The following is a 243,793-nucleotide window of genomic DNA, read 5'->3' as shown; positions in this document are numbered from 1 at the left end:
CTAATAAAAGGCAGAAACAAGAATTTATTACACCCTGGGCAATAGTTGAAATAAATTTTATTTGCTGGAGCAGCACTTTTTACCTACTCACTGCTGTATATTTTGACATTCCTTCTAAATATTGAATTTTACTTTATTAAAAGTTAAATCTTGGCTTTTTTGTGATTGCTGCTGTTTTTGCAGTTTCTTAAGCAGACTAGTACATATATAAACATATCATTTTAATGAAGCTTTTGGAGAAACAATATAAGCTGTGGTTATATCCACTTCATTATTGCCATAATCCACAAAAATAGTGAAATTAAAGACTAGCTAAAAGTGAATTAAAGACTAGCTTCTATGATACCTTGTAATTTGGTGTTGGAATAATGTCTGTGATTAATTGAGAGAACAAAGATGAGAGCTATTCAACTTTTCATACCATTTTCAATTTTAGGATTTGATGAAAGCCTTCCTCAAGCAAATGATGTCCTTTACATATAAAGTTGCTTGCAAGAGTATGACAGTAGTAACAATAAAGCCAGGTTAGATTGTTATGATGTTATTTCCACTTCTGAATCTGGGTTTCTTCCACATACTAGGTGGTAAAATCATAAACATTTTGTTTGTTTTTTGTTTTCTAAAAAGGCCTTAAGAAATAGCAATACGTCATCCTGGAACTGTTTATGCAGGAATTTTTATTCTTTGAAATCTTCCAGTGTTAAAGCAACAAGAAAACATTTATAATGTCCTTTGGTGGAATCTTATTACACTTGTTATATATGTAAACTGATATTCTTTGATGCCAGCACGTTGCCCATACAGAGAAATCTCTGCACAATTAAATGAAAGGAAAAAGAAAAGGACTAAATAAAAAGTAATAGTTTTCTCTTATCTGATTAGAATTAAATACATTAATAAATTGTCTGGTAACACAAATAGGCAATAATACAAAAAATCTACATTGTACATTATTTCAAGAAAAATAACTTCATTTGAATACAAAAGGATAAATACACTTTTTGTCCTATAGCCACTCTTGTACAGTAGGTGAACACAGCATCTTACTGATGCAGTGCTTCTAAGGTATACAAGGATATGACTGGCTTGAGTTTTATTGAGGGGGCTGTTACACATGTGCATCACTAACATCAGACAAAGAAATCTTTCAACCAACAAGGGTTACAGAGCAACGTTCACTAAAGCACAGGTTGGGAAGGATTTGGGGACTGAAGCAGGCCAATATGGCAGCTTTTACAGATTTCCTTATACCCACAATGCACTGACAGCAAAGAATGCCTTTATTTGGTCGGTCCACACGCCGGGCGGAGGTACAGTAACGCACCATATAGGAGTAGCAAATGTTGTTGAAATTCTCTTCCCATTCTGGGGGCTGTCCAAGCCATTTCAGTCCTGTGTCAGCTTTGCAGCCAGCATTGATTGATTTGACAGAACAGGCAGCTGCCAACGTGTCTCGAGTCGGAGGTGAACAGTCTTGACTCAGAGCCCTGTCCATAACTGATTGATATGGCTTAGTTCAGTTGGGCCTTCTTAGTTTGTATGTGGTGATTTTTTCTCTCTTTTTTCTTTTTTTTTTTTTTTCCCTATTTAGATTTCGGTAGCAAACGCTCGGGCGTGGTCCCGTTTTCATGTGGCACGTTCATTGGAAGCAGCACACGGAGCCTACCACGAGCAGAGTCCCGCTGCTCCCAGCAGAGCAGGCAGCAGTACCAGAGCCCCGTGTGCCACTGCCCCCTGGCCCGAGTTCTGGCCGCAGCCTCCTGGATCCCTCTCACACTTCAACTTCTCGCACAGAATGCCAGTGTAAGCCGGAGGGCACTGGCACCGCACGTTGTTGATGCACGTTCCTCCGTTCTGGCAATGCAGGAGTTCATTGTCACATACATTTGCTGCAAGATAGCAGGGGAGGGAGGGAAAGAAAAGCAGAATAATTATAAGTTCATCTACAGGAGAAACTGCACTAAAACCAGAATTAAAGCTCTACCTCCCTCCTCTTCCTGTGACATATAAACAGGGGATGCGTTTTTTTCAAGCACTTGAATATTTATTTTATTTGATATTTTCTCATCCTTTATTTTTTAAGGCTGTAGTCTTGGAGAACTATCTTGGCCACTGACTATGATATTTATTTTATATGAATGATTAATTAATAACAAAATAATGTGAATACTAATACATTCGTTGTGCTAATATCTGCATCTTTATAGTTATTACTGAACTGAAACTGTAGGTGGGTGTGTTATTATTTGAAAGGGGAAATCTGGAGCTTTTGGAAACCATGAATAGTGGTTAAAAATGCAGTATGGCTTTGCTAAAGTAAAACAATCTGCATGAGAAGGCAAGGTTTTATAATCAAGAATTGCATGTATTAATGATCTGAAAAAATTATGCAAAAAAGATAAGGCAAGCACAGGCAGGAAATTCAGCATGCTGTTGGATAGGGGTTATGTGGTATATACATCTGGAGAAAAGATAAAGTTGTTTCCATTATAGATCAAATATTTAATCTTAATTAGATTTGCTACTTTGGTTCATGGCATCTTAAAGCTATCTTAGATATCTTAGATACTGTAGCCTGATAACTTCAGAGATCAGATCTGACAAAAGAGTGAAGAGAAAATAATACAGGCTGCATGATGTTATAGTATTTGACAAATTGACAGCTTTACTTTGTATTACTTCACTGAAGTATTTCATGGGTAAAAATGCAGAGGTATGAGAAACATACTAATTAAATGTATCAATCTGTGTTTTATTCCAGATGGTATCACTGGAGTATGTGCTGGATTAAGCTCTGCCTTCCACAGGAGAGGCAGTTTTAGAAAAGACCTTAAACTTACGATCTAGGTAGAATGTAACAGTAAAAATTTTAACTCAGAGAATTAGGGAAAAGATTATTTGGTTTAGAAGGAGACTCAACGTTATATGCTGTTTATGTATACCTTAGCCTGGAAATACCCTAAATAATTCAGAATAGGGGAAATATTGTTAATTTTACTTTAAATTTACTGTTTATTGTATGAAAAAGTACAGTTTTACAAATACTAATTCACTTGTTTTTAAAAACAACCCAAATATCACAAGAATTACAATTGAAATAGTCTTAGAATTGAAAAGTTCTTAAGTGATGCAATTCTACATAAATCTGTACCATTTTAGTGCACCAGTGACCTCACTGGTAATCTTATCTGTCCTGGCTTGCTTTCAGAAAAATAATTTTCTCACTCTAGAAGAACTCTCTGACAAATGCTTTCTCATGTTCTGCATCCAAGGGGGATAAATGGTAATGCAGTGTATTAGAAACCTGTAGATGCAATTGAGAGAGAACAGTTAAATCATTATTTCTTTTACTGATTCCTTTAGCAATCAAAGATTTTTACTGAGAGATATGGAGTTTAATATTATTGTCCGGTTTCTGAATTGTAATGGAAAACTTTGAATATTAAGGTACAACAAACAACATGATGATGGCCCTATGTCTGAATTTTCATGTTCTATATATGCATTTAAAAAAAAAAGTGTTTCTCATATGTATAAGAAATAGTAGGTCATCACAAATAAATGTGATGAGATTAACAACCCAGAAAATGTAACAGTAACAGGCAGAAAAAATGAACTGTGTTTCAGGAGTCAATATTTGCAATGCAACTCTTATAACTGAGGCTATGTATCTTTGATGTTGACTTTATTATTCATATTGTATATATTTAGCTGTCTCAATATGCAAAGTCAAAGTACTTTATCTGGTTGTACAGCTACTGAATCTGCATGTTCTAGACTAGTCATTGCTGGACTGCTTCCAACAGTTCAGGCAATGAAAATGGTGAAATATCTGTCCCATCAACACAGACCATTGTTTGCCTTGACTGAGTGGCATTCAATAGTTCATTAAATCCCACTTAAACAGCAAATGAGATGTTTCACATTTTTTGCCTGGAATAATTTATCCAAATTTTCCCAAGTGTTAAGTAAACGATATTTATTTATTATAAAACAAATACCTTCCCTATTTTTAAGCTTATTTTGATGACTATAGCCTGTTATTCTAAGAGGCCCTTAGCCCAAGTGTGGTTTGTAGCAACAGGCTGCTGAAGTGCTGTTCTTGCTCCATGCTTGCTGTTCTGCCTGACACACTGATGTGGGCTGCCAGCAAATGCCTCTAAACATTGCTGTCTACAACATTCTGGAAACAACATTGTAGATGCTGATTTCTAAATCAGACCATTTCTTTCTCATTAGAGCGTTTTTAAAATGTACTTAAAGAAGGGATGGATCAAAAGCTTCCTTGTTATTTTCACATCCTTCTGAATGTTTGCCCACAGAAACACATTAAAGTAAACCAGGTAGATTTTAGTGTTCTCAGCAAACTACTGTGCAGCTGAAAATTCTGGAATTGTTTATCTTGTAATGCCACAGCTTTCTTTTTCTTTAATTCTGTGCTTGTATCTCTCTTGCACACACACATGTATGCACATATAGATGGCAACTGTGATTTGGAAGTTAAATGAAACAATTCTGAAAAAGTTATGAAATCCCATTATTTATTTTTTGCCAATTTTGTTTTAATTTTATTTTAACCAACTCTAATATCATTTTCACCTTCCTGAAAACATGGTCAGGATTACTTTTAAAACTTTAATGTTAACTAATTATGTTTATTCAGTTTAGGAATTGGATTAGCTACAGACAATGAGTGCAGCACATCAGCAGCACAAAGGGAAGTACTTTCACTGGAAGTTGAAACAAAATTTATGCTTTAAAAGTAGTCGGCATCCTGCCAAGACCAAAGCAAGGCAAGTATCTTAGTTGTTGTTATGAAAATTAACAATGTTTCTAATCTTAACACAGTATTTTTCTAAAATACATGTTATAACACATTTTATTTCACAAGAAGCTCTAGGCTTTACCCAGAGGAGGCAGCGACCTGGGAGCTGCTGAGCAGGTCAGGAAGGGTCAGGGCCGTTCTGGCCCCTTGCTCTGTGCTGAAGGGCAAGGGGAGTGGCTGCAGCTGGTGTTGGTGGGCACAGGTAGGGCTGGTGGCCCCAGCATGTGCCTGCCCATCGGCTTTTTTTTGTTTTCCCAAGCAGCAGTAGCCAGCCTGGCAATCCAGGGCTTTTCTGCCTGTTGTACCCCTTGTACTTCTCCTGCCTGCCATCACCCTGCCCCTTCCTACGCTCCAAGCACTGAAATGTTGCCTCCACTGCAGAGATGTGTTGAACAAGTAATGAAAATGAGTTTGAACTCAACAGCATCAGGTATCAAGTTCTGACCAAAGAATGAAACACAGAAAAGTGATGCAAATAAAAGACCTAATTCTGAAATCATCGCACATGACTATTAAGACCTGTGTGCATGAACTAGCTGTGAGTTTGCTGACAGACCTTCATTAGTTAGAAGACAGAACATCAAACTGATCACTTACAAAACAAAACAGAGATATCTGATTTGCTTTGGAGAGATTTGCAGGCCTTTTTGGGGGATATTTCTGAGCACAGTCTCCAGCTCTGTGCTACTGCAGGAAGTGAAATATTTAAAGCAAAATAAAGGAAATTGGTTTGTAAGTTATTTTTGCAATTCATCAATTTACAATCCAACTATGGTCTGATTATGGGATCCTTAAAATACTACACAAAGGAGACAGAAAAAAGGCACATGGAAATGGATGGCCATTTGGATGGCTATTTGAAGCTCTTCTGTCCTTGGGGCTACATCCCCCTCCCCTTCCCACTCAAGAAACACCTGCAATTAGTTGATACTTTTGGAAATTGAATAAAAAGGGAAAACAAGGGGAAAATACCAGTCTTTGAGCCTGCTCAAGTGGTTCAAGGAGTAAATGATGTGCTAGTATTTAATAGAATTTATATTGGTATTTAATGAAATATATTGAGAGTAAGACAGTTGTTTGACAAATGTCTACTTTCCTCTTAAATGGTCAAATCTGAATAATACATGAAAATTTCTGAGTCTCTCCAAAACTCAACTTTAATACCTTTGCAGCTTCTTGAAAGCAAAGAGTTAGACAACTGTGGCTGATTTTTAGTTCTGAGGCAGCAATACAGAGAGGGAAGCACAAATGCAAGCGTTGTTCTCTTTGATCTGCAGGGGCACCTCAGGCACAGGACTGTGCTGTTGGCTTAAGGGTCTTTCTGAGCACTGTGTCTGGGCAGCTTCAGAGCACATGCACGAGGCTTTTGGTCTGCTACTGCTCAGACAGAAAAACAGTGTGCTACTGAACTTAAATACAGTTTCACTTAGACTCCTGTCTTTCCCAAAAGCCACCAAGAGGGGGGAGAAAATACATTTTGGACGTTTCTTTGTGCTACCTTTATTTTTGTACAGCTTGCCTACAGCAGCATCTTATTCAGGTGGGACAGGCTATTGACTGAAAAATAAAAATGCACATATTCAAAAGCACACCTTTTTTGAGCTGGGATAGGTGGTGGTTATTTTCTGCATCAAAATTTGGATTTATGATGACATTTTATTGTTTGTGGGAACACTATAAAGATTATTAATGACAAAGTCACAGAAAGAAAGCTTTTTATTAGAGGTCCTTGCTTCCTTTCTTGAATTCTGAAGACTTTAATTCCAAATAACGTTTTCTATGTTCTCTTCCATCACTGTTTTTCTTCAGTGTGCTCTTTTTGTGGCATCATTTGTTACAGCCTTCTCCCTTCCTCTCTCTCTTTTTAAAACCATTCCTTTACTTTTCTCCTTTTTGTTTCCCAGACCATGAGTATTATTGTCCCTGGACAAGTTGGTGGGTTGACAGTTCTGAATATATTATACAGCATTTTGATCTATTCTAAAGCACTTGATGGCAGGCTTTGACCCTACTTGTGCTGCAGTGAATTTTCCACACTGATTGTCAGTGGTTTGTGTGACTGGCACCACTGAAGTCACGAGAATGTTTTGACCTTGGATTCCACCCATTGTTCATAACTTTGAGAGTGTGCAGGTCTTGTGGCTGAAGAAATTATTCTTGGCTGTTTCTTTCTCTAATGCATTTGTTTCCTTGGTACTTCTTTGGTAAGGAATGTTACTTGAACTCCTGTGTGAGGAAATGTTCAGCACACATGCTCACAGAATATTCTGTCTGCATAAGTGAGTAAAAACCCAAGCACAGTGAAACCCATGTTTTCAGTAATGATGTTCAGAGGTAGCTTCAAGACAGGCAGAGGTTGTCTAAATCTAGAGAGCTGTGAACAGCACATTGAAATGCCATGAAATGATTAGGAGGTTTCATCTCACTACATAAATAAGTTCAGTAAATTCAGACCAAGCACAACCAATTTCTTGTCAAATACAGAACTAGTTCCTATGAATACTATGAAGAGTCTGTAACTAACATGCATTATTCCCTAAAAATGTGATTATGTAATCAATAAATGGTAAAAACAATTACAGAATATAAAAGAAATTGCACTGAATGAAGGAGCTTGTGTGTATGCCTAATAAGAATATGAACACCTACACATGCATTTAGCAAACATGCACAAGAAAACCTCTGCCACCGGGAAAGTATAAGTAATATTTTTCCTACAATTTGTCAAATAGACAGTAATGGAATTGGGAAATGCAAAACACTTGGTCTCATTCAAATGCAAAGGTGTAAAATTGTTTCCACTTGTATCCAATTGCATATTCCAGTTGAACATATATGGCCACAATCAAAATATTTTTAAATTGCCAGAGTTAGCAACAACAAAGTATCTCCATTATTTAGAAACAATCCTGAAAATACAATACATACTTGTTATGTGCTGAAGATCTCGATGTGGAGCTTCACTGACTCATGAGATTCCACCCATATAAAGTAGATATTAGGAAAGGGGATGTAAGGGGCTGGGGAAATTTTTTGTGTAGTCAGGCTTCTTCTGAAAGGTGACAGCTATTGCTGTTACAGTTAGTGTTGCACAGCACATGACAAAACCTCAAGTTTTTGTAACTTCAGTATCATATTCATTTGAATAACCAGCAGGTAATAAATGAGTTGAAGGTTTTGTCACTGACATTTCTTCCTCTGCCTGTTTTCCAATTAGAACTACTATCGGATTATTATTAGAATTTAATTTATTGTTACTGTTTATGTTATTGCCAAATGGCTTTAAAATGTTTTGCTACCATGAACATACCTGTGTCAGTGTTGACCAGACTTCTTTAGTGATTTTAATTCACATACACACCTGATATGAAAAACAGCTATTGCTCTTATAAAAGAGATATTCCTAATAATTTCTTTGTTTGGAAGTGACACTAATTCAACATTTGATGTAGGAGTAAAACTATCTTAGGTCACTGTCAAATCAAGACAAGGTAGATGCTTTGATAGTGTGAAAAGAAAACTGGTTTGCACTTACCTACCAAAGCACATGCTCAAGGAAAAATAAATCACTGTAGACAAGTACAAGCCTAAAGCATATCTTACTGTGTCAAAATTATGGTCATAAAATGACAACCATTAATAAAAAGATCTCTGGTGCAAAGTTGAAACAATGTTGTGATTAATTATATTGCCAGCAATACAAGGAAACAAACATTGACCAAGTGAGAGCAGTTTCTAAAGGCAGACATCTCCATCTTGACTTGTCTTAGAAATGCCTGTTAGAGGCACAATTGAAATGACACTTAATTTTTTATCAAACCTATTTTATTAAGTTATCAGAGAGTAAATTAATAGGGGGTAAGGGGAGATACTGTGTTCTCTGAATATTTCCAGTAGATTATTTAGATTGTTTGCCTACATGTAATTTCTGTTCTTTCTGCAAAACCCTCACTTCAAAGCTAAGCCAATTCTAATCAAATTGCAGGGGAAGTCTTCAGACTTTCTACATGAAGATGCAGCTATGATTCAGAGTTCTGGCCACCACACAGCCACAGAATTGATGGTCATTCCTCTCTCCTGTAAATGGGTACCAATTTATCCTGGCATCCACATGGGTAAGCTTAGTTGATTATGTTTCACTACTGAAAGTGCAGAATCCTCTACAGAATATTTTTTTTTTTTTTTTTTAAACCATGGTATAAGGGTAGCAGAGGTAAAAAGTCACTGTTTTTCACAGGTTGTGTCTATGCTTTCTCATTTTTCATCTCTAAAATCCGTGGATTAAATTAATAAAAGTAATGAGAAGAAATACATCAAATCTGTCAAAAGGACAAGAGGGAGAACGGGGCTTTGGAATCAATACTCTTGCATGATGGAGCAGCCATAGTAGCTTTGGTAGAAACTACACAAGATTGCATATTATAATGGATGAAAACAAATCCAGATTTAGTTATCTAAGAATTTATAGTTGAGCTAATACCTCTCAATCTTCCTTGGTTTCAGGAGATGACTAATTAACCTTTCATGTTTTCTGATTTTGATGGTTCCCATTTTATACTTCTACAAAAAAGGATGATTGCCAAAGTGGGGAGAAAAAGTTCCCTATTCTTTTTATTGCTTTACTTATGGAGGAGCACCACTGAATTGGTATGTCCCTTATCGTATTTTAAGGTAATCTCAGGAGAGCAATGAGCTACAACACAGCTTTACTTGCTCAAAAGGGACTACATGCCCCTATCATTCATATTCCACTTACAAAGCTGTAAGCTACAGTGCCATTATTTCTATCTTCCTGGAGAAAAATGAACATCCTTACATGATCTGTCTTCTCTTTCCTTAACTAGGAAGGGAAGCAATTGCAACTACAGAGTTTTTTTTTTGTCTATCGCCAACAGCAAGGTCGGGGTTTGAATGTAACCACTATCAATAAAAACAGGCTAGGCACAAACACTCCTCAGATACAGAAGATGAAGTCATCAAAATGCCCCATGAGCAGCTGGGGGATGAGATTTAGTTCCCTAAATCCCAGCAGGTAGGGCATTTCAGAACTGTGGGAGATTTAAGCTCTGGGAGAGGTGGTGGGAGGCCTGGCAGAGGATGCCCCCATCTCAGGCAGCTGTTGGGCCCTGGTGTGCTGGCAGTGTCTGGCTGTTGCAGACTCTCCAGCTGAGGCAGAGCCTCCCTGCCAGAGCAGCTGTGCACCTCTGGACACGCCCGTGTGGAAGTCCCTAAGCCGTGAGCACCAGTGTGAAAAGCCTCACCTGAGGTTTCACCCAGCACCCTTTGCTCACCAGTCTGGGAGTGCATTTGGACTCAGGCCCTTGCCTGTGTCCTTGCCCCTGTGACCTCTGTCCATCCTGGCCTTGCAACATTTGACCTCCTGGTGTGATCCCAGACCTGCCTCCACACTGGAGGCTTGTCTGGCAGCCTGCAGGCTCTGACCGACCCTGTGACTGCCACCAGAGCTGCCCTGCTCCTCCCTGGGAGGGACTGTGTACTGGGGAAACTCCCTGTCCTGCTGTCCCCTATTCCTCTTGCCCCCACACTCCTCTCCTGCTCCTGGCTTCACGGCACTTTGTGGAACCCCCCTCTACCATTGCTCCTTAGCAGTGGCACCAGACACCTAGAGCCAGGCAGTCCTGTCCTATCCAAAGAGCTACCAGGATGGCCTTGCCTGAACAGCAGCACTTTCTGCTTCATGCATGACAACAGTGATTACTTCAAGCTTCCCAAGAACTATTAAACAGACCTGCAACAAGTACTGCTTTTACAGAGCACAAAGAGGCAAGAGACAGCCTGGAAAGCAAACCAAAGCAGGATCATGCAAAGGTCAGCAATTCAAATACATGATTACGAATGACATAAAATGTTGAAAGAATCCTTGGCTGCTAGGGTGTTTTGACTTGTAATAATGTTATGGACACAAAAGAATGCAAGTAGCTTCTCTTTGTTTACAGAGAAAAAAGTTTCTCTTTGTGCTATTCTTCCAATGAACACTACATTGAAGACTTTCAGAATCCAGGAACTAGCCCCACACACTTACTACTTTATTTGGCAGCAAAACCAGGCAAGGTAATCACAGCTGAAAATATTTCCTAATGATTTAGGGGATTAGAATTATTCTAATAATTATTTTCCTAAAATTTTTAGGCAAGTGGAAAAAGAGAGTGACAGAACGTGTTGATGGCTTCTATTAATTAATATTTTTAACTTTTTGTGATCCTAAATAATACGAATGTTTCAAACTTTCTTCTCACTACTTTGACCTAAAGCAAATTGCATGGAACATATTGAACAACTAGTTAAAAAAAAATCTACTGGAAATGTATGTTATGATCAACTTCTAAACTACATAAAACAGCAATTGTAGTGGAAAGATTAGCACTCTTTAACTGCACTGTGATAAATATCAAAGATATTGAAATGGGACAGGTATGTAACTAAAATAAAGGGAACCACAGATATGGAAGTGTGACTTAACCAGCTATGTTACAGTGACCACAAGGAAACATAAAGCCAAGTTTATATTTACAGGCCATTATGTACTCCCTTTGTGTGCATTTTTCAAAAGAAAAGTATAAAATATCGGGATAATGTTCTATAGGAGACCCAAAACACCAATGAGCAAAGTTAATGGTGTAAAACCTCCAAGGAGACGAACGTGCAGAATTTATGTGAACATTGGTTACGATGTAAAGGCAAAGGTAGAACACACAGTTCCTACAAAATGTATGAAATGAGGGATGGGGCTTTTTTTTGTTAAAGTAACAATGCTGCAAATCAGATCTTCTTTCCAAATCTACAGTGATTTATTATTTTGAATGTGGGTGAAATGCTTCAGAGTGCTTTTGTTGAGTTAGCTCTAGAACAGGGATAAAAACTCTGCCCTGTAGGTCTCTCAGCGCTCTTCAAAGAGTTGTTATTGCCAGTGAACAATGGAGAAACTGATGCCAAGGAAAGTGAAGAGTTGCCTGTGCTAACAAAAGAAGGGAATGATGCAGGTCCTGTGAATTCCTGCTCTATTTACTAGATTGCACTGTTGATTAGATAAATGCAATAGCAGAGTTGATTACTGTTTCCAAGGGAGTTTGCTGACATTAGCTACAAAAAGGTTTATAAACTATGAAGTTTAAAGAAGGACTGTGCAATATATTGTCTTCAGTGTCATATGTGATTCCACAAGATGTTTAAATATTCTGACAATTAGAAATACCAGTGCCATGGATAGTACCTCCTTCTAATCTTACCATTCAGAACTTCAGCAGCTTTATATTCATGCAAAAGGACCATGGTAAAGATTTGCAAATGTTTTTTATCCACTTTATCTGCCCTTTAAAAATATTACCTGTTACTGTCTATTTTTTATTAAAGTAAAAAAAAAATGACACTAACAGGCAGATTCTTCTATCACAATTCCTGTCTGAGATATAATAGATACTCTTCTCTGAGTGGGATTTTAATTGGCTCAATGCTTTACTTGTCCAGTCTTTTCATCAGAATACCAATAAGATGATTCAAACAGCTGACATGTAGCACTCAGCAAAAATAAGAACTAATAAATTAATGTATCAAATAATTAAAGCTAATAACTGCTTCATGCTAGTTTTCATCAACAATATTTATTGCTACAGACAGACTTGCTTCAAGTATCACTGTGCATTTATCTTCATGACAGAGCAGCCATTAGATGGGAAAACCCAGATAACAGATGCTCACTTTCCAACACAATCTTCGTCAGGCACACCAGTTTTCCTGCAATGTGCCACCCAGGTGGAACCACTGTGACAGTCTTAACTTGTGTTTTACCTGAAAACACTTTCAAAAATGATTTATAATATCACCAATTCAACAAAAATGTCCAAAAGATGCTCACACCAAAGCACAAAATAACTGTCTTTGATTATATTGCCTTTGTCTTTTCAAAAGTGACACTCTGATAAGTATGCAGTCAGAATTGATAATTTATTATTACACACTGACCAGTACAGATGAAGAATGCATACATGCAACCTACATAATTTTCACAACATTAATTTGCAGGCTACTACTACTAAGTTATTGCAATAGAAACAGAATTGCACTAGTCTAATTTATTTAACCTGAAAGTTTGCCACAATGTAGAAAAATATCTGAATAACAATAGACCTGGCTTAGACTTAGAAAGAGAGCACACAGCATGTGTTTGTTAGGGTTAATGTCTGAAAAGTTCTTTCTTACATGCAAGTGAACTAAAGATAATGTTTCTAACTGTGGATGTTGATATTGCTTGCTATGGCAAAGTGTTAAGATAATTCAGGATATTAAAAAGTCCAGAGTTGAAAGACTCTGGTGAGTAAGAGCTGTTTCCCTGAGCTTTATATGGTTCTTGCATTACTTTTGACATGCTGATTAACACACTCAAATTGTTTATCAATTGTAATACACAAAGTTGTTAACATTTAATTATTAATGAAGACTGAAATAACCTGAGATCCTTGAGGAACAGATACCTGACAAATGTGATTTCACTTCAAAGTGCTTTCTTTATATTAGTTAAAATTATTTTCTCCAATTTTTAGTTTGTCAAGTCATGCCAGAATTGAAAAATATCAAATACATCTTCATTAATCTAGACTAAATAAATTTCTCTAACATAAATTACTCTAATCAGTATGCTATATATTTCTAAAGATATATTGTATCAATATCCTTAAATTTAATGATGGATAGAACTAATTGTATTACTCAAAAAGTCTACCTGCACTTAAGACTAAGAAGCCAAGACCTTGGCCATTTTCTCATGTTCCTGAGCAGCTGTGCATATAGCAACATTTCAAACTCATATACTCACCCCTGGTTTAGACAAGGGAGGGTCACACAGGAAATATTCAATTTTTGTGAAAATATACTTTTAGAATGTTGTATATTCCTTTAAAACATAATGTCTGACTACATTTCTTTGAAGGACTCTCAGAGAAAAAGGAAACAAATTTCTGCCAAATAGAATTGGGATGATTAAGCTGTATTTCCTGACAAATTTATCTCACTGAGCCCAGTCCTGTCCTCTGCTTCGGGCAACCCCCTACCTCCCATGCTGTCCTTCTCTTTCAGCAGCCTTGGCAGTGATGACAATGGAATTCTGACTTATCAGATCCCAACTCCTTGAGAACTGTTTGTATTCCTCTCCATTGCCTCCTATGGTGAGAGGAGGTGTTTGCCTGTGATGTTTGCTGATGACTGCATGTGATAACGGAGGACAAGAGAAGGCTGTAACTCTGGCTGTAAATGCCAGCCAGCACAGAAGGCCAAGCTCCGACAGAACTGCTGTTTTGGGCAGCAGTGACTCCAGCGTGGTTCCTGCTCGGGTTTGAAACACAGATCCAGTGAAGTGAGAGTGAAAGGAGGGTGAAAGGCAAAGGTTTTATGCTGCCTTTGTGAGATGGCATTTCTGAAGTGGCAACATGGCAGATCTGAGTGGGATGCTGGTTTTCTGAGGACTGCAAGAAAGCTACGGAATGAGTAGCTGTTTAGCTAAAACAGAAGGAGGAGTGCTATAGGGAAGTGGTTGGAACTGGAACAGAGGGATTTGGGCTAAAGCCAGGATGGGTGGGAGGAGGTGAGGGAGGTGCTCAACACATCTTAGCTGGCTCCATGTTTTGTATTTGCAAAACAGTCAAGGTCTTCTGATGGTGCAGTGCAGTGTGGGCTGCAGCATCATTGCTAAGTTGTCATGTTGCCACTGAATAAAGGAGAAGATATAACTGGAGTACACTTCTCTAAGCATCTTTTCAGTTGTGTTTTAAATCAGTAACAGTTTTGCATGAACTAGCAAAGCTCTCAGGTCACTGCAGAAAAATTATTGCAGTATATGGCTTTACTTTGACAGGTGGTGTAAATCTTGACCCAAATTTTCAAACCTTTGCAGAAGTTATGCAGTGTACATGCAGACTTTCATGTTTCTCCCCAGCAGAGAACTGAATGGCACAGGTGCATATGCACTTTGAGGCATTTCAAAATATCTGGTTCAATTTTTGAGACGTTTGTGTTGCAATACACCATTGTAACCTGTCTATAAAGTCATGTGGAATAGGATGCCCTTCCTGAGAACTGAAGCCTCCTTGCAGAGAGCTGTGCTTTGCTGCATGATGTCAACATAACAGAGCTGATTTAAGGATGTTACATTTGCCCTCAGTATTAATTTCCTTGCCCTAATGGCCTCAGTTTAAATCTCATTGTGGGATTCTGCTGTTCTTGAAATCAGTAGAAAGTAAGCCAGGTTTTTGAATTTTGTGAGAGTAACGTGTTCTCCTTGGATGCTACTCAGTGCTTATTGCCTCATCATCAAAATGCAGTTTCAGCTCTTTAAAGAAACAACCACATGTGGTAAAACTCTCTTTGCTCTCCTTGGAAATGAAACCCTCAACTCTTCAAAGTAAGAGTCCTGTTTCAAGGATCTTATGGCTTTAAAATGAACTTCAATTCCCATTTAAAGTATGTGTAACATTCGGAGCTCAAAGGTGCAGCATCTCATTAGCAGAACACCCTGTTGACCTGTCTCCTATGGACTGCTATTTCTACACTGAGGACACTGGAGTTGTTTGTTCCTCCTGCGCTTGTCAGCACATATGGGGACTGGTTTACATGGGTAACAAACCTGGTAGCTCTTTATTTTAGCCCCTGTGTACCCCTGATCTGGTGCTACTTGGTGCTATTTCATAAGGCTTAGAGATTATGTCTGAGCTCCTTAAAATGTAAAAGTTCTGAAGGGCAAGAATAGATTCTTGGGTCCATTGGAAAAGACTTTGAATTTAAGCAGGAAATAGTGTAAGAACAGAGGCTAATGTACAGGTGTCATGGAAAGATAAAGGTGTGTTCAGCCGTTCAGAGATGCTTGGCCATTGGTTTCGTGAGCTGGAGCAATATTTTGCTTTATCCACAGAGATATTCTGTACATCTGGAAAACACACAGGGTTTCATAAATGTCTTAAAAGAGTGAAAGATTGGGAAAGCTACTCCACTCAGTCTCTAGAAAGGGAATTAAATGGGTAAATTGATCTACAGACAAGTACAAATCAAAATATTGGCTCTAGATTCACCCAGAGGCATCAGTACAATTGTTATTATGTGGTTTGCCATGTCCATCTCAACAAAAAGACAGATAGTTATTGGAAAGAAAAAGGATAGCCAATAAGGAAGTACCTGTCCAAGACGTAGTTATAAAAATACAAAATAATTTTGGGTATAATACTTTAATCCTTGTGGACTCGGGCTGTATATTGAAATCAGTGATGTTAATGAACATGGTCCCTTTAATATAATTATTTCAAGTTGATTTCAGTTATAAGTAGTTTTCTATAGAAATTAATTATCAGCAACTGAACTATGATCAGACTCTTTCCCCTTCTCTGTAGAAATCTTTAAACTCGCAGCACTGTCACATCTTTCTCACCTGATGATTATAGGTAAAAGTTTTATTAACCATTTAATTATTCCCTTTAGAAGCCAAGTTAATTATAATGGGCTTGACTTGGCTTTCATCAAAAGTCTCTTTTAATGATTTTGCCATTGACTGTAGTCCAACGTTAGAGAACAACAGTTTGTAATCAACAAAACCATATCTCAAAATCATGCAGGGTTGAAAGAAATTGAAAGAACAATGCTGTTAACATTTTACAGAACATCATGGTACTTTTGTATGGGCTCTCAGTCCCCTCTAAATTTATACTGACTGAAATATTACAAAATCACAGAATATGAAAGTATTCACTTTCATAGTTGTTATCCATATGAATAGCTTGACTGAAATTTGTGCCGTAAAGGGTAGTAGTCAAAGACCTGACAAAAAGCTGGACTGACATTTTTAAGATCAAGCTTTTGTTCTTGATTTTGTCATACCATGTTCCTTGTCAGAATCTGTACTTGCATGCTTAACTTGAAGATGAATTTGTGGTTACTGGAAGGGATAGTCCATGTCTCAGGGGTGTGGATCTCAGGGAAGATGATCATGTAGACACTTATTAGAAAGAAATGCAAGGAGATAAAGGGGCAGAATACTTGCAGATGATTTGGTGAGCTGGTTGTAGTAGAGGTGCAAAGTGAGTATCAAAAAAAAAAGACAACTATTTAAATGGATTCTCATAAAAATTACATCGTTAACAGCAGAGTAAAACAACTTTATAAGAAAATACATTTACAAAGGGTAAATACTGCCATCATTGTGAATCTCAAGATCTCCTGGGAGAGTTGTATTTGCACATGTGTGAAGGAAGTTAAAACAATAAATACTGAAGCCTTAATAATCAGCATGTGCTGGTGTCAGCAATGCCATCAGTTGCATCAGTGCCAAGATGGGAGGCATGGGCTATCTTTATTTGCCTCAGGTCAGTAGTTTTTATCTGCAGTTAAGTAGGATGGAGATTACTTTACTTACTCCTTAATGGTCCTTTTAAGGCCCCTTCATAAAAACATCCCATCTGGGTGTGTCTGTGGTGCTACTGATCTCTTTATTCTGTCCTCATAAAAACGCAGTGAGCAGGCAAATTGCACAGGAGTTATGGCCACTGAGCAGGCTTAAAAGAAAATCATGACAGATTTTTCAGAGGAAAAGCAGTCCTGCTCATCACTGTTCAAATGAACATTTAATAATTCATAACAACTGAGTTATAAGTTTCCCCTTCAATACGTTTCCAAATGTGAATAGATTAAATGGTAATTGCTATCAAGCTTTATGTTCTATTTCATGTACCTAATAAAAGTTTATCTAGTGGAGCTTACTTTGTATCTTTTTGATCTATTCCTAACTGACTGCAATATACTCTATTAAAATATTTATCATTGTGCTATCAAATATTAACCATTTTTAAATCATCTGACTAAAGAAAACAAATAATGTTACTTGCTTAAGTTTTCATGAATTTCCTAATATTTAGTTGTTCAGAACTCTCTGATGATACAGCACCAAAAATACCAAAGACTCTAGAATTGTATTCACTCTTTTAAAATTGGGTTGCTTTGAAATGTACTCTGCTCACATCCATCACTGCTGTCCGTTTTGGCTCTGCATGCAGAATCCGAGTTGTGTCATCTGGAAAAGGTTATGATTCTGCTTCAGCACAAGAGAATCTCAGAGAGTTGTTGGCTTTTCTACAGGTTAGTACAGAACACCTTTAAGGAAAACATTTTTAGGGAGTTTCCTTAATTATCCACCTGCTCATCCATCTGAAATTATGTGGCTTTGTCAGGTAAAAATACCAGCAACTTCCTAGGCTATCATGCCAATGGACTAATGATGGAAAGAGGAGAATACTTATCCCCCAGATGTGCTACAGTTGCACAGCAGCCCAGCCTGATTGCCAGGGCTGTGTTGCTTCCCAGCTGAGCGGGTTATGCTCTCCCTGGGTGCCCCTGCTTGTTCAACCTGGTGCTGATTCATATCACAGAACGATCACAGCAGAAAACTATTCTTTTTTTGGTTAGTGTCCCGCTGAGTTAGATCTGAAATTGTTCAATGAAAGGTCAAACAAGTGCCTAAGAGATTGCTGGGGGTGTGGGACTAAATAGTGGGGAACTGGGGGAAGAGGGATTGCAGCACTTACAATTAGAGCAGTTTAGACAGCCGTGAAATAGCAGCTTTGAAGCTGACACCTGGGCAAGATCAAGAGGAGAACACCCTCTTTGCTCCAATCCAATCCCTCACCTTGCTGGGGAAAAATTGTTCTATTAAAGGTCAGGTGTATAAATGTTGCTACTGAACCATTTCTTTTCACTTTGGAGAAAGCAAGTCTGATCACCAGGTTATCAGAGTAAATCTTCTGAAGAGTTGCAGTCTGTTAAGGGCTGGGTGCCTCTCAATAACATGGTAACTCTGCTAACTAGGCCCCTTTTCTGAGCCTCACTCTCTGCTTATAACCTGTTACTTCCTTTGGCTTCTCTGCACACAGGTATTACCAAATTCACGATCCCCATCCTGTTCATAGAGGCCTCCCTGGACAGGGACGCTGAGATAATGTCCTTGAGCTCTCACCAATGCCCCTCCAATCTATTGCTTCTGCAGTTTTCTTCCACGATATCTCACACACTTTGTAGGCAGTGGTTCTAAAAGCAGATTGAGACACGATCCCCAGCCTAGACATGCTACAGTAATTATGTAGATCTGTAGGATAACTATCTAGAGATAGCATCCTATGTTTTCATCTTCTCCTCTGTGCTCTTCATAGAGGAAAGGTGCCTCACTTAATCATTTCTGTTAATATACAGTGTTTGTGTTCTGACATGTTTACTCTGAATAAAAAATATCCTCTCCCAAGGGAGATATCAACCTTCTTTTTCTCCTTCAAATCCAGTATCTCATTAAAAAATAATACCATTCCATGATAATCATACTTTGGTGCACAATTTTCTGTGTATCCCAGTATCTGTATGGTTATTCTCTGGGTTGTGTAATTTAGAAAGAATGCCTTAATAAACACATTCACATTGTCTTTTCTCAGATTTAAAAGACTCAGGACATCAGGATGGCATTACACCTGTAAGTCATCAGCATGCTTCCCCTGAGGCAAGTGGAATCACTGCTCTTCATCATCTGAGGATCAGGCCTGATAATGCTGTAATTTTGTTTGTAGTCTTACCTTGCTTGTCTTACATCTGCAAAGCATATTTTGCCTTGAGTTGCAGCAGTGGGATTCTGGATTGATTTAAGGAGAATTATTCTGGATTTAAATTTGGAGCCATTTGAAAGAGAGTCTGTTACTCTTGCATCCAAACCCCTGTACGTGTATAAAGACCAGGGCAGATTGTTCCCTGGGGGCAACAATGTTCAGCCTCAACAGAACGTTATCCTCTGCAATGAATTCTTTCTCTGTTTTACTTCCCTCCAGCTCCATGTGCAGCAGCAGTGTGCTTACTGGTACCAGTCCTGGCACCAAAACACACCAGAACTGAAAGTGCATACAGCACCTGTGCAAAGGGGAAATCCCCCTGTCTCCTGACCAGATAAAAGCATTAGAACTGCTACTGGTAAAAAAGATGTAAAAAGATACAAAAATATATAGATGGATTGTCTATGGTTCCCCACACAGGTGGTTGCAATGGTGAACTGGAAAGCAGGGCACCCTGGTTCTGAATTTCTTTTTCCTTTTTTTCCTTTTGTATCTTTCCCCAGGCACAATTTCAATGTGTAGGTATTGGAGGATTCACCAGATTCATCTGAGCACAAACATGTATAAAAGATCACTAACCTTCAGTGAGCAGACAATTGCATTTATATATTTAACCTGTTCAGAAAGAAGTGTATTATGTATTTTTCAAAAAAAAGTTGTTGTTTGTTGTTTTTTTTTTTTTTTTTTTTTTTTAACAAATAGATGGTATGTATCTTTTCTTCTTTTCTTGCTGATTGGTAAACACAATCTTCCAAAAGCAAATGTTAATATAAGTCCCAGGTTTACGATTTCAAGTTTGATTTTCTTTGGCAATTCAATCTGCATGACAATTTTGATCAAATGCCTCAGCTTATAACATTTGTAACATATGATAAAATCCACACTCCCCAAAGAAGCTCATATTTAAATAATCATATAATAAGTTGAAGGCACACTGACAGAACATGAATTATCTAACAGGCTGCAGACTAACACCAGTTTAGTCTGGAAGACAGATACAAGCACCGAGTGCAGTTTTAGCATTGAAGATAAGAGTGTAATCCTTTGCCTGCTTCTATTTAAAATCAATGAAAAGGGTAAAAAGATAAACTGTTCAGAGCTTGATGTAAGGCATGTGGCTGAAAACTAATTTTGCTAATTGTTTAAAATTTGCACCCTTGAAGAAAGATGATTTAAAACAGAGGTTCACAATAGGGTGCACGCTACCACTGGTAACTCTTACTTGCTCTAGGCCTTTGTAGTGCTGTGGGTTCAATGTCTTTATTTAGTCTTTGACTGTATGAAGGGAGATAGTGAATATTATTAATCATTGAACCTTCCCTCACCTTTCCCCTGTGAGGTGACCATGACTAATGAAAATCTGAGCTATGCTGGTAAACTGATATTGGCGAAAGAGTCACTTTTTCTTTGCCTGACTGGTTAAATATGCAGCTGGTTTGGGAATCAGTTCTTCCGTGAGTGAAATTAAAAGGTGTTACTTTAAAATGCCCCTGTATATATGCAACAGAATTTAGTCACCAGAAATGTCATGGCTGATAAATACAAACGATGCAAGACTATAAGCAGTACACGTAGAAAATCAAGTGAATGCTCCTGCTTAATATTTTGGCTTCATCCATTTTTTAAAAGCTCTGGTGGTGGTTCTGTGTGTAAATGTTTCTACCTTTTGATACAGATTCCTTTTATCACAAAGCACTACATTCAGTTTAAGACTGGTCCAAAACAACTGTAGTTGCTGGTTACATTTCTTAGGCTTGAAGCTTTTAATTCTGTTCTTATGTTCATTTTTAAAGGAAATCATCTAATTTCTATAAAACAGAAAAATCAAATATAGCTATGTATTTTCTCATGTTCCAGGAATTCTAAAAGGGTTTCAGGACCAGACTGTTCTGTTCTTAATTCATTCCCTGTGCTTTGATCCACGGATGCATGCTGGTGAGCAAACCATTGTGGGTGCCTGGCAGGGAGGCCCCCAGCACTTCCCTGCACACGCAGCGCCCGCGGCATCCGCGGTTCTGGGGGCGGGCAGAGAAGCAGCACAAGGCACAGTTGCATCTATTGTGCCTCTTTTTCTGAGGGCAACAAACCTCCCTGTACCAAGCAGACCCTGCTGACCGCTACACCCATGCAGCAAAAACCCTGAATGCAGGAAGATAACAGCTGCTATCACAGTGCTTTTCATCTGGGAGGCAAAGTCTAAAATTGCATCTGACCTCTGTGTGTGCAGAGACGCCAAGTGATGAGCGCTCTGCCTGGATCCTCAGGGGTTTTAGATTAAATCAGTACGAGTGAGGTACCTAAATGAATAGTTCCGGGGATAATAGCTTCTGTGTCTTCTACCCATGTGTGGTACAAAGTAGACTCCAAACTGTAATTCATCAAATGATATATTGTGAGCCTTGGAAAACACAACAGGACTTCTGTGTTGGTTTTTTCCCCCTAATGGGTTTACTAATATATAAAATGACAACACTCCACTTACTTAGAGAATCATACAAGTAATTAAATTAGCTATAGTATAGATTTAACTTACTTATTTCTAAGTCAGGCTTCTGGTTGCCCTAGGTGAGTGGTTTTTAGCAACAAAGCTCCATAATAATAGATTTTCTTAATAATGCCAATAGGGTGTGTATTACAAAAAATATACAAACGCATCTGTCTGTTGAGTGTGTGTGTGTATATCTGTCTTGGCACATATACATTTCTATACAGCACAGGCTCAGGGAAAAACAGATCAAATCCACATGTTACGTGTCTAGAGAAATAATGTTTTTGAGCTTTGCTAAGAAAACAGAATGAGTTCTTATTTTGCTTGTATGTTGGGGTCTGCTTGCTTGCCAAGTCATTTGTTTAGATTTCAGTGGAAAAATAGTAAGACATACTAGAAAATTAAATTAATTGGAATTCTGTTCCACCATGATAAGACTTGAAATGAGATTTAAATCAATGTGCACTTGGTAAAACATGGCAATTTGATGTCTGTTCCATAAAACTGACAACTGCATCCAGTTGTTTTTCTTCTGAATTTGATTAGATAATTTGGTCAAAACTTGGAGAAAATCTAACAGTTACACAATCAGACAGATTTGTTCAGAAAATTACAGCATAGTGAGGGAAACTCAATTAGTTTTGTCAGCAAATATAAAGGCACTAGCTTGCATTTCCAGAAACTGTCCAAAGCTTTTACAAATACTCTTGATTCAGCTAAAATCAAGCTAATTATATGTTGGGCTCAAAAAAGCCTCATTAAAACAACATTTTGTGTCATAATGTCCAAACGTGAAAAGATAGGAAGTACTGCAATTAGTAAGCAATTGCTCTGACAAACTGGTGTGTGTATATATATAATTATTAGATCATTATAAAACTTGCTCCACAGCCTTCCAGATGTGTTCAATATCCCAGTTACTTAATATCTTTTTTTAGACCCACTATGTGGACATGGTGTTTACTTTATTCAAATTCTACTGCAGAGAACCATATTGATTTCCGTTTTCATTTTTCCCCCCTGTACTTCCTGTCACTGCAATATTTCAACGCTTCACAAATTCTGATGCTTATTTTGCCAGTACGAAAGGTAAGGTACAGGGTGGTGACAACCTTCTTCTGCATAAGGGGTGCAAGGTGGAGGGAGACCCTGTGATTTCTGAGTGCTTTGTTTGGGAGATAGCTAGGATCCGATTTGGCAAAAAAACTTAATAATGGAGAACTTTGAGACTTGAAACACTACTTCACCTGCTCTCTGCTGCAACACCAAGTGCCCAATCATTTTGTGAATCAAAACTCAAGTGCAAGCATCTGGAAAACGAGAATACAGTTAACAACCATGTGTGAAAAGGATGGCTGAAATGACCTGCCAAACTTAAAGAGGGGGTTTCTGGCAGAAGTTGAGAAGTAAAATTTTCTCAGGTAGCACTGAACAGTGTTGCCCATGCAAACTTACTTTTTCTTCATATACTCTCTTTAATTCCAATCACTTAATTATAACAATCTTTCCTGAAACTCTTCATTTATGCTTTTCTTTCCAGATATATTTGTTGTCACAAGTCCAGCTTTTCTACTTCAGAGGCACTCATCACTTGGAGAGGCAGTAGAAATCTCTAGCTTTACTGTTTGTTTCTTTCTTTCTTTTTAATTTATAAGATTTGCGTTTGTTTTAGAGCATTTAGAGCATTTGTATTATTGACCAATTTTATAATATTTGGCTAATTGGTGTCAGTAATTACATTTTCTGTGTTTCTCAGTCAAGAATCACAAGCAAGCTCTTGTAGAAATATGTAATATGTGTGTGTAAGAATGGAGAGAGGCAATGAGAAAAGGTGAAGGAAACACCTTCCAGACTTTCTGGAAGTAGATGATCAAAACAGTTATTAAAAAAATGTTAAGAATTTACTACAGACAGAATTTGCAATAGGAGTCTAATCCTATATATACTGAAGTGGTATTTCCACTAATTTTTTTATAAGACCTGTTAACCAGAAGAGAAGCTAAATATATAACTAAGCATTGAAACAACATCTGCCCAAGCACCATTTAAGAAAAATTTCAGCTCTTATTTTTAAGGATGTTAAGTATATCTCCATTTTTTTCCAACCTTTAGCTTTCATCTAGTTTTCACTAATTATTACAGGTAATGAGTCAGTGTTTTGCAGTTATCACCCAGTTTTAAGGTATGAAAGGTTAACTTACTCAAGAAGCTGAAGTCCAGGACTGAAAAAAAGTGAACGTGCAGAGAAATCACCTTTTATCTTTTAGGAAGAATTTTGAATTTGAAGTTAATATGCTGATGTTGTATATACAAAACTTATTCACAGTTGTCAAGACACGTGTGTTTACATCGCTCAGTGGGAGCTCCTCGAGGTGTTAGTGAGAGAGAGAGAGAGAGAGAAGACACTGAAAGTGCGTTGAAATAAATGGATGGCACAGTCAGTGTCCTCAGCTGGGAGTCTCCCAACAGGTTCAGGCATTATGGCATTCTTACAGCTCACAGAGCATTCTGCTCATTTTCTGCTCTTCAGTAGCTGCACATGATAGCACACAGACCCAGAGGCAGCAAAGTTGCACGAGAGGGGCGACTCTCAGAGTTACTTACGTTGACAGCCCAAGCTGTGCCAGATATATCCCGGCAGACATTTATCACATTTAGGCCCTGATGTTCCCTCCTTACACTCACAAAATCCTCTGTCATTACAGCGATCATGGACTGAACCAAAAGGGTTACAATAACAGTCTGCAGAAACAAGACAACACATACACACTGGATTCAGGTCTACATGTGGTGATAATTCATTCAATACCAATAAAGGGTGCATTTCCAGTGCTAAAGGTAAAGGAAGACTGTCTGTTATGGATATCTAGAGTAGTGAATACAACTACTACTTGTCCATTTATTTGTTTGCATATGTCATTTCAGGAAGAGACCTTTTATGATGTGAAGAGAAAAAGTAAACAGAAAAGATATAAAGGCAGAAGATTACACGGGTCTTTGAGGGTAAGTGATTGTAACAGATTGTCTTTTGGCAAAAATATTTTTGACAATTTAATGAACGTTAGAAAAGTTTTGCATAGTATGGATATATCAATGTGCCATCAGGGTGAAAAGTTTCACATTATTAAAATAGGCTTATCTCTGTTACTCAATATTTTCAGAAGTGCTGAATGTCTTTACAGGGCTATATAAATGCACTTTACTTATTTCCAAGATAGTCTTCCTTTATGGTTTTGAGCAGTATAATAATTTTTGTGGATATTTGCCATTAAGTTGGTGAGATTGTATTTATCAGTGACGTTAATAAACCTGTTACGTATTCCACAATGGAAAGCTTGAGGTGAGCACTAATGTAAAGCAAAACGCATCAGAACTGGCTCTGTGCTGCCATTTTAATTTCTCTCACCTCCCAGCGTGCAGATGGAAAATGCAGTGAGGCTCATTCCCTGCTGTATATTTTTCACATGTGTTCAGCTAATTAAAGAATAAGTAGGGAACCCATTTCCTCCCACAACACTTACTGTGTTGTTCATTCACAGCCCTTTTCTTCAGTGTGATTACAATATCCATGTTCAGCTTTCAGCTAGCTGAACAAAGGCAAGACAGTAGCTGGCAGAGCTCATTTTTGACACTCCTGTTCTTCAGCTTGGTTATTTATATATATTTTTTTCCCCCAAATGAAGGGCTGTATCTTATATGAATGTAGACCCACGTAGACCCAGAGTAACTTCTCTGTCAACTGAGACCACAGACACCTTTTAGCAGCATCTGATCTCTGCTGCTTCCTCAATCTGGGCAACCTGCTGGGGGTCTGGATTTTTATGTCTGTGAATCAGTGCTACTTTGATGACTACCTTTGGCAATTGTTCCCCAGCATTGTGTTAAACCTCAATAATATCATAAATGAAAAAATGGAGTTGAACTGGGAAGTTACATATATATATACATATCTCCAATGGTAAATCTGGAACAGGAAAAAAATTTCCAGAAAGACATTTGTCATCTGTTGTCTCACTGTTTATTAACTATAAATTACAGATGGCACTTTGAACATTTGGCATGCTGAAGAAGAATGCCAAACAGGGTTCCACAACAATAATAGAGTCAATTAGCTAGCAACATTCATTAATGAAGTTGAAAACTGACATGCCAAAAATACTGTGCAAGGCTGGGTATTATAGCACAGTGAGTGCCACTTGAAAAGCTGGGAATTCTCATGTTAATCAGATGCACGAAATGCTTGTATAAACAGGCATAAAACTGAAATACATTTTGAATGCAGGAATTAAATTTTGCTTGAAGAGTGTTTATAGAAAATCTTGAAAGACAAAACCTTGGAATTACATTATAAACAGAGGGCCCAATTCTTATTAAAGTAGGTTTGTTAGACCTAATAGAGTTACAGTAATTTAAACAAGTATTTGTGAAAGAAATGTATGGCCTGTGATACTGAATGTTATAGATACATAATGTTATATTTTCCAGAGAACAAGACTCTGACCCTGAACCAGTGAAACCTTTCCTACTGAACTCTATCACATAAGCATGTTTGGAAGTACCAGGCCCAAATTGTGCTGTTTAAGGGAAAGTAGAAACACAGACTAAGCCAGGCTCTTTTACAAAATTACTAGATCAAATCAAAACACCAGACAGACCCAGCAACCTTTTGTAACTGAATCTGTTCTCCACCTTTCCCAATACACAACTGATACCACAGTAATATGACCTACAGAGGTCCACAGAACATCCAGGATCGTTGTCCAATGCAATATCACAGGCCGTGAAACACTCCCCAAGACCTTCCAAATACTTAAGACATTAAAAAACTCAAAGGTCACAATTTCAGCGTGCCCCTTACAACAACAGGGCATTAAATAATACTAAGCTAACATTCCCAGATCGTCCTAATAAGCAGACCACACAGGTTCCAGGGAGGGGTAAAAAGCCCTGCAGATCCGAATTGGGAGGGAATTTTCCTCCTACCCTCCATCTGGTGACTGTTGGAAAGGATGGGAAGATTAACAGAAGTAGTCATCTGTTTGCTGAGATTGACTGTATCAGTGTGATGCTGCCACCACAACACAATGAAAGTAAGGAAAAGGAAGGTGGGCTGCAGGCTCGCTGCTTATCAGTGTGGGTTGACAGTGGCTAAAGGACAACCCTGGGGGTTCACTTAACCATGTACCATTAGGGCTTCTAAAAGTCTCCCAGGTGTTAATTGAACCTTAAGCCTAACTGACTGCAAGGCGGGCTTTCTTAAAGGTGTGACAGCAATCACCATTTCAGTATTTATATTGTAAAGCAAGGACCATGTTTTATTACTCTGGGTCTACTTGGTGGTTTTCATGCTCCCCAGGCTTGCCAGTGTGTGATTTCACTGCAATAGTTATTAGGGCTTTATCAAGACATAAAAAACTCTTCAAGCTGTTAAATTCTTTTGCATGTCAAATTAATGATTTTTAACTTCAGAACACCTTGATTTATTCAGAAACTGCAGTTGCCCATGTGAGGTAATTTTGCAGTTCACTTAAAAATCCACAAATATTTGATATTTCATTTTAAGAAATAAAATTTATTTTGCTTCTAAAGAAATTAAGGGCATCAAGAATTTAGACTAAAGCCCACTGTATAATGCATTGCATTTAGTTCACTGGTAAAAACCTTCTCAGTATTCGAATTCTTTAGTTTTTAAAAATAACAAGTTACGTTTTCTGTATTTAGTTAGCATCAGCTAAGGTCACAGATTCGTTATCCGTGTACTTACCATATATATTTATGAAAACTGTATAAGCAGTTTTGATAAATCAGAGCCAAAGCCCCGTTAGCTGCCATTAAATTAGCTTATCCAAACATTTTTTACCTTTCTTACATATATGGCAGAAGAGGAAAGAATTAGTCTGGAAAAATGACTTTCATACGGGAATAAGACTTGCACATGTCACTGGAAATCTGCTTATTAAAATGTTCATGTCAACATTTCACTTGTACTTAAACCACAAAAAACTGATTTTAAACTCGGCGAAAGGAGAAATGAGCGTTTCCAATAGAGCAAGACTGTGCTTGACCTAGAAGGGTGGTGAATCCATCAACTCAGAGGTGAAAATACACTACATTTTCCAGGATTAAATCTCAGGAGCCCCAGTTCAAGAAAATATTTTAGGCACAAGCTTCTCTGTTTTCTGAAAAGTGCTTAGGTATCTTCTCCATTTCACTGATTTTACACATGAAGTAGTAGGAAAGACTTCTTAAGTTGGCAAATCAGCTAGGATACGTACTTTAAGACACATACATTTTGTATGCAGTATGATCACTGTGACTGTGAAAACTTAGTCCAAAAAGAATGTTATTTATTTAAAATAAGTACCTAATAGGTAGCAAACCAGGTTTGGAGCCTACAGTTATTTCACGTGGTACAATTCTCATGGGAGCCCACGGGAATTCTGCTTTCATTAAGGTGGAATGTCAGCAAATGCTCACATTGCCTTTTTTTTTCCCCCCAGACTCTTGTTAAATTAAAGGGTTTTAAATTTTATTTCTGCAGTCTAGGCAATTGCAAAGTGCATAGTTGTTTTACTAAGACATTCTAAATATATCACTTGTAAATTAATGTAAAAATTACTTATTTTTGACTTCTCATTTACTAACTTCCTTGTCTTATGTAGCTACAGCTGCTGTCTTAGCATTTCAGTGTACATGGGAAAACAATGTGCTGAATGAGCAGATGAAAAATTCCAAACAGAGTAATTTAGAGTCATATTCATTAGGCCTATTTAAGCAGCTGAAATTATACAGCCCTGGTGTCATACCAATGATGTCTGTCATCTACATCAAACAAATATATGGGGCAGTGTTTTTTTTCCAAGAACATTTGATTGTGTTAATCTCCTCAGCACAGTCATACAAAATCATGACTTGCCTACTAAATTTCTTATTAGCTCAGACTAATTACTGTCAAAGGAGATCATGCATTTTCTGAATGCGTTGCCAAGCAAAGTTAAAAGGACACATGAAATGCAGTGCGTGGATGGATCTGTGTGTTTAATCACAAAGTAAAATGTAAATCTGTCAAGTTACAAACTGAAACAAATAATAGCAACCTAAATAGTTTCTGGCTTGAATCTCAGCAATGCATTATAAAGAATATGAAAATATAATTTATTCATCCATAGTCTACTTTGGCATTAAAATATCTGCTAACTACTCTTTTTGCTTCCTGGAAAATGGAAAGAAAAAAAAATCACAGTGATAATTCAAAAAAGGTTCTACTGATGCTTATGTTAATAAGAAGCATTAGATAATTAAATTCTCTACTTCTGTTTGTTATTAGAACAGTGTCTTTTGTGGCTACCTGTTAACTACTGACCATTGTAGGAGGCTTCCTTTATTGGCTATGTCCAGTCTTCACCTAAGGTATCCTCACATGTGTTATATACTGTCGGTGGTGACATGAGAACAATGCATATTGTTCTAGTGTGATAAAGATCTTAATTTTTTTACTAATATGCTTCTCTTATGATGTTTGGACATTTTCTCTAATTCTGCAATTTGAATATTTACAGCAGATGCTCATTCTAAAGCACTGTTTTCATCTCGAAATTCCTTTTCTAATTGACATCATGTCAAGCTGATTTGACAAATTCTCTTCCTAACCTCATGGGTATAATTTCAGTTTCTCCTCTTAGGAGAGGGGAGGTAACACTGCATTTATAGCCCCGTGCCTGGGAGCAGAAGCAGCTGCAATATGTTTTTGTGAAGTTTAGTAAATAAAACGGGTTAATAAACATCACTCCCCACATCCTATTGATGCAGCTGGCAACTTTTGTAGGTCTTCAGGCAAGTATTCAAAAGTTTGTACTAGTAATTGCAAAGGTTGGGCTGGGAACAGGTATTTAAGACTCAGCCTTGTAGTTTTGACATGTGTGACCCCAGCGTGGCTCCCTCTTGTATAAGGACAGCACAACCATTTTCTCGGGGACTGCTGGGGTGAGGACGCTTAGACAGAGAGTTTTGTCGTCATATACAGATTCAAAATGCCTCCTTGGGGCTACCAGGGCAATGGAAATGAGGCAAGAAGTCTACACAGATGTTCTTATCCATTGAAAAAGCTCATTCTGGCTTAACTGTCAAGTAAGCAGCAGTGGTCCCTAGCAGCTGCCAGTGGCTGAAAAGGCACAGAAGAAAAGCCGCAGTTATCCCGGGACTGACCTATGCACACATTTTCATCGTCCAGCTCTGCAGAAGCATTTCTGAAGTAGCCCAGCCTGCATAACTCACAGTGCTGACCTCTAGTGTTGTGCTTACAGCTCACGCAAATGACCGTATTGAGCAGCTCGATGTAACTGCACCGGTTGGAGTGCCCGAAGCATTCACAGTCTTTCAAGGAAGAACAGAAATGTATACAAAGTGTATACAGCAGCAGAGTAATAGCACATTACATGCTTAGTAAAAATGAACCATGAGCAGAAATATGAATGAATGGCACATACATGTTAATCAATGTAACATGGACAACAGCAGATGTCTATCTGCAATGAAAGTGGAGTTTGTTTCAGGCAGGTTAGCGTGACCCGGCAACCATGGCATGACATCGAAGGTTGGCTGTTGTTGGCAGACCTGATGGAACTGAAGCATTTGCAGTTGTAAACCTTTCAGGGTTACTGGAGGCTCTATAGTTTCTGCTGATAGAAATGCACATATTTTTGCACGTTTGAGATGAGTATAAATCAAGATCCAGGAAAAACTTCCTCATATTAAAAATGTTAAATTCAGTGGACAAAATTGTCAAACTTCATTATGCCTAAAAATCCACAACTGTAAGTAAATGTTTTTTTCCTGACAGAAATGGTGAGCATTGAAAAATGCTACTGAACTTGGGGTGCTATAATTGATAGGCACCTTGGGAACCAGACTGTTCTATTTCAAGACTAAACAAATCTCTAGTTTGACAATTTTGGCCAGCACCTCCTAAAACAATAAACAGAGAAGAAAAGGAAGGAAGAGAGTTGTTATTTGAGAGCTACTTCCACTGTACTTCTGAGGTAAGCATTAACACATTTTTGTATTCTGTGATGAGAAACAATTGGGCCAGAAAAGATCATGAAAATTGTGAAATGTGTACTGAATAGAAAGCATGCTTACTGCAGCCATCTGAAATGCAGTTGGCATGACAGCCACTTTTAAAAACCCCCTTCATTAAACATGGAATGCTAGTGCCTTTTACTCTTTAATCACAAGCAATGCTTGGCTTTATGCAGAATGAAGGAGAAATTAGAAATGTATCAATAACATTATAGAAGGCACAGCTATGCTCTGTGTTGTGAGCCTGAGCACTCAGCCCACAATGAATGCAGGAAAGGTTATTAGGATGATCAGAGAAGTAGAGAGTCTATTTAAAAAGAGAAGACTAGGATAATTTCACTTGTTTACTCTAGGAAACTCATGATAGAAGATATCAATGGGCTATAAATACATCACGAGTTAGCCTTCTGCCATCCTAATGGACAACACTGGAACAAGAACAAGTGGGTGTTAACTGGCAGTTGAGAAATTTCAACTGGAAATTAGGAGATGGTATCTAGCCATTAGGGCACTGAGGTTCTTGAACACTTTCAATTTGTAGCAAAACACAGTGATGCTTTAGAAGATGTAGGTTATTAACTGGTGTAAGAAATTGCAGTATGTTTCCTTCAGTAATGGAGCACTGGATGCAGTGACCTGGAAGGGCTTCAAGGTCTTGAAGTTAACTTATCTTGTAATTAGATAAAGCTGTAGCAGAGGGTGTAAAATGCTTCCATACATGACAGAGGCCAAATACCTTGTGCTGCCTTTCCTCTAGTATCCTCCTAATTACGCTGGGACACCTAATGAGCCACTGATTGCTGGAGGTGGGCATCAGATACAATATTTGTTCCTGTCTATATTTGTAGAAAGAAATAACAGTCCTTTGTACATGTTTCTGAGCATGCTATGCCCACCCAATACATACACATTTCTTTGGCTTTTGTCTGATGTAGTGGACTGTAAATAGATTGCATTTTTCCTTAGACATTTAGCACAACATATGTTTCAATCTTGAGAGCTGCCTTTCTCCTGCCAGGAAACATTAATTAATTTTACATATACACATTTAGTTAACATACATTTCTTGTTCTCTTTAGTACTACACTGCTAAATCAATGTTTTATGGTTCATGTCAATCTGATAATTTTGATGCCTGTAAGTGCTGGAGTACAGGAAAACATTTGGCGTATCAGTCTCACTTGAGACAAATGAGTAGGGATGAGAAATATGTTTATGTTTGTTGTCTTTTGCAGTTGGTCATTGTGATTCAGCATCTCAAGTGAAAACTGGCTATGTGGGGCAGAGAAAAGAGATGTAAAAGTGGAAACTAGCACTAGCAAAATAGGAATCACAGAAAATTGTTAGGATTGTAAAAGTTTTTGTGCTTGATTTTTAAAATAAGAAAGACTGGCTAGTGATAAGCAATCAATCTGATCTTTCTGAATTTTGGATTCAGAAGCAAGGCTGTCTTAGTCTCTCTGTCTGACAAAGGACCTGTCTTCTACTACCATCAGGCAATTTATTTTGGTGAGATGATACTGTATTGGTATGTTTGTCAGACTTGCTAAACATTTTCATACTGTAGGTGCATTTATTTAGAGGAAATAATTTACCTTGTTTTTCAAATCACTAACAGGCAACCCAATACTACGTTGTTATGTTTCCAAAATACGCAGACTATAACGAAAATCAGGCTACATCATCCTTTGTGTTTAAAGTAGCAGAAAGAAATGGAGAATATTCTGTGAATGACTGCACTACTTCCACTCTGAAATTTTGATATGACCTTCATTAATATTACTACTACACATAATTACAAGCACATTACAAAAGCACAAGAAAAAAAGCTGCACATTTAAGTAATTCACTCTATAACAAGGCTTGCTCCAAATTATGATTTGGAGTGAAGAAGCATCTGATAATTATGAAGGACTTGGATGTACACACATGCTCCTAAACATATGCAAAAGGACTACCCAACTTCAGATGTGAGTCATCGATATTAAAGGTAAACTATGAGACCAGCTCTTTTACTTCGTTGCATTTGTATGGGTACTGCTCTTGTAACAACTGTGCTGTGTAAAAGAAAGTCTTTAGCTGAAAGTTAACTTATGCTAAGGTACAGGAAAACTCTAGGAGTCTTGATCTGAATAGTAAATGCTACATGGTATAGAAAAAACCCCACAGTTAACTTGAAAACAGTCTAACATCTGATCAAACATTAATAATGGCAAAAGGAAAAAAAAAGAGGCATGGCAAGTAATGATTAAATCAATTTTGTGGTAATGTGTGCTTCTCCCCTGCCTCCCCACCATTTGGCTAGTGTAATAATTTGCTGGTGTTGGCCTGATCAGTGAATCATTCTTACATCTCTCTGTGTTTACAAAAATAAGCTGTGTTAAGAGTCCTTATATGATTGAAATGGATTATTTCCTCTACTGGCTACACGAGGTGCTAAGCCACTCAAATATAGCACGCAGAATTGCATTCAGCATCATGCCAGCTGGGGAGCTAATACTTGTCAGTGCTGTATGGCCTGTCTACCTTATCACGTGGTTCACCTTGACCAGACAGTAGCCTGCTTGTTAGAATTGTCAGAAGCACAGCTGAGGTGTTTAGGCACACACATCTCTGGTTTAGCAGCCTAACCACTTTCATGCGCTGGCAGAGTCATGCAATCACTGAAAGAGATGGGGGAGAAGTATCAAACTCAGGCTGCACATGGTTTACAAACACTGGAATGACAGGAGTGTCTTACAGAGCTAGAAAATGCTGCTTTCAGTTCTGAGTACCACATGTCAGGAACGACACAGATAAGTTGAGTAACAATCAGGAGTGAATGGTTTGAAAATTAAAATCTCAGAGGAGAGGTAACGATAGCTTGATAGGTTTAATGAGAAGGAAGAAGGGAGAAGAGATTGCAATGTTAGATGTGACCATTGTCTTTGGACGATTCAGGAATTGTCAAATCCCTTGCAAACTCATGGAAGCAATGACTCTATCAGCCTTTAAAAACTATTTTCAAATGCAATGATTCTATTGCAACAATCTTGATCCTGTTGCAGAAAGTATGATAAAATTACCCACTGAAGGAGGCTCATGAACAGGTTGATTATCTAATTGTTTTGTTTCTATAAATTGAATATTTTTCGCCCCATTATAATGCTATGCATTTACATCTTTGAGATTGACATACTGTTGTTGTGAGGACGAGGTTCAGCTGAAGCTTCAGCTGCAACCAGTAAAACATGAAATGCCATCACATGAAACAATGGTAAACACACATGGGAGGGTCTCATAGTTTTTAAACTAAGACAGGTAATGCACAAGACAGCTATCAGTGTGACTTTCCAATATAAAAGCCAATATAAAAGTAAAATGCACTCAGAAATCATTACATTATTTTTCCTTTCTCATTCTCCAGTAACTCTGTGTTCCTCCTCCACACACTACAGCAAACAAAGGAGATTTCACTGTAACCTTAGAAATTACCTGTTTCGTAACAAGCAGTATGGCTCATTACCATGATCTCATCAAACGGGTCAAACTAAGTTCAAACATTTGTTAATAACCCTATTCCTTGTTAATATGTATTTCATGAATAATGAGATAGTCACAATAGCTACAGAAAGACAAAACATTTTCATACATACACTTTACAGATAAGTTGATGAGGAGAAACAATGAAGAGATCTCAGGGTTCAGACTGTGAATGACAGATATGCTAATGACGCGGGTTGCCCGTAAGTCAGACAGAATACTGGCATCCTTTATTATGCCTATAAAATTCCATTATTTTGATAAAACACTGAACAGTTCAAAATGTAATGCCTACACTCTGAATTTGCACACTTACAATAAAATGAAGATGTAAGGCACACTTACAATGCATTAAAAGACATAACAATGCATTACACTCCATGGCATTTACAGATACTTTTTGTGGACATGGACAACTGATGTTTTCTGCATTGTTTTCCCTCAACTAATCTGCTTATGTTTCCTCTTTTACAATTTATGCATATCAATGAGGAACACAAGACTCTAGTAAACATTTGCTTTCTAGGCAAGGATCTGAATGGTCATATTCATACATTTCACTCCTTTAAAAATAAATGCCATGTCACGTTATTTGCCAGACACCACTCTCTAAGAAGCAGATTTATTTTTCTTTGTATGGCCTGTGTTTACACAGCTTAATGCTTCTGTTGTATTCAATGAAGATGCCTCACTAGTAAACTAATGGGTACACTTCACAGATATTCCAGATTCATACAGTGCAATGTTTTCACAACACAGGGCACTATGGAAACACTGTATGAATCCTAGAATTCCTACCTCTCTTGTGGTTTGCAACTTGAACAGAAGAAACAGTTGACATAGCTAATTTGGGAGGAACTGGATAGTAATAAAATGAACAGTAAATTAGAAAAGGTATCACATAGGAACAAATCAAAAGATTAAAATAAACACCTTTATTTTCTAACTTTTAAATTAAATTTAACAATGGTTACTGTTTTGTAAGGAAAGAGTGAATAATAGAGAAAATGAGTTATATACTCTTAACTATTGAATCATTTGAGCTGCAATATCCAAGATCAAAACGGGGAATATAATTCCCATTGACACACTTTGGTAGTTTTATGTTAGAGATTATTTGTTGATTTCTCCCAATCCATGACAAATGACTATATGGTAACCAGGGTGGTCTGAAAAGGGTTTAATTGAATTTGTATGCATATTTATTCTGGCCAAACAGTATAAATATAAACCCCACAATAAAACAATTAGATATAGGCAGATTTCTGTAATTATTCTTTTCATACACTATCCTTAACTCAAGTATTTAATCTACAATAAATGTAAACACTAACAATATGCTGCAAACATACACAAACTGAATAGAAATGCTTGTAACTTTTTGTGTTTTATGTTCCCTAACAAAACATCAAAACTAAGTTTACTTAAACTCTTTATTTTTGGGGAAGAAAGACTGAATAATTCTGTGCTGTTCAAGACATATTTGCAACAAAGTTAAGTCTTAGATCACTCACAGTATAATTAAGCTATGAAATCCATTAGAAATGCTAACTATAATTTAATTGGGAATGTTTTGATATAAAATTCCTGTCAATAATGTAGGCTAATCCTTACAGAAAGCAGAGAAACAGAGATCAATCTGGTTTTTTTCCTGTTTGTTTGTTTAAGGAACACATGCAAAAGCTTGGAAAATATAACATGGGCTAAATGAAGTTATTGAAATGCTAAGTATCACTTTATTAGGGATATTTAGTTTAAAATATATATGAATAATCTGAACTATAATACATTGTTAATTCTCAAAGACAGCAAAGGTCAATTAGTATTTTCTGGTTTTTTGGGCACATAGAAACTTGCACATATAACACTGGAGATTTTACATGCATGTGTTTTGATTTGGTCATTGTGATCCATAAATTTAATTACAGCCCTTCCAATGTAATTCCCAACACATCTTTGGTTTCGTGGCTCTTTTCTAGGCTTCTTTTCGTTAATTTTATTCTCCACCTCTGTGTGTTACAGCACAGAAAGGACACCTTTGAACAGTGAAGGCAAGCCACAGGCCAGATTTCTGCAGGGATTTTTGAAGAGGAAAGGGCAGTAAGTAAGAAGAACAAAAGGACGTTATTTTTATAATGAACAATCATTCTGAAATGTGACGTATGGCTGAATACTTCTTCAAACAACAAAGAACCTTACTTTTATTAGTCATAAAAGGTAATTTGGTTTCTTTCAATGCTAATCATCATGCCACGGTCTACGAGTAATTTTTCGTGTGGTGCTCAAATTGTAGAAACCCATGTGACTGTCCTGCAGAGAACCTGCTTGTACTGTGGATGGCATGAAAGCTGAGAATGCTTCTCAGCTCACTTGGGAAAACAAAATGGAAACAAGACATTAAAAATGGGTTTGATGTAGACAATGACAATCTTTTTCACTCAAAAATCTCAAAACTTACTCGAAATATAGACTGTGCTGTCTAAACAAGTCCAACATTGTCTAGAGCTTTCTGTATATCAGTACTTATAATCTGCGTGTCTACTTTTCCAGACTTTTTGCAGTAATGTGTACAGTCTGATTGTTGGAAGACCCTTTCTTCAGGTAAGGTTTGTTTTATAGTTATTTTCTCACAGGATAGCATTGCTTATTACCAGAGAAAAGTGAGTTGGATTATCATAGGGTTTTTTTTGCCACCATGTGGGACTCAAAAGCAATTTCAGTAACTTTAGACCACTAGGAATTGTACAGCATCCTACCTTGGTTTGGTTTAGAAACCTCAAGGGAAGAAATATTCGGCCATATCCTATCAAACTTTGGAGGATCTGCATGCATCAGGAAAAATCAGGTTTTGTTATTTACATCTGTGTTATTGTTCTAAACAGGCAAGCATATGGACAAAGACACAGATTACAAACATCTATTACTGGACTAGTCTAAGTTGCATTTGAACAGTACATGACTCCACAGTGAACAAGAAAACAAGCAATTGATGATTCCCAAAACACCAAATGGACATAAAATACTGTGCATAACAATTTATCTTCTGTGGCTTAAAATATAATTTTTCATGATGAGAAGATATCCTAGGGCAATATATATGGTTCTAACACCAGGAACATAACAGGAACATATTCTGTTAAATCTGCTCTGCAGAGATAAAATGACAGTATCAGACAAATATGGATTTCTTACCAAAGACCCATATCTTACCTTAACATCCTGTTTTAGGGCCTTTTGAGTGAATTACGTATCTGTTATCGGAAGAAATATATTTACCAGTAGAGTGGGCCTTTTCTTCGGCTCTCAAAGTTTTGTGTGTTTCATCTATTTCCTATCACCTCTGCTGATATATTTTAAAGCTTTTTTTTTTTTGTCAAAACATTAAATGTCTGCATTTCTTAGAAATCCTACATAATGTGTTACTTGCATGAAGCATCTTGTGTTGCAGCAAAAGAATTATCTGTGTCTCTTTAGAGCTTTATCTCCTTTGGTTAATGTGTTATGGGCCTGGAGTAGTGGGGAGTGACAATTCTTAGCAGAAGAGTGCTGGGTGTCGGAGCTGAGAATATGTGAAGGGGTTGTGGAGGAAGGAAAGAAAACTTTTTTTTTATTTTCCATTTCCATCTGCCTAGTTTTAAACATGAGATTTGGAACCTGTTTTTATCATCTTCTTTGAGTACAGCAGTGATTGTGTTTTCTCTGAGCCAAAGAGAATTTTTCTTAATGGTCACGTCAGCCTACACATGGTGATACTAGTGGGAAGAGAGCTATTCCTTCACTTCTATCTAGGAGGAATTCAGTTGGGTAGTTGAGTAGATTGCTGTTGTCACAACCTGGTTGGCATCAAGGGTCTAGGCTTATATGCCTTTTTGAAGATGTGTTTCACTGTTATGTCCATCTTAGTGGGAGACCTGCAGTGAAGCTGTGACAAAAAGACTGAGGCTTCAAACACCTCATATGGAAGGAGGGCAGCCCAAAGTATCTTCTGACCCATTTGTCAAGGGTGAAGAGAAATTGGCTGGGTGGGGCTGTCTATCTCCAAAGTCCTCCCACATAGAGAACAATTCAAGGAAAGAATGATGACCTGCACTGTGCCATTTACTGTTAGGTAGTCTTCTGCAACTGAATGGGTCAAGGTGTAATCTAATCACATAATTACATCAGATTATTGCGTTTTTGTGCTTTTTCCTTATCAATCAAGAAAATGGAAGAAAGAAAAACTGAGTCAGTTTGGTAGATTCTGAGTTTACGTATTGATTAAAAATAACCTGCCTGTACAGGTCAGATCCACCAATTCACACACATAGGAAGTGCAAACACAACAGTCAGGGTGGATGACATGCTGTACTTACTGAGGTGTCACAATAACCCAGCCCATGCACTGAAAGACTCTACTACAATGCACCTGAGAGACCACCTTTCTCCTCCTGAAACACTGACTGGTTATAGGAAATTAGTTTCAAGCATGCACAGACAAATTATTTGCACAGTCAATTCACCGCTGAAATTCTGATAGATTTAGGAACACTTAGGCTTGACCTAAACATTTTAAAGGGACTGGTCATTAGAGAACACATATAAAAATGTATTAAAAAAGGAAAAGCAATCTTTATGGACTATATTGTCCTGCTGTCCCCTGAGCCTTTTTTTCTTTTAGCCATTCTGCAGCATCAGAGTTATTGCAGAAAGCTGTCAACATTTCAGACTGGAGTTTCCAATACCTTCCTTGTGTTGTTCAGTACTGTGTGGCACACTTACCACAAAAATTCAAATGTTTGGTGGTCTTCAACTGAAAAGCCTAAGGTATTACCAGAGGTAAAAGTAACAGTGTCAAAGCTTTGTAATGCCTTAGGACTAACCCTCTGGAATATGTCATTTAGTAAACTGCAGGTCCTATCTAGGAAATCAGACACTTGACATAATTGGACTGGTATGATCAGTAATATTTCCTATATAATCTATTTTCATTATAATTTCTCCAAGCAATCTCATGTCCAAATAAAATCATGCCTTGTAAGGAAAAAAAAAAAATCAGTGTTGAATATTTCTTAGTGATCCTATAAATGCTTTAGATCTGGGCTTGTTTTAGCAAACTTACTTGAAATGGAGGTTGTGACTTACCACAAAATAATTAAAAATTCCCTGACCCTTTAAATTAGCTAACACTGAGCTGAGTTTCTTAATGGACACCCAAAACAATAAAGAACATATTTACAGTGCCTGGAGATTACCAATTAAGTATTAAAACTAGTGATTATTACTAGTTATTAGTGATGATTATAACCATCTTAGAAGGGACTTGTGGAGGTCATTTGTTTCTTCTGTTTGCTCATGGCAGGGTCAACTCTAAAGTTAGATGAGGTTACTGAGGGTCATATCCAGCTGAGACCAGCTGCTGCTTGGTAATGTGAGAGATTAATGAGACTTAATGTTTATATTATGTGCTTTTTTTCAATCTTTGGTAAAGAGGATATCTTTTTCTCATATCCTTATTCATGGACTGTGTTATCATTAGGATTACAGGTTTCTTGATAAAGGTCTTTCTTCATCTCCTTGAATTTATTTATTATTTGTTTTAAATGGAGATGACTTTAAACGCTTTATCTATAAAGGTATGGGAGATGTCCAAGCCATAGAATGTTGACTGTCATTCCCACACGTATATTGGAGCAGATGAGTCATCCTTTCAACAGGCACTGGGAAGATTCATTTAGCAGCTAGTTATTCTTTCACAGCAACCTGTGAAAATATTTCTAGTCCTTACAGATTACCATTAAGGATTTTATTTATAGAGAAGTTGACTGGATAAACCAATCTTTTCCAGAACACTTCCATGTCTGCACACTGTATTTTGTAATTAGAGTCATTATTTGCCAGAATAATTAAAGAATTTTGGTGTAGGTATATATATAAGTTGTCCTATGTAAATCTACTGTAATATATTCCATGACAGTTATTCTGAGCAAACAAGGCTACAGAAATGTGAAAGAGAGTTTCTGAATGCATATTTTAGTGTTATTATTATTTAAAACTACCGTAGGCACCTTTAAGAGTGGAGGTATGTGAGCTGTTCAGTTGAGCAGAAAATCAGATATGACATTTTAAATTTGCATTGGAAATTTTTGCATTTTTAGTTACTATTGTTCTAAAGCCAATTATATGTAGAAAATAACTATGGGAAAAAAATCTTACTTTCATGAAGTAAGGAAAAACTGATTCCATTATTTATCAGATGTATGATAATTTCCTTTTTCTCTTCCCAACTTTTTTTTTTTTTAAATACACACTATCAGAATTACTTCTGATATTAAACAAAGAAAATCTCAAGTATTCACTGGAAGTGCAGTCTGCACCATGGGCTACCTCATAGATTCAGATTGGGGAAATAAAGGAAATGAACAAGTAGTTTCATCCCGATTCCAACCTGACAGCAGCACAGGAAAAAAACCTGTCATGATCTTGGCAGAAATTAGTCAGCACTTTGTGGGTTTCTCACTCCAACCAAGTAATGAGCTGGCATTAAAATTAAAATGCATTCCCACTGAGAGGGGCTATCCTTCCTCAGGGATGAAGAGCAAAGGTGGTGGAGTGTATGAACACTCTGCTGCTGCCTGGGCACCTGTGCTCTACAGCAGAGTAGCACCCTGTCATCTCCTAAACTGTGTCTGCTGACCCAGCCCACAAACAATCCATTTGCTGTAAAATTAATACAAATAAATCAGAAAGTCTTAAATCATGCTCACCTAGTGGCAGACAGGGAGCACTTGGGTTGGCAACTATGATTATTAATTTAATTTTTAATAACAGTAAGGAACCCTAGTGAGATACTCATATTAAGATGCTTTCTAGCTTTCCTTCTTTTTAAAACAGAAAAAAGTATAAAAAAATTGTAAATGTAAACTTGATGATTCAGTAGAAGTTATTGTCTCCAGCCACAGAAAGCTGCCCTTGCCACTGCCTATTTTAAACCATGAGTAGGCAACAGTAAATAGCTATTCTAAAGGATTCAAAAATATGTGCTAGGCACAGTACAGTTATGGCAGTGTGTTTAGGTGTTAATATTGAACAAAAAAATTAGGAATAATAAAAAATAATGTTCACTGAAATCAATGGCATATTTAGTAACTGCTAGAATAATTGGGTATGTTTATATCAGATAATGTTCCACCACTTCTTGCAAGCATCACACTATCATTATTACAGCATTTCTATCTCCTTTTGTCTTTTTGAAATCATGATAACCTACCTCACGAAAAGTTTGCCTTTCAGCACTTTCATTAAACTGCCAAATTGAAATCACTGAAAGAGAAGAAATGCTGATTTTTTTTTTTAATCACCTCTTTATCTTAATAAGTTTAAAAAAATACTTGCCAATATTAGGCAATCTTTCTTGGAGCAATGTAGGAAGTTTCATACCTGTTCCTTTGAAGAAAGGAGAATTCTGCATAAATGTGAAGATGGGGTTGTTTTATGGCAGCTCCTCAGCCATAACAGCTTTTATAACTGTTGGAAGAATTTAAATGCAATTAGTTCTTTATGTGTCCACTTGTTGTAGACTAAAAGAAAGTGATCTTTTTAGAGGATTAAAAAAAAAAAGATAAATCCAGCTCTGGAAATGTTCAGATATCAGAAAACAAGTCCATCGACTTGGATAAATTGTTGGCTGATTCTCAAACTAATGAGGGCTGAGGGAATTCTTCAATTTTAAGTATTTCTACTAAAATGTTTGCAGAAGTGCACAATGAATCAAAGTATTTTTTGAATCAAATATTTAGGTACAAATCTCATGAAACAAGAAGTAAATTATTGTGTTGATAGTTTGCAGGGGTTGTTCCTTTTTATTTGAATTGCTTCTGTTTTTTCCTATAAAAATGCTGAAATTGGCTGGTCAGTTGAGATTATTGTACAGTAATACACAACTGATGAACAGGAAATCAAGACCTTTGTTTTAATAATCACTGTGCTGATTTGGAAATCTCTTTCTTTCCTTATACTCTGTGAAATAAACTGATTACGTGTCTAAGGGACAGAAAGAAAAAGATGAGAGGGTAACATACAGAAGTGTATTCTTTTTCCAGCAGTTTCTCCCTAAGCTGTATAGATAATTAGATTTTAAAATATCTTTGTGGATCATGTCTGCTCTCTATAAACTTCCTTGAGTAACTGAGCTAAACCTGCATATTGTAAGTGCTGTGCATTTTGCGTGGGTACCATGGGACCTATTGAAATGTTGGTATCTTATTTTCTAGAGTGTCCTCTAATTTCCTGGTTTATTAATGGTTAAAGATAACTGTCAACTGAGTAATTTTCCTTATATTACAGCAAATCAAAAAGCATTGAAAACATTATTTGACTGACAGGACTGTTTTTAACTGACCTGTGATGATGATGGTGAACTGGAATGAAGAATGACAAACAATACTAAACTGTCAGTGGCCGTGTCTATGAGACTGGTGAGAACAGCTCTTCTTATCTGTTAAAATTGGTGGATCTGGCAAAACAAAAGCTGAAACAAAGGCTCTCCCAAATCCCATCCCAATAACCTATCAGTGCTCCCTGGAGCAGCATTGGTGGTTTCTGACCCTGCACTCGAATCACTCTGCTGGGATGTTTTCTGCTCAGCGCTGGGGCCAGTTTTGCTTCCTGAACTTCAAGGGTGACATCCTAGTTACACAGGAAAAAAATGGCTTTGTTGTGAATCCTACCAGGTAAAACTAACCACTGTGTCTTTTATTTGGACTGTTAAATTTATTTCAAATCCAGTGTTCAAATGAGTATATCATACCATGAAGGCTATCCGTATTTTCTTTCAGCTCAGTAACGTTTTAATATAATGGAAAATGTAATTGTTAAAGCAAAAGATTCAGAGTGCTTCAAAGTATCAGAGAAAAAGAGGGAAAACAGATACTGCTACTGTTGTTATAATGTTGATGTTATAATCAGATATTTAGATAAGTGATTGCCTTAGACTAGGAGCCTGATTAACAGTATTATTTATTAAAAGGTCAGATTTGGATAAAATTGAATTGCAATTAGAACATTTTGCTTGTATGTCCAAAATAATAGATATAGTCTGCAGACAATATTTAAATGTTCTAAGGAGATAAACATCTTAATGGTCTCTCAACAGTACCGCTTTCTATAAAACTTGACTTCAAATAATAACAGAAAAGTAATGTACAATCTAGTAATGCATGTTTATATCCCACTGACATATGTGGGTGTTGTGTATATGCTCTAGTCCAGAGCCTGGCATTGTAATAGCTTTGAACACACGACTGTGGATTTAATTAGAGAACTTCTTGGTTACTGCAAGGGGGCAAAATCAGGTCCAAAATACCTTGTGTTGTTATTGAAAAGAAAAAGAATCTGCTAGTATTTGCTCTCACAACCTTTTAAGATATGTACTTACCACATTAAAATTTCACAACAAATGCATAAAACAAATAAAGCTACACTCATCAGTACACTATTTTAGTTCCAGAAAAACACCTAGTAGATTTTTCAAGGTTAAGAAAACAATGAAATAAGAGAGTGCCCATTTGGTCTTTTCTCTTTTTTTAACTTCTGTGTCTGGCATTCATTATCATAAAAAAAAGTTATCTTCATTTGAAATTGGCTATAAAGAAGAACAAAAACACAGAGAACAAAGCAGAAAATACCGTTTGATTATTGTGATTGCATCTTGCACTTGGGTGCACGGTCTGTCTCTAAACTCTGACTCATCTGCCAGCAGCAGGCTTTAAGGTGATAATCACCCACACAGAGCTATTTGCACATCATGTCTATCCTATCCTGTATCTAATTATACCCTTTATAACAAACTGTTTAGCATAATTAGTGGAGTTATGCTTTACAGGAAAAAAGATAGAAGCCATACTTTAGAAGATTCAACTTTTTGAAGGCACACATGTACAGATTAGTGACTTTGGTATCTGGTCACAAAAATGAATATTCTGATGCACTGGTCAGTGTAAAATTGTACAATCATTATTTTATCAAGTAAAATAATGTACTTTTCAGAATATTTACATACTGTATGTAAGCATTGCTTAAAATTATGAAATGGTTTTGGGACTCATTAATTGCTAACACTTTCACCAGTATTTTTCCAGACGTGGCTGAAAAATGCTGAAAGGGCCAGCATTGTAATCGAGAATGCTGGAAATTATCAGAGAACCTATTATTCAACTGATAGACAACAGCAGGTACAAATGACCTTAATGGGAAAGCTCTGATTTTTTAATTTGTTTTGTTTCCTTCTAGATGATCAGAAAGGATGTTTACCAATGACCACTCTTTCTTTGTGTTCAAACTTTAATAATAAGCTGCTTTAACACAAGATCTTTTGAGGTAAAAATGGAATAGAGAATAATACATATATGTGCACACAGGAATATATTTGTTTTTCTTTGTTTGTTTTCATTGCAGTCTTAAAAATGTTAACTGAACATTACTGGTGTTGGCATCTTCTTTGTATGCTGACAATTTAGTCTTTCTAACCCCCCTGCCCCAAGCCCATCCTCCTTATACAGTAGGAAAAGCTGGAAGTACACAAAAGCCAATATCCCCCTGTAGGTGTTTGTTGCCAGGCAAAACAAAACCCAAACTGCATTTCCTAAGAGTAACTTCCTGTCCTCAGATGGGGGAAAACTGCTGATGTGAACACAAATACTGTATTAGCGTAGACAAAAGAAAAAATCATGCAGAATCCATTAAAGCAGCCACAACTAATTAATCTTGTTTGGATTTGTGTGTTAATTTTACTTCTGTTGACTTCTCTTTGACACCAAGATAAATTTATGGATTCTATCCTTGTTTAACAAAAGTTCTGCTATTTCTGTATTATCAGAAAGATGTTCAGAACATTGTGCAAGTAGAATTATTTCCCCCATGAGCGATTTGAGAAAAAACACATGGAAAAAACAAGCAGAGTATCAGTATTTACTTGAAGAGATGCTCATGCTTCACTCTTTCCAGGAAGGCAAAGAAATTTGTTTAATTCTACAACAAATCATTTCAAGACATTTACAGCAGACTAATGATAAAGCATAGACTTGCAGAAACTCTTGTATTTCCTATGGAATTTTAAATGGAATTTTCTCCATTTGCAATAAATAAACTATACTAATCACTCCAGTGTAAAATGCAAAGAGGTCAACAATGCATCCTTTCAGCTCACCATTGTTCAAAAGGTAATTGAGTTTCCCTATTAAGTTTTCAAAGGCCAACATCTGCTGATGCTCAGAAATGGTAGATGTGGTGACGAAGGCTGTATGGAGTGGGAAGTGAAAACACAACCATATAGACCATGCAACACAGAAACTATAGCACAACCAAACTCCAAAGAGCTATTTTCCCATTCATCCCATTTCTATTATTAATGGCAGGAATATTTCTGACATAAATTTCTCTTTCATTTAGCTCTTCCTTTTTTTTGTTATAAAATATATGTGTAAACGCAAAGTTTTGAAAACAGCATATCGCTACGAATTTGCAGTCATGCAAATACCAAAGGAGACACTAGAGCAGGAAAATGCCATTTTTAAGATTGAAGGCTTTCGTTTGCACATTATTGTCATTGATGCTGTTTAACTATTTAAAGCTGCAAAACAGATGCCGTGGTGTTCGGCTTTAACACTGCTCTCACTTGCAGGGGAGATAGTTTTGCTGGTGTTTAACTTGCTGTCTGGAGCTTAACAAATCAGTGCCATTCATGAGCTTCAGTAAACTGACTTGATTTATAAATTGATAGACCTGACCCTGCATCATAAGAAGCAAGACCATTTTACCCAAATTATTAAAAACTTTTCAGCTGGGTACTGGGCATGGCAAATTGCATTTTACAACTGTGATATTTTATAATTGAGATAGCTCTGCATTATACAAGTTGTGTCTAAAGTACCTACAAAGCTGAGGCTGTGGGGAATATTCTTTCAGTCAGCCACAACAGGATTCCATTTCTGCCTCCCTGCTTTATTTGTAATTAGCTAACGTGCCATGACTGTGTGCACTTCTCAGCTATGGAATTCAGCTGAGACCCATAGCTGAGCTGCTGTGCACTTAGTCCCTCCAAGTGTTTTATTTAAGTAACCATTTATTTCATTGATATAGTGGTCCTTCACGTAACAGTGTCACGGTTTTGTTATAGTTTAAGTATAATATTTTGGTCCTTTAGTTGCATATAGGAAAGCATTTTTTCTGTGAAGGAACACAATTCTGTTTATTTTGTGGAGTAAATCCGAGTTCAAAGGCCGCTAGAGCTAATGCAGATACCAGCAGATACGCTGTATTTGCAAATCTACTTCATAAAAATGAAAGCTCTTCCATTTATAAACTCTTCCATTTGCTCTTTGGATTTACACAGATGTACATACATGAAAATTAATGGTCCTATACTTCTTGGTCCTATACTTGTTATTAGCAAACACTTTTTTTTCCACGTTGTTCAACAAATATTTTCTGTGCAACAGTGTCTTAATTCTTTGTGTAACACTCAATTTCATAAGACTCAGGGTTTCTTGGTGACAAAAAACAATCAGAAAATCTGTAGTTGGGTGCAGATGAGTTGCCAGGAGCGACATTGTCTCTGACCACATAATAACAGTTACATATTAATGCAACAGGGGAAGGCCAGCATGGAGCCCCTGCACTACAGGGCACATTGTCAGAGAAAAATTATCTACAACAGAAAGGGATGTTGAGAAATTAGTTCCATGAAGCTGAATGACAATGCAAAACAATACTGGTTTTATTACTTACTACCAATACTGGAAATACTGGGTATACCTGTAAAGAAAAGAAAAAAACAACAAAGAAGTATAGTTAGCTGTTTGCTGTAGTTGGTTGAGCTATTACATCTAAGATTCTGAAAGCAATTTTAGAACACTGTGGTGGCAACTGCCAATATGTACCCGGACCTTCATAAATGCAGAGTCTTTAGATTTTTCAGTATGGGGCTGCAGGGACCACTAAAATGCACTGACAGATGGGACCTACACCAGCTCTCTGTACTTCATGAATTTGTTCAGAACACTTTTGTATTTCAACTAACCAGCCATTAGGTTTAATGCTCTAGATAAAAATATCAGTCATGCATGTATTATGCAGATCTAGGAGAGTAATTTAACCAAGGGATAGATGCATTGCTAACTGCTTTGGCCAGCTGCTTAAGTCAGTTGATACCTTCTGTTGCATTAATTGTATAGAGCTATTTTTCCCTCTTTTACCTGACGGTTATCTAAATTAAGCTATGTAAAAGAAAGGTAATTGAGTGAAACAATCTAATACAGTAGGTTGGCCTTATTGGCTAAGCCTCTCATTGATTTTTTTTTTCCTATGTTCATTTCATTCCTAAACTGAATTAATGCAAGGAAACCATTTTAGAGGCAGGTGAGATTTACCATAAGAGGTGGGGATGCTGAGGAGTAAAACTCCTTTACTGGATAAGCAATGAGGGATCTCATGTTCTATGATGCAGTCCCAAGATCTTGTCAGGTCTGCCCTGAAATGTGTGTATCACAAAATATGGACATGAATCTTTCCTGAAATGCCATTTTCTTGAGATTAAATGCCATTGTTAATGGACTACAGCTAGTCACTTGGGTTAGTCAGAAACTGCAGATCAGTATTTAAATCCTGGATATTTGCATCCTCTTGGTTAAATACAGTTTGCCTTTTTTAAGTTTTATTGACTTTTGATGGCATGCATTTTGCTGCAGAAATCTGTTTGTTTCTCTATTAAACACCTGCTCAATTTCTTTCAACATTTATCTTGAAGATCCCTCTTATTCAGAGATGGCATGGACCTCATTCTGCAATTTAGCAAACTGGAGTGAAGGAATGTCTCGAGTATTAATGATATTCAATCTAAGCAAGGTTGAAGAGTCAAGTTGGGAACACTTCTAACTCGTGGCATGGCTAAGACAATGCTGAAGTAACATGAATTTGCAGACTGGGAACAGATCTTTTATGTTTCACCACCACAGTCTCGGGGCACATGTCAGAATTGCAGCTCTCTGGTTTCCTATCCCACGGCACCTGTGGTCTGGCAGAGCACCGAGCACCACACCACAGACAGCACCTGCTGCTCACCCAGCCCTACACTCAGACATTGTTTACAAACTTAATTATTTCCACTTCTGCTGAGAATAATGTGTATTTTCCAAAATTTTAGCATCAGAAGGTATTGAAAGCTAAATGAAAATATCATCATAAAAGAACAATACACTCATAGTTCTAAAAGTCACAAAAAGAGGTTTTTTCGGTTAGGATTATGTAAGAAAACTTCTATCCCTTTCTCTTATATGTCAAAAAGACAATCAATTTTCAAATAATTTTCCCTGAAGTTTCAATAGCAGCTTGTTTAAACTTTTGCGAGTCATTGCAGCTGGTTTAAATTAGCAGGATCCGGGTTTGTTTATTCACTCATGGAACCTACACAAATATTAGATAAAATACAAAAACTGTGTTCTCGCACTGACACTTCCACTGTGAAATGGTATTTGTATTTCCTCTGGGTATACTTCCCCGCCTCAAACCTCTCTGTCTCCTACACACAAATACAAATATCCTTTCCTTTCTCTCCTGAACAGACTGTAGCAAAGGGAGAGGTTTTCCTGCAAGTCTGCTCTCCTCATTTTACTGTATTTCAAAATTTTCAATGAATTCATAGTGATAAATGCTTCCTGGGCAGAGAATAATGAACACAAGATGCCTACTAGTCTGAGGGCTCCGTATTAACCTTGCAAAGGTGTCTTTGGGTTCTGTTTCAAAAGCTAATTCTGTCCTTTTTCTGTTTCTGAATTGGTGTGATCTTCTGTAACCAGACTGATTTTTGTAATACCAGGTATCCCTGTGTGTGGTGACTGGCCTTGATAGTGCACTACTTTATGCCCTTCTTACTAAAGAGAGTGAGAATGACACCTCTGAGTTTGTCTGGAAAAGAGTTGGTTATGTAGGGCCATGAAGCAGGATCTATTAACACTCTGTGAAAACCGCACATATGATGGGAAAATTATTCTTAGAACGAGTGTTTTTGTGAGATCTGGAGTTACATATTGAGGCTAGCTCTTGAATTCAGCTGAGCTGTATTTGGTGCAAGTCCTTAGGTAACGAGGCACAGGAGGTGTGATCCTCTCTCTCCCTCTCTGTCAGTGTGGAGGCAGGAGAAGGTCTAAGCTCACTGCTCCTCCTGTGCTGCTGCCGCTGGGGACACCAAGAGACTGCAGAGTCATCTCACCACTGCTGGCCCTTTGGATGGACCTGCTATGCTGTGGGGCGTGGATCGTTTCTGCTCAGCCTTGTATTGAAATCTGTGAGTACTTTGCAGCAGTGATGTGAAAAGGTTATAGACGTGAAGGATCAGGCCCATTACTTCCCTTGATGCACAGCTTTATTCAGCCAGGCATAAAGAGCAAATAAAACCAAGTGATTGAATTTACATATATTCAGTTGTTAAACCAAAGCAATGTCCAATCTAAATTATCTTCCAGTTGAAATCACTGGGATGGTTATTAATGGTAATAGCTTTAGAGTGAGGAGACAGTGAGTAGCTACTGACCCCAAAATGGCAAACATTGCAGTAAAATGTCACTAATACTATTTATTATTTTTGACTTGACTTGAGGGTGGTGGTTTGGTATATTACATGTTCACTGTAAGTGCATCTAAATATATATCCATTACTTGAGAGGAAAAAAATCTGGTGTTTTCCTTTCATACAATCTTCTGAATCTGCCTTGTAATTTTCTCGTTTCCCTTGCTTCCAGAAATGGGTTGTTTTAGCTCTTAGCTACCATGGAGCTGCTATTGAGAAAGAAAAAAAAAAGCAAATCAGATGCTAGGAAAGAAAGCCAGTTTTTGATTTCTTCTATAGTTTGTGTCAGTGTGAAATCCGTAACACAAAGGAAGAGGATCAGGATTTCTGTGAGAAGGGTCACACTGCTGCTTCCAGTCTCAGACTCTGCAGACCCTCTCAGCACCTTCACTGTCAATGCCCATGTGAGCGTCTGCCAGCAGCACAGTTAATGTAGCCAGGCTGCAACTCTTCCTAGGCAGGGAGTGTGTGAGGAATGAAGGAATTATTCTGTCAACTCAGTCTTGGCTACCATCTTTCCCACGGGCTCGTCTGCCTCTTCTCCATCACAACTTAAATGTGCACCTGCCATATGACAGGGAGCCAGGGACAGGGTCCTGCTGCTATCAAAACACTACACCCCGTTCACAGCTCGCTCAGGTTCAGGGAAAGGGGGTCCCTAAGAGCTCCAGGTGAGATCAGTACAGCCCAGAGACTCAGAATTAGGACTGTCTCCCATGAAGTCATGGCTGGATATGACAGTAAATAATGGAGTCCAGGTATTAATCTGTATTAATTGCTGATCAAAGCTGTGTGAGAACTTTTCTGACAAAAGAGATGTCTTTATAATTACACTCCACACCACACATTTAACTCAAACAGGAACAAAATATAGAGCCTTTCATAGCAAAGAGTCAGAGCAGGCAGGTCAGTGCCACATCTGATCTTTTGGTAGAATATCTGTGCTGCAGCATCACAGCACTCCCTGCAGGGAGTCTTTCTTCCCTCTGCAATTCCTTCACTGAGGCATGATTGCAACATCAGATCCTCAGCATCAATATTAGAAGTTCTGAATTCTCTAGTAGTTTAAAGCTCTGAGAAGCTAAAGGATCCTGGAATCTTGTAAGCCCTCAAAGGGAGTGAGCATCATGATCACAGGAGTAAACTTTTCATGTATTGCTAAACCTGTATTCAGACAAAGGACCACATACAGTGAAATACAAGTTCTTAAGAAATTTCAAGGATTTCCTTCAAGGGCCCTGGAACTCCTGCTACTGTTAATTTTGCAGTTGTTTGCTCTGTAAAGATTGAAAATTTTTCAATTTCCAGAAAAAGAACTGCTTAGATGAAGTTTGTTATCCCTCACCTCTGCTTTCTCAAGTGATATTACCAAAAATAAACGGGACAGAGGAAATACTTATTGCTTTATTGGGTAACACCTTTTCAAATTTGGACTTTTTCTTGTTATGTTTTAGTGAGTCCCAATCAGTATTGAAAACTCTGTCTGGGAAACTCCCAGTGAGATCAAGGGATTTTTTTTCAAGTAATTGTAATTTATTGATAGAATATCAAAAACGTTGAAAAGCCTGAAACTCAGACCACTTACAGCACCTTAAAACATCTTAAAACAGAAACTTTGCCTTCCCATGCTGCTGCTGCTGCTTAAAGACTAGAACTCTCTTTCATTTCACCTCTTCACTGTATATTGCAAAAATAGAGTTGTTTGAAGCCAGTGACGTATGGAAGCAATTCATTTCCCAGCAACAGATGCCACCATAACCAGCACAAACAACCAGCTCAGCAGGGTCATGCAAGAGGGTAGAATGCTGAAGAATAATTTTTCAAGCCCTATTTAAAAAAAAAAGCAGCACATTATTTACAGTGCATTGTTTTTCGGTACACACCTGCAATGTTTTGCTGGCTATTGCACTGGATACCTAGTTGGAGGGAAGTCAGTTTATCACTTCCAGTTTTTCCTGACATTCCTGTCTACCTGAATGCTCTTGATACACTGCAGTTTTGCCCTCACCACTAGGCTTCCCAGCCTGATACAACTTTTATATGACATGTTCCTGTGGCTTTATAACTTCTGTAAACTTCATGGGCTAAGACTAATATGTAATACAAATAGGAACAATAAGAAGCTTTGCTGGTTTGTAACTTAATATTGATTCATATCTTCCTTTTTCTCTTTGAAAGATTTATCAAAAGCATCAAGGAGTAACATTTTACATCCTAAGTGTAAGTGTCCTACTCCTTCTAATTGAATTATGAAGTAGGCACTGGAAAGCTCCTTCCAGTTGTTTGGGAGAATGAGGCCCTTAGAAAATGGGACACTATCTAGTTTGAATCTGCTTTGACAGGACAGCAGGATGTGTGATTCTTTCAGTTGGAGGGGTCCGTGGTACTTGGATTCCTGAATAGAAAGCAAAACTTCCTGGCCAACTTCATTTGTGTTGATACTTCAAGATGGCTTTGTGTCAGCAAATATTTACAGGGAACACTGCAAACAAAGATGAGGGTAACCAGTGCAACTCTGTGGGTGCCATAATTTCTGCCAGAAACTGTTTCTGTCACAGCTGTGCTGCAGGGAAGCGTCGTAAGTCTTTTTCCATTCAGGGAGGATTAAGTCTGTGCTGCTGAGATAGAAGCTGTACAATTGGAGAGGGACCCACTGCAGGAGAAATTCAGTGAACTGACTGAGACTACCTAAGTCTTGACTGAAAAGAACCACCAACGTTTGCCATGTCCTGGTCAATCCTTTGTTTCATCTTGAACTATGAATTAGGAAAGTCATGTAAAAGCTGGGAGGTGGTTTTTCCCAGAGTGTTTGGGCACTTGTGGTACAGGTTATTGGTTGTGAAGGGACTGACACAAAGCGAGCAGGCTTTGATGCATGGCAGCTCAGCACAGTCTTAGACAGCACTGTCTGAACAGAAGTGCCAGAGATGATCTAAACAACAGGAGGAAGAAAAGGGCTAGTGCTGCTGTCAGACACATACAGCTGCTGAGGAGAAAAGCCATCCTGTAATACCAAGTATAGAGAAATTCAATAAGTTCACTTTGTGTGTCAAAACATATTGCAGAAAAAACTATCCACAGAATGTGGCAGCAAAAGGGAATGAATGCAATCACAAAATAGTCAGTAAGATAGAGTGAAAATATAAAATAAATGTTATATGGAGACAAATGCAGAAATACTGTTACTGCCAGTAAACAACAGAGTACTCACTGTCTTTCACAGGTAAATCATGGAAAAATGTTATGCATTCTCCTGAAAAACTCATTATGACTTTAAATGAGAAGGATACAGAAAACAGCTTTATATTAAGGTTTATGTTTTGACTGAAGAATAATCTGGAACGGTCTGTGTTTCATGAGCTGTACCTTGAAAAGGTATGATAAAGTGTTACTGGTCACAAAAAATGGCAGAAACAGAGCAATGGAAATAACAGAAGTTATAGATTGGAAAGATTTGGAAATGGATATTATGCTTCTCATTGAATCTGAGCAAGTTTCCCAAGTTCAGAGAATATCAAGAAAAAGTATCTTTTTATTTTGGAAAAAAAGAAAAAAGTGTTTCATTTATACAACCATTTTAAACTATATCTTACTTAAGATACACTCACTTCCTTAGATGGAAAAGACAGACTTCTAAAATTGGAAAAAGGATGAGTATCAAAGGGACACTGCAGTACTGGATTATACAAAGTGTCCCTAGGGAATTGAAGTAATATATGAAACGAAGTTTAGGCTCAAACTAGGTAAGTTACTTCTATCAACATGTTCCACTATTTACAGAATTCACACCTGACTGGGGAGGGTGTAATGCTGGGGCTGCATTGCTGAAGGAAAAGGATAAAAAAAATTCCACTGCAGTAATATTTAAGTTTGAGAGAGCGAGGAGCGAGCAGATTAAAACGAGGAAGTTAGCTAACAGAAAAATGAAAAGAACATCTAAAAAGATATAATGCAAACAGCATGGAGGCAGGCTGGAGACAAAGTGTATGAGAGACTCAGAATAATCACATATAACTCATCTTTTTTTTTTTTTTTTTTTTTTAAATTATAAAAATCAACTCCTGTTAAGCTAAAAATCCCAGACCTCAAAATGAAAACAGCAGAATGTAGACGATTTTGGAAAGACACCCTTCAAAAGCGTAAGTCTTCTCAATGAAGAAAGATAGGGGTGAAAAAAAGCATAAAATCTGTCAGTTTATATATAAACCACAGTATTTTGAGAATCAACTTCCTATAAACACAAAAGTTAATAATTCTTTTTTGTTAATCTAACCACAGTAGAGTCAGGAGGCCTCCCAGAGAGATGACTGGGAAGACAAGCAATCAAGGTATTATTAATTAATATTATGGTTAAGTAATAATTTAATATCAAATTAAATTGTTTAATTAATATTACATTTAATAATTTAATTGACTTTTAAATAATATTGCATTTAATTAATGGTTTTCACTGATGTTCACAACAAAGAAGGAGAGAGAGACTCTCACAATCTGAGGAACCTTCTCAGTGTTTGTTATCATCTGAAGTAAATGATATCTTACAACAAGAATTGCCAAAGGAGATGTACACCTAAGAAGTATTTTAAAGGAACTTAAGCATGATGTTTCTGAACTAACTCCTGTAGCATAATAACCTGCTTATAACAGACTGGATGTCAGAAGAAATATAAAGCAGACACACTTTTAAGCTATTGTAAAAGAACCATATTGTTGTCATGTCTAGAGTATTGTGTAGTTTTAGCCTAACCAAATAAAAAAATGACACCATGGACCCAGAAGAGATCAGGAAAGCACAGATGACCAGAGATGTGGCACAGTTTTATGACAAGATGAAACAGATCAGGATTTCGTCATTTAGAAAACTGGAGTGGATAATGTCGAGTCTATGTCATGAGACATGGTATAACTAAGCTAAATACGGGTTGTGTTATTCTATGTTCCTTCCTGTCTAAGGAGGTACAGGCTTAACCATTTAAAAACATTTAAAACAAACAAAATAACATACCCTTCACTCATTGTCTCATTAAACTGTGAAATGTATTGCCATAAGATACCACTGAGGTCAAGCTTCTATCAGCTGGGTCTCTCCCTCTGATCAGCAGCGAGCAACCACTGCGAGTATGATGGAGGGTTGAGCTCAAAAAGCCAGGTTATTGCTGGTGACTGAGAAGGCAAAGAATAAATCCTTCCTGGTTCTTCCTGTTTGCCATAAATTCATGCTGCTGATCACTGCTGAAGTCAGGATTTGAGGGGACATGGAGTATTCGTCAGCTCCAACAAGGTTACGTTTTCATGATGCTATCATCATAATAGTAATAATAATAAACCTCAGAAATTTCTCCCTGTTTTTTTGTGAAATGTTTTGATTTTTGATGTAACTGTATATCTGATGACATTTACTAATGTGATTTTAACCATTTAAACACATTTAGAGTTGTTTTAAGAAGCTTCAGGCATCCTTTAGGTGGGCGCTAATTCCACTGTTCCGTCTGGTGTGTGCTCAACTGGCTGGAAAGGAGGTAAGTGATACAGCAAGCTGCATTTAGCAAGACCCCTGTTTTCATGTTCAGATGTATCTTGTCACTAGGTTAGATAACTGCTGGGGTAGCAACTGCATTTTTTTATATATACATATATTTATAAAATATGTATGTATGTGTATACATATGTATGTGTGTATATGTAAAAATATACAGATAAAATCAACCTGGTAAATCTCACTATTTTTCCCAAACATAGCTTTAAACTATTATTTAAACTATTCTGGGAGCCACACTCACTTTTGAAATGTGAAAAAAGTGAATACTCTTACTAAGTGTTTTTCCCCTGCTTCTTGAAAGTTCATTCTTTTTTTTTTTTTTTTTCTGCTCAGTAAGAATTTTATCATAATTTCATGCCCCCACACTTCATGGTTTGTTACTTAGTCTATTACTCTCACATTTTACTTGATAAGGTCCTGCTTCCTATGATCTTCATTTCTGAGTTTTGATTCTTCACAGCTGCTGCTTTGAAGTCTTAGATAACATTCTGAGCATTGCACACTGTTCCTGGTTTTAAACTTTTCATTCAACTGCAGTTCATAGCTCTGTTTCTCCCAAATAACTTTTCAATAAATGTTACATTCTAATATTCTAAAATGAATGTTTTGCTTTTAATCAGGGCAAAACTGTGGACTCCTTTCTTAAAAATAACTAGTAATTTCTGTCAAAAGGTTTATCCTCATTTCAATCCTTTCTTCAAAGGAATTTAAGTCTGTTACTCAGTTCAGGAGGATTCTGAATCACTGTGTATTTCATATGCGCAGGAAAGTGAGAACTGATCCTCATATTTGTCTTTGTGCCCTCTCTTTCACCACCATGTTCCTTCTGACCCAATCCTGTCCAGGGCCTGGAAATGCATTTGTCAGTAACTTACTGCTTTGGATAATATGAAAGTGTGCTGGAACAGTGAGTGTGTTGGTGAATGGCTGTTAGCTGGAACCAAGCAGATATAAAACCTCAGGTTTTGCCCTTGCTTTCCCTCTTGATCTACAAGGTCTACAAGAGTGCAGATGAATCTGGACTGCAGGTCAACATCAGGTAAATATTCTCCAACCTTTAGATCTTTGGTTATTAATTTGAAAAATTTGGTCTGACTTTTTTTTCTCCACTTTCTTAAATGGACAAAAAATGAGCAAGGACCTCATCTCACATGTTGAGCTGAGGGTGTTTCCAGTCTCAAGGCAATAAGGATGTATGAATGGAGAGCTGAGGTCACTGTGGCTGGAGCAGTACTGCAGATATTCCCACTGTTTTCTCTCCTCTGTGTGTTTTTTATGTGAAGAGTCCTAATTTTTTCATTCCTTAGACCTTTCTGTGCAGTGTCCACAGATGTGTCTATGGATACAAACATGCAGTTCTCATGCAAGTTATTTACAACCGTGTGAGAGCACAGATGATGTATCCTTAGAATTAACACTTGCAAATTGACACCTTGTTCAATTCTACACACTGACTCATAAAGAAATGAAAAACTTTCGCCAGCATTAATCTTCCTTCAGAGTCATGATATGGGGCAGAATTATAATAATGAAATATCCTTATTATACAAAACTACTTACAGATATTAGCAGTGCCCTTAGGTATAGGCAGATAAGAACCAGGGCTCCATGGTCGGCCCTGATAATTCTTCTTGCATTTTCCACAGTCTGGGCCAGTTGTGTTATGCTCACATTCACAAAGTAGTCTTTTGTTTTCTTCTTTACAGCCAGTAGCATGGAGGTTGCACTTACACCTATTTTTAAAAGGCAAAAATAAAACACAGTAGAATATTATTTAGGGGTGAGGTGAGTTTGAGTTCAGATCATCTTAGAAAAGCATGTCCTACAGCAACCACTTGATTTCTGTGTTGTGGCTGTAGTATTGTTCTGCCATGCTTTGTAAATAGCAAGTTGCAGTATCTTCAGCTTGCACAGGTCTAAAAGTAGACATTTCACCACGACTCCTTTCTTGTTTTCACTAATGCAGCTCCACTGAGAGCAACTAAATTATTCATCATTTTTACTACAGACTGGTCTATAATCTTGCAGGAATTCAAGGGTTACTCACTATTCCCAGGAACAGAACAAGTGCTCTGCTTATGTCCTTAGAGAATCTGGCCCAAATTAAGATCCAAATTAGGTCCTGGGAGCCTGAGAAAACACACTTCAATTAAATATCCTCTGCAGTGCCACACTTTGGTAGAAGGGAAGCTCACTATAATGATGTCTTGCCATTCTTGTTCAGAAAGTAGTGTCTTGCTGTTCTTGTTCAGCAAGTACTGTCTTGCTCAGAAAGGGAAAAAAAAATTTCCTGCTGTAATTTGATATAGCTGTACTAGCTGAAGGTCAGAGGAAATATTTTGGTAGGCACACTTAGTTTTACTTGGGAAAGAACACCTAATTGAACTTGTGACAAAATCATTAGATAAACCAGATTCTGCATCTGGTCTTTGAACAATTGTATCTTCCTTAAATTCCCCTCTTTCCCTGAAACTGGGACACTTACAGAATAGGAAGTTATTTTCATAAACAGTAAGGCATTGTCACCTCTTTCCATCCCTTTCCAATAGATGCCAAAGCCAGCTAAAATCTGTTTCTATTGGGGGATGGAGAGAAAACTAGTATTTAATGACCTTTCCTGTTTGTTTTCCTCATGGTTGTACATCTAGTGATTTAAAGGGTTCTCATGTGGGCATTTGTCACCTGTTCCATACAGTGACCAATAATTAGAGCAAAACAACCCATGGAATGGCCAAGTGCAAATTAACAGCTGTCAAGCTGACTTCCATTTGGAAGGAATATGACCTGAAGCAATTGGCCACATACATATATATCCCCAGGGTAAAAAAGCTTGCAGTTGTCATAAGTGGCTGCTGGAGAAAATCCCTAAGAAAATGTAATACAGTAGATGGTGGATCATTCTCCTCAATGCTAGAAATGAGACAGATGAAACTGCTGTTATTTGAGCAATGCTCATTCTAAAGAAAAAACACGTTCAGCACCTCTAAAATTGAAATTGCCAAAGTGTATTGAATATGCTAGACAATAGAGAGAGTGAGTCATTTCTATGCAATGTCCGAAATATCAGTGCTTGAAGACTAAATCAATAGTGAATTTTCAATGACTGACCACTGCAGAATGAAAGATGCCTGTCTGGGTGTCAGTGGATTAGATGTGCCTATTCACATAGAGATTGAAGATTTTGGCAAATGGAACTGCTATTAAGAAAAGGAATGGGTGATTTTACTGTCCAGGCAAATATGACCATGGAAGACTCCAAACAGGAGAGATATACAATAATAATGAGACCAAAAAAGTGAGTCAGAGGAGAAAAGCAGGAGAGACTGTGGAGTCACTAGAACAAACGAGAGAAAGGAAGAGAATGGATTTCTTTCGGGAGGAGATTTCTGTTTTGTTGTAGGGACTCATCACTGTCAGAGGCAGCAAACTGATTTAGGCAAGAAGGAAAAAAAAAAAAAGGCTGATTCTGAGGAAAAACTGTAGTTCCTACAAGTAGTTCCTGAAAGGGTGCTGCAGAGTGATAGGGGAACAGAGGTGGGGGAAAATAAATGTATGTCCATCTGCTAATGGGTGTAAATGTGCACAGCTCTTTTAATAAGCACCCGAAAATAAAGAATGGTTGTGTCAGAAAACCTTGTGCAAAATCTCTTTGCACTTCTTAGATGCTGTGCTTGTCTTGTTCCTGGAGAGACAGACATCCTTCCTTGGTTTTGGTTGTAGACAGTGCTGAAAGAGAACAAAAAGCACCTATAAAAAGTGGAAGGTCTCACCTCAAGCCAGTATCAAATTCTGTGGTGTATGTGGAGCCTTTTTTTAGGAAGGCTGCACTAGGAACTGGGCAATCTGTCCCAGGGACCTCATCAGAATGTACATATGCACAGTCTCAGAGACTTCTGCAAAGAGAAATGTCTGTTGTGCAAGAGGGACTGACTTCTCTGGATGACTGAAAGAGGTAAATGTGCGTAGCAGGGCTGAGAGATGACTAGAGTACAATAAAAAGTTAATTCTATTTGTAGGATAAGCAGTAAAAAAAAAAAAAAAAAAAAGAAACATTTAAGGTTACAGAAAGAAGACCATTTAGGTAAAAGTAGCATCCAGATGGACCATGAGAGAACCACCCTGGCAATGAGATACACTGGACTGTGAGTGGTGTGAAAACAAAGCAGCAGAGTCTGGACCTTTGGCATTTCAGCTGTCAATCAACTGAGCACCACTGATCTGGTAGATGACTTAGACTCCAAGCAGATCACTGTCAGGATGAGGACATCAGCTTCCTATGGAAGACTGCCCAAGTTCAGCTGCTTTTTAAGGAAGGTTACCTTTCTTTTGTACTCCAAAGGTAAGGAAGTATTTTGTCACCGTATAGAATATCCATGATGATAAATTATTACTGAAAATCCTAGGTACCATTAAACACTTTCTTTGAAGGCAGTTCCTAGCTGTTATTACTTTAAATCTGAGATAGCAACAGAAGATTTATGAGATTTACATACAAAGCACATTCAACACAAGATTTCATATAGCCTTTGTTGATCCTCCCATTAGCAGAATGTTGTCACTTTGGCTGCATGTGTAAGAATGGAGGAGTTCTGAAAACCTAAAGAGCTGATTCTACATCCTGTGTATTGAGTTCCAGATGACAATATTTTTTGTGCCTATACAATTCTCGAAATCCAAAGAGAAAAGTCCAAGTCCTGTGTGAGGTATTATGTACACAAGCCCAGAAATGCAATTACTGGGTAGCAGTGGGTGGGGAGCAGCTGCTTGGCACACCAAGTAGGTTTGCCTGTGCACGAAGAAGGGACGACAGAGGGAGCTGCAATAAGTACAGCAGTTTGAGAATACAGGTTAAGGTCTGGCAAACGTGGGAGGACGTTTGCTGCAGCCTGTGCACTGCACTGGCAGACAGCCTGAGGGCAAAATCTCATGGAAGGACACAGCAAATGTTAAGGGCAAAGTGCAGTTTTGAGGTACAGTACATGCTCACCGTAAATGGCACTGCTTGAGGTCTAATGCTTGTATGACTTTACAAAGAATGTCTGAAGTCCATGATTATAAATATCAACAACTCCATGGACAATTAGGTCACATATGGGGAGATGCAGGCCTTGAGATAGCTTTCTACCTGAAGGGAAAAGTTGTCCGCCTATTATATCTGGTGACAGTTTTTCCAGACTTTTTTTTTTTTTTTTTTTTTAATTGCTCCTGGTGGGGGCAGCTCTGCCAGTGTTGAGCTTGTGGAAGTGAATGCCATTGCTCCACAATACTTGCCTGCACATGGAAACTTCCACCCTGATGTTGCCACAGCACAGCTGATATCCATCTTTCCAGTTCAACCTGTGAGGACTCTCCCTGCTAAGCAGCCTGGTTACAGCACATGCAGGAACACATTTCCCTCAACGTGCAAATTCAATTTTGAATCGCTGGAGATTGATATTGCTGTCCAACGCTATAAACTCTAATTGTGTGGGAGAACAAATTTGTTTTTCTGACCACTCATCTCTGACAGACTCATTATTTTGTCATAAAGCAATTGAAATGATATTTTTGGCAGTTACATAAGGCGCAGGAAGCACTCTGGCGTGCTGAAGGAGCAGTGTTGTTGTAGTGGGAGCCCTGGGTGCGCTGTGTTCCTCACAGACTCTATTTACATACAGACAACTGACATTAAAGTGCTGTAAATATCACCAAGGTAATTGCTAATAGCGTGCTGACGCTCTCGCATGGGAGTGCCAACCAGCAGACCGGGGGGCACGTGAGGGGATCGCTGATGTTGAAGAGATCATTCACGAGAAAGAAAGACAAGAGAAGCTCTCTGATACATTTTTAACGACTAGCCATATGTTCCTCACTTAGATACATCTTTGAATCATTCTAGGTCATTGCCAAAGTTTAGAAAATCAACTTAAAACCAACTTGGAAGCCTTCTGCCCAAACTCTTTGCTTTTACATGCCACGAGCTGGCTCTCTGCTCCCAGGTAAACAAAGCCTGAACTCGCAGAGGAGTTGGTGTGTTTGCTCTTCACGTAACTGCCCACACATCGTAAAATACCATCCCCACACAGTTCTAATTAGGCATTTTAAAACACTGCTAGCAACATTAGGAGCCTTAGTCAGCTCCTCAGTGCTAGCAACTACTTCCAGCACCTTGTTAGAGTTGTCCTAAAGGACTTGGCCATGCTTTTCATGACATCAAACGTGTTAAGGCTGTCATCTACATTATGCCTCTCAAGCTTACTAATGACCTTAAGGCAGCTTCACCAGTGAGACTGAGTTTTTTAATACAATCTAGATGAAGATGAAAATTCCACGTTACAAACACGTAAGTGTTACCTCAGCCAGGAAGGAGGAAGAGATGTAAGTTGAGAAAGTGCAAGTCAATATATAAGCACCTTTAAAATATACCATGAAATCTTTTTGGGTAAAATCAGCTTTGCTGGTTCATTATTTTTCAGATTTTAATTTTTTTTTTTTTTAAACTCTTTATGAGGCAAATTCATCATAAGTTGAGAAACTGTCTGTACAGGTAAATTACAAAACTTTCACACCATGGAGTGTGCAAGGTAAACAACATGAAAATACTTATCTAAAGTCTGATTTTCCTTTAGTTTTCTCTAACAAGTGGAATATGTTTTCACTGAGGCTCACATTTGCTGAATATTATTATTCATTATATTGTAAGATTTTTCCATGTCATGTCAAAAAACCCCCAAAGTATGCTGGTCCTTACCCTAATTTCTAAAGCTTAATAGATTTTGTGGGGATGAAAACAAGTACAAAGGATACTGTTGAGAAGAAATAAAATGACTGCTGGCCAATTTATTTCTGTGAGGATGCAACAGACAGCGAGAACACGCTTACACAAAAGAGAGAACAAAACAATTACTGCAATCTCTGCTACCAGTGCTCACTATAGGGACTATCCTTCTGAAGAAGTTCTGAGCTAAAAGGGTCAAAAAAACCTAAGGACAGTTGACAATCAGAAAATGGCATAGGTTGCTCGCTGCAAGTAGGTCTGCTGAACAAATGTTCCAGCTCATGTGAAGCAGAAAAGTAAAAAGTAAATTCTGGTTTATATATTCTCTCTCTCTTTTTTTTTTTTTTTTTTTTTTGAGTCTTATGAATATCTCAGGTCCACGTTGCTGTACGGAATCAAAGTCCAAAGAAGGCACTACATATTTTTCTGGAATTAAGGAATAAGATGCCTATGGTCTGCTGGTAAAATGTAGTCACTGTAGTGAGAATATTGAAATGTGAGTCCTTTTTTTCACTTGTTTATTTCTGGAAGTGCCTTCTGCTGGTCACCAGTTTTTTCTCCTGTCCTTTTCCCTGAATTTATCTAATACATCATAATCTCCTGCTGAAAAAAAATTCCTTTGTGGAATAGGGCCACATCAATAATAAAGGATAAACAAATTCAATAATAACAAATATAACTTTGTATAGGTAGATATATTATTCTTTCATTTGCAAAGCAAGGACTAATGTTGGATCAGGTTTTTAAGCTTCTTAAATCTGTAAGTAGCTTTGTGGCTAGAAAAGAAGTTTAACCTGAGCTCAGTAATCCTGCTGCACCTTAGTACCTTAGAATCCAGAGATTTGCAGAAGCCTCTTCAACTTTATTCTTCACTGTTTCGTTTTCACTGCTAAATTCGGGAGGAAATTGAATTAGACTCCCACAGGCAGCATGGAAAATTGGGGAAAATAGCTTCTTATTCTCCCTCAGCTGAATATAATATATCTAGTGGGGAACAGCAAAGCCTAGGCACAGAGCATGTTTGCTTTGCTTTCTCAGTGGCCTACTTCCAAGCAGTTTGGAGACCTTGAAATTAAAAAAAAAAACCAAACACAAAAAACCACAACAAAATCCAAAAGGGCAGCATAATTCCCTTTCCCACAGTCCCAAGGCTCACAGAAAGCATTCAGGACATAGTATTACCCACTGTTTGCACTAAGCCAGCCCAACATTAAGAGAACACAAGTGCCAAATTTAATATGTTAATAAGATTTATTGTGTTCATACACTAGTAAACATTTCTATGTACTGTCAGGTAAATCCTGGCCAATACAAGCGAGAACTATCGGATCACTACTGACCAATTTATGTCTCAACCTGTATTTGATTAGTGCATTGTCTGATAGCTGCACACTGTCTTCCTTCTGAAGGGAAGCGTCAGTGGGGCAGGTCCTTCTGGCTTTGCTGCTCCTTTTCCCCTGCCACTTTCAGATAGAGGGCCACAAGCTACCATGCCTTGCCAAATAAACTGTAAATGTTTCTGAAATGCAGTAGTTTACCAGATTGACATCCTTCCAGACAAACAGAGGCATCTGAAAATGTTTACAGGCTACATCAACAGGACTCATCACAAACACAGAAACACAGTACCCTGAGCAAACTCCTCAGTGCCTATGAAACTGTTCTGATTTTGTGGTGAGATAAAAAATGTTACAGATCAACAGATATGAAATATTCACTTTCTTCAGTCTCTTAGATCCAAAGTCTAAAAATAATCCACTGTTGCTTATGTCTAGTAGAACAGAACAGCTAATTCTGAGTTATTTCGGTTTACCACATAAAAAAATACCCATCCTTAATATTAAATACTTAGATAAACCTAGCCAAGTGGAATGGGCACATGCTTTTTCTAACTTTGCTTTCATATTCTCTAAGTGTTAAAGCAGAAATAAATGTCTGAACATATAGCTGCTGTTAGCTGCCATAGAGAACCAACTTCCATTCCCCTCCTAAACATTCATTTTTGCCTTTTTTTCTTCAGAGATTAGTTTTCATTGAAATGTGTCAATAAAGAGAGTGGCTGTAAAATCTGCTAGGGTTTGCCAGTAGCATGTTCTGCAAATAATTTCGCTCGTGAACACAGTTTGCTAGATTCTTAGCTGATGTAAATCCATCTGGCTCCCGTAGATTCAATGAATTTATGTTAGTTCACACTGCCTGAAATGAGGCCTAATTTGTTTCCAGCTTTCATTCATATTATCCTAGGCTTGGTGGCTGTATTTTTAGATATAGGCAGATAATTTGTTTATAATTTTCACTGACAGGTCCAAGATCTTGAGTAAGCATGGGATGGAAACTGGGAGTCACTGGAGGATAAGGAGCCCAGGAGTGATGTGCTTTTAGGGACAGGACTAAGAAGGTAGGATGCCAGTACTTTACATTGTTTCTGTGCACTTTGCTCCAAACTTTAATCTTAGAAATAGGAAGCTTTTCTTATCTACATGAAGGATGCTGAATGGGGACAATGGCAGTCATGTCTCTCCCAGAGTGGAAGTAAAATCTCTTGCTAAGATGAGGACCAATAATGACAGTTTCTTCCAGTGCTACCAACTGATCATTTAACACTAGTGGATGTTTGCTAGGTTCCAGACTACCAAAGAATTGAGAAAAAGCAATATATGTGATGCACTTAGAGTTTACATCCACTGCTTTTTTTCAAAAATTAGTTTTTCTTTTTCCTTCTCTCTCACTTGAAATTTCCTTCTTTCTCTCTGGAATCCCTTTTGTCTCACCTACCAAGTTGCTGTATTTCACACTGCAGTCAATGTCTTGATACATGGATGGGCTGGGATGGCAGAGGGGGAAGCATGTGCTGCAGAGGTACTACTAAGGTGTTCTGAGTCCTCATGATGTATCTCCTGTTTTCATTGGTTTGCTCCAACTATCAAGAAAAGCTAGAAGACACTAAAAACTTGAATAACCTCAATTCCCATACTGCTGTGTATCAGAGAGACAAAGGCTAACGGGACAAGAATGCATCTCTCTCTTCACCATCTGGAATAACAAAGTCTGCTTGGCAGTACCCTGCCATAATGCATCACCACTTTTAAGTTTATTGAGAAACCAATTTTCCTGGGTTTAATATAATTAATAAATACCAGTCTTACATCTGCTCAGCAGCAATCCCCAGAAAGCTGCTCTAAGATGTTAGTGATTACACCAAACTTCCTGTCTTTATTTGTAAGTAGTATTTCACAACATCAGCTGCCAGCTGGTATCCCGAATTCTTTTTCTCAGCACAACACTGAAAAGGAACAATTTGTTGTGTGGGAGGTCTAGAATTGTGGTCATTAAATTACCATCCAAGTGGACATGCCTACAATATCATTCAAAAATGTTGTTTAACTGTCTGCAATGGGGGAAATTTTATTCTCTCATGCAGCAATGCCTTAAGTGAGGTGTTACAAATTTCTGTCCACAGTTGATGTTGGGATGGACCCAACTGAAGCAGAAATATCTTTACTTTAAGCTTAGAGAATGACTCAGAGCATAGCACCTATTGTGTCACAGTAGGGAATAAAGTATTTTCATGAGACATTGGCAGGAGAGCAGTGTTTCTGCTACACAAGAAACAAGCAAGGTTAATTTCATACTGATTTGGGTAACTTTATGAGGACTATAATAGAGAAAAGCAGCATAAAAATATCCATGGTGCGCGCAGAATTCAGCACCGGGGAAACCAGTTCTGTGAAGCTGTACATCTGCTGCTCTTTTCAAAAGATTTTAAAGCATTTCTGTTTAAGAGACCTCCCATGGCCTCATTTAAAAGCTCAAATGTGCCCCTAGTAGTCACTGCTGCAGAGATGGTATATATGGAATGGGTATGGACTGTAACTGGTTGCCTCCAAGGGAGAGACAATATGCCTTGTGCTGCTCTGAGGATTATTCCTGAGAGGAGCAGTGGGTGTAAGCCCTGGCTCAGGGCAGAGCCACCCTGCTGTCCTCGGCGGGTGTCCCTTCTCACTGCACAAGGACTGGCCCCCGCAGCAGCCGGTAGGGCAGGGTCCTGTGTGTGGGCACAGAAGAGGAGCAGAACAGCCCACCCCACACACACTGACTTTTGGACACCAGGTATCGTTTGAAAAAATGAGAGACCTCTCTGATAGCTTTAATGCAGTGGGTAGCAAGGTCCTGTTCCTACTGCAGTCGGTAACAGGGAAGGTTTTTCTGTGGGTGCTGGTAATCGGGATTCAGTGAGGAACCTTCTCCCTTGCTCATTCTCTGATAGGCATCTGCCGTGACCAGCTCTGCTTTTAACCCCTCTTGTTATGTTTATGTCTGTAGGTGAGGGAATTTTACAAATCTAACAAAGCTCTGATGAGACTTTCACCTCCTTTCCAAAAAAACACCCAGACCATGGAAAAAATTGTTTCCAAGAAGAAGGTGAGTTGTAGTTAAGAGAAAAGCAAACACAAAGCAGAATAATTTATGGAGGTTGTCTAACCCTTTCAGAGCTGCTGGGACTCATGGCAGCTCCTGTGATCCCCCCACACTGGGCAGGCTCCTGCAGCGACAGGAGTCATGCAGGATGTGCAAGGAAATGGAGCTGGAGTAAGGGATAGGAGCCAGCAGGAAAGCTTTGGGCAGTTGATCAGGAGATCCCACTTCTGTTTAAAAACAGCCAGAAAGGAGTCAGACTTTTCTCCAAAGATAATAGGTCTGTTGAAAATATCCCTGTTTTTTTTGCTGCATATGTTGGCTGCCTTTTGCTTCGGGTGTACCACCAATACACACAACCAGCAATAAAGCACACATAGAGAACAAAGGCTGAGTTCTCATTCCAGTAAGTTCTGTTAATAAATAGTTACACACAACTTAACAGTCCCTGAAAATCCCAGGATTCAAGTGCTTTAAATAGACAAAATCAGATTTCCTTTCTTTTATCTGTCTCATTTTATAGGAGATATGTTGGGGAAAGGTAAAGAAATATTGATAAAAACAATCTTTTATTTTCAGTGTCACCATGAGATGTCTAGGCACTGACTGGACATTTAGAAAAAACCACCAGGTAAGTAAGGGCATAAGCAGAAGTGTAATTCACGTTGTCTTTTGAGACTCCTGAGAATCCAGATGTGAAAACTTTTCACATATGATTTAGTGGCCTCTTTGTGGATATTTTTACATGACAAATATGTAAAAGATTTTGTATATCCTCATTAAATTATGAGGACACAGCCTAGCCAAAAACTAATGCTTGATTCTGAGAAATAGCTTAATATTCCTCTTTTCAGACTTGGACCTTGCTCCTCATCCGCACAGAAGCCGCTGCCCAAGATTCATCGTTGCCACCACTCTGAAAGGCACCTTTTCCACGCAGGTAAACTGTGTCCTGCTGTTCCCTGCCAGTGGTTTGCTGTTCTGCTGGTTATAGCTGATATTACTCCTTGGTGTTCCTGAGTTTAAGGCCTTGGAATCGCCTCTCTCCCTCTGCAGTGCTGCCATCGTTGCTGGGAAGTGAGGAGCTCAGGGCAGCTGCTGCGTGTGGAGCACCGGCCTCATTGCCCTGCTCTCTGCCGGGTCCTGCCGCTGCCTCCGCTTGGTGCTGCTCATACGGGCGAAGGAGAAGAACGTGCTGACTGTGAGGGCAGGTTAATTGATCTCCTTTTGAAAAATCACGTTGCTGAACTTGAACTTTAAGGATAATTATAAGGCATAAGGCAGCTCCGTTCTTTTCTGGAGTGTGTTCCGAGGTATTCATGATTGAACTATAAGAGCCGAGGGTGCACAATGAACTGTTCAGAGCAAATAATGCTGACTAAATATTTCAAAAGTGGGTTTGTTCTGGTGTTTTCTTGTGTTTCATTAGGGTTGCTTATCAAAAAGCTTAAGCCTCATGGCTCCATCTAAAATAATTGGGAACTGGTAGTTGCTTATTACCAAAGCAGACACTCCCAATCGACTTTAAAATACATACAGCTTTTATTATCCCTTTTTTATTTCTTTTTCTTTTCTGTTAGTTTTTCGTCTCAATTGGAGGTCATATCTTAAAAGAGAAAAGTGAAAAAACCAAACAACATTTCTCATTGTTTATCATGCTAGCCTCAATTTCTTAACTTTCAAAATCCATACAGTATAAGCTCCTTGTCACAGAATAATTCCCTCTGGAATTATTATGATAGGAATTATTTGCTGGTAGTGCCATGCAAATAATTAATTTTTCAATTCACTGACTGAACTGAAAAAAACTGGGGGAAAAAATTAATTTGTGTCAAATGAAACGTGTAGTTTTATTTACAGATTTTAAATCCCACTTTAGAAATTATTTTTGACAATTTTGTAAAACAAAAATATTTCCAAAGGAAAAATTTTGCCTTTTTTTTTGAGTTTTCAAAAAAATCAGTCAAAACTACTTATTAATGGGAGTTGAATTCTGATACTTTAAGCCATCCCAGACAGAATTTTCTTCTGTGAATAATTCATACTTCAAAAATATTAATCCTTTCTCCTACTGAAGAAAACTAGATGACAAGTGAGCTGTTGAAGTATGCCAAATGCACTTACTATCCTCTAGCTAACTTAGATACTGAAAAAGAGCTTTACCTCTAGTCCAGTTGGTGTAACAACCGGCACAATGAAATTATTTGTTGGGAGTAATTTTAAACAATTCAGGAAATGAAGTTCTAACTGTATCTTTTCTTTTTAATTTGGGAAAACCATTCTTCTTTCACCTAATATATTTCAGTTCCTGTCTTTGTATAGAGGAAGATTACTTTCTTTTTCAAAAATACCATATGACTACTGTTTAGTTATAGGCACTACTCACTGTTATCTTGAAGCCATTAAACTGCCTCAATCTGCAAATGTTTTATCATTTCATATTAAAGCCAGTGGAATTAGACAAAGATAGGAAAATTATAAAGTATTTTTAGTGTTAGAATACTTGAGATAATCACAGAATATTCTGAGCTGAAAAGGACCCACAGGGACCATAGATGGTCTGTGGGTATGACTCCTAATGGATGACTTGGTCTTCTTGGAGCTGGCTGGTCAGAGCTAGGCAGTTCTATTCACTTAGCAGAAGCAGCTGGAAAGGAGCTCTTAAACCTCAAATGGTGAAAGGGAGAGCAGACCTGGTCCTGGCATTGCCCTGGGAGCAGCGAGCAGCTGACGTGTATGGACACGGGCACAGGCCTGCCCATCGTGGCACCCCCAACACTGGCTCTCCTCCAGGACAAAAACAGGGTTAATACTTGCCCTAGCCCCAAACTCACATGGCATGGGGCAAGAGGCTTTGTGTATGTCTTTGTGAAATGGGGGTGATGACACTGCTTTGATAAGTTTAAGTGGCAAAGGGCTCGTAGTTTTAAAGCAAAGTATTAAAATTCTGACCTAATGTCAAATGAGAATAAAATAATGATTGCTTTTGGCCTTCAAGTGCACTGAAACATATATTATTCATGTTTGTTATTAACAAATACTGGGTAAATCAAAGAATGTTCACACAGAAGCTGCACTGTCCACTGAGAGGTTGGGAACATGTTTTCGTTGTCTACAAAACCAGACATGCTGGGAGGTCGAATTTGATCCAGTGACTATAATATTCCATGTACCAGAAGAACTAAACAACTTCATTTATATTTTAAATGTTTCAAATCAATACTTCCCTTCATATTGTGTGACCCCCGCCAGGAAACTCTTATAACTGAAAATTTAAGGAATAGATTGCAAGTTATGAATAATGTAAGGCTGTCATAGGGGAAAGCAAATTGTGAAATACTGCTGACAGAAACAATCAGTACATGTTTATACTGAAGAAAAACTTTAGCAATTTTGTCTTGCTAACACAGTTTTTAAAATCCCATACAAACTTTTCATGTTTTCCCTGAAATGTCAAGCAGGCTTCCTCAGCTTCAAACTACACTGGAAAATATACAGGCTGTTTCTGTTCTCAAAGAACGAGCTAATCTGGAAGTAAAATGCTTGCATATATATATATAATAAATAGCTCTATGAAAAATAATCAAGAACTAACAGAGGCAGATAAAGAAAGAGCCTAGATTTGTAAAAATATGTCGTTAATACAGGGATGGCTAGCAGCATCTATTTCTCAAGCAGCAGGCTATTACAAGGAACACATCTAGCAGGATGGGACAGGATCTGATTTGGGGTATAGACAGTCAGATGCTGAACAAGAGCTTCCTTGCATTAAAGCATTCTTCAGGGCATAAGGAGAGTGCTGTTCAAAATGAACTGGTTTTTGTTTGCACACTGACAGAGTTGCCATCAACTGAAAATAAGAAGAGGTATTTGTCCTGAAGACCTGATGGGCAGGAAGACATAAGGTGCCCTGAGAGCGTCCTTGTAAGAATGCTTGCATGACACAGAGCTTTATCTTTAATAACTTTGGCATAATTTTTAGAAATCTGAATTATGCAAATAAAAAATCAAGAAGAAAAACATAATGACCACTTTATTAGAAAATATTTTTGGAAGTAATAACTGTGGGGATGAAGGAGTTAGTGTTTGTGTCTGATGTGTTTTATAGCTGTGTTCTCTCTCTTGGACACAGTTGCAGAGAAGAAGGAGGGAGACAGCTCCACTGGGATTTAGGATGGTGCCCACAGCAGTCATCACCTCCTGTCCTCATCGTTACTGTTCATTGTCGTTCCTCATTTATTGCCATGCCTGCTCAGCATTTCCTTCTGTTGACCTACACAAGCCAGGAGGGGGGAGCATTACACAGGACACAGAGTTGCCTCCAGATCTTGTTAAAGCTTCTCTCTGCTTTCACACTGAGCAAAAAACCTCAGGAGAGGAAAAGGGCAGCACTTTTGGATTTTGTGCTATATACAGATTTATCATGATATACAGCAAATGGACTGAACCAAATGACTTAGTGGCCAATATAATCACATCACAAAGGTAACAAGCTTCTGGCACCTGTCCAAGCTTCTTCTAACAGAAGTTGAATGTAGCTTTCAGAATATAAAATTTCTATTCCTTTTTTTTTTTTCCTATGCCAGCCACTCCTGTGTTTTGTCTCAGTTTTACCCCTTTATGATATTGTCTGGACCTACCTCTGAAGATAAAGAACTTGATAAAATAAGGAAAAAAAGTCTTAGTCTGTAGCAGGATTCTGTTGAGATGTGTGCACTGCAGACTGTGAACCCTGAGAACACCCAGGACAAAACAGTTGCCCCCTTCTCGGTCTTACTGGCCCTGGCTCCTGTAGCTGCAAGGCAGGACAAGTGCCCTGGGCTGCCTCTGGCAAATTTCTTAGGATGAAGTCTCCCCTACACCTCAGGGCAATTCTTTCTCTTTCTTGTTTGACTAATTTAGTTATAGCAGCTGAATTTTTAAACCTGGTTTCTTTTAAAATGTGCTAAGTTTATGAGGATATAAAAAAGTACACATTTTATGTGTTAGGGATTAGAGGGAAGCTCCTGATTACAGAGCACTGAGACTGGACTTTGTGTTGTATTAACTGTGTTTGCATTGCAGCAAATATTTGCACAACTCTCCAAAAGGTCTATCTCCTGTTACAACATACACTCAGCCAAATTTAAATTGCAGAACCTTTTTCTTTGGGATCAAGCCCTTTTTTGTGGTCTTAATACGGGCAAGAGATTTTTCAAAAGCCCTGGTATAATAAAACACAATCAAAATTTACAAAATCCCTAACTGTTGACAAGAGTCAGCACTAAACCACTTTTAGGTCATTTAATTTTAAATGCCAAATGCCTCTGAAAATCTAATGTGGTGCTCTTTGGATGAAGCCTTTAGAGCATATGTCTCTCCTCTCCACAATTCACAAGCAGGCTCCATGTCAGCTACACTCTACTTGTGCATTTGTTGGTCAAAATCTGGGTATGACTGTACAGCGAGGAAACCAATGAACTGCGTTAAAACTACATCCTTCACCTGCTTGTGGAATCAAAAGACATAACCCTTTGTCATTCTGGTGGTATGGCTGTCTTGCATCTCTCCTCTTTAAAGCATCTATATTTTATGAAGCATTAAAAGACAAACAAACACAGAGACCACAAAATCCAAAGTCTGCATTAGTCTCCAAAAGTAGCCATTGGAAAGAAGAGATATTTCAGAATCTGATCTATCAATATAGTCGTTCAGTATCTGTAAAAAACAAAAGTTCAGAGGTATATTTTAAGACATCAAGTCTAAAACATGAGATATTTGTATATGTCAGAATGGAGGCTGTTGTGGTCATCTATCTGAAAGGGTTACTACTGGAAAGAATCACCACACTGATGATAGTTACTTCTGCAGTGACTAACTGATCTGCCTGATGAGAAGGTAAAAGGACACAAACTGGTTTGGGTGTGTAAGGATTCTACACTGTTGGAACTTTCTTTTGAGACATGTAGAGTAGAGGAGAAACTGTTATTTTACTTTTCCTTTCATCCAACTGTTTCTCCACTTCCCCTTCACTATTCAGGAAAAAATCAAAATGAAAACGGGGGTGAAACCCTTAACTTCCCTCCATCCCCCACTCTCTCTCCCATCTAGCTTCTGCATTGGGTTAAACATTTTCAGTAACAGAATATTAGCAATTAATAACACTCAGATTGTTTGATCTTTACCTCATTAATAACTATAACACAGCATTCTGGAACCACAGCTTCCCACCTTTTAATTTTTCTCCTGTGTTGCAGAGGGGAAGTAGCTGCCCTTGCTGGCAGACTGCAATTCCTGTGGGACACAAGTGATTAAAAATGTAACTGGCTCCTTGCTGTTTTGCTGTCCTGCTGGAAGAATTATTTCAGGGGCATTCAAAGGAAGGGAGGCATGGTTCCATAAGCACAGGCTCTTTAATGAAGCTTGCTAAATGATAAGCAATTTTCTGCATTGACAAAGTATAATAGGTTTACTTTTTCACTGTAAATTGAGACGTTCCTGCTGAAGGTTTCAATTCCTTCTTTGAGCCACACGGGCAGCAACTCCCCACGCGCTACAACTAAAGGAGTCATGATCACCAAAAAGAGAAACAAAGACAGTGAGAAATGAGCAGCTGGAGGGATGCAGGGTGTGGGAGGAGGGAAGGAGGATTTCCCAAAGTGGGTCACTGACAAAACAGATGCCTTGTCATACTGCAGCTCTGTACCCTGTCCCAACTGCCCTCGCTGCACCCTGTTCCTGTCGTCTCTGCTCCCCCAGAGGAGCAGAGAAGGTTGTGGGACCTTCTGTGCTCTAACTGGGGGATGGAAATGGGAGGGTTTTAAAAAAAAATTTTCAAGTCAATTCATGGTTGTGCTCATGTGACACAATCAACAGCCTCAGTTCTAACTGGGAAGAAACAGCCCACAGTTCAATAAATACAATGAGAAAATCTAAGGCAAATTAAAAGGGATCAGCTACTGAGGGAATGAATATCATGTTCCCTCTCCTGCATAAAATGCTACCAGAGTTTCCTGGATCCAGTTCACGTTCATGTAGCTTGGACTGACTTTCTGAACAGGTCTAAACAAAAGCTCTGTAGAAGCATTACAAAATCAAAGAAGTTAAATTACTGTGTTTATGACAACTTCAGTAAACACCATCCCAAAGTCTACAGATTCTTAATGCACAAGAGAGTTAGAGTGGAAAATGAGGAAAATCAGTTTTATCAAATATAAAAGTCAGAAACAATAAACAGTTCTGCAACCGTTCTGTCTCTGGTAACTTGCATTAAAATATATATAAAGTGTTTTGGGAACTGAAGCAATGCTTCAGTTCAATAAAACTAATGCAATTAAAGAGAAAGAATCCTGTTTTTCCTCTGCTTGCAATTTCAAATGAGAGCTTCCTAAAACTTGTGACCACTGCTGGAATCCAATTCAGGACCTCAGCTTATCAAATTCCCAGCCCTGGCACCATGCCTTTGAGGTATTATAAAGTGCTGCTCATCACCACATCTCTGTCTATAAATGCTCCAGATAACTTTAAAGTGCAGACATCCCATTTTGAAACAGGCAGGTGTTCACTGTGAGTCAAAATGGTGTCACCAAACACGCACAGCCTTCAGCCAGTGCTTCTCCTCTGTGTGTTAGCATGAAAGGTTTCCCTATAACATTTTTCTTATACTTGGGAAGCTTTGCAGGACAGCACACCTACACAAAACCACAGGTTTTCTAGACCCTGTAGACTGAGCATCTTACTCTGTAATCCATTCCAGGGATGAGAAACTGCCAGGCTAATGAGCTCTCCTGCAGTCTCTTCCCCCTGCAGGTGCTTCCCTAGAAGGATAATCTTAAATCAGACACTGCCATGCCAGATATAAACCCCCAAACAAACACCAACCCTCCCTCCCAACATAGCTTGAGCAAACCTCAGCAGCATCTGACTTTGATGAAATCCCAAACTTCTTTGCCATTCAGACAGTCAGAGCCAAATTAATTCCTCGGCATCGTTAATGCTCAGAGCCATGTCTTGGGATTTCAGTACAGGAACATATTAATCTCTCTGATAGGTGATAGTGCAATATATTACTGATGGGGGAGCCAGTATGTCAGCACTGTGATAGTGACCCTGACCAGCAGATGACTGAATGGGTAAGGGGAGAAGGAGCTGCTCTAGCTTGAAGGTACAGCCTCAACTTTGGCAGGCAGTACTTCACTCTTGTCCCACTACTAATTTTCCAATGCATTACTTTGTTGCTTCGGTATCCAGAAAAGCTCATTACGAAGGTATGTGACAGCCCCTGATAATACATGTCTGTGGCAAAATAATTGATCCCTCTTTGCAGTGGTGATCTTTAATGCTCGTAGGGCATGGGAGGTTATTAGATGGCAGGCGCCCTTCGCTGGTCTCGAGCGTAATACGTTACCAGACAGCAATGCGCCAACTATCTATCACTTACAAAATAATGTCATCCCTGAAAAAGGGCCTGGCAGCTGGGGTTAGGGGAGGAAGAGAGTTTAATTATATTTGTGGATGAAAAGGTGTCCTGAGAAGAGCGGGCAGCCTGTTTATTTATTGGCTGTTCAAAAGCACTCAACACAATATAAGAAAAAGATCAGGCTTCGCGTTACGGTGGCTCACATTGCTGTTACAGACTCTAGCCTTGAAATCAAGTTCAAGCTGAAGAACAAAATTACCTCTTACAATATGTGGTTTACTTCTGCAAATGAAAAGGGTAAGAGATGTATTAGTAATGCTGGCATTAGTGGAGGCAGCTGGTTTTAGATATTTGGTATTTCAGGGATGTGAGTTTAGCATCGTTACTAGAAGTACAGCTTACTATATTCCTCTGCTAACTTTCCAACAGTGAGCAGATGGCTACCCTATTACCAACCATTTGCATTTAACATATTGTAATGATTTATATACCACATGTCACCGAGCAAAGTGAAAACAGTCAATGGTAACTAATTAGTCGAGTGTGAAGACGCATATCTCCATGTATATATCCTTATTGTAATGAAATTTCATCTTTTTGGTTGTTAATAGGTTTGATTTGCAGTGTAACAGAAATACTGGTGGCAGTTAAATGGGAACCACCATGTCACTCTACTTTCGGGACAGCATTGCTATCATTAACATTTGTACCACTACTCCCTTCCACGCCTGTTTTATGAGTGACGGTGCACAGAGGACAGATTACAACAATCCACTGTGCTTCTCTGCCAATCTTTCTTAAGTGTATTTCAAAGTACTTTATAAATCTTAACATATCAGATACTGGCTAATATCACGGGACAACACACATCTGGAGAGGGTGGAAGTGGGGATGCTGCATGGCAGAGAGGAAAGGCACTCTGGATAGCTACCACAAAGACACAAATAGATTTAAGGGAGAAAATGAAAAGAATCACAAGTCTTCCAGGGAGTTTACAAGGGAGAAGCAGACAACTATTGACATTTGCAAAAACATCAAAGTCAGAAGATAGACTCAAGGGTTCAAAGGAAGATTGATGATTTTAGAAAACTGCCCTCCAGCACTAGAATAGGGGCATGTGTATATACCATGTATTGCATTATCCACAGAATGTCCCAAGACCTGATCAGACTTAATCTACAGTATAAAGCTATAGATTATCAGTCTCTTCCTGAAATGCTTTTAATTTTGGCTTATTTTAAAATGTCAGAATAATTGCCAGTGAAGTACAGCCATGTTACTCCAGAGCATAGCAGCATTGCCAGCATAAAAGTCTGGATGAACTGTTGTGAGAGCAACCAAATGCTGTTCACAGACAGACTCTAAAGCTCCAAGGACTCAGTGTGCTGCAAAAATTAAAGGTGGTCTCACTCAGGAGTGGTAGTATGTCAAGAAGTTCTCCAGTTCCTGCTCCCTTCTAGTGTCATTAGGACACCTCTTGCTATTCAGCATCCTTTTATTTCTACCATGTCCCACAAATCTAACCAGGACACAGCCTGTTCTCCTGCAAAGGGTTGCAGCTAACATCATGCTCTTCTGAATGCGTCAGCAGCCAGACTTTCTCTTGGGAATGTTACCTGCAGCAAACTCCTCATCTCCTTTTCCCTGACCATATTGCTGCCTGCTAAATTCACAGCATTGCCATTTGTTTCTGTAGCTCTTTCCTTAATACTCCATGAACAAGATTATATTCTATGAAACCAGAATTACAGCAGTGTTGAAAACTTACCCTGTTGTTCAGCCCAGTTAACAAAATGTTAAACCCGTGCTTTACTGAGGCTTTTTGCACTACAGCCTGCTGTGATCAAGTAGGGACCATGATGTTTCCCTTTGTGCCCAGGTCACCATTACTGCTGAGGCACATTAATCCCAGAGATGGACTCAAGAGTGAACGGGAGGAAGGGTTCTCACAGACCCCACATAATGATACTGTTAGACCTTGACCTTTACTAACTCCCTTTCCAGTTTCTGAATAGGTCTTTCCATGTGACTGTATCACTGGACTTGGCAGAACTGTCTTGCTTTATATGAGCCTTATGATTCAAAGATGAGAGAGCATGAAAAAGCTGAGAGGTGTGTTTTTTTCCTATTTGCTTTTAATTAGAAGCTGGGCTAGCCTTCTGTACTCTTCCTTCTTTTCTTTCTTTCCTTCCTTCTGTCCTCTGTTCCTTTCCATCCCTTGTTTTCCCTTGATCCTCCTACATGCATTTGAAGCTTGCTGGGTTAGTAAAGGTAACTTCACTAACATTACTCCTGAGTTACAGGATTGCATCTGAAACTAATATCAGGACTAGTCCCTTGTTTCAATACCTCTGATAACATACAGGGAGTGATACAGAGCATACTATGGCACTGTTCTAAAGGGAAATAAGACGACAGACAGCAAAGTTTCAAATATTTCCATATATCAGGGAAAGCTGAATGAGCCTTTATTTATTACAGCTAACAAAAAGAGATTAACAGAGAGATAGAAACATCACCCGTGCCAGGAGAAAGCATGTGGATATTTTGGTTCCAACTACTACCTTCTGAGCCACTTCACATACTGAGAAGTGTCCAGGAAAAATCAACTCCTAAGCATGTGGAATTAGCTACTGAGATGGCAGGCAATACCACCATGCTGATACCCATGGAAAGGATCAGAATGGAAACTTAAAAAACCCCAAACAAACCCACACCTAGAAGTTAGTAGTTCCTATTACTTGTGAAATAGTTGGAAATTTAAAAACTTTTAATGTGATAATATGTTGTACCACTGCAGCTTTAACTTCAATCCAAAGGACATTCCTGTGCCAGAAATCATTTGTATATGTGATCCAGGAGATCCTTAAGCTTATTTCAGTGTTTGCATTAAATTGAACTCTTTTCAAATGAAAAGCTTAAAAGAAAGAAAGTTTCTGCAAGCTATTGGAATCACTGAATTTATTCAGAAAGGCTCTTTGGATAGCTTTTCTGCATACAAAGCAACACAGAAAGAAAAAATTCTCGTTTCTTTCATCAGGAGTTTTATCTCTATTCCTTTAATATTCAATGGCAAAATGAATTATACTACAAAAAGGCTTGGTGCATCTCCTCAAACACCCCGATCCTTCACGATACTGAGCTTCCTTGAAAGACAGCTGGGGGAAATCAGTATGGAAATACTTGACATCTTGCAAAACGAGCCAAGAAAAGATGATCAAATGCTAGTGAGCAAAGGTGGTGAGTGAAACCTGGTGATTTAAACCCACTAGTTATAAAAGCACATAGCAGAATGAGAGTCCTGGGCAGCATTCAGGCTCCACTGCTCTGCTCCCCTTCCAGTCACTATGACAGACCACAGTGAGCTGATGGACAGGAAGGACTTGTGTCGCTGGGATGGAGGGTGGAAACCAGTATTATCTGAACACAGGTAGGAGTAAAACCCATCCAGGACACCTGTACTGAGTAAACCACTGGAGACTGTGTGAATACACACTGTGACCATTTAATTATTTCAATTCCTGATGATCCTAGATTTGTTTACAGAAAATGATGGACCATTTTCCTTAGTGACATATAACAGTAGATATATTAAAAAAGCAAATTGCACTTGGGAGTTAAAGATAAATTGACACACTCTTAAATACATACATTTCTTTTTCTTTCCTGTTCTCTAATGAGTTCATAATTTAATCAGAGAAATTGCTAGATTCCCTCCATATACTAGTAGAAATCTCAAAGGAGAACAAGCTGCTTATGCAAGTGTTCCTGTAAAACAAAGACTATTCAAGTACAGTAAATAAATATTAGAAGCAAGAATGGTATTCAGTTGTCTCCTTAAAAGCTTGAAGCCTATGTATCTTAATATTGATGGTCTGGTTCTGAGCTGAACACCAATGAAAACATTTTGTATTATAAATAAAATTATAGCATTTCTATCTATTATCATTTTCCTAGGGAAAAGGTCTGTTTTTGGGTAAATTGCAGAGGGATATTATGCCAAGTGTATGACAGAGTAACATGCAGTTTTAATCCAATTAATCCATCCATAGACTGGATGTGCAGAATAAGCAAGAGGATGAAACCCAGTAGAGCCCAGAGTCCCTGGTGGGACCTGCTGAAGGTGGCAGTGAGAGCCCCCCACTCGGGGGAAGGGCACTCACCCACCCCAAATCCACCACAAGCCTCACTGAGCGGTTCAGGGTCACAACTGGCAGGCGGGGCAGGCTGACAAAGAAGACAGAAAAGCCCCAAACCCCTAAGTAGAAAATATACCTTCCTTTGGAGTAATTTATTAGATACTGAGATGGATTTAAATTTAGAAGAGATAATGTGAGAGAAAGTGTTAAAATTGAGGTTACTTTTCATTTGTGTACTGTGAGTTAGAGGTTTCTTTTGCTTCTGGAACAGCAATAGTAGCTGAGATGGGGTCAGAAAACCCTGGAGCTTAAATACAGAAGCTTCAAGGCGAGATGAGTATAAAAATAAATTCCAAAGGGCTTAATAACATTGTACAGAGGCTGGATATTCTGGTGTCAGAAAGAAACTGGTGGCTCTTAGATCAAAACATAATCATTCAAAAGCAATAAAAGCCTTTGTTTTAGCCAGCTAGTCATTCTGTTACCCACTGGGACAATGTTTTTTTTTACTAGCATCCCAAATTACAGTTAATTTACAGTGTATAAATGTACCTGTCACTAAAAATATAATAGTTAGAGCAAAAATACTTTAAAATGAACATTGTTAAACCTTTAGCAGTCTGATCCAAAATCTGCTAGGAACCTTTTGCTTGACTTCAAAGGAATTATTATCAGCATTTTAGTGAACTTCTTCTGCAAAAAAAAATGTTTAAATGTGGGAGCTGTACCTCATGGCTTCCTGCCAGGACTGTCCTTCACATGGAGTCAGAGACAGGCAGAGCCTGCAGACAGCTCAGGCCACCTCTGCAGGCAACAAAGTGAGAGAAACCTTCCTGAGGTTACTGCACAGGATCCTCCGCAGCAAGGCCAGACCAGAGGAAAAATGTCTGCTCTTTCTTAGCTTCCCATCCCAGAAGACTTTATTTATGCATTAGTTGACCTTTCTAGTCGTTGGACCATCTTGCTTCAGCAGTTAATTAACACAAGTGCCATAATTTAATACAGTTAATGCTACTTTATGCCCTTTAATGTACCTTCCATTAGTGATATTATTGTAGTATTACCCTGTAAATTAAAATAAGATCAAGACTAAGAGAGGGTCCCTTTAATTAAGGTACTGGCACACTACAACGTCCATTATTCACTAGAAAAAAATCACCCTGATTTAGTGAAGCAGACCATCAGTAAGTCAGAATTAGTTCATGTGGATTATTAGGTTTCTTGAATAATGTGAGCACAATGGGGTTGCTGAAATTGCTAACAGCTACGTTTCCTTTCTTCATCACCTTAATAAATACACAATGGAAGTGGTAAATTGAAGATGAATAAACAGGTGGTAATAGAGGAGGGAAGGCACTCATTGAAAGTACACAGGTTTTCATCTCTAATGCAACATACATCAGCCTTATTTCACACCAAAATGCAAACCACTGACAAAACAAACCCTATATTAGGTGGGCAAATCTCCTATCAATAATTCATTGTGAAGTATTAATCACCCCAGTATCCTGTATATTTAACATGGTGGCTTTAAGATAGATGCTTTTCACTGTCATTGTTCCTTAAAACAAAGGACTAGCTTTAAAGGGTGTCTGCTAGCATCCCCTACATGTCAAGTTCCTTGGCAATGTCCCTTTGTATCCCATCTTCATGGAATAGTCTAAGTTACCTTTACCAAATGTATACAAATACCTGGGTCTCAAAGCCCATGATATGAAACACTGTAGCAAAATAAAATACATTTGTAACTTACTTTCCAGTTAACATCCTAAATTAAGCTGAAACAACTGGAAAGCTGGGCTGAATCAGAAACAGTGGCACAACCACCCTGGTAACCCTCGCTTCCCTCCATCAGTTAGCACGCTCAGTGCGTGCCAGGGCACATGCCTGGAATGCTGATTGGGAGACTCTGGAGGGGGCTATAAGGTTTCTGGTGGAGACAAAAAAAATACCTAAAACCAGGTGACAGTGGGCTTTCTGCAAGTTACATTTGGTGCACCTTAACAACCAGGAGCTGTGTATTGCAGCCCCACAGCTACCTATCAGTAAGCAAGCCCTGAAGTCTTTAACAAGGAGGGTTCACAAGATACTGAAGGAAACGGCACCAAATCCCTAAAGAGCTGTTCTTCTCATTAGCAGAATGGTGATAAGAATTCACACGAATCTAATCTAGTGAGGTACTATTACACATCAGATATTTCTTTTAAAGCATGTGTCCAATTACTGCAGCATTTAGACAACAAGCATCAGCATCAGATAAGTTCTCTGTACAGTCACGCTTCATTTCTGTAGATAATTTTTCACAAGATTGCTGAGCCCCAGATGTTCTCAGAAGGTTTCTGTTTCTAATTTGCATGCAATGCACTCTTTTTTAATCCTTCAGATGCTTTCTTTGATAAAGTACTGATAGTCTAATTGAAGTCAGGCTAAGCTCCAAATGGGTTTTCAGATGGGGAGCAGGCTTTCCTTAAAGCCTAAGGATCTTCAAATCCTGAGCTTTGATATGATGCCTCAGTAGAGCTAACCCATGTGGAACCCAATGGAGAAAGGATATATATTAAACAGAACATAGGTGTTATTTTTTTATACACTGAGGCTAATTTTATCAAACTAATTCAAACAGTGTCTTAAGCTGTTCATGATCCAGGTAGCCCTCCCAAAAGACTTTTGAAAAATAATTTACAATGTAACTAATGAGTATTACAACAAGAATTCTTTAAACAGCAACATTTGTCTTATACTTTCTAACGTTAAATTAGTGATTCCTCATGTATGGGTATGTATTTGGTGTGGACACAGAAGACTGTAACTACATACTAAATGTATGGTCCTAGGAAATGTATTTTGATGATTTTGATTTTCACCACAGGAATAATAAAAATATAGTCACCAGTGTTTTATATAATAACAGTAGCTATTTTTTTTCACTCAGTTCTGTGTCTACGAAAAGAGTCCCTGGCATTCCAAGATGCTTTAGCTTTTCCATTTGCTTTGATACTTAGTTTCTCTTAAAAAAAAAGAAAGAAGATTTTTAAAATGGAAAACTTCAACTCTCTACAGAAGAAACAGAGGAGAAAGATAAGGTATATTAGAGAGGTGAGTGAATTGCTAATAGAGATGATCCCATTTATTTCTTTGGAACAAACTGGCATCCAAGACATACGTAAAAGGATCACCCTCCTGCTTGAGGGCATCAGTCAATTGCTAGTTTGAGCTGAGAAGACAAATTCCCAATAGGAATGTCATCACAGAGTTATTATTTTTGGGACTATAGCACCTGATACTGGCCACCACTTGCCCTAGAGGGAACTCTTTGTCTTCATCCAGCTGAATAATCATCTTTGTTATATTCAAATCAGTCTCTCTAAAACACTGTTGTTTTTTTCCATTTTAAATGAGCTTCACTGCATTTCAGAGCTAATTAAAGTACAAGGAATGGACTCTACTCTCTGCTGCCCTCCTTGTTCATAGCTGGACCTAGTGGGAAGGGTTCATGCAAAGGCTGCTGTATCAATCACAGCTTACACTAAAGGCTTGGAAAAGTCAAATGATAAAACAGAATTTCTGGTTTTAGTTAACTGCTATCAGAGCAGGATCCAACTACACAAAAGAAGAAAGTGCTCCAATGCCAGGGTGAATTCCTCAGCCAACATATGAAACAATGCTATCCTGCTTGTGAGAACTAGGGCTCAAGATCCAAGGCTAGTGCCCACGAACACTTGGGACTTTGTCCTGTGCGAGTCAAAAACTTTTAATATGACCAGAAAGGGCCTTCAGCTGAGCCCGATTTCCAATGAACATATCTTCACAGAAAATGTCATCATGTTTAGGGAAATAAACAGTTTTGAATAACTTCTAAAATCAAACACACATGCCTGTTTCTGAAGTTATATATTCACTTACCTTCCATATACCCTTATGTCAGAAATTGCATAAAAGTAGCGTGCCAGGTGTTGCTCATCTACATATATTTCACCCGTTGCTGGCCTAAGCAGTCTTATCCTCAGATCCGTGATGGTAAAGAAATCTCTTAACTTCTTGGTTGTGTCAAGCTGGCCATAAAGAGAAGCCATGTTATGAAGCCGAGGTCCAGCAAAAAAAGCAAATCTATCTTTAATTTCAAAGTGGATTATTTTACTATTTGTCATGTACCCAGTAGAGTATTCCTCTGTGCAAATGATTTCTAGGACTGTCTGCTGTGATAAATCCCTCACAGATTTTGGATCCATGTGAAAAGCATCTAAGCAGTCCGTGGCATAGTATTGGTAGGGCTGCCATGTTCGTCCATAGTCGAGTGATTTCTCCAGGATCATTTGGTCTGGACGGCCAGATTCAAAAGTGATAACTATGTTATCTGTGAGCTCAATGGTTTTGTTCCAGGAGAGCGTAATATTAACATGAAGAGGCTTTGGATAATCCTTCCAAGTTGTGGACTGCCAAAATGTGGAGGGGTGTCTTCCTTCAAGATCAAACATCAGTTCTGGAGGATGAGCCAGTTCTTGGGTACTCGCATCACATTCATTATTGCACATGTAGGGATTCCCCTGAAAAAGAGCAAAACAGTGTTACAAGAGGCACAGTACAGGGGACTGTGACACAGGAAGATGTTTCTTGACTGAGAACTGCTGCTTTTTCTCCCGGAGTTAAACCAAGAAAGAAGAAAACAAATGCTTTCAAGTAATACCTCTATGTTAATGAGATTTATCCTGGCCGGTTTACTTGTTAAAGTAAATGTACAAACACAACATATAGAGCATCCTTGCTTCTGTAATATTAACATTTTTCTTAGTATATGTTAAAAAAAGAAAAAGCCTTATTTACCCTGAATGGCTCAGACCAGGGGTTGAGTCACAAAAGACTGAGAATAGTATGCAAGTCTCTAATAGTTCAGTAACACCAACTCTTCTTAGAAAGTGCAGCAGCCAAAGAGGATTCCTTTTCAAAGTAAGTATGTTCCTCAGAGGTCCACCCACAAAAGAAGTAATTTTTAGGGCAAGTGTTTTCTGGTTAGCAGTGCAGCCTGTATGTACTCAGTATGAAACAGTATTCGTACACCTTCAAGTCTCCTTTCACCCAGATGTGGAATTTATCATGCTTAACTGTGCTCCCAGCTCAACATCACCTTGCCTTAAAACGTTTTATACTTGCCACCAAAAGCCAGTAGAAAAACAGTGCTCTGCCTGCTCTGGGGCTTGACTCAGATATCTGCCATCTTACTACAGGGTACTGAAGTACTTCAGGAAACACTTTTCATGAGGCACCAGCTTCAATTTATCAGAACAAGATAATCCAGCACTTGATTAGGTGGGAGATGTCAGCAGCTTCAGCTGGAACATTGCCAAGGTGGCTGTAGCTCTGAACTGAGGGTTGAGTTAAAAACAGCAACAAAAAAAGCTTGCCAATAGAGCACAGCTTTTATTGCTGCTTGTCCTCTGTAGCAAGGTGAAAGTGAATTATTCTCTTTCCGGCCTTTTGATGCATTAACTTGCACACTACAATCTTCCGCTTCTTCACAAAGGCTATTTTGTCTGCAGATTGGGGATATCTTGTAGCAGTTGCCAAGATATCAGACCCCGTGGGCTGCACTGAATCACGTACGCCTAATTTCACCTTTCAGCAGTACATTAGTATTTTGCTACTTGTTCATTCTGCGTTTGTTCCAGAGAGTAACTGCTGCTCTATATCCCTCCCTGTGCCTGACATACAGCTGGTGGAGGAAGCCATGCCTCTATTCACTGATGGTCAGCACTGCTGGGGAAAAACATGCACATGCCTGTACCTAGCAGAGCTCAATGAGGTTACAAGTGTCGCTATTACTGTCATTAATCAGAGTTCCCTGCACCTACCCTGAAAACAGAAAAAGCCCCAGTATGATGATCAACCTTTTCTTTTCTTATAATTACAGTTAGGCTTCTCTCCATCTCAAAGCCTCAGGGCAATGAAGCAATTCAATGCCATCCACTGTGGGAAATGGGTTTCAAACATCAGTTTCCACCTTGGCCACTGCTCTGCTCCTTGACATACTCCCACAGAACACAAGCAAAAGAACTTCTGCACTCACTTTGCCCTCCCCACTGGCAAATTCCTCTTACCTGGGCTGGAAAATAGTATTTTCTTTCTCTCTCTCTTTCATGTTAATACAGATGAATGCTAACACTGACAACAATTTACTGGGACTAGAAGTTAGGAAAGAAAACTACAAGACAGGAAAAAGGGTTATTTGAAAAACAGCATGCTGCTGACAGCTTCAAAGCATGCAGCTGTAACTGGAAATACTCTGAAAAATATTGTCTATAATAAGTCCCCGTTACAGCTCTGATTTCAAGCTCATGGTTGCTATTTCTATGCCTTCCTTTTGAATAAAACAGTGAAAATTAAAACTAAGTTTCAAGAAGAATAGAGAAAACACAGAATATTTTAATATTTAAGCTCCATTTAATATATCAGATACAAATGCCACAATTTGCTAAGTTACACAGGCCTTTTCTTTTCCTCAGAGAAAACAAAGATATTGTGAAATCTGTAAGGTTCCAGAGCCTTTGGCTATATGTAAATATCAGTTTTACAGAAAATGCTGAGAGCTGCATAAATCACACCTGTCTGAGGTTTCCTAGAAAAATCTGCTCTCTTTTGTACCCAGTGCCACAAAGCTGCCTGTGTACCTATAACCTACATGCTTCTGCCCTTGCTCTTGTAAAAGCAACTTCACTGGGAGGTCATGGGTATCGAAACCCAGCAAACAAATGCTCCTGTGCAGCCAGACAGGTGCATTAAGCACTGCTGAGGGATGGCTTTGTTTTCCTGTTCCACAAACAACCACTGAGTCTGTTGTGATTTTTCGTGTTAAAAGCTAAAGCTGTGCTGATCCACTAGTCCCTGGATGCTGGAGGAGTCATGTTTTACGACTTCCAGCGGGTAACCCAGATTGTATGGGATGTTGTCTTTCTTTCTGTATATTAGTTGATTTATTCTGCTCCCTTTGCCTTTTATCTTCTGCTTTTTAGCAAAAGTTGAGGTGCCAACAGAATCAGAGAATAACTGGGCAAGGGACCTCTAAAAAAAACACAAGGTAGTGTGAATGAAGTAAGATGATGAGAGCTGGTGACAAGATACCTAAAAGAATGGCACAGTGAATGCATAACCTCCCAAATAAACGGAATTATTGTTTTAATTTTATGGTACACAGTTCTATTTTAAGAGATGTATGATTTGATGACACCAAAATAATCTGTGTGGAGTTCAAATACTCTAAAGAGAAAATTAGGAGAAAAATAGCTAAGCTGATACAAGCTGATAAAATAAATGTCCTGAATTCTAACACTGGGATGAGGAGAGAAATTATGAGCTTAGGTAAGTTCCCCTTTGTCTACTGACATGGCAATTGCTGACGTAATTTTGAAACATTTAACATAATTATTGCTTCAAAGGCTTGGAGTCAAGTTCCCATTTTTTCTACCAGCCACTTGGCTTTAAACTGCTTCTAATTAATTTTAAATGTAATTTGCATGGTAAGTCATACTAACACTACCAAAACAGTGTAAAAGGGTATTACTCTGCGTGAACATCCCTTAGTACACGTTATTATGAAAACAATTAATTTAAATGTGATTAGTTACATATTTTAATGTCTTGATCTCTATAATAATCCTCTTTAAGACTTCTATCTTGGTAAAATGAATACAACAAAATACAAAATTTTCCCTGATTTGTGAAAACTTAGCTCAGTCTGTGCTGGGGACATCTAAAGGACCAGAGCATTAGCAACTGCAGTTTTGTGACTAGCAGGCAGCCATAAATAAATCTTCATTTAAGCCTTCCAAGGAGCAGCTCTTCTGTAGGATAAGGTGGAAAATATTTGTAACTTTTTAAATTGATATTTAGGCCATTAGGAGAGTTCTAAATAATTAAACACTGATAAATACTTCTAAACGCTTTACTGCCAATTAGAATAAAAGGTAGCTGAGTCTTTCCCAACACTATGACCATCTAAAAGAAACCCACTATTTTCCTGTACAGTAATTGGAGATTGATTTTAATAGCTCCTTGCAGGCAGGCAAATAAGGTTACTATTTATTTTGGTGTTGGCTGCTCATGGAATTAAAAATATTACCAAAACTACTGACATAGTCTAAAAGCTTTGGCTTTAGGAACAGGTACCTGTTTTGCAGGCACAGCAAAGGCATATATATGGCTGTACCACATGATTTGATCACGTTCAGCCCTGGCTGGAAAAAGCAGAGTTACCCGAGAAGCTGCTGAGTAGGGCTGACCGGTCCCAGTAGGGTTTCCCCTCAATTATCTGGATTTAGCTTGTTTTAGCAGAGTAATGTCTGTTTGTGCCAGTTTGAACTTCCACAGTGGTGTCTGAGGTGCTCTGCAATTGTCCCTGCCTGGGACAGGGTGCTGGGGCTGGCCTTGCTCCCACTGGGCAGCACTGTCTTACCAAGTGCCTCCTGAGGAACAGCTCAGTGATGGATGGGACAGTGACTCTAGAGTGAGGATTTTGGTTAAAAACAGAGGTCTAGCGGTAGTATGACCTTTGAATGTCAGCAGGGGAGCCAGTAGCAGTGCTGAAGCTGCCGTTCAAGGGTTAAAGTTTGAGTGCTGCTGCTCAGGTGCAGCCTCTGGCCTCTCACCAGTACAGCTCCTCAGTGACACCCACACAGGCTTATGGTTTGATTGAAGATGTTGCTTCTTTCAATCTGTTCCCTGTCCACACTAACACCTCATGGACTTTTTCACTCAGGAACAAAGACAGAGGGGCTTAACCCTTCTGTAGCATGAATATTGGAAGCTGTATCACAGATTACATGCTGTAATAGACACCTGGCTAAATCCCTACAGAGGATTATAACCTGCATTTTCAAACTGGGGAAGGCTGCTGAGGTCAAGCAGGCCAAGATTTTAAGAAGAAGCAAAATACATTTTCAAGAAGTGAATCACAGCAACTGATTTTTATACCGCTGCCTCAAGGTAATTAGCTCAGATGCACAAGACAAGAAATAAATAAAGCCTGACTCACGTTTGGAGAGAGGCTATGTGGTAAATTATTGCATTCAAATCACGCTTTTGGAAATAATAGAGTATTTCTGTTTTCAAGAGATCATACAATTAGTTCACTTGCTGCCAAGCTGTACATTGTCAATGACTAATTAGACAGTAATAACTAATAGCAGCAATTGCCCTAATGCTTACATTTCGCATGTGGTTTCTAACTAGGAATTACTTGTTTACCATGAAAGAACCAGATTATGGAACCATTAATTGTGGGATATTACTCATTAGGTGTTGTCCTACTAAGGGCAAGCAGTGTGGTGGAGGATTGGCAAGGCACAGGATTTGCTGCATGATAATTGATGTTATCAAACTCACTACATCCATTAGCTGGTTTGAGAGCATCGCGGTCAGTGTCTGCAGAATTATTGTTGTGATGAAGACAGGAATGGCTGTAGACAAGAACATTTTACCATCAATAGCCTTTTATCACTGCAGTGACAGCATTTTAAGTTAAAGTGATTTAAGTTAAGAAAGAAAAAGTGCTAAAATTTCAGTGGAAGATTTCAAGCTCTTTCACAGAGCTCCCAAGTGAGAAGCATCTGGATGGCCAGACAAGCACTTTGAACTCTGAGCTGCAGGCTGAACAATATACATTTTTCAAAATGAGCAAAAAAGAAAATAAAAGCATATTTAAATCAATAACTTCTGAGGAGACTTAAAAAGATTAAACCAGGGAGGATGTGAATGGCCAAAAATAGATAATAATGCTTAACAACTTCGTGGAGTTTTAAGCTTGAAAGTACATTGCAGATTATGGCCCTGATCCTGCAACAAACTCGGTGCAAGAAGGCCCATAAAATTCAGATTTTAAAAAGATATCTAAGCCTCTAAAGATCTGGCACTTTGCCTCGTGGACCACAAACCTAGCTAATTAATCTTCATGACAACACCTCCATGAGGTATGGAATTCTATCCCAAATTTACATATAGATGCAGAATTAGAGAGAAATGCTTTTGCGTGATGAGCTCCGTAATCCCTGATTATATTGTACCGTTTCTTCCAAAGCCTTTTGGTAGATCATGTGAAGGTATTCTTGGCACTCAGAGTAGTTCTCAGATTATTGCCTCTCTTCAATACTGTGAATTGAAAATGTATCATAGGAAAACATTTTAATATTTGCAGCACAAATTTGGTGCTGCAAAGGCATTTAATTCCTAGCAGAACATTCTCTCCTTTTAGATACTTTAGTTACTTTCTGGAAGTGCTTTTCAATGTACTTTATGAGGGAAATGGAGTTGTGTTTCTTCTGAAATATCTCTACCCACTTTTGGGGGGTGAAAATTCTATTTATACCTAGTGGGTAGCTTTATGCTTCTCAGACTATCTTTGACTTGGCAGCCTTGCTGATGTTATTTTGACCCCTTCATCATTCTGGCATAACCTTAAGGCAGACCCACTGGCACTGATCCAAGTGTGGTTTTGTTATTTCAGGTGCTCAGTATTGGTGTTTTCCTCCTGTATCAGCAGGTATCTGGCAACATAATCACCTTCCTATTTATAACTTATGCAGTGTCATGATGTGTAACACTGGGACCCCATTGTGCTGAGCTCTGGCAAATGTTCCAAGAAAATCTGAGTTTCTTTTACACGGGATGCACATCTGGATTTGAGAAGCTGACATCCCGAGGTATGTAGCATCCCCTTCTCCCAGCGCACTGGCACTCATCCTGGGTAAACCAGCCCATCCATGAGAGCAGTCCTTGGACAAGGCAGCAGAGGATATCAATCTCCAGCACCGTGCTCAGCTCACATCAGTACATTTTCATCTGACCCACTTTTCCAGCCATCCTGCTGCCCTTCGGGAGCTCCGGCGTGGAAGTCATGCAGGAGATACAGGGGTGTCCTCAACTGAGAATAGCTTATACAGTCAGTAACAACCACCTTGGGTGCCTCTACCTTAGATTTTGTGTTCTGATACAGCTCTCATCTTGCTCACTTTCTGATTATTTTGGACTATGCATGAGTTAGAATGGGTAGAAAGGGGTAGAAAGAGTAGAAAGAAGGAGATTTCTCACTGCAGTTGAAAGGTGTCATCTCTGAGCAAGGAAAAGCCAGCACAAAGGAACTTGGTCCATTATCATGAAAAGATGGTATCAGTGATCACAGAGATTGTGGAGGGAATTAAATCACCTTGGTGACAACAGGAGGAATCAACATTCTGGAAACACTAAAATTAAATACATTTCTTTTTATTTATTTTAATTAATTTATTTGCAGTTATAAATGATTGTGTTCAGATTTTTTAGTCCAAAAAAGAAAACTGTGGATAGCAAAACATCTGAGAAACTATGGAAGACCCCGGCAGACCTTAATAAGTCTGACCAGTCCCACCTGTGCAGCAGGGGTTGACATCAGTGATCAGCCTCAGCTGGGCCCCAGGCCAGGCCCTATTTAAGCTCAGGCTGAGGTCCCCACTGGTCCTTTCTCTTAGGTGGGTTATGGGGCTGTGCTGCAGTTCTGCCTCCTGGTCTTCCTGGTGGGGTTCCCTCTGTGACCCTGCTTGTTGTACCTTGGGCTGCTGCTGCCTCTGATGTCCCCTGACCCCATGTGGGATGGCACCTGATGGTGAGGGCACAGCTGGTGCTGGGGTGGGTATTCCACATCTGCCCTTGCACAGGTTGACTCTGCTCCTGCTGCTCCTTGGCTCCCTGCTCAGGGACATGATTGACCACTGCGGGCAGGGCTTGGCTGGTGCTCCCTCTCAGTGGGCAAGTGGCAGGAGGGTCTCTGCTGCTACACGACACAATTGAGTGAGTAAATGTAACTAGTTCTGTGTTTCTACTGCCTACAGGCAAAGTGAAAAAATGTGCTTTGCCACAGTGCTGGAGGCAGGTTGTTTGTGATGGCTGTGGCTTCTGCAAAAGGTTGTTCATAGCTTTGCATCTGGTTCCCAAGAAAGCTCCATCTTCTGCTCCTGTGGCTCCCACTCCTGTGGTAAGGGTCTTATCGTCTTCCTGGTGGACAGCTCTGGAGTGGTAACGTGGAGGCTTGTGAAAAGTATTGATGCCACAAGTCCTGGTCACTGAGTACCTTCAGGTAGAGGCCATGAATTTCAACCTGAATTTTGTGTAAGTCAAATGAAGCGAGCAGAACAGATGTGGTGTTTAACTGATGAGCTACAACAGTGTTCAGTGCAATCCTGTCCTGTGCTAATTTCAGTGAATGCATCTTACTTGGACAGCTCTTTATGCAGAGCATTCATCACAGCCCTAAAAAAGTCATGCACGTACCAACTCTCATGTGAGGTTAGAAATGAGCAGTACAGAAACACAAAAATACTGAAGTTAATGAAAAATACAAGTTGTTGTAATTACTTGAATAAAAACTACATGGCTCTGGATCTCTCCATTAAAGGACAGCTATGATTTTTGTGTATTGTTTAAATGGAATGCCAATGAAAACTTTTTCACTGAGCCATTACTGATGAGTTATATCTTATTATGGTAAGATGTTGGATATAACATGATGGATTTATACTGCAGTTTAAATAATCTTCTGTCCTTAATATCTCTGAGCTAAACTTCCCCATCATCAAATTGCCATTTAAATAGCTTAATGATAATGCTGAATGCATTATTTACCTTTTGAGAAAGATGTACAAAGCCCCTTATTCTTTTTTCTCTTAGCTATGGTATTTTTCAATCCACAAACTTTCTAAAATGCTATGTAGGCCATTAACATGGCTTTAATAACTATCTGACTGTCCACCAAAGCAGACTGTTATAGCTTTTTAATAGCATACAGCTATTCTACTGTGTTCAAATACTTAGAGCAGAACTGCTGCATCTGATTAAACTTCAAAAGTATTTTACATAGGTACATGCAAAAATGTAAAGTGCAAAACAACAAACTATTTCTAAACAAGCAAAGTTTTTTTTGTCTATTCCGACATATTTAAATATGGTGTAGTAAGAAAAGTCCACACTACTACAGGCAGTTACTGTAAAGCAAATTAAATGAAGAATTTTGGTTTTTTAAATAATGTCCACTTAACCTCTTTATTACTGGTTTCTGTGCAGGTTCAAACTAGGTAGTAGAAGTCTGAAATGCTAGTGTCTCTCCAGGATTATGTAAAAACACCTTCAGCATTTATATATGAAGTTCACAATAACTCAAGGTACATGTTAGGCTGATGGAACAATGATAGGTAATATGTATATGTATGTATAATTACTGTTTAATAATTTGGGAATTTTCAGGTTCAGTGAAGCTCAAATGATGGTTACAAAGCAGTATCATACAGTTTCAAATGGGTGGTGTGGAAGGTAAGGGTGGGTGTAAGGCTGCATGTATACACAGGGGGACAGAGGGTCCCCAGCCTCACAGCTGCTCACTTGCTCCCCTCCTCACAGCACAGCAAAACAGACCAAGGGCTTCCAGTCATTCAAGGTAATTTTACACTAAATTAAAATGAGGCTACTCTCTAAAATGGCACAAATTTAACTCTTCTGGGTTTGAAGGGGGGCCTTGAAAAAATTGGAGAACAATTTAAGAAACATCATTGTGCTACTTTTCTGGTCCAGCAGCTTCCAGTGTACCTCTTTCCTTCAGTGTTGTACCTTTGCTGTGGGCTCAGCCCCTGCCTCAAGCGAGCATCAGCCTGAAATCCAGCAACGTGCTGCTTGCTCAGCCCTCTCCCCTGCACTCCTGCTGGGGAGCTGATGGTTTCTGAGCTGGCAGCTTCTCTCTAAGGACAAATTTCCTGCAAACTTGGGGGAATCCCACCTTTGTGCCTAGCAATTATGGTGAGCTGGATGTGTCTGGAAAGCAAGCACTTTTCTCCCCAGTCTTAAGATTTTCACTGAATCAAGTCTCTGATCTGATGTACTGCTTGGCCAGATGAGTGCTGATACTGCCAGAAGGGATGCAACAGCTGGGAAGGAAGCGAAGCAGTGCAGATAGATTGACTGACTTAAGGGCAACATGAAAATGCACCTAAATAGTGAACAAAGAGTGAAATTAGCCTGTGCTGTCATACTCATGATTATCTGTTAAAATGTCATTTATATATAAAAATAGCTACTTGTTATTTTATAACGTGTTATTTATGTGGTAAAAGAATACTCAGGGTGTGTGCATGTGTATTGGGCTTAGGCTCAGCCATTTCTGTCCCAACAAAAATGAATTTCAATACATATGTCCCCCCAAGGCATCATTACAATTTTATTTTTACAAAGAGTAGTAAGATTTAGGACAACAGATTCAGATTATTTCCTTTACAGTAGATGTAAACATAGCACCTGCAGATGCTACCCAGGTCTATGCTGCGGGTACTGCCGTTGCAAGCTCTACAATCTAAATTCAGGTATGAGGAATTCTGGTTTTTCTACTGGCAGTATTTTTTTCCCCTCTGTATGTGCATATACATGCAAGCATGCTTTATATTTTTAATTTGCTTTATTTGATAATTTTTTTCTTACCTAAAAGTGAAACTGTAGAATATGCTACACTGAGAAGTACAGCAGAGTGTGATAGAAGATATGTCATGTTATGTCCTTGTGATTGTAGGTTTTAAGTTTTACTCAGAATACTGGTAGTTTGTATTAATGAAGATTGAGATAGCCAAATGCACTGTAAATCCGTGCACATATCAAGATATTCTGATTGACAAACACTTTACACAAGACTATTTTCACACACTGAAACAGACAACTCCTGTATGAGGAAATTAAAAGGCAAACTAACTAAACCAAACCCCAAACCTTAACTAGCTTTGTAAAGATAGAGTCCTTGTTTAAGTATTTTCACCCTCAGAAACAAGATCTTACCATTTATTTCCCACTTATAATTTCCACCAACCATCTTTTAAGATGCTATTTGCTTGCCTAAATGTGCAGCTACACGGTCATTCTGCAGAACCTCTGGGATATCGACTATGAATTATGGCCAGACAAGGAGCACAAGTATACCAAATCCTCCATGGTATTCATTAATGTTGCCTGTGACAAACCACTGTCAGCTTTAATAGTTTTCCTGGGGTAATTCCTGCATCCTCTGTGGGAGACTTTTAAGATTGCTGAAGAGGATTTCTAAGTAGCTCCAAAGTTAAATAACTTTTGCCAAATGTAATGCAATCATAGAAAAAAAAAATCTTTGATTTAATTTTATTTCTTCCTAAAGGAAGTAATCTTCTTAGAACAGATGGTCTAATCAAATACCTATGCAGCCTAGACTAAGTAATGGGTATATTGATGAGAGCATTACCAAAATGCAAGTTAATGTTTCACTAACCATCCCAAGGAAACACTGAGAGCCATTCAATAAACAGTTAATTTCCCAAAGCTGAACAACCTTTTACTTTGTTATTATTGAAATTAGACAGCTTTGCTAAGCCAAGGCAGGTTGTCTTCCCCAACTCTGACAGTACTTTATTTTGCATGCTGTCACACCAGTTTCAATAAGCCACCCATGAAATAGGATGTAGTGTACAAGCTATGAATAAGGGTAGCAAAATAGCGTCATATAAACCTGTAAAAAAAATTTCAATCCATGTTAATTTAATGTTTTGCATATTAGTTTTTAGCTCTGAATCTCCAAATGACTTACGAGCAGGTGTGTTCAGCTGCCCACAAAGTTACAGCTGAGAGAGATCAGACAGAGAAGTGAAGTAATTAGTGCTCAGGCAAGGGGTGGCTAAGCCAGACTTTTCCTTTGCCCCACAGGCCTTTTTTTTCCAAGAGATTTTTTTTTTTTTAATCTTTCTATTAATTCTATGGCTAATGCCACGGAGAAAAGAGCCAGACAACAAATAAAAGGGACCAAAGAGACAGAAGAAATTCTTTTCCTGTTGGGGATGTCTCAGCTGTGCTTTTGGGACTGTCTGCATCTGTAGGCACTGCTCATCCTACTCCAGAGTGTTATTGATTCTGTGCTCATGGATCTCATGCAAAATTGTATTTCTACAGTAACTGTAATATTATTTCTGACTCCTAATGTCAGTATTATTTTTGACAATTTCTGATCTGCTCCTATGTGACCAATATGTCTACTGCCGTTTTTAATAAGTTTTAGAGCCAATGGATTAACACTGAATGTCAAACACCACAACTAGAATTGCTGATGTTATGCAGGAACACTGCTCTAAATATATATATTAAAAAGTCTTTCTTATTATTGCTACAGAATCTGCATTCATTTCTGTTGTATTTGATTATTTTTGTTACAGAATTCCCAGGCTCAGAGGAGTCTTGTGCGTATGTGAACCACTTAAAGGAAGAATGAAAAGGAACATAAACAATAATGACAATTGTAAGTGAAATCCAATTCCACCTCATTTCTCTTAAAAGGTGGGCTATATTGTTTTCCCTTCATTTGTGTTTGTCAGGATGATAAAATACATATTTTTAATGAATCACAGTGTATACCAACATAACGGGGAATTGTTACAGAAACAAATTTAAATGTTGAATTTCATTATACAGTGAAGAGATGTCTTGTAAATTTTCACAATGAATTGTGTGATGTCTCTCCACATTCAAATTATAGCACATAGTGCTTTGAAAGAGAATGAAGACACTCATCAAATCCACATTAGGATACTGCTCCAGTATAAGTAATTCAATGAAAAAAGCCCCATACAGTATCACTTGAGGACGGGTTGCAAACTTTGTGATAAACTGGTAATTTGTTCAGTTCTGTGCTGGAGATTGTCATGTAATTTCCTTTATTACATATGTCCATAATAAAAAATTACTGTATAGCTCTGAAAGACATACAATCACTTTCTAAAATAATTAATACTAAGACTGTTATCTGCAAATTACACTTCAGGCGTGGTATGTGGTTGCACTGTCTCCTAACAACCTGTCATTTTTCAAACTTATTTCAGCATACTGAAATATGGAGAAGCTCAACTGGCTGGATAGCAGGGCTGCTAAAAGGGAAAGGAAAGCAGCTGCTCTGTCCCATGCAGAGAGCAGGGCAGTAATGTCTGCATGGATCCCTGCTGCTGCCTCAGATGGGAGATTCAGAGCAATGGGAATTGGGGATAAACCAGTCCCCAACAATATTTCATGACCTCAGGTACTGTCCCAAATGACACAGAGAACCTCCCAAGTCTGAATGCGAATATTTTACCCGAAATAAAGCAAGAGCATCTCCAAGTGCATGAAAGGCTTATGATAGGGTATGTAATACTTTCAATTAACCCATCAGATGTGTAGCATGCAAGCAACTCCCTTGAACTGAGGCAAACTTGCTTCCTGAGTTGATTGTGAAGTAATTCAAATCTGGAGATGAAGAAGCTTCTTTTCCTATAGAGCTGTGGCAAGGCTGCTGCAAGGTGAGGTTTCTCTTTGAACCCCTGCATGCCTGCACTGTAACCAGGAGTTGTCATCAGCACATGAATTGGGCCAACTCGGGCCACCTCGTTAGTAAGACCAGGGCAGCCTGGGCCATGTGGTGGTGCTTGGCATTTCAATGCTGTTTGCCTATGTGGAGGTTCTGATGCTAATTCTTTTTGCATGTTATTAACCCTCTACAGAAATTAAATCTGAGTGTGTATGCCAGGATGAGAAAACTGTAACTCATCAACATTGTACAATGAACACATCCTTAAAAAGTATTTAACTTTTAGTAAGCATTAGGTGGAGAAGTTGCTCACAAGAAGAGACTGAATGTAATTTTTCTATAGTGGTAAAAATAGAATTTGTACAATTGCCTGCTGGGATGCCTGAAGGTAAAGTTTAAGGACAGGGATTCCTTTTATCCTAATACACTTCAATCCATTACAGAGTAAGTTGATAAGAGAAGCTCTAAGTATGCTGCTTTCCACTGTATCACCCTGGGAAGAAATAAATTACAGCATATTATGTTCCCTATCAGTTCTATCCATCACATGTCTTACAGAAGACATGATGAAGAGAAACACCTTGGATAGAATAATGCAATTAACTGCTGCCATTTGAAATGTGAAAAATTACATTTTCTTATCCCTCCCTGTTTAGCTGTTCAACTATTTTTGAGCAAAAATGCTGGTTTATGACTTGATGGTTGACTGTAGGACTGCTTTCCAACAGACTCTGCTTCTCACAGTAGATACAAGAAAGGTCGAAACCTTGCAGCAGCTGCCAGTATCCTCCTGGCTGTGCAGCCCAGGGATGCTCAGGGACAGGAGTGTACCAGGACAGCCCAGCTCCACCATCAGCTGCCTCTGTGAGGGGCACGACAGCAACATGACCTCCCTAACACTTGGATGTGCTCCTGATGTGTGATGGCAGCTGGGCAAGGCAGCATCTGGAGCCAGAAAGGGATGAAGTTGCACTGCCAGAATGACAGATATGCCTCCATGTCTTCCTACAGGTACTCTATAATTTAAACAGTCTAGTGCTCTTCAGCATTTATCCTTAAATGGAATTTTAGGTTCCAGTTCATACTAAAGGCTCTATATGAAGTACACTTACTGGAATGAAAAAAAATCTCTTTATAAATGAATCAGTTCTTGCAAGGGTGCAAAAATAAAAGACTTCAGAGAAGGTGAAGTATTCTTTCCTCTGGCACAGAATTTAAGGCTGTGCTATGCTACAAGCCAAAGCCATATGCCTTTTTCTTTTAAGGTATGCAACATTTACATTTTTTTATCTAAAAAAACTTTGCATATACCATCTGAGTATTTTCAGACCCTAATACAGTGTTTTAAGGATAAGAAATGGCATAGCTCTGCTTATAACAATGTCTTTAGAGAGCATACAAAATCACCCTGTTCCACATGGCTATGTGTGATATGTTAATGCAAAAATAAAAAAGAAAAAAGCAACTTCAAAAGATATGCCCTTGGATTTTTTTAATTTTCATTTCTCCTAATTTTTCACTGGACATTTACTGAAAGTGCTGCAGCGAGAACAGTGGAAAGCAACTCTTGATTTTAGCTTATAACTGAAGTGAACATAGGGTTGTAAATAATTTTAAATGGATTTGAGCTTATTTTCATGAATTCTGTTACACAGCATTTGAATACACGAGTTAAATAGTACTTTATGGGCATTAAAACTCTGCAAATTCAAAACGCTGGCCAATAATTACAATGTATATAAGAAGAAAGCAGGCCTGTTTAGATATTTTTGATTTTAATAACTCATAGTGACATAGTAAGGTTATGGAAATGACGTATTAGTGTAATTTATTCAAGAAGCTGGAGAGGTACTTGTCTTTGTCATAGAAGCTATTAAAGAAAAAAATCTGCTGTTTATCTCTTGCCTCCTTGCAAATGTTTGTGACTCTCTACTTCTCTCTATATTCTGCAACAATTCCTTCATCTGATATTATGAATAGTCAAGTTCCTGTCTAAAGCTTCATATATTTTAGACTGTTTTTCTAGACTTAATTTTGTAAACATTATTTTGCAGATGTAGGAGCTAGAAACTTAGAACCACAACTATATATATATATTATTTATGTAAAAGTTTGCAAATAGCTTTAACTCTGACTTAGCATTTTCTTGTAGGGTCCTGTACCCTCCCCCAAATCTGGAAAAATGGAATTTAAATGACAGGACTTGGCTGATGCCAAAATTTTGGGTATAATGCTCAAAAATAGCAACTTCTGACTTTTTTTTAAAATCTGCAATCACATAAGAAAACCATTTTAAACTGTATGTTGAATACATGAAGAGATATTTAAACATTCTTTTAGAAAATAACCTTATGCCACAGAAAATATTTTATTAGGACTTTATGGTTTATTTAAATTCTCTGAAGTTCCTTTCAATGAAGCAAATCCTACCCTGAGATTCAATTAATTAAATTCCTACACAAGAAGTCACTGAAACCAACAGATGTTCTTACTGAATAAAACCTGAATAGCAATTGAATAAAAGCTCCAGGAGGTATCCCAGTGCTTATGAAGTCCCAGATCATCCTGTCACTTCCCAGCAGCTTTTAACTCCGCATACACTGCGCTCCTCTGAAGCTGTCCTGCTTTGCCATCAGCTGCTCTCCCCCAGTGTCAGTGGAGGAAAATGAGGAGGAAGTTTTTGAGTGAGAAAAAAACCTAAAGTCCCCGCTCTGCTCCTGGAGCTTGCAAGATCCCTGTGGCATCCAGGGGCTGTGGGGAACACGTGAAACTGGGGAACAGAGGCCACAGCCCCACCTGAAGGCAAACAAAAAGGCAGTAAACAAATATGTGACTCAAGTAAGTCAGAAGAGTAATTGTGTTTCTCCGAGTGTAAGGCAAGTGTGTTCCATACCAGTGCTTGTCTTCTCAGGTATCACCCTTGTTAATTAAAGAAATGCTTTATAATAGAATAGCTGTCATAGATGATATAATGCTATCACTTTGATATCTTAATTAAATTACACCACAGGCTCTAAGTCCTTCAGGGCACCTTCATTTAAGATGCTCAGTGTTTGTCAGTCACCACCCTGAACGGGATTTTGATTTTTTTCAATACCTACACCTACAAATGCATGGCTTTATTAGTTTGAGTCTAGGCTATCAGGGTTAAGTCAGGCATGGGATGATGCAACTACAAGAGACAGAGTGAAAAGGCAGATTTTCAGGTTCTGTCTGGCTTTTATACAATACTGGATCTCATCACCCTGCAGAAGACTTTAGCATGAGTTATGTAGTAATGGTGTTCAAATTCTGATCATGTACTAGATAGCCCACATTTGTCTTTAGAAATCACAGATGTCAAAGAGTCTAAACTCGATGTGCCTCATCCCACTATTCATTCTTATCCACAGCTGAGGAGCCCATTTTCAGCTTACCCAGAGGTCCAAGGGACACAACTGTGTTGAAGACCACAGGTATGTGTAGAATGTTTATAGTTCAGTTACGTGAACAAGATTTATGTAACAGTTTAAGCTAAACAGAGAAAGAAAAAAGCTTTCTGCTGGGCTGCTGAATGTCTTAATTATTGCTACTTGTTTACACACTGGTATTGCAGAGGCATGTCACAGAGAGGTCCAAGCCCACAGCCTGCTGAAGGGCATTGCCCAAACGGGGATGAAGACAACCTCTGCCTGGAGGCATTCCCTACCTTGACAGCATTTTGATATATCTCATTGTCAGTTTTACTATTTTGTTGATGGCCAGCTGCTCTTTTTGTCACCATTACAATGACATGCTGTCAAGCACGCAGTGGTCTTAGCAAAGCCCAGGTGTTCCATTGTTGTTGTGCCTTGGAGAAGTGGATGCAGAACAGCCACATCCTACACTCCTGAGTAAATTCAAGTAGGAAAACCTCAGGAAGAAGCACAAAATATAAGAATTTTATATATATATATATATACACACATATATATGTATTTGGTGCTGTTACTCTGGCATTTGTGATGGACAAATTCTTCCTTCATGTTTCCCTCTTAACTCCCACCAAAGACTGTGGGAATCTTCGCAACTTATTTAAACTGAAGCAGGCTTGCTCCTAGATGTTCCAATTCTGTGAACAGCAGTAAGAGTCTCTAACACAAAATTTTCTCACAATAGTAGAAAAAATAATGAAGGGACACACTGTGTCCGATGTGGGACACTGAGTAAAATCAATCTCTTAATGATGAACAATTGTAAAGGTTGAAAGAATGACGTTATTGCAACAAACAATGTGCCCCTCCAGTCATCTCAGGTGAGGACTGACCTCCCACTGTGTTTTATTGTCTGGAGTTATTTTATTACCGGACTTCATGTAAAATTAATTACTACTTAATATATCTGCATTTAAAAAAAACAAACACCAATTACGAATGATGACATTTAAAATAATTCACCAAGTGAGTTTAATTAAGATACAAACAGAATGTTCTGCAAATAGAGCTGATGCTTTGAGAGCAGGCTGCAGCATGCTGCCTGTACAGCATTAGCCAAACAGGCAGAAATGATGCATGTGTGTGCTAGACTTGGGAAATGAAACTTTTTTGAACCTGTGAAATACCAAGAATAATAATTGTGAGGGTGATCGTGTAAGAAAATGTACTATTCATCCATAAAGGCAGCACCCTAGACTGTAGTCTCCTTAGTGGTTTTATGTTTCATATTTTTAAAAATACTTCCTTAAAAGGCAGCTGCATTATAAGCCAAGTCAATGGTGAGAAAGCTGCAGGAAGGATTTATTTTTGGTTTTGAATCTGTAGTAGAGCAGATGAGTAAGAAGGGCTGGGGAAGGCTTATTAATTTTTGCAATGATTCAAGATGAGCAAGTTCTGGTAAGAACAATACAGTTCCCCTCTTTCAGTATAGTTGCTTTTTCAGTTTTAGAGAAAACGCGTGTTTTTTTCCAGTCCTCCATGAGATGGAAGAAGTTACATACAAAGGACACTCTGTGCTACATTCATAAACTATTCCCGAGTTTTAGGGAAGATTTTTTCCAGCCTCCTCGATGGTATCAACAGTGTCTGAAACAAAATCTCTGGAAAAATACACATTTACTCTTTTTTGCTGTGAAAATCTAGTTAAAACTGGACTATATAGCTTACATTCTCATTTTTAATGAAATGTTATGAGAAATTTGTGTAAGTCAGGATAAAGTGGGAGTAACTTCTGTGATTTTGTTAAAGCTGCAGTAGACAAAAAAAAAAAAATTAGCAAATTAAATATTCGAACATGTATTAGATTCCCCTGCAGTGTCTTTAATCAAAATCAATTTTCTCTGAAAAATACATTAAGACTTCAGAAGCTGAATATTTTGATACTCAAACATGTGAACAAAATTGCGTTTTGGATCCCTGACCAAATCGCAGCTGATGCCAGCATCATTACCGTGATTTTTACTTGTCAAAATGCCACAGAGTGGTTAACTGCAGCAGAAGTGGGAAGTTTCAGGGACAGAGCAGCAATGCTCAGGACATGCTTTTCATAGGCTGCATTTACTGACACATTGCTCTTATGAACCTTATTCTTCTGGAGAATAGAATGTGAATTCTTTATCCACAGCTGAGAGCCTTTACTCCGCAAAGCAGCGCCCCTGAAGTCACCGCAACTGTATCTGAGGGCTGATTGTGTGAACCGCTTGTGATGCTGCATAAATGGGATCAGTGACCGGAGTGCTGTGGGAGTGCCTGCCTACAGGAATGGCACTGCAGCCCTTACTCCTGCATTTCTACAGGTAGGCTTTAGGGTGTGTCCTTGCTAAGAAGGTAATCTGAAAAGAAAGCCACTGTGGGGGGGACAGGAGGGGCGGAAGAGTACAACTAAATTTTGAAACAAGTTAGTGACAACTGTCGTGAACACCAGATAAAACTGAAACAGAGAGGTGATAATGGTATGAAACAGGAAAGGAGGAGTGTGAAGAATGGAGGTCATAAAAAAAAAAAAAAAGAGGCAAACAGCAATTGAAGTTTAAAATAGACAACTTCTTTTTGTTAGTTTTCCTTCTCCTTAGTCCTCAATTATTTCAGGTCATTCCCTGAATATATGTCATGGTTTAATCCCAGACAGCTATCAAGCTCCCTCACAGCTGCTTGCTCCCCCACTGCCAGGACTGGGAGAGAATCAGAAGGGTAAAAGCCAGAAAACTCATATGTTGGGATAAAGACAGTTTAATAGGGAAAGCAAAAGCTGCACACACAAGCAAAACAAAACAAGGAATTAAACCACTGCTTCCCCTGGCCAGGCAGGCGTTCAGCCATCTCCAGGAGAGCAGGAACCTATCATGCGTAATAGTTACTTGGGAAGACAAACACCACCTCTCCAAACGTTCCCCCTTCTTCCCCTGAGTTTATATGCTAAGTGTGACATGTTGTTCAGTTGGGCTCAGTTATCCTGGCTGTGTCTGCTCCCAGCTTCCCAAGCACACCTGACTTCCTTGCTAGTGTGGCAGTACAGAAAGCAGAAAAGGCTCTTGGCTCTGTGTAAGCGCTGCTCAGCAACAACAAAAATATCTTTATCATAACTGTTTTTAGCACAAATCCAAAACATATCGCCATACTAACCACTGTGAAGAAAACTAACTCTACCCCAGTCAAAACCAGCACAATATATAAGCCAGGAAGTCACAGCCAAGTCTTTCTTCCCTAAATGATAAAACAATACTTGGAGTCCTGCTGGTTCCTCTTAAAACTGATGGAGAAGGTATGCTGTTAATGCAGATCTAATTATTTGCTGTGAGTACACAGAGGATCCCACTTACCAGGCATTATAAGTGAACTGGCCAGAGGCAGTTTATTGACCCATGCCCAACTATACCAGTGAGACTCCATCCTGTGTTGGTACCATCAACACTGAAAGTGTAGGGTAATAGGATCACATATTACTTGGAGTTTCCAGAGGTCTTGAATTCTCATTCCTAACTTTTTCTTTCTTTCTTTCTTTCTTTTCTCCTCCCAGTCTACACTAACATAGTCCAAATTGCATAACCATGTTCATGCACATGAAATCACACCTTCATTTTGCTGTGTAGGAGGCAAATATTGAATGTCCAGTCTGCAGGCAGCAGCCTATCTACAGTGAGGAATTTTGCACACAGGAAGAAAAGCAAAAGGAAAAAAAAGGTCACTGTCTTCAAATGGGTAAAGAAAATGGGATGTAAAAGTGCTAGATTACAAAAAAAATTACTTGCCATTAAGTCATTTTCCCTACTGCCTAATTTTCTTTCACTCCTCCATCTTAGTAGACATTATGTTAAATGACAAAACAAATGGTAAAGACCAGGACCAGAACTCCTCATGCAAAACAGCCAGAAGTACAACTTTGTAAGTCCTATTTTCCTTCCTTTTTGCCCAAAAGTCTTTAGATGTTCTTATAGAGTATATGTTTGTTACCAGAAGTGAGCTCTTAATGGAACTTGACTGTAATTTATTTTTATGGCTTGCAATGTTAAGTAATTTTACTTAACATGCCATTTTTAAACCTAAATGCATGAGAGAAGGAAAAGTATGAGACACAGTAAATGCACTAAGGAAGATTTATACATTTCCTCTGAAAAATGAACTGATGATCTGGTTCACTGACACTGCATTTCTCCAGTATTAGGCAACTCTAGCAGGTAAGTCTCCTTCAGAGTTTGACCAATAAGTCTGCCCAATGTCACTAAAATATTCTCTTCAGATGAGGGAAAGATCTCTTAGTTTAATGCCAATGTCCTTACTGGATGGACTGGTGTGAGACACACTGCGTTAAGAGTGGTATCACTGAACAGCATTTGTTTGCTGGATGCAAAGCAAGTCAAAACTAACTTGTTAACTATCAGTTTGGTGCTGTTGTGTCATATCCATCCCCACCACATCTAATACCCTCTACTTGACAGCTTATCTCAGTAAAACTACTAAAAAGGGTCCTTATATGCTCTAAATGATTTCTGACTAGAGCTGCTACTGGCTCCACTAGGAAAACTCATAGGAAACAGAGCTGCTGTTTGCAATCCTACCATCTTGAATGCTTGCTAAGGTCTTTTATCAGGCTCAAGTGATTAAGTTTAAAGGAAATATTTTTTTTTCTGCTTTATTAGCCCCTCAGTTGAAGTGAATTATATGTATGAACAAAGACAAACCTAACATCTGTTGCAAAGTTATATAGAGCCTTTTTCCTATTATTATCTAACCATTGTATTGCAAGTCAGGTTTTAAAACATATTTAGAGCATGTAAGATTGCTGATTTATTTATTTACTTTTTTGTCTTCTTTTCAGTACCTTGTACTTTTATTGTTGTAAAGAGCTGCTTATGATCATGTGTTTGGACAGAAAAGATGAAGAACAGGTCAGGAAATATGGATTGAGAGTCTGTCTGGTTACTGGTTAATTAACACATTTCAAGAGGGCTACAAGAGATAAAGGAAAACCTAATGGTTCAAATTTGCCTCTACCCTTCACCACGTTCAAGGGTGTCTCCTAATTTAACTTGAATTTATTCTTGAGTTCCTTTAAAGCTAATGTTTCTAAAAATACCTGTAAAATCTAGATACTAAATGGAAGATTATGCTTTTTTCCACAGAAAGCTTCATATTCCCACTTCTGCCTCAAACCTCAGACAATTTCTAAGAGAAACCTCAAGTAGTTCATTCCATTTGCCTGCGGAGCCTGGGTCACTCTTGTGAAATGATGAGGTTCAAGGCCTGGAAACTTGGATTCTTTCAAACTGCAGGACAGGTACAGCCAGGATTCAAGTGGGCTCTTTTGTAAGTCATTTGTCCCATCTACACAAATCTGCCAATTGGCATTTTTCTGATAGATTTTTAATTTCTTTTCCCTAATTTTAATTATGAGGGGTACATCAGTGTCTAGGGCTATGTTACTGTCTCTAGACTCAGGCACTTTAAAATAAATGCCTGTTTTATAAATCTTCTACTTTCTAGCTTGGTATTAATGCAGATGTATGTCGTGGCAGGTGTAGGTATCCTCAATTTTCAAGTGGCCCTGCCTGACCTCAGTATGTTTGCAAACATTTAAGCCTAAAAGATGTTTTCCCCCCAGAAACCACAAGGTAAATGTAACAAGTAATCAATCTCCTGAACAGCAATCAGAAACCTCCTAACAAACATCCTACACAAACACCATAATTAATCTAAGCTATGACCTGAATTGCAATGAATATAATCAGCTTCAAATGCTGTGCATACTGTACTCATTTTTTTTGGCTGTCACAGTTAGTCTGTTATACACAATACAAACATATTGGTTTGTTTTGAAGAATACTAATTTCAGGAGGGAAATGTGACACAAATGTTGCATGCAGATCAGGTTGTCTGTTCTTACATGTTCAGACTAAAGCAAAACCACAATGTCAATGTCAGAGCAGTACAAAAAGGATATATACACTCAGAAACTAAAAAAACCCAAGCCACCAAACCTAACACAAACCACACAGCAAACCCTGTCCTCTAACCACAAAGCCTCAGAAAGCAATCGTGGTCTGTGAACATTAAGTGGCAGAGAAAGAGATGTGTTTGGGCACTGGTTCAAATTAGGCAGTGTAAGCTCTCCTTTATTAATTAGGAGGACATGTCAGTTGAAAACTGCAGGCTGATCTTCAGCCAGTATAAGTCAGCCTAGTGCCATTTTACTCATTTTGTGAGTGCCATTTACTCATTAGCTGAAGATAGTAATGCAATTTTTTTGAGACAATACATTTTTTTAATCTGAATTAGTAAGGAACACTTGAAAATTTTACAAAGTGAGTGAATTTCTTGTTCACTTGGCATCCATGTTCAGCAGTAAAAGCGGGCAGGTTTCACTCCCCAGCAGGCAGACTGGAGGCTGCTGTGCACAGTAATGTTTACAGGGCAGCATTGCAGAGGTGTTTTTAAATAGGAGCAAAAGTGTTTTCCCTAAGGATTAAAATAATGCACCTTCTAACAGACACACTTCTAACAATCTTTCCTTTTACACAGATTTTCTTTTTACAAATCTGTCTACTAAAGTAATGCTGGAAATGCCTAAAGAGATGTGACCAAAAATAAGCTCCTCCTTGGATAACTACAGGTAACTCTTATGGATAGTCACTACTAAATATATAAGGGTGGAATTTATTGATACTGTTTATTTATTTAGCTTGGTTGCCATTTCAAAATGATGTGGGGAAAAAAGAAACAAGAATTCCTTGTGATTTTTCTGGTGGTAGCTCAAATTAGTTGAGATTGGGTAGATACTCCCTAGGGACTGTCACGAAAAAAACCCTCATCATGACATTTTTTCTCAAATGACACTGAAATTGTCTTGTGAGTCATTAGATCCATTACTTAAATTTAAGTCCACATTATGCACATTATACCAGGTACATGAAAAGGTAGGGTTGGCCAAAGGATGGAAAAATCTGACAGGCAACTGTTGAACAGTTACACGGTGAGAAGAAAATTGTTAATAATAACCTCGCTTCCTCGCAAAGGAGGATGAGAAGCAATGGAAAAATAAGTGAAGAAAACCACAGAAAAATGAATGGGGCTAGAGGGAATACAAGAACAGCAACCCACTAATGATGGTTCATGAAACACCTTAGCACAACTAATAAAATGTAAAATATGTTTTGTTGAAGAATTTTCCTCTTCAATAATTATTTTCTGCTCTTCTCTGTGGCATCACCACAGAGCTCTGGTTTTCATTTCCTTTGCCATGGTTCAACACACACCTATATGTTCCTTCTCCGTACAGTATGAAAGTAAAAGACTTATTTTCCTAATTTCTCAGCCGTTGAAAGAGCATCTGTTGCCATTTCCACAGTGGCCTACACTTTTTTGCCCTTCGCCACAGAAGGAATCAGCAACTCCCAAAGTTAATTTTTTTTGCCCTCCATTCCACCCAAGATGTAATTTGCAGAAAGCAAGCCTCCTCCTTTCTTCTGTCTTCCCTGTCTCACAGAGCTTGGCCATTCCCTTTGGATTTCTCTGTGGTCACTCTTATCTGTTAGGACCAGCAAGAGCTCCCCCTGGCTCCCACGGGCACGGTTCACATCCAGGCCCTGCTGCCCCGGGGAGCGGCAGCCGCACTGTCCTCAGACAGCCTCTGGGATCTTCTCCTCCACGCCCCGAGGCATAAGGCAGGCAGATGGGCTCTCAGATGGTGACAGGGACAGCGAGGCACAGGATGTGCAGAAGCATCCCTTGTAGAGAGTGAATGGGAACAGCCTGTGAAAGGGGGGTCAGGCATTTTCAAGCCACGCTTTGCAGAGGACAGAAGCTCGTTGAGTTTGAGGTTTCAAAGTCTGGGCTCTGAGCTGGACATGAAATGAAAAATTTCAAAATTTTAAGATTTCACCAGAAAGAAAATTTCCACCGACAATAATGTCTGTATCTGGCATATATAAGTTTTTAAAAATATTGACACAAAACCCCTTAAATTGTTTTGGGGTTTTGGGGAAGAAAAGAAAAAACAAGAAAAAAGTTGGATGTGGAGAAGCAAGAAATGGCAGCACTAGACAGACTGTGACTTTTATTTGTGAGATATTCACAGTTGTGACAAAATAAACCTAACTTTTTATTTCAACAGCTAACATCATATTTTAAAAACCCAATAAACCAAGCCAGATCTACAGACTATCTCTAACCAGTTCAGTTGCTATGGTATAAATGAGCAGATTAAGTATGTTAAGGGTATCCCTGCTGAAATGTAAAATGCAAGTGCTGAGAAGCTAGCCAAGCCATATGAAAGCATACCAGCTGGGCTGGGACAGGAAAGGAAGAAGGTCAGGCACTCTGGAGAGAAAGAGGATCAATACCAAACTCTTGAGAGGAATGAATTCGAGTCCTACAGAGAAAAAGAAAACCACCTTAGGTGAATTGTCAGAAGCAGCTGCCTGTTCTAAAAATAATAGTGCTTGCTCTTTTGCTCAAGTTTCTTTTTCTTCTCTTTTTTTCCCTTCTCATTTCCTTTTCTTCTCTGCTTTCCCTTGATTGATAACAGAAAAAATTGGTGCCTGTGTATGCTATTGCAAAACTGCTGAAATCTGGCAAGAGCAAAAAGGCTAGAAAAATAAAAGATTAAAAATGTTAAAGTACATTCAGCAGCCAGGAAGCTGACCCAAAACTTCAGGTAACGAGTTCATGCAGATGTCAACATAAAGTTCAGATGGATCAGCATTTCAAGTGAATTTTCTGCAGGGTTTTTAGAGAGAAGGGTAAGAAAGAAGGTAATAAAACTGTAAGAAAGCTTTCAAGCTTACTTTGGGTATGCAGTCCTCTCTGCAGTTCAGCTTAATGGAAGAGATATTCAAATAGTCTAGATTTTTTTCCTTCTGCAAATTTCTCAATTAGAAATGGTTTATTAATTAATGAAAATCAGTGATAAACCCCCCTAATTAATAGTCTTCCCCTCTGAAAAATGGCCTGCTTTCCCTAGCCTTGGCATCAGGGAGAGCTCCAGTACCATTCCTGGGCTAGGGGCAAGGTGCAGAAGGAATGAGGGGAAGCACAATGCTCAACCTATTTCATCCCTTACTCTCATATCTCTCTCTTTTCTGAAGCTCAGATTTTGTCTAAATGCTTTGATAACTCTTACCACGGTGAGGTCTGAAAAATACTAATATTGATAGAGAATAGGAAAGGAAACCTGTACTAATTCTGATAAAGCCACTGATGTTAGTCTGGATTTAACTTGTGCAAATCAGAGCACTCTGTGGACCTGAACAGCTGAAGAATAGAAATTACTGTACAAAAGGCAGCATTGTGTAAACCTAAGATCTACAGTCTCTTCATTCAAATCTTTAGCTCTAAAGGGTCTCTCTATTTTCAACTTAGTTACAGCTATGAAGTGTAATGAGATATGATGCATGCTAAAGACCTCGGCTATCAATTAGTAATAGGCAGGAATGAAAGATGCATATCTAATGTTTGACTGAGATGGTCTCCAGTGAGAATGGCTGGGTATTTTAAGTGCATGCCTGCATTCCTGGGGAAGACACAGTGAGCGGCTTGATGCCCACAGCAGTTGGCACCAAACAGTTGGCAGCTTCTTCATCTCTGTCTCAGGAGAGCACCCGCTTTACACCAGGGCTTGGTTTCATGTTTAAATCTCGCACAGAACCTGCCACGGAGAATGACACTGATGGTTGTGGAAAAGACATTCAGCAAAGGCACCATGTCAGATGTGGTAAGAAAGAAATGTTTTCTATACAGTTGAAGTGACTGCTCAGAAATAGGTTAAAACTCCTGTGGCACGGTCACCCCTGGATTCGATGGGGCCTGGGGGGCTGTGCACACACCTGCACAGGCAGGAAGAGCCTGTCCCCAGCCCCAGCACAGGAGCACAATGATTGTGGCCACTCTCTATCCCCACTTTCTTAAGCACCTCTTTTCAGAGATAAAGCTATATCTAACAGGGTTTAATGCTCTGAAGATGTGAATGCAAGTGCGTATCATAGACCTGTTGATATTCTAAACCCTCAGGTATTTAGACATCCTTTTAAATGAATAGCTCACATAATGTTTAGACACCTGAAGTGGAGACCAATGCAGCTTCTCTAATAGAGAAGTTGTTCTAAAGGTACACTTCATTACAAAAAGCCAAAAGCCAGCAAGATGGTGTTCCTTACAAGGGTAACAACAGATAATGCATACAGCACAAATGTATCTATTATTTACTAGCCACCTAAAGTCCTGTCAGTGCCAGAGGCAAACCAGACTGAATCTTATCAGCAAAACTGCTTTGACACCAAGCTGCTTTTCTCCCGGATAGTTTTCCTGGATTCTCCAGGCTCTGTAATGAGAACTGGAGAAACATGTAGGATGGCATACAAGCTCTCTGCAAACAAGCCTACAGAAGCAGCCTGTGCTAATCATCAGAGCTGCTGGCACACTCTTAACCTTCTTGCCAACAGCTGTGAAATTATTCCTTTTTTTCAGATCTGATATAAAAGAATCACAGTTTTATTTTTTCCTCAAAAAGTTCAAGCAACAGTGATATGACCTTTAGGGGAATGCTGTAGAAAATGAGAGAGATAATGGGTCCTTTGAAACAATGAATCAATGGGGTGAATGTATTTTCTTACATAATCCATCACCCTGATAAAATTTGCACTTGCTCTGTTAGGGAATAAATTGGCTATCACTCCATGGTGGGAGAGCGGCACCAGTGCACACTGCAGTCTTTAATAAGGACACACAACTGGGGATATTTTGAGCTCAGTGATTTACATAAGCAGAGAGCCTAATCCTGTGCATGCAGGACTCCAGAGCAATGGAGAAAGCAGGGAAGCAAAAGAAGGAATCACTTAACTTTCACATGTCCCTATGACTTCAGTGTGGAAAAGAAATGACTAGAAGATAAGGTGGCTGTGTGTGTCACCAGCCAGAGGGATGGCACGGGGGGTTGCTGGGGCACTGCCACTTGGCTTTTCTGCCTGCTGGTCAAGAAAAATACTCTGATCGTTGTGAAGAAGACAAACTTGCACTTGTTGTTCTTCTCTGACAGTCTAACACACCTTTTGAGAGATGTTTTGGAAACTGTCTATCACAGTTGAGGACTTTTAAGTAGGGTTTGTGGAATTTGGTGGCAGTCAACAGAGACACCAAAGGTAACTAGAGCAGCATAAATGTAGATTGTCTTGGACTGTAGGTAATAGTCATAACAGTTCCAGTAACATCTTAATAAAATACCTAAATATTACTGGTATAGAGAGCATCAACCAATTTCAAGATCAAGAAGATGCATCTGTAAAAAATTCCTAGAGCTCACACTAATATCAAGTCTTCTGTACAATCTTATAGCTGTCATCTTCCTGCAAAGCCAGAGTCCTTTGGGAATCAGAAATACTTCATGCTTTTAAAATCTTTATGAATCCACTATGAAAAGAAATCATAGCACAGCAGTATAAGCCTAGGAAAAAAAATCTCCAAGCTACTATTCTTTTTAAATGCTGACAAAATTAATAATTCAGGATAATAAAATTCAAAATCATTGCACTTTTTGGGGTCCTTCTAGTGACATTATTAAACAAATAAGTAAAACAACACTCAGATTTATCTTTGCTTGGTTATTTGAGTGAGTTTTAGCCAATTACTGTGAAAGATAAAACCACCATACTACTACCAGCATAAAATGGAAATAATAGAGGATTTTTTTTTTCTGCCTTCTCATCCCTCCATCATCTATACATAGGACAGTATACTTCAGATATAGTTCATCTCACTGCTGCCACTGCTGGTTTGCCCACCAGTTAGTCAGGCTGCTTCTCTTGTGCAGGGTGTCAGAAACAAACACAAGAAAAATGAACACAGAGAAAAAATGCTTTACAGTTACAGCCATGGAAATTGCTGGGAGGATTAGGCAGGCATCACAGCTGAAACCATTTTTGCCTTTTTAAATAGATAATGTTTCAATTTGATACTGTCACTTCAAAACAAACAAAGCAAACTAACATTTCCTTGAAGAAAATAGTAATTTCTTAAAAGACTAGTCTTAAAGATGTTGCCTTTTTGGAACTGGAATAATTCACAGCAGAGAGACAACATGCTGAAAAGTACATAGTTTGTTAGCAGTAAATAGTAGTAAATACAATCCTGCTCTCTCTATTATGCCATTTATAGCGAGGCTGACTGGGCTGCCAGCTCTTCTGTCCAAGAATCATTAGCAATTCATCAAAAGAGCAAATGTCATTATACACGGGAAGCCCAGGGAATTATTTTGCATTTGATTTCCAGCTCTGATAGCATTGTTATTGATTAAAATATTCTCCTGCATAACATGCGCTAGACACAGAAGATCATTGTATTTTTGAACTTCCAATCACAGTAATCCTGAGTAGCCCAAATACTTACGGGTTTAATAAAATTGAATACAGAAACCCCTTGGGTCAGACTTCTAGCCTGTTAACTAATGACCTTCATGGGAAGCTGCCAGACTGAGGCACAATTTCTGAAATACCTAAGAACACAATCCCAAAATCATTGTATCAGTATACTGTATACCAACAAAGCCAGGAATCCTTTACTGCAGAAATCTGTTTTAGGTAGAAATTAGGGAAAGGAGGAAGAACACATTTCCTTGTGTTGCCTGTCTTGAGTAAATAACAGGACAGTGAGGTCAGCACAGTGAAGTCACGTGCAATCATAGTTCAGCCTCCCCAAGGGAGTGATACTGGGCCTTCCTGTGAGCACAAGCCTCTATCACTTCCATTAGAAACTTCCATTTTATGAGAAAACCAGGAAAATACCAAGCAGGTAGAGAAGAAACACGATAATTTTGTCTTAAAGTGAAAAGGCTTTTAACTGTATTTCTTGAAAACGCACCTTTTATCCTTTATGTAAAGCACAAAACTATCTGGCTGCAGTGCTGGGTGGAAGTTAGGCAGGTGTTGGTTCTCCTGGGCCATAAGAAAGGTGTTCCTCTGAATGTCTCCAACCAACACCATGTGTCTCAGAGTGCCCTGACAGGACCTGTGATTAAGAGAGCCTACAGTACATGGCCAAGACATCTTCAAGGACTTCCCAAGCTTCCTCAGGAAGCTTACAGTGCTGCCGAAAACAAGGACTCCTGGATAGCTTTTGGTCCCCCTGAAGAATAAACAACATTAAGTCATCACCTGAATGGGAAAGAGACTTGGCAAAAGACCAGACGACAAAACAACTTTGACAATGGTTTTCAAGATGTCCAGAAGAAAGATGGGGAATTGTTTCTGCAGCTAGTGAGACACTATATTCTACCACATGTGGGACAGGCAAGGCTACGGCTTGTAGCAGTTTAAGGCTACATATGGATTTAAATCAACACAGCTGCTGAAGAAACCAGGGAAAGGAAACAAAAAGGTCTTATGGCTCCATGTGGGCATATCTGAGAGAGCTAGCTGGGATGTTCCCACAAGGCCAAAATAAAATAAGCGAGGGTGAGAACTTGGTATAAGAAAGCACCAAATTTACTATTCCATGGTCAGTCTGTTTGTAACTAGTATTGGATACAGAAGAGAACTGGTACTGAAGGAATCTGATCCCTCTCTCTGTAAATGCCGAACCAACAAGGAAACTGAAGAAATTTGATCCCTCTCTCTTGTAAATGCCAAACCAATAAGCAAACCAACAAACAAACAATCTACCAAAAAGCAGAGGAGCTTTGTTTAGATAAATGCACCCATCCAAAGCTAACAGACATGAAGCGCTGCTGGACTCAGACACAATGACACTTCAAGCTCATGAAGGCCTTTGACATCTACTCCCCAGTGACTCTGGCTGAAGAGATGAGTTCACGGCCTCTCCCTGGAGGTCAGAGATCCACAGCAGTTGGCAGACTGGACTGGCTGCTCATGTCAGTGCACAATTCATCAGTTCAGCTGGCTGACCTGGCAGCTGTGGTTCAGAGCTAAACCAGAAGACCTTGGGGCTGGAGCGGTCGGGGAGTCCCCTCTGTGGCCCTTGCTGAGGGGAAATGGGCAATAACCGCAGCAGGGATGGAGAGGAGAAGACAGCAGCAAAGAACAAGCTATCTTGAGCCATGTGGTGAACACATTAAAGTTTAAAAGACACTTGAAACATCAGGTTCTGAGCAACTAAAAAAACTCCAGAGGTGGTGGTCAGTAAGAGGACAATAGTGACAAAGATTACCACCTCTCTTCCAGATGCCTCACTAGATCAGCTTCTGCTTTATTGAAATGTGTATTTAGCTTCAGCCTCCATTCCTGGAAGTGATGGAATCAATTTGAACCTTATCAGCAAAGAAGGAGGACTGTGGTTCTGAGATAAGAGAAGACAGGACATGTACAGACATGCAGATTGCTGCTGTTTTCCAGACCCTGCTGTGATAGCTCAGCTTTGTCATATTTAGCCACAGACAGGTTACAATTATTTTCTGTTTCCTTTTCTTCTCACCTTGTGAATTACACTGGAAAAGTTTAGTTAATCAGAACTAACTTGTTTCTGCCACACTGGTAATTACATACATAACTGCCTACATGCTATATAAAAATTCAGTGATCCCATACCTCGAAAAACACATGTATGTGGGCTAGGAAAAGAGTGGGCTGAGGACAGGTACAGACAGCATGGTTTAGTTAGCTTGACTGAATGTTAAGTTTCACTGTGTTATTCTAAGATACCTATTTATTTATAGGTTTGGATTTTTACCATATCAAATATGTACTTTTTTATAAAATTAAAGTATCCTCTATTGAGAAAGCATCAAAAATCCCACTCCAGATATTTAAGGATGACAGTGGATTTGCTCTGCTTGATTTATTTATTGAAGTTTTATCCACCTACATCTTTCTCAGGTGTTACCATTCAGCTTCCAGTTTCACATTTTAAAAGGAGTATTATCCTTCTAAAAAGAGGCATTCTTCAAATCCTGTGTAATCTTCACACTAGACTGTTACTTCTAAAATCGTGTCTAAAAATGCAGTGAACTAATATATTTTTCATTATAAAAACCCACAATACTGATAGAATGCTCAATTTCTGATTAACTAAAGTGTGAGTATTGTAACATAATTTTTTTTTCTCAACTCCATTTTAAAAATTCATTTATTTTGAAAGCCATGGTGCAAGCTTTGCCTCACTGTGGACCCAGCTTTCAGAAATGAGGCAATAATTAGGTGTGGATAAGTCTTCTGTTTGAGAATCTCCACAAGTTTACCCAATTAAGGTTGGTAATGCTGGTTGCCTGTTAACTAAGAGCTTAAGTGAGCATGTCAAGGTCAGTCTCTTGGTGTTGCTGAGTGTGTGGAAGGCTGTGACGACTTCCAGTCAGTTCTGAGCAAGGTAAGTTTCAAATTAGTGGGATGGGCTTTTCTACCCTCCCAGAATTATGTGATTATTGATTTATGGATAGCATTTCACGATTACCCAGCATGTTTATTTCTAATGCTGTGGATACCTGTTGAAATTGCTGTATGCTACCCTCTGCTGTGTGTGTTAGTGTGTAGGTTCCTGCTGGAAGTGCTCTCAGCAAGTGGTGGTGGGGAGGTCAGAGGAGAATGTTGATAGAACAGAAATTGCTTGTCTGCTGTTGAGTTAGGGCTGGAGCTGTCACTGATGCTGTGGATCTGTTCTGGACGCCCTCCAGTGGAAGTGCTTTGTCTCAGTTGTGCGGCAATGTTGGTTCTCGAAGCCTCAAAGCAAAGGGATTGTGGGGTTGTGTGCTGTGCCCTCTTGGCTCATCAGGGAAGGCTGCAGCATATTGGCAGACACCAAAACAAAAAGCAAGCCTGGTGTGTGGGTCAGCTGCAGCAGCGTGCCAAAACTGCTCGAGTATCACCACCAGAACTTCTCTTTTTCTGATCTAAAATTTGACGTGTATTGTGAAAGAAAAAGACCTTCAAACAATACGCATTTTAATAATTTGCTAGTGAGCCACTTCAAAATAAGTTTAAGTAATAAAGAACTTTATATTAATGAAAGGTTAGCTCACTTCATAAAAAAATAGTAAGAGACTGCACTTGGCATCAGATGCTGTAAAAGCAGCTGGCTGCCATGCAAACTGTTTCCAAGACGTTACAAGCATACGACTCTTACAGTAAGCGATGTAAAATATCAATTGCCAAAACTTCCTTAGAAAAGCTTCTTCCTAGATAAATTTAACAATGTCCATATTGTATTTTGCTTAAAGCTGATTTCAAAGTATCTTAGCTTAAGCTTTGAGGAGTTCAGTGCCTACTAAACAATTTTTAAAGTATTTTCCGTGGTAAACCAAAGTTCTTTCAAGTCTATAAAAGAACCTAAGACAGCACAATGTATATGGAGCAGAAACTTCCAAGGGGAAAAAAAAATCCTATAATATTAGGATGCAAAAAGAATAGGATAGAAACATTGGAAATACTGAGATGTCATTCCATAAATCATTGTTGTACCCGCTCTTAAAATATATTTTTGCCTTCTTCACCTGCCATAGGACATTGCAGAAATAGAAAAGACTCAAAATCATGTGATAGAAATGACTAGATGTCTGGGCTGACTTCTACAGGGGGAAAAACAGGAACTTGGTATTTTTTAGGAAGAAATACAACAGTATAGCTTTGCACAAAAGCAGTAAATGAAGTGCTCTATTTGTTATTTTACCTAATGAGGGCAAATCAGTAAAACAGGCAACATATTTAAAATGTGTTACTGATGGAGCTTAATCCTATGATGTTTAACTGAAAGCCTGGGCATTGCAAAAAAGGCAGTGAACATATGATGCAGAAATGCAAGAAAGCACCATTTAGGTCAAGTTAGATTCTGGATTTATGTTGGTTGTTGCAGAAAGCAGAATTTGGTATTGAAAGAGAATAAAATTGCTACTTAAAACTTGAAAAGAAAAAAAATAACATCTCTGTTTCAAAAACCGTTTTCAAAAGGTCAAACTCAGCCCCAGAACAGCAGGTACAAAGTACACACAAGCTGAATTTGGTTCTAGATGTGTATGACTTTATCCTTCATCTCCAAGGTTTTACTGAAATTTTTTTTTTTTTTAATTTTTGTTAAAAGCTCAGACTGAGTTGTTATTCTCAGCACAGTCCCATATTCTTTAATGGGACTATCATATTTTATTTGTGCATTTTAGACAAATGTATTAGTCATGTATCAGAAATGACCTTGTAAGGGATAACTTTGAAAGCAGGAGAACATTACAATATTATGAAAGGAAATCTAATTAAAATGATACAAGTTAATAAAGACACAGCATTAAATAAAAAACAAGGAAACCATGCCCAGGGAGGGCACTAACTCTAAATGGAAGTATGTAGTGAATATTGCCATTCTGAATAATTTTGCTCTAAGTATTGTCCATTGTTACTGGTATTTGCAACTGAATACAGTTAATATGTTCCACTTTGTCAAATATAGAGCAATCTATTTTACACTGTCCCCTTTTCTTGCAATATTAAATAAACAAAACTAAAATGTACCCATTAGAAAATACTTAATCAATAGCAATTGCAAAATACAAGCCAACTGAAATAGGAAATAAAATACGAAATTACTGCTTTTCCTAAGAAAGCTCGGTGGGCTTGGCTATCTGTTTACATCAGTGCTACAGGACTGTGAGAGGCATGTAAAACCCTAAAATGCACAACCTGCTATACAATCCAGGCTCTAAACCATTCCCTTGGATGTGGGATGGAAAACAACATCCATGTGCCAATGATGGTCCTGGAGGTGCAGAGCAGCTGTGGTTACCTGTAATGCTGAGCAGAGCTGTGGGGAGCACAGGGTTAGCATGGCTCTTCCACAAGCCCTGCAGGAGGGTCTGTGGCATGGCTGTTTTGTTCCAGGAGCACAGCAGGCTCACCATCTTCTGTGTACAGGTTGATAGAACCAGGCTGGCCCTGCTCTCACTACCAAAGGTGCACATCGTTGTGTCTGAGCCCGGAAAGCACCACGTGTGCTATGACCACCTGTTCGTCCCCTAGGCAGAGCTGTACATGTAGGATGCACAGCACATACAGGGAGACTGTTCTTATGGGACTGGAAACCCAAAGAGAAGAGCAAAGAGATGTATTTATATCCACTGCCAAGGCAGAGAAAGAAAATGTACCAAATTCTGGCTCCTAACTTACACTGAGAACTTAGAAAATGCTATCTTTACAGTTCTTAAGTACAATATTGCCTGAGGATGCAACCATGGCGACTTGCACATCCTCAGGAAAACCAGTGATTATCTCAACATGGCCAGAAGAGAAACTCCTGACAAAACAGAAACGGAAAAAACCCCCACAATAACATAAACACCCCCAACACATGATTCTGATTAAATGCTGCCCTCACTGAAGAGAACTGAGCTTTACATGCAGAAGCTACGCCCTGCCCCGAATGAACACTCAAACTATTTAATCCGACTATGGTTAAACTGAAAATTGCGTTATCCCCTTTTTAGCCTAAATTATGGGCAGACCTTGGCAGACGAAGCCTGACTTTGGAAACGTGCCGATCGCACGTCGCTGCCTCTTTGTGATGTGATTTGATGATGTGATTTCGATCAGCATGCGGCAGTGGGAGGGGGATGCTGATTGTAAAGAGCAATCCCATCACCTGACAATAGCTCTGTGATGAAATCTCTTACACAGATTAAAGAGGGAAGGGCAATAACTCATCGGAAAAAGCAGAACTGTCTGCTTAATTACTTGAAAAATGTCTCAGCCACTACCTTTTATGACACCTGGTGGGTATAAACATGTCCGCAGTTTTAATTAATTTTACCTCTTTTTTCATTGCACCTGTATAGCCTGGAGAAATGGAATTCTAATGAAATTACCATCAAGCATTTCTATGGAGTTTGAAACACGCTTTGGCAATAATCAGAAAATGAGGCATTTCCATGGATTTAATTAGGGACAGAAAGTGTACTTGGAAAAATACTACCCTACAATTATAATTATTCCAAATCAAGCCACAGTGTAAAGTCCCTTCTCTTAATTCATATACATTGCTTTTTGGTGTCCATTTTAATTTAAAAAGATAATGGAGTAGGCTTTTCCCTGGGGTGAAGCGGAGTCATGGTGAAAATCCCTCTCTTGGCATTTTCAAAGCAGCAACAGCATAAGCTCATACCTTTGACCTTGCAGTCCTGTAACTCTCATTTAAAATTAATGAGTGAGACCCTTGAATTTATTCTGCTGAAAACAACACTTTTTATAATGACTTTTATAAACATACCACTAATTGTTCAGCATCCTGAAGTGCCAGCTCTGCAGAAAAATGAAAGGAGCAGAGGTCTTTCTCACCACCTTTTTCTTTTTTTAAAAAAATTATTATTTGGTTATTTTTTAGTTTTTACTTTATCTTTTGGGGGAGGCAGGAACACGTTTGCTTGCATTCTTTGGGGACAGTAGCTAGGAGCTGCTGTGTCGTCAAACACAGGTTGAGTTTGTGCTGAAGCTTAAGAAAAGATACCTTGCGTGTTCCCTCTTTCATATCACTCTAGGGAAGTCATGCTAAAGCAGATAAAATTGAGATAAAACCCCAAATACAAATTATAGATAGAAATCCAATGTTCTCTAACGCAATGGTCAGTCACAACATGCAACCCTCCTGCAGCTGAAATCTTTTACTCCATTCATATATTAGTCTGTGGATTTGTCACGTGTCCTGTAAAGAAAGCAAGTGCTTTAGCAGTTGAAATCCATGTGGATGAAATCAGGAGAAATTAGGAAAGTAGGATAAATACTGGGGGAAGCAGAATCCAAAATTTACATCAAGAGTGCAGTCACAGCAATGTAGTATTGACGTTTTTATCACACCTCAAGCTCCATAGCTTGGGAGTTCAGGCTGGTGTAGGACCAGCACTCAGGCACGAGCCAGGATATTCAGTGTTCCACAGCACTGCTGATGGAATACAATGCAGGCCTCTGGCTTGGCTAGTGCTGAGCAGAATGTTTTCCATAAGCCCCAGCTGTAAAAACGCAAACCCTCTGAACTGGTGAGGTGTGGTTTAAAGTTAGTGACTCAGTATTATTTTTCTCTTGGTCATTAAATCTCCCATTCTGTGGACAGATATTTCATTGTAAATGTAGCTCCCATTTCTCAAAAACTCAATGACTGATATTGTTTAGCAAATTCACACAGGCATTTAGTTAGCTCTTATTTTATGCAATAAAGCACACTACAATTGTTTTAATTTTTTTCCTTCAAAGGCTTGCACTGACATGGAAGACAAAGTAGAACTTGACCCTTAGTTTTAAAAATGAGGTACTGGGGGAGGAAATGAGGTTGCTGTAGCACAACTGATCAGCAAGAGGAGATAGGCTGTGACAGAAGTTGAGAACTGTGAGTCAAAAGCAGGACTGCAAAGAAGGAAAACCAGAATTGCAGGTAACATTCTGCAAAGAATGACTTAATGCGAGCAGGATCTGCTGTACCTCCTGCCTGTCAGGTGGATTAATTTGGAAAGTCACACTTAGGCTAAATATGTTTCCACTGTATTTAGTTGCATAGAGCAGAGAACTGAGCTAGCTATAAATCTGTTGTTTAGATGTTCTTGTGATAGTCACAAACCCGATAGCTTGAGTAGCAGCAGCCTAGCTTTGGCAGTGCAATGCTCATCATGGGCTAATTGGCCTGGCTGACAGTGCAGTGGCTCTGCCAGATGATTTATGGCTTCTATGCTACATCACTATCATATCACTACGATACAGTCTTTCCTATCCATCTTCCCACTTAAACTCTCATTCAGACTCTCGCCATATCGTGTTTTGATTACAGCAACAACCTTTTCTCTGGCTTTGACAAATGCAATCTTGCCCTGTTGATAACCATCCAGAAATGCAGAATGCTTGTGCAAAGATCTTTCTCTAGCTCACTGCATGCTCTTGTTGCATTCCAGAGCCAGCTACTCCTTCTCCATCACATCAACCATCAGCTGTTTGCCCTCACTTTCAAAACCCTTCACAGCCTCTTCTTGCTTGACTCACCATCTCCAGTCTGGCATCAGAAAGCCAGTGCTGTCCCCACGTTGTTGCCTGGTGATAAGAGCCTTCAATCCTTGCTTGTTTGATTTTTACTTATTTATTACACAGGCACCCTTGTACTTTCTCTCTTGCTCTTTTCACATTTGGGAGGAGTTCTCCATAAACATAAGAGAAATGAGATCATGAATCTCCTTAAAGGAGCCTCTCTTTTACAGCAATGACTAGTGGAAATATGGTACTAAATACTAATTGTGTGCTGTGCTACAGTTAGTGTTTGTCATGCTAGCTAGTGTTGAATCCTTACTTTCTTGTGCTTCACAACTTGTCCATTCTTCTTGTCTCCTTAAAAAGGGAACTTACATTTAGGGCAAGAGCTCATCCAGTTGCTTGGACAGCATGTAGTTAGCCCAAGAAGGACTTATAAAATGTGTTACCCTAAATAATAGAGTTGTGTAAATAATTTTTACATAGTAATTAAATAATTTTCTACGGTGGTACTATAGAAACTGCTCACTTGGGAATCAAGCAGTTAAACCCCCATCTTCACTAAGTTTATGGAAATGATGCATCATTAAGTGCCAACGCAGAGTGTAATATTACTCTCCACCTGACTTCCTCTGCAGACTCCTACAACATTTTAGACATTGTTACTGCTGTTATTCTCATGCTATTTTGATGTTCAGAGAAGTCTGATTACCTTGTGACAAAGAAAGGATGAGAGGTATGGAAAGATTTTTAGACAAAGAAAATCCTAAAACGGTGGACTGCTTAGCTGAAGGAGATGTATAGAGAAGTGATACACAGCAAGTATATTAAGTTGTTACAATAGCACCATCAACTTTTTCAAAAAACTACTTGGAATGCCTGAGTTATAACAGTAATCTCCTAAATTTAGCTGGCACAGCAAACAAGTGCTGTTCCTTGAAACTACCACAGTGACTGACTTTCAAGAATTCTGTACAAAAGCAGGAACTTTAATGCTCTGTGATCCCCAGTATAGTGTCTAAAGCACTAACAAATGTATTTAATTGCTTTGAAGGTACCTAGAGTGAACAGTGAGGTAGTAAAGGAAGTACGAATTATGATTTTCCATAATTTTCTTATATTAATTTTCCTCTGGGAAAATGCTCAATCACAGTGTTCATTAGGAGCTTGCACACTAAAGCATTTAGAAGCAATGTGGTGCTGTGGGAAGTTGCCAGCTCATCCATGGAACTGGTGTGATAGCAGGTGCAGGTGTTAGCTCCTGTTCACTGCACATTCCTGGAAGTACATGGACTGTCACAGGCACTTCAGATGAACTGGAAGATCACGGTATAAATCATGTTATTTGAGTCAGAGACCTTCAAGTTTTAGAGAGTCACGCGTTTGATCTACTACATAAATATTAAGTGCCGTGGAAGTCCATCAGAGACTGCACATCTGCATTTCTCAGCATCAGTCTTGCAACTCTGCTCTGTGCTTCAACTCCTGGTAAGAAACTGTAGTGTAATCAGCTACCACTGTACATGTTTATTTCTGGTCCTTGTAGTTTAGATTAGTTCATGCCTCTCTGGGATTTCTGTCAGACGCCCTGGTTACATGTGAGTCATTGCTCTGCAGAAGGGACCAGCTCCATGCACTCCATGCAGATATCCACATTTATCACAGCAGAACACCTACAAATACTTTGGTCTGCTGTGAAGGGCAGGAAGCAGCGCTGATTTACTTGCTACAAACTGAAAAGAAACAACATAAAGGGAGTATTTTAAACTTAAGATAATGCTATTCTTGGCTGGCAAGACTGTGGTTTTGATCGCTCTCAGATACGTAGCCAACAGTGAGCTCTCTGGCTGCACGAATCTCCCCGCTTTTCTTTTCTCTGTTAAATCTGTGATTCGAATGCACGCTACAGTACTTGGGAACATTATGTAGATTTGCAAAACTTTCAGAAAGACTTCCTGTCCATTAGCCATTGGCTGCTTTACAAAAAGGCATAAAGATAGCATTTTCCTCTTGTAACAGATGTAATCTCCTTGCGGTGTTGCTCGTGCTGCTTGAAGCAATGCAATATTCTTTTTCTCTTTTACTGAGATAGTGGCATCTCTCAACATAAACTGAAAATATACTTGGAACTTAATTTGACTCAATTTTCAGACTTTCACATGTGAGGGATGAACAAATGGGGATCAGCTTTCTGTAATTAGTGAGACATGTTGGAAGGGCTGGATGCTGTAAAATCATCTGTGCTGCAAACGACTTGTTTTTGTAGTGTCAAGAAGCACCTAAGATCTGTGTCCAGGTCTAAACCCCTCACTTCAAGAAAGACACTGAGGTGAGGAAGCTTGTCTAGAGAAGGGCAATGAAGCTGGTGAAGGGTCTAGAGAGCAAGTCCTATGAGGAGTGGCTGAGGGAGCTGGGGTTGTTTACCCTGAAGAAAGGAGGCTCAAAGGAGACCTTATTGCTCTCTAAAACTACCTGAAAGGATGCTGTAGACAGGTGGGGATTGGCCTCTCTCCCAGACAACTCAAGACAGGACAAGAGGGCTGTGCCAGAGAAGGTTCAAGTTGGGCATCAGGAAGAATTTCTTTGCTGAAAGGATGGTTAATCATTGGAGTGGGCTTCCCAGGGAGGTGGAGGAGTCACCATCCCTGGAGGTGTTCAAGAAACAACTGAACGTGGCATGTAGTGCTATGGTCTAGTTGACAAGGTGGCATTTGGTCAAAGGTAGGACTCGATGAACTTGGGGGTCTTTTCCAACCTTAATGATTCTGTGATTCTATTCTATCTGCTCTTGGCACGACCCACTACACTGAAAGTTTTATTTCAGTTGTCATTCTTGAAGCTTATTTGAAACAGCTTCACTTTTTAATTTATGAACAGACTGTAGAAACTGTTACCCACAGTGTAGAGTGAATTCATGTATTTGATTTCCACTTTATGCTCATCACAAACGAAGACAGAGAAAAGTAGTCCTAGAAAGCATACCACCCTGATTAAGACTTGGAACAACTCTAGGCATAATTCAGAGCATCCTAAAGGCTGCTCCAACTCATGTTGGTTAAACAAGTCCCAGTGTTCTGGCTGTCTGAAAGGGTTTTTCTCAGGTCTGCTCCAGGTCCTCCAGCGGCTGGCATGGTCCATCTCCTGAATAAGCCCCTGAAACAGGAGGAGGATCAAAGAGCATATGGATTTGAGCTTATTTTGCCAATCCTCTGCTACTGGAAGAAATTGTATGGTGCCAGTAAAAATCCCCTGCTCCATTCTAAAGCCTGTTTTTTTTGGCTACTTGATGTGGTAAAGACAGTACACAGAAAGCCAATCAGGGTCTAAGTGCTTCCACAGTGATTTCAGTTGGCTTGCTCCAAACTCTCACAGGTGCTGCTGAGGGTGCAGAGAAGCCCACGGCAGATAAAATAGGTGGTTTATAATGAATGAGGCAGAGCTGTGCAGTAAATTCGTCAGGGACACTGTGGCAGGCCCCAAAAGAGAAAGAGGTCTAATATCCATTGAAGAGTGCTGATAAAAATAAATTTTGAACAGATGCTCTCCTCACTTTGCACTAGACAAGGACATTTTTAAGGGTGAATATTGTTTAGAATAATTTAAAGGCTTCTGCACAATGGATTATCCACCTTTTCCATAACACACTTCCGAATAGCTATCCTGAGTTGTATCAAAGGACTGTCCTCAACCATTTTCCTAAAAAAAATCATTGGGAAGTACTCTATATTTCAAAATCTGAACAAAGTGCTTTAACAAACTTCACAGCAAAGCAGAAGCGAGCTGCTGGGTGAGTGGTGACAAGGTGTTTCATAACTGAGGATCTGCAAACCCTTGCTGACAGCAAGATCAGCACAGTGGGACCAGTGTTCAAGGAAAGATATTTTAAGTCTGGCAGAAATTTTACGGCTCTTCTACAACCCAAATCGTCACAGAATCAGTTAAGGCAATTTTTATTTCTGAAGGGCAGCATCTGGCCTATTTGCTATGCTTAAAAACTTCAAATGTGTGTTTTTCAAAGCAAAAAGCATAATGAAAATACATAATTCAAACCGGCAGAACACTATACTTTGGATGACATTTTGTAGTTAATAACAATTTAATATAGCATAAACTCTACTTCTGCTGCACTTCAGCCTGATGCATCCTAGTAAAGCATCACATAGTTTAGAAGAGACATGCTAAAAGTTGGTTTCAAAGCAGTGGTGTAACCAGCTTCTGCTGCTCTTGCAGGAGCAGCAGCTTCTGCATTATTATTAGCGGCTGGTTTTAGCGTTTGATGTTTGTAAATGGACAAGGTTCTGAAATCATAAGGGAATGTCAGGCATAACATCGTCATGGGAGACTGCAAAAATTTATAATATAATTTTGTCAATTCATAAAATGAAAATCCTATACAAAATTTAGAAGACTTGTACCAAATTCACTACGTGGAGTTTGACTCGTGTCCCCACTCACATCAAAAGCCCTCCCCTGGGCTGAACCCGACCTTGCCTTGTGCAGGACTAGCTCAGGTGTCATTCATCCCTCCCTCACGTTCCGATGCCCTGGTTTGCATTTGGTGTCACTTATACTTTATTTTCCTTTCACAAACTGCCCAAACATAGTCTGGGCATGTCTTAGAGAGCTAAGCTGTGCCTGAGCAATGCAACTGAGCACCAGCTGCCTTTGTTTGTCCTCAAGTACCATGATACTCCCCCACTTAGTACGTTCTGGAAAAATCTTGAGTAGCCCCCCACTGTGCCTGGGAATGGCCAAACCCCGGGATGTGTATGCACACCGCAGGCTGGAGGAAAGCCAGACTGGCTAATTCCTCATTTTTGTTGATGTAGTTAAGCTTCTTCCTAATGATATTTTGACCTGGGTAGAGAAGAGGAGCCATATGGCATCTTCTGCCCCTGAGAACAACTGCTGTTAGTGCAATCAGCACATTACCTGGGTGATTTGTTTAGATTCAGCTGTCACTAACTTGTGGCAAACTCAATTATAATTAAGTTGTGTATTAGGCAGGGTCCTAGTACAAACTGTTTTCATTTTCATACGCCATTTCAGTCATATTTTCTGCTGTAACCCTGCTTACAGATTAAGTCTTCTGACCAACTGCTCCTTGGGCCCATTGGCTTTCTAATTCAAGAGCCTAACATGAATCTGTCTAGTGTGGCACCCCCAAGACATCAGACAGCTACAGCACCAGCACAGAGCCATGCCATGATTACAATTAAAATAATGCATAGTTGTCAGTCTTAACACCTTATCTTGCCCAAGTCAGCCTTCAGAGCCCCAATTTTTAATTGCTTTTTACATTTGTGGTTCAAATACACTGTTAGCTATTTAAAATGGGGACAACATCTTTCCTTGTTTTTCTACAATATCCAGCCCAGTGCTGCACCAGGCATAACTAAGGGTATTCAGAGTCAGAATAAGCCACTATTGTTTTTGCATTTTGCTGTCCTAGGAGGTAAATGATGGCTCAGGGAATGGTTCTGGGTTTCAGCAGCGCTTTCAAAGTGTTTAGCATGTACATTTTCTCAAAAAAGCATTGATGAAATAATGAATACTAGTTCAAGTCTTTCAAAATTCCCAATTCCCCTAGGCAGTATCCTGTGTTTAGTAACAGGATGAAAGAGCTCAATAGTGCTAAACCCACCCCTCCAAAATTGAGCTTCACCCTGCAATACCCTGTGGGCAGAACAGTGGAAACCCCTCCTTTTTACAGTATGGATTTCTGAATCAAATATTAATGCTAAGCATAATGTAAATTGGTTCGTAAAACTTAGAAAAGAATGAAACAATGTTGAAAGTTATCTATGGCTATACTATTTCTCCACTTTACTGTGTTAACATGTCAGTTAACAGAAGGCATGTAGTTCTTAAAGCTTCTTGCTCAAGAATCCTGAATGGCAAAAAAAATTATAGATACTGTCAGCTCACTGCAGCTTCTTTACAAGCTTTTGCTTTTGAACCATAACCTCAGAACAATAGGGAAAAAGATCACAATATTCCAATTATAGATAATGATTAGGTATTGAGTTATGGCTTTGATAAATATTTTCAAAATTGTAATAATAAACAAATTAGCCCCCTTTTACTGTGCAGTAAACAGCCACAGTTCACTATTAAAACAACAAAAGGATGTGATTTCTGTAGGTATTTAAGGTAAGTGTGGGACAAAATACAGGGCAGCACACAATGGAGACTTAATCCCATAGGAACACTATTAATATCATAAAAATTCAGCAATTCGGCAAATTCTCTACATCCTCTGCCTGGAAATGGAGACGACCAGAATGAGATGCAAATCAGTGCATTTATCTAATGAATAATGCAAATGAGCACTCCTCTTATGGCATGGCAGTCTGCAGGAATCCTCTCTGCCTCACCTCACATTTCGTGTGGATTTAAGCACCATGTGTCAGAAGAAATTAGAGAATGGAATTGCCAAGAAATGACAAAGCCTTGGAGCCCCAAGTCAGCGCAGACAGCAAGGTACATTAAGATGCATAGTACAGAGGAGGAGAGAGCAGACATCTCATTAAAAAGAAAATGTTGCTATTTTCCCTTCACCTAGTTAATCGAGTTCTATGACACTTTAATCTGCAATTATTTGTGTGGCTACTAGTTAGAAACATCCTCTAAAATGATACCAAGCTGGGATCTCAAAACCTTGACAAAAATCTTTCAGGGTTTGTTTGTGTTTTAATGCTAGTGCTATTTTATCTCTCTGATATCAGTTAAACTGCATCAGCATTTTTCTTGTAGCATCACAGAGCATCCTGCTTCTTATCCATTAGTCACAAGCCTTGCTGTAACTTTCCCTTAGCATCTAACATTACCCTCCAAAAATATTCTCAAGCAAACAAACCTGAAGGCATGCAAGCCCTGAAAATTAACTCTCTTTTTCCCCAACTGTTACTTTGCCTGAATGCATCTATGATTCAGAAGCCAGGACAGATTTCATCTGCTTCACTAAAACCTCTTAGCATGCGGACCAGCCACCCTCCCACAGCCATCATCAAGTCCCTCCTCTTTGTCATTGCACTGGGTCCCCAGTCTGGGGATTTGTGAAATGATGCTTTTCTGACAGGTATTCTCTTAAAATACAGAGCAGGTAGACCCAACCCAACAAAGCCATTTGCTCCTCAGACAACTTTTTAGTTATCAGATACAGAGTGGTAAAGGAGCAGCTCAGCTGTGAAAGGGATATCCCAAGGATTTGGGATGTGAGGAGAGGATCCCTCATCACTGAGACACACAGAGGATTCACAGAGACTACAGGTCTGAGAATGCAATTTGGCCAGGTTCAGTTCATTTTGGGGTGGAGGAAAATAGCCTCTCACTTGAAAAGAGACGAGCACCTCAAAGTCCTGAACTGTAAAGCTGAGAACTTAACACAATCATTAAACTTTGGGGTGCCAATTGTATACAATGCAATCTTAGGGCTGTGCTCCTGTTGTTCACTGAGCTATATTGTGAACCAGCAGGCAAAAAAATCAGTATTTTTATTCAGTAACCCATCAAACAGATAAATGTATGTATTAAACAAACAAAAAGATTGGAGATATCTTACTACATGTCCTTTCAGGCAAGGTGAAAAAAACCAAACCCAAAAATCCAACCTTTTTTTCTCACAAGCTGACAAAGACATCATCTTTATTTATAGTTGTGCTTCAGTTCATCAGTTGGAGGCACACTGCAGAAGATGCTAAAGCACTAGCGACATTGCTACTAAATAAAGAGCTCACAGTTTCTTTTTAATAGTTGACAGCAAAGCTATTTCTCTATTGGGCAGCTTCTTGCAAATTTCGTAATATTGAAAAAAAAAGGGTGTATTATTTTGATGGATTTTTCTCTCAGGTCAATCCTAGTGAATCAAGGGGGGATTGCCTGGAATGCAGGTCTACAAGGCATTTGGCATGAACTCCATAAAAGTGTGACTTGCAATCAATAGCATTTTCACTCTCTTAAATTAGAAGGACATGGGTAGGTTCTCTGCTCCTGTTCCTGTTGGCAGTTACCATGCCAGGAATACACAGAGTTTAGGTTTCTTATAGCAAGGGCAACTGTAACTATAGAGAAAAAAATACTGTTAAAGCAAACTAAGCAGTTGATTTGAAGCAGGAAGACAATTAAAGCACAGCATTTCTGAAAGAGTAATAAAAATGTCACTGCAAATGACAGATTGTTACAAGTCCTTGGCTTCTTCCTAGCACTGTGATCGAATACGGTGTTAAATCAGTTCTGAGAGATTATTAGTGGTATATGTTATTTTCCCAAACTCAAGGAACTGAGCATCATTTCATAAATCAACTGCACATTAAAATTAGATTTTTTTACAACTTTAGTTCTGTGAACCTTGCACATACAATTAACAAAGAAGATTATGAAAAAGAAGTAAAATAGTTGAAATGTGACTCTAACTGAGAAAACCTAAAAATATTCTACCAAAAACCCAAACCAAATTGGAAAATAGCTCTTTTCTATGGCTGCAGATCTGCTCAAAGCCTGTGACGTTCAGGGATTGCACAACAAGACGATGAGGTACAGGTACTGTAGGAAAGGACTCTTTCTCATTAGCTTCAGGTTCTGTAAATTACCTGTAAAGTGTGCCCTTATTTTGTGTTGTGCTTACCTTCTGTACTGCTTTTCTGCATAAAGCATTAAGAAACCTAGGGCAGAAAACTATAAATAGTTAAAGTTGATAATAACTGAACCCAACTACCTGGCATGTGGAGATCTATGAAGTGCAGGGTTGAAATCAATATCTGTCTTATCAGGTATTGTAGGCTCAGGTACAAGTTCCTCTGCTTCATGTGTTTATGGGCCAGACAATGTCGTCTGACAAAGTCTGTGTGACAATACCGTTAGAATCCCATAAACATTTCTTATATGGAGAAAAGCTGATTTCTACTGGAAACAAGTTAACCAAGAATTCTCCAAGTCCTGCACAGAAATAGGAGGGATGTCTATCATTATCTTCTGAGATGCAACATTTCTATATGCTTCTCTGCATGTGCCATGGGTTGTTTAGGGGCTGCAAAACCTTCTGGGACCCTCTGGGTGTGTGTAAGATACAGGGCAGTGTCTGCTGCTGAGAACTGGCATTACCTTGTTAGCCACCTTCCTAGCTCAAATGAGGTTTATTGCCCTCTCCTTCAGCAGCAGTCCTTTGCTATAGCTGCACTGCTACATGTTCACATCTCAGCAGAATGCTGTGCTTCTCATCCTGGGTTCAGAGGGATATTTTTGAATTTCATAGGTGTTTGCAATTTATGATTTATTTCATCACTGCAAAAGTAAACTTGTTCTGCTCTTCCAGCAAGGTTTCATACAGCTCGTAATTATAAACAAAACAATTACTAATCCAGAGTAGAGGCAGCAACAGCCAAGGCTTGCTCAACATGGCCATTACATCTGCTTTCTGAGGCCTTGGTGGATGGCCAGGATGGAAGAAAAAAAACCCAGCTGTGGCTTATGTGACAGGAGTTGAGAGAAGCTCGTGTAGGGAGGTGTCGTTAAAAAGTGTTAAAGCAGGCCACTGCGAGCACAGGTGCCATTCATCTCTGCAGTAATTTGTGAAGAACGTTATTTTTTTCTTGGTCAGTTCCTGTAAATCTTTTTTTGGAGTATGAGAAAGAACCGGCCTGGCAGGAGAAGGATCTTGATGGTTGCATTAGTACAGGTGCAATGACCTTGAGGAGGGGAACTGAAAAACCCCCTGAGGTTAAGGTTAAATCCAGTGGGGCCCTGCTGCTTTCTGATTTTTGTTTCTGATCTTCTGCACAATTTCATCATTCCGAGCCCATTACTTAGCAGTATGAGGCCCTTGATAAGATACAATCACCAGAATGACATTTACTCCAAATTCTTATCCAGATTATCATTGATCAGAACAGCAGAACATGGCCTGTAAAAAGACTGTGCCTGCTTTCTCTGAGCTCCTGCAATGTATTTACTGTCTTAGAGAGCGTGCACCTAGGAAAAGCAGCACAATGAGGGGGTTCTCATCAATGGATCCACATTTCAGCACACACTTCTCCCATCCTACTGCTGAACTATTTTATCTTTAAACTTAGAAAACATTTAGAAAACACTTTACCCATACCCATCTAAAGTCCACAGATGAGGTCTGCACGGGTCTGTACCCTTTTCAAAGAGACTCTTACCCAAAAAAGTAGAAGTCTAAGTAAGAACAAACCTGTCAGCTCTGGTGGCTTCTCCAGGTGTGGAGCATTTAAGGTGTGACAAGACAGGGATGCAGCCAGCAGTAAGGCAGGCTCTTCTGTTCTTTGGAACATGTCATCATTTCTCTCTTCAGTCTTTCTTCTCCCCACCATTTTCAAGAGCCCACAATTTGGGGCGAATGGAGAGAGGGGATGGCACCAGGAGGGATGCATGGACAGTACAAGTGGCAGATGTATGGGAGCTACCTTCTCCACTATGCCGTTAAATGCACATACACCCCTTTATGTCAGCTGAGGACTTGAAACAACTTGTAGAAGCAGAGGAAGCAAATGTGTATATGGCTTCAAAAAACCCAGGTGAATTGCAGACATCAGTCTATTGTTTAACATTGAAAAATGGCGTACTTTCTGTTAAGGTTTAAAATTTCACAAAACATTATGCTGCAACCCCACCTTTTCTGATGCAAAAAGGTAACTGCTGTAGTGTTTTTTCGAGATTTCTTTTTAAACCTAAAAGACTTAAAGTTCATAAATGATGATGCTTAGCTAATGTTCGAGTGCTGCAACCAATGATGATGCAATTATGGAGAACTAGGGGAAGATTAGTGATAATAGTCTTCTGTCCTTTTCAATTATTTACAAATAAGCCACAAGATGCACAAAGCTAAAATGATATATTTTAATATGGAAACCCTCTTATGTATTCTATCTGTGTATTCTAGCTGGCACTTTCCAGCTAGATGGTCTAAAATATGCTTTCAATATACTCTTATATGCCCCAAAACTGTACCCAAGAAAAGATGGATAATGTCTCATTATCCAAATCCTGTCCTGTTATTACAGACAACCTGCCTTGCATTGAAGCTCACTTTACATGCCTTTACTTAGGATGGTCTTAAGGATTCCAGTTTGAGAGTTTCAAACCAGTACAGTACAGAGGATAACGCACACTGCTAAGGAAGCCTTATTTTATCACCATTCTTTGCCGTCAGGACATGTTTAGACAACATTCTGTTGTCTAAAAAAGGACCCATTAATTTCAATAGAAGATCACATTTTAAATCCTGTTTATGGAAAGTTAAACACGAGTCTTAGGCTTGAAATGTACGTGCTGATTCACTTCTACCTGCCTTTTAGTTATTGAAGGACACCTTTTTTAAAAAATCAAAGCTAGTGCTTTAGGTAACAAAAGCTTCTACACTCTTAACCTTTTATTTTCAAAAGCTTGTCTCACTTCTTTTTTCAGGAAAAAAAAGGGGTTTTTGGCTGCAAAATACTGGCAAAAATTTATGCCACAAATTTAATGAGGAAAGCTACAATGCTTGAACTCCTTACACCCATTACTTAACATGTCTGGAAGCCTGAGTCAACTCTTGCAAAGCGAGACACCTTGCTAGGATATTTCTGCAGGCTATCCCTGCAGTATTCATACCACTTGGCAGATCCATATGGTCAAGGAAGCCAAGAGGCTTGTCAGAGTCTGGAAGCCTTGCGATAAAAATAGATGGGGAAAATAGCACGTGTAGAAAAAGTTGTTTTAGCAGTTAGAAAATTGCATTCTGTATTTTTCTTCTGTAGTTATGCACATTGCTGTTTTTAAAGGAGGTGGGCTTTTGTGTAGTTGTTTGCTATTCCTTTTTATTTATTAATTTTTTTTACCTTCCCTCCTCCCCAGTCCCTTGTAAATGTCACCCACGAGTAACCCTGTTTCTAATTTTCACTAGGGAAAAGCGTCTTATGAGCAGGTGTGTAGCTGGTAAAAATCAAATTGATGAGCTAAAATGTGGCTCTTGACAGTTTTACAGATAAAAATCTAAAATGCACCAAGATGTTGGAAGACGCAGTAGGTACATGTAAGAAAATGCTCCTTTCATCATAATGGTGTCTTCTTTTAAAGGTTTTACAACTACTTGGCTATAAAAATTCTCTCTGGGATGAAGCCTGACATAAAATATCCCTGATATAGTACAATTTTTTGCTTGTAGTAAACATAGTTAAAATTCATTTGCCTCCTTTTGTTTCCTCTCCTTTTTTATTCCTAAACTCCATATAGACAATCTGTGTAAAGAACTAGAAGATAAGAAATTAAACCATTTTCCAGAAAATACAACACGGCAAACATCAAAGATACATGAAATCACTTATGCACGTTGCCAAGTCAGCTCAATGCCAAGGATTTTCATGTCCCTAGCTATATTTGTACTTGTAGATCAAGATGATGTCACTGCAAGTGACCTGTGAAAACATAAACTTCCATACTTAAAATGTGTATCAACAGTCATTGTTTCTACAAGTAAACTGGATATAGAACTACTTCTTACTTTTTCAGCTAGGGAGATTAGCATTCCAGTGTACACAGGGATCTGTATCTCAGCAGTCAATGATCTGCATAGTATCTGGGATTATATTTTACTTTTCAGATTCACCTAGTACTCATAGGCCTTGAAAAAAGTAGAAAAATATCTGGTTTAATCTCTCACCTGGTTTTAGCTACTCTTAAATAGCTATGTTGTTTTATGTATCAGAAGTGTCAGCTTTGGCAAAACAGTATCGGTATTGTACTAAAAAAAAACAACCAACCAACCGTCAGTGGTACTCATACTAAAACCAGCAAATTCAGCCCTTTCTAAACTCCATGGATAAAAACAAATCACAGGTTTTCATCCTTGCATAAGGAGGTGGATAATTTCCATACTCTGTCAACAGGGACTGCTAGTGCTTATCGGTATGTCTCCCCCTCCGCTCCCCAGAACGGATGAAAGACCATGATTATTGTCTCAGCTTGTTAATTTAACTTTTCTTGAATGAATGAAGGTGACTTGGGCTGTATATGGAACTGGATGCTTTATAAGTAATGCCAATCTCTAAATGTTAAAATCATTACTTGATATTCAACTTACTGACTTCTGCCTTCTCAGAGGACTCTGGGCAGCTCACTAACCAAACCTAGCCAGTTGTCCTGATGGACACTAGGTTTGTGGAACTGTCGGCTGAGTTCACTTGGCTTTGTTTCAACTAAGATGCTTACACATGGAAATTTTAATATATGGAATGCCTCAGGAACATGCATTTGGTTTCCAGTGATTTTTAGCTGTTACAAAGTACAAGCTCTGCAAGAAAGAAACATGAAACTCTGGGGTTTAGAGACATAGAGGTACTAAATGAAAAAGGAAAAACATGTTTATGCAGAAAATTTGGACAAAACTGAGCAGCATAAAACTATTTCTGCTCAGTTCTGCCAAGTAAATCCAAAATTCACACTCTGAGACTTGTCCATCACAGCAGGAAGAAATATAATATCACACTCCTTGTACACTGTCCTCAAAATAAGACAGCAGCCTGGAAAGCCTAAGGCTGCACAGCTCACTTGGGGCCACAGGACATCGTGCCCCTGACTAAAATGTGCGAAAGCAAACTGGCTGATTCCAGTGAGGGGGGTGATCCTGCACCACTGCTCCTCGGGCTGACTGTGTGACACCAGCAGGTTAGAAACCAAAGGTCACTCTGTTGAAAGGAGGATTTACCACCTTGGAAAAATTCTCAGTTCAGGGTTTTTAGCAGAGTAGAAATGGGGGTCACTCGGTGCTGCCTCCCCTGAGCCCGGGAGGGATGCGCTGTCCTGCCCGGATGGGGACCACCAGTCCGGATGCTGCTTTACTGCATTGGCTCTGCACCCCAACAAATCTCGTTAGGAGTCTCCCTGCAGGGAGCCACAAGCTCGAGATCACCTCTGCCCCATCAGAAGCGGTTCACATTACAATAGGTTGCTAGTAAAGATTTTATTTATAAAGTAGTATTGTTTTACTGCAGAAGATGGCACTAAAGGTGTCGCTGAGAGGACATTTCTTGTCCAGCTGTACTGACAGCAAGCCATTCAGATTCCCCATGGATGTGTGGGTATTCATTTTATAGGGCAAGTTTTTTATTTCTTCATAATATTGGTGTTGCTGGTTCCACAACCAAACAAGGCCAAAAACCCAAGCGCCCGAAGTACTTGAGCAGCTCCCCCAGATACCCACCTCGTGTTTTGGGGGCCAGAGAAGGAGGGAAGTAGTGGGGTCAGCTCAGATATTTGTAAGAACCTCATCCACAGAGCCACAATTTCACCCAGAGCTGCTCCTTGCTTTTTAACATCAATTGTTATTAAAATAAGCTAAATTCAAGTTGTGGGGGGGGGGAACAAAATAGAAGACCAAGTACCAAATGAAATAAAGGCAACATTAGAAAATGCTTAACAGCTGCTTTTACAAAGTGTATTTATAAAATATACGTCTCCTTAAAAGGATGCACTTGTACACATACTGGTGACATGCTTTAAAACTCTGCAACTGAAAATATGTAGAAGCCCTTGACTTTGTTTAAGAACTCTGTTTTAGCCCCAAATATATATTTTTAACAACCTAAGTACTTTGTGGGAATGCTTTTGCTTTGTTTAAGGCTTGAAAACATTCCAGTACCCAAAGCATAACTGAGAAGAAAAAAAAAAGGCAACTGGCCAGAGTGTTGTTAATGATTTACTGAGGAATCTTGATGTGTGATAGTGAATAAAATGCAAACCTGTTTTACTGCCAATCCTCAGTTTTGATTTAGGAGCAATTATTAATTTTTAGATTGCTTCCAGTTGGAAGAAAACAGAGATTTTTACAAAGCTATTTTTTCATTTCTGCTGTTGTTAAGTATATCTAATTTTTTTTTTTTTTTTTAGCTTTTATGAAACCAAGAGATCCTTTCCCACGAGGACCGAGGCGCCTTTGAAGTGTCTGCAGCAGCTGCTGCCGAAGGCACAGGTAGGATGTCGTGTCCGCGCTGAGCAGTGGGAGGGAGCTGGGGGGGACGGCAGGAGCAGAGGGCACGGTCTGTGCTTCTCGTGTGCTTCTCACTTGCCTCTCGTCCTGACAGTGGCTCTGAGGCTGGTACCTACGGAGCTAAGTGGTGCTTTGATGGGAACAGACACATCAGTGGGGTGGCTGAGGTGTCCTGCCCTACACATGGGACAGGGTAAGGGGTTGTAGCTCACCATTCAAGTCTCAGGGTATTAGAAATGAAATGAAATATTCAGGAATTTAAGAGGAAACACCAAAATAAAAACTCTGCTCCCCGAAGGATAAGGTTCTTTCCTGCGATGACAAAGCAACACTTGTAATAACCACACGTGCTCAAACAGAATTCAAACTAGATGAATGCAGGTGCTGCAAATAAAGTCTACAATAACTTTGAGCTGTACATACTTTAAAAATATACAACCATGAAAATCCACTTTAAACAAGACAGTAGCAATAGCCTCCTCTTTAACTCCCTGTTCCCATTCTACCCTGTGCTATCTAATAAGATTACACAGAATAAAAATGAAGGATTGTATATTCTTATTCAGCCCATAAAAGAAAAAAGCTTTTTCCTTAACAGCATCTCTTAATGATATTGCTCAACACTGTTTTAAAATGTCTTTCTCGAGAATGCATGTATGCATGCCAAAATGCTTCCAAAACCAATTTTTATTTCACATTTTGATTTATACATTACTCAGAAGAGTATCTGTTCATTTAATTATTTCAGTAAACATAATAATGGTATCACTAACTATGCTACACAGTATTTTCCCTTTTTTAAGGAGTATGAGCTTACTTGTAATTAAAGGAATGCTATATTAATGATGCCGAAAGTCTCAGAGGGAAAAATTTAATGTCCACCTCATAATATTATGCCAGAATTACATGAGCAGAAGACTTTTTAATAATCTTTGTTTCTTAATTTAGTTTTGATTGGCTATGAAATACAGAGTAGCACTCAAGGGCTCAAATTTCTACCGTCATCAGCATTTCTGCTCTCTAAATTGTACAAATGCTCAGGACTCCCATCTGCAGGCTTCTTTTCAAGCTTCTGTTTAACCTATGAAGGAAATTAGCTGCAGGCAACTATAATTGATGATAATTTCATCATTTTTTTAGCCCTTGGGATGTGGGATGGTGTTACAATTTTCTGTTTGGGTTTAGACCTAGCTATTGTATTTTTATGTTGCCATTTGAACCGCAAACACAAATGTCGGTAACATAAATTCGTCTCTAGTTTGCAAATTACAGCAATAGCCACTAGGAGTCTCCTGGTTAAATTCATGATGAATTTGCACACTGATGCTGGCTAAGGTCTGAATGCAAACATCATGCTAAAGGCTGGATTTCAGCAAAGGGAGCTAGTCCATGTGCAGGTGTGACTGGGGTGATTGGACCCCTGAGCTGTGAGTAGCATCATGGGGTTCCTGATCCCTTTTACCAGTTGTATAGACAGCAAATGCCTTAGAAATAAAGAAACCAGAGGCCATCTACATGCTGTTCTTGTAGGGCCAAAGATGGTGACAGTCATGAGAAGTCAGATTTGTTTCTTTTTATGACTGCATAGAGTATTGTGGAATTTTAACAGGTGATAACAGAAAGGGAAGTAGATTTCACCGTTAGTTTCTCACAGGTATTTAAAGCAGATTTGTTTTGTAAACTGAAATGCTGCAAGCCGCAAGAACTAGCACCACTAAGTACTTTAAAATTTGCTTACAGTATCTCTGCAGTGTGAATCCCTCAGTTCTGAAAATGTAAATAGCTTCTTTCTCTTTTCTCTTCTCCTTCCTCTTCCTTCCCTCTCCTCCTAGGCCAACTAAACGCAAGTGTATGGTGCTAGACACACTCTTAGCAATGCCAAGTGCTCAAAGTTCATGAATTACAGAACCTGCAGGAACGGTCACACTGGCTCAAACATTGTGACTGACAAAAGATGGCCAAATTTCCTCGGAAGAATACCACATAAAGCAGACATGCACCGTCTGCCAGCATTTGTGCCTCACTCTAAACAACTAAAAATTGCTTTAAAATGTACAGGGAAGCGAGAGGTGACCAGTCAACCCTTTCCACAGGGAGCTGGTTATGCTGGCAGGAGGAATACTGCTTATTGTGCTAGGATGCTGTCACGTCCTCCTTACAGACATGTGCAACTCCATGTCTGTATACTGTTCACTGCTCTTAGCAGTGAACCACTTATTTGTTTATAAGTTTCTTTCATGCATCTCTTCTCTTGAGCTAAATCCTTTCCAAGCCGTAAAAATCCTGAGTGATTTTAAATACGATGAGATTTTAAACAAATAGTAATTTGGAGGGCTATTTATTTGGCTTCTGCTTTTTGAGCTTCTTGGTTTCATTTCCAAACTTTTCCCTGCAACCAGAAGGACTAAGCAAATAAAGATGATGTTTTTAAACGAAAGCTGAGAATCTCACATAATCATAGGACTCCAGGGGCTTGGGGTTTCAGAATAATCTCAAGAGCTGTCAGTACTGAATGTCACCAGAGACTTTAATGTAATTCTGAGAACAGATGCATAAAAGCAACTGCGGGGTAGTTTTCCTGCTCCATGCTCCCCATAGTACCTACAAATGCTTTTCTGGAGGGACAACCCATAGGTACCTGCAAGTGGTGAGCTACCATGTGCTGGGTTTAGATGCCAACTAGGAGTGGTGAATTTTGCAACAAATCTACATATGCAAAACCCTGTTATTCGGTCTGTAAACTCAACAAGCTCATTAAGTAAAAATTCATAATGGACTGGGAGGATCATCTAATTCCATGGGGAATACGCAGAAATAAGTAGGAGGCAAATTTACCTGCCCATCTCCTCTACTGTATTGTATGCTTGTGCACATTGCAACACATGACTGCATTGTGTGTAATTGCAGATTACTATCATCTCCCTCTCGCAGACTGCCTTAGATTCTACCATCATCTCCCAGCAGGACTTGGATGAACCTCTCAGTCTGGTTTGTTTCAAGGATATAATCTATCTACACCGAAAGCTGACAGAGACTCAACAGCGAATACCTTAGTCCATGTAGTCTGTGGTGAAGAGAAAGCCTGATATGGAAATAAAACAGAAGGCTGCCTTCAACCTTATCATCCAGCAGAAGCAGACTTGGCTGTTTGCTACCCTTGCTTATTGTTATAATTACCAGAAAGGATCCTGACCTTCTCCAAGTCAGTGTTAACTTGACTTCAATAACAACACAGTGGTACAGGTTTAGCAGGCAAATATCCAGTACTCACAACAAAAAACCCCAAGCATTTGTGTAAGTCAGTTTGGCACTTCACCATGCTGAAAAGAAACCTTTGCATCTCTGTCACTTCAAATTTGGGATTTTTTAGCACAAGAACACGCCTAACATGAAAGCACTCTTTTTTCCCACTGCCCACCTTCTCCAAGTATGTCAATGCTATCTTCCTAACTCATTTTCTAAAGCTAAAAATGAACACAAAAATAAAAGATCTCCTAAAAAATGCCAAAGGCATATGTAAAAGCTCATTTTGAAGGAAATGTCCAATTCCTACATGGAGCTATAATGCAGATAGCCATGAAGCATTTTTAGGGACTCTGCTGTGGCCATGGACAGTACCTTGGGAATATCAAATATTTCTGTCATTTTCCTAATGTTTCAAGAAAGCCAAGCCATTACCAGTGTGTATCTAAATATAGTGTGTATATACAGTATACAGCTATATTGGAAACAAATGCAAGGGTTTATGATGTAGGAGTCAGTCACTCTAAACTCACGTCACTAAATGCACACCCTCATTGTGCGTGCTCTCTCTCCCTCTCCTCTGGTAGTTTCTCTTTCTCTACTTTTCCTGTGAGGATTCTTGTGCATCTTCTGCACCTCACAGGCTTAAGCTGGGAGGGAGCTACAGCTGTAACCTCAGGTCATTCCCAAGCAAACTTTCATCCCACATCGTGACCTTGCAAGGTCAAATGTTTTCAGGAGAAGTCCTGGCACCATTTTTAATACTTAATCAAAATGTCTTTTGTTTGGTTGGTTCTTTTATGTTTAAAATCACTGTTCTAACTAGAGAATGGACTGATAACAAAGGCCTTCAGAAACCTAAAGAATTACTTAAGAGAGGAATTGTTGCAATGTTTATCTGCACTAAAAGAAAGAAACAAGCTTTGCTGGACAGTTTTGGTGGTTTTTTTTCATTAGAATAACAACTTTTCATATTACATGATGAGTTTAGTAAACATCATGGAGGGCTAAATCACAGCTATTATTACTCAGAGGGAGAAAATATATTTCAAGATTAAGAAAAAAGAAAAGATGATATTATGTGGGGCACATGGCTTTTATTTGTTTTTAAACAGTGGCTGCTTGAAAGTGCTTGGAGGTTTAGAGTGTCAAAGCCATGTCAGCAGAGATGGATTAGTGGGCAGAGAGCAAGTGGTGCAGTCAAAGGTTCATAGTGAATGTAATTTATTCATGTAGCTCAGCAATTTATCACGTGGCTATTACCATAATGTATGTGGGAAGCAGCTGCACGCGTGCAAATAATGCCCTAAATGGATGTGTGGTTGGATCCGAACTCCTCACAGAACAGTAGTGGTGGAAAATGATGCCACAAGGCATTTAAAAGCAAATTTCCTTCCTGCGGGGATGCTGTCACCCAGCAATGATGATTTGTACACAGGCAAATAGGTATCTTGTAGACTCTTCTCAGTTATCATAACATCACTTACCAGAACTCATTGGTTTTTCAAATCTAAATTATGTAGGTAATGTAATGTAGGTTTCTGGTGCTGTATTAACAGATCTAAGTACATATGCTTTGTATCTCAAACTCATATTTTCTAGTCAAAGAACACTGTATTTTACACTCAATATTTAATAGAAATATTCAGTGGCAAATAAAATGAATCCTTCAAGTTTGCGAGGAGAAAGAATTTGAAGATCTCCTTTAACTCAAATGACCTCTCACAGCATGATTTATCAAACACTTGGGAGCAGCACAGCTGTAAAAGATTGATATACATATATAGAGACAGCATGTGTCTGGTTTCTCATACCTGTACAATCATTTACCACGCCAAACATATCCAAATCCGGTCCCAAATTTTAGGACCACCTAAAATAAGGAGCTTGACTTTGGTCTCTTTTAGTTTGCTGGAATGCCTACAGTTTCGGTTAAGAAGAAAGCTGTGAGTAGATGGTGGAGCTGGCCCCCACTTGCAGGGGTTTTTTGCTGCATTGTTCACGTGCACAGGTATGGACCTGCTGCGTGGGGTAGCTGGAGAAACTACTAGCTCAGCTCCTACCATCACTTTTAAGCTTCAGCAATTTTCAGTTGGTCTCATTGTTTGGAAATTATGCTTAATTATACCATGCTATGATGCTTTAAACTGATTGCATTGGAATAAGTTCACTCAAGTCATTCTTGATCCAGGCAAAGACCACCCCAGTTATGGGTTAGCGCTCTAGGAGTTTTATGCTGCTTTTGATACATTAAAAGTTGACCTAGAGAGACACTGAATTCAGGCAAAGTCAAGGTAGGTACTCGTAAGCAGAACATCTCATTGCCCAGCTTAATGTACCACTCAGCATTTTGTTCAGCAGAACTTTTCACATTTTGGAATATGATGCAGATTTTCTTGGATAATTTCATGTGTGCTCTGGGGCTTCCATTTTGAAGCCATTTATCACAAATATACACCCACTAATTATGCAAAACAAAAAGCTTGCCTTACCATTGCACAGAAGGTCTCAGGAGGATCTCCACACGTTATGTCTGGGGGATCCAGAGTCACTTTTACGTATTTGATCATGTCTCTGGCTTCTGGCTGGCAGGCCATGTAATCCCACACTTTTCCTTCTTCTGTGTAAATCTGAGTCTTACACACGTCATAGTGTCCCCACACAGAAGGGTAGTGCTGCATCATGGAGGACACAGTAACCCAGAGGGCGTGAAGTGACAGGAATCTTGACAAATACATTTCTAAATCCTTTTATGTCACCGTCGCAAGGATGCTTAGTGCTGGCTTATGTGCGGTCTATAGATTATACGTACATACACATGTATATATTTATAAAATAGATTCCAACTCAAACGTGAAGCATTAGGATAGGACGTTTATTTCACTATGTTAAAGACTTTGGTAGAAGCCACCCAGGCCCTGATGACAGCCTTTCACAGCAATGCAGCGCTTGTCCTTTGTCTTATAACTTATCTGTCAGGCTTCTTGTAAAAGATGTCCAATAGCAGATAATAATTTGTGAAGTTGCAGGTCTTCAGCTACACTGTCGATAACCCTGAGTGATCCTCCGTGTTCAGGGCTCGCAGGGGATGCCCAGACACACTGATAAATCAGTATCCGAAGCAAAAGGATGAGTGTCTACAGGCTGGTGTCTGTTTCCCATCAATCATTCTTTTCTTCTGGCACCAGCACCCTTTTGGAAACAATAAAAATTAGAGTTATTGTCCAGGAATCAATGCATTACAAAATATACGATACGTTGACATTTTGGAGGTTTGATACAATATAAAGTAAATGGGTATAATATGGATAACCTTTACTGTGGGTGCTGTGCTAGAATGAACAAACTACCAAAATCATTCACGGTAAAAAGTATTTTGACATGAAAGGTTTAACTCTACTCCAACAAAGACAAATTTATAATGTTCCAGGTGATTTAGAGGTTCCTGCTTCAGGAACTGTATTTTCACCCTAGCAAAACGGGAGAGCAAATTACTGCACTCAACCATTGCCCAGATGGTGCAGGCAGGCAGGGGAGCAGGCAGCCCAGCATTGTGGGGCAGCAGCAGGAAGGTTCTTTTTTTAAAGTGACACAGAGGTGCTAGTATTTTCTTGGCCAAAGGACCTCAGAGAGCTCCAAAAAGCCTTACACATTCCTTAGATTATTATTATTTTTTTTTAAGAATAACAAAAATACGTAAAGTACAAATCAATTTCCTTGAAATTTCTCATTTGCTTTGGAAGAGCTTTGCTCCTTTTTTTTTTCCTTTGAATTGTGATTTACTGAGCATGCTGATGACAAACTACTGATAAAGATAATCGTTTATTTGTAGCTTATTATAGGGATGCTTTTCCCCTCTTATTTTCTTAGGTTTGAGTGTGCCTGTACCTGAGTACTCAGCAATTATTTCAAAGCAGATATATGCCCTTTCCTGTCTTCAGAAAACAAATAGAAATCCTCTCAGTTTGTAGCACCTCAGTCACACTATTACAGGTATAAAATGCTATATACAACTATCTAACTATATACTAACTAAATACTATATACTATAGCTATATACTAACTATATAATGCTATCATGACATATTAAAATATATATTTGTTAAAAAATACAAATGATGTACAAGGGAAATGGCAAAGACAGAGTAAGCACCCTAACATGGACAAGGAAAATCAGGGCTAGGAACTCCAAAGCATTTCCCTCAGCCTGTGCCTGGTGCCAGCCCAGGCCACCCGAGGATGGGCAGCCAGGGCACTGGACTCCTGGCAGGATGAGGATTTCAGCCAACAGCCACAGCACCTCCACAGTTCCTTTGTCTGGATGCTAAAATCTAAGCAAACCCATCAGACAGATGTTAAGCAACAACCGTAAGTCACCTCTTTCTGCAGCCTGTTTCGCTTCCCAGTTCTAAATTATGCCCAATGTCGTGAACCCTCCTATACCTCAAAAACTATGGGAAGCAGTTTGTGACCTGGTAAGCTCCTTAGCACGTCACGTTGGCAGTCTGCATTTTCAAAACTTATCTTCAAAGCTATTCACAAGCCGCCTCCCTATATTTAAATAATGCTTCATCTTAAACTGAGCTAAACTACAGACACCATGAAATGCCAACAGATGGTTGAATTGTGTTTCCATAGCAAAGTAATTTACAATAATTGCCGTATGGACGTAAATGCAATTTTCCATTATACTCATTTTATCAAGTGTTACCATACAACTCTCATGTATTTTATCAGAATACGCGGCAAATATCTGAATTTTCATGCAATAATCATTCTCAATTAGTTCAAACATATTTAAGTGTCAAATCTGAATTTGACACAAAAGCAGAAATATCTAAGACCAAATTAAAATTAAATCTTTTAAAGGAGTACACTGTGTAGTACCATTGTTTTTGTAGGAACCTTAGACTGTAGTTTTTTTGTTTTCAGTGGGAGTGTTCACTTATTGTTTTGGAATTCAGTAATTCAGAGTACACTTTCCATGTCAGTCTAAAGACACCTCATACTCTTCCCCTCTGGTCCTTTCCAATGTATTTTATTATTTCTAAGGGGAAAAAAACTATCCCCAAGACTCCATAGCTTAGAACAGTCATCATAAAAAAGGGAAACAACTACTCTGCTTAAAAAAGGAGCTAAATTATTTTAAATTCATGGCAAATACAATACTCTGTATTGGAGAAGGCTTGGTCATAGCTGGAACAAACAGTAAGTAAATATTTTTTTTGGTGTAGAAATAAGAAGTTATGAGTTTAATTATCCTTAGACTACAATTTTACATATTTAGGCAAAAAAAAGAAAAAAAGTTTGTTTAATATCTTCCTTGCTAGCTCTTCAGTTACCCATAACCTTTTATAACTACTGAGACCCAGATCCACTAATAAACAGGATTGGATAAGACTAAATAATGTGAAGCAAGCCACTACCTTAACACACTGTGCTAAAATACTTCCCATATAACGAATTCTCATTAAAGTAAGCCAGTCATAATGATGGTCGTTACACAGAATTATAGACTATAACATCGATTGAATGTAGTGTACTGACAAGGAAAAAAGTGCAGAGGAGTGCAAGACATCTGAGCATTAAGCAGCTGTAGCAGTGTACAACAGACATTCCTGACAAGAAGCAGCCAATTATAGCTTAAATTTCTGGCATATAACCAGTTCTGATTAATAGTTTTCCATTACATTACAGACATATTATTAATGTATTAAAAATGTCAAGCTTTGGCAAGAACTAGTACGGCATGGCTCAGTTAGTCTGCAATATCTTCTTCTAATGAGCTTCCATTGATACAAAGAGAGATATTGACCAAAGCACATTAAGGATCATGTGCTGAGCGCTGCCGGGTTTTTTCTGATGGAGCTATACAATTTGTCTTGCTTATATTTATTCTTGCAGAGTCACTCACGATATGCATTCTACATTTTGGTGCTCTATTGCTAAGGTATATCTATTTGATTTATTCTGAAAAAAAAAAGGTTTAGGATAACGTTTCTGAAGTTTGCAGCTGTACCCAGTTGTGTAGTCTTAAGCCTCTAGCTGTGGGCAACACAAAGCAATGTGGTTTTTTGTCCCCAGTAATGCCTGTGCATTTGACCTTCCGAAAAGGTAATCAAACAAATCAGGAATAACTAATACCCTGATCCCCTCCACCCTGCAGGGCTTTGCTAGTTGCACACCCTGGGTATTGGGGGGCCATGGAGGTGACAAAGAGGGATCAGCTTCCTTGCTGACTGAGAGCGAGGGAATGGCAAACTGCTGGAAGGACTTTAGCTAATGTATGCAAAGCCTCTAGTGCATAACGCTCCTGGAGATCTCCTTTGTGGAGCAACAGCGGTATGAACTGCAGGACGTTTTGGGCCTTGAACATTCCCATGTGCCACAGCCTCTGCAATATGGAAAACACTGGGAGGCAACGGTGCAGAAGGCCACATCTGCTGCCTCTACATTCCCCTCTGAGCACTGCTCCATCTGGGAAGTGCTGGCTGTTCTGGCCACAGTGAGTATGTCACAGCCGTTTGAGAAAGAACAGCACGCAACTCACCCCCAGACTGAAATCAGCTGTGAGAGAGTTCTGGGCACACCCATCCCTTTCCAGGTGGGGAAGTTGTACCTAGCACAGCATGTGAATTCTACCGATGGAGCACATATCCCCTCCACAGAACAGGTAAAATGTATCTTGGCAGAATCAGTAGCAGTGAAGAACTTCAGATCTCATCAGGTATTGTTAGCAAACACTCCTCCTCTGCCTCCTTCCCTCATAGTGAAAATCCACCCCTTCCCCAGATAACTCCGCACAAACCACATCAGCTGGATGCCTTGCACGAGCTCCCTATCGGGAAGTCACTGTGCAATCCATACGGTTGGGCTCCAGGCCTTCCCCTTTGGCAAACTGCAGGTATGGAGGTAATAGAATAACGAGCCATCACCTCTCACACCGACCGTGCACCCTGCTGCCACACATGAGTAGGAATGAGAGCCAAACCCAGTGATTACAGTGCATGGCAGCCTGAGGAGAACTAGCTAAAATAATGAAGGCATGCAAGGAGTGCTGGCTGTCACCTCCCAACACCGGCAGCTGCAGAACAGATTTTTCCAAAAGGAAACATGTTTCAAGTTTGTATCTCTCACAGCTTCAGCTGATGAATGTATCCAACAAGCCCAAGTAAAATCTCCTTTGTGTCCACTCCGGTTATTAATTATTTAAAGTTAGTTCTAACATAGGACATAATGTGTATTACAAAACAGAACTAACCCTCATGCAACTTACATTTAATAAACCTCAAGTGTTTTATACCATGATACACCTAGGCAAGTTGAGAACCTGGTACATATTCAAACCGACCCCTTTTATAAATGCAAAATCATTCATCTATGCAAAGAAGGAGGGCATCTATATTTAACAATTTAATATACATTATTTCTGTCAATACTTGTATGAAATGCAGCACACTCAAACAATTGCTTTGGTGTCTTCGGACTCAAATGCTGCTCCAAACAAAGTTTATGTTCTATTCTTATCTAGCTTATTTAACTATTTAGCAGAGAAAAATTTCTTTGCCTCAGGAGAAATTTAAAATGTCAATACCTATTGGCTGAAGAAAACAAAATACAGCGTTCTGCTACCAAAAAACTGGGTTTCGGCACTATATTTGAAATACTTCTGGTTTTCCCACGTTATTTTTTGCTGAGTGACACATCATACTACCACTGCTATTACTTGCCAGGTATCATCAGCTGTCAGCATATGGAGTAAATTGCACTTCAGCTATTTAAGTTTTAGAGCCTTAGTATGTAGCTGCTTTTTTCCCTCTAGAATCTTTATAATGGGGGCTTATTGTCTTAAATATTCTCTGTACCTAACAACAATCTGTTTTGAAAGTATTTCCTCTGGGAATTTAAGTTAGCATTTGGAGCAGTTAGCTCCTTTTTTAAAAAAAAAAAAGATTATTTTTATTATTATTATATTATCATATATATATAAATTATATATATACCCTCAATAAGGTAATACATGCTTCTCACACAGTGTATCCAGGGTACAAGGGTACCAAGCTTTCAAGTTAGGGTGTGAACTGGTGACTTTCTGACTGAAAGTTCTTAGCCTCAAAAATGAATGCCTACCGGTCGCTGAATTTGTTCTGTGCTATTGCTATATTTTACATACGTAGCTAGAAAGTTGGTGCTGCTTCTTATCAGTGTCAGAGGGCTGAGGGTCGATGGCAAAGTTCAGAACTCCGTCCGACTATCGCCACTAACTGCTGGAAACTCTCTGGTGATCATTCTTTCAAGGTCCAAAAATATGCCAGAAATCAAAGTTTATTTGTTTTCCACACATGAAACCCAAATGAAAACAAAACGCCCACACAACAACAGCAAAAAAACCCAAACAAATAATAAAAAAAAACAAGCCAGGGGAAGCTCTGCTGTGGTTTTATTCCCTTTGACGGGTTTCCCAGGCCACAGCTGCTCATCCTCAACCGCATTGTCCCTAGGCAAGACAGTGATTTATTCCCTCTTTAAAAGCATCTCCACGGCTTGTTCCACTCACTGTCTCCGATAACATCTCTGCAGAAGTGAGGCTGGCTCCTACCACATCAATTGCGAAATATTGAAAAGTTGATTGCAGAACAATAAAAGTATATTCAGCAGAGGCCAAAACCGCAAATGCACCAACTTTGAGAGTACAAAAGCATCTGTTTTATCGGGTTCAGCCGATCTGCGCTGCTCACCGCCATGCGGGGTTTCTTTGGGGGCTCTGTGTGCATATGAATGTTTAGGAGAGCCGGCTGCAGTTTCCGATGCAAGGGAGCAACTGTTTCCAGGCTGGGTACCAGCGACCTGCCCGCCGCTCCTCTCCGGCGGGGCGATGCCCAGCGCCGCCGCCCCCGCCTTCTGCGCGCCGGGACCGCCGCTCCCCCCGGCCCCGCGCGGCTCAATCCGCGCTGCGGGGCGGGCGCCGCGCGACGGGCGCGCCCCTCCCTCAGGGCTCGCGCTCCTCAGGGCTCTCCCGCCGCCCGCGACCTTCCAAAGCCCGGCCCGGTCCGAGCTCCGGCTCCGGCGGAGGAGGCACCGCGCAGGTACCGCCCCGACCATCCCCGACCATCCCCGACCATCCCCGGCCCCCGCCGCGCTCCGCTCCGCGCGGGCGGCAGGGGGCGCGCGGCCCGCGCCGATCCGCCCTCGGCCGGAGCCCGGCGGGGGGACCCCGCACACACCCCCGGCACACGCACCGGCCCCTCCGCGCCGCGCTGCCCGCCCGCCCCATCGCGCCCCGGGGCGGCAGGCGGGCGGTACTCACCCTGCGGGCTCGGGCTGCCCGAGCCTCACCGCGGGGCGGCGCGGAGCCGCCGCGGCGCCGGGACGCGCTGGGGCTCCCTCGGCGGCGGCATGAGGGGCCGCAGGGCGGGCGGGGCGGGGGTGCTCCTCCCCGGCAAAGTTACCGGCGGGTCGCGGCGGGGCTCGGCGGGGCCGCCGCTGGCCCCGGGCACTTGTCGGCGTCGAAGTTTGGCGGGGCGCGGGCGGCGCGCGGCGGGCGGGCGGCCGCACTCCTCCGGCGCTCGGCGGGGCGGCGGGCGGGCGATGCCCGCCGGGGATCCCCGCCCGCCACCGCCGCTCAGGGCGGGGCGGCCCCGCTCGGGGCGCCGGCGGCCGCGGCATGAGGCGCGGGGCGAGCGGAGCGCACCCCTGGCCGGGGCTGCGGTGCGGAGGTCTCGGGCGGCGCGGCCAAACTTCGGGGGGCGGCGGCAGCGCCTCCTCACTTCGGAGCGACCTCCCGCGACTGCCGGCGAGCAGGGCGGCGGCAGCTACCCCACCTCCGGGCCTGCGCTACGCGCGGCCCAGCGCCGCCGCCGCGCCCGCCCCCCGCCGCCGCGCTCCCGCCCCGCCGCCCCCGCGGGCGGACCGCCGGCGCCGCCTGCCCCGCGGGGGGGCACCGGGACAGGACCCACCGCCCCGGACCGAGCCGGAGCCGCCCAGGGGCCGGCGGCGCTGCGGCTGCTCCCTTCGCCTTAATTTTCCTGTTCTATTTCGGCTTCAGCCTGGTAGCGCACGGGCGGAGATGCTGTCAGTGCTGCTGCCGTCCGAGCGCCGAGCCCGGCGCGCTGACCCCAGCGCACCGGCGCTTAGAGCGCGGGGACAGGGCAGCGTCCCGTCCGCCTCGCCAGAGGGTCCCTGCGCAGTGCTGGGCGGGCCGGGGAAGCGCCGGTTCGTCCTGTGCCCGCAGCACCGAAGTGCCACCGAAACAGGGAGGGAGAGCGACTTGGGCTGTTCTGGTGTTGCCGTGACCGCTCGCCCCGTACCAGCCCTTCCGAGCTCCCGAAAGACATGAAAACTCCGGCCCCGCGTTCTGCTGTGCTGCCCGGTTCCCTCCTGCACGTCCTCTACTTCTGTCACTTAAACGAGAGGCACACACACTTCTCCCTTTCATATTTGCCCAAGCTACAAAACAGTATCTAAAACTAATAATGACTATTGAGTCCCGTGTAGGAATTGTGCTTACTACTGCTAACTACCTGCTACTGAATTGGACCGACTGCAGGTGCCCAGGAGCGCTGGGCAGTGGGATACTGGCTGCATTGTGAACGCTCAGGAGCCGAGTTGATCGTTTGTTTGCGTGTTTTGCATGTTAAGAGGTGTTAAATGTGTTTATGTAGGCAACAGTGCCATTGTATTTTGTTGACAAAATTTTACGTTTACAGTGCCAGTAGATAACCAGCTGAAATGAGGCGGGGGATTTCTGGTAGAGTAAGAGATTTGTTCTCCATTTGAGCCGTGGAATTTGGTAGGTTGTGTAAATAACTGGCGAAAGCCATTAGGAAAGACATTTTAATTCTTTCTCCTGTGCCAGCTAAACCAGCAAAGTAAAAAAGATACGTCCTAGTTCCTCTCAGCTTTTGTTTCCTTCTGTGAGCAGTGGTGTTGTTTTCCCATTTTCATTCGTTCTCTGGAATCTTTGTGGCTGTCTTAGTGAAGGTACCACATACGTGGAAAAGTTTTTTGTGTGGGAAAGCCAGAAAGGATCAAAGAGGTGGGAAAATTCAGCTTCAGGGATTTTCAGCCCCCATAGTAGTTCTTGCTTTGTTTGTAGCCTTCTGCTCCCTGAGGTGGTTCAAAAGGGTAGAAGATGGAAATCAGTAATTTTTTCATTCCACTTGAACTGGAATGTGTCAGGCATCGAGGCTCCATAGGGCCTTTTGTAAAGAAGAGGGGCAGAGTTTCACTACAGTTGGAAGAAAAGGGTTGTTTTCCTAATTACAAGACAGATGGAGGGCTGTACAGCAGAGTGCAAGAGACTGTACACACTGAGCCAAGTCCCTGCAGTGGCACGTGTGGATGGACCAGCTCCGGCCGTGACAGCTGTGGGGTTTCTCTGCCTTGGAGGTGCTCCGTGTGCGGTGGCTTTGTCTGGCTGTGGGCCAGGCTGGATGGGCTGTTTGCAGGTGCTGCAAGGTGAAGAGTGTGAGAGCACTGGAGGAGTGCTCTCAGTGCTCTTTAGACCTGAGCTGGGAGAGGATAAGTCCTTTCCATGTGTGGAGAGCATAGGTTTTCATGTCCCAATAATACCGGTGGCAGTGGTGTACTTGATGGAGGGCAGAGCTGAGTGTGCCATTCACACCTACCCTGCACCTTGTGCTGCTCCAGGCACGTGCCCTAAACCTCATCTACAGGGCTGTGTTGGAAGTTTTCTCTCCTCCACGCAGCCCCTTTGGCCTCTGCTGAGACCATTACTTGGCTGGTGGGACTGGCTGGCCACAAAGATTAAAGGCAGAACCGCGTCATCTGATATGCCAAACATCATTAAGTTCTTCATGCTAATGAGCCTCTTCTGTATCAAAGCTAGAGCAGCTGGTTTGAGTGCAATGTCACCAAGTCTGAGATTAGATGTGCCCTGCTGGTAAAAATGATGGCCAAAAATCAGATCCACTCTGAGAATGTGGCCAAATTCACAGCAAAATTTTGAACTCATGAGAAAAAAGGGATCTGATTTAAATTCTTTGTCAAAGGATGGAAAAGCAGATGGAATTCAGCAGCCAGAGAAGACTTGTCTGTGTTGTTTTTATTCTTGTTAGAGTCATAAGATGGAGTTAAATGGGGAAAGGATGATGCGTTTATAACCAAACTGAAAATATTGCACCCATGCCTGTATTGAATTTCTGACAGATCCTTTAGTAGTGAGTAATGATTGTTCACATGTAAATGGACTGGGTAACTCGCTGTCACAGCACTTTGAGGCTGGACTTCAGTAGGATTCCTAAAGAAGATTTGGTATGTAGACAGAAGATAAGATTAACTAAAGTTTGAAAGGAATATTTGAGAACATACAGACCACTGCAGGTCCCACTGCCTGCCTTACAGGATTGGAAATTGACTAAAGTGAAGATTTAGACAGTTGCTAAATACCAAAGGATGGAAAGTCACAACACTGGGAAAGTGTTATCTTGAAAGTGCTTCCAGCAGTATTTCTTATGTCTTCTCAGTAATAGCTGGCATTGGCCCCTAACGGAATCAGGGAAAAGGATTAATTTTTGGTTACTGGCCTGAACATGGGAGCACCTATGCCTATTAGGACACTCCTTGCTACAAGGCATAATTTATACTGGAAGCAGCATAAATTGCTGGTACAGAAGTGATATCGCTGATTGCAAACTTTTCTGTGAAACATCATCTGAACTGCAAGTTTTTAACCACGTCCTAAATCTAAACAAGCTTTGCATGATTTCAAGCTGTGGTTTGGCTATTTAGTGCATCCCCTCATGTGCTATTATGAATCTTTTATTACCTGCTCTAGTCCGAGTTGACCTCTAATGATACAGCAGAATTATTTTATTAATGCCTTTCCCCACAGCAGAGGACTGCTGCACTGGGCAGTAGCAGAGTACCTGGCTTTGCCTGAAGTAATAAGTGTCCCTGGAAATGTATCCAAAGACACCGTGAGCTTCCCTGCTGAAGTCCGGTGTTTCAGCATAGTGGTATCTGGGGCCCAAAGTGAAATGTGCAGATGTGATGTGATGCAGCAGCTGCGGCTTGATCTCTAAACAGAGAGGCCGATCATGGTGGGGCTGCTGCCCTGGCAGGGCAGAGGAGAGGAGGCAGTGAATGCAGGTGGTGGGGGCTGAGTGGCATCAGGGAGGGTCCTGCTGTGCAGAGGGTGGATTAGTGCTCCTGTAGAGCACTGCCTGCTCCATGTGCTGCTCTGCTCCTCCGTCACACTGCATACCTATTTCTGACCTCTTTTGCTGCCAGCTGAAGGAGGTTTTGTGAAGCAGCAGGCAAAAGGTGTGGGAGATGAGAAAAAGAGTAGTGCTAATTTGCCCCTGCCTCCCCCGCTGAGCTGAGTCAGGGGTAGAAATGCCAAGAAACAGCATATTCTCCCAGAGGCAGAGCTTGTCCACTTTATTGCTGCGTTGCCCATGGTAGTTTAACCTTCTGTAAAGTCAATTTGTTGGCTAGAATTTGAATTTTGGTCTGGGCTTCCACATTTAGTGCCTCCAGCGTGTCATTTTACAGGAGCATGACTGGAAAACTGTATTGAGATAAATGACAAAACCAAAAGGTTTCTGCATTAGAGTTGGAGTTGTTCAACTTGGAAAAGAGAAGACTCTGTAAATACTTTATAGCCCCTTCCAGTATCTAAAGGAGGCTAATAAGAGAGCTGGAGAGGGAGTTTTTGCAAGGGCATTTACTGATAGGACAAGGGAGAATGGCTTTAAACTGAAAAGGGGTAGGTTTAGATTAGATATTAGGAAGAAATCCTTTACTGTGTGAGGATGGTGAGGCACTGGAACAGGTTGCCCAGAGAAGTTGTGGATGCCCCATTCCTGGAAGTGTGTGCAAGGCAGGGTGGGATGGGGCTTTGAGCAATCTGGTTTAGTGGAATGTGTCTCTGCCTGTGGCAGGGGGTTTGGAATTAGATAATCTTTAAGGTCCCTTCTAACCCAGACCATTCTATGATTTGTGCAAGCAGGGAGACAAATCCTGACTCTGTTGAGTGAAGCAGTGAAAACACAGATATCTCTAAGCAGTGTTTTGACACTGCTTGAGCTTCAGCACAGCTCAAGGGTACAGGACAAAGAGGCTACTGAAAAAGATGTCATCCCTCACTGTGAAATCTCCATCACAGTGCAGTTTCCAAGAGGTTTTCTCTGAGCAGGATGGATGACAGAAGAAACATGCTGGCAGCTACTGGTGCCTTGTCCAGACCAGGGCTTCCGTCATAGCACTCTGCACAGAGCGGACCCAGCGAGCAGCACTGGGAAGTTTTAATGGAAAAGGCCGGTGGAGGCACGCCTCTGAGTAAGGTAATCTGGGCAGCCAGCTGGGAGTATGATGTTACACTGATGCGCACTACATAAAGAGATATGCCAGTCTGACTCCTGCCTCCATTTCCATATAGCTTGATAATGACTTTTTCTCCTTTGAGGGTAAGGAGATCTTTCCCAATCATATTTCAGGGCTGAGAGCTTCTTTGACCAGGACGTGGTCTGAAATCTTGAAATAGGGTATGTATGAAATCTGGGAGGAAGACTACCTCATCAGCAGGGTTATTGATTTGGTTGGGACTGTTTCGTGCTAACAGAGTGTGGGACCCCATTACTCCTTCCTCAGGTCTAGGTCTATTTTCAGGTCTCCTGGGAGCAGTGTTCTTGTAATTCCCATGCAGTTCCCCAGGGAATGCAGCAAAGGAGTTCCATGGAGTGTGTGCTCGGTGAGAAGGCAAAGTCAGTTCTTTTTTTTACAGTCTTGTTCTTGAGTATTGGACTTGTTGATTCAGAGATGCATGTAAATTATAGCCTGGATTTCCACTTGCAGAATGAAAAATGTTTTGTTCTAATAATAAATACTGAATCTCTGCTTTTCCCATTTACATAACACACATGACACAATGTGTAAATCCTCAATAATATTTTTTCAGAATTTAGCAGCTTGTTTTTCTGCAAACATAAACATTTATTTTTTGTGTTAATAATTAATAATACGCCACATGCCCATAATAAATGCAAAATCTAATCTTGTATAGGCATAAATGTGTCTGCCAAAGTGGTCTTTCTGTGCTGTAAATGACTTTCACAAAGTGGTAGCATACATTCTATTTTCGGTCACTGGTGTTTTGTTTTGTGAACAGACATGTCATTAAATTAAATGTTTTCTTTTACAAATAACAAATACTTCACACATTTATATTTTTAAAAAGAAAAATAGTTGATAATTATTTAAAAAAGAGAAGTGGAAAATATAAAAGTCTTTGCAACTGTATTCTAAGCAAAATATAGACAGAAATGTGGAAAATCCCAGCAATGCAGGGAAGGGAACATCAGTTATGAGAGCATCAGTCCTCATCTCTGCAGTGAAAAGAAGGAAATGACCTACATGGGGTCAAAGTCACTCCAGCAGTTGGACAGAGAATGACTCTATATGGAGCAGAACAATATACTAGAGTGGTGCAGGGTAGCAGATATAGGTACACCCTTCTCTCACCTATTGATTCCTCCCTTCAGAGCCCAGTATTTTCAGGTTTCATCATTTCCTAGAAACCAGCAGCTGAGAAGCCTCCTGACAAAGGCTTGGGGTTGTATTGCTGTTAATGGCTGTCCCGCCTGGGGGTTGGCGGTGCGGCCGCTCCCGGTACGGTGTGACTGCTCTTCCTGACGGTGTGGGCACAGCCGGCAGCAGCTGCTGGGCCGAAAGCTGTAGCTCTGCTCATGACCCCTGCTTAACAAATTGAATCATATTTTAACACTGATTTCTGGTGCTAGATGGAATGTAGCTTGTCTCATCTTCAGTGAAGTCACATATAACTGTGCACAGGAAATAGCCATCTTTCCAGAGTAGGCTGAGCTGACTTTTTGGGAAAGATAGTGATATGCTAACACCAAAGGCTTAACAAACTATGAAAGGTTCCATTAGTCTGTTTTGTACATACTTCTTATTTATATATTTGTTCTGCTTTTGTTTATACTATTCCAACTGACTGTCTTTGCTGACGCTTTAACTATTCAGTTCATGAATTGTGGTTAGTAGTGGGGATGACATGAGGGTCCTCAGAAATTGGTCAAACCTTCTGGAAAAAGTAAACCTTAATATTCCACCATGAAATAAGAGAAGAGATGGAAGAGATTTATCTGAAGCATTTTCATGCTATAATTATGCATTCTATAGGAGACAAAGGTCATAAAAGTCCAGGTGCTATTCATGAACCAATCCTTACTAATCAAATGAAAGTAGGGTGCTCTAATAAGGATGGGTTCAGAGTAACTGGGCTGGGATGACTCAGCCATCTTTACAGTGACAAACTCCCTGAGTGGAGTTGTCCAAGGTGCTTTGGAGGAAAGTTTTCAAAAATTTCCTATTTTCTGAATTTCTCTCTGCTGAGTTCATCCTCTGCTTGGGCACTCTTTCTGCTGGAAACACACAGGCATGTAGAGCTTCACTGAGGTTTCTGCTGCTGTAACAGAACTGAGTTCTGGGTGAGCCTACTTACCTGCATGGGTGACCGTAAGGTACAGCTGTCAATACAATTGATCCAAAATGTGCACAGCAAGATTTTTTTGTACTTCCAAAAAGGCTTTTAGGAATGAAATATTCTATAGAAATGGCCAGCACCAATGCAAGCTTCAGCCATTTTTCAAATGTAATAGTAAACACAATATATTATAAATAGCAATAGATTGTTTGTCAAAAAATATTGAACCTGTTTTTGAAATGGAGGCTCTATCTTTTGATTCTATATTTTAAAAATATTTCAAGTACTTGGGCTTTTTTTTAGCAGATAGATTTATCAGGACTTGGAGTCAGGGTCTACTGCTTGTGTTTGTGTACAGAAGCTACCACTGCTCTCATCTGAGTTATGCATCTAAGGTTGGACTTGCTGCATATAGTAATACAGTAATTAACAGTAATTCATCATCTGTCATCAGAGACCTTCTAGCTGTTGATACTATCCTAAATGTATTTCCTTTTAAAAACAGCATTTTTAAAGACATGGAGGTCTCATAGTATGTATGTGATAACTAGCTGAAACAACCAGCTAAGCTAAATTCAGTTCCCAGATGGAACCTAATGTTTGGACACAATGGCTATTACACTGGCTGTGTTAAAGAACCAGCTGTATTCTGTTCCCTCAGCAGGGCAAAATGCATGAATTGAGAATTACTGGTTGTTTACCCAATCCCACATGTGTTCCTACACAACTATGGACATTACTTAGTACCACTTTTAATCGGTCCAATATTTTAATATTGAATAGAAACACTCTGGGGATAATTTTCATTGTTCTGTTGTTGATGGATTCCTTTCATGAAGGAAAAATGTAATTTAACATTGAGGAGGGAATTACAGTAGTGCTCTGACATGGTATAAAAACACAAGAACAATGGGCAAGGATAGTACTTGCAACCACCTTTATCCCTCCCAATGAAAGGGACAAATAAGTATATAAAAGCATTTACTACATGAAAATTTGGATTATGAAGAGCAGTTGTGGGTGTTCATTTGATTGGAGTGTGGAAGTCCTGGAGGGAGAAGTAGGGAAAACTCAGTTTTCTTGTGACTGAGCCACACTTTTGTCAGGTAGCCATTAGTTTTGATTTGTGGTATACCATTACGAACCAGTGAAGGGCAGCACTATCCAACTGTTTCAGGTAACTAGATAGATCACTAATTATGTTTTCAAATTTACAATGATGGAAACATTGTGTTTGACTGGATTTGCTATGAAAATGGTTGTGTTGCTATATTACTGCAAAACAGTAACTTCAAGAGCATTTTGTAATCGTCAGCAGAATTCTGCAGCTACAAATTAACAGCTTACTTGTAATGGGTTTTAGGAAAGGGCATTGCATTTAATGAAAAGCTGAATCTCTTGCTACGAGTGTGGTCCGTTCAATTGCTTTATTGGGTTATAGCATAGGGTCTACACACCAGAACAGATTTTAGCAGATTTAATTGTGGTTTGTGTCAAAAATACATAAACAATACATAAAAATTTGTATGAAAAATACATAAACAATAATAGAGATATTTTTGTAGTTCAGAACAAAAAGAAGGTATGCTTTTCTACACAAATTGGTAGATGAGATTAGTTCTTTTACTTCTGAAGTTTCCTTCAGCCTTTTTTAATAGGGAATAGTGATTTGTGTGTCTGATACTCACATTTATACTCAATATAACAGGATGTTGGAAAGAACTTTTATTGACAATTTTATTTTTTTCCTCATGTCTGAAATCTAGTTATAAACTTATACAAACTCTTTGGTGTTTAGGAGGGAATAAAATTAAAAGGTGCTCTACTATTTAGTCTAATTTAAGTGTTCTAAGCCAATGTGCACATCTGAAAATTACTTTACAGCTTTTTGGATTTTACCTTCAAAATAATATCTTGACTTTCCATAGGAAGCTACATTATACTACAAGTTCATGCTAACAATAGTTCATCTATTTACTTGTAGAAACAAAGCTTTGCATTGTTCTGAATTTGAAGCATTTTTCATGGCTGTGAAAAACAGATGAATTGGTCCTGTTAGATATTAACTGATTATTATTATTATTATTATTATTTACCTGTAAGTGAAGATCTTCATAGTGATTTTATGGTAGAGAAAGGTCTCTCCACGTATATTCAAACAGCAGTCAACAGTATTAATTTTCAGCCTTATTCCTTTCTACAGAGAAAATAATTATTTTAATAGTATTTTGCTGCTAAAAAGAACATGTCTTGACTCAGCTCATAAATGCAGGTGTGTGCGCATTCAGCCTTACTGTGCCCTTCCCATCCCCGCTGCCTGCTGTAGCTGCTGGCTGCCCAGCCATTCTGCAGTGGGGTTGTGCAGACCAGGGAGGTGCCAAGGGCTGAAGAGAGGTGGAGAAATGTGTCTGGGGTCTCCAGGAGCAGTTCCAGGAGGGCCTCCCACTGACCCTGTGGGCCGTACACTGCTGATTAGCTTTTTAGAAGCGATGAAGGTTAGCGTAAAGCCCAGCCATAGGGCAAGCCACTGCCTATTAATCCAGAAGCCTCTATGTTAACCTCAAGAGTTTTGGGGTGTGATGTATGTATGAGCAATCATTGAGTATGCATCTGCTGTAAGCAAAATGCAAGCTTGTGGGAAAAGTTTTACATAGTTGCTAGAGTTAGCAGAACTCCTTTTGCTTTATCTGGAATTATTTTTGTTGTTTTACCCACTGAATATTTGAAGTGGTAAAGTGAATTCAAATGGTGACACTGTGTCCTTGCAAAGTTTTGCATGATGTGAATGCTTTAGGTTTTTTAAAAAAATGTCTTTCTGGCATACTGCAGGCCTTTCTGCCAAAAAAAGTCCAACTGTTGTGTAACAGAGTAGGAATTTCACCACAGCGCTTGAGCCACAGAAAAGTAGGCGCTTGGTCTGAGCAAGTTACCTGGGCTCCCTAGACTGAGGGGATTAGATAGACAAGGACTCACTGCATGTTAGAGATCTGAGTTAGTGAGAATCCGGCTGGGAGCCTTATGGCTTAGAGGTTGGCTCCAGGTGAGTGATCCCTGAGCACTGTCTCTTCAGCCCCAGGATGGCTCTGCTAAACCATATTTGGGAGACGTCCTGACTTTATTTCCTTATCCTCTTTTTCACAAGAAAGTATAACTCCTTCAGCCTTGCAGTAGTGGAGAGAGGATGTCAGGGCCAAGATGATGCTAGTTGTTTTCTTTCTCTAGCAGACTTGTGTACTAACTAAACATAAATATCAGGATATTCACATTCCTATAGTCAACACCATTTATTTATATTTTAAATTTCACCTGCATTGCAAAACATTTATTACTATATTTAAAGTGCAAGACTGTCCAATTAATTAACAAAAAATTCTCCTTCTCTCTTTAAGAGATTAAAATAATATTTTATGGGATGTGTCTGGGGCACCGCTTTCAAATTAAAATGGCGACATTTGCTGCAATAATGGTTTTTATGTTGGAGAACCAGACCAATAGATCAGATTATAGAAAGAGGAATGAATCTACACATGAATTAAATGATTAAAAGCTTAAGCTGGCACTGAAGTTTATATGTTTACTCTGATATGTAAAACATCTATTGATCTGAAGTTTGATCAGTAATATTTACAAATTTATTCTCATATGCATCGTTATGATTGTATTCTCTGGCATTAAAAGTGTGCTAGATTACCTGAGTAGGGCCCTGGCACTTCACCTGGAACACTGATTACCCAGGCTACTGCAGCTTCTCAGACATCTTGGGGAGTTCTGCTTTCCATGCATTGGCAGGGCTTCCATCTGAGAGGAAAAAAAAGAGCAGGAGGGAAAATGCTCCTCCCAGGTGAAATTATACCATATGGATGCATCAGCTGTCTAGTGGTGGTGTGTGCTGTGTGTGAAGGCAGGCGGAGGAGAACTGGTGGGGCTGCCCCTGAGTCCAAGGCACCTGTGGCTGGAGAGGGAGGGAGAACAATCTGAGGCTCTCAGCAGTGCCTCCTCCTTCAGGACAGGGTTGTCTTTCTGAGCAGGAACAGTGGAGTGGGGAAGGCCACAGAGCAACGACTGCATGAGTTTGGCAACTGGCATGAATAAGAGAGAGAAGGCAGAAGGAGATCAGACCCATCTAAAAGGTGAACCCGTGTCAGTCTTGCGAGCTCAGACTGCAGGGCAGTGTATCTCTGGAGATTTCTTTTGTCTGTTTTCAGAGGTCTGTTTCTTCAGGGCTTTTAAGAGTAGGATTCCTGAGGATAAACATTTCTTTTCCTAATCCCTTGTTCCTCGTTTCCTTTATACATGTTCTGAAAAGGCATTATATTAAACATCACACGTGCTCCCCTGAGTTTGGACATTTTGAGAGGTCCAAGGACTGATTTTGGGACCTAAGAGGATGGGAACTCACTGTACTATGCTCCAAAAAGGCATGTACAGAGAGAAAAAGATGTGAACCCAGAGGTTTCTCTTATAAAATAGATCTTAAAAAGAACTGTGAACAATAGACAAGTAATGCCAGAAAAGCAAAACTGGATCAAGCTGATCCAGGGGTTTGTTAAGAGTGAAGAGCTGGACAATGGACATGGTCTGCTAACAAAAGAGAAAGTACAAGGAATCTCTGAAATCAAATATTTTAACAGAATTAATTTTTTAAGACTTATGCACAAACGCATAAAAGGGATTAGAAAGAAAAGTTTCTGAAATCAGAAGTTAAATGCCAAGAGGATGCATCCAACATCCATATTGTAGTTGATGCTAAACCTATAACTGCTTTCAATGGGTGCAGGGTTCAGATTTGGCTCTTTCAGAGATGCCTGTCTGGTGCCCTTTGGACCATCTACCCTCTTTGGCTGTTTGATTTCAGCAGCTTTGTTTGCAGATCTGGGGCTGGGTTCTCAGGGACCGAGAGCTGGGAGAGCATGTTTTGACATTAGCCTCTGGCCCACTGGGGAATCTGGCCACACATTTCCAGTTCTGCCCAGCATTTCATGCAGATCAGAATCAACATCAGCTAAAACTGTAACTGGAATACTGGCCATGTATGTCCTTCTGACTTACCAGTTTGCAGTGCCCCTCTGTATTTTTTCTTAAACAGAAAAATGGTAATTAAAATTATGTGGGGAACATAGAATTGGAGGTTGAGGCAGTAGAGCACAAAGAGCATAATCAAGTCAGTTATGCAAGACTATAAACAAAAATAATTGTTCTCGTTTTTCATATTTCTCACCTGATGGCTAAAATCACAGATTATATCCAGAATGAGAAACATTGTGCACTTGACTGGTATATTGCAACTTTTAAAAATGTATTTTTATACAGTCATATTATTTTTTATTTGTAGGTATTTATTGGCATGGATCTAACCGATATTTTTACAGGAAATATAAATGTGCTGCTCTGATTGGAGCCTGTAGTGATCCTACTGGGCCATTCCATAATGGGCACCACCAGCAGGAAAATCGGGTCAGGGGAGCCAGCAGGAAGGGTGTGATAAATACTCCTAGGAGAGTCAAGGCAGTACAGCTTATAACTGCAGATGTTAAAGCTTGTAAGTAACTTTACTTAGGGGAATAATTTCATATTAGTTCTTAAGGGTTCTTTTGTCTTTGTAATTGCATGCTCATGTAAATAAATATGTAGGTTATCTTCCCAAACAGATAACACAAAGTCTTTTACAATCTGAAATTTAAATGTTTAGAGTCATGTCATGTCAGAAGTTGTTGCCTGAGCATTCATTTACTTCCGAGAAACTTGGTCCAGCTGCTGTCAAACAGCTGCTTAGTCCATTCAGATTTTTATTAAAAAATCTATTTAAAATAGGGATCTGAACAAGATTTTGTTGAATTGTTTTATGGTTTTTTTAAATTTCGTTTTAAGACCCTGTTTTGCTCAGCCTAGCAGTCTGAGAGTCAAAAGATAAGTGCTTCTTAACATGAGTAACATGAAATTTATTTTAAAAGAAAACAATTAGAAACATTTTTTCTAATCCATTTCACAGTTTATTGATGCTGACTAGTGAAAAAAATATGGACAAATATATCAAGAGTAATTTTGTCACTGGACCATCGTAGAAAGAGTGATTAGTCTCATAATGAATAATAGAAAATGTGCAGCTGGAACTGCAGGGAGGAAGTGTGTACATGACTGCAGTAGAGGTCTCATGGGCTAATTGTGGGTGTTAAGGTCCTCTTCCCTCCTCCAAATGAAGAAATGAACATCTAGCAGCACGAACAATTGCTGTTCTGTTGTCCTTCATGCACAGGCTGCTAAAAGAGTATGGGAAATTAATTGAGATGTGTGTCAAAAATGACGCTAACGTGGAAAGTCTATTTCCTTGCCGTGGGGCTCCCTAGGATAACTTGCGTGTGGTTGTCTCACTGCAGCTGTGATCTTATCATCACCATCAGATGCATCCGCTTGCTTATTTCTGCATCCTTCTATTCACCACAGATCAAAACCAGAAGGTCCATTTCAGCTGTGTGCATGTTCTCCAGTCAATCCAATAACTTCAGGTTTCTCCTGCAGATAGGCTTCTTCACTCTAGTCTGCCGTGCAGATCTTTAAAGTGTTGTGGGAATTGCTTAAGCAACCTCGGTGTATCAGATGAGGGATGCGTTCACCGGTGAACAGATAGAGAGCTTCTCTTCGCTTTTAACAGTTTTGAATCATTTAGTTAATAGCTGGTTAGTGGCTCATGTAGCTTTATGGCTTCTTGACAGCTTCCTGAGAAGGTGGGAATCCTTGGATGGTGTTATTGCACTGAGGGTACATAACACATGTGACGTCATCCTCTGTCACAATGGTTGTTAGCAGGAGTATGGGATTAATCCAGCAGCCTGGGGATTTCTGGAGAAGCTATTCTAGTTTTGTCGTGGTGGATACTGAAAATATTAAGGGATGAATAGGATGAAGTTTGTGTTAATGTCATCTTTGCTCTGCCCTGTATGGTATGTTAACATACCTCAGTCATTTGTCTATATCTGCATTTCTCAATCCTATTGCCAATTACTGGAACCAGCCACTCTCCGTATGTATTTTAGAAATTAGTCTCTGATTATTAAATCATGACTGCATGTTAACACACATTATTTTTATAAATCCACTGCAGACTCCCATGCATTATAAATAAATTGTATTAACTCCAGTTCATATGAAATATTTATAAATATTATGGAAAGGGCTCACTTTCTGTGCATAGTTATTAGACATTTTAGATTATAAAGGATTGCAAATGGTCAATTATGTAAAATTATGAGAATACAAACCTAAAACTAGGCTCATAATCCTACAACAAGACACAGAAAACCAAGATTCCAACTGGGTTCAAGAAGAGTGGCATGCTTTATGTTTCTTAATTATCTTTATTTCCCAGTAGTATTGCTATTGCCAGAGCTCAATTTACTATGTGCCAATGAAAGAGTAATAAGTTGCAGAAACACTTCTATATCAGATGAGAGAGTTTTACTCTCCTCTGTTGTCAGAACATAAACTCATAGAGGAGAGATGATTTTAGCTCTACCATGTTTGACTCAGAGCAATTTTGGAATTTGGACAAAAATCAGTTGCGAAGTAAACGATTCTCACCAAAAACCCTTCTGGAGATTGACAATGATGCTGTTGATGTCACTGAATGTTAAGCAGCTAATAGGAATTACAAATCTAAGTATTTTTGTAAATCTAGATCATTACTACTGAGACTGAAAAGAACCTAGTGAGGTAATAAAACCCAGAAGCCAGAGCAGGACTCCTGAGGCTGCTGGTTCACAGTGCTCTAGTTTATGGACGAGGGAACAACATGGCTGAGTGACAGGAAGAACTTTTTAAAAATATTTGAGGTTCCACTGAATTCAACGGAAAACATCTTTTCATCTCTCTGAGAAGTGACAAATACCTTCAAAACCCTCAGCCTGCTGATCCAAACTGGCCTTCATAGAGCTGCCCATTAGTTTCCGTACCAGGAATTAGAAGCTTTTGAGATGTTTTACCTTTTTATTTTGGTGAGGAAGAACTTCTAAGAGGACTCTGTATGGTCTTTTACATAAATATGATAAACTTGTTTACCCAACCTCCTCTCATCCACAGCTTTCTTTTAACTAAATCTAGGTTATGTCCCAAGTTAGAAAATTTAATTAATAAATAAGTTAAATGTTTGTACAGCACCTTGAAGCTGTAAAGTGCTGTCTAAATCCCAAGTACTAGCAAGTCTCTCAATTATGATACAGCATGTTTATACAAATATGTTTGACGTCCTCAGAACATTTGGACTAAATGGAGCATATTTCCTGTTGAGAATAGATTTTGCTAGTTGGAAGCCATGCCTTATGAAATGCAGACTGCTGTCACAGCATCCAGTTCAGGAAAATAACAACATAAAGAATCATAATCTGCTGCATTAAACCCATATTTTCTAAATATTTGGAAGAAGGAGTAAAACATTTCAAGGAATCCCTTCTTCCTGGTTTAATCTGAATCATGTTGATTTGCTGATTACAGAAGCACCTGCAAGTTTTATTATAGTGACGTTGCATTTGACTGTAGTTAATGGTCTGACTATTTTCATTATGTATTTTTATGAGTTTATCATTTGGAGATTTTAAAATGGAAACATAATGAAAATCTAGTGGAATTAGGAAGCTATTCTCTAGAACACTTTTCTCCATAGCCAGTGGAGGAAACTACCAGTACCAGCTTTCCAATTGCAAGCAAAGGAGAGTGCTGGCTTTGGGAACACCAGGATTTGCTGTGAGGTCCAGGACTGCAGACAGGGAGAAGCCTTGCTCTAAAGTAGTCTTCTGTCACTGTAGTTGCAGGAAAGATGTAATAAGGTGCATGAAAAGACTTAAAGAAAATGTAGTCCAAGTCACAATCCTCTTCTCTTTTTTACACTTCAGACAATGACTATGACTTCTCTCTGTATATACCAGGCTATACATTATTACCATAAACTTTCTTTGACTTAAATTTTCTTTAGCATTTTGATTCTTGAGTGTTGAAGCTGTCAGGCAATGCCTCAGCAAGTAGAATCTATTTTTTCAGGGAAGTATTTCTCATCATTACAATGCCTTTCAGCCCCAACTAAGGATAGTTTATGAATTACAATGTCACTGCTAATGCCAGTAAAGAGGTCACATTTTGCTGTGATGGTGAAGAAAAATTGTACCTAAGGACTCCAGAGAATGCACGTACATTTTGGGTAAGGAGCTGTTAGACTTCCAACAGCCAAGTCAGAATTCATATGCTTGTAGTTGAAAACTGATACTGGATAATTAAGCCCTGCCAACAGATAGCCTCAAAGATATGCTACCAAGGATACAGCATGCTATTCATGGCATTAAAAAAGCCTTAAGGTAGAAAACTCAGAATTGCTCACCATTAGGCTGGCTCTGCTGCCACTGAAGTCAAAAGTAGAACTCCTGTCATCCTCCACAGGATCCATGCTGCACTACTGACACATGCGTCAAGTAATTTCATCATTAATTGCATGACCAAGTATTTTAATTGTAAATCTGACTCAACCCTACCCATCAGTAATGTATTAAAAATATAGATGGGCAAAAAGCAACTGTTATTGCAATGACTATCAAGCCTTCAGCATTATGTGGTTTTTTTTGCCATATTAAATTGAAGTTGAGAAGAGATAGAGAAAACACCTTTCAGAATAGTGGTCTGATAAGAAACAGCCGCTTATGCAGTGATTAGGAAGTCACCTAAGTAATAGCTAAGAGAATGATTCCACATACTTGAGCGCTAGCCTGCTTATATGTTGCTTTTCCTCCACTCCTGGGAGCAACAGTGCCCCAGCAGAAGTGATAAATCACATCAGGAAGGGCTACTGTCCTGTCCCCTCCTGTGCCCCCTCTCCTGCATACCTGTGTGCCCCACTCCATCTCACCTCCTCTGGGCTACGAGCAGCACCCATGTGGCTCAACTGTTTTCACTGGCAAAAACTATCCACTCTAAAACTCTTCTTTTGCAGTTTCATGATCTTTTGTCATGCTACTTTCTGAGTCCATGATTAATACCCATCTTTCATGTGAACTGTTACCCTGAAAAGCACTTCTGAATGATGCTTAGGTCCCTGGGAGCTTCCCCCTCCCAAGGTGCTGCTATTTGCTGCCTGCATTTGCTCTCCATCAGCCAAAGGCAGTTTATTCTGCCTTTTTTATTTTGCTTTTAGCTCAATTTTCTCTGATATTTTCTATTCTATGGAAATCAGATGACAGGCAGAACTACAGATGGAATTGAACTGAGTAATGCTGAAATTCATTATGCCAGACTTCTACCTATGTTTTGCATATCTGAAAACTGGTAATGATTTTTCTGTGGATAATTTATCATTGACGCAACCTTTACTTGTCTCACCTTTTCTCCTATCTTATCAACCGAGACCAAGCCTGTAGAATAGAAAAATCCTCCACTTCCCTGCCCAACTCTGTAATGAGACTTGATGGTTTCTCTGCCTGTGATCCTATACCTGCTGCATTGCTGGGCTTCCCTTAACTATCTCATGATTTTTCTATTGAATACATAAGATAGTATTGCAGACAAGTTGAGCTCCTGTAACACAGTGGCCACAGGAATGGGTTGCTGTATTTTAGCCTACTCTGTGTGTTCATCCCATGCCAGCTTAATTGCCTAAAAGCCTGATATTTTTTTTTACTTTAAATCTTGCTTTGCGGATAAATTTTTTTATGTTTTATAGAATGGGTGTAGAAGTTTTTCTTCTTCTGTGGGTGTCTTTCAGTTGAGGTAGTCCATCAGTGCAGGCTCCCTGGTCCTGTGTGACCTCAAAGGACTTTTGTCCATAGGAATTTCAAATCATTGTTTAAGCTGATTAGTAAGGAGCATTTACTATAGATATTAAAAGCTCAAACACTTAAGAGATCTTCACACTGCATAGGCTATTATACAATACCTATACTGTTTGTGGTTTTTTTCTCTAAGATGATAATATGTCTTATAATTTGGTTCTCACCAGGAGCAGTTTCCAGTGTTGATCAAATGTTTTGTGGTGATTCCTTGAGCTTTCTGGTTGTCACCTGCTGTAGTGACCCAATATGTATTTTTGGTGTAAGGTATGCAATTTCCTTCTTGAGAATGATCCGGAATCCTAATATGGAGTTGGGAGATTGCAGTGTTTTGTTCCCAAGAACCAGGCTTCTTCACCCACCAGGTTTTCCAACTGGGCAAAGTTGCAGCTAGTATCTGAACTACCTGTTTTGTTTGATGGGGAAGTGATGCATGATCACAGTGTAGATACTATCCTTGTTTCTTTAGTAAATATTAGGACTTTTTCATGCTTTACTGGGTGAAATCCTTTAATCGTTTACATGAATGTAATAGTACAAATGTCCATTGGATTATTTTGTTAAAACTGAGCTAAATTTAATTTATTCAACTAAATGCAATTTCTCATTAAAAAGTAGTAGTTCCTCTATGATACTCTTTGCATTCTTTGTAGCAGGTGTGTGTTTTAAAGAAATGTACAGTATATATTGAGATCATACTAACTGGCATGAGGGTTACCAGAGCAATAGCTTTAACTGAAATCTACAGTAAATAGAAGAATAAACCCCAGGGTAAATATCAGTAGCTTTATAGCTCCCCATAGCACAACAGGGATTGCCATAGGAAAGCAGTCAATTTCTGTACAGGCTTTCAGTGTTGGTTTGCAAGCAGTTATAACAATTTGGAACTGAAAATGCAAAAAATTATTGCTTTCACATAAGCAAAGTGTTTTCTCCAGCACTCTTGTCCAATTGCCTGATGAAAAAATGGCCAGTGAAACAAGTAAGAGATCCCCAAGCTACAGACCAGGCTGAGATCAGGCTCCCTTGGCATGTTTGTGTGACACTGTGCAGTGTAAGGCTCCCTGCCCATCCCAGACAAGGTGTCATGTCCACAATGTGAGGTGGGTTGGATCCCTGTGGGATGTGGCAGGGGGGGACAAGGGGGTGCATCTCAGACTTTTCCAGAGGTGAATGCTGCCTCTCTGCTTGCCTCTTTAACTGTCATATCTAAGGAGTTTTTAAAATCTTCCTTTGTCTGGTTCCAGTTCTAGTTCTCCAGCTTTATTCTTCTGGTACTATGAAATACTTTATATACATATATATATATATGTTCCCTAACCAAGTATTCGAAGAAAATTGTACTTCCCAGTACTTAGTAACATGTTATCTGGATGTGACTTATGGATGTGAGTTACAGTACAAGTATGCATTGAAATACATGAAAGATTTAGTTGTGGAAATATTCTTAATTAACAAAATTTACAATATCCCTTTCATCGGCCAGCGGAAGAAAGGAATCAAGCATGGGGCAAGTTAAGTTGTCTGATTTTGATAAGAAGTATAAATTGCACTTTCTTAAATTGTAATGCTTCCCATTTTCCCACCCCACCCTGAAATTCAGAGTGCAGGGCCAGAAGGATCTTGAGATTGTCCAGTCAAACATTTTCTTTCTATTACACTGTTCTCTGTTTACTATTGGGCTCAATAGCTCACTGAATTAGTAATTAAAAATATGCTCTTAGTTTTTAATTTGAATTAATCTGCCTTTAGCTTTCAGCCTTTGCTTCTTGTTAAACTTTTTTCTGCTAGATTAAATGTCCCTTTACTGCCTCGTATTTTCTCCCCAGAAGGTGCATATCTGTTGTAATCAACTCACCACTCAATCTTCTTCTTGATAAGATAAACAGATTGAGCCATCCAGGTTTCTCACTGTAAAGTATTTCCTCCAGCCTAAAATAATGTATGTGAGCCTCTTCTGCACATTCTTCAATTTTTTTTAAACATCCTGGTCCTTACAAGGCTTCTTATATCTAAAAGGAACGATCTACCACAAAAACTGCTTCCTCCTCTACCCCCCATCATACAATGACCCTATGGAAGCCTCAAAATAACAAGAACTGGATTTCTTTTGACAGCATTCCTTTATTAGGCAGTGAGGGCAGTGACGGCAGCTTAGTGCTTTGTTTTTTGGGTGAACCAGATTGCAGTAAAATCCTCTGATGTGCTGGAGGGGAAGTTGAACAGTGGCTCATGTCTCCAGGAGAGGCCACCTTGTTATGTCACAGCTCCTGCTGTGTTTGCATTTAAACCTGGAAGCTTTGTGGAAGGAATAGGAATTATGTTCAGCACCAGAACTAGGGATCATGTCATGGCCAGCCCTGATATGCCAAACCTAGGAGTGGGTTCCTTCCAACTCAGCATATTCTGTGATTTGGTGATTTTAAGCATATCTGATATCAAGCAATAGCAAACATATTGTGGGTGCAGAGGGCTCGGGGGAGGAAGACAAGTCAGATGAGTAGTGCTGATACTGCTGCCTTCGGGGGTGGGGAAAAGGGAAGGTTTATCCTGGCTGTGCAGGGGAAGGCTGAGAGCAGAAGGAAACTGCTTCACCACTTGCAAATGCTCAAACCCCTTGTAAACAACTCCTGTGGTATTGCTGGTAGTGATGTGGCCCAAGGTAGTGATATTGTTGGTAGTGATGTGGTCCAAGAACCAAATGCTATCAGCATTTGCATTTGCAATCAGTATGCTTCAGTAAGTTTTAAAAAAAATGTGATCTGCCCTAATTTGGTAACTTTAAATCACTTTAAAATACAGAATAAGTTGTAGATAATTAAAAAGGCGGTTTTAGGGCTAGTAAAAAAAAAAAAAAAAAAAAAAGGCAGAATATAGGACATACCACTTAAGTTTCTCTTTATTTACCTGGTGGAATCAAACTACATTTTAGAAGACAAAGTAGATTACAGGTGAGTCCCTCCTGATGCTGTCTTACAGAACTTTACTTTTCTGCTGTTTGTACCTGCAAACCTCCACATGTGTGCAGGAAACTGCCCATAGAAGCTTTACTGTGTGTTCTAAATGACAAAAAAAATCCTGCACTCTTATACAGGAATGCTATATATGGTGAAACACGTGGCATTCCTGCCTTCAGCTGCTGAAGGATGGAGGAGATGATGTGTTGGGGTTTCAATAGTTATCTATGACTGAACAGTCATGGTTCAATAGTTTTTTTCCCTGCTGTTAAAAAAGGCTATTTAAGAAATTGCTAATACCTCATTTAAAACCTTGATCCTTTTGATGTGATGACAGGGGGTCAACCTTGGAGGCGGTGTCACAGACAGAAAGATATGAATGTTCGGCATATAGAAGTATTCATTAATGACTCATAAGCAAGTATGCCTGGCTACTAATTGGAGATTTTGTGCAGAAGGATTATATTTAAGGGCTCCATACCATCTAACTTTTTTTTGTTCTGCTGCTTGTAAGGCTATCTTTTTGGCAGGAAGGACTCATTAATCAAAATCCTTTCTTTTGTAAATGACAGGGTATTGAGAGGGTTGAGAGATAGGAGGGCAGGTAGAATGTGCATCCGAAATGCCAGAGAGATTTTGCACTGATACAGCTCATACCACCAAATAGCAGAAGGGATGTCAGAAAAGAGGAAAACCTCTATTCTAGTGCTCCTTATGTCAGTAAAGCCTAGCTCTACTTCTGCGTGTGAAATCACACTTTTATGAAGTGTGCTTACCATCAAATTATTCGAATTAACATCTTATGTTTTACATTCTCAGCTGACTTTTCATTACCTAAGGGTTCTTGTTGGAGTAAGGGTTTGTGGGGAGCTGTGCGGTTTGGGCAGGGAGCCTGATCCTTCTCCTGCTGGGTATGGGGTATCTCCTTTCTGCCCATGTGCAGGCGTTGCTCTCCAGCTACCAGAGGCAGTGCAGCCTGGAGAGCCCACTGCCCAGAGCAGCAGTGGAGTTCACAGGGCACCTAGAAATAGAGAACAGCTACGTATGGGCCTGACAAATCTGTCCTTGGCAAGCTTTCCCTTGAGCTAAGGCCAGTGCTGTTTTCACATTTTATTGTTCTTGAGCAAGAAACAGATATAATTTAAACAGCTTGAAATGTATCTCTGCCCTTTCAAAGGACTCAAATATGCATTCTGTGAAACCGTTCCTTAGAACAGAAAACTTGATATTTAAGTCTTTTTGCTTACTCTATATCATAGGCTAAGAGGTAGGGATTTCACATGTTTCTACTGGCAGAACCACCTTTTATCCTGTTCTAGCAAGGCCAGATTAATCTACTTTTTAAAGATAATAAATATGTCATTGACCCTGTCTTCTACCATAGTTTATGAATTCATTAACACTTTTCTGTGTTGTATTATTGACTGGGCTATACAGCTATGCAAAGAGAGCTCCAGCCATTGTACTGTAAATCACTAATACACAGGCCGAAAGCAGTTGCTATTAATGAGATAGCTCACCTACCACTCACATGTCAGAGACATTATTAAAAGCAGTGTGATGTGCACAACTTTGACGGAGGCTGAATTTGTGTCTGTAATAAATGGAGGGAAAATGGACAGGATGGTTGGCCACACACCTGAGCAGACTGTCTGCGGTGCCAGCACTTTGCAAAGAACATTAGAGAAATTAACAGAGCTGTCCTGATTAACCAGCTTTTCCAAGTCTAGCATAAGCTCTTTACTCTTTGGAAGGAAATGCTTTCAAGGAGGATAGAGAATTGTTTTTAATGGAGGTAATCTTCTAATAAATTACTTCTGACCAAGGGAAGACTTGGAGGGGCAAGGTAATCCCAGAGTAAAGTTGATTTAACTTCTCCATTATCCTTAGGAAGGCTCTGGGATTGGAGCTTTGAAGAGCTGTATGTGACATTTTTAAAAGGTTTCAGCAGAGGCTTAAACTCCTATAATGTTAAATATATTTTCTGAAGCGAAGAGATTCTCATGCCAGGGGCAAGACATGAGGAATATTTTTGTGTGTGCACTAAAGCAGATGACATTGGCTTTTTGACAAGGTTGCAAAATGCAAAAATACATGTTTTTTTTTTCCTTTGGAGTACAATCTTATTACTTTTCCAATTAGTAACAAGCAGAGGTTTTCCATTTTTCTCTGGAATTCACAAAAGGAACTTATGCTATTTGTGCAATTCCTAGCAGACACAACTGCACATCAAAACTGTGTCTGATGCAACCTCTGCCTGCATGCTCTTGGTCTGACATGGAGCATGTTGGCAAGGCTCATAGTGTAGATAGCTGCCCTCCCTGGCCTGTGCGTAAAGACAATATGACTTTGCAAGTCTTAGGAGCCAGCACTTTTTTCATTCAGGTACAAGAAGGAAACCTGAAATTGTCATTTTTCGACAGGATGTACTGATTTGCATTACAAGGCTGGGAAGAAAACATGCACTTCATCTGCTTTGACAGTTGGCCTTCTGAATTACACTTATCAGCTGTATTAGCCCAGTGGCCTTTGGCAGAAGAGGAGCAGGGGTTGGTAGTGTTGTTCTTGCCCATCAGGGACAATTCATGGCTCCAGATTTCTGCATTCCCTTTGGCACTTTGATGGCATTTATAAATATGACAGCTGTGAATTAGCTCAGCTATTTACAGGCTGGATTGCACATTGCTCACTGACAGGGAAGGTGCAATAGGTTTTTTTCTTTTCTTTAATTTGCTGTTTGATTTCCACCAGGAAAGCTGTGGCAGCCAAATATAATAGCGGTCACAAGCCTCAATAAGACTCTGCTGATCTATTTGCCTTGCTAATTTCTGTAGACAGTTATGTTTGCATCTGCGGTTGGTCTCGGCAGGAGGATCTTCCTTTTACAGCTCCACGTGGTTGTGTTATGGGATAATGAAGATGAAGGAGGCTGCACACCTGAATTCCTGCCCTTACAGAGGACCATGTCTCTCCCTTATAGCTGTTCAGGCACTAGCTGTGCTTCTACCTTTCCCATGACCCATTTGATGGGTGTTCGCTGCTGGATGGGCTCCATAATGAACTGCAATGCATGGTGAGCAGTTCATATAGAGCCTCTGCACCATTACTTTTTCTTCCTTAGTAAGAAACCATTTTGCTGTTATTTTCAGAAGTTTCTTTCTATATTCCACTTAGCTTGGAAGTTTTAACTTTTGCTGAATTTTGCTGCTGTCATAGACAGAAACGAGCTTTTCCTTAGACTGTACTGGCATGTCTGTATATGAGGGTGTGCAGAAAGCGCCCAGTGTTGTGGTAGAAGAGGGGAGGGGAGCTCAGCTGGAAAGACAGTGAGGTAGAAAGCAGCCAGAGCCTCACATCTGCCTGGGATGGGGAAGAGCGGAGGCTCCCAAAGCCCTGCTTTGCCTTGCAGCAGGCTGTGTCCTGGTGGGGTTGAGGCTGGGCATTTATCTAGATTGGGACACTCTATGAGTGGCTGGCATGTTCTTGCCTGCTTTCCCTTTTCACTGAGAAAGTTCCTGTAAGCCACCAAGAGACTAAACAGGGAAGAGATGTTCCTTCCTCCAGACGTTAAAAGGTCTCACTGCTGCCTTCTGTATCAGCCATGAAATTATCCATGTCCTATTGACTCTGGTGAGGTTCCCCATGCATCACACTGTCTAAGGGTCTTAAAACAGGGAGATGATTTCCTCCCTCAGCTCTGGGGGAAACCTGGGCTTCTCTTGTCAGACTGAGATTCAGCAGCACCTCTGCAATGCCTTATTGTATAGATGTAATCATATGCCTTTCATGTTATTTCCTGTGGGTTTGTGGCACAGAGTAGAGGATTGGTATGGAAAACTATTTTATGTCTTATGATTAAGAGTTATTTCTGTGATAGATGCATGTTTGCACACACACACCCTCTTCAGACTGTTAGAGTGGTCTCTTTTAGTCTCTTCAATACCTCCTGTACAATTCTGCACAGTCACCACCAAAATCAGTTATCATGGAAAATCCTTCCCCTTCTGGCCCCTCACATTGCTCAAATCTAATTTCAGCCTGGGAAAAAATGATTTAAAGGATTCATATGGGCAGGGTGAATTTTGTGACAGACTGGTCCAGAGCTCCATCCTGGAAGCAGTCCTGCCTGTCAGCTGAGCCACTGCAGTATCTGTAATTTTTATGTATTAGTGATCTGGCACCTTTCTCTGGCATTTTATGCTATGCAAATTAAGCCCAGCATATGGTTAGTGTAAATCGGAGGGCATAGGTTTGAGTAATGAACAAACAGTGACTATGCTAATTGGCTTCATGGGTATGGAGTTTGGTGTCTGCAGGGTAGAATCACCTCAGCTGTTTTACAATAAATAAATAATAAAAATGAGGATCCCTGATTTGGCAATTTATTTTTTTGTTTGTTTGTTTTGGCAATGGTAAATATTTCTAGCCTTCTAATTATTGTGGTTAGAGTTTTTGTGCAGCCCAGTTCTCTACATATTGTAATGAATGGCTCTTACAAACAGGTGAGCCAACATCTTTTCCCTCTAAGTTTTTAATGTAGCTGCAGTTGGTAATAAAGATCAGCACATCCGAAGGTGTTCGTCAGGTTCTAGCATCAAAGCAGTAAGGAAAGCAGGAATCGCTGTGCTCATAAGAGCTGTAAATACCTCGTAAAACTGAATATCAATTTTCAAAAAATAAAGCTTGCTATAAAAGGAAAACCCTGGAAAAATATATTTTACAATAAGGTTTATTTTATGAATTTCTACTTACTACAGCGGTTTTCAAACTTGCTAGGCTGAATTTTTTTTTTTTTTTTTCCCCCCCTGCAAGTGTTTTAATGACCCTCATTCTTCCTCTGCCTGATCCTAACTCTGCCGCCTGTGGTCACCGCTGGCTTCTGCGCTGGAGCGACCTATGGCACCGACAAGCGCTGAGTCAGCAGCAGCACTGCCTCCCTCGCCAGCCCTGCTCCTAAATCCCGGCTGGCAGAAGCACCCCACTGCTGCAGGGCTGAGAGTGTTCTTTGCACTTCCAAAAGTCGTGGGCCCTGTTTGTTGGGGAAGGCAGATCTGTCATGGAGTGGGAAGCTGGGACACCTTTGGGAAAGTGTTTGCTGCCATTTAGGTGCCTGTTCTCAGTGCAGGAAGGTCTTGCCAAACACTAGTGTTGGGATTTAGTGCAGACTGAACTTCTGCAAAGTGAGTGTAAGCAATTTCAGCTCTCCTCTCACTATAAAAAAAAGGGTGTGGGAGAGGGAAAGGGAACGAAAAAGATGGTTTTGCTTTGTGAAAGCTAGTTTCTTATGAGAAGATATCCTTTCTCAATGCTGTCCAAGCACACTGCAGTCCTCATATTAAATTTTACAATATGTGTTTTGGGGAACATAGAAAATGGTCTTCCAGATGGGGTACTTTGGCTTTTGGCTGTGGCTTTTTGGGGTTATGGAGGTGTTCAGAAATTGAGAAGTGTGATCTGAGTACAGTCTGCAGAGGACTTCTTAAGCTGCCTTCATTCCTTGGGTTGGTTTCAAACACTAAGTACCTTTATTTAGATGCTGTTCCTGTAGTTTTAACTGTGAGTAAATGGAGGAATTTGATAGTCACATCTCTCCTTGACGAAAGGTACCTCTAACTTAAACATGTTCCTTGACTGGTTGTAAATTATAATTCATATGGATTCATGGTAAGTGAGCTAGAAAAATTCTCCTTTCTGTCATACCCCTCCACAATAATGAGATGATTATTACTATGCTAAAAACCTTAAGAAATATCCTAAAAAATCTGCTTATTAATGCAAGCCTTTATAATGGAGATATATGTATATTTATATATGTATATGCAAAAGGTTAATAGTACTGTTGTTGTAGTGCTGATGTTCTATGGATTTAAATGGGCAGGGTTTTTAGAAGGATACTGTCTTAGATCATTAGATCAACAGTTTTAGTTGGGAAACTGCTAAATGCTGGTCTCAGTAGTCTATCAGCCTAGTAACAATACTTCCTCCTTACTGCAATGCTCACACTGTTGTTATTACTTATTCTGCAGCTTGGGTTCCTCCTCTAATTATGATCAATTAAAAGCATATTTTTGTTGCTTTACATTGTACCTTCTGTAGTTGTGTGTGGGAATAAAGTCCTGACAGTGGCCCCTCTAGCCAGGGGCATGCTCACAGTATATGTTACTTAGAGATTTCCTGTTTATGGTTGTCCACAAACTCCTTGATTATTTTTCAGGCATACTGCTCTTTCTTTAAAATTGAATTGCAGAGTTCTCTTCATCTCACAACTCAGGCAATAGGATCAGGACAGCAGCAAATGCTGTAAATCCTAGCCAGTGTTTTATATCACCGGCTTATCTGCTCTCTGTTAGAGGAGTGCCTGTTTGTTACTGTCCACGTACCTCCATTGGTGAGCAATGACTTCATCTGCTGGGAGTGCAAGTAACCTAATTTTGAGTAATTTTTAGAACAGACATGGCTAAAATCTCCTGTTGGCTTTCATATCTGCAAGATTTTATGAAGTAAAGGAGCTAGGACTGTTCCACCTCCCATAACACTGACTTCTGTCTTAATAACCATATGAGGACTAAGGGAAGAATTGAATGGCTGATGTCATGATAATGAAAAATTTATCTAAACATGAGCAGAGACTTTAAAAGCAAAAAATAATGATCTACACTTCTTGCTTTGCCTCTCACGCAGTTTCCATGAGTTCTTATACGCAGCACATGCAACAATAATGTGTTCTTTATACTCTGATAGATGACTGAGAACAGCCACTTAGTTTGAAACCTGAGCATCAAACACTTTCACCCTTTCTAGTAGATAATTTTTAATTCTTTCCAAATAAAGTTGTGCAGTTCAGGCAGTACAAAGCTTGGCAGGTAGCATGATGATGAAGATTGAACAACTTAATTGTGTTCTAGATAGAAAGTGCCAAAAGGAATCAGTGATAGAGGAGTCAGTAAGAAGCACAACTTGGGCAGTTACACTCTCTTGCTTTCCATCAGAGAATAGGGCAGTCTGTAATTTAGTGTTCTTGCATCAAATGTTTTTTCTTTTTCTTTCTTGGAGGTGTTCACAGGAGAAATTCAGAAACCCTTACAAATGTTTAATTGCAGTTGCAGGATTTCTTTATTATTATTCCATTTGTATGAGTATATCTAGTGAAACACTTTCTTTTTTTTTTTTCTTTTTTTCCAAGACTGGTCTAATGTGTAAACTGTATCTGAAAAGGCTCATTCAATTTAACAACTGTGTGCATATCCTAAAAGAAAATCACAAGGTAAAACAAATTAACTGCTTTTTGCAGGTCACAAGCAGAAGCTTGGTGCACAGTATTTTATTATTTTTACCTGATTTTATTTTTTTATAAAGAAATTAAGCACACACTCTTAAAACGTTTTTAATAACATAATATCTCAGCAATTTCATAGTATCCTTTCAGTAAGGACATAGCTTACTGTTTTTAAAAATAAATAGAATCATAGCCATTATGTTACATTCTTAATGTGTTCCATAGAAGGCCAAGGGTTACAGTGGCAAATCTACAAGAAAAGGAACAATAATGAACAGAAAAATCCTTGAAAAAGAGAAACACAAGTTTCCAGCTGGAGATAACCTCTCTGCTGTTTCTTTTAGAATATAATAGATTTATAATAGATCTACTCATCCCAGAGCTGAGCTGATGGTCACCCCCTTATAAGTACTGTTACAGATAGTCAAGGATACCATAGCAGCACTTCAGTCTTACACATTATTGTTTTAATTGTATACAAAATAGAGTTAATAGGTATTATATCACTACTTCTACATGTCAAATTTAGGTGCTCTGTGAATTAAAAAAAAAAAAAAAAGAAAAAAAAAAAAGAAAAGAGAGGAAAGATGGAGAATGAAAAAAACACTTTCCCTTCCAAGGCAGAAATTATTTTGCCTGCTTCTAGTCTGGGCCACAGCAACTCAGAAATATCACAGAACAATTTGGCAGAGAAAGAAAAGATAATTCTGTATCTGACTCTAAATCCAGCAATAATTTAGTTTATCCAAATTGAAATTTCTCCTGGATACTGTTAGTTTAACAGTCCTGCACTCACAGACAGTGCCGTGGGCTCTTTAGCAGTCACTGTCCCTGGGACCTTTGCTTTATGTTTTCCCCAGAAGCTGGGCTGTGCCCAGCAGTGCAGCCACTACTCCCCCAGCACAAGGCACTGGGATTGCTCCTGAAAGATTATGTTGGGTCTCTGAGCCTTCTCACAGATTTCTTCACTGGGGAAGAGTAGCAGGACTGTCCCTGCCAGAACCAAAACATCTTGGCATGGGTTTTGTTTGTGGTGTCACCATTCTCAGGCATGCCAGGAAAGGTCCCTGCCTGGAAGTGGGGCAGGAGCTGGGGGAGGGGGGTTGGGGTATTCTCCCTTCTTGGCCTGGGTACCCCTTGAGGCTCTTGTGCATTGCCTACCCTGTTGGCAGCTTTGCTTTTATATATGCTGTGCTGCTCTCTTGGCAGGCGAATACTTAGGAATCTGCCCTTGGAGAGCCCTGTTTGACCAGCACCACCTTCCCTCTTCCCATGCCTTTCTGAAGCCTAGCAAGGAGGAAGTTGGAGTGATGCCATGTGCCAGCTGCCTGCCCCTTCTCTCTTCCCCTGGCCCTAGCCATGTTCCTGATGAAACAGTACTGCTGTGGCAGACCCTGTTCTTGGAAGAAGCTGTCTTTTCTGCTGGCTCAGTGGCACAGTTTTCAGGAGCTGTTTATGGGGTCTGCATTGGTCTGGCCCTGGAATGAACTGTGCACATAATTCTCATTAAAAAGGGGGTCTGCTCAGGTAAAATGTGGAGATGAGTATATATGGCAGTAAGAGGCAAAAAATCAGAAAAGCACAAGGAGTTCCTGTGCTCATTCACTGCAACAATTTACTGTTCCCTCCCTGCTCCTACCCTGAAATTGAAACATTCTTCCATGGAAAAAGTTATAATTTGGTAGTACCTCAGGTTTAAATTAGAATAAAACTTGATACTTTCAAAAGTTCTGTTTTGGACAAAAAAGTCCAAAAAGTTTTAGATCAGAAATGCCAAAGTAGGAGGTGCTTACTGCTGCATTGGCCAGGGGCAATTTCACATGTTAAAATCAAAGCTCAGCAGTGTTCCTCCGAGTGACGGTGGTGAATAGCTCCCATGTCTCTGCTGGTGGCACCCATCCTGGAGTCCCCCTGAACCTGGGACAGCCACCCAGCTCCAGCTTCTCTTGCAGGCAGTGCTGGAGGGACAGGTTTACACGGCTCTGCCCTCAGATGTGAGCCCACCACCCAGTGTGCCCTACCCACTTTGAGTTTTCCATCGGGAAAGATGAATATGACCTGGTAAACCTTGTTTTTTATGCTCCCTACTTATTTACAGACAAATTCCAGTGGGAAAAACCTCTCACAAAACTGCAAAGTGCACTGATTGACATAGCTGGATCTTGGTTTACTTGAAGCAACACCAACTTGCTCACTTATGACAAAAAAATCTAAATTACACTTTAGCAAGTGATAAGGTTCCCTTGGATGAAAATCTCACTTGAGAAATGGAAAGGGACAGGAAGATGGCAGCTCCCCTGGGTAATCATACAATGAGCTAAATTAAAAATACTTGTAATTTAACAAAAGAAAAATAGATTCATTGTGGCAGTTCGCTGTTTGAAGTTTATAAAATGGGGAGAGGAGGAGGCCAAGAGAACAACTAAGAGAAGGACAAGAGCAGTTTTTACAGTACTTAACTATACATTATTTCCACCAGTGTACATATATGCTGTGACTGTGATTTCATCTTCGAGTTTTGGTAACAGAAACCAAAGTCTTGAGCATCAGTGCCAGGGTTGCTGCTTGCACCAGAATCTCAGCAGGAATTAGAAACTTGTGCAGGGATGAGCACATATTCCTCCTAGTGTCCTCTCAACTCTTTTAAAGGATTTTGGATTAAATGTGTGCTTAACATTTTCATATATTAGTAGAATGTATCAAAAAGATAGTTTATGTTGCTGCCTATGTTGTTTGCACTACATTGCTGCAATAAAGGTGTCAATATCAGGAATATACACAACAGAAACCATTTTCCTGGGGTGTTGCTTATTAGAATAGGTATAGGATGGAATGGGAAGTGCTTCTTCAAAACATAGAGACTGATCTTATGTTTTAATGCTTCCTACTATATATGCTCTTGTTTTTATTACAGCATAAAGTATTTTTCCATGGCACAATCAAGAGAAATATAGCACATGCATGTGTATTTATCATATTTTTGGCTGATATACTCTGGTGAAAATTAGGAATAGAAATAGGACTATGAATACTAGGGCAATGTAACAAGTAAATTTAGAACAAGAAACTAAGCTGCTGTCTGGGATTAAACTTTGTACAAGGGTTTTCTTTGTAAGGATATAAGGATAAATCTGAAACAATTCCACAGAATTTATTAGAGTGAAAAACAAATATAAAATTGAGGCAAATAAATCCCTAACTCTGACTCCTCACTAGTCTGGGGGAGAATTTTGGAGAGTGAAATTTAGGCCTAGTTTTCATCAGAATGTATGTTCAGATATAACTGTTTATAGCTGAAGTCCAAGCCCAGGAATAAAACCAGTGTGTGCCCTGAATTTATATGAATTATTTAATTATGTCTGTAGTTAAAAAAAAGTTGGAAATAGTCTAAATTTTGAGGAAAACAACCATTATTCAAATCCCACTTTCATGTAGTTCTTGCCAATTTGCCTTCCATAACAGATGCTACTTCTCTTGACAGTTTATTGTGGCCAAGCCATTTATTTCTAACCAGAAGATTGAATAAATTATAAAAGTCATAATGGAAGAAGACTCTCCCCCAGGATGATGCTGGTTGCACAGGAGATTGGGTGCATACCCATGTGTGTGTGCAGACAGCCTCCCCCATTTGCCTTGTTCTTGACATGTGTTCATTACCTTAGGGCTTGTTTGTTTTTGCTCGTCTAACTTATTTATTTATTTATTTTAGTTTCCTCGAAACTCTGGACATACAGGCATAGCCAAGCACTGCACCTGAACACTGCCCTGTAAGTCTGAAAACAGGATCCTGCCAATGGTTTGCAAGAGTGAACAGAACCCTTCTGACCAAAATGATCTGTGTAAAAGTAAGATATTATTCTTTTTCCTGAGACTTTTCAGATTCCCTTTGTTACAATTACTTTCACAACATGACTGAAGAGACATTCTGCTAAGAATAAACTTGGTGCTTGCACTGTATTATAATAAAATTGAAGATAATTTTCCACAGAGAGAGAGAGAGTAAAAAGAAACATTTGTGTCTTTACTGACAGCATAGCAAACTGCCAGCTGTTCAGCCTGCTACCAGTTCTATACTGCTGTGTTACATGGGAAGGAGGCAAAGGTTTTATGCACTTCGAAACCTTTAATTTCTCTGACTAAGAAGCTCATTTTACATTATTTGTAATTTTTCACATTTCATGGCTTGTCACAATCTTACTTACATTTGAATGCAGTTTCTGTGTGTGTTAAATGAAGCCTTTTAAAAGAAGTGACATTTCCTGTATTTTACACAGTGACAAATTGCAACTGTCAAAGTAAGGATCTTAAAAATATAAATGAAATGCATAATAGGCCAGCAAAAATAGATACCTTGGTGTTTCACCTCTTCTAGGAGGTTCAAGCAAAATGTAGTCCATATTCAAGGTATCAGCAAAGACACCACTGGGCAGCACCTAACAGGCATTGTTGTCTTATTCCTCGGAGCCACAACTTGAGTTCAGTGTGTTCTTGGGTACTCTGTGAAAAGGCAGTCTTTGACCCAAAGGGTTTGTGATCAAAGCCAAGCTTACTCTGATTTTTAATTCTATATTTTCTGGAATATTATAGATAAGAATAAATTCTACTGCCATTGGTGCAAATAGTTTCCCTTGATTTTGCTGGATAAGCACTGAGCACACAAAGTGAACTATTTTTTATCAGGTTTTGGAAACATTTAACCCTAAATTGTCTGATTCTATCCCACAGCTATGCATACAAGGAACCACCAAGAACTGCAGTATATTTGCAGTATTATAATTTAGGAACTGCTGTACCAAGTTTTTCCCTCTGTATGCCAAGGCAACAGATTTTACTTCCATTGGCATGGGAAAAATCAAGGGAAAACTTTATTAGAAATTAATGTGTAAAAAAAATCCCTGCCCATCACTAACATCATGGATAGGTGCGGGCCCACATTAAATAAATAAAAAAAAAAACCAGACTTGCACACATTTAAGCTCAAAGACGATTCTAAGTAGTATAGCATGTCTCTATTGCACATTGCCTCATCTTCTTAATGTCAGCCTGAAAGAGTTCCAGGCAAATCTGTTCAGAGGAAGAGCACAGTATGTACGAATCTCTGATCTAAACAACATGGGATGCTGCTTACAGGTATGCAGTTTACAAGGCATGGAACATATGCTGAGTGAGGAAAACAAAAGAAATCGTGATCATGTAGCAATCAACCATCTGAATAAACAAGAATGCTGTAGACAACTGTCTTTTATCACTTAAATGATCATAAAGAGTGCAAATTAAACTTGCATTTTCAAAAGGCTTTATTGATGTATTTGGGGACTTTTCTGCCTCTAATGCCATTGTTTTATATGCAATAGCAGTACTATTCGGGGGGACATGAAACAATCAGTATAGTTCATGCAAAGGCTAAAGTCTTATTAAACTAATAAAAAAAAGTCTTAATAGACTCTAATTATAACAAAGTATCTTGATCAAAATACCTCAACATCCCTAATGTGCCAAATCCAACCTGATGGTAATGGTAGGTTTGCCAGCTGTTCACATGGGAATGGGCCAGAATTCATCATTTAAAGTAGTACCCAATTAATGCTATTTTGCAACAGATGTCAAACATTTTTTTCTAGACCTGAGTCTGCCTATAACTTCTATCTTGTGTTAAACATGTCCTCAGAATCCCATTTTTGACCTCTGTTTTAGTACAGCCCAACCAGAACTTGCCATGAAGGAATAGCTGTGGATCACCCTGATGTTCAGACGTGCAGAAGTCAGAGCAGGGAGCAGCGCTGAGCGCCGGGGCTGCTGTGGGGTGTGTAATACACGATCTGGGTCACAGCCAGTCACTTGCCTCAGCTGCACTAATTTAGCTCTGTGGCCTCCTGGGGTCTTAGGACAGCAGGAGGCCAAGGGCATGAGACTGTGGTGATTGTTTTACCTTGGTTTTGTCCATTTATGGGCCAGTTAGTTCAGCCTGTACACTCCTATGACTTTTATACCGCTCGCCTTCCTGATCAGTGCCTGCAGAGAGGCTGTCTGGGGCAAGCCCGTGTTTTAGCCTGGCAAAGCAAAGTGAGTCAGCTGCAGCCTGCATGGCAGTGCTGAGCTGTATCTCAGCAGAGCTAGTGACGTGTTTCAGGCCTCCCACTGCAGGTAATTTTTGTTCTGCAGTCAAGAGAATTTGCTACAATTCACCCGCCCTCAGTGATTTCCCTCTGCTGTCCCAGCTCCCCGTGCCGAGCTGCCGTGCGGGCACTCCGAGGCTGGCACTGGCAGTGCTGCTCCCAAGCAGTTCAGGGGCCTGTTTGGGCTGTGCTTGCCAGGGACTGGCACAGTGCTGGCAAAGCCATGCCGCTGTACACCTTTCTACCAAAATCACAGCTATCCAATGTGCTCAGGGATGTCTGAGGAATTTTACAGAGAAGTCCCATTTTACAGACTCAGACAGAAGAAACCCACACCCAACCATAAGAAAAATGACAAGGAACAGGAAGTAGGTGAAAACTGGAGAGACAGGAGAGAGTGCAGTGATAGGGGAGGCAACTCTGAAATGCTGCATGGGTTTGTTTTCTCTCTCATCTCATCTGCTGTCTAACCTGCAGCTCTTCCAGAACGAAATAAAATACAACTTGGCTTGTGGAAGTAAGGAGAGCAAATTTTGAGTTAGATATGGTCTATACATCTTGCTTTGCATAGGGCCCAAAATTCTAGAAATAGTATAAGCCACAGGCTGACACACTGGAGTGAAGCACAGAGATAGGCATGGGAGGATGCTCAGTAGGGCAGGCTTGATGTTTTTAAAAGAAAGTACAGTAACAAAAGGCATTTGTACATGTGTCTGTATGCACATACCTGACCCTACCCCCCAAAAAAAACCTCCAAACAGCATTTTGCAGGTGTGACCTGAAATTTAAAGCTTAAGCAAAGACTCCTACTTTCCTTCTCTGGACCTTATTCTGCTTCTGTTGAAACGTGAAAGGGAGGTGAAACAAAAGTGGAGTCAACCCATTTTGTAGTGGGAGCGAGTTTATGCTTCTACAGCATGACAGCACCTGTTAAGGCTGATGCTCATGAACTCCCTCTTCTTTTTTACTAATGCTTTTAATTTTTCAATGGGCAGAGACTAAACTAGTTGAACCTGACAAATGCCATGGAGACAGCAAACTTAGTGGTGTGCAATCTGTGTGGATATTTTAGAAGACTGATTTCTGGAGTCTAAAGTCTCTCAAATTGAGACATTAAAAGAAGTGCTTTCACCAAGAAAGAGTATTTTTCTTTATTTTAAGCTTTCCATCTTTTGTTAGCTTAAAATCTGCAGAAGTATAATAAAAAAGTTTGGCATGTACCAAGATGCTTTAAAATTTGGTGTAAAAATACAAAACATTTATCTTCTTTAAAGAAATTATTTACTTTTAGGAGCTCTCCCTTTCCTCCTCACCCAGTTTACGTGAATGCATGGGAAGAATTTAAAAAATGAAAACTGTGATGATAGGATAGCTTGCTTGACATTTCTCAACAAAAACTGAGTTCTTGGTTTCAGGCTATTTTTCTAGCGTGAATGAATTTTTATAGTTACTTCATAAACCCTCAAAAATCATAGTTTATAGGGAAAAGGGTGATACAGCCTTGGTTATGATATATAATGAGTTGCCATTCTAAAAAAAAAATTGTTAACTCCTTCTGGGAACCTGTGACTATATTGTGATGTTCATACACCATCTGTTTGATTATATTCCAAAAAAACGTGATGGTGAAACATGTATAGTCTAAGTGTCAGTTTAGATTAACTTATCAGCTCCATGAACTACAAACACAGACACACACCTACGCAGCTAATCAATCTAGACTTCATTTGTCAGTAAAGTGCATTGCATTTGGAGAGGAGAGAACAATTGCATATGTTTAGCGTGGTTAACTTTGCAATGAGAAGGCTTTTCCTGATCTATATGTTTTCCTTCGGCTATAATTCCGTTTTGGTAACAAAATTCAGTGAGTCAAACTCTCAGGAATGCTGCTGTTGGCTTAGAAATCATGCCTCTTCTATTGTAAAGACTTGGAAAACTATTTGATTACTCTTTGAGGCTATAGGATTTGTGTCTTAAAACCAAAATAAAACAAACAAACATAAAAACCTCTTAAAAACATAGCTATGATTTTCATAAATTAGCAGACATCCAGGGGCTGGGACTTTGAACAAGTTCTAACAATTAGCAATTATTTTGACAAGCAAACACTTTGAGCAGTAAGATAATCAGAATCTGCCCTCTGACACCACTGGAGTGTATCAGACAGTAGCTTGAGCTGTGGTGTTGAACAGTTCCCCATCTTTCACTGCTGCATTTCCACTGTGCACACGCTGAGCACTTGTGGGTCGCAAAGCTGGCAAGACAACCAATACAAGGAAATTTTATTGTTTTAGTACAGCTATCAAAAGTTATTGGCCAAAGAAATCTCAACAGCTGAGGATGGATCTGTTAGAATTATTGGCTAAAAATACCAAAAAGGGTCTTCCTCCTCCCAGCTCTGCAGAGGAATGAGTGAAGCACAGGGATTTCAGTTAAAGTTAATGCCATGTTAGCTGACGCACAGGCAGCTTCAGTTCTCTTTAATTAGTGCAGCGTTAAGTGACAAAGTATTTAATCAGCAAGCTAACAAGTGCAGCAGCTGATTGCTCTGTGCACTTGTGTGGGGGTGTGACTGAAAAAAGTAAATAAAATTACTTTCCTTGCTTTAAATGAAATGGGATCCCTAATTTTATTACAGCTGCAATCGGTTTAGAGGCATGATAGAGCAATAAAAATTGATTCTATCCTGTTTTATTCCTTTAACAAAGTATTTCATTTAAGAAGCTAATACTGTAATTTAACTGTTTACTTCTTGAGATATGAATTCAAGCCTTGTTTCCACAGCATCTCTGTCAAGGGAATGATCCAGCAGTCTTATCTTGATGTTGTACTGTTGTATTTAAAGCACACGTATTTCTATTTGCCACTGATCAGATTGAAGATTGAGCCTCCTTTTCTTAGAAAGGTCTAGAAATCATGATCCAAGTACATAAGCTTATTAGCTTTGAGTATTGCAACTCATTACATCAAGGTCTTAAGATAAATACTGTGAAAACCCTCTAACTGCTGCAAGCCATTTACTGGCTTAGTAATGCAGATTACCATCAACATGCCACCCTGGGCTACACTGTCTGCTGAGTTCCCCTTGAGAAAGGTCCAGTTCACAATTTCTGGATTAGATCCAAAGCCCTCTGCATAGACCCTGGAAAGAGCCTGTGAGTTTGCCACTGTCATGCACTGATCCAAGAACACATTAACTGGCAGAGGATGGCTTATATGGTCCTTTATTGCCACCGAGCTTACGTGTCTCACGGACGGGAGCTGGGAATGGCCCATGGGCCTGTTCACTTTTGGAGTTATTAGTTCCAAGTGGAATTATTGCTGTACCTGGAGCTCCAGACACAGAGGGGACCCCAGGGGACCCTAGATACCCATGGGTCAGAAAGGCAAACCTTGTCCTAAGCAATTTCTGAAACTAAATCAGGCAGGAAGCAATGAAGATAGGTGGAAGAACTCAGAGAAGTAGTGAGTCTGTATTAATTTGTATGGCCATTAGTATAAGAACAGTAGGAACTCAAATAGGCTTTGAAGTAAATGAACCAACTACTTTAATATTAGCTACTTTATCTATTCAAGAGCTTCCTTTGTAAGTCTCTACAGAAGTGGAAAAGAGGTAAATTAATCTGGAAAAACAGGACTCACAAATGCAAAGTGACCCTTCCTAGCTGAGTGGTGAAAATCCTAAATATTCATTGAGTTTTTAGCTATAATTGATAATTTATAGTGGGGGCCATCCCAGAAACACAGTTTGAGGCCAGCAGTGGGGGCTGAAATAACTCAGGTGTCAGGGCTGAAATAGCTCTGATGTGACTAGGTGGTTTATGGATGAGTGTGGTGCAGAGCACACAACCACCCAGCCCTGGGAGCCACGGAGAGTGGCTCATATCCACAGCTCTTCCTAAGGCCATGCCTGAGGTGGTGGAAGTCATCAGAAATCTGTAGCATTTTTGTCACTCTTTAGCAACAGCAGCGCTCCTGTGAGCTTTGTGTTTTTAATTTACAGTAGAGTGCTGAGAGAGGCTAGCTTGAGAAGACAGACATGGAAAACAGACCCTTGAATATGAAGTTGATGGGTTTTATTTAGAAAGCTGGCATATGCACTGGCTGCATTCAAATCTGCAGTGTTCCCCAAACTGACAGGCAATCTAGAGTATGGTGTATACTAAAGAGAAGTAGTTTTGAACTCAGATTTTGGTTCCCTTCGTGCAATTCCTGTAACACTGAACATTTTTAGACAACTACTGGTTTTGTTTTTCAGTAAAGACTACGGATTCAGTTTCTCTCATGGCTTTTTTTTTAACAGCTCACTGAAAAAACTGTGTTTTAGCATAAGTCAGGCTGCTTAGTTAGGCAAGTTTACTTGCATTTTTTTTCTACACAAGTAAAATACCATCAGAGTTGATCATAAAGCCCTGCCTGAGGAGATTATAGGAACTCATGACAAAGATTTTTATGATTTTAATATAATCTCAGAAATAATATGCAGCAAGCAGAATACTCTACATAACTACATAAACAATGTTCCCATATTCAGAATTGCTTTGAATTTCTCAGTGACCTTAAATAGCATGTTAATGGGACCTAATGTAGAGTTATGTCATCTCAGTCATGAAGAAATATGTATATGAGAAATACATGATTGAAAGCCATGTGCTATGGACCTTGATCAAGTCCTGACTCAAGGAAATATCTTTGGGAGAGCACTTAAACACAATGCATGTGTTTACATGCTTTCCAGAGGGAAGATGGGCTGCGGAATATGTGTGTGTTCTTTCTTGAACTAAGACAGAAGAAAATGCATGTAGGAATGTTTGTAAATCTTCCTAGAATGAGGAAAATTAGGAAAGCTAAAAAACCCTGCTAGACATAATTGTTGCAGTGTAGCAGTCCAGAATCAAGGTGTTGCTAGATCTGTGTAATGAAGTGTACCAGGTTGCACTTTAAATGTTGCACTTTAAAAAAATTTCTTTCAGTTATTAAAGAAGTGGTTCCCACTCAAGTCTTCCCCTTGTATGTAGAAGTGTTCCTGGAGACATCTATCACCTAATTTTTCAACCTTCACATGAAAAATCTGATTGCACACAGAACACACCATCACCACTGGTGGGAAAGATGTAATTCCTGGGAAAGTTACTAAACAGTTTCTTAGATTACCTTAAATCGGTTCCAATAGTTAAAAATTATTAACTATTTTTAGAGCTATTATTAAGTAGCAAATAGTTGCCTTCTGCAACTTTAAACTTAAACTAAACTCAGAGATGGCTAAAAATAAAACAAAAATAAATGGAAGTTAAAATTTTATTGTGCAAATTAAAACAATTTATATTTCCCATTAGTCTCTGTAATATTTTCTTTCTTAGACTTATACAGACTTATCAATATATCCCATGATATATCTCTTCCAGATATTCATTATATTGATTCAGTGAATGCAAGTGTGAAAGAACAAAAAATAAGCATAGGACAAAAATGAATTATTAGGATTTCTACTGTAGCAAGGGCTTAATGTAGGTAAGTACTTGCACATGGAAATAACCCCAGGTGTTAAAGGTATTTAACTCAGGGGACCCAAAGTCTGGCAGCTGATTGACTCAATCAATGTACAGGTGGGGGTGATTTTGCTGTGGCCAATCAGGCTGTTCCCCAAGTAATATCAGGGTACCCTCAAGGCTGACTCAGAGATTTTAAGAACAGGCTTTAGAAAGCAAAGAAGTTTTTAAGGGGTGGAGTTAGTGGTTCTTTGGAGCATAAATTGTTTTAACTTCTGGATGTGCTTTGAAGTCTGAATAGCTGGAGGAGTTACAGAAGGCTGATTGCTGACTGGTAAGAGAAATGAACTTGTTGTTTTAATCCAAATCCCACAAGTGTGTGTTCAAATAATAAATCCTGCAACTATTGCTACTTCTATTTTGGTAATCTTAAGAGAAAGTTCCCTTGAACTGTAGTTTGGGACTGAGACTGAAATACAGAAAATAAGGGTCAAGAAGGTTTTCACTTTCTTTTGTCCACTAGGTGCTTTTTCTGTTTATAGTGAAAGATTGTTCATAGTAAAGCAAAAGGAAGGGCTTTCTGTGGTGGACCGTGCTACTGCATGGTCTGAAAGGTCTTAAATGAGCTTCTGGGAGCATGAATATTCCCTGGCAGGAGAGAAGAACTCCATGAGAGCCCTGGACTAGGAGAAAAGGTGTTAACAGTGTTTTACTTGTTAACAGTATCAGTATCTGTCTGCTTTCGGTGGACTGAGCTCTGTCTGGATGTAGATGTGTGACATCTTGGTGACTTCATTGCCTGCTGTGCAAACCTTGGAACTGGTTTCTGTTGAAAAAACTGAGTACAGCAACACAGTGAACAGAGATGCAAATAGAAGTGGAAGTACAAATGGAAATGGTGTTTTGGTGTGATCCTTTCCTAGATTTTTAAGGCTCTTGCTGTACTGCATTGGAATACCATTGGTATGTAGGAAATATTTTTAATATGTACTTGTTTTTCCTTGGTTAAAATGAAATATTTAACAGAGCATGTTAATCTGTCTATGTGGAAATAAGGGAGTAAACAGAAGGGGGACAAGGACAGGGAAAGGGGAGAAGAGAATCTCTGAAGAAGCTGAGGAGCTTTTCAAAGAACAAATAGTATGATCTACTTTTTGGCTAAACTGATTAGCTCTCTTATAATCACATCTCAGCTGATGAACTTTGTGATCTTCCTCTGTAGAACTCTCTATGGTTGTTCTATTTCATTCTTTAAGAAGATTAAGTGGGTAATCCTGAAGCTCCACAAAACCACCTGTTGTTTAGGCTGCTGTATAAGTCGGCTTTTGAGGCAATCCTTTGACAGGTCAGTAGTAGGATTGTGAATGGGCTCACTTATTTGTGTACCTATTGATTCCAGTCTGCATGTGCTGCGTGGCCCAGGGTGCAGGTTTCTAGCAGCACGAGTAGCTGACCTTAGGAAAACCAGACCCAATTAACTTATCATCTTTCCTGCTTTTCCTTTCCAAGGGATAGTTTCTGTCTGCAGCATCATTGTTTTTGTTACTATAATGACATTTGCAGACAGTTTCTCTTTACCATCTGACTGTTCCCCGGTTTAAAATGCACCAAGTGTTGTTAAAGTCATCCACTTCATCAGGAAGGGTCCCTTGCAGCATGTCTAGAGCAGAATTATTAATTAAAACCAAAAATAATGTAAAAAAGATAAATGCATGGCAAAGAGAAAGAGGTAAAACCAGGAAAGCCAGTCAGATGCAGGTTGAGCTATAAACAACAACTGTGCCAGAACTGGGTCAAAATCCTTGTTCTACATAATCTGCTGGGACACAATGGTAGCTGTTCAGGCTAAAATGTTTTCCTGTAAGCCACACTGTCTGACCATCCTACTCAAATGTCACTCACTACAAGGAAAATTCCTAAATTTAAACCCACAGCCTTCACTCCAGAGAAATGTAGGAATTACTTTTTTTTTTTCTTTATCTGAAGAGTTCAGAATCCTGTGATGATAGAATGTGCTTGTAAGGTATAAGTTAAATATTCTGGATTTCCTGTTTTTCTGCTCTGCCAGTGTTAAGAACACAGTCTAACAATATTAAGCTGGTGCTCAGTTCTAAACATGCTAATGATCTAGTAGCCAGTAGTGTGGCTGTTTGTCTGCTTTGATTTAAAGACTTCCTTAAATGCATTGCTGACTTTGGCCTTCTCCACCACAGGTTAATACATTATGATTAAAAATGAATAAGTTTAGTCATATCATCCACAAAACTGTCTTTGTCAATCCATTAAAATAAATTCTTCTCATCAGTATGTTTATTCTTTTCCATGTCCCCCCTTAATGAAGCCTGTGAGGGGAGGAAAAATAATTTTCAAGTTATAAATCTTAGTTTAAGTGGTAGAAATATTTCAGGCAAAAGTCTTATCTTAAGAATGTATTAGTGGCTTTTCCTATGAAAATGTAGGACAGACATTAAAATAATTCTCAGATGTCCTGCTTGCATATCTGTCATTTTGCCTTAGAGTCCAGCAACCATAAATCACTGTGTATCAGTCAGGGGGTTTTCCAGCATCTGGGGAATACATCCTGGAAATAACAGTTGCACACTGCTCATGTCTTCCCTTTGAGCCATGATGACAGGTAGAGCTGCAGCTGTATGCTGTGGTTTGATTACAAACACTAGATTTTGTGAGCCATGGGTGCTGAGAAAGTTATGCAACAACTTGTCAGTGCTCTTCTGACTGTGGCAGTCTGATTGTTTAAAAAAAAGTAAATATATGGCTATTGTGTTTGATTAATCTGTTCCTTCACATTCCCTGGCAAGTAAAGAAGGGGTCACCAGACCTGAGCATAGATAAGTCACTTCTGTTTGCCCTTCAGTTTGATCTCTAGAAATCACCATTCAAGTTGGTGCAGCTTAATTGAATGTTTTATATTGCAAAATGGATCTGTATGATTAGCGCTTTTCATGGTTGAAATAGCTCAGTAGTAAAAGAATCATCTTAAAAATGTTTTTGACAGGGTGTCTTAAGTGGCAGAGTGAGGGACTAAAACAAAAGATTACTGTTGTGAGAATCAATTTGATCAGTGGTGCTACGAGTAGATGGAAAATGGATTAATCATCCCATTCCTGACAGTGCAGGGCAGAGAGGGTTAATAACAGGAGTATTCTTTCAAAGTGCTCTTCTGGCTGAGGAAGCTCAAAGAAACAAAATAGGGGAATAGGAAAGCATAGGAATATGGTTTGATTGACAGTTTATTCATCAAGACATTGATTGTTTCCTGTCATTCAGCTTGAAGACAGGTTGTTGAGTAAAGGACAAGTGTCTAATTAAAATTCCTTTGTGGTGCCATTCCCCTAGAAAGGCATGAAACCAACACTTGAGACAGCAGGAGAGTTTAAAAATACTGTTTTTCAGGATTTCAAAGTACCTGTTTTGCATGATCAATTTAGAAACTTAAGTCTGGGGTTTTGTCCTTCTGTGTAGTTGCTTAGGCCTGTGAAGTTTCCAGGCAGGCAAATGTCTCTGCTTTCCTTTTTACTTTTGGCTAATGGCTTTGTATTTTCTAATGATGACTTGCCAGGGGAGAGCTATGATAGACTGGACCTTCTCTCAAGATAAGAAGAAGATAAACAAACCAGGGAATTTTTTCTGGTTTTGGTTGAGGAAGTGAATTCGAATTGTTAATGGCTTCTTTTCTTCCATAGAAATTCACACACAAACTTGAGTGGAAAGGAACTGAGCTGTCTGAAGGGTATAGGCCATGATACAGGAAAACAGCTATCTTGCATGTAGCAATTGTGTGAACAGCAGCATTTGTGAAGTGTTAATAAACATTAACACTCCAATACTCAACATGCTGTAGCTCAGCTTTGTGGTTGCTCCCATTGTACTGATAGTAATTTTCTGTCCAATAATCTCTATAAGCCAAATATTCTCTATACTGGAGACATTTCCTCTTGTGTTACTTGAAGAATTACAGTTTTCCAACCTTCCTATATCCCAAAGGAAGTGTTAGACTATCTAGGCTGTCACAGGGATAGTAAAATCCCAAATGTGTTGTACAATGAGGGCTTTTAAAGTGTAAATTAATGCTGAGCAAGCATGACTTTTTATAAATCCCTGTTGTTCATCTTGTAATCGGTAAGACAGTAGAGAACTCTTTTATCTTAGAAGACAGCTCTAAATCGTATCTTGCAGAATTGCAGAACAGTTGAGTGGCAGTACATTCCAAAGTACTGAGTTACAGGTACAACACCCTCACAGGAGACAGCAAAAGTTGTTGTATATGTAAAAAGTGCTAAAGGAAAGTTGACTTTTTCCCCCATGAATTACTGGTTTTCATTCTTAAGCTGGCAATGGTCATATTTTTTTATTGCAATGAAATAGGAGGATAAAGACCTAGTAGTTCAGAAGTGACTGTAACTACACTTAATACAGGTATTTGCATATTCCAGATGATAAAAGGATCAAATTAGACTTATTTTAGATCAGTATAAGAGGATATTTCAATATTGTGGTAATTAATTCTGGATTTTACATAAAATATTTGTAAGTCAAGCAATTTTTTCTTTCTGTCTAGGTATTTCTAGCAACTGGCTGCAGTGTCATTGAAGTGTTTATTGGAAATAGGGGGAAAATAAGAGTTGTATGGCTTTGACTGAGAAAAGTCTAAAAGTCACCTCTTACAGAAACAAGGCCTGGACAGATGAAGAAAATTTGTTATTGGATACTTTGTTTCTTATTAATCTATATTCTCTAACTGGATCATTTCTGCTTATTTTGTAACACTTCCGTGAGGATGAAAGTTGACCACAAACCACAATCTTTCTAACTGTACAGGGGCTCTGATACCGAGCAGCTGATAGAGCACTGTCAGTGGCAGGCAGTGCCATGCACACACCTGCTGTTAACTTTTGCCTAAAGAAGTTGTAGCAAACCTCCCCTGCGGCATAAGCAAGATAGAGAGGAACAAGTCACAGAATCACAGATTTTGCTGAGTTGGAAGGGACTGACAAGGATCGAGTCCAGCTCCTGGCCCTGCACAGGACCATCCCCAAGTATCACACCCTGTGCCGGAGAGTATTGTCCAAACACTTGTATTCTGTCAGGCTTGGTGCTGTGACCATTGCCCTGGGGAGCCTCTTCAAATGCCCAATCACCCTCTGGGTGAAGAACCTTTTTCTAATATCCAACTTAAACCTCCCCTGACACAACTTCAGGCCATTCCCTTGGGTCCTGTCACTGGTCACCACAAGGAAGAGATCAGTGTCTGCCCCTTCTCTTCCCCTCATGAGGAAGTTGTAACTGTAATGAGGTCTCCCTTTGTTCTCCTGCAGGTTGAACAGACCAAGTGACCTCAGCCACTCCTCACACGGCTTGCCCTCAAGGCCTTCACCATCTTCATTGCCCTCCTCTGGATGCTCTCTAACAGCTTTTTGTCTTTCTTGTATTGTGGTGCCAAAAACTGTTACAAATATGCGAGGTGAGGCCGCCCCAGTGCAGAGCAGAGCGGGACAATCCTCTCCCTCGGCTGGCTGGTGATGCATTGCCTGATGCTCCCCAGGACACGGTTGGTCCTTCTGGCTGCCAGGGCACTGCTGACTCGCATTCAACTTGCCATCAACCAGGACCCCCAGTCCCTTTCCATGGTATTGCTTTCCAGCATCTCATTCCCCAATCTGTCTGTACATCCAGGGCTGCCCCCATCCCAGAAGCAGAATTTGGCACTTTCCCTTGTTGAACTTCATATGTTGGGTGATTGACCAGCCCTCTAATTTGTCAGGGTCTCTCTGCAGGGCCTCGCTGCCTTTGAGGGAGTCAACAGCTCCCCTGAGTTTTGTGTCATCTCCAAACTTAGTGTCCCTTCCAGTCCTGTGACCAAGTCATAGGAAAGATCTGGATTTATCAGGGTATCTAGAAGTACTTTCTTTTAATTTACTATTTTCTTAATGGAAGATGGACTTCAGTTCCAAATGTGGCAAACAAATTATTTGACTATATATGGGAAGAATGTGAATAATTCTGTCGTGTGATTTATTATGTGCCATTGAAAGCAATTTTAGTTTAATCAGAAGTCGTAGTAAATATGTAATTAAAAAGTTCTCAAAATGTATGGGTTAAAAATGTCACTTAGTATTGGTTTGTAACAGCTTCATTTGTCCATTGTGTACTTGGAGTTGTATGGCAGGGCACAGTCGTGTATAGTGCAGTGATTTATAGAACTGAGAGCAGACACTAATGAGAAAAAGCTTTTAAAATAAAGACTTCTATTATATCATTTATGTAGTTATGCTCATAAAGGTCAAAAAAAAAAAAAAGACTGAACAGATAGGTTTCTAGACTTAAATGTGAAAGTGTCCAAGCTTATACCCTTATGGATATAAGAATTATAGAAGGAAAGAGTTGACAATAAATTTAGAGGAAAGCTGTATCTTGCTAAGTGGCACTTCAGAAGCAGTATTAATTCTACAAGCTAAAGTCAAACTTGCCTTTTCCCTCCCTTCCTTGAGCAATAAGGAGTTTGGTCTTCAGCTAGCGTTGGGTTTATTTGGTGTTGTAGATGAGCAAATACCACTTGCATATGCTATAGAGGGATTGTTCAGGGAGAAGCCTGTTAGTTAATGCAATGCAGGCAACAAAGTTTTTCATAAAAAATGTCTCAAAAGTATTCTTGTGGTAGTGAAGGCAATGCCCAGTTCTGAACAGTACAAGTTAGTACAGCAGCGTTGAAGGGGTTGACTTGCATCTCCTGCAGAGGTGACACAGCCCATCCTCTGAGCTGTAGCATCAGCTCTCACTCCTGTCCAGTAGCTGGGTAACATGGGAAGGCACTGGCAACCTGGAAACCAGCTCTAGACACAAGGAGCGAACAACTGTGGAGGGAATTCTGCTACCTGCTTGTCCCAAGTTATGTGGACCTGCTACCATGATGTCTGCTGGGAGTGATCTGGGTTTGAATCATACTGTCACCTGCCATTAGCAATTGTGTCTCTATCAAAAAACCCTGCTTATGCTTTTGAGCTGAAAGAGGTTTTGCTAATGACAAAAGGAAAAGGGAAGAAGTAAAAAAATTATATATAACATTTCTAGTAGACAACTTCAGCAGCAAGCAAAATCTTACAGGAGAATCGGGTGATCTGCTATCTAGGTCCTTTCATGTACAAAGAGATTCCCGGTTCTTGAATCAGTTTACTGAGGCATGTTAAGTTAGCTATGTTTTTTTCCTGACTGGCATCTGATAACTGACTCAGTAATACTATACTGTTACCAGAACACTGCTCCTAAGAGTATTGCAGGGCACTCTCTGCATTAATAGGGCTTCCATAAATAATGCTGCAGCCATTACTGTGCACCAGCTCAGAGCAGGGCCAACCTGGGGTTTCCCTCCAAGAGGGAGTTGTATGATGGTAGGTAAGGATCCATGATTACAGAAACTAAATGAGCTTCTACCAGACTTTCTTCAAAATTCTGCAGAAAAAGAAACCAAATAAGAAGAGCTGTTTCCTAGGACTAGCGGACTCTTGAGCATGGATTTTCATTGGGAAGGAATAGGAAGGTCTTGTTATCTTTTTAAATTGCTTTTAGCGGCAGTATTGGGTAGGAAGCTATGTGAGAAACTGTAGTAAACCTCTTTGTAAACCAGGAATAGACTTATAAGCCTAGTTCCTGCCAGTGGCTTCGTGGCAGGAGTCAGAGGAATTTGCTGGAAAGCTTGTAGGGTGGATGGCCTTCCCTTTGGGTCAGTGCTTCCTTCGACTTGTCCGTGTGTTTAATAATGGCCAGTCTTCACGAGTGAAGATCCGGGGAAGGTCTTTCCACCTTCCAGCCTGCGCATTGGATTTTTTAGGTGAGACACAGTGTGCGCGGAACTGAGCCCACCCTTTAATCCTAAGGTTCATCTGCCGGGGCCAAGCGAGCTTGGACGGTGGCAGCGAGGTCCTTAGGACGTAGGTGGGTTGCCTTTAAGGGCTAACGAGCCCCACCTGCCCGGGAGTGGCCCTGACCGGGAATCGAACCCGGGTCTCCGCGGTGATAGCGCGGCGCCTTTACCACTAGACCACCAGGGGCCCCTTCCTTCGACTAGAAAGTCAGCACAAGGAAGAAGCCTCATGGCCTGGTTACATATCCTTACCACCTGGGAAAGACCTTGCCTGTCTCCCCAGGTAAACCCTCTGGGGATATCGCAGCTGAGGAGAGCAACAGCCAAGACTTTTGCCCAGTCTGGGAGCCTGAGCCAGGCTGGAGGCCAGTGCTGAGTGTAGCATGCTGAATGACTGCCCTTCACTGCTAAAACCATCACCTTGTTCAGGCATCCAGAGATGGAGTTAGTCTTATTTTGGCACTGTGTTTCTGAGGCAAGTAGTTAGGAAGCATAGTCAGAACCAACCTTTCTGTGAAGAGGAGCTACTGCATTCTCAAGGACAACCTCTAAATTTTTGGAGCCTCAGGAGTTACTTCAGCCATTGGGACTGTTTTGTGTGGCATAAAGCCTAGTGGGATTTCTTTGTATAATATACCATGGGTGGGCTTTTAGAAGGACTATTAGTAGAAATAGTGATATTAATATGCTCATTAGTTCACATACCTGATGAATTACAAGTTATTCTAATTATAAAGCAATTTGTCTTTCTTTTTTAGAGCTCCTCATTCCTAAGCAATAGTTGGTCTTAGAGAAAGCTACCAGGAGGTTGCTTTTCAGCTAATTAATAAAAAATGCAGTATATCCAGAATTTGTTTTTTGCTTGGCTTTTGTTAGATTAATAATTTAGTAAATATAGTTGAGTGTGTTTAATGCAATTTTCTCCTCTTTAAAATCTTCTTGTAAGTAAAAAGAAAAATCACTTTTATTTGTGCTTTCATGGAAAGAATCTCATTTTTCCTCGCTGCAGGATAATGGGGTGGGGGGGAAAGGCTTGAGTAGCCAGGTTGTTCAAGCATTGCTGTCAGGTTTGAAGGGTCAATGCAAATTATTTGTACTTCAGAGTTTACATCTTTGTAAGTGCTGCGTGTATCACCATAAACTTTCACTGAAGAAAACTCGGCAACAGTGCTGTGGAAAAACAGGCACTAGGTAGGTCTGGAAGTGTCAGTGAGCACGAGGACAGCTGGGAAGCAGTCTGTTCTTGCTTTGCCTGTCCCCACATGGACACAGCAGAACTGCAGTGCTAGGTGGGCTGGGATCTGTTCCTTTGCTGCTCTTTGTACAGTGTGGGGTCGGGGTGATGCCCGGTACTAGTGCACTGACAGCTAGATGCATCTGTGGCTCTTACTGGATTCTCCTGGCCTGCTGCCCTTTCCCTCTTCCTAAACTGTGCCCCTTCATTGTGTGCTGATACCATGAGCTGCATAAAAGAGGAAATGTCCACAGTTGCTCCAGTCATGCCACACAGGCTATAAAGGGTTGATACATGCTGTTGTGGCTGTCAGCAGGTGACCCTCCCTTCCATGCCTTGTGGGCTCCGGAGCAGATTGTGTCAGGGAGAAGATGAGGAAGAATATGGCCATGCACCTACCAGCAGCTGGGCTGAATCAAATATTATGTTGCACAGGTCTATTGCTTTCTGCTGCAAATATAAACAAGCAGTAAACAGGAGAATAGCACTACCTTTAGCATTAGCAGTGGTTAGCAGCAGAGGATACCATCTCCTTTTCCCTAGAGGCTGTCCAGCACCCAATTTACCACTGTAGGCTCTGTGCTCAGCAGCCAAAAGTTGTCACTTGAGGAACAGATATTAAATATTTTTTCCCTGTTTCTCCAGAAGTCCTACTGGAAACTAGATTAGGAATTACACTGCCTGGTATGTAAATTGTATGTTAATTAGCTCCAATGTTTAATCAAAAAATCCCCAAACCTGTCATCTTTTCACAACTGGAATACAGAGCAGAATATTCAGGTAAAAATAATTTATGATAGTAATTATGGTATAAACCAACTTGTCAGCAACTAGTTGTTTAAATTCCTTCTTCCCCACTCCAGACTTATTAAACCTGTAGGGAAATCACTGTAAGAAATACCCTTTCTGCCTGCTTTATTCATAAGAAATAAGATGCTATATGTGAACCCTTAACTGTATAATGAAAAAAAGGCCTTATATGCAATGATCTGAAGTATCAAGAGGTCAACCAGTTTTTTGAAACTAAGCTTAATCTTTACTGGCAACATCTAATATTAATCACTAATGCTCATACCTTTCCCCATTAAAATCTGAATATTTATGCAAGCAACTGTGAGACATCTAATGGCTCAGCAGCTTTAATTTTTTTTCACTGTGTGCGTTTGATTTTGTTTAACCATGAGAAAACTGTACTTCTATTTATTATGGGCAAAATTGATTCAGAATAAATCCTGACAGTTTGAGTTACTTCTGAGCTTTTATATTTAATGGAAACACAGTATGAAATCCCTTTCTATGCTCCCTGTGTGGGAAGGGAGGATTTGACAGTAGGACAGCAGATATCCCCACTAATGGAAGTGACTGCATGGCAGGGTGGGACAGACACATGTTGCTTAGCTCTTTTTGCATCAGGACCCTTCACCAGCAGCAAAATACCAGGACCCTCGCGGCACATTTAAGTGCAGTTCTGGTCTTGCTGCTAAAATAAACTCTGGATAAACTAAGAGTGGCTCCAGCAGGCAATATTAGCTGTTGTGCTAAGTGTGCGAGATTGTTGCCTTTACACCAGGGCTTTCTGCAGTCAAGATGTAGCCCATAGATGATCAAATGTCCCTTCCCCAACCATCTCTTGATATTTCCAGGCAAGCTGAAGATTGTCTAGTAGTTGCAGGTGCTGCATTCAGAAAACAAGCATTATTTAGCTGAGCTGTTCCTTGTTGCCACAATTACCTCACAGAGCAGCCCCTGAGGTCTGGTGCTTGCTGGAGTTTAGCTGAAATACTCAGTCTGGTGTGGCAAACATGGATGCCAACTGGATAATGTATTTATTGCTGCAAAACTGGAAAGTGGTCACCAATGCATTTCACACTGGCTACTGGATAGACACCAACTGAATAGAATGGCATAAACTTGGCTTGGGATTTAAGAAAAATCCATTTTGTAACCATTGAGAAACAAAGCATAAATGAAATGCTGAATGAGGCTAGTGGAAGACAGTTTGAGGCCCCAAGGGAATTCCTTATAGGAGAACAGTTAGTGCAGAAGAGTTCAGAAGTGGTAGGGAGATGCTCAGCAGGAAGGAGAGAGTGAAAAGAGTAGATGAACAGTCCTTGATAGGACTATGACTTTTAAATAACAATTTCTGCCATTGCTTGCTTTTCTTCCTTGTTTTTCCACTTTGACTCAGCATGAATAGTAGCTTAATAACTACTTTCATATTGGTATTCCCCTGACAGAGGAGTACTATCAGGCTGGATGAGCTGTGAGAAATTGTGGACTCTGAATGCAGAGGTGGCTCTGAACTCAGGTGATGAAGCTTAGTCCCTGCTCCTCTGTAACTAGTCACTCCTGCTCTTAGTGCCAAAGGGAAGATTTCTCTTCATCACTTCTCTGACACTTTCCAGTCTTTAAGACTGTTTTGTAAATCATGGATGTTGTGAGTGAGTATATCTAAGCTGTCTAGAGCTTGGGCTCTTGTGCACGGAGATTGTTTGACAGGGGGAGAAATGCTTCATAGTCCTTACTGTGCACTAAGAGAAGACAGTGAGCAGGAAATGGTCTGATAGTTAAAACAGATGGTTTCTCAGCAAAAGCCTTCTGTGGCTTGTATTCTCTGCAATTTTTTTTTTTTTACTGAGACAAACCAGCTTTCCTGATATGACAGCTTCATTGCTGTGCCTTGTGGAAACATGCTGCCACTTGTACTAATTTTACCTTGTAAGAATATAACTATGAGAGCACATTGGTAAAGCAAAAAGTCAATGTTGCCACGATTTAAGAGATGCCTTTTTTTTTTTCCCTGCATAAATGATTGCCGATAGAGGGAAGAAATTTGTAAAACTATACAGAGAAGAATAAAGAATAACATTAAAATAAAGATAGACGTGCTCCTGCTTCTTCTGAGTTTTATATATGCACACCATGAGCCAATGTAGTTGCTGAATGAGTGCTCCTCAAAAGGGCCGCTTGACATCTACATGGTTTGTAAATGACAACAGTAAGGGGAAAAATAATAAAGACAAACTTTTTCCAGAAGACTGCAATTACAGGTTTAGAGTCTGAAAAGAGGGTGCATGTAAGTGAATGCAGAGCACTAGTTCTAGGAAAGGCCTGAGACTGCTGCTAGCAGGGCTGTGGAGCTGGGAGGTGTAGGAGTGGACTGGCCTTCTGGAGAGCTGGGGGCTGAAGAGGAGGTGCCACATCTGACCTTGGTTTCTGCAGAGCAAGGGAAGGAGGGATGGTTTTGCCTTTCCCTGAGGGTGGTATAAAGCAGGAGCATACTGATTCAGTGTCTTTTCCTCTAACTAGTGCATCATCACTTTGTGTAAATTGGAGATGAAAATAGATAATTGGTTTCATTTAGGCTATATTGAGTTTGAGTTACTTCTGAGCTTTTATATTTAATGGAAACACAGTATGAAATCCCTTTCTATGCTCCCTGTGTGGGAAGGGAGGATTTGACAGTAGGACAGCAGATATCCCCACTAATGGAAGTGACTGCATGGCAGGGTGGGACAGACACATGTTGCTTAGCTCTTTTTGCATCAGGACCCTTCACCAGCAGCAAAATACCAGGACCCTCACGGCACATTTAAGTGCAGTTCTGGTCTTGCTGCTAAAATAAACTGGATAAACTATGAGTGGCTCCAGCAGGCAATATTAGCTGTGCTAAGTGTGCGAGATTGTTGCCTTTACACCAGGGCTTTCTGCAGTCAAGATGTAGCCCATAGATGATCAAATGTCCCTTCCCCAACCATCTCTTGATATTTCCAGGCAAGCTGAAGATTGCCTAGTAGTTGCAGGTGCTGCATTCAGAAAACAAGCATTATTTAGCTGAGCTGTTCCTTGTTGCCACAATTACCTCACAGAGCAGCCCCTGAGGTCTGGTGCTTGCTGGAGTTTAGCTGAAATACTGTCTGGTGTGGCAAACATGGATGCCAACTGGATAATGTATTTATTGCTGCAAAACTGGAAAGTGGTCACCAATGCATTTCACACTGGCTACTGGATAGACACCAACTGAATAGAATGGCATAAACTTGGCTTGGGATTTAAGAAAAATCCATTTTGTAACCATTGAGAAACAAAGCATAAATGAAATGCTGAATGAGGCTAGTGGAAGACAGTTTGAGGCCCCAAGGGAATTCCTTATAGGAGAACAGTTAGTGCAGAAGAGTTCAGAAGTGGTAGGGAGATGCTCAGCAGGAAGGAGAGAGTGAAAAGAGTAGATGAACAGTCCTTGATAGGACTATGACTTTTAAATAACAATTTCTGCCATTGCTTGCTTTTCTTCCTTGTTTTTCCACTTTGACTCAGCATGAATAGTAGCTTAATAACTACTTTCATATTGGTATTCCCCTGACAGAGGAGTACTATCAGGCTGGATGAGCTGTGAGAAATTGTGGACTCTGAATGCAGAGGTGGCTCTGAACTCAGGTGATGAAGCTTAGTCCCTGCTCCTCTGTAACTAGTCACTCCTGCTCTTAGTGCCAAAGGGAAGATTTCTCTTCATCACTTCTCTGACACTTTCCAGTCTTTAAGACTGTTTTGTAAATCATGGATGTTGTGAGTGAGTATATCTAAGCTGTCTAGAGCTTGGGCTCTTGTGCACGGAGATTGTTTGACAGGGGGAGAAATGCTTCATAGTCCTTACTGTGCACTAAGAGAAGACAGTGAGCAGGAAATGGTCTGATAGTTAAAACAGATGGTTTCTCAGCAAAAGCCTTCTGTGGCTTGTATTCTCTGCAATTTTTTTTTTTTTTACTGAGACAAACCAGCTTTCCTGATATGACAGCTTCATTGCTGTGCCTTGTGGAAACATGCTGCCACTTGTACTAATTTTACCTTGTAAGAATATAACTATGAGAGCACATTGGTAAAGCAAAAAAGTCAATGTTGCCACGATTTAAGAGATGCCTTTTTTTTTTTTCCCTGCATAAATGATTGCCGATAGAGGGAAGAAATTTGTAAAACTATACAGAGAAGAATAAAGAATAACATTAAAATAAAGATAGACGTGCTCCTGCTTCTTCTGAGTTTTATATATGCACACCATGAGCCAATGTAGTTGCTGAATGAGTGCTCCCCAAAAGGGCCGCTTGACATCTACATGGTTTGTAAATGACAACAGTAAGGGGAAAAATAATAAAGACAAACTTTTTCCAGAAGACTGCAATTACAGGTTTAGAGTCTGAAAAGAGGGTGCATGTAAGTGAATGCAGAGCACTAGTTCTAGGAAAGGCCTGAGACTGCTGCTAGCAGGGCTGTGGAGCTGGGAGGTGTAGGATGGACTGGCCTTCTGGAGAGCTGGGGGGCTGAAGAGGAGGTGCCACATCTGACCTTGGTTTCTGCAGAGCAAGGGAAGGAGGGATGGTTTTGCCTTTCCCCTGAGGGTGGTATAAAGCAGGAGCATACTGATTCAGTGTCTTTTCCTCTAACTAGTGCATCATCACTTTGTGTAAATTGGAGATGAAAATAGATAATTGGTTTCTTTTAGGCTATATTGACTTCCATTTTATATATCCAAAGGTTTCAGATTAGAGCCTGACTGTACTTGTGGTCTGTCTTTATATAATGCCATAAACAAGGTCTTCTTATAATGCCAAACAGTGTTTGTGTTTCTTGGGGAGGGGTAACAGTGGTACCTGATTCAGGCTTGTCCTTAGAGTTATTCTTTTTGGAGTGATTTGTGGTCCCTGAAGGTCAAAGTACAGGAACTAAAACTAATAACCACCCAAAGCAATTCAGAAACCATCTCTGGAAATGGATTTGGTAATTCTCTGGCTTCACCATATTATTTTTTGGAATAGAATAAGAATTCTGATTGTGCGTTCATCATTCACATTGAAGCACTATGAGAATGAATTCATTGATTTTAATTACACGTTTGCATGATCTCTTATTTTGGGGAGCAGTTTAAGCTGAAGTCTAATCTTCTCTGTTGGGAATATACAGAATCCAAAGATAAGGTGGTTAATGGGTTCAACTGTTGCTCACACTTAAGGCTGCTTATTTTGAAATCAGTTCAAGATTTTCAGTGATGGCAAACAAAAATTCAATTAGTGCTGTGTGGTTTATTTCTCCAGAATGTCAGTTAATCCTGTTCATGAAAGACATTCAGCATAACTGAGAAGCTGAGCATTGGTTTCTCTGTGCAGAGAAAGGTCTGGGAAGGGACTGAATTGCAATCTGTTTGGTTTCACAGTTGAAGTTTTTTTTCAATGCCACAACACTGGCAAGGAAGACAACTAATTTGGTCCAGTGCCTGAATTATTTTCTGTTGCAGATGTGTAGTAGGAAAGGATGTGAAATGCTGTTGTCATCAATGTCGTTGATGTACAAGCAAAGAATGGTTTTATAGCCATATGTACTTATAAAACAAGCCATAGGGTCTAGTCATTAGAGGTCAGCATAAGAGCTCTGCACATTCATATTCTAACATGAGAGTTTGATTGGTATATTTTATGACCCTGTAAAAAGGAGAAATAATTGTGTCAAGCTGTTTGTATCTCAGAGCTGGTTTATATCTATACTGGGTAACATCTGGAAGGCAAAAGACAACCTGCACGTAGCAACAATCAATTAAGTATGATTTTGAATATTATAACTGGGAAGGAGAACAAAATACTCTGACCTTATGGACAAAGGCATGATTTTTATAGGATTGTGCTAATAGCTGTAGTGTCTCAATTACCTTAAGTAACTTTTCTATCTTGAAATATACTCAAACACCTAACTCTGAGCACCTTTACTGGAGCAGTGAATGTTGCAATGTTCTTCAGCCTGATTTGTTTCATATTCTGTGAGTCCACTGTCTCATTATTGACCTTTCTATAGTTAGTTTCTCTTTTCTTATCAGTCTTTGTCAAATTATATTTGATTTCCAATAGCTTCTGAAACTTTGGGGCCAGAAATATACCTTGAAGGAATATGATTCTTCTGAGACTGAGACGCTTTAGGGTGAGACCCTACCAGCACTCATCAGTCTGTAGGACTTGATGAAAGTGGATATCCCTCTGCTACTGTAGGTTACCCACCTGTCTGAGTGTCCTTCGGGAACATAAGGAGCAATATTAACACATCCCTTTCCTGTGGTGGGTGGGCAAGAAGCACCTTATCTCCTGCTTTGGGATCAGGTCAATGTTTCTTGGTGCAGCAGCTGGGGCTGACAGCACAATGTCACCTGGTCTCCCATCTCACCTGGAGGAAGCCCTGACCCTTCTGAGGAAGAGGAGTTCTCTCCCCTGTACCCAGGGTCTGTCTTTGCACAGCAGTCAGGAGAAGGTCACATCCTCCCACTGCCTGTTCACATTGAGGTTTTTTTAGGTAGAACAGTACTTGCACATGCTGTTGACATGACAGTAAACTAGGTAATACCCCTACAAAGGGACAGAGCTCCTTAGAAGGGAAAAAACCACTGATATATAGTGAATGCCAAGGACCAAATATTTCCTCAAACTCTTTTTGAATTAAAACACTGGGAGTACCTTCATAACTGTGCTTGACCACTCTGGATAATGAGGTAGGAAAAAGAGAACTGGTCCTGGTTTAAACTTACACAATATATTCACAAGCAGTATTGCAGAGACTGAAAATGGGCATTTGAAACTAGTCTACAGCATCCACATAAAAACATAGACACTAAGGAATTGCTTGTGCTTTTCCTCACATTGTTTTTTTTGTTCCCTATTTAAACAAAATAAACCTCACCCAAAATTCTGAAAGCAATGATTTTTGTCAAGGCACATTGCAGTTCAGTTTCTTAAGACACTTCTTTCAGTTAGTTGACCCTATGGTAGGAATCTAAATAACAAATTGATGATGTCATGGTAACTTCTTATGTAATAAATGGTGAAGCCATTAACACAAGAGCTAACTGGACTACATGAATTCAGACCAAAGAAAATGGCTTCTCAAAGAGACAAGTTCTTACTCAAAAAAATATCTTCAATAGCAGGGGAAACACAGAAAATTACTGTCAATGTAAATTGCATTTTGTATGAATACCGTCTCCTTTCTAGTTTGCCCCAGCATGCTAATCCTTCTTTATTTACTGGTGTTGCCCTTTTCTTATTAGAGACCTTTAGTGAAGACTTATTTTATATTTCATGTATCATTAAAGTGACTTAAATGATCAAGGATGTGGTAGGCCTGACATTTATTTTTAATTACTAGCATAAAAAAAAGAGGCATCTATATTCCACACCTGCTGCAATTATAAGAATGTATTTTCTTAATTTATAAAACAAATTATGTACTTCAGGGAGTCAGACAGAGAGACAAGGGGCTGTTCTTTCTGGTAGTCTCTATATATTGTCAATGTTTATTAGATCTGACCACAAAGGACCAACAATGTGGTGATGCCACTCAATTCATGACTTCTGTGCAGTTTCTGGGAAGGGTATCTACATAGTAATGAAAAGAGAATAGTGGAAGAAAAATACTCCAGAAGTGTTTTATCATAGCCTCATATCTACACTGCTGGGCAGCACAGCCTCAGATATTGCATTCTTTCTGAAAAGAGAGGTTTGGAGAGAAATGCTATATTGACTACCAAAAACTTAAGGTAGAACAGAAAAGAAGCCCCTTCAGCCTATAGGCATCACCTAAAAAACAATTCAGTTTAAATTTTGATCACTTTAAAATTGAAAAATTTTGTATGACTTAAAAAAGGTGAGCTATGTTTTGCTGAGCATTGCTTTCCATTTTTCATTCCACTTGTTTGTGTAAGTCAGCATTAGTTATGAAATGTATACATAATCACATTTTGATAAAATACAATAACTTCACTTACTCTAATCAGACTCCATTTGTCAAAGTACTCTGCTTTAGTAGTTCATACTCCCTTCTCATGCAGGCTGTCATATTTCCTTTTTTTTTTTAAACCAAAAATCTATCTTGAAATAGTAGTGGTATTTTAATGCTCTTGGCAAGACTGGCTACAGCGTAACAGTGGAATCAGCTGGTTACAACTAAATAATTCCTCTTTAAATTGTAGTGCTGTAGGTTAAACAGTCTTATCTAACAAAGTTGAAAGCAGACAAAGAAGCAGCTTTCTGCACTTTTCTGCTTGGTGGAAGAAGGAAACCATTTAGTGTAATATCGAAGAGCCTATTTCCAAAGTTGTTCTTCCTGTTCAACAGTTAACTGACTTTAGTGAGTTGTGCTACTGTAAAGGAAGTGAAGATTCTTATGTTTGGATGTTTTCTATCTGGAGACTCCATGAGATCCCGTTAGATGTAAGGGGATTACACTCTGTCTACCGAAGGCCATGTACCTCTTAGACTGTGCTGAGGCTTCCCCATCTTAAAACATGTCCCAGCCCCTCACACTGGTGAAGGCTTTTACAGTACTGGGTGTCTAATTTGACATATTTGCCTCTTGTGACACACCAAGTGCAAAATATTATCTGAATACCTTTTGATAAAATAAGATATGACAGCAATTGGGTAATTTAGTGCAAATTCATAAATTTGTTGTTTAAAAGTTAAGTAATTAGTTAAAAGCTTTTTGATTAATGATAGCTAACAGCTTGTATGTGTGAATATTATAGTGCTGAATGGCTGAATTCCAGGTGAAGTGATTGATTGTGTTCTGGGGGTGCACATATGTTCCTGGGTGCATATAAATTATTGTTAGTCATGCAGTTCCACTAAAAGGATTATTTCCAGTGATCTCTTCCGTTTTAATGTCTTTGCCTTTCAGTCTGATTCTAGATACCCAAGTCTGCTCTGTCTTGCATCAGTCCCTTTGTAGTTATTCCCTTGTTCTTTCATGTAACTGTCTTCCTTCAGGGACAATGGCAACAAGAAAAATGAAAAGAAAATGTGTTTTGATATCTTGATGGAAAAGCAATTTAGACCAAAAAAACCACCAAAACAAGACCACAACACTTTATATTTTAAGGAAGTAAAAGATTTCCTCTGACTTTGTTGTGACAAGGCAGTTTGGCTTTTAGGATAATTCTTTCACATATACTCAACAGCCACAAAGATAAAACTCTTTGGATGTCTGTCTTCCATTTCCTTCAATTGGAGATAGGAATCCAGACTATATGGTGAAAAGAAACTGGTTCACACAGTTTTGTTCCTCAGGATGTAGACCTCTATATCACTTGACATTCACTGAAACTAGTGTTACTTTGTTACAAAAATATTTCTTGAAATTTTATTTGAAGGTAGCAAACTGAACTGTGTGGGCTTAGTTTACCAAGTGTGTTGCAGCTGCTCTGGTGGTTTTGTTAGCTCAGCTAGCTCACCTGGCATCTCTGGCTCATACCAAGAGATCTGTGTGAGCACTAAACCTTTAGGACACAGTCAGAGCCAAAGAGCTCCAGTGAGACTTTGCTGCATGTTCTTAGATATCACCTTGACCCCACTGGGGGTTTTGACAGGTAATATAAAACAAACTGGGGGCGGGGGGGGCAATTTAATACCAAACTAGGACAGGAGAGAGGGAATGCAGAGGTGGCATCAGTTCAATTTTGGCCCCAACCTCTGACTTAGGCAATAGCTCTTTGGCTGCAACCCACATATGAAGAGCTATATAACATTGTCCTGAAAAACAAACACAATGCACTAGACTGATAGCAATTGCTGTGGAGTGCTCAGTTGTCTCAATGATGCAACTAAAAAGACAGCAACCAAGCATGTCTTCTGATGTTTCCCATGCCCATGAAGCTCACCCAGGATTTACCAAAGCCAATTTTAGACATAAAGGTGTCCTCGTATCCTTTCAGGATTTGGCTTCTGTGCTCAGACTGTCTGGAATTTTGTGGAAGGGAACCTGTCTCCCATGGCCCAGACTGGGACCATCCACTAATTTTACACAGGGAGGAGAGCAGCTGTCAGACAGTAACTGCTTTCATTCACTGACCCTCTCCCTCTGTTATTTGCATGTTACTGTCATTTCTGCCTCTCTTCTCATGTGCAGCATATCTGCTTCTAGATGTTCAGAGCAGTTTCTGTATGTAGATCTGCAGCAGGCTTCCTATCAGAAATCAATACTTTAAATGATGTTTTCCCAGAAGATTATTAGCATTGTAAAATCAAAATATTTTGCAATTCTTGAAAGCTCCAAGAATATTCTATGTATAAGCTGACAGGAAACCGTAATCAAATTGTCAAGCAATTGCTTCTACTGTGGCAAAGTGAGAATGTTAGATTACATGTGTCAGCATGTGAAGATAAAGACTGTGTAGTGAACAGCAGGCTGAAAGCTTGATAGGAGATGGGAAGTTTATCGCTGTATACTGTAACCTATTGTAGACAGTTCTGCTGCCTCAGCAGTCCTCAGTTTGCATTAAAAACTATGATCAATAAAATGCCTCAGTTTTGTCATTCTACCAACTTTATTTAGTCAATTAAACTGAAAGCTAATTGCTATTCCAAAGGGTTAAGTGATAAAAGATGCGGAATACTAATATACGTTCACTAGTTGTTTACTGAATCTAATATTATTATCACTGCTCTAATCTCTTCAAACAGGCACCAAAATGCATGCTGCTGTGATTATTTGAGTAAGAAAAATGGCTCATTTATTCAACATATGCATTGGCTGCTGGTCTGGGTTTCTAGGTGTTTAAAGATTTATGTTCAAATTATTTTTCTCCAGTTTTCCTGTCCTTTTACCTATTCTTCTGTAAACTCTTCAATCTTCCTGTTCTCTATGGTTGCTCTGTACAGTGGATATTCACTGAAAACTTATCACCAAGTGTTTGGTTCTGAGCTTGGGGCTGTAACCCAAAACCTGCCAGAGACTTGAACTCTAATTAAATTCAGTCAGAATTAATGACTCACCATCTTGCAAGATCAAGGCTTGGGGGAGCATGTTCTCAAACAGCCCAATCATTCCTGTAGTAAGATCAGAAAAGAGATTTGCAGGAGTGAAATTTGAAAGGTTTTTAACTCTGATAATCAAATTGTCATTGGGGGTGGTTATTTAACTGCAGCACAGAACAGGTCGTTAATGTCAGTTAAGTAAATTAATAACTTTAGAAAAGTACAGTATTTAGCCACTTAACTAGCACAGTCTTCTTTGTCTGACTCTGAAGTAGCTTGTAATTCCCTAACAAAATTTAAAATGAAAAAAAAGTGATACCTGATGGGAGAAGGAAAATAAATAGCGTACAATCAGAATTAGGTCACCAATGGTAGATGAAACCAGTATCATCTTGGTTAGCAGAAAAATATTTGGAAGGGTGTTGTTTAAAACAATATGGAGGGGAATATAATGAGAAATCACAAACAAATGAGGATTGGAAGAATCATGTGTATTTAATGTAGAGATAAGAAAAGAAAAAATGGATAAATTGTGACTGTTCAGACTGATTTAGAAATAGATTTTTAATCTTTCTGGGGTAAGGCCCTGGAGCATCCTTCCAGCAAGACTACTAAGTGGGAAATCTGCTTTCACTTGTAGCCATATGACTTGATTTCCTCTGACTTGTACTAGAAAGGGCAAAACAGCCAATTTTGGCTGTGCCTCTGCTTTTCTGTCAGTGGGTGCAGCAGGGGGACTGTCATCCTAATACCAAAGAGGAAATTTGGAAATTTCTACTGGAAATTAATGAGATATTGAGACAATCATGTAACGTGGGGTTGGAACTAGGTGGGTATCCAATGAGTCAACTCCATTTCACTAGTCTTGCATACCTTATCCTAAAGAGCACATTATTTCTCAGAACTATTCTGTGTCTGGTAGGTGCATTTAGTCACAGATTGAAGGTCAAAGCCTGTGCTTCTGTAATCAGTATATCTCCTCTGCTGCTTTAGAGTGTATAACTTGAAGAGTATGTATTATGGAACAATTGGGCCTAGAGTTGTACATTTATTTAGTACTTACCAGGTGAAATCTCTTACTCCTCTTAATTTGAACTCCTTTGCTCCTTCTGGGGGTCACATTTATAGCTGAGTCCTATCCCCATTAAAGCAGTAGGAAGACTAAAAATGAGTGATAACTTCTTCATTTTCATATATTTATATTCTTTTTCAGGGTCTTGAAAGCTTATCAAATACTGAAGAGTTAGACTCAGACAAACAGAAAGACTGAGGCTGTGACTGATCCGAGATCCAAGTGCAGTGTGTGTGGGGGAAAACTCTTCCACTCCCACTCCAAGATACTAGTTTTTGTAAATGAGCACTTGAGTGTCTCCTCTCTCAATGATCCCTCACCAAGATAACACTTTTCCTACAGTGAGCAGCAAGGTATATCTCCCCAGTATAAACAATTTGAGAATGTTGTTGAAAAAAGCATGATTTGAATGTGCATAAAAATGATCAAATATGTGCAGTATTCTAGAAGAGGAATGAAGTCTGAGGTACAAAAAGAAAATTAAGAAAACCCTGTGGTCTGAAACTTGCTGTTGATGCAAGTTTGGTGTGCACTGGTTTAGTGGTCTGAAATGTTTGATTGCTAGCAATCTGAAGGTCTCTTCATTAGCAAATTACTATTCATGTTCAATCACTGTTTCCTCATCCCAAAGGCTTATCAACTCTACTCAACTAAGCAAATCTATCCCTTCAGTGAAATTTGTTGATCATCATGCACTTGCAGGCCAGAAAGCCAGCTGTATCCTGGGCTGCATCAAAAGCAGCGTGACCAGCAGGTCGAGTGATGTGATTCTGCCCCTCTACTCTGCTTTGGTGAGACCCCACCTGGAGAGCTGCATCCAGCTCTGGGGTTTAATAAAAAGGACATGGACCTGTTGAGGTGAGTTATAAAGGTGATCAGAGGGCCAGGGCACCTTTGCTAGAGAGACAGGCTGAGGGAGCTGGGGCTGATCAGCCTGGAGAGGAGAAGGCTCAGGGGAAATCTTATAGCACCTTAGACTACCTATAGGAGGCCAAAACCGGGGACTTTTTACAAGGGTGTGTGGTGGTAGGACAGGGGGAATGGCCTTAAATTGAGAAGCGATAATTTTATATTAGACATTAGGAAGAAATTCCTTACTATGGGGGTGGTGAGGCACTGGAACACTTTGCCCAGAGAGGTTGTGCACTCCCCACTCCTGGAAGCATTTAAGGCAGGGTTGGATGGGGCTCTGAGGAACCTGATCTAGCAGGTGGCATCCCTGCCCATGGCAGAGGTATTGAACTAGATGATTTTTGAGGTCCCTTCCAACCCAAACCATTCTATGATCTTGGCCGACAACTAAGCAGCTAATCAGTTTTGTGTCACTGTACCTAAGCAGTGAATCCCAACTGGCTACTTTGTGCTGCCACAACAGGAGATGCAAATGAATAGGAATTAAGTAATAGTTACTGTTGCTTTAACTTCTGGTTTGAAACTGCTTACTTGTGGTTTATTTTTGCACTGCTTTCCAAACTGCTTATCTGAAAAGGCATTTAAACTGTTTGTTGTAGTGCTGGGAAGGATAACCTGCCAAGGGCTATTATGATGACAAAGTAAATGACAGTGACTGTACTTTGCCAACAGGATATTGGGCTATAACTTTTTTCTTCAACAGTTTCCATAAACACTATCTGAGTGGAAGATGGTAAGAGTGTTGGGGTGAAATGCTGTAGACTCGGCATTACCTCTTGACTAGCTCTGCTCTTTCCTGGGAGGACCTTAAGTACACATCTTCCTGAAATGAATCTTCTATGGGATCCTACTTCATCTTCCTGCCTCCTTCAATTGCTTTGATAATGAGAAGAATTTTAGCATTAGAAGAGTATCTTTGTAGTATCACTCAAGGAGGAGTCTTTGTCATACATATTAATAATTTATCATGCTCTTGATAAGAATTCTAGTTGAGTAGATAAGAGTAAACAGGCTCAGGGAGACAGCCCTTTGATGCTGGTGTTGTTAATTTTGGTCTTCTGTCATTACAACTTCAGATACACACTGGGAAGATCATAATTTTGGTAAAGTTACTACTGCTAAATATTTCACAAAATGTTTACTAATTAAGCAAATACACCTTTCCTCACTAACACGTTAGAGAGGAAAAAACTGTAGTATTTAGACCTTAAAACATTTATAAATGAGGAGAAGAGTGAGCTGCAATCCCTATGCTAAAATTAGAAAGAGTTTTTTTGGAATATAACCAAGCCATTAGATATGGGCAGACTAGTTCAGACAAAAATAGAATGAAACTGAACCTATACTTAATATTCAAAAATACTGAATGCTTGCGAAATTGATAATAATTTTTGCATATCACAGTAACTCCTGGGATTAGTAGGGACTAGAAAGCAAGGAAATATGTCATAAATCAGGTAATTCTGGAGAGAGGAGTGGTTTAGTGATCTAAGCTTAAGTATTTGGGAGCCTCTATGTGCTTTTTTTTCCTGATCATGTCTGCTATAGTGTTTAAAAATAGCTCTAAGTAGAGAACTGTATGGAAGAACAGCTCCGAGAGAAAGAAATGCCTGCAGTTGCCTGTGAATGTGGCTGCATTTGGGAATGGTGCCCTTTGTAATGCCTTTGTCAGAGGTAAAAAGAAGGTGGCGGTTCTTAACTCCCTCTGCTACACTCCTTATGAGAAGTGACAGTGGAACTGAGTGATCTGTGAAAAAGGAGAGCACAAAATCTGTGACTTGCATCAAGTTTTTCCTCAATGGAATGAGAACAGCAAAAATGGCTGCTGGATGTTACTTACTGTCTGCTTCTACCATATTGGCATACTCTTCTTAGCTACTAAGGAATTCCTGCTACTAGCTAAAAATCCATTTGGGAGAGAGAAGACAATCTTAGCTGAGGAGATAAAGCTACAGCATTATGGAATATTTCAGGGAATTTGAGGAAATGGAACCACAATCCCCAGGATCAACCCTTTGAGACATTTAAGAGTTTAGGAGCACAATGGAAGGAAGGTAGTGCAGAGAATTGATTTATTTATGCCTATTGAAGAAAACTAGAGCTTCTAAGATGCAATTGTAGAAGCCAGGAATGACTTTATAAAAATGAAAGGTGTTACAGAAGTTTAACAAAATCTAATCTTGTGGCTCTGGTGATTTGAGTTCTGCTAGTGGAGTTATGTTTGCTTTTAAAACATATTTTAAAATGTTTAAGCATTTACCTTATTGCTCTGAACTGGCTCTGCTTTTACCTGGAGGCAGATATCTAGGAACAGGCAGATGTGTCTGATCCATTTTGACTAGACCTCACTACTCAGACCAGCTTACTGCCCAAAGGCAGGAGAAGCCTGACCCATAAATCTGCTTCCTTGTGCCTTTGTCATCCAAGTCACTGTTCCAAGAGCACTGATTGCCTGCTAACATTTCTGGTATGAGGACAGCAGTAAAGACAGTTATTACAGAGGAAATGGAACTGAGCACAGCTAAGTAAAAAGCTAATTAAAAATGAAGGGGATGAGGAGCCTGGAAGAGGTAATGGTCCTGCAAAACATATTGGTCTTAGAATAAAGGTTCACTTCTGATAGGTTTTCTTAAAAGCACTGTCAACATAAGTTCCTTCAGTTCTGTAGAGATCTTTCTGTTTTGGGTATCTTGCACAAAACCACTTTCACTGTGTAATTGTTGCTGCCTTATCTTCCCCACCTGAATGTTTTCTCTTCAAAGTGATTTTGTTTCAGTAACACAGCTATTCTATGGATCTTTGTTGCATTCTCTAAGAACTCTTGCCCAGTGCTGAACCAGGGTTGAAGCTATCCATTATGAACCAAACACAATGCAGCTTCATAGGCAGCATTATCGAAGAGGCACTTTGCATTATTTGAAGTACCCACTTTACTAACATGTGTCTATTCTCAAGAGTAATAAGGGCTGTATTTGATTCTCTGCAAAGAATTCAATGGTCAGGGTCTAGACTCGGTTGTGCTGGGACAAATGCAGAGGAGCATCACCTAAGTCAGTTGTTGTTATGGCTTTGTATGGCTGGAACTGAGATCAAAATGGATTTCTCTGTATCACAAATAGGGCTCTCCCAGGCCAAATACAGAGATTATATTTGCTGAGCACTTATCACCAAATAGAAAAAATAAGTATTTAACAACCTTACAGAAATGAAAATAGGATTTAGTAGTTTAAGATATTAACTTTTTTTGTCAGTCTCCAGTTGTTTTTTTCCCCCGTTTTTCTCTAACATTTATTACTTGCAGCTTTCCATTTTATTTGGACTAAAAAAAAAAAAAGAGATGAAAAAGAGTAGTAATATCTTCTAGCATTTTTATAGTAACAGTTATGGTAATTTTAGAACATTGTCATGCCAGTTGGTGTGTTAAGGTAATTTGAAAACATTACAACAAGATGAAAAAAAAAATCTCTTATGCTGATGATGGCTGATTTACTCACAGTGGAAGCTTGGGTTTTCATCACCATTAGTGTAGCAGGCCTGCTGTTACACCTGCCTCACTACTTCCCAAATAATGTATGATGGGCTTTTTGGAAGAGGGCTGGGAAACTTAAACAAGGAGTATGGCCCAGTATAATTTCTGGGTTTGGGACATTCCTGACTGAGCCCCCACTGCTGAGACCAGAATCTGACCTGTCTGATGCTGCACAGCAATGTGCTGCATTATTTAATTGCAGAGGACTGAAGGCAAAGCAATTAAAGGTATTTTACTCCAAATGGTGTAGGAGTCTGTGCCAGAGAGCTTGGGCTCTGTTGAACCTGTCAAGGCAGACTTCTGATATTTACCCTGGGCAAGACAGTGTCTCCCCCATCTTGTGCCCCACTGACCCTCCTTCCCAGGGTCTGGCTCTCTTCTCCTTTCTGTCTCAATGTGGACAGGAAGATGTGGTTCCTTTAACTTGAAAAGAATGTCACTTTTTCACCTTCATTTTTTTTCAATGATTTTAATGAGCATGACAGGTATAGGAGAAAGGCTGGAGCTGGCTGAGGGGGAGAGATTGCTGTGGGATTGCCCTAGGATGTTGAGGTGGTACAATGGGCTGTACCCTCAGCCACGGGCTTTGCTAAAGAAGAATTTCATACCAGGAGACAGGAGGCCCCTGATTAGTTTGGGTGTGTTTTCGCTCCAGGGTGATTTGTGGAGCAACCTCTGCCTTGACACCATTTTCCAGGAGAGAGTGATAAGGGTGAGCCATGTGGCAGGGAGAGGAGAAAGGTGCCAAGAGTTTAAGGTAAGGGCTTTAGGGATTTGCAGGGAATGTCTGGAGAAGTGAGCTGTTCCTGAACCAATGCTTCCTTACTGAGGTGAGGACTAACTGCTCCTTCCTAGTGAATGCCTGACTCTGGCTTAATGCCTGTAGGGTTTAACCCAGTCAGCGGCCTCCAGCTCTTGACCCGTGGCTGTCTTGGAGGATGAGGGGGTTTGCTTTGCCTGTCCTGTTTAGCAGGACAAATGCAGAAGCCCTTGAAGGAAGCTGGTGGCTGGGATGCTGTTCCCCTGTGAGGGCATGGATACCCACAAGAGCCTTTTCATACCTACACAGGGAGCAAAGAGGAAGGAGAAACAGTAGCAGCCTGTTGAAAAATTAAAGCTTAAAGCATTCTTAACAGTGGGAGTGAATACTGTTTAATCTCCAAGTTTTACCGCTCTCAGGAGATGAGTGGAGGAGTGAGGAAAGTACATCATATGACATACTCTGACATGGCAGAGAAATGTACTCCCCTTTTTTCAACATTGCTGAGGAGCACAAGTTACTGACTTGCACTCTGTTGTAGCCAGGTACTGTAAAAACACAGCAACCCCCCTGTAAACTCTTTGGATAGGGGCTGTCTTTCTCAGCCAGGGAGTACAGACCCCTTTTTTTATGCTCTGACAAGCTGGCTTTCCTGGAAGTCAAGCACTATTTCCATAAAAATCAGAAAGAGGCACCTGTTTCACATAGTTTGAAAGTGGTACCTGGTTTTCCATGCCCTCTCTCACATGTGCATGCGTGTGCCCAGAGGGCTCAGCATCTTTTTCCACAGTGAATTCCCATTGGACTCATCTGAAGTTCATGTGGTTTCACAGCAAATAGTCAGTAAAGGATTCTCTGAGAATCAGATTTTTATTCTTTGTTACGAATCCCTAAATTTATGCACCGTTATTCCAAAAAGGTGAATTTCTTGATGAAGAAAATATTATTATATACTATTTATTCTCATAATATGAGTGATAGCCATTCAATGTTGGGGTTGTTTAGTCTGGAGAAGAGGAGGCTCAGGGGTGACCTCATTACTCTCTCCAACTCCCTGAGAGGAGGTTGTAGCTGGGTGGGTGTTGGTCTCTTCTCCCAGGCAATCAGCAGTAAGACAAGAGGGCATGGGCTTAAGCTCTGTCAGTTGAGGTTTAGGTTGGATATTAGAAAGAAGTTCTTTACAGAGAGAATGATCAGGCATTGGAATGGCCTGCCCAGAGAGGTGGTGGATTCACCATCCCTGGAGGTTTTTAAGATGAGGCTGGATGTGGCACTGAGTGCCATGATCTAGTCATCACAGTGGGGCTGGATCAAGGGTTGGACTTGATGATCTCGGAGGTCTCTTCCAACCCAGTTAATTGTATGATTCTAACGTTGCCTTTTTCACAGCTTCTGGCACAGGGAAGACATGAGCAAAGAAAGGGTCCATTTCACCTAATATTTGCTCTGGATGACACTTCAGATGTGTCTACTCCTTACAGAATAGCACAGTGTACGATTCTCATGGGAAGTGATCACTACCAGCAAGAGATTTGTCTGTCCCTGCCCACCCCTTTTTCCTGACGGTTGGTGGTAGCTCTTGGTTTGCAGCAGATGACCAAATGGTACGCACGTGTAAAGGTTACAAACTTGCTGCTGTGCAGCACCGGCCCTGATTAATATGTACTCCAGTCAGTGCAAGCAGCATCATAAGCAGGAGCAACCTGCTGGGAGTTTGATCAGGTGCTAACAAAAAATGACATAGCTACTGTGGGAGACAACCTGCTGCATTGGTGAGGATACCCAGGGTAGGATACTCCTATCCCCCCAGCTGGCTACTGGACAGAGATGCAATTTTTGGTTTTGTCCTTTTGTTGTACCTTTTTTCCCCCCCAAAATGACTTTAACCATTAGAAACAGTGTATGCCATTAGCTATGGACCGTACTAATGAATCTTGTGCATGTGAGCCTGTCTCAGTGCTCTGTGTGCTACAATTTGTGTGTTGGGACCCGATATCAGTTGGAGTCATTGTTAGTGGTAGTAATGCAGTAATACGATATCACAGAGCTCATTTGTAAAGGCTGTCAGGTGTTACTGTAGTGCCACATATCCCCTTCTAGAAGGACAGGGAGACCTGAGAATTTTACAAATAAACTGAAGAGGAAAAACTACAACTTGTTTTCATTTATAGTTAGAATTCCTGGCCAGTACACATTTCAGATAGAGCAATAAGCTCTCAGCTTCCATGTAACTATGCACAGCAGGTCACCCGCTTGGTCTGTCTGGATTTAGATGAGAAAGGAGGTTCTTGTCAGAAATCCAAAGAATGCTCTATGGACCAGATTTTTAAAAGAAAAGTCATTATACACAATGTGAGCCAGACTTCCTTCAAAAGCTTATCCCCAGTTTAGGCACCAAAACAAAGTGACCATATTCAACTGAAGAGCTCAGAGTGTGTGTGTGTGTGTGTGTGCAGAGTTCTGATCTCTGTGGCACTGCCAGGGCAGCGAGGGGCAGCTCCTTCTTGTGGATCTAGCAATCATGAAAGTGTCTAAATATGACCTTGGCATATTGAAAATCTGTCTGTCCACAACTGGGGGTGCTGAGCCCTTGAATATAACCCCCTGGGCTCTCATACAAGTCTGGTCCTGCATCTGTTTGATTTGGAAGGGCTGGAAGGGAGCTCTTGCAATGCAGATTCACATTCCTTGTTGAATTAATTTAGAACTGGTTATCACATTTTGTAATTATGCTGTTAGAAGCATAAATACATTTGGGGGAGTAAGAAAATTGTTATTAATTTGTTAATACAATATTACAAATCTCTTTGGTGTATTTTGCATTATTCTCTGTTTTGTTTGAAGCATGTATCTTTCACAGCAAATTATAGTTCACTTGATTAAATGCTGGGAGAAACTTTGCTTCCTGTCAGTGGAACAGCCTTTTTTTACTAAGACAGTGGATGCTCTACACTTTTCACTTTGTCAGGCTTCAGAGGAGTAAGTCTGAGAAGTAATTAGGAGTGTATTGCATCTGAAAATATTTCTAATTATTTTTCTTTCTTTTCCCCAGTTTTTGACTTTTCTTCCTGTTGGTGCTGATAAAACAGCTCTGTTCAAAACTCTTTAGGCTTCGACATGTTGGGAGGTCATCACAGGGTCTAAGGGTTTTCTGTGGCAGACTGTGGTCTGCCTTTACCTGATTTATTATTTTTAACTTAGTTTATTACTTCCTTTGTAACAACTCAAAAATTCTGGGATGTTGTAAGGAGTTGCTAAGAGCACAAACCTGCGTGGAGGAGAATGCAGACAAGCTAACAGCTTGGCTGACGTCATGCACAATAGTAATTGGTACAATTGAGAACAAGCATGAGCCTTGCAATCAGTTATTTCTTCAGTGTTTTTCAGAATGGAAGCCCACTTATGCAGACAGTGGTTTTGTGCCATGAATACAGACGGTAAAACACTGTGGTCCTCTGGCTGGAAGAGTTCAACCCAGATGTGGAACTGTGGTTATTATGAATGGTACTTTACCCATTGTTATAAATAATTTGTGGTTTTGCTAAAACAGTGCTTTGACTCATTGCAAACCATTACACACTTTCAGTATGTACTTTCAAGACTTCAGCTGTAATCTTTAGAAACTTTTAATTTTGTTCTGTAGATTCTTATGATTATGTTTCCAAACATTTTGAGTATAAACTGTCTCACACAGCTTATGTGGTGTGCATTACTTCTCAGTTTCTATTGCGTTGTTGAATGATTTGCTACAATACAGCCAGTACAGTAATTGAGCACAACTTACTGCTCTGCTATCTCTGATTTTTAGTAAGATAAACACTGGGAGTCAGCTTCCCTTCTGGCACAGCTTTAACCTCACTGGATTTATCCTAATGGAGAATATCATCCTTGCTACAGAGATGTGCATTAAAATGGTCACGTTTTTTGTCTGTGGATATTCATTAACCTAAGGGAATATAGTTAACTTGTCCTAGGGTGAACCTTTTAACACCTGAAGAAACAGGAGTATTGAGAGAACAATATCGCTCTGATAAATAAATATCCATTCCTCTTGATGCCTGGGGTTTAAAGATTAGGTTGTCCAGCTTAACCACTGGTAATCTGCCATCCATTAAAGTTCAAGATCCCCTTCACTCATAACCTGTGTCCCTGTATATTAGATACCACTCTCAAAGTCTGTACATCCCATGAGTAGTGTTGTATGAAAGTTACAGAGAGTCTCTTCTGCTTCATGATTTTTTTTTGTTGTTGTTGTAGAGAAGAGGAATCATATTGCTACCCATTTCTGTAGTTCCTTATTGGAGGGGAAGACTGTCAGTGGAATAAAGTTTATGGCCCCATCTCTCTCTTTAAATAAGAATGTGCAGTAAATGGTGACTGACTTTGTTACTCAGCAGCAAATGTGGTCCTGACTGGCACCTGGGGAGAGCTTTTTCTCTCAGAATATCAGGCCCTTTGCAAACACTGAACAGTGCCATTAACTCTATTTTACACACAGACATGTGAAAGATGGTATTTATGACTTTTTATTTTAAAAAGTAACTTCTGATGCTTGGATGCCTCAGTTTTGTTGTGATTGAAAAATAACATATGCCAGGAAATCCTGTAGTTTTGTGCTCTTGTGTGCATCTTCTGCATTTAAAGGTCTTAAACTAATCTTTCTAAGTAGATTCTTATTTAAAAGGGTTGGTTTTGCTTTGCTTTTTTGATATCTATTATTACTCGGTAGTACTTGGAAAAATCCCATTCTTGTGGTTTTAGTAGAAGAATGATAGGGAGAGACTTCATCTTAGTTTTCAGCAGTAAAATATGATGAACAAAAAGTAAAAATAACAGTTTGGATTTGGTATTTCACAGAGGTAAGAGATTCACATCCTGTTGTGGGTTTAATGCTGACATAACCCAGGGGCACTTACAGAAGGCAGTGAAAATCCTGGAGTGCCGTGTGGATTCAGGCTTTTACTGACCGAGTACAGAATAGGTAATAAGTCCACATGGACATAGTGGACAAAGAAAAGAAGTGAAGGAAATCAAAATATCATTGAAAACAGAAACAAAAGTGTTTGATAGGCAAGAAACAAAGTCACAATTTCATTTATAGTCAGCCTTGAAATGAGAGGATCTAATCCCAAGGTCTTCTTCTATTGTTGCAGTGTTTGATTTCAAATGCACACTACAAGGATTCCCTGCCACTGTTTTTACATATGATATTGACATCTGATATAAAAATGTTATTAAAATACTTTATCATATCTTTTCAAAGGACACCATTATGAAAATGTAACCTTTTTTTATTTTTTCCCCTAAATGGTTACAATTAGCTTGGAAAAACATCCATGATAGCTTTTAGTGTTTTGACTAAACAGTATTATTATTTTAGTGATTAATAATAAAGTAGCCATTGTTTTTACTTCATAAAAATCTTGAAACAAATTAAGTTTCAGCTTAAGAATATCAGATAGCTCTGAAAAATCCTTGAGACAAGTGTGCCTTGATTTGCTTTTGCTATTGGCAAGAAAAGAGAGGGGGTAAAAATTCTATCTGCAGTTATTCCTTTCCTGGGGAGCAGGCTTGAGGAATGAGTCCTGTGAACACCTGCAGCAACACTCGTATTTCTCATATACTCAAAATTAGCAGCCACACAAAGTGCTTTTGCACTTTTAGTGGAGACATGTCCTCCAGTGAACTAGACAAGATCTATAGATATCCTCCAATAATGAGAGCTAGGGTGCACCCCCATGAGTGATTTAATGTGCCACAGACACCGTTTATAGATACGGATCCTTGTCACACCTGCGTGAGCGATACTGTGCCTGCTTAATGGTACTGAGCAGCTTGTGAAATGGTTTGTCTCAGGCTGGTCCATAGAATGCTTAGGGTTGGAAGGGACCTTAAAGATCATCCAGTTCCAACTCTGGGCTCCTCAAGTACTTCAGCATCATACTCCCATGCTTCTGTCTTTGTTATAAGCACTTCCATTGTGGAGACATGTGACTATGTGGAATTAGTGGCTCATTTGTAGAAAATGTTTATAAATGTGTATTCACTGTTTCCCTATACTTATTTCAGAAACCAGGGCTGACTAGTTCATCTGTAATCCATTAAGTAAAGAAAGCATATTTCTTATTTCTTTAAAAATAGTCAAGATATTAACTGAGAAGCTTTATAACACCACTTTAAAATAAGCAAAATAGATCCTGTGGGTGCATTCATAGTGTTAAACAGCATTTAACAAGGCATCTCCTATTAACATCATAGGTTGCTCTCTGGGAAAAAAAAAAGAGCAGCAAGTAATGGGAAACAAAATAAATCAAACAAATGCACACTGAATCTTAGCTATGAATCTGGCCTTAGGCAACTTGGCACCAGTTTGCACCCTTGGAGAGCAGCTGCATTGCAGAGGAGCTGCTCTCTGATGTGAGGGTGGCTTTACAAGTCTGTTCAAGGCTTTGCTGCAGCACTCTGCCAAATGAGTTTCTTCTGCCCAGGGACAGGTGCTGAATCATGTCTCTTGGTCAAACAGGAGCCATCTGCTTCTGTACCAGCACTGTCCTTTCCTCGTGGAGATGTTGGCCTCTCCTCTGTGAGGGGGAGGCTGCAGGGTGATTGTGATTCTTGATCTAAGAAAAGGGATCAAAGACGGAGTAGTGAATCTAATCCTGTGTTCTAAGTAACTTAAATTTTCTTTTTTTCATCAACACTAAAGCAGTCACTCACTTCACTAACTAGCCACTGACACGATGTCTAAACCTTTGGTCAAAACACTTATTTTTAACTGGCATCGCTGAGGTTATATAAACTTATGAATTTGAGCAATAAGCACTAGCTGAGAGTACCAGTTAAACAGGACAATTAAGTCAGACTTATAATAAAAGAAGATGTCCCACCTGCCTGTGCATCTCGGTTTTTCCTACAGGTCCCAAAATAAGGTGAAGGAGCTCACGCACAATTTTCAGTGGTAACAGTGCAGTAAGCCCAAACCCGGGTCCTGTGTGGCTTCCTGTTTAGTAACAGTGTTTTTGAAACCATCCTGCTTTGGTTCCTTCTTAAAGATGTAAAAATGACCTGTACTCAGATACTTTTGTCACTGAAGTTTTTAAACCAAGGCTATAATTCTGCAGAAAGGGTGTTTTTTTGAAAAGGTGGTTGACTGTGGCCTAAAATAAACAACTGGTCCCAGACTCCCCAGAGCAGCTTGCTTTCCTTGGACAGCACAGGATGGCAGCACACTAAGCTTCAAATACTGACAAATATTTTTGAAATGCTACTAGCTGTATTAAAACTGCAAATGCTTACAGTAGTCCCATTTTAGCCACTTACCTTTCTTTTTTTCCTGTAATCATTATTTGTTCCCATTTGTTTCCTGTTGCTCAGCAGTTCTCTGCCATGAAAATGGTACACAGAAACAATATTGACAAAAAAGGGAAGAATAGATGGAAAACATATATATATATATAGATGTAAACATTTAAGCATTCCCACATTAGCTATTATCATAGAACATGCCAATTGAACTAGTCTGCATTGATAACTGCTGTACAATTACTTGAAAATATTGCAAACCAGCAACTTGATCTGTAAAGAGCACTGAAAAACAAATGCAAGTGCATTCTGGGATGGGAAAGTATGTGTTTCATTTTAAGGATGTTTAAACAGTTCTGCTGAATATCTTAGGACTCAGATACCCATTTAAATGTTTTACTAAATCATGACCTAAAGCTTTCCAGCTACCTAAGGATAAGAGAAATCTTTTAAAACAATAAAATGTTGGTGTTGATTATGTTCCTGGGATTACTGAAAGAACACTGGCCTTGCCCATCCACTGATTAATCCAGGAGAAATTACATGAACTTTGGTTGTCATCCATCTCTTTGAGATGAAGAGTAAACCTATGCTGCTTACTGGAACTTGCTAAATACCTCCTTTTGCCTTTTATAAGTACAGAGGTGCTCTTCCACTCTGTGGAATAGAGAGATTGGATCCTTAGCTCTTTAAGACAAGCCTAAATTTTGTATTTTACCAGCCTGAACAAGGACTGATATCTGTCCTGAGCTGTTATATTAAATAGATATTTTATTTCTCAAAAGGATGCTATTTTTATTTATTGTAAAACAGCTTACTACATTTTATATGTAAATAAAACTTGCATTTGAATAGGCATTAATTCTTACTGACGGTGATGAAAGAACAAGTAAGTTGTTCTTAACTCATTTCTAGATGCTATTAAAACGCTTTGGAACTGTTTTAAAAAATGAACCTCATACCAGAATACTAACCTTCCATAAATATTTTTGCCTATAAAACATTCAATAGCTAGAAAATTCTGGCAAAAAAAAAAAAAAAAAAAGATTGTTGTCAACCAGAGCAGAGTGCCTGCCAGAAATATTTAAAGCAGATATTGATTGAGATACCATCTCTCAGTCTTGGCAGCTAGATAACTTTTACACAGAACAGGCAAAGCCAAAAGGCTAAATTCTCTGAAGAGTAGGGTGTTCAAAAACCTGCCCAGGCTTATGACCTAAGAGCAGTCTCTTCAGAGTACTTCTGAGCAAAACAGGCTATTATTGATTCAACAGGCTTTCTTGCTTTCCTTGTCTTTAGTTTCCTCTGCTGTCCTTCAGTTCAGTCATTTGGGGCTTTTCAGGAAATCTCAGAGAGGAAGTATGTGATCTCTCGCTTTGCAATTTCTATTATTCCCAGCCAGAATACCTTTTTAAAATGCTATGAAGTTTAAGAACATAGTATTAATTTAAGGATGTAGAGCATTAAAAGAATATTGTATACATTTGTATATATAATGTGTGTGATTTTTTGTGTGTTTATAGATACACATATAAAAATATATCTAAAGCCCTGCAGTGTTCTCACAAAGTTTAAAATGCATTCCAATGCGCTATCAAGGCTGAATGTCAATGAAACTAGAGAATTCTGAATAATGGAGGTGCATGGTTAAGGTCACTCCAGCCAACTTTTGTGCTGTTCTTGTTACTAGGACTATAAACATCCTTTTGCATAGTTTAGGGGATTAACCTGAGAGCAGAAGTTGTACTGTAATGTGAAAGAATACTGTTGTCTTATAAGGAGCTCATAGCAAGTTTATCTGAAGCATAAAGGTAGATTTTCAGCTAAGGCAAATTGGTCTCTTTTCTTTAGAAAGCTGTGCATGAGCCACTTGTGTTGGCAGAGTAATCGAAGTCAGTTTTTATGAGGAAATACTAGATTAAAATTAATACTAGATTAAAAACACCTTTTTGGGATTTGAGAAAAATGAGAGAAATCAAATGCCAGAAGACTTTTTTCTTTTTTTTCTTCCCTGTTTCTGAAGGACTGAGTTGAAAAATGGCAAACACAAAATGCATATATAAGAAGTGCAATGGGGAGGAGTAGTGGAAAGGTTTGGAAGAGAGGAATGGGGAAGAAATGCAGTCTAGTTTTTTAACAGTCTTTCTGGTTATGATTAGATTTGTTACTACTTCAGTCACTTAAAATTATACAGTTTATATTTGCTTCTTATTGTTGGCTAAGAAGAGGAGATATTTATTTTGGATTCACTTCATTCTCAGCTTCTTTCTGTTTCTATTGGAAGACTTTTATTTTACTACAGATTTCTGGACCAGAAATATGTAAACTTTAAGGATAAGTTTTAGTTTAAATTGACCCTACAAAACAAAGAACTTGAAGACTTGCACTAAAACTGGCTGGGTGTATTTAAACCTCAATCTTTAACAGCACATCTGTGCCCAGCCTGGGTTATTCTCTGTGACCCAGGACAAAGCACAAACAATTTTATGTGGACCTGGCTTGGAGCGACTCAGCCTGGGGCTTTTCCAGGTTGCCATTCCCATTCTCTCTATATCTTAGTGCTTTTTAGTCCCACCTCTTTATATAGGACTATTCTTCTTCACAAAAAGTAGGAAGAGTGTAGCAGTCTTTCTGACACTTCTGATTATTTATTATTTATTAATGGTTGATGCTAAGTGGGCATGCAGGACAGGAGCTGCTTTTTCCAGCTGCCACTTAACACTATGTTCCTTACACTGTAAAATTTTCTAGACACTATGACTCCATGGGGACAGGCTGGTGAATGAATTTTCTTTTTTCTTACCATTTTAGTATAAATCTCTATGTTGGGGTATTATTTTATAGTGCTATAAATCCATCTAAGTTATAATAATCTTATCAATAGCTGTCTCTATCTGCTTGACTTTAACATGCTTAGCAATACGGTCCATGGACTGAAGATCTTAAAATATAAATAATGTCTTGTGTTCAATCCTCAGAGATAAAAGGTTCAGTAGATTTACTACAGCTGATCTTCTTTAAATTCCTGTCATTTACTAAATTCCTTAGAATTAAGACTTTGCATTCTGTATAGGAAACTTTAGAATGATTCCCTGGCTGTAATATAGCAAGTCAATTATATAAATTCATTCTTTTTTTGGTGATTTGCTACTGGCTGCTTATTGATCTTTGATGAAAAAGTATTATGGAAGGAAATTTATGTGCCCATAAACTTGATGGCAACAGGATTTGCATGCAGGCATAACTACTGCTTGCATTCCCAGCAGAAAGATTATATTGCTTCACTCCACGTAATTTGAAGTGAGAAATAGTGTTCTACCTTTTAGACATGAATGTGAGGGTGGTGGTGGGGGTGTCTGTACGTGTGTGCATGCATGGAATATACTCATCACATGGTAAATTAGAGATGCTTACATTTTTGATTTACATTTAGTGACTGTAAAACATATCTTGGGTAGATCAGGCCTGGCAGTCCAGACTCCATGCTACTGAAACATTTTCCAGACAGGAAGTGTCCCCCTGTTTTTCAGGCTTCTCACATCCTTACAACTGGGGCATTATCTTCAGCAGGCTTCATTGTTTCTCAAAGGGGGGAAAGTTGGTTATTACCTGTCTAGTTTATTCTGGAGCTGGAGGTATCATTTTCCTTTGAGGCTCTCACTGCTAAATATTTAGGTTGGTACTGCTAAAAATTAAAGATTAGTTGTTGGATATGAATGGATATGAAGGTAGGAAGACAGTACATTCAGGCTCCCCATCAGCATGGAGAATCAGAAGATAGTCAGGCCTTTCTGCAGAAACCTCTGGTGCAAGGCTAAGCCAAATACAGTGTGGTGTCAGCAGGGGGCTACAATTTGTTGCCACGGTTTAAAGCAGAAGTCATACGGAAACTGGGGGCTTATAATAACCTTGTGATCCATCCTCAAGGTGTTAATCATCCTCACAGTACATTAAACAGTCAATTTTATCTGTGCATCAATCTCTCTCCCACAAAATGATGGGAAAAACAACATCGTAGTAAGACAGCCCAACATGATAATTAATATGCAGTATTAAATCTCTCATAAACGGATAGTAAGGAAAAGAAAGCTCAATTATTACATTGGATTTAATTTGCTGAGAGAAACAGCCTTCACACCTGAGCCACAGTCACAGCTTGGTTTTCTCTCAATTAAATCCATGCTTGTCTAAAGCAATGAGGGTTTGGAGGACAAGATCAGGGCACATGCTAATGAAATTCCCTGCAGAACAAGGGCATTATGCAGAAATTGTTACAAGGCAGAGACCACATAATCTGTTTTTAAAATTCTCTCTAAAGCAATGAGTGTAAAAGCTTGGTGAACACTGGATATAGACCATCCTATTAATAATGAGAATTATGTTTTCAAATTCTAAAATCATAAAAGTATATTTGTGACACATTTAAGGACTAAAAATTGGGAATGTTTGTATTTAAAAATATTTACTCATAAAATATGGGTATTTTTCAGTTATAGCACTAAAATACAACTTTTTCTATGTGATATTGCCACTCAAGTACTAATCACAGATTTATATTTCCACATTTACCCTTTTGAAATCTAAACAAAATGTTGTTGCTCACTCCTAACCAGATCCTTTTTGAATTTTTCCCTTCACACACTATGTTGTTGGCCAAATCAAGCTATAGCACTATGATCTACTGCAATACCACTCTACTAATTAGGTTTTCTTGCCAGACTGTTAGAATTTCTGGCAGTATCACAATAGCTTCCAGAGAATCTCTAAGTTGGGGCTTCCAGCAAGTTGCTGGTAGTTACTATTACTGATCATTTACTGAAAACTGTACCTTGGAAGGATGATGAGCAATTGCATTCAAGAAGACTTTGAGGTATGCCTATAAAACTGCAGAGTGTTCTTCAACTTTTTTTTTTTCCCTCAAACATGGTAAAAAAAGTTTTCAGGAAGTTTTTTAAGGTTCATCATTTGTATACTTATAAGCAAGTGCCCCATTAAATAGTTCTCCACCATATGCTTGTACATTGACACATTCCTGCTCCGAGTCTTTCTTACATGAGTAGAATTTGGACTGCTTCAAGTCACTCCTAAGTAATCCCTTTCTCCATTGTTATAGTGCAAATATTAGGCTTCTGTCTGTAGCTCTAAAAAGAGTGTCTTAAAAGAGATTTCAAGTAGCTTAAGAAATTTGTTAAAGCTAATGCTTTAACATTTAAGAATGCTTTCTTTTGCCTTCAAAATATTAATTCTAATCATGGTTTTGTTTATTTGTTGTTTGGTTTTGGTTTTTTCCTCAGCCCAAGTAATGAATATCAAAATTTATCATTAGAGAAGTACAGCATTGCAGGTTTGCCACTCTAGGAGTCTTATTCTGACTGGCTTTACACCAGCTTCACTCCAAATAGTTTTTTTAAACAAAATGTAGTACAATAAAGTAATCATAACTGATTGGAAAAGGAAACTCATTTTCAGATTTTGTTTCTGTGGAAAATACTGAATTAAAAATAGTAGACACGAAAAGAGAGGGTCTAAGAAGTTGACAAGTTTATCTCTTCCCTGCTATCCCTAGGTTTCTCTTGCATTTGCCTAGTTTTATGCAGGGGGTCTAGATGACCTATTTCCCCTCTATCTCAGGACATTTTGTCAGCTATTCAGCTATTTTTATCATGTTCTTAATGGGATCCAACTTGTACTTGTGTCATATGTCACATTTATGTCATTGCTATTTTTTGTCTAGTCTTGCTGTTTGTCTATGACAAAAACTTCCTAGCTGAACCTCATCATTGGGCTCCTATCCATAAACTGCATTTCAAAATAATGAGTTGGGTTTGAAACAGGAAAAAAAAATCCCTTAAGAGATGATTAAAAAATCCTAAACCAAACAACCCAACAGAAACATCGCCATATGTCGATAGCCACTTAGGATTTCATCTTTAGAACATGCTGAGGTACTTCTGCCATGAACAGTGCTTAACTAGACTGTTCAGAGGTTTGCTATTTAATAATTTAAGAAAATCTCCTAGTAATTTCCACTTTGGTGTGGCTTTCTAATTTGTGTGGGATGTTTTCTGATCACTTTCTGTGTGAGGTTTTTTTTTTTCTTTCTGACCTTGTCTGGTTTGTGTAATCTGATGAGTCATCAAGAAATGGGCTCTTAACTCTGTGCTTGTGTTACTTTATTTGCATATAAAGCCCAAAGTAGCAGTGGTCTGAATCACAGAATATCCTCAGTGGTAGGGGACCCATGAGGATCACTCAGCCCACACAGGGTAATATATTGAACCATGTATTAAGAGCATTGTCTAAATGCTTATTGAGCACTAATAGGCTTGGGGGCATGACCACTTCCCAGAGGAGCTTGTTCTGGTGCTCAAACACCCTCACATCTCCTTTGCATTGACTGTTCTGGGTGCTTTGTATTCCTCCAAAAGTTAGTGGTCCACAACTTTTTTCTTTCAAAGGCGCTATCATAACTGCAGCATTGAAAATTCATGTTGGCAGAAGAAAATTGAAAATTATAAATTCTTCAGACTGTGAAATGTGTACAAGCCAGTTTTGGAATGTTTATAAAGGCAACCCCATCTTTGGCATATGATGTTTATGCCACTTCCATGGAATTGTCTTGAATCTCATAGCACTCTTGATAATAATTCCCAGTAAGACCTGAAAACAAGCTTGTGTTGAATAAACAACTAATGCTCTCAGGGGCCCTGTGAATTCTGAGATTGATGGGTATGGCAATAGCCAATACATGACTCTGCAGATTTAAATATGCAAAGATAAGCAGAGTAAGAGGTGTTAGAAAATTGGAAAAAAATTAAAGAGCTATTTAAAATAAAAAAGTCTCAAATGATAAAACACTTGTAGTGGATTTAATGATTAAATCTAAAAAGCAAGAACTTAGTTACCTCTTTCTTCACTCCAATCTGAAAATAAGACGCAGGCACAGTCTCTCCAAGTCAGAACATGAAAAACTGAAAAAGGACAGGTCTGTAAAGGGTTTTGCTGTTGTACATAAATCCAACCCTCAATCCCTAACCAGCACATCCAGCATTAAAAATTATCCTAGAAATAGAGGGATAGTAATAACTTGATACTGAAGCAAACGTAGCAGTATGATTGGAAGTCTGGCCAGTATTAGTGGTCACAGCAAAGGAATAGTTTCATGTAGAGTAACAGACCCTTGCAGAATATTTCCATGTTAGAATTGGACATTAAATAGTTGGCATGCTTTTGTTGTGTTCTGCTTTTCCCTTCTCACGCATAGATATTGTGATAATACAAATAATTATTCTTTAATTCACTCTGATCAGAATTACCCCCAGGGTGATCTAAGAGCAGAAAATACCTTATACCCATTCAGGTTTGGCTTTCATTACCAGCACCTAACCATGACAGACACACCAAATTGGGAGTGGGAATAAAGATTTGGTAAGAAATGGTCATGATGGGTACATAAATTATGGAATCAAGCTACGTGTGTGCTGAAGCAATGGATTTGGTGGATTAAGGATCTGAAAAAGAGTGTGTGGTTATAATCACTCTGTGAATATAACAATATTTCAAAACTGTCATAGTCTTTTTCCTTTCTAAAATTTAAGGTCTGGCAAATTATTTTCTTATGAACTAACTAACTAAAATACATTATATGTATGGAAGTGAGCCAAAAGATTCCCTTTTTTTTTTTTTTTTTTTACCTTGTGGGATTGCAAGGACAACTGTCCTCCAACCTTTTTCCCTCTGTAAAAGAAATCCAAGAAGAGGGCATGTAAGCTGGTAATTAAGTCTGCTTCACACTGTGTGGTTCAAAATGCAATGCTAAAGCAGAACAGAGAGAGATCCCTCTGCTGCACCTATTGAGCTGCAGAGAATTAAATTCTTTTTGAGCATCCTGTTATCTCAGAGGAAGGACTGCCTCACAGAAAAACCCAAATAAAATCCCAATAATTACAAATGCTCAGTGGTTTGTAAACAAGTTCTTATAACGGGACTAGGGCCTGCGCAAAACAAATTTCAGTTTAGGCATGGAAAGCAGTCTTTGTTCTCACTGCCATGTTAGAAAACAACTTTTGTGACTGGCCCAAACTACAAAAGGGTGAATGCTCAAGGTGCATTCACTCAGCTGCGACTGGCTGTGTTTTCCTATTAGTATTATCCAGTGAAACATTTAAATATGAAATGCAGTGTCGAAGACTATTAGCCTAAAAGGTAGTAACTTCCCAAACATCCTCCCCTTCTCTAAAGCAAAAGAATCCCCAAAATGGATACCAAAGTTTCCATGTCAGTAATGTTTACATGTACTTTCCCAAGACTTCTGCAGTGAGGAGCCAGAATGAACAGAATATAAAGTGATCTTATTTCTGAAGGGATCATGAATAAAAATTCTTTTTTCTAACCAAGAGACTGCTTCTGTCAGTGCCTTTTCTGACAGAAACATTGTCTCTGAAGCCAGCTGTAGAAAGTTATAGTGAGGTAAACTTGTTTCATAGGTTAGAGTAAGAAACTGGTGATATTTTAATAATAAGCTTGCAAAAGAAGTAGCTTATAAGGAGTGACATAGGCAGGTGACAACTTGAGTAATGATAATTTCTGAGACCCAAAGTATTACTGGAAATGCCATAAGTGGTTTCTATGGTTCATAGCTTAACTATGCAATGCATCTGATTGTAATGGCTTTAATTTTGTACAGAGGTATGTCATGGAGAGAAGTGCATAAGGCTGATGGAATGCAATGGCAGGTTTTAAGGAGGGAGGGTTATGAAGGCCTTTGGCAATCCTTGACTTCCTGGGTTCAGCTGTGTCAGTCCACTCGTATGTAAGGGATCCAGGTTTGTGGCCCTGATAACCTTCTCAAAAAAGAAGAAATGAAGTTTAGACTAAAGAAAAAATGTGAAAGCAAATGCCACCAGTAGTACTGGGCCAAGACCACTGGCATGGTCTTGCAGTGGTATATTGCCACTGCAAGCTGGCTGTTTAGGAAGTACCTCTGACAGGTAGGATTGAGGTACAAGGATTAGATGGTTTTATCTGTGTGATGGAAATTGTGAGGGAGGAGGGGAAGCAGGTAGCTGAGCCTAAGTTAATCAGGACATACTATGACATCTACCAAGGTTTCTGCTGGACTAATAGATATGCCCAGGACTGGACACTTGTGGGTTTTCTGCATGGACAAGGTGTTGCCCAATGAGAATATGTGGTTGTGAGGATGTTCAAATACATGACACGGACAGAAACTGGAAATTGAATGTACTTGTGGATTGTATCATTATTATTAACGAACGGGTAATCAACGTGTAAGGACAGTAATCTACAAAAAGCATACTGTATGTATTAGAGTTTATGTAAAGACAAGATTTATGTCACAGGTATTAGTGCTGGGCTGTGGGATGGACACACCCTACTGTGTAAACTTTGCTTTCTCATTTGAGTTACTGATTGCCAATTGCTGAACAGCCATGGATCAACCCCTGTCAGGTGTCAGGGTAAAACTTATATACTGTGAAGGAAATAAAGCCCTTGTTCTACAGGGTATTGTGGGTGCCTAAATACGATGGAACAAATTCATGTAATTAAAAATCTCATAGGGGCTATTAAATCTGTAAATATCTCTTGGAGCCCAGGAAAGTGAGTTTAGCTAGGAGGGGACCAACCAACCCTGATTAGGGTGACCTGTAGGTCCTGTTGTGAAAGAGTCAGAGCCCCAAAAGAGGAAACACTGAACTGTTATGTCTTGGATGACAGATGGGGAGGTGGAGGAGAAGAATTGTGCTTTTGCAGCATTAAGTACCTGATAGTTAAAACTTGCTGTGTTATGCATGTTATATAATTATATCACATACAGCACTTACTTAATAAAGTTCATGCACTAAATTAATTAACGTTGTTTTCAATTACATATCTGAATATAGAGAAAGAGATGTTACTATGCAAAGAGCAATGGGTACGGTGCCAGACATGGAATCATTTTCACAGGAGCATCCTGACTGGGTGTGAGTAGGATGCAAGCCTGAAGAAAAGGGTGTCAGAATAACTAGAAGTTGAGAGGAATAAACTCTGTCCAAAGTTGCTTGGAGATTGCAGTGATTGTAGAGAGAGGGTGGTTCTCAGCTAAAGGATAGGGAGTTCCACCAGAATGTTATTAAACTTGCTGAAATAGTGTTTATATTTTGACTTTATAAGGATATGCAGTAGTGGCATAACAAAACTGAAATGTATGAGAACAAAGAGAAATTGCTGTCATGTATCAGGTTGTACCATGTCATAACTTGTTACAGTGTGGGAACTTAATTTTCGTAGATTTTATTGTTATTTTCCCAATTCTTAGGCATATCAGCACTGTTTTTTGCTTCTGTTGGACCTTCTTAGTGTGATTTTCCCACAGGAACTTAATCTGACAGATAGAACTTGGTTGAGACTTTAGTGATTAAGATTTTAGCTTGCCTTTTGTACTACTGAGCTCTTCTATCCATAGCTTTGGATTGTCCGCATCAAGACAATAACTAAACCCGCACTTGGGATCAAACCAGCAGGAGTAAGGGCTGAAGAAAAAAACAGCTTTGTGGAACCACCTCCAACAAATATGTGAGAGCTATCAGATGACTAACTAATGTATTAAAGAAAATGTCACTAAAGTAAGGTCTGGGATGGACCTGATCTTTAAAGATTTTTGCCTTGGAAGGACAGATTTTAAAGAAAAAAATGGACACAGCAAACAAAGCCGTGTTTTTGTGTGCAGATATCTGAATTTCAAGATTTACAGTTTCAATATAAAATTTGCATATTGGTTTGCTAGAATGTAAGGAAAAAATACAATTATTAGAGTTTTATGGTTTTTTTTGTTTTTTTTTTGTTTGTTTGTTTGTTTGTTTTTCCTTTCAAGTAAACTACGAGACAGGTATTAGTAACTGTAATACTTAGAAAGGTGTTTGGGGCAGAAATCAGGCAGACCTCAGATATTTCACATACAAAAACTTCTAAAGGTTTGGCCTTGATAAATTCTAGGCAGGTAAAAGTATCAGATTGACTGTCAAGTATGTGTTAGTTACTGAATAGGGATAAATCAGTGATGTATCTAGTCATTTGGCTCAAATCCAGAAAAATCTTATTTTACCCAGATTTTTACTATATACTTGCTAAATTAATTTCTGTGAAAGCCACCAACTGGAAGGAGCAGTAGAAGAAGTACATGGGGGAGGTATGCTACAGCATATGCTCTGGTTCTGCCCTTGAATAGGATAGTTCTGAAAACAAATTATATAATGTGTTGACAGAAAACTATAATCCCTGAGGTAAATTTGGCTTTAGAAAATATTCTCCAAGAATCATTTGACAGGTCCTTTGAGAACAACAATATGGTAAGAATGGTATCTGATGCACTGTTAGCAGATTTGAATCTATGCAATCTTTTTTAAGGGACCTGAGGTATCCATGATTTATAATAGATATAGGCAAATACTAAAATATTTGCTTAATTTTGAAGGGAAAGCTTTTCACTCTACAGGGTTATGTTCTAGCACATTTGTTCTTGATCCTATATCTAGCAAAACGGGTGCAATTCTGCTAAGAGTCCTGCTGAGAATTTGGTCAAATTTAGCTCTCAGCTGAACTGCTAGAAATCCACAATAACTGCTTCAGTAAAGTCTATGTGAACTTGCACAAAAAAATTACTCTTAGAAGAACCTGACTCAGTCAAGTATTACCAAGTGGTGTGTATTTTTTAAATGACTGGTATCAGACTTAGTTTCCTCATTGATGTAAGCTGGAAATATAATAGAAGTGGAGGAGAGTGCGTGGTGCTGGGTCATGGCTCATGCTTCAATGGATTGTTTTCAGAGGCTCTTATGTGAGACTGTTTTAAAGAGAGTGCAGTTTCAACAAGGAAGGTTTAATACAGTGATTTTGGTACTTGCTGGATTCCACTGAAATGAAAACTGAACAACCTTTACATTTTAAAACCCTTGTTAGTTATAGGAAGAGTATTATACACTACTCTATTTACAACATACATCATTTAACTGCTATTTAGTATGTGAGACTGGGATTGAGAAGCTCGTTTGCGTGACTGTTATCATGACAAAGCCACTGACATGGCTGATCTCTGTCAGGACTGATCACACATACGTGCGTTCTGTAGCTGACCAAGTATGCCTGACACTTTAAGTTTCACAGGAAAAATAGGAATTTCATATGGCAGGCAGTTTTGGGTGTTTCCTTTGTAAAAAGAGGCATTCAACCTCCCAGTGGGTTAATAAACTACTAAGGATTTAGTGGAATTTGGGAATAATTATTAGTGCTGTGCAGAGAAGGTGAAACAATTCTGGACAAGGCCATAGGGTCGATGGCTTAAGCTTGCTCATAGAAATATATGCATTACTTTTTCATACTTGCCTGTGTGATAGCACTGTGTGGTCTTTGATCATTCCACTGGATTAAATGGCAATTGAATATCACTGGGAAGCCTTTCTTTTGGGTAAAAGAGAGAAGTATAATAGTTCACGTGCAAGTTCTTGCATGCTTGAAATAAGGGAAGATCTTGCCAGTCTTTGGGTCCATGTCTTAGTTTATCCATTCTTACAAACTCAGTACTTGATGAAACAGATTTTTTTTGTTATTAGACATTTATGTAGCTCACTGAAACCAGCTATGACACCTCAAATATAGCCCATCTTTGAAAGGAGTGCGAAATGTTGAAGATCCTTTTACAAAACTCATATATAACATATCAGAAATATTCACGTACAAGGAAAACTGTTTCTTCTTCCATAGTCCATCAGGAGAGATATTTCTATTATCTCTATTTCAGTTACTATTTCACTAAAATATACCTTTAAAGAAGTGGGAGCATAACATTAAAGCACAGCAAAACAATGCTGGCTGTAGTCTATTTTACAGAATAAAAAAAGATTTTTTGACTGATTCTTTTATTAATTTTGTTCATTCAATGTGAAATACTAGAAGGATTAAATCCTTCCTGGCAGTTTTAACAGGAAACTGTTATTCCTTTTGATGATTCATATTTGCAAGCTGGCTTTTGCTGCCCATACATCCTCTTGTTGCATGGGGAGCTATCCACTTTGGCAGCCTGGGGCATCATAAGTAGAAGGAAGTAATCTTTTTTGCCTCATTTTTGTTTGCCTTTTAAAAATCATTTTATATTTCTTTTTTTTTTTTTAATCTTCTAGTTTTATTCCAGTAATAAGAACTGTTGTCCTACTGATACCCTGCCCTCCTCCAGCAAAGAGAGTAGAAGTTTTTGCTCTTGATGCTACATGCAGATTGTTTGTCAGGAACTGAATTAGGAGCTAGGAAATTGTCACACTTCCTGCATTACAACCAGTATGTATGACCCTATCCCAGATACCACAAAATTTAATTCTTCCAGGGTATGGAAGACTTGAGTTTGTACTTTTGCCCTGGTATTGTGACTGCATCTGGCTGCCCTACTGAGACAGCGAGACTGTCAGAGCATAAAAACCTTGCTTCGAGAAATGTATTCTGTGTTTTTGTGTTAAGTACTGGAACTTTTTTTGAAAGTTCTTTTGCTTTCTTTCACTGTTCTGTTCTTGCCTACAATATGTTTCCACTCTGCACTTGTGAGGTCTTCTGTGACATTCATTTGGTCCTTGCAGGGAAATCTTTTACCTGCACAAATTCAAAGCAAGTCAAAGGCCACCTTGAGGAGACCACAGTGGATGAAGTTGCGGTATAACAGTATCATGCTCAGAATAATGATCCCTCTTCCATTTCCAATAGAAATCAGAGGTACTTCTCTGCAACGTGGAATTTTCATTCTGCTCACATTCTTTATTGATTTCCAGTGCTCAAATCTGATTTTATTGAAGTATCCTCCCCACCAACTGCAAAATGTCAACACAGTTTACAAAATTTTTCATCTTTTCTATCATCAAATTCTATTCAATTAAATGTATAGCATCAGCAAACATTAAAACTCCAGAGCTTTCTGGGGGAAATGATGCAGTCGAGTTTTTAAATTTTTTTTACTTTCTGAGGGCTTCATTCAAATGCATTAGAGTAAGACAACTGTCAATGACAGCCTTTTCAGCAGTTGAAAATAACTGTGGAACTACTGAGTACTATTTGTGTTTTAGACCAAGTCAGTCTTAGGTAATCATTTAGCCAAATTACATGACCTGGCAATTTATGTGACTTCCAGGGATCGGAGTAGCTGTGAACAGGATAGTACTTATCCACAGCCTATGTGAGGACTGATTTTTGGTCTGATGTTTTTGAAATGTCTTGATTAAGAGGTAAATCCTGCTGCTTTATCAATGTTAGCAAGTACTGATACTGTGTGTTCAGCAGTGTTTAAAGAATAAGACATGGCTTAGCGTGAAGAGAGATGGTACAGTCATGCCATACAATGTGAGCCATTCCTTTCTATATCAGGAAAAAACTGGATGTCATTAAAAAAAAAGAAAAGAAAAAAAGAAATAATTTTTTCCTGTGTTTGGAATAATAATAATAATAATAATAGCCAGTCTTCGCGAGCGAAGATCCGGGGAAGGTCTTTCCACCTTCCAGCCTGCGCATTGGATTTTTTAGGTGAGACACAGTGTGCGCGGAACTGAGCCCACCCTTTAATCCTAAGGTTCATCTGCCGGGGCCAAGCGAGCTTGGACGGTGGCAGCGAGGTCCTTAGGACGTAGGTGGGTTGCCTGTAAGGGCTAACGAGCCCCACCTGCCCGGGAGTGGCCCTGACCGGGAATCAAACCCAGGTCTCCGCGGTGATAGCGCGGCGCCTTTACCACTAGACCACCAGGGGCTCCTGTGTTTGGAATATTCAGCAAGGATCCAAATGATCCTTGGAAATCTATTCAAAACCACAAGTAAGCTGCAAAGGTGTGTTAAGATGACTGAGGATTGGCAAACTCACACCATTTGAGTGTCTTAGTCCAACAGCCCATGGTGCCTGGGGCAAGGGTGTTTGTGTGTTTGTTGGCAATTGGTGAAACTCCAATCACTACAGCTCAGTGGGTGAGAAGTGAAAGTCTTTCCTGATGAACCTCACTCTTCAGATGTCATTTTAATTGTTTTCCTTTAAGGATCACATATTTTTGAGTCTCACTTCTAAAACTGTTCCTGCTCCTTGCCTTAGTAGACAGCCAAGTTCAAGTCACGCTGTAATAAATCAGGTACCTAGAAAAGAATAAACAGGGAATCTGAGTCAGAGCTCTTCTCTTGCAGCAGACACAGAGCATAGACCATCAGCACATTTTTGTGGCTTCAGGCAAACATCATCAGACCCACATGCATTCCCTCCCAGGCACACCAAAGGGATGCCCCTTTCTACCCTAGAAGAGGAAGAGAATAGAGACATAACCTCTAGAGTTCAGAGCTCTAGTTTCTAGCTTTATGTACCACTTTTCTGGCCCTTTAAAGGGATTTTGAAAAGGATTGCACAGGCAGTGACTCAGACTTGTTGATTTAGAGTCACACTGGATCAGCCCACAGGAACTTGAGAGCAATGTATATACTTTATCTGACCCACTTGAGAAGATCAGATTTAAAAGGAAGGTGACTGAAATATGGCAAATGAGAGTTAAAAAAAAAGATCTGACAGTCTGACCTATACTAAATTTTTCAGTACTTTTTCACCCAAATTGGTTCACTTTACATAATAGGTCAAAGGAACTACGTAATCTTTGCAAGAAAAGCTTGAATTTTAACCTTTTCTCTTAACCTGACTTGAGACACAAGCTTTCCTTTGTACCTTGCTCACTTCTAATGACAAACAGGACACCCATTTTTTACTTAATTACTTCATATCTGGTGTCTGATTCACTTGATCAGATTCTATGACCAATTTAGACAAAAAACACATAGTAATTTTATTTTATTAGCTCTGTGATCCATTTTTTATTACTCTGGACTTGATAATGATAATAAAAACGAGGGTACATGAATAAATATTGAAAGCGTTTCAGTCCCTCATACAAGTGATACATTTCCAAGTGACTGGAGGATTCTCTTCAAAGTCAGGGAAGAAAAACAGAGGATCACCCCATTGGAACTGCTGCTTCAGGTAAAGACACGGCTCATCGTTTTTTTTATAAGATCTCTGTAGAGTCTTTAAAATGATGAGAACTTTTGTGAATAGTGTAGACAGCCTACTATTAATCATGTCAGGTTAGGTGGGAGGAATCCCAGATCATGTGTTTTGAAGATTTTGTTTAATGTGATACCTCCTGAAAGAGCATTTGTGCTGTTATTGACTCCCCTTCAGTTTATGAACTTGCAGCAGCTCCCAGACTCTTCCCTGCAACACGGTTGCCTAGGCAGGCACTTTGATTCTCACGGATCATCTCCCTTGCCCACATATAGCAACTTATATTTGTCACTTTGGAATTCTGGCATCTTTTTTCCTCTGTCAAGATTACTTCAAACTCTAATCCTGCTTGTCAATGTTACATGCAGTCCCTCTTGGCTCTGTGTCAGTTATCTACCTAATTTTACATCCAGCTAATAGTAATTTTACTTGCATCATATTTCTAAAGCTTCCCTGTGAGAATGTCATGCAAAACTGTCAAAAACTTTACTAAAACCAAGGAACATGACACCTACTCCTTCTTTCCTGTTCACACAGTCTGTCTTGAAAGGAAACTGGGTTGATTTGATGTTTGTTATTGACTAATGCACTGGCTGCTGTTAACCTCCTTGCTACTGTCCAAGGGCTTACAAATAGTTTATAATAAATGTTCTGGAGTCTTCTGTACATTGAGCCAATTCACCTAAAATTGTCCAGTTGTTGTTTGACTCCACAAAGAAAGAGGGTCACATATAAATGTAGAGTTTATGGTACAATAGACCAGAAGGTGGGAAGAGTGATGGCTTTTGTCTTGGTAACGTTCTATTAGTCAGAATTCAGGTTTGTGAAAGAAAACTTCTTAGAGGCAGGCTTCTGTTTTGGTCAAACACCTTCGATTTAAATGAAAGAAATGACTAAATAATTTGAATGTGTGGGCAATCCTACAAACACTTTTTTTAAGCAATATGGTGTTTTGTAAGAGTCTGGTTAGGAAGAAAAGGTAATTTCTTTCAGAAAGAGCTATGTGATTTAGTACTAGTGAAACCAGGATCTAGGACTGTTATTAAAAACAATTTTGGCAACATACAAATCTGAATTGATTACTGTCTGATACAAGGCCAAACTTTTAATGTTTGCAACCAATAATAGCTAGTTTTAGTAAATAATCTATATTTAAGAATATGACTAATAGAGAGAAAACCCTATGGATTTTATTTTCTTCTGGTGCTTTGTTTTTCAATGGAAAGTACTGACTCAGAAATGTCAACTATTTGCAGGTTTTTGCAGCAAAATAGCTAGGTAATGAAAATTTCCATGGAATATTATAAAATTTTTTTGTTTCAGCAAGTTCAAAACACGCTATTGAACTGTTGTAATTTCAGGATTGATACTAAATATACATTATACATAAAACACACCATGCAATACATGCAAGATGTACAAAATGCAAGAAAGGTTTAAGATATTGTATTTGTTTAACACAGAAAAGAGAGGCTGGAGGGAGAAGTTTGCGTAGTTTCTAAGAATTAAAAGGCTATGAAACAGGGAGTAATTACCTTAATTTGAAGAAAAGCTGATTTAGATTAAGTAAAAATGTGTTAATTATATAGATATTTAAAAACCAAAAAAGGCTACATGTGGAGGCTGTAAAATGGCCTTAACTGCAGAATTTTAATTATAGGTTGGACAAATACCTTGCATGGACAGCATAGTTATATTTGACCTCGTATCAAGTTTTGGGGTGTAAATGGGATGACTTCTTAAGGTTCTTTCAGCTCCTTTATTATTTTTGCAATAATTATCAAAGTAGTCACATTCAAATTACGTATTTGAAAAAGATAAAGTGATGTAGATCTGGTATCTTCATGCATCAGTAGATTACAGAACTATATCTCAGACTGCATTATAGAAGAAAAACTGTCATTTTTGACTAGGCCTAGTTAGGATTTGGAGAAAACTTCAGCTTAGGTTGTATCTATTTGTAACAGAATTTATAAAGCTTAGTCAGTAAAATATACTTATTTTCAAAGACCGAAGTGACTCTACTCCTGCTCTGATCTTTCTTATTGCAGCTCTGTAACAGCACTGCTGAACTCCTTTGAACCAGAGTTGCTGCTTGTTTTCACCTTGTGAAAGTGGTTTGGTTTGGTTTCTTGTTTTCTTTTTCTTATCCTCTGTTTTGTTGTTACTGAAGCACCGTGGATCATACCAAGGCCTTACCAAATTATGAAAGAAGAATTGTATATAAATTCCATCCATTGTGTAGGCAATCTAAGTGCTAACATGTGTCGTCCCACTGAGTGAAGGAAGACTAGCTATTGTCAAACACTGGGAAAGGAAATTCTGAACATGCAAACCGTGAATACAGGATTATGATATATAACAATGTAAAACGACCTTCAGATGCTCAAATGGACTAATGTTTTCTTACATGCAGCCCTGCACCAATCAATATTGCTTTGTCTCTGTCTATTATTTAACACCTAGTTTAGGCTTCTAAAAGCTGTAATTAAAAGCATTCTTCCCACAAATAGACCTTGAACTAATTGGCTGTCTTTGATAGAATTTACCTAACCAAAACCACATGATTTCAACTGTTCAGGGACACACGGTTGCATTTTGGATGAGCGGGATCAATCACGCATTTTACCAAAGAAAATTAATATGATGCATTATTATCTCTTGTTTTCATGGCACCAAGAATGACCCAGGTGCTATTAAGGTAGGTAATAAAACAAAAGGGAATGAGTTCCAAACATAAATGATCCTGTTCTGCACGAAAGTGGATCCAGGCATAAGAAGGGAATGAGCTGAAAGAAAAGCAATAAGTAGTTTTTAGCCTGAAGACCCAGCAATTATTCTGTGGAACCCATTAGTGCTGCGATGTACCAGGGTGCAGGATGACATTACAGTGCTGATCCCCTGAATCATTACAGAGGTGATGGCATTTCTGCCAAGCTGAGCCTGTCTCTTCTGGAAGCGGTAGTTGTTCGGCCTGAAGGTGGGCCAGCACTTACCAAAGGAGAGGATTTGCAGAATCATGCACATGACAGTGCATGTATGAACAGGCTTGTTTTGAATACAACCATCATGACTGTAAGTCAGTGATTTACAAAGACATTATGAAACCTGAGCCCGAGCTTTATGACTGCCAAAACAGCATAGAGCCAATATAAAATCTTAGAAATAAAAACGCAAAATTGTTGTCGACTGTAATTTCAGTACCAATTATTTATGACTTATATTACAAGATATTATTTTCCTGGTACTAGGAAGAGTGTGTAGAAATATGAGCTTGCATTTGAACCAATCAAAGCTGAAAAACTATAAAGAGGGTAGGACAAGAAAGAAACTGCATAAAATTTGTGGGTTTAATGCATTTAATCTGCTTTTTGGAATGCAGCTTGGTGAGCTAGAAATGAGGTAGAAGACTGCAGGGAAACGGTAGCCACTGACAAACATTGAAAAATTAATAAATACCAGAAAATTGAGCCTGTAACTTGTAGGATGTTTAAGAAATTTCCTGATATTTCTAATGGAGTTTTTGAGCTTTTCAGGGCATGTATTTTCAGCTTTTCTCTGTGGGGTTTTTTCTTTTTCTTGTAAATTGAAATCTGACCTACTCACAAAATCACCAGATTCTAGCATACAGAAGTTTGCTCAGAGTTATAAAACACTGAATGTTGTAAAACTGAGACACTGGGCAATATTAGCTTGAAAACCATAGGATTTAAAGGTAAATATGCCAAAGCAGGAGGGGGAAATGGAAATAAGAGGAAAAGAAAGTATCAGATTCAGAGATGAAAGGTGTAATTTACCCTACATATAGTTTACCTAGTTGTTGGCCACAAGGAACAGATACCTCACACATAAAAACCAGCACAAAATTCTTCCTGAGTGTAACCTTTTGTTAAAGCACTGCTTCAGGTAATTGTCCCTGGTTCCTCCATACAGTGATTTGCAGACCTTTCAGGTGTTTCTTTTTTCGGCCACAGTGTGACCCTTTTCAGTTCTCCTTGTCTTTGAGAAGAACCCTCATTCACCTTCTTCCTTTGCAGTGTCCCTTTCTTGTGAATCTCTGGGCTTGTGCCAGAGTGCATCATGTACTAAAAGATGACTGATTGTATTGGGGACACCAGTGCTGCTGTTGGAAGCGTTGAGGACACGCTGTGTTTGAGAGATAGAAGAGGTGAAATAGTGGAACAGACTGGTGACAGGAAGAAAAGCCACCCTGCTGAGTTGTTGTAGTAGGAAATCAAGGAAGTAGGTTTTCTGTGAAGCTTCAAAAGAATGACAGCTTCCCAGTTTTCTTCTATTCTAGATACTGCTCTGGGCCTCTGAACTGGAGAAATCCACTTGTGGAATACCAAGGTTTCTTATGAAGATGATCCTGATTCAGTTTCAGAAACTTTATCTGACCTTGTAATAGGGTCAGATAAAGCCATTAACCACTATGACCTACCCAGGTAAGGGAAAGGTTGAGTAATTAAGAGGCAGCTACTAACACAAACACCTCACTTGGAAAACATCAAAGCCAAAGCATCGCAAAGTGCTGCTTAAAGTACTTGACATGAGACAGTAGACATTGCAGGCTCCTGCAGATTTCTATTTTGATGGGCAGTAATTGTGATTTTGAAGCAGTGACAGAACAAGCCACAGCAGGCTATAGTGTTCATAAACTGCCGTGTTCTTCAGATCACTGAAATACAAAATGTTCTCTGTTTTACAGAAACTGATTTCAGTAACATAATCTTGTTTTATAATGGCACGCTGGGAAACAACTCTACCCCGTGAGGGGTGTGGTTAAAATAGCACAGTGCCAGCTGTGATAGTGCTGAAAAAATATCA

The 243,793-nt window shown here is 39.5% G+C and overlaps 1 protein-coding gene and 4 long non-coding RNA genes across 17 annotated transcripts; 4 read left to right on the top strand and 1 right to left on the bottom strand.

Moving 5' to 3' along the window:
• Window positions 1-656: 656 nt before the first annotated feature.
• Window positions 657-148,786, bottom strand: NTNG1 (netrin G1). Of its 10 annotated transcripts, XM_050306695.1 has the most exons (10): window positions 147,504-148,049; window positions 141,823-142,522; window positions 83,300-83,940; window positions 57,247-57,419; window positions 47,312-47,338; window positions 37,306-37,371; window positions 35,348-35,407; window positions 30,155-30,322; window positions 24,554-24,691; window positions 657-1,889 (listed from the first exon to the last, which is right to left on the bottom strand). In XM_050306695.1, exons 2-10 carry the CDS (start codon window positions 142,066-142,068, stop codon window positions 1,663-1,665), a joined length of 1,746 nt encoding a protein of 581 aa, XP_050162652.1. In that variant the 5' UTR covers window positions 142,069-142,522; window positions 147,504-148,049; the 3' UTR covers window positions 657-1,662. The 10 variants fall into 10 exon arrangements, with proteins under 10 accessions (XP_050162652.1, XP_050162643.1, XP_050162647.1 ...); XM_050306686.1 differs by lacking the exons at window positions 35,348-35,407; window positions 37,306-37,371; window positions 147,504-148,049 and adding an exon at window positions 148,638-148,786; XM_050306690.1 differs by lacking the exons at window positions 30,155-30,322; window positions 35,348-35,407 and having other exon boundaries at window positions 147,504-148,048.
• On the top strand, window positions 24,642-44,163 carry LOC126635434 (uncharacterized). Of its 2 annotated transcripts, XR_007627712.1 has the most exons (5): window positions 24,642-24,787; window positions 24,875-24,952; window positions 36,572-36,766; window positions 37,100-37,150; window positions 42,872-44,163. It is a non-coding gene; the product is annotated as an uncharacterized LOC126635434 (long non-coding RNA). The 2 variants fall into 2 exon arrangements; XR_007627711.1 differs by lacking the exons at window positions 24,642-24,787; window positions 24,875-24,952 and adding an exon at window positions 32,507-33,017.
• LOC126635436 (uncharacterized) lies at window positions 44,841-54,166 on the top strand. The gene is made up of 3 exons (XR_007627716.1): window positions 44,841-44,902; window positions 49,706-49,865; window positions 53,371-54,166. It is a non-coding gene; the product is annotated as an uncharacterized LOC126635436 (long non-coding RNA).
• LOC126635433 (uncharacterized) lies at window positions 63,230-67,483 on the top strand. The gene is made up of 3 exons (XR_007627710.1): window positions 63,230-64,841; window positions 66,767-66,865; window positions 67,439-67,483. It is a non-coding gene; the product is annotated as an uncharacterized LOC126635433 (long non-coding RNA).
• LOC126635435 (uncharacterized) lies at window positions 67,711-71,418 on the top strand. 3 transcript variants are annotated; one of them, XR_007627715.1, is made up of 4 exons: window positions 67,711-67,799; window positions 67,916-68,070; window positions 70,698-70,783; window positions 70,992-71,418. It is a non-coding gene; the product is annotated as an uncharacterized LOC126635435 (long non-coding RNA). The 3 variants fall into 3 exon arrangements; XR_007627714.1 differs by having other exon boundaries at window positions 67,916-68,060; window positions 70,698-71,418; XR_007627713.1 differs by having other exon boundaries at window positions 70,698-71,418.
• Window positions 148,787-243,793: the final 95,007 nt, after the last annotated feature.

Source organism: Myiozetetes cayanensis, unplaced genomic scaffold (genome assembly GCF_022539395.1).
Source record: "Myiozetetes cayanensis isolate MyiCay16 unplaced genomic scaffold, myiCay2020 scf12, whole genome shotgun sequence".
NCBI lineage: Eukaryota > Metazoa > Chordata > Aves > Passeriformes > Tyrannidae > Myiozetetes > Myiozetetes cayanensis.
The sequence above is the reverse complement of the archived record's forward strand: the minus strand, read 5'-3'. Positions and strand labels throughout refer to the sequence as shown.

Bases quoted from the DNA above. Each gene is read 5' to 3' on its own strand.
- NTNG1 (XM_050306695.1), bottom strand. From the start codon at position 142,068: ATGTATTTGTCAAGATTCCTGTCACTTCACGCCCTCTGGGTTACTGTG. The intron at 57,420-83,299 runs GTAAGTGAATAT...TTTTAAAAATAG, and splicing joins GACATAAGGGTATATGGAAG to GTGTAAGTGCAACCTCCATG. The intron at 30,323-35,347 runs GTAGGAATTCTA...CTTCCTTGAAAG, and splicing joins AGTTGCAAACCACAAGAGAG to ACTGTGAATGCTTCGGGCAC.